The sequence below is a fragment of the Hemitrygon akajei genome, chromosome 1 (assembly GCF_048418815.1).
Source record: "Hemitrygon akajei chromosome 1, sHemAka1.3, whole genome shotgun sequence".
Lineage (NCBI taxonomy): Eukaryota > Metazoa > Chordata > Chondrichthyes > Myliobatiformes > Dasyatidae > Hemitrygon > Hemitrygon akajei.
Window position 1 is genome coordinate 89507328 of NC_133124.1, and position 243793 is coordinate 89751120.

Below are 243793 nucleotides of genomic sequence, written 5' to 3' on the forward strand. Positions count from 1 at the left end.
CCAACCCTGGCCCTATCCTGGCATTGGGGGGTCTGAGCTGCACAGCTGACCCCAGAGGAGTTTGCTCCCAAAACTTGAGAATATCCCTATAGTGTGTGAATGAGGAAGGGAAGGCTTAGGACTGGATGGTGTGTAGTGGGTGGGGACTGATTTATATCACCACTGATTGGGAGCCAGTACTTTGACAATCTGTGAGTCAGGAAGATAAAAGGAAACATTAATGCTTTGCTTCTTCCTCAGTTTTTCTTCTGCAATTGTCCTCATCTTTGTTAAACTGCCTTTATTTCCCAAGGAAAGAAAAATCCAGAGGTATAAGATTAAAGAAGACAGGTTAAATGCAGAGATGCAAATTTTTAAAAAAGTCTACTGCCACATTCTCATTAAATCCAGAAGTGACCAGTTTAAAGTTGCACTGAGTCAACACTTTGATGTCTTCTTCACTGTCAATACAATTCTGGTTTTATTACCAGTGCCCTTATCAGTACAGTATGATGGGTCCTAGTAAGAGCAGGACGACAAATCTTCTAAGTCAGAATCAGTTTTATTATCACAGATATATGTCATAAAATTCATTGTTCTGTGGCAGCAGTACAGTACAATACATAAACATTACTATAAATTAAAATCATATATACTTTTTAAAAGTGCAAAAAGACAGCAAAATAGTGAAGTAGTGATCATGGATTCATGTCCCATTGAGAAATCTGATGGTGGAGGTGTTCCTGAAATGTTGAGTGTGCTCCTGCATCTTCTCATTCAGATAGTAATGACAGGAGGTTGGTCCTGGATGGACAGTCCTTCATGATGGATGCCACCTTCTTGAGACACATCACCTTCTGATGAGAACTGCTGTGTGTTCTCCCGATTTCCCCTTCCTGACATCCACAATTAGTTATTTGGTCTTATTGATGTTGAGTGCAAGGTTGTCCTTACAAAACCACTCAATCAGCCAAACTGTCTCACTCCTGTATGCCTACTTGTCATTATCTGAGATTCTGCCAACAACAGTTGTGTCAACAGCAAATTTATAGATGACATTTGAGTGGTGCCTAGGTATACAGTCATGAGTGTAAAGAGATTAGAGTAGTGGACTAAACACGGTTCCGTGAGGTTCATCTGTGTTAATTTTCAGCAAGGTGATATTATTTCCAATCCATTCTGACTGTGGTCTCCCAATGAGGAAGTCAAGGATCCAGATGTAGAGGGAGATACAGCTTCCAAGTATTGAAGCTTGTTGGCTAGTTCAGAGAGGATGATGGTTCAAGTTCAATTTCAAGTTTATTGTCATCTGCCTGTACATATATACAACCAAATGAAACAACATTCCTCTGGACCACGGTGCACCCACACAACATATATCACATACAACACAAAAATCAAAGTATTAAACATAAATAAGTTAATAAAAAATAATTCAAAATTCATGTAGCAATGCACAGTACAGGTAAACAGTAAACAGCTCACTGACCTAGTGACAAGACCTCTGTTGTGGCTGGGTAGTCATTAGTCTCACAGCCTGATGGAAGAAGCTGTTATCCAATTGGGCAGTCCAAGACCTGATGTCTCTGTACTTCTTTCCTGATGGTAGTCTGCAACACTGCCAATAAATGTCACAGTAGGGGAGAGGGAGACCCCAATAACTCCTTGTTTTTACTTTCCTCTGTAGGGTCTTGTGGTCTGAGGCCTTGCAGCTTCCATACAACTCAATGATGCAGCCAGACAGGACATTCTCAATGGTAGAAAGTTGTTAGAATGAGGCGGGGAGCTTTGTACACCTCAATCTCCTCAAAAAAAAAAGATATGCCTTCTTGACTTGTGAGGTGTTGTGGTTCCAGGTTAGATCGTCAGTTATGTGCACACCAATAAACTTTACACTCTTCATTCTTTTCATGATGGAGCCATTGATATGTAATGGAGAGTGGAGAGTGGTTGAACTGTGCCTTCCTGAAGCCCATAATCATCTCTTTTGTTTTGTCCACATTGAGACTCAGGTTGAGTTCTCTCTGCATCCTCTCTGTATGCCAACTCATCATTGTTGCTGATAAGCCAACCACTGTGGTATCATCAGTGAACTTGTTGATGATGTTTGAGCTGAATCTGGCAGTGCAGTTGTGAGTCAGTAGCGTGAACAGCAGCGGACTAAGCACTCAACCCTGGGGGGCACCAGTGCTCAGCGCGATGCTGTTGAATAGCAAGTTGTCATTAATAAACAGCAGCCTAACATTGGTATTGCTGTTGTTCAGGTGGTCCAAGGCCAAGTGCAGAACCAATGAAACTGCATCCACTGTAGACCCGTTGTGGCAGTAGGAACATTGCAGTGGGTGCAGGTTCTTGCTTAAGCAGAAGTTTATTCTAGCCATGACCAACCTCTTAAAATAGTTCATTACAGTAGATATGAGTGCTACTGGATGATTGCTGTTGAGGCAGCTCATCCTGCTCTTCTTGGGCATCAGTATGATTAATACCGTTTTGAAGCAGGTGGGGACTTCTGACAGCAGCAATGAGAGGATGAAGATGACCTCGAGCACTCCAGCCTGTTGGTTGGCACAGGTTTTCTCTGCCCTGCCAGGTGCACCTGATTCCTTGCAAAAGTTCACTCTCTTAAAAAGACGTTCTGATGTCAGTGTCTGAGACAGACAACGTAGGGTGCCAGAAGCTGCAGCGATTCAGGCATGTATAGCTTTATTCTCCTTTTTAAAGCATGCAGTCGGCATAAAACAAGTGCACAGTGCCTTGCCTGAAGAAAAAAGCTTGAGAGCATGGGCCATCAGGCTCAAGGACTGTGCGCCTGCACTGCCCTCTCTATGTAAATGTAGCAGCATGTTCAGCTTTGTTCTGCTTTTCTTTTGCATTACCCTGGAATGATCTATCGGAATGACATGCAAACAAAAGTTTTTCACTGTATCTCACTACATATAAACCAACCAAATTCCCAAGTTCACTGATGACATGTTAAAGATGAAACTTAAGTGACATGTTGATATATTGTACAATAAATATTGTAAGCAGATGTAATAAAACATCTGCTCAGGAAATGAAGACAGTGTCATGTACTGTACATTATCGTATAACTGTAGATTTTATGGGTAATATATTTTTGGGGGAAAAATTAAATCCCTTTTTGAGATTCAGGCAGGATCATCTCCAAGCCTCAGCCATCAGTTAAAGCTTCTAAATTCTTTCCAGCCTGTGGTTTAACCAACTGACCACTAATCAAACCTGCTCCCCATATTTACCACACATTGGTACCAAAAATAGCCCACACTCCTACATCAGATCTAGTTACCATTCTATGTTACTCATTGAATCCCAAACCCTAGTTACCAACTCCAGTTTTCCATTTTCTAAATCAGATCCATCCCCAAACTACTGATCAATACATTACCCCCATCCTCCATACGTATCCTGACTACTCACACACCAGCTACCACACCCCACCCCTGACTATTGACAACCACCCTCCCACATCCCCCCACTTCCACAGTATCACCAATGAATATCTCCCCTGTGGCTAACTATTGCCTGTGGCTACCAATTTCCCACCTACTTAACTACAGACAATCTCATCCCCATCTTCTCCAAACCACTAATTAATTTTCCTCTTCCCCATTGAACTGCAGCCTCCTCCACAACCAATGGGCCCTATCACCCCTTTGCTCATTTATCACAACAGGTGTCTTCATCTTTTTCTCAGAGCTCACCATTCATGCATTCCACACTTTTAAGCTTGCCTAGATTTTCCCAGGCCTAGCTTTAAATTAATTGCTGGGTGTTGAGGAATAAAATGGCATAAAGTTTAAAGTAAATTAATTATCAAAGTATATATAACCTGAGATTTGTTTTCTTGGGGGCATTCTTAATAAAACCAAGACCATAATAGAATCAATGAAAGACTGCACCTAACAGGGTAGACAAACAATGTGCTAAAGACAACAAACTGCAAATACAAAAGAATAAAAAGTAATAATAAATAAATAAACAAACAAACAAACAAATAAACAAATAAATAAAAACGTGAGATGAAACATCCTTGAAAGTGAGTACATAGGTTGTGGGAACAATTCAGTGATAGGGTGAGTGAGGCTGAGTGAAGTTATCCTTTCTGGTTCAATAGCCTGTTGGTTGATGGGTAATAACTGTTCCTAAACCTGGTGATATGAGTCCTGAGGCTCTTGTATCTTCTTCCTGATGGTAGCAGTGAGAAGAGAGCTTTACCTGGTGGTGGGGGTCTCTGAGATGGATGCTGATTTCCTGCGACAATGCTCCATGTAGATGTGCTCAATGGTGGGGAGGGTTTTGCCTGTGATGGACTGGGCCGTATAAACTACTTTTTGAAGGATTTTCCTTTCAAAGACATTGGTGTTTCCATACCAGGGTGTGATGCAGCCAGTCAACATACTCTCCACTTCACATCTATAGAAATATGTCAAAGTTTTCGATGTCATGCTGAATCTTCACAAACTCCTCAGGAAGTAGAGGCGTTACCATGCTTTCTTTCTAATTGCACTTGTGTGCTGGGCCCAGGACAGATCCTCTGAAATGATAACTCCAAGGAATTTAAAGTTGCTGATCCTCTCCACCTCTGATCCCTCGATGAGGACTGGCTCATGGATCATCGGTTTCCTTCTCCTGAACTCAAGCTCCTTGATCTTGCTGACGTTGAGTATGGGGTTGTTGTTATGGCACCACTCTCCCTCCTATTTGCTGATTTGTTACCTCCTTTGATTTGGCCAGTAACAGATTTGGTCAGTAAACTTAAATATGACATTGGAACTGTGCTTAGTTTCACAGTCATAATGTAAAGTGAGTAGAGCAGAGGGCTAAGCACACAACATTTTGGTGCACCTGTGTTGATGAAGATTGTAGAGGAGACATTGCCAATCTGAACTGATTGGGGTCTGTAAGTGAGGAAATCAAGGAATTAATTCCACAAGGAGGTATTCAGGCCAAGGTCTTGAAGGTTATTGATTAGCTTTGAGGGGATAATAGTATTGAAGCCAAGCTGTAGTTGATAAACAGCATCCTGATCCATGCATCTTTGAGGACTAGAGGTTCCAGGGTTGAGTGAAAAGCCAATTAAATCGCATCTGCTGTGTACCTGTTGTGCTGGTAGACAAATTGGAGTGGATCCAAGTTGCTTCTCAGGCAGGAGATGATACGTTTCATCACCAAGCACTTCATCACTGTGGATGTAAGTGCTACTGGACAATAGTCATTGAGGCAGATTACCACAATCTTCTTAGTCACTGGTTTAATTGTAGCCTGCTTGAAGCAGGTAGCATACTGGGGTTTTGGAACTCACAGCTCTATAGTGTGATGGAGGCCTGTTTCAGAATTTACTGGATGATCATTAAAAGAGCCATAGCCAAAGAGGCTGTGCACCAAGAGATAAGTGAGATTATTGGATGTTATTGGAAGGGATTTGGAGGGACAAGATCCCCGCAATTGGAAAGACAAGTACTGATTACGGGTAGTCAGCATGACTCACAAATTTAATTGAGTATTTTTGAAGAGATAATCAAGAGAATTGTAGGATGTTATCCTCTCTGAGGCAGAACGTTCTGTCCTCAGCAAGGGCCTCATCTTTGTCCCCTTGTGCCCCCACCTCAGTGAGTTCCATGCCGGCCATGATGCTGAGCTCCTCTTCTGTTGCCTCCATCTCTGGGCACTCTTCTTTGGCAAGGACTCTCCACCCTGCACTGATGACCCCTTCTTCCGTCTTCCTGGACACCCCGCCCTGGTCTTCTGTCTGCTCTGGATTTTTTCATTGCCAGCTGCCGATGGGACATTAACTGTCTTGACTTCAACATTCCTCTCTCCAACTCCAACCTCACTCCTTCCAAATGCACTGTTCTTCACTCTCTCCCCATTAATCCTAACCTCACCATCGGGTGGGGGGGTGTGCTGTGGTATTCTGGCAGACTGACCTCTACCTTGCTGAGGCCAGGTGACAACTGTCAGACACATCCTTTTACTTACCCCTTGAACAGGACCCCACAAAGGTGCACCAGGCCATTGTCTCCCATGCCATCACCAATCTTTTTAACTCTGGGGATTTCCCATTCACTGCCACCAACGTTATAGATTCTGCACCTCCTGCTTCTACCTCCTACCCAAGATCCACAAACCTGCCTGTCCAGGTAGACCTATTGTTTTTGCTTGTTTCTGCCCCACTGAACTCACATCTGCATATCTCGACTCAGTTTCATTCCCCCAGTTCAGTCCCTTCCAACCTACATCCATGACACTTCACATGCTCTTGATCTTTTCAATGATTTCAAGTTCCCTGGCCCCCGATCATCTTATTTTCACAATGGATGTTCAATCCCTATACATCTCCATCCCCCACCAGGAAGGCTCAAAGCTTTCCATTTCTTTCTGGACACCAGACCCAACCAGTTCCCCTCTGCCACCAGTCTCCATCATATGATGGAACCTGTTCTCACTCTTAATAATTTCTGCTTTGGCTCTCCCCACTTTCTTCAAACAAAAGGTGTAGACACAGGTACTTGCATATGCTATGCCTGCCTGTTTGTCAGCTATATGGAACAGTCAATGTTCCAAGTTTACATTGGTATCAGTCCCCAGCTTTTCCTATGCTACATCGACAACTGCATTGACGCTGCTTTCTGCACCCATGTGACGTGCATTGACTTCCACAACTTTGCCTCCAGCTTCCACCCTAGCCTCAAATTTACCTGGTCCATTTCCAAAACCTCCTTCCCCTTTCTTGGTCTCTTTGTCTCTATCTCTGGATACAGCTTAACTACTGATGTCTATTATAAACCCACTGATTCTCACCACTACCTGGACTATAGATCTTCCCATGCTGTTATTTGTAAAACACCATCCCCTTCTATCAATTCCTCCTTCTCCACCACACCTGCTCTCAGGATGAAGCTCTTCATTCCAGAACTAAAGGGATGTCCTCCTTCTTCAAAGAAAGGGGCTTCCCTTCCTCCACCATCAACACTGCCCTCAACCGAATCTCTTCCATTTCACGTAAGTCAGCCCTCACCAGATCCCCCTGCCACCCAACCAGAAATAGGTTCCTCTTGTCCTCATCTACCACCCCACCAGCCTCCATATCCAGCACATAATTCTCCGTAACTTCTGCCACCTCCAACTAGATCCCACCACCAAGCACATCTTTCCCTCCCTCCCACCTCCCCCCCACATTCAGCTTTCCATAGGGATCATTCCCCAAGCAACTCCCTTGTCCATTCATCCCTCCCCACATATCTCCCTCCTGGCACTTATTCTTGCAAGCGGAACAAGTTCTACACCTGCCCCTACACCTCCTCGCTCACTACCATCCAGGGTCCCAAAGAGTCCTTCCAGGTGAGGCAACACTTCACCTGTGAGTCTGTTGGGGTCATTTACTGAACCCAGTGCTCCCAGTGTGGCCTCTTGTATAGCAGAGAGACCTGATGCAGATTGGGAGACTGCTTCACCAAACACTCTGTCTACCAGAAAAAGTGGGATTTCCCAATAGCACCCATTTTAATTCCACTTCTCATTCCCATTCCAACATGTCATGATAAGGCCACACTCAGGCTGGAGGAGCAACACCTTTATATTTCATCTGGGTAGCCTCCAATCTAATGGCATGAACAACGATTTTTCGAACATCCAGTAATGCCCCCCCCCAACTTCTCCTTCACTATTTCCCATCCCCTTTTCCCTCTCTCACCTTATCTCCTTGCCTCCTTATCACCTCCTTCTGGTGCTCCTCCCTCTTTTCTTTCTTCCATGGTCTTCTGCCCTCGTCTGTCAGATCCCCCTTCTCCAACCCTGTATCTCTTTCACTTATCAACTTCCCAGCTCTTTATTTCACCTCTCCTCCTCCCGCCGAGTTTTACCTCTCACCTTGTGGCTCTTCCTGCCCTCTTCCCACCTCCTCACTCTGACTTCTCTTTTTTCTCAGTCTTGATGAAGGGTCTCAACCCAAAACATCGATTGTATTCTCTTCTATAGATGCTGCCAGACCTGCTGAGTTCCTCTGGCATTTTGTGTGTGTTGTTGAGGATGTAGATAGATTTTAACTCACACTTAAGGGCATGTTGGGAACTTAAACCAGGATAAGGCAAACACAGTGAATGTTGGAGTCCCAGGGAGTGTACAGATACGTAGCTCCCAGAAAATGGTACACTTGCCTTCATCAGCCAAGACATTATTTATAAGAGTTGGGATGTCATAAAGTTGTACAAAATTTCTTTAGGTTCCACATGGAGAATTGTATGTAGATCTGGTCTCTACACTATAGGAAGATCATGATTAACATAGAGATGGTGCAGGAAAGATTCCTAAGGATATTTCCTGCATTGGAGTGTTTGCATTGTCTGGAGAAATTGGACAGGCTGGGTCTGTCTTCTCTGGAAGGAAATAAGCTGAGACATGAGATGATAGAAGTATATAAAACTATAAGAGGCATAGGAAGGGTAGATATCCAGTATATGTTTCCAGGGGTAGGGGTATATAAAGCTATAAGGCATAGGTTTAAGGTGAGAGGAAGGAGGATTAAATAGGACCTGACTGCTAAATTTTTCACACCAAGAGTAGTTGTTATCTGGAATGGGCTGCCAGAGGAGGTGGTGGAGACGGGAACAGTAAAAACATTTGAGATGCATTTTGACAGATAATTGAATGAGCAGTCCATAGAGTGATATGGAATTAATTCAGGGAAGTGGAATTAGTATTGACAGGAATGATGGCTAGCATTGAAATAGTGGGCTGAAGGGCCTATTTCTATTTTATACAGAACCATCTACTAATTTAAAGTCAATTTTTGGCTGCCATAGCTGAATAGGTTTCTTTTTACAAGTTTCTGGAATTCAACTTGACCAAGTCAAAGCTGTGGCTATTCAAGCAATCATGTTCATTATTTCAATGTATAAATACACACTTGAAATCTTTGCTTTGGCTCAGCTCCAGAGTGGGCAAGCCTATCATACAATAACACATCTTTCATTATTATTATCATTGTTATTGTCGCAACTTAACTCACAGGCAACTCTGGAGTAAGTTTCACTCTACAATGTCAACATGGATATCTGCCAGAATAAACTGGCAGCAATCTTGAAGCCCTAATTTCCACAGATTGGCATCCATGGACTTTTTCCTCCTATTCCCTGTTTCCCAGAATCCCACCCACCAATTCTATCTCACTATTCCATTCCACCACACAGGATATCAAAAACTAAAGTTTTTTTAAAATTATGTGGTGACATGCAACCACATCTGAGACTTTTTGTTCTTTAAAATGGATACATGCCCCCTCTAAAAGAGATCTCTCAGATTTCTTCTCATGCTCCCTCCTTTCAACTTTTTCACTTTCCACTGTGCCAACAATTTGACTTTAATACAGTAAACTATTCAAAGTTAAAATTCAAAGTAAATTTATGATCAAAGTACATATATGCCTCCATATACAACCCTGAGATTCATATTCTTGCAGGCATTCATAACAAATACATGAATGGCACCAAAGACAGATAACACCAAGGAATTTAAACACTCTGCACCTCTGATGTGAAGATAGGACTGACACAGGGACCTTCAGTTTCCTTGTCCTGAAATCAATAATCAGTTCTTTGTTCTTGCTGACATTGAGTGAGAGGTTGTTGTTGTGGCACCACTCAGCCAGACTTTCTATCTCCCTCCTAAATGCAAATTTATCACCACCTTTGATTTGGCCAACAACAATGATGTCATCAGCAAACTTAAATATGGCATTAGAGCTGCACTTAGCCTCACAGTCATAAATATAAACTGAGTAGCGTGGGGTGCAACGTACATGGCCTTGTGGTACACCTATGCCGATGCTGATTATGGATGAAAAGTGGTTGCCAATCCAAACTGACTGGTCTGCAAATGAAGAAATTGAGGGTCCAGTTGCACATAATGTATTGAAGTCTAGGTCTTGTAGCTTATTGATTCGTTTTGAGGGATAACAGTGTTGAATTGCTGAGCTACCTAGTCCGTGAAAAGCATCCTGATATATACAGCTTCAATGCGCAGGTGTTCCAGGGTTGAGCGAAGAGTTGATGAAATGGCATCTGCTGTTGACCTGTTGCTCCTGTGAGCAAATTGGAGCAGTTCTAAGTCGCTTCTCAGGCAGCAATTTATATGTTTCATCACCAACTCCCAAAGTACTTTATTACAGTAGATTTAAGTGCTACTAGATGACAGCCATTTATGTAGGTTTTCACATTTGTCTTTGACAATTTGTATAATTGAAGCCTGTTTGAAGTCTTTAGGTCAGCTAATTCCCTAATCCCTACACAAACAGAATTAAACAAAACTCAATGGGAAAACAATATGGCATGGTGACCGATAGCCTAGTCAAAGGGTTAAACTTTAAGGAAAATCTTACAGGAGGAAAGAGAAGTTGAGAAGTAGGAAGAGTTAGGGTGGGAACGGCAGATATTGGCATGTTGGCAGATGAAGGCAAAGTCACCTGTAATGGTGATGGTAAGCAAAATTATTGCTTAATTATTGGACATAGATGGCTTGTCAGGTTGTAAGGCTGGAAGAGGGAAGTGATGATGTCAGGAAAGGATTTGTAAACAAGGTTAAGAAATTTGATACCGAGGACGTCACATGATGACGTAGGATCGAGACGTGGAAATCCAGCTCTCCCGTGAAAAAATAGTAAAATGACGTTTAAGTGAAGAAAAGTTAGTAAATACTTTTTAAAAACTACTTATAAACTATTCAGGATTGTCTTAAGATATGCCTCCTAAACAGAAGCAGAAGAAAACTACTACTTTGAAGACAACACAAGTTGGAAAAGAATCAAGGCCGGTCGCTATGTAAGAGCCTCGGGCTCAACTGCATTTTACCTCTGGCAATACAGAACAGAAAACTGCAGCAACATCAACCGTTTCCAAAATAAAAGGTCAACAGGAATTGTGCATGTGTGAAGGAAAGGGCATGCGCAAACACAAGCAACCCAAACTACAAATCCCAGCTACGATCGGAACTGAGAGCGAAAGTGAAGATGAGGTGGAATCAGATTCTCTGGATAAATCAGATGAAGATGAAGAGACAAACAAAGAAGAGCAACAGGAAGAGGTTGGAGGTGATGGAGACATAAGAAAAACTTTGGTGCAGATAATGCATGAATTAAAAGCATTAAAAGTAATAAAAAGATATTAAAATATGAAGATTATGTTTGATAAAATGATGAAAAGACAGGACAAAATGGACAAGAAAATTAAAAACTTGGAAGAAACAATGGGAGACACCATTGATAGAGTGAATAAAATGGAAGATAATATTTCTGCCTGGACATCAGAAAGAAAACAGTTGTGAAAAAGTGGATGTGCTTGAAAATTTTAGCAGATGAAACAATATTAAGATTGTTGGACTTAAAGAAGGTATAGAGGGAGAGGATCCAATAAATTTTTTTCAAAAATGGATCCCGGAAATTTTGGAAATGGAAGAAGGAACCCAGTTAATTGAAATTGAAAGGGCTCACAGAGCCTTAAGACCAAGACCTCAAGTTGATCAAAACCCATGATCAATCTTGATAAAATGCTTAAGATATCAAGATAAAGAAAAGATCCTGAAGGCCGCTGCTCAACGTGCCAGAAAGAGAAATGGGCCATTGATAATAGAAGGGAAAACAGTTCTTTTCTATCCTGATATAAGTTATGACCTTTTGAAGAGAAAGAAGGAATTTAACCCAGCGAAAAAAGTTTTATGGGAAAAGGGTTATAAATTTATATTGCGCCACCCGGCAACCCTGATCATTTTTTTGGATGACGGAAAAAGAAGATTTTTTACTGATTATCGGGATGCAGAAGAATTCGCACAAGAACTCCCAAATATTTGCTAATTACAGTCAAAGATTTAAAAGTGAAACGGATTAAAGATGAAGATAGGGACAGTGAATGGAACTGATGGATGTATAAGGACAGAAGAATATTTAAATATATTCTTAATTATATGATACAGGGGGAGAAAGGTTAAAATTTGAGAAACATATATTAAGAAAATAAAAATAGATATAGCTTTTTTACAAGAAACACACTTAACAGAGATAGAACATCAGAAATTAAAGGGAGATTGGGTCGGAAATGTTATGGCAGCTTCATTTAACTCAAAGGCGAGGGGAGTTGCAATTTTGGTTAATAAAACTTTACCAATTAAAATACAAAATGCATTAATTGATTCTGCGGGGAGATATGTAATTATACATTGTCAAATTTTTTCAGAACTATGGACTCTTATGAATATTTATGCACCAAATGAAAATGATGTAAAATTTATACAAGAGGCCTTTTTGAATTTGGCTGACGCATATGAGAAAATATTAATAGGTGTAGATTTTAATTTTTGTTTAGACCCAGTTTTAGATAGATCAACAAAGGTTGTTACAAAATCAAAAGTAGAAAAATTAACTTTATCATTGATGAAAGATTTAAATTTGATTGATATATGGAGAAGAATTAATCCAAAAGAAAGAGATTATTTATTTTATTCAAATAGACATAAAACTTATTCAAGGATATATTTTTTTCTATTATCAACGAATATTCAAGACAGAGTGAAAAATATGGAATATAAAGCAAGAATATTGTCAGATCATTCCCCCTTGATAATGACAATGATAATGATGGATAAAGAGGAATCGATTTACAGATGGAGATTTAATTCAATAGTATTAAAACGTCAAGATTTTTGTGATTTCATGAAAAAGCAGATTCAGTTTTTTTTAGATACAAATTTACATTCAGTTGATGATAAATTTATAGTATGGGAAGCAATGAAGGCATATTTGAGAGGTCAGATAATAAGTTATACTTCTAAAATTAAGAAGGAATATACCAATTGGAAAAAGAGATTACAAAATTAGAAAAAGAATCTCAAAGATATATGACAGAAGAAAAAAGAAGACAACTTGTTAACAAGAAGTTACAATATAATACACTTCAGACATACCGAACAGAAAAAGCAATTATGAGAACTAAACAGAGATATTATGAACTAGGTGAAAGGTCACACAAGATTCTTGCTTGGCAGTTAAAAACGGACCAGACTTCCAAAACGATAAATGCAATTAGAACAAGTGTAAATAAAATTACTTATAAACCTTTAGAAATTAATGAAATTTTTAAGAATTTTTATTCTGAACTGTAACAATCAGAATCACAAAATGATAATGTTGAGATAGAAAGGTTTTTATCACAAATAACTCTTCCAAAATTGAATTCGGAAGAACAGAAGAGATTAGATATGCCTTTTACATTAAAAGAGGTCGAAGAAGCTCTAGGATCACTTCAGAGTAATAAATCCCCAGGAGAAGATGGTTTTCCGCCTGAATTTTACAAAAAGTTTAAAGATTTACTAATTCCTCCTTTTATGGAGTTAACACACCAAGCAGAAAGAACGCATAAACTTCCAGAATCTTTTTCGACAGCTATTTTAATAGTATTGCCAAAAAAAGATAGAGATCTTTTAAAGCCAACATCATATAGACCTATTTCTTTGTTGAACACCGACTATAAAATAATAGCAAAAATTTTATCTAATAGATTATCTAAATACTTACCAAAATTAATACATATGGATTAAACAGGATTTATCAAAAATAGACAATCGGCAGATAATGTAACTTGGTTACTTAGTATAATTCATCTGGCACAAAAGCGGGAGGAAATGAGTGTGGCAGTTGCTTTAGATGCAGAAAAAGCATTTGATAGATTGGAATGGGATTTTTTATTTAAGGTATTGGAAAAGTATGGGTTAGGAAAATCTTTTATAAAATGAATTAAAACCTTAAATACTAATCCCAAAGCTAAAGTAATGACAAATGGTCAAATTTCAACATCATTTCAGTTAACAATGTTGTCCATTATCACCTGCTTTATTTGTGTTGGCGATAGAACCATTAGCTGAATTTATTAGAACAGACCCAGATATTATGGGTTTCAGAGTTAATCAGGAGGAATATAAGATTAATTTATTTGCTGACTATGTTTTGCTTTATTTAACAAATCCATTGTATTCACTGCGTAAATTATCTTCTAGATTGGAAGAATATGGGAAAATATCAGGCTACAAAATAAATTGGGATAAAAGTGAAATTCTACCCCTTACTAAAGGAGATTATAGTCAATGTCAATTAATAACTCAATTTAGATGGCCGATAAATGGTATAAAATATTTAGGTATAAGAGTTGATAATAATATAAAGAATTTATATAAATTAAATTATTTACCATTATTGAAAAAAATGCAAGAGGATCTTGATAAATGGATGATGTTACCAATAACATTAGTAGGCAGAGTAAATGCTGTAAAAATGAATGTATTCCCTAGATTACAATATTTAATCCAAACACTACCAATACAATTACCGCAGAAGTTTTTTCAAGAGTTAAATAATGTGCGAGGAAGTTCCTTTGGAAAGGTAAGATGTCAAGAATATTGTTGGAAAAATTGACATGGAAATTTGACCTAGGAGGGTTACAACTTCCAAACTTTAAAAATGATTATAAAGCAAATCAACTTAGATTTATTGCATCTTTTTTTGATGAAGATAAACCAGCATGGATTAGAATAGAACTAGATAAAATAGGAGAAAATATACCAGAAGGTTTTATATATAAGTGGGAATCTAAATGGATACGGGAAAAGAAAGAATCTCCTATATTAAAACATTTGATTGATTTATGGAATAAGATAAATGTTGATAATGAGATAAAGAAATCTTTATTAGCAAAGAGACCTTTAATTCAAAATAAACTTATTCCTTTTACAATGGATAACCAACTTTTATACAACTGGTTTCAAAAAGGGATTAGATATATAGGAGATTGTTTTGAAGGAGGTATATTAATGTCATTTGATCAATTAAAGAATAAATATAAAATATCAAACAACACTCTTTTTTGTTATTTCCAATTAAGGGCTTATTTAAGAGATAAATTGGATCAAACAATGTTATTGCCAAAACCTAATGAAATAGAAATTTTAATTCAAAAAGGAAAAATTAAAAAATGTATTTCTTGTATGTATAGTTTGATTCAAAAGCAGGCAATTAAACAAGGAATTCATAAGTCAAGACAAAAATGGGAAACTGATTTGAATATTAAAATTGAAGAAACAAATTGGTCAAGACTATGTCTTGACAGTATGACAAATACAACAAATGTCCGGCTAAGACTAGTGCAATATAATTTTTTACATCAATTATATATCACACCACAAAAAATAAATAAATTAACCCCAAATTTATTTGATCAATGCTTCCAATGTAATCAAGAAATTGGTACTTTTTTACACTCTACTTGGTCTTGTTTTAAAATTCAACCTTATTGGACAAATTTAAGAGTTTTACTGGAACAAATTATTAGAATACAACTTCCACATAATCCAACATTATTTTTACTAGGCGATATTGAAGGGATAAAATCGAAATCCAAATTGAATAAATATCAGAAAGAATTCATAAAAATTGCATTGGCAGTAGCCAAAAAGGCTATTACAGTTACTTGGAAATAGGATTCATACTTAATTATAGATCGTTGGAAGAATTAAATTTTTAGCTGCATTCCACTTGAAAAAATTACTTATAATTTAAGAGATAAATATGAAATATTTCTGAAAATTTGGCACCCTTATTTACAAAAGATAGGATTAAATATATAGGTGCTCTGAAGATAAAATTATTGGTTATCTGAGGAAAGAAATAAATATACATATTAAAGCTATTATGAACTCCATGGAGCATGTGGGGATCTTCTGATATCCAGGCATTCTTTCTTTCTTTCTTTCTTTTTTCTTCTTTTTTTTATATAGGGATATGTTAGGGGGAGGGGTTAAGGGGAGGGGGGAATGGTTGATAATTTTTTTTCTTTCTGTAACCTATTTGAAAATTCAATTAAAAAAATTTATTTTAAAAAAAAATGTGATACTGAGGCATTTCTCAACCAGAGGTAGGGAAGTTCAGCCTGCAGAGGAGATGATAAATCAGGTAGTACAAGTTAGGAGAGTCACACAAAAGGATTGTCCAAACTTTTCTCTTTTTCAAATCCCTGTCCTCAATTTTAACTTCTCTTCCCTTTTCAAAACAAATGCTCACTGCATTTGAAAAATTCCAAGGTGTCCTTGTGGAAAGCCATAACCCTCAAGGCTCTAGGTCAAGAGAAATGGAGTTAACAAAGTTCACTGCACCAAGTCACTGTCCCAGCTCCTACCTTTACTTTCATCCTCCTCAGAGTACTGGTTCTTAGAACCAGTTAGAACCCTGCTACAACGCACTACTATGTTGTTGTCCAGCACCCCAGACCATAATTCTCCAGATCTATATACATCTTTACAGTGGATCACATACCCCTAACGCTTGCTTTGGAGATCCTGCTTCAAGATGGTCCTCTTCTGCTGACAGTGTTATACAAATTAGGGCAATGTTTGATCTTAAGAGGCTTCCCTCTACAAGAAGTAATGGATATGGCCCAGTCCATCACGGATAATGCCCACCCACCACTGAGCAAATCTACATGAAGTGCTGTCACAGGAAAGCAGCATCCATCTTCAAGGACTTCCACCATCTTGGCCATGTCCTCTTCTCATTGCTACTAACGGGAAGAAGGTACAGGAGCCTCAAGACCCACACACTAGGTTCAGAAATAGTTATTCCTCAACCATCAGGTTCTTAAACCAAGGGGGGTAAGTTCACTCAACTTCACTTGCCCCACCACTGACCTGTTCCAAGAATTTACGGACTTACTTTCAAGGACTCCTCATCTCATGTTCTTGATATTTATTGCTTTTTAAAATTTATTTGTCATTATTATTATTTCTTTTTCCTCTCTTTCTTTTTTGTATTTGCAGAGTTTGTTTGTTTTTTTTGCACATTTGTTGTCCATCCTATAGGGTGTGATCTCAGAACCCACACCTGTGACATATCACAAGAGGAGCAATGGACTCCTTGGGTCAAACATGGGCATCAGGATAACTGTGAAGCTTCCTGGGGGCAGAAAAGGGATCTAAACTTGGGCATTAAACTTCCTACATTTAGGACTGAGACTCCTTGGCTGAGGTTCAGATCGTGAAGCAGCTTGCAGCTTTGGCACGTGGAAGACCACACAAGGCCTTTTGGTCTGCCCACCAATCCAGACAATTTTGCATGTTGTGACATCATGCAGGGATACTTGCAACTATTAAAATATGCTCATGGCTAGAGAAAGTCATAGTTTTCTTCAGAGCATACAAGAGATGAAATATTTTAGAGAACAAAAATCAATACCGTTAGAGCGATTTTTGGATTAGGACATATACATTTAGCAATTGGCTTTGGCTACCAGCCTTCACATCTGAAAATGTACTGTGGATTTAATTTGGAGTGCAGCTCTGAACAATGGGTACTTCTATATCCACTTCTGCATTCAGATCCATTGGAGCCATGTGTTGTTACAGCTACGTATTTTAGCAATGTGGGTCAGCTACAGCCAAGGTTCTCTACTGCCAGGATTATCCCAGGGGAAGCAAAGAATGAACAACAAATCTTAGACCCAGGAAAAGATAATCACTGGGACATGATACAATCATCCATTGCTTACATTTTCATTGAATGCAAGCTTGTGATTTGTTAGAAAGACCTAGGAATAGGGAAAATGCTGTTTGATCAGGCAGAGATGGGAGCTGAGAAATGATGTGATGAAGCCTCCAGGGAAAAATACTAAGATCATAAGATAATAAGACATAGGAGCAGAATTAGGCCATTCAGCCCATTGAGGCTGCTCCGCCATTCCATCATAGCTGACCCCAGATACCACTCAACCCCATACATCTGCCTTCTCCCCATACCTTTTGATTCCCTGACCGATCAGGAAACCTTAAATACACCCATAGACCTGGCCACCACCGCAGCCTGTGGCAGAGCATTCCACAGATTCACTGCTCTCTGGCTAAAAAAAATTCCACCTTACCTCTGTTCTAAAAGGTCGCCCCTCAATTTTAAGGCTGTGCCCTCTAGTTCTGGATACCCCACCACAGGAAACATCCTCTCCACATCCGCCCTCAATAGTACAAAGGCAGTTAAACTGGTGGACTAATTTCCAAAACAGACAAATAATCCAGTGGAATGAAATTAAAATCCCACCATCACATCTCAGAAATTAAAATTCAAATAATGCTAATAGATCTAAAATGAAAATGGTGCATAGCAAAAATTCACTTGATCTGTTGGCATCCTTTCAGGAAGGAGACCTTTGTCCAATATGAAACCATTGTAACTCCATACCCACAATTATGTGGTTGGTTCATCGTTCCTCTGAACTGACCTGAAAGGTTATATATTTTATTAGCAACTTAGAATGGACAACAAATGGCATCTGGAAATGATTAAATTAACTCTAGCTATTCCAGTAACATAAAGTGCAACACACGTGCTTCTAAATTATCTCCTAAATCGAGGAGTAAGTGCTCATTTATTATGGGGTTAATTTCAGCTTAGAAACACAGAAAACCAACAGCACAATACAGGCCCTCTGGCCCACAATGCTGTGCTGAACATGCCCTTACTTTAGAAATTACCTAGGGTTACCCATAGCCCTCTATTTTTCTAAGCTCCATGTACCTATCCAGGAGTCTCTTAAAAGACCCTATCGTATCCATCTCCACCACTGTTGCCGGCAGCCCATTCCTCGCACTCTCCACTCTCTGCAGAAAAAACTTACCCCTGACATCTCCTCTGTACCTACTTGCAAGCACCTTGAAACTGTGCCCGCTTGTGCTAGCCATTTCAGCCCTGGGAAAAAGCCTCTGACTATCCACACAATCGATGCCTCTCATTATCTTATACATCTCTTCAGGTCACCTCTCATCCTCAGCCACTCCATGAAGTAAAGGCCAAGTTCACTCAACTTATTCTCATAAGGCATGCTCCCCAATCCTCTACACTATCCACAACACCACCAACTTTTGTGTCGTCTGCAAACTTGCCAACCCACCCTTCTACCCCCACATCCAGGTCATTAATAAAAATCACGAAAAGTAGAGGTCCCAGAACCGATTCTTGTGGGACATCGCTAATCAAAACCCTCCAATCGAAATGTACTCCCTCCACCACGACCCTCTGCTTTCTGCAGGCAAGCCAATTCTGAATCTACCTGGCCAAACTTCCCTGGATCCCATGCCTTCTGACTTTCTGAATAAGCCTACCATGAGTGAATCATTTACGTTTTCAACTGAGAAATTTTGGGGGTGATTAAATAATATTTTCATGCTATGGTGGTCTTCAGTGAGATTAATTTGGTCTCTGTATGGTGATGACAGTGTTCATAAGTTAAAGTTTCCCCAAATCATTTATTTTCATTTCAAAACAATGCAGTAAATTAATATTTAGGAAATTAAAATCTCCCACCACAACAACCCTGTTATTATTACACCTTTCCAGAGTCTGTCTCCCTATCTGCTCCTCGATGTCCCTGTTACTATTGGGTGGTCTATAAAAAACACCCAGTAGAGTTATTGTCCTCTTCCTGTTCCTAACTTCCACCTACAAAGACTCAGTAAACACTCCCTCCATGACTCCTCCTTTTCTGTAGCCGTGACACTATCTCTGATCAGCCCTGCCACACCCCCACCTCTTTTGCCTCCATCCCTGTCCTTTTGAAACATCTAAAGCCTGGCACTCTAAGTAACCATCCCTGCCCCTGAGCCATCCAAGTCTCAGTAATGGCCACAACATCATAGGTCCAAATACTGATCCACACCCTAAGCTTATCTGCTTTGTTCATGATGCTTCCTGCATTAAAATAAACACATCTCAAACCATCGGCCTGAGTTTGGAGAATTTCTCAAGTGAGCCAGATGGAGTATGGGAATAGCCTGAGGGAAATCTGTGGACCCACCTTGTTCACAACCCACAATTATAATTGGCTTCATTGCCTTTGATATCATCGTGCCCAGAGTCATCTGGTTATCACTTGCTCTAATCCAGAAAATGTAAATCTCTATGTTAACGTTACTAGCAGTTGGATTTGACTGTCTGTAACCTGCTCAGTTTTAATTCAGTTCCACCTTCCTGGTTTCACCTGAGTCAGTAAAGTCAAAAATCCACTCCCACATTGTTCACTTGTACTCAGCTGCATGCTACGTTAAGGATGATCGTGAGTGTTCCCTATTAGAGAACAGGTTTCCTCAAAAAGCGCTGAAATGTATTTCTTAATTCTGTAACTTCAAGAGTCCAGGACTTGCTATCTCTCCCTTCAATGCAGATAACAATCAGAAAGATAGATGGTGATTTTAACAGACTCTGATATGTCTACAACCAGTCTAAGTGAAGGGTGTGGGACCACACACCCACCACCTCAGGACAGACTGATCCTTATACCATTGTTTCACTGAATGAAACTCCTCCGGGGCATCTTCATCTGCAGTGCTGCTAATTTCAATGGGCAGAGTTAGTAACAATCCATCAGTGCACTAACATCACATTTCTGCGTGCGTTACCTTTGATCCACAATATCACGTCCAAATACTGACGTAGTTTCACACGACCACAGAGTAGGAAACTAGACACTGATGAAGAGGCCAGAGGAGCCTGGGGAGTAAAGCTAGAAAGTTTGTAGGATAGGAAGAGAAAATGTTAGAGAAATCAGAATACTTTCAAAGACCAGAAACTGGAAAGACAGGTGATGAACGAAGAACAGAGTGAGACTGTGAGCAGAATGAGAATAACAGAGACTCAGAAACTGAGAGAGAACTCAGTCAGGTTTGTGATCACAGATGTGCAGACGAGCAACAACGACAACCACTTGTGTGGAATGATGTAAATACAGCTCATTTAGGATTTCTCCATTGCTTAAAATATGACTGAAAGCACATAAGCCAATATTCTGTCTGTCTTAAAGGAAATTGGCTCTTTTTCCTAGAATTTTGTGCAGAAGAATGTAACTTAGAGCAACATTTGCAAAACTCCAGTACTTTAGAAAAGTCAGCAGTTTTAAGAAAGCAGGGGGAAAAAGGCTGGAAGTGGGGAAACAGATTGCAATGTGCTTATACTTGGTAAGTTTGTATTTCTTGATAAGTATAAAGTCAGAATTTTGAACTCATTATAAAATTAGCTGAGTAAGACTGAAGGGAAACCTCTACAGTTCCTACTCCATGCTCTTCTTACTGGCCAACAATAAAACTCCAAGCATATTCTTTGCTTTTGGCACATTCCAAAAGCTCATCAGCATTATTTGAATCTTCGGATGCATTCCTATTATTGATTTTGTCTAGGTTTTGGATATATTTGGTGATTAAGTTTGGGAAATATTTCACTCAACAGTTGCACCAGGGATGCATAGGTAGTTTGGTATTTTAAACCTTCATATCACTTAATAATTCTGAACACTCTGACAGAGGAATACACAGCTGACCCTGATGAAACTTATATACAGACCCCCAAACAGTAGTAGGGATGTGGTCTACAAGTTACATGGAAGTTACATGACAAAAGGTCAATGCTACAAAAGTCATGGGGGATTTCAATATGCAGGTAGATTGGGAAAATCAGGTTGGTGCTGGATTCCAAGAGGGGGGATTTCTGGAATGCTCATGAGATGGCTTTTTAGAGCAGTTCGTGGTTGAGCCCACTAGGTGTTCAACTATTCTGGATTGGGTTTTATGCAATGAACCAGAATTGATTAGAGAGCTTAAAGTAAAAGAACCCTTAGGGGCATGTTATCATAATATGATCAAATTCATCCTGAAATCTGAGAAGGAGAAGCTAATGTCAGATGTATCAGTATTACAGTGGAGTAAAGGGAATTACAGAGGCATGAGAGAAGAGTTGGTCAGAATTGATTGGAAAAAAACACTGTCAGGGTTGACAGCAGAGCAGCAATGGCTGGAATTTCTCAAAATGATCCGTAGACACAGGATATAAACATTCCAAAGAGGAAGAGGTATTCTAAAGGAAAGATGACACAACCCCCCGTGGCTAACAAGAGAAGCCAAAGCCAATATAAAAGCCAGAGAAGGCATATAAGAGAATAAAGATTAATGGGAAGGTAGAGGATTGAGCAGCTTTTAAATACCAACAGAAGGTAACTAAAAAGTCATTAAGAAGGTAAAGATGGAAATTGAAAGTAATATAGCCAGTAATATTAAAGAAGATACCAAAAGTTTCTTCAGATACAAAAATTGTATGAGAGGAAAGACTGGATATTGGACTACTGGAAAATGATGCTGGAGAGGTAATATTGAGGGACAAGGAACTGGCATATGAACTGAATAGGTATTTTGCAGGAGAGCAGATTGCTCTCTGGTCATATACACACAGTATGCTATTTAATACTACTATTATACAACCAAGCAAAAATTAGTGGAAAGACAGAGGATTGGGAAGCTTTTAAAACCCTACAGAGAACAACTAAAAGAATCATTAGGAGGGAAAAGATGAACTATGAAAGCAAGCTAGCAAACAATATCAAAGTGGATAGTAAAAGCTTTTTCAAATATGTAAAAAATAAAAGAGATGATAGTGGATATGGGACCACTAGAAAATGAGGCTAGAGAAATAATAACGGGGACAAGGGGACAGCAGATGAACTAAATGAGTATTTTACATCAGTCTTCACTGTGGAAGATACTAGCAGTGTGCTAGGTGTTGAAGGGTGTGAGGGAAGAGAAGCGAGTGCAGTTACTGTTACAAGGGAGAAGGTGCTCAAAAAGCTGAAAGACCTAAAGGTACATAAGTCACCCGGGCCAGGTGAACTGGACCCTAGGGTTCTAAAAGAGGTAGTGGTAGAGATTGTGGAGGCATTAGTATTGATCTTTCAAAAATCATTGGACTCTGGCATGGTGCCAGATGACTGGAAATTTGCAAATGTCACTCCACTCTTTAAGAATGGAGGAAGGCAGCAGAAAGGAAATTATAGACCAGTTAGCCTGACCTCAGTGGTTGGGAAGATGTTGGAGCCACCTGTTAAGGATGAGGTTATGGAGTACTTGGTGACACAGGACAAGATAGGGCAAAGTTAGCATGGTTTCCTTAAGGGAAAATCTTGCCTGACAAACCTGTTGGCATTCTTTGAGGAGATAAGTAGGATAGATAAAGGGGATGCAGTGGATGTTGTATATCTGGACTTTCAGAAGGCCTTTGACAAGGCTCAACACATGAGGCTGCTTACCAACTTAACAGTCCATGGTATTAAAGGAAAGTCTCTAGTTAGAGCATTGGCTGATTGGTAGGAGGCAACAGGTGGGAATAAAAGGATCCTTTTCTGGGTTGGCTGCTGGTAACTAGTGGTGCTCTACAGGGGTCGGTGTTGGTACTGCTTCTTTTTATGCTGTATATCAATGATTTAGATGATGGAATAGATGGTTTTGTTGCCAAGTTTGAAGATGATACAAAGATTGGTGGAGGAGCAGGTAGTGTTGAGGAAACAGGTTGGATGCAGAAGGACTTAGACAGATTAAGAGAATGGGCAAGAAAGTGGCAAATGAATTACAATGTTGGAAAATGAATGGTCATGCACTTTGGTAGTAAAAATAAATGTGCAGACTCATTTCTAATTGGTGAGAAACTCCAAATATCTGAGATGCAAAGGGACTTGGGAGACCTTGTGCAGAACACCCTGAAGGTTAACCTGCAGTTGGCATCAGTAGTGAGGAAGGCAATTGCAATGTTAGCATTCATTTCAAGAGATCTAGAACACAAGAGCAGGTATGTGATGCTGAGGCTTTATAAAGCACTGGTGAAGCCTCAGCTTGAGTATTCTGAACAGTTTTGGGCTCCTCATCTAAGAAAAGATGTATTGGCATTAGAGAGGGTTCACAGGAGGTTCACAAGGATGATTCCAGGAATGAAAGGGTTATCGTACAAGGAAAATTTGATAGCTCTGGATCTGTACTCACTGGAACTTAGAAGGATGAGGGCGAATCTCATTGAAACCTTTCTAATGTTGAAAGGCCTAGACTGAATAGATGTGGAAAGGGTGTTTCCCATGGTGGGGGAGTCTAGAACAAGCGGGAACAGCCTCAGGATAGAGGGGTGGTCATTTAAAACAGAGATGTGGAGGAACTTCTTTAGCCAGAGGGTGGTAAATTTGTGGAATTTATTACCACAGGCAGCTATGGAGGCCAAATTGTTGGGTGTATTTCAGGCAGAACTTGATAGGTTCTTAATTGGCCATGGCATCAAATGGTACGGGGGAAGGCTAGGGAGTGGGGCTGAGGGGGGGGGGGAATAAAAAGAATCAGCCATGATTGAATGGCAGAGCAGACTCGATGGGACAAATGGCCTAATTCTGCTCCTTTGTCTTAAATAGACATCCACAACATAGTAAATTTTTAATTGTCCCATTCAAGCTGTGGAGAATTTCTTTCTCTTGCAGGATAACGTCTTTTCTGATAAGGGGCTGGTCACTCTACATGGCGGGTGAGGCTTGTGGCTGTGTACCAATCTCAGATTCTGGGACCTCCTCCTTGATGGTCGTAGGAGTTGACTCTGGGACTGCAGGAAGTAGTCCTAACAGCTCTAGACACCTTTCTTCTGGACGTGTTGGCCTCCCAAAGAATGCATGGCAAGCTGCTTGATCTGCTGATCTATCCCAGACCACCAGACAAAGCTTTGAGCCAATGCTTTCATTTTTACCATGCCTAGATTACCAGCATGTAGCTCTGTAACTCTCACCTTGGATGGTACAACTCTCGATCCCTACATAAATGAAGCAACCCCTGTCAAGGGCCAATTCATCCCAGTGCTGGTGAAAATGAGTGAACTGGAATTTATGCTGCACAATCCAGCCATTTTGGGTGGCCAAGCAGACTTGAGACAGAGTGGGATGTTTTCTGGTTTCCCTTTGGATTATCTCTGCCCTAATGTGCAGACTTTTGATTTGCATTAGGGAGAATATGTCAAGAGGACTGTCCTCTTTTGTAAATTTTTTCAGGCATTTCCTTTTCCAAGGATGAATGGGACAATCCATCAGCATTTCCATGATTAGACGACCTCTTGAATTTCATCTTGTGATTGTGTCCTTCAAGAAACAGTGCCCATCTCTGCATTTGTGCCGCTGCTGTTAGTGAAACACCCTTCTGTGGACTGAAAACAGATACAAATGATTGATCATCAATGTTATGTTTTGAAACTTCAAAACTATAAACTAATTCAAGGAAAACACAGGAGCCGAAGAATGTGGGCCTGGTTTCAGCTTTCCTTTAAGTGAGGCGCACCCATATCACATGATAACGTGATGATGTATGCAATTAAAATGTACTTTACATATAACCAGTAATTAATTATATGTAAACAAACAAGAATGTTTAATCAACCAATATAAACACAAGATTACTCAAATATTATTGCAATATTAAATACACAACAATCAGTAATGAGGGTAGAGCTCTTTTCCATGCAAGCACTGGCTAAAACGTTTTACACCTCAAACCAGACTCAAGGCCTCTCTTTCAATCTATGTGAAATTTTTCTATGCAGTGGTAAGGTAACATGATGCAAAGGCAATGGGGATTTTCATTCCGTCACTCATAACATGTGCCATGACTGCACTTATATCATAAGGCAACAAGTCACAGGCGAGCTTGGCTGGATGATGTAGATCATGTTGTGTGAGTATACTGTCGGTTATACGTCTATTGAAAATCCACCTCACACTGCTTTGCCATTTCTTCCCGATCTGCAACAATGAGTTCAAGGGATTGAGCACAGTAGCTAGATTGGCGGGAACCTGTTTTAGTAATTGACAAATCCTTAAAAGGACAACAACTGTGACACATCCTTTGGCCTTGTGGCATCCACTACTGCTTAAATTTTCTCAATACATTGGTGTTACACTTGTGTGTCAATGGTGTGACCACTGTAAGTGATGCTTGATTTAAAGAGTTCACACTAGTTGCATTGAGCTCTGGTCCCATAATCTTCTAATCTTTTTAACAGTGTCTTGAGATTTTGGAGAAGTTCTTTGTCATCCTCACCAGTAACAATGATGTTATCCAGGTAACACTGAGTCACTGGGCAACCTTGCAGCACCTAGTCCATAGCTTTCTGCCAGAGTGCATGTGCAGATGCTACTTTAAAAATAAGGCTAGTATAGTGATAAAGATCTTTGTGAGTGTTTATGCTGAGAAACATTTTGGACTCTTCTTCCATCTTCATCTGTACTTCCTTAGAAGGTTGGCGTCATTCAATGTCTGTAGTGAGATGCTGAAGATGTTCTATAGGTCAGTTGTGGAGAGCGCCCTCTTCTTTGTGGTGGCGTGTTGGGGAGGAAGCATTAAGAAGAGGGACACCTCACGTCTTAATAAGCTGGTAAGGAAGGCGGGCTCTGTCGTGGGCAAAGTACTGGAGAGTTTAACATCGGTAGCTGAGCGAAGGGCGCTGAGTAGGCTACGGTCAATTATGGATAACTCTGAACATCCTCTACATAGCACCATCCAGAGACAGAGAAGCAGTTTCAGCGACAGGTTACTATCGATGCAATGCTCCTCAGACAGGATGAAGAGGTCAATACTCCCCAATGCCATTAGGCTTTACAATTCTACCGCCAGGACTTAAGAACTTTTCAAAAGCTATTATTAATGCTTTTTGAGATAGTGATTTAGATGCATATCATATTTTTTTTACTGAGTTAAGTATTGTATGTAATTAGTTTTGCTACAACAAGTGTATGGGACATTGGAAAAAAGTTGAATTTCCCCATGGGGATGAATAAAGTATCTATCTATCTATCTATCTATCTATCTATCTGTAGGGAGGCCTCAGCTGAATCCCATTTGCTTAAGTGTTTTCTCTAGAAAGGTTTGTGAAGATAACCTCTGTCCTGGACAGAGGGCATTGATCTACTTTCAGTACTGGGTTGATTGTGACCTTAAAATCACCACAGATCTTGTCAGACCCATCCTTCTTAGCTGCAGGACCAATGAGCATTGCCTATGGGTTTCACTCAAACTTGTAAAGAATTGCTTCAGCCTCCAAGCCTTGTAGTTCACTGGTATAAGGAACCAGATAGGCTTTGTAAAACTTGGGTGTGGCATTTTCATTCAACACTCTTTTGCCCTTGATAAGTTTGGATCTTCCAGTGCCATCTTTGAACACTGCTGTGACATTATCCAGTACCTTTCTTCATTTGTTTCCAATTGATTCTATTGCAGTGGCTGTGACATGCAAATTGTGGATGGATCTGCAATCAAGTGCAGTTGTCACAGTCAATAACAACCCCAGAATGATGGTCCTCCTGACTTTACCATATACAGTACAAGCTCAATGTGCCTTCTTGGTTGTTGTATTTCACTGTGATGAATGTCATTCTCACAGGAGCAATCTTTCCTCCAATATAAGTTCTTAGCTGGATATTTGCAGGCTTAAGTCCAGTATCTTTGAAATGCCGTTCAAAATCATTTTGTGGAATGGATGAAACAGCTGAACTAGTCGCCAATCAATTTTAAATAATTTGCCATTCATTCCTTATGTAAGCCATATTGATTGTCTCCTGTTAGTTTTCACATTATAAATCTTTAGGCTACCCTATCCTGTGTCACCCTCATCATTATCCAAGTTTTCATCAACATTATGCAGATTAGTCCTTTTTGAAACTGCAACTTAACTTCTTATTTTTATCTCCTCCTGTACAGTTCATTTATTTTTGTCTGCCCAACATGCTCTTTGTAGGTGTCCTACTTAGTTGCATTTTCTGCTGGTTTCACCATGGACAGCATTCTGACAGCATCATGGACAAGACCGTCTGGAATGGAAGCACAAAAGCACAGGATTGTAAGAGGTTTCAGAGGGTTGTAGACTCAGCCAGTTCCATCACAGGCACAAGCCTCGTCATTGTCAAGGACATCTTCAAAAGGTGGCATAAATCATTAAGGATCTGATGCACCATCAATAACTCACGCTGAGACTTAGGAAGTGAGATATCGGCTTTTATTGACTAGAAGAATAAACAGCACTACATCCTGGGGAAAATGAGGGAGAGCAGCAGCCCACAGTCGCCTTTATACAGGGGTCTGTGGGAGGAGCCACAGGAGCAGTCAGCAGGGTCTGTGGGAGGAGCCACAGGAGCAGTCAGACAGGTATATCTAGTTCACCACAGGATCCTCACCAGTTGGGACCTGCCCGCTTTTCAGTACTATCATCTGGGCAAGGTACAGGAGCCTGGTGACCCACATTCAATGCTTTTGATCAAATTCATCCTCTATGTCATCAGATTTCTGAACAGTCTATGAACCCATGAATACTACCTTGCTATTCCTCCTTTGCACCACTTACCTATTTTGTAATTATTAGTAATTTGCTATGTCTTCACTGTACTGCTACAACAAAGCAACACATTTCATAATTTAAACTTGTTTCTGTTTCCTTCTCAAACCTCCATGAGGGAATCTGAACTGAACATTATCCGGCACATGTCTCTGAATGAAGATTCCAATAACTCTAGCACTACACTTCAGTATCCTACATTCTTATTAACTCTGCTGCTTATTTTTTCTGGATCCCTCAGAATAGCAACAATGGTCATTGTGTGGGCATTCTGGCCCCCTTGGCTGTCATTAAGCTGTGTTATCTTGTTGCTGGATATGCTTTTCCCTGAACTGTTGTGTTTTCTACAAGTTCCTTGGGACAGACACTTCTGGTGATTCCCAGCTTGTGCCAGCCTGACCAAACATGCCTTTTCCCGTCAACCATCATCTAATCATCCTCAACCAAATTTTGGCTTCTTCTTTTCCAGTAGCCTTACGTTAAAGGCAGACTTGGAAAAAATGGCTTCTAAAATGCTGAGTAAATTATAATCATAAGTGAATACTTGTCTATTAATTAAGAAGCAATTACCAGAAAATCTAATAATGTACCACAGCTTTGAAATTATGTTTTTTGCGTCCTTGAGTAGAAATCAGTCCTGCAGGGCTAAGAACCAGAAAAAGAATTAATCCTGCCAGTGTTAGGTATTTAACATTTCAATAATATCTGAGTAATCTTGTTAGTGTATATATATATATATATATATATGGTTCATTAAGCATTCATTTAAATAATTCATTTTAGGTTATATGTATAAATACATGAATTGCATACCTTAACAAGCTACCACATGATATGTGCACATCTTGCTTAAAGTAAAGAATGGAATCAGACTTGCTTTCTGGACTCCCATATCTTCCTTTGAATTAATTTAATACTTGCAAGTTACAAAGCATAACAGTGGTGACTAGGTATCTTTAAAATGAACCTGTGATGGCAATTAACCTTTTTTTTAAAAAAGGCAGAAAATGGAACAATTCACAGCTTCATAAAGAGTGAGTACCAGGTTATAATAATCATTAAAAAAGAGAGCAAAAATGGCTGGCTACTTCAAAAAAAGAATGATGTGTTATATTACACAAAAAAAACTGGGATATGTATACTCAGCTAATTGTACAGAATTTTGAAGCAAATGAAATAGCCAATGAGAAACAAGTACCAATTTTGCAGAGTGTATTGGGTTTAAAGGCAGTTTGCTTTGAAGTTCGACTGCTCCAACCAAACCACCAGAAATTAGCTTTGCTGCTATTGAGAAAGTATTGCAGGAACACTTAGAACCAAAGTCATTGTTGTTTGCAAAACACTTCAGGTTTCATAAGCAGAATCAAAAAGAAGGGGAGTCCACTTCAGCATATGTGGCTGAATTGTAGAGATTGTCTGAGCATTGTCAATTTGGTGTACTGAGAGATCATTTAGTTTGTGGAATCTTACAAGAAAGCATTCAAAAACTGCTCCTAACTGAAGCACAACTTACATTTAAAGGTGCAGTTGAAATTGCTGTAGCAATGAAAACAACAGAGAGAGATGAAATTGAATTGCAGTCAGGAATGAAAGTGAGCCTGAACAAAACTGCAATGTCTAAACAGACACCAGCCTGACTGAACAATTTGCATTACTGTTGTGGCAGGGGCTCACCCTCACATGCACCAAAGACAGATTTAAGGCAAAACTTATAGAAAATGCAACAAAGTAGGACATACACAGAGTATGTCATAAAGACAAAAATAAATGGACCGCACAGGGAAGAGAAAAAGATAAAATGTCAAGTTCCAATTTCAAAAATAACACTGCATGCTGTTGATGAAAATTCTGATAATAATCAGAGTGATACAGGAGTGGGTACCCTTTAAGACCGACAATGTGAAAACTAAGAATAGATAAGCAATATGGCTTATGCCAGAAATTAATGGAAAATTAATTAAAATGGAATTGGGCACTGGTTCAGTTGCTTCAGTAATTCCACAAAATGAGTTTGAACAGCATTTCAAAGACACTAAACTGAAACCTGCAGATATCCAACTAAGAACTTATACTGGAGAAAAGATAATTATTGAGTAAATTATACTCATGACAGTGAAATACATCAACCTACAAACTACATTGGGCTTGTATGTGGTAAAAACAGGAGGACCAGCTTTGTGGGGCTGTGAGTGGCTGAGACAACTACAAATTGACTGGAGATCCATCCACTATTTGCATGCCACATCCCTGCAATGATGCCCTCTGAGAGTAAATGAAGAAATGAACTGAATGATGCCACAGCAGTGTTCAAGGATGACATTGGAACACTCAAACATATCAAGGATAAAATGGTGTTAAATGAAACTCCAGATCCCCCATTCTTACCAGCACCGAGATGAACTTGCCTTTGATGGAAGTTGCTTTAAATGGGGATTGAGACTTGTTGTACCATTCAAGCTGAGACTTAGAGTGTTAGGGGAGTTACATGCAGGTCATCTAGGCTTGGTTAAAATGAAAGCATTGGTTTGAAGCTTTGACTGCTGGCCTGGGATGGATCAGCTGATCGAGTAGCTTGCCATGCACTGTACGAGATGCCAACATGTCTAGAAGATGCCAAGAGCAGCACCTCCCTATTCCTGGGAATAGACTGCAATGCCCTGGCAGAGGGTTCATGTAGATTTTGCCAGACACAAATTTCTTGGTATTAGTGGATGCAGCTACAAAGTGGCCAGGAGTGTTCCCAATAGTCCCCCACTACAGCTCACACACTGTTGATGTGTTGAAAAGCCTCTTCGCAAGGACTGGCGTTCCAAAACACTTAGTCAGTGATAATGCCCCGAGCTGTAGTAGGGTTGCACTTACCATTACACTACAGTTACGCTCTGCATGCTGTCAACTGGGCATTTAGCAGAAATAATGACAAGAGCAGAATTAGACAAGTATGTGAACAACCTGTTCTCAGACACCAGGATCACAAACTCAATAGTGGTTTTGAGTTGGTGTCTTGCAAATACACATTAAATTAACTCTTTAAACTCATGATTCCTTTAATAAGGAGTCACTGAAATATATTTGGATAATACAGTAGTATATTTGAAAGCAGTGATTAAAAAATACTGTATATAAAATTTTCTTTTATTCATACTATAATTGACATCTCATTATGTGGTCATAAATAATACCAGTGAATTTTACTGTAACGTCTCCCTGGTATGAAATCGATTACTTACAGCTGGGTCTCTGCAGGGAAATAATAGAAAACAGTCAATCTCCCAGACCAACAAACTTTTATTAATACCACTGATCCCCCATCAAATCTTATATACCTGTACACATCAATAACAGGAATTTTTTCTTTAATTTGGCTCCTCAGAGTATCACCTTGCAGTTGAAGAGTGAAACAGATATGAATTTTCCCAATGCTTTTTTAAATATATGTCTGAACATCAAAATGGAAGCATGAGTGATGCTAGTTGTAAACCAAAACAAAGTCAAGAGCTGCATCTTTGAAAGAACTGGTTTGTACAATACAATATACCACCATAAGACAAAAGATTCACCTTTTCACTGGGTTAAAGGCTCAAGACGGTAATTAAAAGAAGACAAAGTCTGGTGAGAACAAACCTGTTAAAGAGGATGGGTCAAATGTCTCTGGTGGCTTTATTGTCGAATGTTAAATCAGTGTGTGTTAACAACACTAATGATAATGCACTTATTAGCCTTCTCCATGCATGACTTTAGTATTAGTTCATTTCCTTCTGCTCCACAATCTCTGGTAAATGTTAGAAGACTAGTACATATCAATGCTTCAAAATATTAGCCCACTGGTAACACAGAACCTCTTCTTTTGCTCTGGTGGATAACAGACATAGATATGAAGACACAATAGCCTCCTTCACAGTTATAACTATTCCAAGCCCCAATAAGATATTGTAGAGATAATTCACTGCTTCAGGATATAGGGAGCTAAAAACAAGCCAGAGATGCTTGCTTCCACACTTGCTCCTGACAGCCACTTTGAAGTATGGCAAATCATTTCTGAACAGCTCTTTAAATTTTATAGCTGATAGGACATAAGTCATTAATTTTTCATTTGTTCAGAATTTTTACCTGATATTATAATTTATACTTCTAGTTTAAAGAAGAAGCTAACAATAGGGTTTATGGAAAAAAATCCTAAAACAAATAGGATCAGATGCAGCATGAAAGCGAAAACAAATTGGCAAACAGTTAGAAATAAAACAAAAAAAAGTGATAATTATAATAACTTTGAACAGTAACTTTGCTTTTCCCAGCAGAACCAGGATGGACTAGTTCTGCCATAGTGTAAAGTGAGCTAATGATAGATTCACAGTAAAATATTTTCTCTCGCTATTTCTATCAAAAAAGGTTTGTTGTATAAATGCACACTACTTTGGGAATCCTGAATTCCTGACTGCACGTATCAGTGATTCACAAGCACACCAGACACAACCATTTGTCCATTAATGAATTACCAGTGGGAGAGACTCCCAACTGATAGCACTCATTTGATAAATTAGCCCTAATGTGCCAACATGAAAAGCAATTAGAAGAGGTTTCAGAATCTAATAATAACTATCTTATAGCCTCTCCATACATTGAATGATAACATCTATAATTTTCTTCGGCGCTGCCATAATTTACTACCGATTTTCTTTACCTATAGTGCTATAAAGAACATTTTGCTTCAACCAATTCTTCTCATATCAAAGGAACACACTGTCATTAGAAACTCCAAACCCCTATAAAGAACAGGAAATATTTTGAGACATAAAGCTGTCATAAGTTATTTCCAAAGGCAAGGGGATGTGGGGCCACAAAACCAATATACTGTAACAAATTACCGAAGTAAGATGCATTGTGTATGAAATCAGTTAGTATCAATTTTTTTCAGAAGTAGCTCATTTGCATTCATCAAACATTATATTGTACTACATTAGAAATTATATTTTAGAATTACTAAAATGCAAAAGTCTACTTATTGCTTATTAAATAAGTTCCATTGAAAGCTGGTCACAAAAATAGTTCTCTTATCACTAAAGTCATAATTTTAAATTTTACAAGCATTCTTGTAACCAAGGGTCTTTCAGTAGATTACCTCAATAAGTTAATGAAGATGTGGATGGGGACTGGATCTTAGTGGAATATATTTAGTACAGGAATGATAAAAGTTGAGGCCCTGTCCTTCCACCAGGTATGTGCTTAAAATCACGTAATTTCCAAACCCCCCCCACCAATAAAATTTCCAGTTTTAACTTTAATGGCGTAATGGAAAGAAACTAAAGGCTAAGTTGAAGAAGTGCCATATAAAAAGAGAAACAAATAAAATACGGTATTCAACTCTGTCTTCCCCATGAGATCATTGAAGTTCTTTCCTGAAATATACAGTATCTGTGTGTAAGGTTGACATTTTGATTGACATAAAAGTTTCTTTTAATGCTAGTGGACAAAATGATTTGTTCCCTTCTTGTCAATGATACAAAATATGAGTTCCCTCTTTAACTTTATCTGCATCACAAGAGCTTCCAGAATCGCTTTGGAAATCTTTGTGTCTTTCTGATCAAATATTTCACTTCAGAGATTCCACAAGAGAATTCCACTCACCTTTAAGAAATCAATTTCTATCTTAAATAGGCTTTTTCCAACTTGCTGGGAATTGCTTTCCAGATGTGTGCAGTTTAGCAATTGCATCAGCCAATACCCATGGGTGAAATTAAAGTGACACCTGGGAATATATCAAAATCAGATTAACCTTTTTCAGTTAAAATAGGTTTTAACTGAACTCAAATTGAATTTGTTAAAAAATGAATTCAAAATTGAGCAGGGTGTTGATGGAATGGGAAGAGCCACCAATCAAAAGTCACCTTTTTAAGGCAATTAACATAAAATCTTTAAGACCCTTGGCAAAGTAGAGAGCAGATAAAGATACACTTTTCTACACAGGGGATGACCATGGTCAGGACTGCACAGATTTTGTTGATTCAATGGTAACTTTCAAAAGTGAGCTGGTTTATACTTAAGATACATCATAAAAAATATGGAATGAAAGAGGCAGAAATGGAACAACTGAATAGATCTTTCAAAGAGCCAACAAATGGCAAATGCCTTTCTTAACACTGCCAGGCTAAAATCAAGGTTTAGTGCTGGTAGGATGAAGGCAAGAATTCTCCACAGTTCAGGTTTCAGTACAAAGCATTATGGGTAGGCAGCACTGGAGGTCAGAAAGCAAGGTGTTAATGAAAGCTTGCATGGAGACTTGTGGGTGGGTTGTGTCATGATATGCGCTGAATATTGGAACCCAAGTGCAGATGAAAAGACAGACTCTGATGCAAAGATGGCAACAAGAGTTTATTCAGAATAATTCTAAAAGAATATCGGTGGCTCATCTGAGCGACTCTCTGAGAAGTAACATTCTCAAACCTTGGACCTTGCAATGAGTGCTAATCCGGCATCCACTTAAATAATACAAGTAACACAGAATCCCTGACCCTATCAAAATAAACTCAACAAGCTTAAACAGCAGGCACCAGGAGTTCCATTACTAAGAGCAAGTCACTCAAGAAAAACACAAGGAGCTCTAAACGATTGACAACTGTTATTAAACAACAATTAACCAATTCATGTGCTCTAAAAACCTCAGCGCCCAACACTCTCTGGCATCCCACACAGGCCCAAAGAACCCATTATAAGCTGAAGTGACAATATACATGAGGACTCTATCCAGTACTCGCACCCTTCTATATGTACTAGATGTACAGCAGCAGAGAAGCTAATACAAGTAAATCATTAATTGTAAAGCTCAAAAGTGTAATGAGCTGCATTTGTATAGCACTTTTCATATCCCTATCAAAATATTCCAAAATACTTTCTATCCTGTGATGTACTCCTGAAGTATCGTCTTTGTTTTAATGTAAGAAGCACAGCAGCCAATATGCACACACCATGTTCCCACAAACAATAATGTTTTTAGTACAGTAATGGCAATTGAAAGAGAAATAATGGCCCAAGACAACAAATATAATCACTCCTCTTTTTTGCTGTGGAGCCATAAAAATACAAACCCCCTCAACATATCACAGAAGTGTCATTGTATATCTTTCCAAATAAGTTCAAGTACATGAAGGCTGAAATATTCATTTTCTGCTGTAAGCTTTAAAGCAATTGAGTTGTGACTAGGTTCGTGGAGAATTTGCCTCTCAGTCAAAAGGAGTTTGGTTCAAGTTTACTCCAGAACTGTGAGCACATAACTTTAGACTGATATTCCAGTGCAGCACTGAGGGAATGTTGCTTGGGAAAAGGCATTTTTTTTAAATTTTGGGTGGCTTTAAAATTAAAGCCATGGAAAATAAAGTTCAAAAATACAATTCATTATCAGAGTACATATATATCACCACATACAACTCTGAGATTCATTTTCCTGTGGGCATACTCATTAAATCTATAAAACAGTAACTGAACAAGGATCAATGAACAATGAACTGTAAATAAATAGCAATAAATAATGAGCATGAAATAACATGAAATGAAGGAGCATAAAATAACAAGATAAAGAGTCCTTAAGGTGGGACCATCGGTTGTAGGAACACCAGAAATAGAATGAGTGTAGTTATCCCCTTTCGTTTGAGAGCCTGATGGTTGAGGGGTAGTAACTGTTCTTGAACCTGCTGGTGTGAGACCTGAGGCACATGTACCTTCTACCTGATGGCAACAGCAAGAAAAGAGCATGGCCTGGGTGGAGAGGATCTTTGATGGTGGATGTTCCTTTTCCAGGTAGATGTGCTCAGTGGTTGGACGGCTTTACTTGTTATGTATTGGGCTGAATCCACTCCACTCAAAGGCACTGGTGTTCCCATACCAGGCCGTACTGCAGCCAGTTAATACACTTTCCACCACATATCTATAGAAGTTGCTAAGGTTCTTCATGACAGGCTGAATCTCCACAGACTCCTGAGGAAGTAGAGGCACTGTTGTGCTTTCTTTGCAATTATATTTATAAGTTGGGTCCAGCACAGGTCCTCTGAGATAGTGACACTTAGGGATTTAAAGTTATTAACCCTCTGCTCCTCCAATGAGTACTGGCTCATAAATCTCTGCTTCCCTCTCCTGAAGCCTACAATCAGCTCCTTGGTCTTATTGACATTGAGTGAGAGGTTGTTGTTATTACACCACTCAGCCAAATTTTCAATCTCCCTCCTGTATGCTGATTCATCACCACCTTTGACACAGCTCACAACAGTGTGTCATCAGCAAACTTGAACATGCTATTGGAGCTGTATTTAGCCACACAGTCATAGGCGTAAAGCAAGTAGAGTAGGGGACTAAGCACACATCCCTGTGGTGCTCCTGCGTTGATTGAGATTGTGGAAGAGATATTTTTGCCAATCCAAACAGACTGGGGTCTGCAAACAAAGGAATCCTAAATACAATTGCACAAGGGGGTATTGAAGCCCAGGTCTTGGAGTTTAGTTTTGAGGGAATGATGGTATTAAATAATGTGCTGTAATCAATAAAGATATACCGGTAATAAAATCTGTAGCACCATTTTTAAAGAAGAGTGAATTTATCTCTGACCAATATTGAATTCTCACTTAAAATCACCAGAAAGGTAACTAATTATTGTAGTTACTGCAAATGAGTGCACAGCAAGCTCCCAGAAGCAGTGATGTTTTCTAAGAGTTGCGGTATTTCTTATAATGGTGACATAATTTCAAAAGAATTTCATTGGCTGAAAAATGCTTTGTGATACAATGAAAGGGAAATATAATGTAATTTTAATTATTTTTATCAGCTTTGTTCATGAAGGAAAGAAGGCTGTCATAACTTCAATAATAAATCACATGACATTGTCACATCTGCACTTGGCAGGACAGAAAACCCATTGAAAGTCCACCTGTGAACCAGAAAGCTAAAAGCAAATATGGATCACAGCTGTGAGTCCATCGCTGGACAAGGACCGAATGAAGAGCTGTCACTGGATTTCCAAGCAGCTGAGTTATAAATAGACATCTTACTTCATTGTGTTGGAGAGAAATTAATCCTTATGATAAATATATTCTTAAGTTTCAAACTAAGGACGGCATGGGTTTGAAAATTATTGTAATTGCCATGAAATGAAGTTTCTTTAATCTTTCCTGCATTGTGATTGAAGTCTGCACATCAAGTCAACAAGATGGTTGTGACGAATATCCCCAAAAACAACTACATATATCTATATATACAAAACTTGCTGACTTTTAGCTTTTAAATAAAGTAAATCTCGGAAAAATCAAGCAAAGCATGAAGAAATGTACTATTGCAAGATAATTGCAGAGTAACTGTAAAAGAGTTAATAACTTTAAAGGAGTTGCCATGTCTCTAGAGTAGAGGGAACAAGTTAATATTAGTTGGCATTACAATGCAGATTCCAAGATCTCAATTATACCTGCTATTCTCGCATTCTGTCACAAATGAGTTCACTTCTGTACTAACACTATGGGAATTAAATCTCCTTCAAATGCTACAAAGCAGAATGACATTGACAATTTTCCATTGACATCCGCCATCACTTTCAAATGAAGGCCTGGACATATTGAAAAATATATAGTTGCTACTAGCTTCAGATGAAGGAGTACTGCGTTGGTTGAAAAATTTTGTACAAAATTTAACAGATACCATATTTTATTTGCAATTTCCAAAACACAAAGGACAACTATGGACACATTACAGAGTAAACCATCAGCCAAACAGAATGAATTTCTTCCTATACTGGGAGAACTATTCATATGGAATCAGGTGACTTTATGTGATTAATATGCAAAGACACACTCAAAACAAAATTACCACTGGGCATTTTGGAAACCAATGCAGCATACCTAGTATACATTCTCACTACTCCTGTTCTCTTTCTGTGTGAATTTCTTGTTTCTTGTACTCATTGTTATCCTCTCCTCATAACATAAACTAATTCATCATGATGGTCCATCAACTGCAAAATACATATGTTGGTCTGTATGCTAAATAAAAAACACCTGAGAAGAATTTTAGGATGATAAAGGATCACGCTTGTATCAAGCTTCAAATTCCTTGGTGTCCACATTTCCGAGGATCTCACCTTCTCCCTGATCTCCTCCATCCTGATCTAAAAGGTGCAACAGTGCCTTTATTTCTTATGGAGCATGAAGAAAGCTCACATCTGTCCCAGGATACTGACAGACTTTTACCGCTGTACCATTGAGAGCATACTCACCAGCTGCATCTCTGTGTGGTATGGCAATTGTCCAGTATCAGACTGCAAAGCACTCCAGCACGTGGTGAAAACTGCCCAGTGGATTATGAGCACCCAATTGCCCACCATTGAGAACATCGACCATAAACACTACCTGGGCAGGGTGAAAAGCATTATCAAGGATGCATCTCACCCTAACCATGGACTTTTTACTCTCCTCCCATCCGGTAGGCGCTACAGGAGCCTCTGCTCCCACACCAGCAGGCACAGGAAGAACTTCTTCCCTGAGGCTGTGACCCTGCTGAACCTCACATCACAGCATGAAGCAGTATTGCACCCATATTGTACTGTCTCAGTACTTTTACATTTCTGTGCTGTAACACTTAATTTTTATTCGCAGTCATTTTGTAAATAACACTATTCTTTGCATTTCTGATTAGCTGCTAACTGCATTTCATTGGCTTTGTATCTGTACTCGGCACAATGACAATAAAGTTGAATCTAATCTAAATGCCTATTTAATAAAGCACAAAACATTTTTCCTATTTACTTTTAATATTTCTCACATTATAACACTGATTATATCAAAAGTATATTTTGACAAATATTTAAATTTGTGGAATGTTTTAGGTAATTACCTGTATTTATTTTGTTTTCATTAGAAAACTTGTCAATTTTAATGGGGGGGGGGGGGGGGGGTGTGTGTGTGTGTGTGTGTGTGTGTGTGTGTGTGTGTGTGTGTGTGTGTGTGTGTGTGTGTGTGTGTGTGTGTGTGTGTGTGTGTGTGTGTGTGTGTGTGTGTGTGTGTCTGTCTTTGCATGGTGTGGTGAACTACATATACCTGTCTGGACTGCTCCTGTGGCTCTTCCCACAGACCCCTGTATAAAGGCGCTTGAGGCCTGAGCCCGGCCTCATTCTCCAGGATGTAGTGTTGTTCATTCTTCCAGTCAATAAAAGCCGGTATCTCGCTTCTTACGTCTCAGAGTGAGTTATTGATGGTGCATCACATGGGATGGTTCTAAATTCAAATATTGTGCTAAAATGTTTACCTGCACACACATAGCTTATTTTAAGACATGGCAACTGAATTTGAATATGTCAGCTTTAGCTGCTGTGAGATAGAACAACATAACAAAAATTTTAGCACCTTGGGATACATTTCATTTGGAACTGAAAAGTGCGTATTGAGCAAGATGCAAATAAACGCTGTCTTAAATTTTACTGAATAAAATTTAAGCAGAGCAGCTTGTAGCTTTACAGCCCTACAGAACAGGATGAGAAGATCTGACCTCCTTTACTGTTCTGTAATTTGCTTGCTTTCTTCAGCATGTATGACAAACATCCAAACAGGATGCTACAATGTTTTTTTCAGTATGTAGCATACAGCATGGGCTTTGTGCCAAGGTATTGTAATAAATTGTGGCTATGTTTATCTTGCATCACAAAAATTTCAATTTTTTAAAAATCAATACATACAGAAGTTCAAAGCTTATTTATCTCGTAGGCAGCAGAATTCTGACTCACAGCACACCTAGAATGCATAATTTTAAATTAAACCAGAATGGTTTCCACATAGTGTCCCATGCTAATATTCACTGTGTTGGCTAAGAGATTACCAAACTAGCATTTCTTTGAAGTAAGATTCATGTATGATGTTCCATAGACTCACACAGTGTGGGAATAGCCCTGTGAGCTATTGAGCTCATTGTGAGCTACAATCTTTCATTTTGCAAGCATACATACAATTCATTCTGTATTTAATACATTTTCATGCTCTTAAGTCCCAGTGCAGTTTGTTTTGCAAATGTCTACAATTCAATAAACCAAGTTTTTTTCCATGGGCAAAATAATGCAAATGCTGGATATTGAGTTGTAAATAAAATGGTCTAATTCTGCCCCTATATCTTATGATCTTCATGCTTCTAGTTCTAATATTCCTGTATTTTTGCCCTGTTTTATCATGATTTTGATCTTGCTGGTTGGAGGGGCCTCTGTATCTCCTTGTGTTGATCATAAAACAGCCACAAGGTCTGTCCACTTGAATCTTGAAGAAGGGTCTTGACCTGAAGCGTGACTGCTTACTCTTTTCCACTGATGCTGCCCTGGCCTTTCAGTATCCAAATGGTTTCAATGAGATCCAGCCTCATCTTTCTGAACTCCATGAACTACAGGCTGAGAGACATTGAATGCTCTTCCTTGTAAGGAATAAAGAATAACAGATTTATCTCTCTGTGCATTCACTACCACTCATTAAGGTCATGGCTAATCTCATTTTATAGGACAGGTTTTCTGTATGAACCTCACATTGATCAATCCCCTTAAAATTATTATTACAGCCCAGAATACACATTACGAATGTATCCAACTTGAACGAGAACGTAGAATATGGAACAGTACAGCACAGGAACAAGCCCTAAAGCTCATGATGGCTGAATTGACAATGATTCCAATTTAAACTGCATGTAGTCTATATCCCCTCAATTCCTTGCCTATTCATGTGTCTAAATTCCAAAGATGAAGAAATATTTTCTCATCCCTATCTTATTTTGATATTGTGATATCTTGTTTAAGACATCCCAGCCGCAGGAAACATTAACTCCATATCAATGTTATCAAGCCAAGTAAGAATTTTGCTTGTTTCAATCAAATTGCCTCCCACTATTTTAATTTTAAAGCCAAACTGCTTAAATTCTGTTTATATGACTAAGCTGCTATTCTTGGGATCAATCTACTCAACATTAGCTGCAATCTCTCAATACATCCTTCCTTGCATGGGGATCAGATCTATACACAATATTCAAAACACACTCTCACTGAGACTCCCACAATTGTTAGGAGAAATCTTCACAATTGTACTCAAATCTTCCAGCAATAAAGACAAACATTAATCTTCCTAACTTCTCACAGTACCTGCTTGTTTTCTCTCAGTGATGCACATACAGGGACACACATAAACACCAACACTTCTCAAAGTGCAGTACGTCCACGAACAGAAGTCTACGAAAAATCCAATTTGTCTGGGTAATTTTCACTTACATGATTTGTCAAAACAACAACACAATTGATAAAGAGAATCAAATTGAGGCTCGGACGGAGGTAATTTTCCCTGTCTCTCAAGTTATCCACAGGAACTAATAAACAAACATAATTATTCTTGGCAGAAACGAGTCTATTATCTCTTGTTCAGCTAAAGGACATGGACATGGACATCAGATACCAGAAGCCATTGCGCACACACAGGAAATGAAAACAATTAACAAGTAAAATGTTAAGTTTCAATCCACAAGGTGACTCTCAAAGCAGCTAACCATTGGATATATAAAACCTCCACATTTATATAATTGTGCAAAGAGTAATGATGAACACATTCAAAACTATTAGTGAAACAGGCCTAATTATTTGCAAATTTAACAACTAAGCTGTTATAATTTCTGCTATGGTTTAAAAATGCATCCTTTTAGAAACAAGATATTTTCTATCTTGTTTATGTTCTATGATGTTAATCTTTGACTAAATTTGTAACTCCATTACTTCAGTTCAAACAGCATTACAAAATCATAGATTCACTATGGCACAAAAGGAGACCTTGAGTTATTATTGTCCCAAGCACATAAAGGAAGGTAGCTTGAACCAGAGGCAGACAGATTTCACATTGTGATGAAAGAGATTATTTCTGCAGCCTTCTCACTGAAAATGAGAATGAGCAATATTCAAGAGCCCTCTAGTGATTTTTCAAGAGAGAATATTTGCTTCACTTTACACAATTAGAATTTTTATGTTAGTTAGATACTTAAGATACTTATAGACCCTACAGTCATAATGTAACTATAGGTCTTTAAAAGATTTAAATGTGCTTCTCAATCCAAAACTGTTTAAATTTAAAAGGAAACCTATTTTATATTATAGAAATACATGACAATTTTCTATTATAAAAGCACTTTAAAATAATTAGGTCCACTATTGATTTTGCCTGTCACGCAAACACTTTTTACAGAGATCTCTTATTTGAGCAACATTCCGATTACACATGCATTAATAATAAACATTCATATCTAAATGCTATTACTGGTTGCATAATTATATGACTTCAAAAAACATTAAAGGCAGTCTCTATGTTACAACTGTTCTGGGAATGGAAGTTCATCTTACAGAATTCACAAATCATTACCTGAAAATTTGAGATACAGGGAAAAAAATAAAATTTGCTCAGAGATTATGTGGAAAAAAGTAAACAGTGAAATTTTTTTGAACTCATGTTTCTTGATGAATGTGCAGATGATGCAGTACGACGTAACAGAAAATCATCACACAGACTACTTACTAAAATCCTAAAAGTAATGCAGGGGATGTCTGATTAATGTTACTGATAGCTTTATGATGAGTCTTTAATTACTGATCCCTCCTGCACAAACTCACCATTGTTACTGATCTCCTGGCTTTGGTTAGTTTATGAAATAAATTCTTATTGTGGGTTGGGAAAATTCAAATTCATTTGACATTCTATTTCACTGGAATTTTCTGAAACTTAGGTTTGACTTTGCACAATCAGCTTTTCAAAGGAGCAATCTGTAAAGATGATTTGCCCAGTTAGGCAATCTGTATCCCATGATTCTACAACTGTTAATGTTAATGAATAGAAAGTTATGGGTTAGGAACCTCATGTTGTGTCTCTGGTGACAGTCTAAAGCAGGGAAGCAGGGCAGTTCCAACAATTGCACAGCAGTCTTACTTGAAGTGGTCTAGAATGGGCATTCCATTATGGTGCCAATCTTTCCCCATCACCAGGGGAGAAATGAGGTACTTTTGTTGCATCCCAAAGGTGCATTCGTAATATTAGAAACAAAAATTCTGAGCCTTTCAAAGGAGACCTCAGGTTCACAATAGACATAGGTGCTATCATCTCTTGGATAGTGGTGTGCACGTGAGGGTAACATCACCGAGGAGTGCACAGGTCTCAACAGTTTTCACTCTCACGCAGCCTTCTCCAGCACTGAATTTCTGAGCTCCTTCTGCCTGTGATCTCATTACAAGCGATGTGAGCACAGCTAGAGAAATCATTGCAAGATATTGCTGGCTTTTTGCTTTATTTCAGCTATCAACTGATCACTGATAAAAGAACAAGTTGCGTCGAACAACTGAACATCCCAAAATACCATATAGCCAAACAAGTGCTTTTGAGATGCATGCAGGAACAGTGAAAGGTAACTGGGTGGCATGGTAACACATGGTAACATAAGCATAACATTAACACAGCACAAACAACCAAAGGTCAATTCCTGTGACTGTGAGGGTTTCCTCCAGGTGCCCCAGTTTCCTCTTATATTCCAAAGAAAGTTAGCTGGTCAAATGGGTGTAATTAGGTACCGGAGGATCATTGGGCTGAAAGAGCGCGTTACCCTGCTGTATCAATAGATAGACAGACTGATAGATAGATAGAGAGAAGAAAAATTCCCCTAAAAGCAAGAGGAATAGATAATACATTTTATTGACATTATTAAGAGATAATTATTAACAAGGAACACCAAAGATAACAGATTTACATTTCTTCAAAAAGCTCACCATACTCTTTTCTTACATCTACTAATATAGAACACAGAACAGTATAGCATAGGAACCAGCCTCTTTGGCCCACAATGTTGAGCCAATCTAATTAAACCAGTACTTCTATGCGTAACTAAACTAAACCCTTTTGCTTATATATTGTCCATATCACTTCATACACCTAAGAGCTGGTAAACAATTTTGTCCTATTCACCTCTACTACCAGCAGCATATTCTAGCCAACCACCACTCCATGTAAAAAACTTGCCCTACATTTCCTATGAATGTATCCTTCTCCACTTTAAATGCCTGCCCTCTAGTGCTAAGCATTTCAATGCTGGGAAAAAGATCCTGTTGGTCCATTCTATATATCTCTCATAAACTTGCATCATGCCTTCCCTCAGCCTCCACTGGCCCAGAGAAAATAATCCGTTTGTCTAGTCTTCTTCATAGAACATGCCTTCTAATCCAGCCAGCCTCCCGAATAAATCTCTTCACTGAAGTCTCTAAATTCTCCTCCAATATCTCTTCACTGAAGTCTCTAAATTCTCCTCCAATATCTCTACACCCTCTCCCTGCCTCTACATCTTTCCTAATTGGGACAACCAGATGCGGCCTAACTAGAGTTTTATGAAGCTGCAGTGTAACTTCCTAACCCTTGAGCTCTATGCCTCGACTAAGAAAGGCAATTATGCTGTATGCCCTCAACCTGTACAACCACTTTCAGGGAGCCATGGACTTGGAGCCTGTGGTGGACTACATATACCTGTCTGGACACGCCCCCTGATGACTGCTCCTGTGGCTCCTCCCACAGACCCCTGTATAAAGGTGATGGAGGTCTGAGCCCGGCCTCTCTGTCTCCAGGATGTAGTATGGTGGTCACTCACTGCTTGTTCCTTCTTCCAGTCAATAAAAGCCGATACCTCGCTTTTACGTCTCAGAGTGAGTTATTGATGGTGCATCAGAGCCTAAGGTCCCTCCGTATGATATCACTATTAAGGGTCTTCTCCCCTTATCCCTTCATGCCCTGACCAATCAAGAATCTATCAACCTCTGCCTTAAATAGACATAAAGACTGGTAAAGAATTCTACAGATTCACTCACTGTCTGGCTAAAGAAATTTCTCCTCATCTCCGTTCTAAAAGGACACCCCTCTAGATAGATAGATAGATAGATACTTTATTCATCCCCATGGGGAAATTCAACTTTTTTCCAATGTCCCATACACTTGTTGTAGCAAAACTAATTACATACAATACTTAACTCAGTAAAAAAAATATGATATGCATCTAAATCACCATCTCAAAAAGCATTAATAATAGCTTTAAAAAGTTCTTAAGTCCTGGCGGTAGAATTGTAAAGCCTAATGGCATTGGGGAGTATTGACCTCTTCATCCTGTCTGAGGAGCATTGCATCGATAGTAACCTGTCGCTGATTCTGAGGTTGTATTGTCTGGTCTTGTCTGGAAACATCCTCTCCAAATCCACTCTATCAAGGCTTTTCACCATTTGATAGGTTTCAATTAGGTCACTCCTTATTCTTCTGAATTCCAGTGAATACAAGCCCAGAGCCATTAAACGCTCCTCCTACGACAAGCCATTCAATCCTGGAATTATTCTCATGAACCTCCTTTGAGCACCCTCCAGTTTCGGCTCATCCTTTCTAAGATAAGGGGCCCAAAACTGCTCACAATACTCCAAGTGAGGCCTCACCAGGGCTTTATAAAGTTTCAACAATACATCCTTGCTTTTACATTCTAGTCCTTTTGAAATGAATGCTAACATCACATTTGCCTTCCTCACCACTGATTCAACTTGCAAATTAACCTTTCGGGAATCCTGTGCAAGGACTCTCATGTCCTGTTTCACCTCAGTTTTTTTGTATTTTCTCTCCATTTAGAAAATAGTGAAACCTTTCATTTCTTCTACCTTAGTGCATGACCGTACACTTCCTGACACTGTACTCCATCTGTCACTTCTTTGCCCGTTCTCCTAATCGGTCTAAGTCCTTATGTAGCCTCTCTACCTCTTCAAAACTACCTATCCCTCCACCTATCTTCTTATCATCTGCAAACTTTGCAACAAGGCAATAAATTCCATCATCCGAATCATTGATGTCTACTTAAAAAAATCAGTCCCAACACAGACCCCTGTAGAACACCACTCGTCACTGGCAGCTAATCAGAAAAGGCTCCCTTTATTCCCACTCTTTGCCTCCAGCCAATCAGCCTCTGCTTTATCTATTCTAGAACCTTTTCTGCAATACCATGGGCTCGTAGTTTGTTAAGCAGCCTCGTGTGACAACTTGTCAAAGGCCTTCTGAAAATCCAAGCACCCAACTTCAACCAATTCTCCTTTGTCTATCCTGCTTTTTATTTCTTCAAAGAATTCCAACAGATTAGTCAAGCAAGATTTTACCTTGAGGAAACCATGCTGACTACGACCTATTTTATCATGCGCCTTCCAGTACCCTGAGACCTCATCCTTAATAATCAACTTCAACATCCTCCCAATCACTGAGGTCAGACTAACCAGCCTATCATTTCTTTTCTTCTGTCTCTCTCCCTTCTTGAAGATTGGAGTGACATTTGCAATTTTCCAGTCATCCAGAAACATTCCAGAATTTTAGCAATCTTTTATTCTGCCCCAAAACCACCGATCTTCATATCACCTCGGGTTGGGCAATTCATTAATCGACTCACTTGGTTAATGTGTTAACCACCTCTGCTCAGACTATTCATACACTAAGTCTGGTGCAGACAATTCATTAACCTGATCAGCCACTATGATTCAAATGGGCTGAAGGACCTGTTTCTGTGCTCTATGACTCTATGAGGTTTAGGGCTCCATGCTTCAGCATGAAACAGGTGGTTAATGGCTCATATCTTTGCCATATCAGGTAATGCAGACCACTGCTTTATATTTATATATTTTATTTTACTATGAATAAGTAAATTTAAAATTGTACAGACATTGTTAGATGGAAAATCTATTCTCCTGAATGGCGAGGTCAATAACCAGGGAAGTATAAATGTCAAATGATTATCAAAAGAAATAAATAGTGATGAGACTGGCAAGTAACCGGAATTCACTTCCTGAAAGAAGGGTGGAAGGAGAAGAATTTTGGATAATGAAGTAGATTTTCAAAGCTTGCAGAGAGATTTAGGCCAGTTAGAAGAGTGGGCTGAAAGATGGCAGATGGAGTTTAATGCTGATAAGTGTGAGGTGCTACATTTTGGTAGGAATAATCAAAATAGGACATACATGGTAAATGGTAGGGCATTGAGGAATGCAGTAGAACAGAGTGATCTAGGAATACTGGTGCATAGTTCCCTGAAGATGGAATCTCATGTGGATAGGGTGGTGAAGAAAGCTTTTAGTATGCTGGCCTTTGTAAATCAGATCATTGAGTACAGGAGTTGGGATGTAATGTTAAAATTGTACAAGGCATTGGTGAGGCCAAATTTGGTGTATTGCGTACAGTTCTGGTCACCGAATTATAGGAAAGATGTCAACAAAATAGAGAGAGTATAGAGGAGATTTACTTGAATGTTACCTGGGTTTCAGCACCTAAGTTACAGAGAAAGGTTGAACAAGTTAGGTCCTTATTCTTCAGAGCAACGTAGAAGGTTGAGGGGGGACTTGATAGAGATATTTAGAAGTATGAGGGGGATAGATAGAGTTGACGTGGATAGGCTTTTTCCATTGAGAGTAGGGGAGATTCAAACAAGAGGACATGAGTTGAGAGTTAAGGGGCAAAAGTTTAGGGGTAACACGAGGGGGAACTTCTTTACTCAGAGAGTGGTAGCTGTGTGGAACGAGCTTCCAGTAGAAGTGGCAGAGGCCGGTTTGATTTTGTCATTTAAAAAAAAATTGGATAGGTATACGGACAGGAAAGGAATGGAGGGTTATGGGCTAAGTGCAGGTCAGTGGGACTAGGTGAGAGTAAGCGTTTGGCACAGACTAGAAGGGCCAAGATGGCCTGTTTCCGTGCTGTAATTGTTATATGGTTATAGAGTAACAGAAACAGGCCCTTCAGCCTAAATCCATGCCTGAGCTTGTCCCATTTGCCTGCAATTGGTCCATATCTTCTAAACCTTTCCTAGCTATCTACCTGTCTAATTGTCTTTTAAGTACCATATTTGTAGCTACCTCTATCACTTCCTCTGGCAATTCTCCTACCCTGGGCTGTGACCATTCACCCTACTTATGCCTTTGATGATTTTATAAACCTCTTTAAGGTCATCCCACACTCTCCCTCACTCCAGTCTCAACCTTTTCAGTCACTCCTTATTGCTGAAGTTCTTCAGCCCAGTAACATCCTTGTGAATCTTTTAGGCATCTTCCCTGGCTTCAGGATCAGAATCCGAATCAGTTTTATTGTCACTGACATGAAATTTCTTGTTTTGTGACAGCAGTACAGTGCAGGCATAACAAAATGCCATAAGTTACAATAAAAAATAGTGCAAAAGAGGACTAGTAAAGTAGTGTTCATGAGTTCATGGACCCCATTCAGAAATCTGATGATAGAGGGGGGAAAAACTGTGCTAAAATGTTGTGTCTGCACCTTCTTCCTGATGGTAGTAGTTACATTCAAGCAGATGCTGCCACCTGGTGGCTATTTTGTTACTTTGCAAACAACACTATGAAGTCAATGCGAGACAACTCCCAACAACAGTTCCGAAGCAGACACCCAACCATGAGGGGCTGCAGGCTATCAGCAGAAACATCTGCCACTGCAATCGGTAGACTCACGTGTTACTCCACCATGCCAGCAGGCTTTTTTCCCTCAGGTTGGGCAAGACTTGATTAAGCTGAAATTTGTAAATATACTTTCTTTAAAATTTTATGCAGTGTACGTACGATCTGTTATTTCTTACTGACTGACAAATGTGTGCGGGCAAAACTTAACACAGCATTTGCTCAAATCAAGGTTTCTTTAATTGGAACATCATGACGCTTCCATTTGGTTGAATCCCAAATTATACCGACGCTAGATGTATTTTGTTTGTGAAAGGTGGTCTTCTCATCGCTGAATCACATAACCATTAGCAGAGCCCACTAATAGGCCAAGTTTACATACAAGCCCAGTGAAAGGGTTACATCTTTGTCAAGACCCCAAAAACCCCTTTCTCTTAATTCTCATAACATCTAGGTATACTTGCTCAGAACCCAGGATCTGTCCACTTCTATGTGTTTCAAGACCTCCAACACCTCCTGTTTTGTTGTTTTGATGTAGCACTATGATCACATTTGCAATATGATCTTGGAGGTGATAAAAACAAACATAAAAGGAGTGTGGGTGATGAATTTCACCAAATCAGAATGAGAAATGGAAGCATAATAAATACAGTCGTCAAGATAAAAGAGGAACTAATTAGGCAGAAGACCTGAGCAAGGGTGCTACAAGAGGGTTCTAAATATTTCATATGAATACATTTAGTTGGAACCATCACAAGTTCTTATTGTATCTTCGCCATTCAATAATAGAGTGTGTAGTATATGAATGACAACAGGCTAGACCGAGCTTCTATGTGGCATTGGTCCAGAATAGTTTGAGATGACTTTAGATTGTCAGGGTGATGAAAGTGATAACCATGCAAAATAAGATCACTCAGAGTCGAGATGGGTATCTTGATTGGCTGGACAAGTTGAACCAAAGGGTCTTTTCCAAAGTTCTGTTTCTTTTTTTAAAAAATGAGAGTTGGAAGAATTCTAAATATATGTGAGTGAACTGACAATGAGAGAGAGAGAGAGAGAGAGAGAGGAGAAAAGGGGAGATAAAACCAGCCTTAAGAAAAGGAAGAAACAAGGGGAACAAGACTGCAGAACAAAATTAGGGATCATTACAGACAACTTTTGGAAACAAAATGTAAATCATGTGCAATCTAATTTAATATTCAATAGTTGGGACATAAGCTAAAGGTGGAGGAGATTCAATTGGAAGAAAGGAGGTCACTTGATATTAATAGGGAAGTGACAAATTGACTTCTCTCTCTGACATTAACATTAAAATGGAGTAATACCCAGAATGTACAGAATGACTTGTGAGAATACAGTCTATGAACAGAGAATTTGCAGGAGTCCAAGATGAAAAGACCTCTTTACATTTCCAACTTGAACCAGGGGATGCTGTGAAATCACAGTTCTGTTCATGGTATGAAAAGATCTAATATAATACAAATGCCCCAAGCAAGAAGTTTGACAACCGGAATAGTCATGTGACTAAATGAAACTAAGAATAAGGAGCCTTGTAAAAAAGATTCTTTATCTTGTCTATTCCCTTCAAGCAGGCATTAGTCATGGGTTAACATCAAAACTTTAAAAGGAAGCTAGGAATATGCATCCACACAGAAAACAGATGTGCCACAGCCACATGAGATGGCTTAAGGTATTCATATATCCAGGCAACTTTATTTTAGAAATTCTTTGTTTCACCGACTGGTCATAGCAGTTTCCATCAAAAGAAATATTTTTTAGGTGAAAGGCATTCTGGGAGAAATTTTATTAGCTTCTTTAAGCTTCATCAATATGAGTTGTGAAAATATCCTAGATGTTGGGAGAAATCTTTCATTATGCTCCTCTCTTGAGGGGGTATGAAATACAATCTATCAGAGATCTGACTGTGATCACAGTCAACTTCAAAATGCAAGATGGTGCCAATGACCAGCAGCGACATTTTTCAGATAGCTCACAAATCAACTAGATGCTCTAATAGATATACTGCTTCTTCTGAACTGCGATCAGTGCACTCTGCAATTTCCCTTCTAAAGATGTACTTTTGAGCCAACTAAACAATCTGGAACTTTTACATTCTCCTGGGGGATTTGGTGAACTGGACACTTGAGAGTGCAGGTACAGCCAGGGCAGCCATCACTGGGGGTGGATGCTACATCGAGGCCTGATAGTGGAAGACCAACCCACAGTTGGCTCCATTACATCGCACTGATAAAAGTATCAAGCAAGATTAAAATCTTCGAGGATGAGGCAGAAAATGAAGAGGTGTTCAGCATCATTTGCCTGCGTTTAACCAGTCTCATTTTCCTCTCTCTGCTACTCTGGGGCAGAAGGTGCAGGAGTCTTGGGTCCCATGCCACTGGGTTCAGGAGCAATTGTTACTCTGCAGCCACTGGACTCTTGGACGAGCTTCACTCACCTCAGCGTCGAACAGACACCACAGCTGTGGACTCAGTTTCGGGCACTCCGCAGTTCATGTTCCATGTGTTTCTGTGTACATGTACTTTGCTTTACTATTTGGTGATCTTTTGCAAATTGGATATGTGGCGGTCATGTGTGGTTTAGTGAATTTTATTGTGTTTCTTCACGTAAGTGCCTGCAAGAAGATGAATCTCAAGGCAGTATATGATATACATACTTTGATAACAAATTTGACCTTTGAACCTCAGCCACATATTTCACTCTTGGTTTCACTCAATTCCATTTGTTTTTGATAAATGAATCCCTAGCCTGTCTCATAAAATTGGACAGCTTATTTGAAATTGTCAGGGAGATGGTGAAATATAATCAGCCATAAACATAACCAAGGAACCATCCTGAAAAAAAACAAACCTCAGTGTTAAAAATTAATAGTAAAAAGAGTGTTAATAGTTAATAGTGAAGTTAATAGGTGTCAGAATGTGAGTACTGGGAGAGAGATTTTAAAGAAGTGAGTGGGGCAGTTGGAACATTCTATGTGTCCCAGTTCCCGAGGGCACGTTGGATAATTAGGCACTTGGCAAGGGCCAATAAAAAGACATTAGGTTGCAGTAGAGCAGCCACTGTGTGGATGGGCCAGGGTGTCCGAGTTGAATACTTTGATAATAAATGAACTTTTGATCCTCCAGTGTCACTGATTACTACACCTGCAAGCAGTGCATCCAGCTACAGCTTCTTTCAGAACTTGTTGAGCAATTAGATCTGGAGCTGGATGAACTCCAGATCATTTGGGAGGCTGAGGGGTCGATCGACCAACAAAACAAGGTAACAGCTATGCTGAAGGTGCACGACACAGGTAACTGTGACTGTCAGGAGGTTAGGCAGCCAGTGCAGAGTACCACCGCAGTCGTGCCTCTCAACAAGTATACCACTTTGGATACGGTTGAGGAGGAGGACCTCGCAGAGGAAAGCTATAGCAGTCAGGTTTCTGACGCTGAATCTTGCTCTGTGGCTCAGATTTGAAGTAGGGGACAAGAGGTAAGCTGTACTGATAGGAGGTCATTGTTTAGGGGAACAGACAAGAGGTTCTGTGGACGAGAATGAGATTCCCAGATGGTATGTTGCCTCCCAGGTGCCAAGGTCAGGTTCATCTTGGATCAAGTTCTTAAGTGGAAGGGTGGGTAGCCAGGGGTTGTGGTCCATGTTGGTACAAATGACATGGGTAGAAGGGGTGAAGAGGTCCTGCAAAGTGAGTTCAGGGAGTTAGGTGCTAGGTTAAAGGACAGGACCTCCAGGGGTGTGATCTCAAGATTGCTACCCATGCCACATGCTAGTGAGAACAGAAATTGGAAGATCATACAGTTTAACACTTGGCTAAGGATATGGTGCAGGAGGGAGTGCTCCAGATTTTTCAATCAATGGGCTTTCTTCCAGGGAAGTTGCAACCTGTACAGATGGGATGGTTTGCACCAGAACTGGAGGGGGACTAATATCCCTGCACAAAGGTTTGCTGGTACTGCGCAAGGAGTTTAAACTAGAGTTGCAGGGGGATGGGAACCAGATCACCAGAGTAGATAGCGGACTGGTTGTGGAGAAAGATGTTAAGCATATGTACAAAGTCAGGAATCGAAAGATTAAGCATGGTGGGACTAATGTTCTGAGTTGTGCATATTTCAATGCAAGGAGTATTGTAGGAAAGATGGGTGAGTTTAGGGCATGGATCAGCATGTGGAAATATGACAATGCAGCCATTAGTCAGACATGGTTGAGAGTTGGTTGCAGGAGAGGCAGGGTTGGCAGTTCATTGTTCCAGGATTCCGTTGTTTTGGTGTGATAGACTGAAAGGGATTGAAAGGGGGGCGGGGGGCATTACCAATTAGAGTAAATGTCAGGGCAGTGCTGAGACAGGACAGGCTTGTCTACTGAGGCTTTATGGGTGGAACAGAGGAATAAGAAAGGGATGACCACATTAATGGGATTATATTATAAACCACCTAACAGCCTGCGGGATTTAGAGGAACAGTTTTATAGAGAGATCTTATAACAAGAAATATAAGGTTGTGATATTAGTAATTATAACTTTCCAAATATTGACTGGGACTCCAGAGCTGATTATCTTTTATTTGTGAAGCGGGGTGCCATGCGCAATCATAATCGGTTGAAAACGGACGTGGGAGCACAGAGGAACATCTGGAAATCTCCAGGAAAACCTTCTTCGTTGCTGCTGCTGCTGTGAGGTCCGGATCTCTGCTGGGAAGAACAGGCCCCCAATCCTTGGGGTCATATTGCCGATGGCTGTTGGCGGGGGTGTCTCAATACGCTTGGCAGAGGATGGTGCTCGGAGAAGCTGTGCCAGAGGGGATGGTCAGAGGTTCGACAGACTCGGAATCCGCTGCGGTCAGGTTGCTTTCGCTGTGTGCTGCGTCTGCAAGGCTGGGTTCGACGGAGCTTTCATTGTGTGCTGCGTCTGTGAGGCTGAGTCGGGCGGCACCGTGTAAGTCCATAATGGGGGTATTCCCTTCTGCCGTCGGCGTGGGATGACGAGTCAATCGGGACCCTGGGGACTTGTGGAAACTGTGTGATGGTTTCTTTTGAACTTATAGTCTTTTAACATCTTTGGACTATTTGTACTGTGCCCATGGTCTGTTTTTTTTTAATCAATTATGCTATTGTTTGCACTGTTGTAACTATATGTTGTAACTATGTGGTTTTGTGCAGGTCTTGTAGCTTTAGTTTTTGGTCTTGTTTTCTCTGGTGGATTTGGAGCTCCTTTCCGGGAAACGCACTAAGATGGTAGCGCGATATTAATACGCAGCAGCCTCTCCGGACTCTGGATTGGGGATTGCCAAGCGTTATGTGGATTTTCTGGTGTAATCTGTTTTATCATATGCTTTTGTGATATCATTCTGAAGGAACGTTGTCTCATTTTTTAACTGCATTGCATTTGTGGTTTCTAAATGACAATAAACTGAATCTGAATCTGAATAATGTAAATTGACTGGATGAGAGTTTGGCAAATATGTTCAGTAAAGTTTCCTTAATCAATGCACTTAATCTGTCCTAACTAGAGAGTGTGATACCAGATCTCCTATTAGGGAATGAGACAGGATAAGTACAGAAGTTTGTGTAGGGGAACATTTTGCATCTAGTGACCATAATGCCATTAGTTTCAAGATAACTATGGAGAAGGACAGGTATGGTCCATGGGATGAGACTGTAAATTAGAAAAAGGCCAATATTAATGATACGTATCAGAAAAGATCTGGCAAGTGTAGATTGGGACAGGTTGTTTTATGGCAAAGATGTACTTGGTATGTAGAAGGCCTTCAAAAGTGAAATTTTGAGTGTCAGAATAAAAGACAAGGATAGCAGGTTTATGAAGCTTTGGTTTTTGAGAAATATTGGGGTGCTGGTTAAGAAGAAGAAGGCAGCACAGAGCAGGTATAGGCAGAAAGGAACAAATGAGGTACTTGAGGAGTATAAGAACACTTAAGGAGGAAAGCAAGAGGGTTAAAAGAAGGTATGAGATTGCTCTAGCAGACAGGGTGAAGGAGAACCCTAAGGGCTTCTACAGATAGATTAAGAGCAGAGAGATAGCAAGGGACAAAATTAGTCATCTGGAAGATCAGAGTGGTCATCTATGCATGGAGCTGAATGAGAAGGGGGAGATCTTAAATGGATTTTTGTATCTGTTTTTACTTGGGAGATGAACACAGAGTCTAGAGAAGTGAAGCAAAGCAGCAGTGAGATGGACTGCATACAGATTACAGAGGAGGAGGTGTTTGCTGTCTTGAGGTAAATTAGGGTGGATAAACCCCAGGGCCTGACAATGTGCTCCCTCAGACGCAGTGAGAGGTTCATGCAAAAATTGCAGGATCCCTAGCAGAAATATCTAAAATGTCCTTAGCCGTGGGTGAGGAAGATTGGAGGATAGCTAATGTTGGTCTGTTATTTAAGAAAGGCTCTAAGAAAAAGCTGGGAAAATTATATGCCAGTGAGCCTGACATAAATAATGCATAAGTTATTGGAAAGTATTCTAAGGAACTGTATACACAGTATAAGCATTTAGATAGACAGAGACTGATTAGGGATAGTCAACATGGCTTGTCTGTGTAAGTCACATCTAACCAATCTAACCAATCCTTTGAGGAAGTTACCAGGAAAGTTGATGAAGGCAAGGCCTTTGACAAAGGTCACACATGAAGTTGGTCAAGAAGGTTCCATCACTTGGCATTCAGGATGAGGTAGTAGAAAGATGGAAATGCGTGTTTCATGCTAAATTTGCTGTGGTGCTCCGATGTGTCGGTTTTATTGTACTCGTGTTTCCCCGAACTTGAACATCTAATGATCAAATGTCATCCATTCTATTTACAAGAGTTCTCCTCCATGATCGTGACTGCAGTTTACATACAACCAGCGGCTGACTATAATCAAGCACTTGAGATACTGCATGATGTCATCACCAAACATGAAACTATCCATCCCGATGAATTTCATATCATAGTCAAGGATTTCAATCAGGATTATTTGAAGAAAACCCTACCAAATTAACATCAACATATAACCTGCAGCACCAGAGGTTCCAACACACTAGATCATGGCTATACCAAGATTAGAAATGCTTGCCGTTCCATGCTCAAGCTGCATTGCAGGAAATCTGATCACCTGCCTGTCCTTCTCGTACCTCCATACAGGCAGAAGGTAAAGAGCAAGGCTCCAAAGATTAGGACAACAAAGGGGTGGTAACGGGAGGCAGAAGACAGTGGACTGGGCTGTGTTCAAGAACTCATCTGTGGATCTGAATGAATACACAATGGTTGTCGTGGACTTTATAAAAACAGACATAATAAATGCAAGAGGGGCGTGGCCTCTCTCATCCACATGTACTGGTTCTGTCCTAGCTTGGAGAAATTCTGGAAAGATGTCTTCACTACATTATCGGGTATTCTGAATCAGCACCTAGAACCTAACCCCTTAATTGCTCTGTTCGGTTTTTGGGGCGAGACAGATTTATGTCTGGGTCCGACCAAATGCCGAATACTATCCTTTGCCTCTCTCCTGGCGAGACGCTTGATCCTCCTCAGATGGAGAGATGTTGCCCCGCCCACTCATGCGCAATGGCTTAACGACACTATGGCCTGCTTTGACCTCGAAAAAATTCATTATTCAGTTCTTAATTCGGATCTAAAGTTCCATAAGGTCTGGGGACCTTTTATCGAGTACTTTCATAACCTTCCTCTTGACTAGGGTTTTTTTTTCTTTTTTTTTCTTCTTTTCGGTCCCTTGCTTTCAGCTCCCTTTTTCTTTTTTTTCTGGTAGTAGGCATTATTATCCTCTGTTACTAAGTGTATTCACAGTCTGGGAGTTTGACTGTCCTGACTTATACTCTCTATATTGTGTGGTGGTTGGTCTGGAGTTGTTGTTTTTTTCTTGTGTTGTGGGGATTGGGGAGGACACTAAGCTCACTTGTCTTTAATTTAGGTGCTTTTTTGTTAAATTCTCTTCGTTTGTAGCATATTGTTATTGTATGCTTAATCTTACACTGTATTAATGCTCCCCACTGGGATTTGGGGTTTTTAATTTTGTAAAATGTTTTGAAAACTAATTAAAAAAATTAAAAATAAATAAATAAATAAATAAATAAATACAGACATAGGTGAGTGTGTCTCCACAAAATCAATCAGTCATCCCCAATCAGAAGCCTTAGATGAACCATGAGATCCACAACTTGCTGAGGGCCAGATCAGATACATTCAAGCCCGACGATCAAGAAAGTTACAAGATGTCCAGATACGATCTCTGGAAAGCCATCTCATTGGCAAAATGGCAATTCCGACTAAACTTGAATTAATGAAGAATGCTTGACAGCTGTGGCAGAGCTTGAATGCTATCACCCTTTTGTGGTGAACTAGATATACCTGTCTGACTGCTCCTGTGGCTCCTCCCACAGACCCCTGTATAAAGGCGACTGTGGTCTGCTGCTCTCCCTCATTTTCCCAGGATGTAGTGTTGTTCTTCCAGTCAATAAAAGCCGATATCTCACTTCCTAAGTCTCAGCGTGAGTTATTGATGGTGCATCACCTTTACAAAGCGAAATTAAGAGACGTAAGTGACAACTGGGCTTCACTTTCAGATGAGCTCTATGCTTTCTATGCTCGCTTTCACCATCAAAACATGGAACAACCATCACAAGCTCACACAGCCCTTGATTATCCAGTGATTTCATTCTCTGATGCTGGTGAGAGCATCATTCAGGAGGGTGAACCCATGGAAAGCATCGGCCCAGGTGGGATACCTGGCCAAGTACTAAAGACCTACACTGATCAATTGCCTAGAGTGTTCATTGAGATCTTTAACCTCTCACTTTGCCAGTCTGAGGTTACCAGCTGCTTCAAGCAGGCTTCATTGATACCAGTGCCTAACAACATGGTAACCTGCCTCAATAACTATCATCCACAGTGATGAGATGTTTTGAGAAGTTGATGATGAAACATATTAATTCCTGCCTGAGAACCGACTTGGATCCACTCTAATTTGCCTACTGGCACAATAGATCCACAGGAAATGCTATTTCATTGGCTTTTCACTCAAATCTGGAGCATTGGGACAGCAAAGAGCATCAGTTTGCTCTTTATAAATGACAGCTTGGCATTCAATACTGTCATCCTCTCAAATCTATCTCTAATCAATAAGCTTCCAGACCTTGGCCTCAATACGTCCTTATGCAATTGGATCCTCAAATTTCTCATTTGCAGGCCACAGTCAGTTTGGATTGGTAACATCTCCTCCACAATCTCCATCAACACAGGTACACCACAAAGCTGTGTGCTTAGCCCCCTGCTCTACTCGTTTTACACTTATGACTGTGTGGCTAAGCACAGCTCCAATGTCATATTTAAGTTTGCTGACAACATCACTGTCGTAGGCCGAATCAAAGATGGTGAGGAGTCAAGGGGCTGATTTTGTTGTCAAGAAGAGGAAACCAGATGTCCTTGAGCCAGTCCTCAACAAATTTACAGATGGTGCCAAGATTGAAGGTGCATTAGACAGTGTGGAAGGCTACCAAAGCTTGCAGTGGGATGTGAACCAGCTAGTAAAAAGGGCTGAAAATGGCAGATGAAATTTAATGCAGACATGTGTGAGGTAATGTACTTTGGGAGGACCAACCAGGGTAGGTCTTACACTGTCAGTGGAAGGGCACTGAGGAGTGTGGCAGAACAGAAGGATTTGTAAATACAGATCCATAATTCCTCAAAACTGTTCTCACAAGTAGATAGGGTCATAAAGAAAGCACATTGGCCTTCATAATTCAATGTATTGAGTACAGAAGGTAGAACATTATGTTGAAATTATATAAGAAATTGGTGAGGCCTAGTTGGTGAGTATCGTGTCAGTTTTGGTCACTTACCTACAGGAAAAAAATAGTAAACAAGATTGAAAGACTGCAGAGAAAATTTACAAGGATATTGCCAGGACTTGAGGACCTAAGATATAGGGAAAGGTTGAATAGGTTAGGTCTTTATTCCCCAGAATGTAGGAGATTGAGGGGAGATTTGATAGAGGTGTAGAAAATTATGAGGGTAGAGATAGGGTAAAAGCATGGATGCTTTTTCCACTGAGTTTGGATGAGACTAGCATTAGAGATCATGGGTTAAGGGCCAAAGTTGAAATGTTTGAGGAGATCATGTTCACTCAGACAACAGTGAGAGTGTGCAGCGAACTGCCAGTGGAAGTGATGGATGTGGGTTCAATTTCAACATTTAGGAGAAAATTGGGTAGTTACAAGGATGGGAGGGCTATGGTTCAGGTGCAGGTCAATGGGACTAGGCAGATTAATGATTTGGCATGGACTAGATGGGCCAAAGGACCTTTTACTGTGTTGTAATGTTCTATTACTCTATAAAGAAATCATTTTTAAAATTAAAAATCAGCGATTTTGTAACTGTGCATTCAGATGGCATCCGTTGAGTGATCAAATGCTGCTTAGTAATTTATTAGGCAGCTTTAGTTTAAGCCAGAATTTAGCAAAGCATACTTCCAAAATCCTAGCATATCATACTAATGTAACAATAAGCTAAACCACAGTTTCAAGAATTTTCTGTTCAATTCTTAGTAATGTTACAAATGGTTTCAGATGGTATGACAGGCATAGAAGTTGACTAAAGATGCCAGAATTATGAACAAAAAAATTACATATGATTCAAAAATAATAATAAAGAAGAAGACTTAAACTTCTTTCTTAATACACAGATGATTTACACAGCCTCACCAGGAAAAAGTACTATCCTTTCTTTGCCTTCCCAGCATGATTTACATGAGTTTAAAATTAAACCAGCAACCCTGAAAAAGCATGTTATTAATCAATGAGGAAGTAGAGGTGCTGATCTGCTTTCTTAGCCATAACATTAATGTGGTTGGATCAGGATAAGTTATTGATAATGTTTACACCTGTGAATTTTTAACCATCTCTACCTCAGCACCAGTGGTGGGGAAAGCACCCCACCCAATTCTAGAACTGTATAGTCTCACTACAGTTGCAACATGACTTCCCTACTTCTATATTCTGCCCTACTGAAATAAAATCCAGTCTTCCCAATTACCTGTTGCATCCCTTTGCTCGCTTTCTGTCCTTCCAAAATTCCAAGTCCTCTAAATTCGAACAAGAACACTCAGCAAGAAATATAAATGGAAAATGATTTTGGGGTCAAAAAGCGGTTACCAAGCTCAGAGCATTTTTGAACCCACAATTCCCAATGTTTTGTCATTGGTTCCTGTTCAGAATGTGATGAATCTGGAAGATGCAAGCTATACTGTTACCTTTAACTTCCTCTGACCAACTCAAACAAGGGCCTGTTCATATAAGTCTGCAGGGATATTTCAAGGTCCTCTCACAACTATCTGAATACGCTTTTATTTTCACATAACTCTGGGCTGTACCATGCAAGATAAATGGACAGGCAGCTTTCTCTGAACAGATTTAAACAAAGTTTAAAGAAGGTTTAAACTGCTCAGGAATTTTCCAAACATTGCTTTGTGTTCATTATACTGAGAAATTCAAGGATATGGCAGAGTGAGGCCACATTTATGACATTATTTGACTATTGTAAAAGTAAAAAACTTATGTTAGAAGCCATTTTCTCTGCTCCAGGGTTGGCCTTAACCTGTTACCAATTGGTTTACACAATGACAAATAACACCTGGCAACTTAGTGAGACTTTTCTCATTACTTCGGAGCAAATGGGAGCATAAATCAACACTCCCAGACCGCCTAGACATGAATTTAATTTAGCTCCAGTGGGAATCCCAGAAACAGCTGGGTACACTTCTGAACTGTGAGAACAACATGGCAATGGCCATGTTTTTATTTCAAGTACAAAGCCAATAAGAAATGTACAAGAAACACCTAATTCTCAAATGGGGATAATAATGGAAAATGTCATGGAAATCAGAGAAATGTATTGCACAGAAGGCATCTCCAAGACCCACTTATTCCCACTTTCGCTTTCAACAAATTATGAGCCAAGCACTTCTAAATTTGATGTGGCTTTCAAAGTTAAATTTATTATCAGAATGCATACACGTCCCTACATACAACCCTGAGATTCTTTTTCAAAAGGAATATATTTAAGAGGAAAACTGGTACAATTTTCTGCAGCCCACAGAGAGTCATCGATATATGCCGGCACCATCTTCTCATTTATTCTCCATCCTGTTACAATAACTTCCAGTTTCCGGAGCATCTCTAATGAAACTAGATTCTAGTTTCCTTCTCACCCTTCTACCAAGCACTTTAAATCATTAAATCTCAGAGTCGTTGATGGTCACAATACATTGAATCTCTATTATTTTAAAAATAGAGTCATGGAGTTATAGACATTACAAAACAGAAACATATCCTTCGCCCATCCCAAACCATTTATCTGCCTAGTCCCATTGACCAGCACCTTGACCACAGCCCTCCATACCCCTCCCATCCATGTTCCTATCCAAATTTCTCTTAAAAGTTGAAATCAACCTTGCATCCACATCACCAACATCTTATTTAATTTCAACATTCCATCTCCTGTATTCAATACATTGATTTATGAAGGCCAATGTGCTTTCTTTATTAGCCTGTCTACCTGTGATGCCATAAGCAAAGAATTGGAGATCAAAATTCCCAGATCCTTCTGTTCTACCACACTCCTCAGTGCCCTACTGCTCACTGTTTAAGACCCCTACCTTGGTTGGTCCTCCCAAAGTGGAACACATCACACCTGTCCGCATTAAATTCCATCTGCCATTTTTCAGTCCATTTTTCCCCACTGGCCCAGATCCCGCTGCAAGCTTTGATAATCTTCCTCGCTGTCCACTATGCCCCCAATCTTGGTGTCATCCGTGGATTTGCTGATCTAGTTTACTACATTATCATCCAGTTTGTTGATTTTGATGACAAACAACAATGGAGCCAGCAACAATACCTGCCTTCCCATGTGAGACCTTGTCAAAGTCCATGTAGACACCATCCACTGTCTTGCATTCATCAACTTTCCTAGTAACTTCATTGAAAAAATCTTTAAGATTGGTTGGACATGACTTACCATGCACAAAGCCATGTTGATTATCCATAATCAGTCCCTGTCTATCCAAATACTTACACAATGCCTATAAAGTATTTATCCCTTCTTGGAAGTTTTCATGTTTTACACCAATGACTTTGATGACCAAACTTCAAGGTGGATTGTGTCCAAATTTGCTGATGCTGCAAGGTAATAGACAATAGACAATAGGTGCAGGAGTAGGCCATTCAGCCCTTTGAGCCAGCACTGCCATTCAATGTGATCATGGCTGATCATCCACAATCAGTACACCGTTCCTGCCTTCTCCCCATATCCCTCGACTCCGCTATCTTTAAGAGCTCTATCGAACTCTTTCTTGAAAGTATCCAGAGGATTGGCCTCCACTGCCTTCTGAGGCAGAGCATTCCATAGATCCACAACTCTCTGGGTGAAAATGTTTTTCCTGAACTCAAGTGGGAAAGCAAGTTGTAAGGAGGAATTTAAAGACTTCATCTGGGGAAATACAGAGATTAAGCATGTCACAAATTCTGCAGATGAAATTTGAGATAGGAAAATGTGGATTTATCTAGTTTGCAGGAAGAATAAAAAAAAGCAAAATATTGTTTAACTAGAAAGAAACTATAAAAATACTAGCACAATGACTCAGCTAGTGGAACTGCTGCCTCAAGTTCCAGTGAACAAAGTTTAATACTAATTTCCAAGTTTGCATATTCTCCCTATGACCTCATGGGCTCCTCCCACCTGCCAAGGATTTGCAGGGTGATAGAATAAATGATAATTGTAAATGTTCCTAGTGTGTAGGTGAGTAGGAGAATCTAAGAGTCGGTGGGAATATGGGGAGAATTAAGTGAGATCATTACCTCTTCTCATTACTACCATCGGGGAAAAAGCACAAGAGACTGAAGGCCCACACTCGACATTTTAGCAAGTTTTTTACCTTGTGCCATCAAATTTTTGAACGTCCGTAAACATGGGCACCACCTCGCTATTCCTTGTTTATGGTACCTTCTCATTATTGCAGCTAATAGTGATTTGTTTTACCTGTACTGCGCTGCTGCCACAAAACAACAAATCTCATGATTAATATCAGAGACAGTGAGTCTGACTCTTATCCCGTAAATGCTTGCTTGATGGTCAGCACAGATTCAGTGGGTAAAAGGGTCTGTTTCCATGATGAAAACGCTGTTTTACGAAGGGTGTATATGAAACACAAAATGTTAGCTTTAAAATAAAATTCAGAGGCCCAAACAAGAGAAAATCTGCAGATGCTGGAAATCCAAGCAGCGCACACAAAATGCTGGAGGAACTCAGCAGGCCAGGCAGCCTCCATGGGAAAGAGTACATAGTCGACATTACGCCAAGACCTTTCATCTGTTTACTTTTTTCCATAGATGCTGCCTGGCCTGCTGAGTTCCTCCAGTGTTTTGTGTGTGTTGCCCTAATTCAGAAGCCCAAAGGCTACAGTCAGAGATTGGGAGGCGCTGGAAGTTGGAGCAAAATAAAACGTGGAAGAACTTGGCATCCAGCAGCTTCTGGGTCCAGCCCACGCATCAGAGTGCTGGTCTTACTGCAGCTTCTGGGTCCAGCCCACGCATCAGAGTGCTGGTCTTTCTGCAGCTTCTGGGTCCAGTCCACGCATCAGAGTGCTGGTCTTACTGCAGCTTCTGGGTCCAGTCCACGCATCAGAGTGCTGGTCTTTCTGCAGCTTCTAGGTCCAGTCCACGCATCAGAGTGCTGGTCTTTCTGCAGCTTCTAGGTCCAGTCCACGCATCAGAGTGCTGGTCTTTCTGCAGCTTCTGGGTCCAGCCCACGCATCAGAGTGCTGGTCTTTCTGCAGCTTCTGGGTCCAGTCCACACATCAGAGTGCTGGTCTTACTGCAGCTTCTGGGTCCAGTCCACGCATCAGAGTGCTGGTCTTACTGCAGCTTCTGGGTCCAGCCCACGCATCAGAGTGCTGGTCTTTCTGCAGCTTCTGGGTCCAGTCCACGCATCAGAGTGCTGGTCTTTCTGCAGCTTCTGGGTCCAGTCCACGCATCAGAGTGCTGGTCTTACTGCAGCTTCTGGGTCCAGTCCACGCATCAGAGTGCTGGTCTTTCTGCAGCTTCTAGGTCCAGCCCACGCATCAGAGTGCTGGTCTTTCTGCAGCTTCTGGGTCCAGCCCACGCATCAGAGTGCTGGTCTTACTGCAGCTTCTGGGTCCAGTCCACGCATCAGAGTGCTGGTCTTTCTGCAGCTTCTAGGTCCAGCCCACGCATCAGAGTGCTGGTCTTTCTGCAGCTTCTGGGTCCAGCCCACGCATCAGAGTGCTGGTCTTACTGCAGCTTCTGGGTCCAGTCCACGCATCAGAGTGCTGGTCTTTCTGCAGCTTCTGGGTCCAGCCCACGCATCAGAGTGCTGGTCTTACTGCAGCACCTGGGTCCAGTTCCTGTAGGCGGCGCGGCACACAGCAGCAGTGGCCTTTCGGATCTGGTGCTACTGTAATTTAGTTTTTTAATTTAATTTTAAGGCACAATAAGGGTTTAGGGCAATGGGTAACAGAGGGACCATCTACTATCGCCAGATACTGCTACAATACAGAGATCACCCAAAAACAAACCTTTATGAAAATCTGCTGAGTAGATTGTGCGACCACAGCTTGCTGAGAGAATCGGGCCTGCAGTCCTCGGAGTCCCCTGATGCCGGTGGCCAGAGGTGGGGACGTCGTAAGCGGTGTGTGAGGAAGCGGAAGCAAGGCAAGCGGGCTGGAGTCCGTGCCAGGAAAAAAGTAAGCCTTAGCCGGCTGGCTCTCCCGTCCATTCTGCTCTCCAATGGACATTAAATTGGACTACATCTGTGACAACAAAATACTCGGCGGGAGTACAGCAATGGACGGAATCCCAGACGCTGCCATTCAGCTGTTTATTTCTGTAACAAATTTCCCCCCCAAGCCATCAGACTACCCTCTGCTGTGCTTATTGTCTTGTTTATCATTTATTGTAATGCCTGCACTGTTCTGTGTACTTTATGCAGACCTGGGTAGGTCTGTAAACTAGCGTCGTTTTTGTATTGTTCATGTAGCACCATGGACCTGAAAAACGTTGTCTCGTTTTTACTGTGTACTGTACCAGCAGTTATGGTCGAAATGTCAATAAAAAGTGACTTGATGCATCAGAGTGCTGGTCTTACTGCAGCTTCTGGGTCCAGTCCACGCATCAGAGTGCTGGTCTTTCTGCAGCTTCTGGGTCCAGTCCACGCATCAGAGTGCTGGTCTTTCTGCAGCTTCTGGGTCCAGCCCACGCCCACGCATCAGAGTGCTGGTCTTTCTGCAGCTTCTGGGTCCAGCCCACGCATCAGAGTGCTGGTCTTTCTGCAGCTTCTGGGTCCAGTCCACGCATCAGAGTGCTGGTCTTTCTGCAGCTTCTGGGTCCAGTCCACGCATCAGAGTGCTGGTCTTACTGCAGCTTCTGGGTCCAGTCCACGCATCAGAGTGCTGGTCTTTCTGCAGCTTCTGGGTCCAGTCCACGCATCAGAGTGCTGGTCTTTCTGCAGCTTCTGGGTCCAGTCCACGCATCAGAGTGCTGGTCTTTCTGCAGCTTCTGGGTCCAGCCCACGCATCAGAGTGCTGGTCTTTCTGCAGCTTCTGGGTCCAGCCCACGCATCAGAGTGCTGGTCTTTCTGCAGCTTCTGGGTCCAGTCCACGCATCAGAGTGCTGGTCTTTCTGCAGCTTCTGGGTCCAGTCCACGCATCAGAGTGCTGGTCTTTCTGCAGCTTCTGGGTCCAGCCCACGCATCAGTGCTGGTCTTTCTGCATCTTCTGGGTCCAGTCCACGCATCAGAGTGCTGGTCTTTCTGCAGCTTCTGGGTCCAGTCCACGCATCAGAGTGCTGGTCTTACTTCAGCTTCTGGGTCCAGTCCACGCATCAGAGTGCTGGTCTTACTGCAGCTTCTGGGTCCAGCCCACGCATCAGAGTGCTGGTCTTTCTGCAGCTTCTGGGTCCAGTCCACGCATCAGAGTGCTGGTCTTTCTGCAGCTTCTGGGTCCAGTCCACGCATCAGAGTGCTGGTCTTTCTGCAGCTTCTGGGTCCAGCCCACGCATCAGTGCTGGTCTTTCTGCATCTTCTGGGTCCAGTCCACGCATCAGAGTGCTGGTCTTTCTGCAGCTTCTGGGTCCAGTCCACGCATCAGAGTGCTGGTCTTACTTCAGCTTCTGGGTCCAGTCCACGCATCAGAGTGCTGGTCTTACTGCAGCTTCTGGGTCCAGCCCACGCATCAGTGCTGGTCTTTCTGCAGCTTCTGGGTCCAGTCCACGCATCAGAGTGCTGGTCTTACTTCAGCTTCTGGGTCCAGTCCACGCATCAGAGTGCTGGTCTTACTTCAGCTTCTGGGTCCAGCCCACGCATCAGAGTGCTGGTCTTTCTGCAGCTTCTGGGTCCAGCCCACGCATCAGAGTGCTGGTCTTTCTGCAGCTTCTGGGTCCAGTCCACGCATCAGAGTGCTGGTCTTTCTGCAGCTTCTGGGTCCAGCCCACGCATCAGAGTGCTGGTCTTTCTGCAGCTTCTGGGTCCAGCCCACGCATCAGAGTGCTGGTCTTTCTGCAGCTTCTGGGTCCAGTCCACGCATCAGAGTGCTGGTCTTTCTGCAGCTTCTGGGTCCAGTCCACGCATCAGAGTGCTGGTCTTTCTGCAGCTTCTGGGTCCAGTCCACGCATCAGAGTGCTGGTCTTTCTGCAGCTTCTGGGTCCAGTCCACGCATCAGAGTGCTGGTCTTTCTGCAGCTTCTGGGTCCAGTCCACGCATCAGAGTGCTGGTCTTTCTGCAGCTTCTGGGTCCAGCCCACGCATCAGAGTGCTGGTCTTTCTGCAGCTTCTGGGTCCAGCCCACGCATCAGAGTGCTGGTCTTTCTGCAGCTTCTGGGTCCAGCCACTGGACAGAGTCTGGCCACGGTGATCACTTACCGTCCGAGTAACTGTCAGCTCCACGTGCTCAGTCCCGATTATGAGAGGGATGCCAACACCAACACGTATAACAATTCCCTTTCTATCCCAATATTTAATCATTTAAGAAGTAGTGTTATTGTGTAATATTATTAAAACAAGTGTTTCGTCCAGATTATAATTAACTAGTAAAGAAGCTCTGTTTAAAAAAAAGAATATGTTTTTTCCTCCCCTAACATCTCCATGAGTGGTACAATCTGACAGTTAGGGCGATACCAACTGCTTCCCGGCGATAGGGATAACAATAGTGTTTTTAAATGGATCTGTTGTGTATTTTAGTTGGAGGTTAGGTTTTTTTAAAAAGGATTATGCTTTATTTCTATTGTTTTGAGTTTTGTCTTTCTGTTTGATGAGGATCGGTTGCTGTGAACTGCGAGGTGCCCTGATCTTCCCCTCCCTCTCTTTCCCCGGCAGGATCGGTGGCCGCGGCCCGAGAAGATGGCGGAGGTGAAGCGGCGCGAGGGTTTGCGGTTCCCCGCGCGCCGCAGCCCCCCACCCGCCGTGCTGGCGCTGCCGCTCTCCCGCGTCAAGCTCATCATGAAGAGCTGCCCCGACGTGTCGAGCATCAACCAGGACGCGCTCTTCCTCACCGCCAAAGCCACAGTGAGTGCGGCAGAGAGGGGTCCTCCCGTCCTATCGTCTCCGGGAACCGGGGGTGGGGACGCGGCGGAGATCCTCCACCCTCCCCCCCCCCCCCACTGGTCCCCGGGGTCGTATTCCCCACCACCTACGTTCCGGGTCACCCGACACCCGGTCTTCATGTCATCCTCACCGCCAGCCCCTTCACCTGGTCGTCCCCGGGTCCTTGCCTCCACATCTGTCTCTGTTCCTATTCCCCCACCACCTTCCTCTCGCCTCTGGATTCCCCACACCTTTCCCTTGCCTCTGGACCCCACTCCTCTCACCCTGGCGTTTCCCACTGCCCCATTCCTTGTGCCAGGGTCTGTCAGTCACATTTCCCCAACCCGTACGCCTCACCTGGAAGTCCATAACTGGTGGTGTTCCACAAAAATCACAAATAATCTTTGTTTGTGATATATAATAATGATTTGGATTTGAAATGTAGATGGGTGGATTAGTCAGTTCGCAGATAATGCCAAGATCTGTGGAGTTGTGGACTGCCATTAGAATAGTGGAAGATCTAGATCAGTGCAGGTTTGGGCTGAGGAGTGGCAGATGGAGTATAATCCAGACAATTGTGAAGTGTTGCACTTTGCAAAGTGAAAGTACACAGTTAATGACCTTTAAATAGAATTGAGGTCCAGAGAAATCTTGAGATCCAGATTGATAATTCACTGAAAGTAGCTACGCAAGTGGATCATGTGGTAAAGAAGGCTTATGGTATGCTTGCCTTCATTGGTACTAATGTTGAGTAAGTCATTTAGTGGCTACATAACACTTCAGTCAGACAAAACTGAAGAATTGCATGCAGGTCTGGTCAGCCCATAATTGGAAAGATGTAGAGAGGGTGCAGTAGATTTTTCTTGTGCATAACATTGAAATAATACTCTTCTTAGTATGATCCCTGTATACTACTTCAAATATACAGTACTAACTATTCTTGTCAAAGCTATTCATTAATAACACATGACCTTTTCATACTAAATCCTTGCTGATTTTTTTATTAAGTGTATGTAATAAGTGATTTGTGTATTTGCTTAAATTTTTTCCCTCTAATTTGTCTACCACTAATGTTAGGCTAACAGTAAATATTCAATCTGTCCCTTTGGTCTGTTTCTTAAATAATGCAACATTGTTAGCAGGTTTTGATGTTGTACCACTGTAAAGTAAAAGTAGGCACAAATTTGTTGTTCAGAGCCATACTGCATTCCTGCGTCTTTCATAATATTTCCTCTTTTAATGTCTGTTGTATTAGTTTTCATTGATCTTTGCCTGGCAATTTTTTTTCTCTATACATTACTTTTGTGTACCTATTTTCCTTTTTTAATTTCATCCCTGCATTTTCAATGTTTTCACAATATTGAATTCTTGGTATCTTCTAGCTTTCCAATATACTCCTTGACATCCCAAGAGTTTCATCCGTTCATTTAGAAGGAACGTAACTGTCCAAGTCCATACTTTTTCTGAATGCCCGTTGTTGACAGTGACTTCCCTTCAAGTAGCTGATTCCAGTCAGTGCTTCCTGAATCAGACACCAGCAAAAGCAAGGATCATACCCTCAAGTGCTGGGTTTGCTATGAATTGATTTTAAAAAGCTGCCTTTTTAATGCATGGCAAGAGTTCTGGGTCTATTGTTGCTTCTGTCTTCGTGTTATTGTTCCCACTAATGTCATTTAGTCAAAATTCCCTACTATTACTGTACATTAGTTTTCCTGATTAAATGTTCCTGCATATTTGCTAGCTCATTCTTACATTGTAGAACACAACCAGCAATGTATTTGCTCCTTATTAATTGCATTTGTTGATCTTCCTAATATATTATCTTAACTTTTTTTTTACTGTATTTCAGGAATTATTTGTGCAACATCTTGCCACATATGCATACAAAAGCAACAATTCAGAGAAAAAAGAACTCTCTTACAATGACCTGGCTGATTGTGTGGAGAACTCTGAAACATTCCAGTTTTTAGCTGGTCTGTATATTTCAATAACCATTAAACAAGTGAAAAAGAAAATTAATCCTTTTTATTAGATAACATGATTGAAAGGTGGTCTTCGTGGTCTTCAGTGTGGTTAAAATATTGACATCCCTTGCTTAGATTTCCAAAAACAGATTGGACAAAGTGCATCACAAATGTTTATTCTATTTCTCCTGTGCTATTTTGTTTCACTGATCTTGCCTTAGTAGCCTCGCCGGTCCCATAGGAATCTCTTGTCCGGTAAATTATTCAAATGTATTTTCAACATTTCTGAACCTACTTGCTGATTATCAATAGCTGGGACAATTTCCAGCTGTCCTCAAAGTATAGTTAATGTTAAGATAGTTATCACACTTTTAAAAGTCATTCCTTGGGTATATGATCTTTCAGATCTGTTTAGTGTTGCTCAGTTATATCATTTAGCTGATCTTGTGTGTTTGATTCATTTTCAAGTATTTATTCCACAACTTTAATTCTGATAAACCTTGCATTCATCCAAACTTAATTTTCATTACTTAATTATACATTTTTAATCAAATAAAATACTCTTTGGATTTTTAATGTATGTTGTTACAACAACCAATTAACTTTTTAATTAAAGTAAAATGTTTTCCATCACATTAACTCTTAAATGCTTCACATACAACAATTATTTTACACATGGGTTTAGTTCAATTATTAACTAATCTTGTCATTATTAGCAGGATAGTTGAATTGTCCTCCTCCATGAAGAGTGCCATTAGATTATTAGAGGGCCTCACAATCACAGAACAAGCTAATAATTTGTTTAATCTTATTTAAAGAATGACTTAGTTACCAACTTTCTAATACGTGGATAAATAGTACTTAAAAGTTGATGTTAGAGCTTGATGAATGGGGAGAGGTAGTTATCAGATCATCATACTTCTGAGTTCAGAATTCTAATACAAGTGTCCCCCACTTTACGAATGTTCGCTTTACGCCACTTCACTTTTACAAAAGACCTACGTTAGTAACCTGTTTTCACATTTCAAAGAGGATTTTCGCTTTTAAGAACATTTTTCCCATATAAATTAATGGTTCTTCACTTTACGCCATTTCGGCTTAAGGAAGGTTTCATAGGAACGCTCTACCTTTGTAAGGGGCGGGGGGGAACACCTGTAGTTGTTTTCCCGGATGCAATTGATGTTGGTAAAACTGTATTCTTTGCCTTTCCTGATATTTTGAATTGATGAGGGGATTGATACATAAAGGGACCATAGATTCAACCACGTAGTGTTACACATGGTTAAATTTCATGAAGAATCTGCAATTTAATAAAAAATAAATTGTAAGTTTACCCTGTAAAGTGTATTTGATATATCAAAATATCATTGTTACAGATATTCTGCCAAAAAAGATCTTGGCAAGTGACTATCTAAAGATGCTTGAAGAGGAGAAAGAAGGAATTGGTGCTGAAGGGGATGGAGGAAATGAAAATGACGATGAGGAGGAGGAAGAGGAAGAAAATGAATCCTAAAGAGTAACTTTCTCACCTTGACAACTTCTCATGGAAGTGTGTAGAGAGCAAGAGGAAATTGTTAAAACAATATTGTTGAGTGTTTAGGATTACTAAGCACAAGTTTACATGTCCATAACTTCAGAATTCCATTTAATGAGCCACTGTGAAGAGCTGAAGTCAGATAGAAAGTCTGGGTTGGTGTTAACAGTTCCTTCAGTTTATGAAAGGCAAGATATCCTTATTTTTCTTTTGAAGAATTTTTCCTCTGTTTATTTTATTGATTAAATGGCATACTTGATATAAAATGTATATATGTGATATATACTTTTGTATATTTGAAATAAAAAAAGCATTACTGAACAGAATCTGATTACTTACCATTCAAAATGGGTACAATGGAATGCATTTCTTAGTGCATGTGCATTTGTGGTGTAAGGTTACAGGGTGGTGTATATTTTGTATTTTTGGCAATGAATACTTTTATGTTATTACTATCAGTATCTGAAGACGTGAGGCTGCAGATGCTAGAGGCACACAGATAGCTGACTTTTTTGTCCTGGAACTTGTATCTGTTCAGATGCATGGTCTTAACCTAAAACTTTCAACTGCCCGTAATGAAGTGGCCTTTTGGCTTCAGAACTGGTACATGGAAGACAGGGCAGTGGTCGATGGGAGTTGGGGAGGTCCATGCTTAGTGGTGTTCACAGGGATCCGTGCACGGACTCCTACTGTTTATGCTGTATATAAATGACCTGGATGAAAATGTAGATGGATGGGTTAATAAGTTTGCAAATGATACAAAGATTGATGGTTTTATAGCTAGTGTAGAAGACTGGCAAAGAATACAGGGGGATATTGATTGGTTGTAGATATGGGCGGAGCCAAATTTCACCCAGCTAAATGTGGTGTTGCACTTTGGTAGGTCCATACGACATGGGAGCATGGCTATTAAGCTCATCAAGTCTGCTCTGCCATTCTATCATGGCTGATCCCAGATCCCACTCAACCCCATACACCTGCCTTCATTTGATATCAACTTATGCCTTAAATATACCCACGGACTTGACCTCCACAACAGTGTGTGGCAGAGCATTCCACAGATTCACTACTCTGGCTAAAAAGAATTCCTCCTTACCTCTGTTCTAAAGGGGAACCCCTCAGTTTTGAGGCTGTGCCCTCTAGTTCTGGATACCCAAACCATTGCAAATATCCTCTCCACATCCACCCTATCTAGTCTTTTCAATATTCGGTATGTTTTACTGATATTCTCTTTCCTTCCCCCCCCCCCCCCCCCCCCAACATTCTTGTAAATTCCAGTGGGTACAGGCCTAAAGCAGCCAAATGCTCCTCATATGTTAACCCCTTCATTCCCAGGATAATCTTTGTGAACCTCCTCTGGACTCTCCTAAGACAACACATCCTTTCTGAGTTACGGAGCCCAAAACCATTGACATTACTCCAAGTGCAGCCTGACTGGTGTCTTATAAAGCTTCAGCATTATCTCCTTACTTTTATATGCTATTCCCTTGACATAAATACTAACATTGCATTTGCCTTCTTTGCTACAGACCCAACCTGTAAATTAACCTTCTGGGAGACCTCTGATGTTTGAACCTTCTCCCCCATTCAGTCAAATATAAAGAAACAGTACAATATTCAGGGCAAGAACAGAGGGGCCCAAGTTTGTAGCTCCTTGAAAGTGGATATACAGTACAAGTTAGTTTAGAATGCATATGGCATACTTCCCTTTTAGTCAAGGCATTAGGTTCAAAAGTCAGGAAGTTATGTTTCAGCTTTATAAAACTCCAGTTAGGCCACTGCATCTGGAGTATTGTATACAGTTCTGGTCACAGGTGCAGAAAGGATTTACCAGGATGCTGCCTGGATTAGAGGGCATAGGCTATAATGAGAGATTGGACAAACGGGTTGTTTTCTCTGGAGCAGCAGAAGCTGAGGGGAGATCTGATAGAGGTTTATAAAATATTAAGAGACAAAGTAGACAGCATCTTTTTTGCAGGATTGAAATGTCTAATACCAGTAGGTATGAATGTAAGGTGAGGGGGTAATTTCAAAGGTGATATGCGGGGCATCCTTTTTATACAAAGCATGGTGGGTGCCTGGGATGTGCTGTCTTGGATAGTGGTAGAGGTAGATATATTTTAGGTACTTTTAAGAGAGTTTAGATAGGCATATGATTGTGAGGGAAATGGAAAGATATGGACATTGGGTATGCAGAGGGGATTAGTTTAGTTAGCTTTTGATTACTAAATTAGTTTGTTTGGCATAACATTGTGGGTCACAGTGCCTACTCCTGTGCTGTGCTGTGCTGTTCCATGTCCCCTCACACTCCACGAATGTCTGCTCTGCTTGACTCTTCTGGTGCTTTTTTCTTTACACCATCAGTGAGTTATGCTTTTTAGCTCTAGTTGTAATGTTCTTAATGTTTTGGTTTGAGGAGTGCTGAACACTATTCTCAGACAAAACAGATGTTTTAGGCTAGCGTAATGTTGATCCTTGAAGCGTAGAGCAGCACTTGTCCAGATCCAGGGAAGAATTTTTCACCCAGAGACTGGTTGGTATCTGGGATGTGTGGTCTGAAGTTTAGTGAAGGCAGAGTTCACAATATTTGAGTTTCTAGACAACCACTGAATTGCCAAAGCTTACAAAGCTACAGACCAAGTACTGTCAGTGAGATTAGTAATAGGTTGGGGTGTTTGATGGTTGCCATGAACATAGTTGCACAAACTGTTTTATTCAAAGGAGGGATTAACAAAGTCAAAATGTATTGATGTGGTTAAGAATGCAAAGTACTGAATTGGATAAATAGCAAAAGTATTCAATGATTAATTCACCACACACAAATGAAATATACCCTAATGCATATTGTCAAAAGTAAGGGGAGAAATCACAGACTGATGACAAAGATCTCCCTTAGCTACAGGAGTGGGACTAAAGAATGAGCACAGTAGTATGCTGTTGTTTGAAAAGTAAGGTAGAGTCTCAGAGTACTACAAAGCATCAGCTCATCTTGTTTCATTGACCTGATCTTCTGCCTAGTCCCATCCACACCAATCCAGAGCCCTCCATACCCCTTATATCTGTGTACTATCTAAACTCTTAGAAGTTACAATTGAATACTTACCTGCCACTTCCACTGGTAGCTCGTTCCACACTTGCAAGTTTCCCCTCAAAATATCCTTAAAAATTTTGCCTTTGGAGTCAGAGGTATAGCTCAGAAACAGCGCCTTTGGCCCCCTTAGTCCATGCTGAAGCGTTATTCTGCTTAGTTAATCCCATCAACCCACACCGGGACCCTGGCCCTCTACCTCTCCCATCCATATACTTGTTCAAATTTCTTTTAAATGGTGAAATTGTACCCATAGCCACCAGTTCTGCTGGCACTTGTTTCCACATTCTCACCATCCTCAGTGAAATTCCCCCTCAGGCATCCCTTAAATACTTCACCTTTCTCTCTTAATGCATGACCACTAGTTCTAGTCTGACCTAACCTCAGAGCAAAAAGCCTTCTTGCCTTTACCCTATCTATACCCCTGTTAATTTTGTATACCTCCATCAAATGTCCCCTCCTTCTCCTACGTTCCAAGAAATAAAGTCCTAACCTATTCAGCCTTTCCCTCTAACTCAAGTCCTGACAATATTCTTGTAGGTGTTCACTATTTTTAAAAAAATCTTATTGATATTTCTCTGGAAATAGGTGACCAGAATACTCCAAATTAGGCCTCGTCAACGCTATACAACTGCAACATAACATTCCAACTCCTGTACTCAATACTTTGATTTAAGGAAGCTAATATGCTAAAAGCTTTCTTTAGCCCCTATCCTGCAATGCCACTAACAGGGAATTATGGATCTCTATTTGCAGATCCTGCTTTAGCATTCTTCCATGCTCTACCATTCATAGTCTAAGACCTACCTTGATTTGTCCTCCCAAAGTGCAACACCTCACACTTGTCTGCATTAAATTCTGTCTGTCCCTTTATCAGTCCATTTTTTTCCAGCTGGTCCGGACCCCACTGCAGACTTTGTAGCCTTCTTCACTATCCACTCAGCCTCAGTCTTGGTGTCATCCACATATTTGCTGATCCAGTTTACCACATTATCTAAATCTGGAGTCCCAGCAGCCTTTTTTATGCCATGGACGAATACTATTAAGCAAAGGATCCTTGGACCCCAGGTTGTGAAGCCCTAATCTAAATCATTAATATAAATGATAAACAATAATGGATGGTTGTTTGTGCACTGTTACAATCTCATTTCATAGACCTCCAATTTCTTTGTTTTTCCTAACATATGACCTATTTGTAGGAGCATGATATAGATGTTTATAAATGTAAGAGAAGGCAGATGTTTATTAGTATGATTTTTATTTAGAGCTAAAGCACAGCCCTTCCGACCCATCACAAGACAACTTACAATGAGAATAACCTCAAGGAAACCCACACACTTCATGGGAAATATGTACAAGCTTTTTTACAGAGGAAGCGGGAATTAAACTTCAAACTCCAATGCCCCGAGCTGTAATAGCGTTATGCAATCGCTATACTACCATGGCAGCCTAAAAACAGGCACAACAAACGTAGAGTCCCTGAAAGTCTGTATAAGTTAGTTCAGCGGCAAGGCAAGTGAAGCCACCATCCAAACTAATCCAGGAGCCTGATGAAACACCATCACCCAAAGTGAGGCTCGAAACCACAACCTTGGGATTAAGAGTCAAATGCTTACTGGCTGAGCTAGTCAAGCTTCCATAATATGCCTACATACATGAGATTGGTCAATAATGTTAGAACACAGAGTTAATTGGGTCCAGGTTAAGAATTGGTAATTGGATTAAAAGCATAGTGATAATATACAGATCCTTCTCAGATCAGTAAACTGCAACTTGCTGGGATGCCACAGAGTTGAGCACCAAACTCCCAACTTTTCACGATCTTTCTCAGCATTTTGGCCAAAAGGAAACAAATGACATATTTCCAAGTTTTTTCACAAAACTAAATTAGGTGGCATTGTGAGTATAAAGGATGTAGAAACTCAACAGGGTTGCAGATATGCTAAATGAGTCAACAAATATATGACAGATCAAATAATATAAAAATGTGAACCTTTCCAGATTGGAGTGTATATGGGCTGGCATAGCAGATTGCGTAATGCTATTATAGCAACCTAGGTTCAATTCCTGCACTGCCTGTAAGGAGCTTATACGTTTGCTTCATGGCTGCACTTTTCTTCCCACATTCCAAAAACTTACAGGTTAGAAGGTTAATTGGTCACATGGGTGTAATTGGACAACATGGGTTTGAGGGGTCGGAAAAGCCTGTTTCTGTGTTGTATCTCCAAATAAAATAAAACAGAATAAATAGACTATCTGTCAAATGTTGATTTTCAAAGGGACAAGTCACTGGATGACAGTTTGTGCATGGCAGCAAATATCGTGCAATCTTAAAGAAGTTAGATGAAACCACAAGTGAAATACAATGACAATTCATAGGATTGGTTACGGATACAAGTTGTTTTATCAGTGCTATCACCAAGAATTCAGAACAGGCATACAGAGATGTTGCTTCCCTTGGCTGAGGGCTCAGATAACAAGAGCTGCAGTCTCAGAATAAGGGGTGACAGAAGAGAAATTTCTTCACACAGATCATAGTGTCATACAGCATGGAAACAGGGCCTTTGGCCGAACTCATCCATGCCAATTCTGTTGCCCAGTGAACTAGTTCTATCTGCCTATATTTGGTCCATTCCAAAAATGCATCACCTTTTGCATGAAACTTTCCAATATCACTTAATTTCCCTTCTCTCGGAAAGAGACTGCATTTTAACACTGTTGATTTCCCAAAATGCAATACCTTGTATTTATCTGGATTGAAAGTCATTTGCCAACCTGCCCACATACTGATCAAGATGTTTTCATAGTATCCATCATCTACAACACCCGCTATTTTAGTGTCATCCACAGACTTACTAAAATGCCTTGTACATTCACATCCAAATTGTTTACATAAATTACAACAATTACGGTGATGAACCTTGAACTCGAGAGGGCTGTAGATGTTAAATCATCATATTCATTCACAGTAGGGATTGCTGGATTAAAAACAAAATGCTGGAAAACTCAGCAGGTTTTGCAGCATTGGCTGAAATACTTAAAATGCAAGTTTCTCCCAGTCTCTTCATCAGAATTGGGAAAGAGAAAAAAGTAATTAATGAAACATAAGTTTGGAATTGTTGGAGCTCTGACAAGATGAAATAGTCTGATATTAACTACTCTGCCTGTGTAGAGTATTATGTGAACTTCAGGGACATGTTCAGCAGACCAGACCATGCAAAGGAAAAAGGGGGAATGATAAGCAAATCCATCACCTCCTGGATAGAGAAAGAACAAAGTTCCATTTCTTACTGTGCAAACCAACAGATCATCCTTTCCAATTTCTGCCAGCACCAAGATTCCACCACCAGAAACATACCTCCTTTCCCTTTCAGCATTTCAAAAGTTTTTGCAACTTCCTGGTCCACCCTTTGTGACAGAAGATTAATAAAAGTAATGAAGTTGAGATATAGTTTGGCTTTTAGGGAATTAGTGCACAATAGGCTCACATCAATATTTTCCTGAACAAACATTAAAATTATTTTATATTGTACTTTTGTCAGCATGAATAATATGCTCCAAATTTTTATATTTTTCCAACTTGATGGCAAACTGCCCACTTAAATGGTGGAGAAACAAACATGGAATTAAGTGCTTGATGAACAGAGATAATCACTTTTTTTTTGGATGGAAGTGGCCTGTAATGGCATTGCACAATAGTCTGGTTTGTGATTTATTTAGTTTTTACAACATGGGTATCATTGGAAAGGCTAGCATTCACTGCCCATTCCCATTATCCTTGAATTTTTGAACTCTTTCTGGTGACTGTATTCCCAATTTGGAAATAAGTCCCAGGACATAGATCCAATGAAACTGAAGTAATAGCAATGCATATGACAACTTGGAGTTGAATCTGAGTGATGTTCCCTTGTATATAGTGCCCTTGGTGGCAGGAACCAAGGGGTCAGGAGATGCAAGTGATGTTACTTTAAGTTCACCGTTTTAAACAAATAGCCTGCTGATTAACTACCATAGATTTCAGGATGATACAATGGGTAGACATTTTGCAGATGAAGCACTTTGAAAATATGGAAAGGTTGCATTCTGTAAATTCCACGATTTTGAAAAATATAGCTGACTACAGAAAGTCCTAATGCTCTTACACAAATCCATACTACTTTGTGGAACTTTTTAATTCATTTGTTACATTTAGAGTAAGGGTACAGAGTTCACAGAAAAAGGAGAATCTCCCAGTGGCCACCCATTTTAATTCCACTTCCCATTCCGACATGTCAGTCCATGGTCTCCTCTACTGTCACAATGAGGCCATGCTCAGGTTGGAGGAGCAACACCTTATATTCCTCCAACCTGATGGGTTGAATATAGATTTCTTGAAATTCAGGTAGTTGCTCGGAGTTTCAATATTTGCAGATTTTCTTTTACTTGTGACAGTTCACCACAGTTAGAATGGAACAGGAACTAGTAAGGAATTTGGAAAAGATGTGAACATTCTTAGAATGGAGAGCCCAAACAGGTTTTCAAGGTTCTAATAGAGAAAAACTATTGAGCAATTAAGCCAATAACTGCAGACTTAACACCAGTAGCAAAAAGGTTTATTATCACTGTTTCATCAAACGTAGTGGAATCTGAGGAGGGAGATGGGTGAGAAAGATTTTGTTTTTCCTCCCATTCAAAATTGTCTTCACTCTTAAAAGGGATACTGGAGGATTTGGAATTGGGTGATAGTCAAAAGCAAGTGGAACTAATGTGGACTGCTCTTAAGAGCTAGGAGAGACACAAACTAAATGGGTTTTCAAGTGGACTGATTGTTTATACTTTGGTTACAATGAGAGATTACACTGGGGTAATTATAATAGCATCCTAAAATCTTAAGATGACATCTGTAACATACATTTCAGTACTTAATATAATTATGGTATTTCAATACTACCATGATTTTATGCAATTATAGAATTTTCACAAGTGACAATCATAACAGTGATCACGTAACAGCAATCATGGCCAAATTTTAAAGATGAGGGGTAACTCTAAGAACACAAGAAATTCAAATTAAACACAAGTTAAAGATACAGATTTATTAAAATGTTCATACCATACTGCTAGTCAAAAATTTAATATTTTATATTCACAAATTCATATATAATGATACTTGTACATCATATCTTGTCAACAGTTTACAGCATAGTTATTCAGCTCATTAAAAATATTGACCAAAAAGGAATGGACAATTTTAACCTAAATTATTTACAGAACATTAGTAAAAACAAACTGCAAGCAATGCAAATCTTCATTGCTATAGGAGTGTAAACTGCTCATTCAAGCGCAAATGGACCACAAACACTAGATTAAGTAACAAACCTTAGTTGTGCTGGTTAACAGATCTGGAAAACAATTTTCAATTATGATCTAACGTCTCCTATTCTAAAACATAAAAGCATGAAGGAAAAAAAATTGGAAGTCCACTTTGTGCCCAATTCTACCAGTGCCCTAAAAAATAAGCCAACACCTTAAATTGCAGTAGTTACAGAAGGTAGATGAGTTTGTGCAATTCAAATAAAACAGCAAAACAAAGAATACTCAAAATTTTATCAATGCAGCATATGTCAGGCTTTTGAGGTACTCGAAAATATTTTAAATCCCCTTTTGCCTTAAGGATTTACAAGTAGCATTCTTTCCTCTAAAGTCATTGTCCAGGATCACCTCGTTTATCCGCAATATATTGTTAACAGCTGTCATATGGCATAAGTGACTGCTGAGAAAGTGCAACAATACTGATCATTCAATGCAGCATAAATAACGATGTTTTACATTTTCTCAAAATATATTAAGTTTTCAATGTATTTTGTTCACTTAAGCAGTTTATGTACACGTCATACACTGCTACTTAACCCCTTCAGCAGATTTTGACACGCAATGGGATGATTACACAAGGCACAAAGAACAAAATAAAGCACTATTAATAAACTTGAAGGGAAAAAGAACTGTTTGCCTAACTTTGTATCAAATCAAAATTAATTTTTAAAACTAAAAGTTTTCGTTTTGGTTTGTAATAGTTTGGACCAAGGATATACATTTCATTATTATGGATGCAGCAGAGTTATTGATACAGCAGAGATATTGAGGTAGGTCCAGATTTTTCTGTGAGTGGGAAAATGTGAAGGGGAACAAAAGAAAAAAAAGCAAAAGTTGAGTTTTAGTAAGCTGCCAGATCCTATGCATTTTACTCCAAAATACCGGTATCACCACATGGCAATAAAATGTTTGGCTGGAAAAGGCTTCTCTGATATTGGAGCAAAAAGAACAGGCAAAGCAGCTTTAACAATGGACAAAAAAATGCAAGTTCTCTTTTGTTCCCTTCTTGTGCAGTGCTGAAACAAACTAATATTAAAGCCATTTCCCAAATATTAAATACAGAGTTTGGATTCACATTTCTGGAAAAAATACAGGCCAAATAAAAGGATGTCCTCTCAACGTGGACACAAAGTTGAACAGCCATGGTGGCACCAATTCACCATTACCTCCCACAGGAACTATTTCTAAAAAAAAATCAACAATTACTACTTCAACTCGAAATAATCTCTGAGGCAAATGGAAAAAGTCTGTGTATCATCACTTTCTTAGGTGGCCTTACAGTTGTTTTCCATTGAGTTTATTCTGATCAGAGGCAAACAGATGACAGTTGACAAGTCAGATTATTTCTAAAATTCAGTTATTTCCAAAGCACCTTTTATATTTTGTGTGACAGCATGGAAGATATGCTTTTTGCATTTTTTTTAAAGTGCCAAATGACACATAAGCTGCTTAATATAGTTTGCTCAATTTTAAAAAACCATCGAATATTTTTCAAGAATCAGGTTTCAGCTGACAACTCTGCTACTACAATCTGATCTGTCTTGCATCAACATATGATCAAAGCTTTAAGGTGGAAATAATGGGTCAATAAATCTAATATTAAAACTCTCAAATGAAAATAATTGGCAGCACCACAGTTCTGAACAAAGCAGAAAGGGCAAGATTAGGACCTTTCTGCAAGACCACGAACTTCTCAAATGGCAATGGGGATGGAGGGAGAGAATACAATAAAATAATCCATCATAATACAAATGGCAGCAATATCAAATGATAGTCCTATTAATTCTAATTATTAACATAAAGATCTATACAGTTTGCACAACAGAGCCTTGGGACTATGGAATGTGTCCCAAGATCCAGTCACTGGGGTTCCTGCATCTCCCTACATTTAGTAAATAATTTCTTATCACTCCAAAGCATAATATGCTTTAAGTTGAGCCCAAATTATTACTGGAGGTCATTTAGGCATGGATGACAGTAAATGTGTTTATATTAATATAATGAAATGTGCATTGAATAATTCCTCACTGAAGCATCAAGTCCAATACTGGATCAGAGTCATGAAGTCTGGGTAAGACAAATTGCTACAAATACAATTCAACTGCTATTTCACCACTTAGAAAGTTAAAATGCAAACGTAATTTTAGATAAAATCTCCAGGTTAATATTTATTAACCCAAGGACTATAATCTAAAACTGCAAAAAAAAATAGCAGGCTTGAATTTCTAATGCCTTGTGAGTGATCACTGTGTTTTGGTCATAAATAACTGACATTTTATGTAGAGGAAGGGGACATCTACTTGCTTCCATCTTTATGCACTTCTTTTCTATGTTCTTTTGGTAGATAAAAATGAAAAAAAATCAAAACTATACAAGACCCAGCTTATTTTTAGCACCGCTGACCAACGTAAAGGTTTGTAGAAAGTGCACGATTGTGTATTACACATTGCTTGATCTGTGCTGCAAGTTGTATTTATGCCATGAAGTGGAGCCATTAAGTTAGAATTGAAATTTTTTAAAAATAGTTTCAACATACATATCTGGCCAGGATTTATGTGATCTGATTCTCTTTTTTTTTTACATATAAAGGCCACATAGGCTAGATAGTCTTTAATACAAAGACTCTCAAAAGGAAACAGTATTTTATGCTTACAAAGATTGCAACTCAATTTTCAGAAACCCATTTTATACACCTCAGGTCAATATGATTTTTAAATGCCACTGCAAAGATATGGCAAAACAATTAAGCAAGTCTCAGCTAAAAACAAACTTTTGTTGTCCTTTAAATTTTACACAAATTGTTTACATTGAAGGTTACAAAATTATAAGCACTAATATTTTAATTACACACAATGACATTTACAATAGAAAATGCTAATCATTCAAGGTTGAATTCTGCTACATGCTTAAAATTCTAAACGATTTTACAATCTAGCTCTTTATCTACAATTTTATAGATTAGAATTACTATCCCAAAAATTAATGTTGGCCACCAATGGCAGTAATTTATAAGGCAGATTACATCACCCAATTGCAGCATCAATTGTTTCTCAAATGGCAGTGACTGCAATAAATTCTCACAAAGAGCTGTTGTTTGCACAGATCATAACATCTGCATTCTAATAATGATCTGTTTTCTTTGATTTACTATAAATATCACTGTCAGTATGCAATGCATAAACAGAATGCAGGGGCCAGTTCACAGTAGCACCCATAACTTTGAAGCAAGATGTAAACTTTTCAATAGTGCTGGTTAGAGATTGCTTTATAGCTAAGGACACTTTAATAACTAAAATCTGTCCTGGAAACAGGAGCAGAGTTACAGATCTCAGGATTGTCCAGTTCCAAAACAATAGCCCATCATAGTCAATGGCTACTGCAAGAATAGGAAAAAAAACTTTATGGCAATATATCTTCCAAAATCTCTAAAGCTGTACACATTTGTTTACCAATTTTATTTTGAATTTATATTACTTAAAACAACTGAGTTTGATCAGAAATAACCAGTTTCAGTAAGTGCTATGTGACATGCCCTAAAAGAAAACCGCACTGAATGTAATGATTGCATTTCTAAATAAAATGGAACTTTGTTATTACAGATCTCTTCAAACTTTACCTTCTTGTGGTAGCTCAACTATAAAAAAAACCCAAGCAGTTCAAATAACTAAGATATACCTTTGGTAAGAACTGCTGAGGGTGTCAAGTCTGAGATTATACTATATCCTTAAAACGAATGCAAAATGTTTACATACTGTCATATATTATGCTAAAGTATTTCTTAAATTTAGCCATTCATGCACGCCCTAATTCCAGCGAAATGTTGCATTTCTATCATTTAGTTTGACCAATGTTTTAAATTTTGAGTCTATTTTACTGTAAAATATGTAGTGTATTTAAAGCCCTGAGAATTCGCATTGCTGTTGCTATTCATTCGTCATATTTTTATATCTTGAGATTATTAACCCCATATATTTGAAAATACACCGATCAACCTCTTGTTGGCTAACACAATAGATGAACATATCTGAGCTTTCTGGAAAGTTTCCACTTCCAGAAAACATTCCCTCTGGAACTGTCAAAACCTGCATAATACAGGAAATCGAAGTGTAAAGGTCAGTAAGAACTCGGGCTTGAACTTGAGTCTTTCAAGCTACAACTTGAATGCTTTAGTGTCAGGACTAAGGAAATATCATAAGCATAAATGTGAACGTGCTCAGATTTTCATAATTACTCTGCAGCCTCACTACTTTAAAAATAAAAGCGTAAAATTTACTGGGTTCTTTTATTATCTCTAATCTTTTCAGAATTACTAAGGACATTTTATCAGTCCATCAAGAAATATATTTCAATAATGGAAGAATTTTGAAAATTCTTTGCCTCAAAATACTTGGCAAAAATATTCCCATTTTTGTAATGAACTGCAGCCTTGTGACATCTCTAGAGTACCATAGTCATATACTGTTTAGAAATATGAAAAACTTACTAAAACTCTTGTACAACACAGTTGCTTCTATCTACACTTGTTACATTAACTTCAAAAAGAAAATGTTTTGCCTAAATGAGATCATTGTGCAATATAGTTTTCACTTATGGCCATATAAATAGGTTGCTAACACTGAAATTTATGCTAGTCACGTATGATATTTAAAATTCGCTGAAGAGTTGAGGTATGTTTAAAAAAAGTTTTTAGCCTCTTAACAAGTGCATATAGGCCATCAAAAAGATATCAGAAAATCAGTCAGAAATGTTTGGCTTCAATCTGTGACAAAGTTTACCCATGAAATAGTTTGCCTAAATTAGATGACCACTATTAAAAGAAATGTCTCTTAGCAAAAACCTAGCACCATCTTAGAGCTGCTTTTCTAATATGACTGTGGTGTGTGCACATTCTGTTTTTGCTGACATGAGGGCAACCGCGAGGTAGTTCAGAAATTTACTTCATTCTCAACGTTTACATTTTTAATAGTTCTCATATGCCCTGTAATCATTGAACTGAAATAGGTGAAGCAATTGGCATGGCAATCCCTATGTCCAATTTGGCAGCAGGCCACAGTCATGGCAAACCAACCATAGCATAAAAATACTCAATTTGTATCATAAGCATTACTGTATCAAGAGTTGAGAACTAATTAACTGCAGCATCCTACAAAAATATCAAGAGACTTTAGCTCAATATATAAAATAGTGCCCATCTGGTCTAGTTAATGTTTTATAGATTGTCTCCAAAGATTAATTGCTTCAAATACACAATATTTCTACTGAACACACCTTAAAAAGTCTGCATGCCTTCTGGTGGCAATCTGCTGAGAAAGTCAGAGCTACACAATATACTGTTTGTGCTAAAATGAAAAAAAAAACCTCACTGTTCATAAATTTATTTTCAGTGTTAAAAGACCTTTTCCCCCATTCTGACTTAAGATTGCCATATTTCACAGTACTGTATTACAGTAGTCTTATCTGAATTGACTGGATAAAACTCCAGGTCTAATAAAAGGAATGCCATTAATGTACAATTTTGAAACTCAAAATTCTGCCATTTGAAGCCAACAAATGGGATATGTCTTTAGAGAGTCACACCATCCTCTAAACTCTTACATCACTTTAAACAAATCTCAATCAAATATGCAGTTACAAACGCAGACTCTGATGCATCCACAAGCATCTCCTTCAAAAAGTTTTCTACCAGGTTCAAGTCCAATAGGCTGCATATACTTAGATTGCATTAGTGGAGATATGTGCTGATATGATTATCACAAACCTCCAAATATTCATGCTTTTGCTCTTCAGAAGGAAAACATTACAGGTGGTGTGATTTACACACTACTGTGTAACACAGAACCTCATAATTGAAGGAGGTTGAATGAGTATGGCATTGTACACAGCAACATAAATAGCAAATCATTCTTCACTACGTTGCTGGTGAAGTGCAGCTAGTCTTGTCTTTGCCCAACTCTTCAGACATTCCAACCAAAGTCACCTGTCAAGCAAAATACATCGTGCGCAGTGTGTCCTGGTGAACCTGCACAGCTTTAGCTAGAGCTTGCTGATCTCTACCATTACTCTGACCAGACGTGTGACTTCCTTCAGCACTGAAAAGCAAAAGGAAATACAAGATTAGTTGAGAATGAACAAACTAATTAATTGTATTGAATTAATATCACAGAAATTTTCCATAAAAATTGTTCATAGCAGGTCCACACTAACTCTCAACACTTGCTTGATGTTTGCAATTTATTCATTTCTTTAGGATCTGGGAATAACTGGCAAAGTCATTATTAACTGCTCATCTCTAAATTCATATTCTGCTAATCTTTTATCCTTGACTAACTTGACTTAATCTCAATGTACCTTAACCACATAATTTGGTAATGTTCAGCACTTTAACAACTCCTGAGTTAAGAGTTTTCTCCAAAATGGCAACATCCAATTCAACAAAACCATAAATAATTTTAAAACTCTTTATTAAATCATCACCTGGTTCTTTCCCTAACAGAAAAAAGCTGTGGTCTTTTTGTTGGTTCTCTTTGTAGTAATAACTTTATAACTGGGTAATGTTTGACATTGTTATGTAGATAACCATGCTGAAACAGTTTTTGTTAAAAGTACAGCAATATCTGAAGAACAAATATTTCGTACTACAAAATGGAATATTATTTGATCCCTAAACTTTGTGGTTTTCCGTGCTCTCAGCTATTTTACGTGGAATTAAAGCAACTGAAATTTTTTTGGGGTGAGAATTTCAGAAAAAGCAAATGGCTCATTTATTTGGCACTTCTGGATAAATATTGTTGCAAATACTTCATCCTTTACTTTGACATTCAAATACTGGGACCAAGAGAGCTATCTCCTCCCATTACATGTTTGTTCAACTACCACCATTCACAAGTAGAGAAGGGAGGAGTACCAAGATTTGATTTTCATGTGTAAGAGTTTACAGAGAATGGTGTGAAAAACAAAAACATCCAATTTGCGGCAGTTCTGTGGGCAAAAACACCTTGTTAAAGAGGGGAACATATACTCATGGGCCACTTTATTAGGTACAGGAGGTGGTACAAAAGAGGAATAGCAAGGTGCTGTTCATGGACCATTCAGAATTTGATGGCAGAGAGGAAGCAGCTATTCTTAAAACATTGAATGTCTTCAGGCTCCTGTATCTCCTATCTGATGATATTAATGAGAGAAGGACATGTCCCGGTTGGTGAGGGTCCTTAATGATGGATGCTGCCTTTTGAGGTACTGCCTTCTGAGAATGTCCTCTGTTGTGAAGAGGTTCATGTTCTTGATGTCACTGAATGAGTCTACACTCCTCTGAACCATTGCCGTTGTAACTAAGTGTTTTACTTACTACCTGTTGTACACCCATCGAACAACTGCACCTTGAAGACTCGGCCAGCTCAGATAATGTCAAGTATCTTAAGTAAATTTTTATTTCATTTTCCCTACCCCCAAACAATGAAATTTTACTTAATTTGAATCAGATAAGTGTGGGTACTCATTAAATTTTACCCATCCACTGCAATTCAGTTTTCACTTCATTAATAGATTACGAGCAGCCAATTATCATTCTGAATTTTAGACATTAAATTAACATGGGTTTGTGAAATTTTGAATCAAAGAGTCAAAATTGAGCAGGCAGTTTTGCCTTTCTGCCTTTTGCTGAAACATGTTTTTGATGCTTGGTGACTTTCCTCTTCTAAGTTGTTTTTCTTTCTCAGCTGAAAACACTTGCTATCATGTTTGCTGTTGTGTGCTGGGTCAGCAGGCTGAGGGTAGCAGACACCAACAGAATCAACAAACTCATTCGTAAGGCCAGTGATGTTGTGGGGGTGGAACTAGACTCTCTGACACTGGTGTCTGGAAAGAGGAAGCTGTCCAAGTTGCATGCCATCTTGGACAATGTCTCCCATCCACTTCATAATGTACTGGTTAGGCACAGGAGTACGTTCAGCCAGAGACTCATTCCACCAAGATGCAACACTGAGCGTCACAGGAAGTAATTCCTGCCTGTGGCCATCAAACTTTACAACTCCTCCCTCGGAGTGTCAGACACCCTGAGCCAATAGGCTGGTCCTGGACTTACTTCCACTTGGAATAATTTACTTATTATTATTTAATTATTTATGGTTTTATATTGCTATATTTCTACACTATTCTTGGTTGGTGCGACTGTAACGAAACCCAATTTCCCTTGGGATCAATAAAGTATGTCTGTCTGTAATAACATTCTCAGTCTTCACCTTACTTGGCATACAACTTAGAAAACAACCAAAGTAAATTTTACTCACCTATCATGTTCTTTGTCCACCAAATGATACCTGGCACGAAAAGCAACTAAATGAGCATAATAGGCTGGTGCTGGGATAGAAACTGACCGTGTGCATCGCACATATGTGTGGCAAAGTTGATATGTAAGAATTTGAAGTTCATCAGCATTGAAACGATTATCATCCCATAGTACATGGTAGTGAGATGGTCGGCTGGTTCCCTGGAAGGCAAATTTAATTATTAACCTCACATTTTAACTGAAATTATTTCTCTATTCTTACTCAACATGGAAGTTCAAATTCAAGATGAACTGTCATTCAACTGTACACATGCATACAGGTAAAGGAAACAGTGTTCCTTTGGGGCCAAGTCCTCAAGTGGCATGGCCTGAAGGTTGACGTTGCTTTGGAGCCACGTTTCTGCAAGAACAAGCAAGCAGCAGCTCCTCATCATGCATTGCAGCCGAATCAATCCAGCTTGTTATCACTAGAGAGCAGAACCAACTGAAGGGGCTAGTCCCCAAAGCAGCACTGATTCCAGCACACCCATCATACCTCTGCTCTCTCTCCCAAATCACCTACAACATATGGAAAATATAATCTGCTAGGGCATGATATCTTCTATTTTGCTAGACTATTTTGTTTAATTGGTCTGCTATCTGAAACAAAGCTGGCATTTCAGGTAGATGCCAGTTTAACAATTTCTCAAAGTACACAAAACTACCTTGGAAGTTTTGCATGGAAGCTTGCGATCACATGCATCACATTAACAGGTATTGGAGATGCCTACTTTCTTTCAGTTGGTTTAAAAAAAAGGATTAGGAAAGTTGTCCATATTTAATTCTTGATAAAAGCAGGAAAGCTAGAAATATACAGCAGGGCAGACCACCTCAAGGAAGAGAATGAAGTTGAAGGTTGAAGTCTTCATCAGAACTTGGGAAGGTAACAAAACTGGGAGAAAGCTGCAGGGAGAGAGTGTATCCATGAAAGGGTAAAACAAGTGTGACCATAAGGATATACTGTAAACAAAGTTTATCTGGTCAGTGAATGAATGGGAACAGTGAGAACACATAACAGACCAAAGAATGTAGGAGTTGCAAAATACAAAGAAGGAACATGTTCAAGTAAGGCATGTTCCCCACTCTCAAGGGAACAAAAAGATGAATGCAGCTACTCCACAAGGTAGTCTCCCAGTCTACACATTGCTTCTCTAATGTAGACCACAATGTGAACACCAAATGCAGTACTCCAGGTTGGAAATGTAAGGGAATTGCTGTTTTATCTGAAAAGACTACTTAGGTTAGTGGGGAGCACAAACTGGTAAATTATCATACTTACTAATGTACAGTGAAAAAAGCAAAAGTTATTATCAAAGTATATGCACATCACCATATACAAAACTGAGATTCATTTTCTTGCGGCCATACTAAATTAATCTATAGAATAATAACAATAACAGAATCAATGAAAGACTGCCCAACTAGGTCGAACACCACAGTGCAGAAGACAATTGTGTAAATATAAAAATAAATAATAATAAATAAATAAGCAATAGAGAACATGAGACAAAGTCCTTGAAAATTAATCCATTGGTTGTGGGAACATTTCAGTGAATGGGGAAGTGAAGTTATCCTTTTGGGTTCAAGAGTCTGATGGTTGAGGTGTAGTAACTGTTCCTGAAACTGCTGGTGTGAGACCTGTGGCTCCTATATCTTTGCTCTGATGGCAGCAGAGAGAAAGAAGCATGTACTGGGTGGTGGGGGCCTCTGATGATGAAAGCTGCTTTCTTGCAAAAGTGTTTAATGCAGATGTGCTCAATGGTGGGGAGGGCTTTACCCGTGATGGCCATGTCCACTACTTTTTGCAGAATTCTCCATATAAGAGCTGATTGTGGACTTCAGGAAGGGTAAGACAAAAGAGCACATACCAATCCTCAAAGAGGGATCAGAAGTGGAAAAAGAGTGAGCAGTTTCAAGCTCCTGGATGTCAAGATCGCTAAGGACCTAATCTGGTCCCAACATATCAATGCAGTTATAAAGAAGGCAAGACAGTGACTATACTTCATTAGGAGATTAAAGAGAATTGGTATGTCAACAAATACAATCAAAAACTTTTATAGATATACCGTGGAGAGCATTCTGACAGGCTGCACCACTGTGTCTGGTAAGGGGGGGGGGGGGGGGTTGCTACTGCACAGGACCAAAAGAAGTTGCAGAGGGTTGTAAAGTTAGTCAGCTCCATCTTGAGTACTAGCCAACAAAGAACCTAAGAATTCTTCAAGGAGCTGTGTCTCAGAAAGACAGCATCCATTATTAAGGACCTCCTTTTCTCACTGTTACAATCAAGTAGGAGGAACAGAAGCCTGAAGGCACACACTCAATGATTCAGGAACAGCTTCTTCCCCACTGCTATCTGATTCCTAAATGGACATTGAACCTGTGAATACTACTTCACTTTTTTAAAATATAGACTTTTTTTGCACGATTTTTAATCTATTCGATATACGTATACTGTAATTGATTTACTTATTTATTGTTTTTTTTCTTCTTCAATATTATGTACTGCATTGAACTATTGCTGCTAAGTTAACAAATTTCACGACAAATGCTGGTGATAATAAACCTGATTCTTATTCTGATGTTTCCATACCAGACTGTGATGCAGCCAGTCAATATACTATCCACTACACATCCTATAGAAGTTTGTCAAAGTTTTAGATGTAATGCTGAATCTCCACAAACTCCTAAGGAAGCACAGGCCATGATTTTTTGTGCTGCACCCAGGCCAAGTCCTCCGTAATAACAACGGCTAGGAATTTAAAGTTGCTAACCCATCTCTAATCCTCTAATGAGGATTGGCTCATAGACCTCTAGTTTCCTTCTCCTGCAGTCTATAACCACTCCTTGATCTTGCTGATATTGAGTAAGAGGTTGTTGTTATGACACCACTCAGATAGATTTTTAATCTCCCTCCTTTATGCTGATTCATTACCACCTTTGATTCTGCCTTCAACAGTGGTGTCAATAGCAAACTTGAATATGGCATCGGAGCCATCTTTGTCCACAACAGATAGCTGGCTTGACCCAAAGTATTGAAATTTTCTCCACAAATCAGCTTCTAATGAAGTCCACTTCTGCAATCACTTTTATTCAGATACCCAATACATCTTTGTTTTTTTTTAAATAGGCAACAAAAGTTTAGATAAGCCTGTAAGGACAAAGTTTACAGTGTCAATCAAGAAAATATTCTCTTAGGAGGAAAACAGATCGAAGAGAAATCACTCTGTACTAGTGCTCTTCTTAAATGATACAATCTTTTTTTAAAAGACCGACCTGAATACCAGCATGACTACACAGGTAAAAGTCAAATTCTGAAGGATGCGTTATCTTTGTGTCCACTGTTGTGCCTGCTGGAATATTGCCACTTTTACCAACCTGCAAAATAAAAGATCAATAGATTTTAGATCAAGGTCCAAACAATAAAAACCACTTTTAAATAGGTTAAGGATTTAACGTGAATCCTGTTCCCAGAATATTCTTTTCCAGTAAAATGTCTATACTAGTGATACAAGGTGAAGCAAAAGAGTGTTCTACTTTCAAAAAGCCATTCAAGCAGTGAATGGCCCACTGTGTCCATTACAATCAAAGGGATGCTACCAGGATTAATCCAATTTAAAATCTATAATCTGGCAAATTAGTACCTTTCAAGTGAACATTCAAGTGTTTTTTTTTAAATGTGACCATGTCTTTACTACCATGTCAGGCAGTGAATTCCAATCCCCTGCCTTCCTTTAGGTTAAAGTGTTTCCTCATAACCTCTATCAATTATTCTGAAGCTATACCTGACTCCTTTGTACATAGAATAAATTCTTGCCAATTTACTTGAAGTTTCACAGTTTTAAACATAATGAATTCTTCCTTCAGGTTCTTCTATTACAAAGAAAACATCCCTAGAGAATTAATTATTTCCTCATATACAAAATGTTCTTGTAACATCCCTGCAAGTCTTTACCACATTCTCCTGTGCTAGCATCTTCACTGTATGTGGTGACGAAAACAGCACACTGATGTGGTCTAACAAGTGTTCTGTACAGTTTACATAACCCCCCTATTCTATTACTCACTGCTTCAGCTGATGAAGTGAAGTAGCCGTCCTTTCAGTCCAATTCACCATTCTTAACAATCCAAAGACAGACAGTCCACGTTTCGCTTGTTCCACCAAACCCACTGCTAACTTATTTCTTGCAAATTCCCTTGCTCAGTGGGTTTCCCCAAATGTATTAGTCAATCACAGGGCCTGGTTCTGTAATATTCACCCACTTCTTTATCATACATTCTCCATTTTAATCCATATGATATTAATACAAAAACGAAGCAAACATTGAATCCTAACACGAAAACCCAACAGAAACACTCATCAATCATTAGTTAGTTCCAACCACAAAGCCAATTTTGGATCCAATTTGACATTTTCCATAGATCCCATGTGTTATCACTTTGAACATGTAGGATTTTAAAAGTCTTGCTGCAATCCACTAAGGTACAAGCCCATGTGCATGTGACAATAATGAACCAATTCCAATGCCTTGTTATCTCTTCAAAAGAAAGTAAATTAGGCTAATATGATCTTACTTGGATTTTACATGATTTTACATAATTTATTTTAATAGTTTCAAAAAGTCCTTGACCAGATGTGCCAGCTACTACTATTTCAACAACTGCTGCCTGATAAACTCAGTGTTTGTCTTCTATTGATTGGACTAAAGCCCTGAAAATTAACATTTTAAAAATGAAAATATTACAAATTTGAAATTTAAGTAATGAAAGTACTCAATATCAGACAGCTTAGGTAGAGACAGAAACTGAGTTAATTATGCTTCATTAGAACTGGCTGCAATTACATAGCTTATCCCTCCCCTCCCATTTTCAGTAGTGGAATAAAATTAGTAATTCCTCACAAGAGCATTTTTTTGAGCTGGTAGTGAGAATAAGCTCCATGAAATGCCCCATGGCAAGCGTCACAACAGTGTCTGACAGTCACATCTCTCCCTGGCTTGTATGTAACATAGACATTATTACTGATCAATACAAAGGCGAGGTACCTTAAAACCTAATGCTTTAAGCAATATACCCTATATTTTTCCCTATATACCTCCACCCCCCACCGAGATGGTCTCAAAGCTCTTCGCTTTTTTTTGGATTCCAGACCTAACCAATTCCCCTCTACCACCACTCTCCTCCGTCTAGCGGAATTAGTTCTTACTCTCAATAATTTCTCCTTTGGCTCCGCCCACTTCCTCCAAACCAAGGGTGTAGGCATGGGCACCCGTATGGGTTCCAGTTATGCCTGCCTTTTTGTTGGCTTTGTGGAACAGTCCATGTTCCAAGTCTATACCGGTATCCATCCCCCTCTTTTCCTTCGCTACATCGACGACTGCATTGGCGCTGCCTCCTGCACGCATGCTGAGCTCGTCGACTTCATTAACTTTGCCTCCAACCTTCACCCTGCCCTCAAATTTACCTGGTCCATTTCCGACACCCACCTCACCTTTCTTGATCTTTCTGTCTCCATCTCTGGAGATGGCCTATCTACTGATATCTACTATAAGCCTACAGACTCTCACAGCTACCTGGACTATTCCTCTTTCCACCATGTCTCTTGCAAAATGGCTATCCTCTTCTCACAATTCCTCCGTCTCTGCCGCATCTGCTCTCAGGATGAGGCTTTTCATTCCAGGATGAAGGAGATGTCTTCCTTTTTTAAACAAAGGGGCTTCCCTTTGTCCACCATCAACTCTGCTCTCAAACACATCTCTCCCATTTCCCGCACATCTGCCCTCCCATCCCGCCACCCCACTCGGGATAGGGTTCCCCTTGTCCTTACCTACCACCCCACCAGCCTCCAGGTCCAACGTACAATTATCCATAGCTTCCGCCACCTCCAACGGGATCCCACTACCAAACGCATTTTTCCCTCCCCCCCTTTCTGCTTTTCGCAGGGATCGCTCCCTACGCGACTCCCTTGTCCATTCGTCGGCCCCCCCCCCCCCCCCATCCCTTCCCACCGATCTCCCTCCTGGCACTTATCCTTGTAAACGGAACAAGTGCTACACCTGCCCTTACACTTCCTCCCTCACCACCATTCAGGGCCCCAGACAGTCCTTCCAGGTGAGGTGATACTTCACCTGTGAGTCAGCTGGTGTGGTATACTGCGTCCGGTGCTCCCGGTGTGGCCTTTTATATATTGGTGAGACCCGACGCAGACTGGGAGAGCGTTTTGCTGAACACCTACACTCGTTCCGCCAGAAAAAGCAGGATCTCCCAGTGGCCACACATTTTAACTCCACCTCCCATTCCCATTCTGATATGTCTATCCATGGCCTCCTCTATTGTCAAAATGAATCCAAACTCAGGTTGAAGGAACAACACCTTATATACCGGCTGCGTAGCCTCCAACCTGATGGCATGAACATTGACTTCTCTAACTTCCGTTAATGCCCCTCCTCCCCTTCTTACCCCATCCCTGACATATTTAGTTGTTTGCCTGTTCTCCATCTCCCTCTGGTGCTTCCCCCCACCTCCTTTCTTTCTCCTGAGGCCTCCCATCCCATGATCCTTTCCCTTCTCCAGCTCTGTATCACTTTCGCCAATCACCTTTCGAGCTCTTAGCTTCATCCCACCCCCTCCGGTCTACTCCTATCATTTCGTATTTCCCCCTCCCCCCACTACTTTCAAATCTCTTAGTATCTTTCCTTTCGGTTAGTCCTGACAAAGGGTCTCAGCCCGAAGCGTCAACAGCGTTTCTCCCTATAGATGCTGCCTGGCCTGCTGTGTTCCACCAGCATTTTGTGTGTGTTGTTGATTTAAGCAATGTGACAGTTTGGGTGGTAAATTAATGATAATTAAGTATTAGAGCAACAGGAAAAATGTCATATCTTTAGAAAATGTTATCAAGTTCTCTATTATGCAATTCAATCTCTTCCATGCATATTTAGAAGTAAAAAACCCGGAACAGAACCTTTTAATCTAAAACTCTACTGTTTTATGGGAAATATTGGGACAGATGCAAAATCAGGAATGGAGTCTCAGTAATATTTTTCAACTCCAGTAGCTGAGCTCATATCAAACAGCATTGGTACATACTTCCCCTCTGGAAAACATCATTCACACCTACAAGAGCACCTTGTAGAACCTAGAGATTCAGGGCTCCCATGTTCCCATGCCAAGACTTAAGCCCTGGAGAGGGGAAACTCAGATTGACTATGACCATCTACAGGAGGAAGTTAATTTTAAGACCTGACAAGATACTGCAGATAATAGGTGCAATGAATTACCTCCAATTGTGGAGAGATCTCCAGCTTATGGGCATAGAAAGTCAACCTTCAAGTACAGCAAAGGTTAGAACAAGGGTATATAATCTACAGTTTCTAGAGTCTGAATGTGTCTGTGATGATTAGGATGAAATGTTAGCAGCCCTCCAATCCTATGTCATCACTCCTTAAGCTACAAAGGATTAGAGAAAATATAGAAATGCATTCGTTTTAGACCTCGAAATTTGAGAAATCACACAAATTTGATATTTCTATTACATGCTTCTGATACGGGGGTAATTTGGATTATATGGCTAAGATCCTTTTATAAAAGGTGACAGTGTATACAAGAAATAGGAGGCAGAGTCGATACAACCTGCATTTGCTTGGCATTTATTTAAGTTACATCTAGTGAGAATCCTACTGACAAAAACAGCAGAAGATATTTCTCTAAAATGAAAACCACTTACCCTTTCATTCTTGTCAGTACAGAACAGTCTGGTATGATGTCGTTTCTGAACCACAATGAAAGTAATGCCAGGCTGGTAGTCCTTTTCCAGCTTTATACATGCCTCACGAATGGCTAGCAACTCATGGTGAAGCACCTTAAAAAAGTAATTTACAACAATGTTACTTTAGCTGGAAGTACTGATGTGAATTTTTTTTTTAATGGAACAAAAATCCAAGCATACAAGTTAATTAAAATAGATCTGTTGTTATACTTTGTGCGTTGCTGGAATGGTCAGCATTCCCACTTATCAGAAGTGAACCACCATCTTGAACTATGGTGCTGTTTGGAAAAAGTTCAAGGTATTGACAAAGTGGCAATGTAACAAAAATCATAAAAATCCAAGCTAAAGTTATGTGAATAACTTAAGGAACCTTACCAGTGACATTCCCTTGCACTTAATGGTTTTCTAATCCATGAATATTTTGGAAATGTTGTCAAAAAAGCCTCAGAGCCACAGTTGTTTTTAAAATGGTGCACCCTACAGCCACTGCTGCAGATGAAGGAATTAAATTATTAGTGCAGTGAATTTGGCCCCTAAGAAGACCACAACTTTGTCGCAGAGGTTTGAAGACTTGTGTGCCTCAATGACCCGGAGAGCTATGTTGGCCAGGGTCAGGGTCTTGTGTTTTGGCTCTTGGTAGGGTCAAGAGGCCAAACAGGTCAAAGGGTAGAGGCAGTGAGTAGTGGATTTGGGAGGGTGGGGGTGGAGGAGAAGGTGATGCAATCCAGTAGTCTTTATCATGGATTCCATCAAGTTACAGGAGGTCTACTGGAATTCTACTTTTCCAAGAAAATGTTGCCTGTTGTTTACCGGCCTTATACAGATATCTAAAAGCATTTAATAAAGTGGCCACAAGATCCTACACATAAAGTGAAATGATAAAATGAAAAGCCACGTGATAATGCATTTGGGAAACATGGCACCATTCTAATGTTTCAAGTTAGTGCATAAAAACAGATGAGCACTTGAAGTATTATGTTTATTAATATGCACAGAATTTGTACTTGGATAAAGTCAGCATAATATAAATTTGAAAGCAAATCAAGTGTGTTTCATTCTTCAAGTAGAGTTCTTCATTAAAATGATCCATACACAATAAAAAGCGCTCAAAGTAAATTTATTATCCAAGTACCAATACAGGTGGCCCCTGTTTTTCGAACGTTCGCTTTACAACAGCTCGCTGTTACAAAAGACCTACATTAGTACCTGTTTTTGCTAACCAAACGATTTTCGCTTTTACAAAAAAAAAAGCTACCCGCTTTATATGTGTGCTTACCCCGAGAAAGACTACCATGACCGTGAAGCCTTGTGTTGGCAGTTGTATGCGCATGCGTGCACGTGCGTAGGCCTGTATGCGTCGATTATTTTCCTCCAAATCAATTTTGGCTCGCTGTTTTCCCTATTCTGATGTGAAATTACACCAAACATATGATATTTCTACTTTATACAGGCTGTATATTTATCATATCATTCCTGCTTTTACTATATGTCCGTGTTATTTTAGGTTTTATGTGTTATTTGGTATGATTTGGGAGGTTATTTTTTTGGTCTGGGAACGCTCAAAAATTTTTCCCATATAAGTTAAGTAATTGCTTCTTCGCTTTATGACATTTCGGCTTACAAACTGTTTCATAGAATCGCTGTACCTTTGGATAGTGGGGGAAACCTGTACAGCACTATATACGACCTTAAGATTCATTTTTGTAAAAGTAGACTCAATAAATCCATAATAGAATAATAAGCATAATATAAACAATGAAAGACTGCATCAGCTTGGGCCCCTCTTCCCAAAAGATTTTTTAGCCATCAAATTAAAGAGCTTTTTACAGGTCTGTTAACTTGTTGTGTTATGCCTGCAGCCCCCTCCTTTGTGAGAATCGCAAGATCACTATTGGGTTGGGTCAGGGGACCCAGGAAATGAGAGAGAGACGTGCAGAATGCCTTGTTCCCCGGCGATGTAAAGCTATGGGGCATGGCCATTGTCTCTTGGAGACACATTTGTGGATTGAGATGCTATGCTACGTGAACGCCCTCAAGCAAAAGTGGGCTGGGTGAGAAAGAGATTGCATCACCCCAACCTGATTGACATCTACAACCCTGCAAGTCAGGATAAAAGAGGGTCTGTAGGAACAGCCCCTCAGACGCACCAGAAGAAACGCTAGCGATCCCGTAATAGTGGGAACCCCATTGCTTGGGACTGGTGGCTGGAACCACGGAAAACGGCTTTTAGCTAGCAACGGGGAAATCAACTCCCCCGACTCAAAGGACTGGCACCATAAAAGACCTGGGCAAGTTTAAAACTGTCTCTCTTAAACCCAAAGAGCTGCAGCTTGAATGACAGTGACTTTTATATTTCCATCGGACAATACATTATCCCCTAGACAATGATAGAGCTATTTCTTATTGATCATTATTATATCCGCGCTTTTAGATTTAGTACTGACGACGTATATTATCTGTATGTTTGCATTAATCTTATTTTTGTGCCCCTTTATCAATAAATACTTTTAAAAATAGTACCATCAGACTTCAACGGACCTCTCTATCTTTGCTGGTAAGTGACCCAGTTACGGGGTACGTAACAGTTGAAAATCATTAAATGATGCATTATATAATGCATACATGTATAATTCCTTCATTTATACACAGAGGCATTGTGTCATATTTCAACTTCACATCTAATCACACTTGTTATGATAACCTTGGCAAATCAAGTTTGAAGGCATTAGTGGTTATCGATTCAAAGAGAGAGTGAGCTTCGCACAGGTCAGGGAGAAGAGTTTTTTTTAAAAAGGAGCGTTTCGCAGGGCTTGGCGCATTAGCAGTGGACCAATCAATTTGAAATTCAATAGCAGTAACAAATAAAAGTCAAGCAGGGTCAAAGCAGAGCAGCCATTGTGTGCATGGACCAGAGTAAGAGTGGGAACTTGAGGCTTTGACAAGGGAACATGCCATCTCAGATCTGGTCCTGTGCAATAAGACAGGTAAAATTAGTGATCTTGTAGTTAGGGATCCTCTTGGAAAGAGTGATCACAGTATGATTGAGTTTCTCATACAAATTGAGGATGCAATCTAAAACCAGTGTATTATGCCTAAACAATGTAGACTACAATAGGATGACACGAGGAAATCTGCAGATGCTGGAAATTCAAGCAATACACACAAAATGCTGGTGGAAAGCAGCAGGCCAGGCAGCATCTATAGGGAGAAGCGCTGTCGACGTTTCAGGCCGAGAACCTTCGTCAGGACTAACTGAAAGGAAAGTTAGTAAGAGATTTGAAAGTAGGAGGGGGAGGGGAAAAATGCAAAATGATAGGAGAAGACCGGAGGAGATGGGGTGAAGCTGAGAGCCAGAAAGGTGATCACCTTTCACCTATCACCTTTCTGGCTCTCAGCTTCACCCCACCCCCTCCGGTCTTCTCCTGTCATTTTGTATTTTCCCCCCCCACTCTCAAATCTCTTACTATCGTTCCTTTCAGTTAGTCCTGACAAAGGGTCTCAGCCCAAAACGTCGACAGCGCTTCTCCCTATATATGCTGCCTGGCCTGTTGTGTTCCACCAGCATTTTGTGTGTGTTGCTACAACAGGATGAGGGTGGATTTGGCTAGTGTAGACTGGGAACACAGGCTATATGGTGGGATAGTCAAGGAACAGTGTAAGACTTTGAAAGAGATTTTTTAATGGTGCTCAACAAAGGCAAGGACAGTAAGGGTGGGGAAAGCCAGACTTGGATAACTAAGGAAATAAAAGGCATCAAACTAAAAGCTCATGAAAGTCGTCAAGAGTAGTGGAAAACTGGAAGATTAGAAGAACATTAAAAGGTAACAAAGAACCACTAAGTGAGCAATAAAGAAAAGGAAGCTAGATTATGAATAAAACCGCAAAATATAAAAACAGATAATACAAGTTTTTATAATTACATAAAGCAGAAAAGGGTGGCTAAAGTGAACGTTGGTCCCTTCGAGGATGAGAAGGGGGAATTGATATTGGGTAATGAGGAAATGGCAGAGGCTTTGAAAGACAATTTTGTGTCTGTCTGCGCGATGGAGGGCATGTCTAATGCGCCATGCGATTTGTTAACGCCATACGCCATGTTAATGGATGCGATGGGAGGTGGGGGCCTCGATACAACGGCTATCACTAAAGAGGTTGTGCTGAGCAAACTTGTGGGCCTGAAGATAGACACGTCCTCTGGTCCTGATGCAATGCATTCCAGAGTACTGAAAGAAATGGCAGAAGTTATATTGGAAGCTTTGGTGATAACTTGCCAAATTTTTCTGGACTCTGGGCAGGACCCAGTGGATTAGATGGTGCATGTCTTGCCACCATTCAAAACAGAATGTAGGCAAAAGGCAGGTAACTATAGGCCAGTTAGTTCAATATCTGTGGTTGGAAAAATGCTTGAAGCTATCATTAAATAAGAAATAGCAAGGCATCTGGGAAAAAATGGATCCATCAGGCAGACACAGCATGGATTTACCAGACAGGTCCTTGTTTGACAAACTTATAGAACTTTTGAGGATATAATAAGCACAGTGGATAGAGGGGAACAGGTGGATGTTATTTACTTGAATTTCCAGAAGGCATTCGAGAAAGTGCTGCATAAAAGACTTATCTATAAGATAAAGGATGCACAAAGTTGGGGTGATGTATTAGCATGGATAGAGGGTTGGTCAACTAATAGAATGTGGGATACACGTGTTACTGTGGTTGGCAATCAGTGAGGTCGGTGCTGGGCCCACAACTGTTCACGATATACATTAATGATCTGGAAGAAGGGACCAAGTGTAGTGTATCTAAGTTTGCTGAGTGGAAAAGCAAATTGTGCAGAAGATACGGAAGGGTCTGAAGACAGATATAGATAGGTCAAGTGAGTGGGCAAGTGTCTGGCAGATGGAATACAATGTTGGTAAATGCGAGGTCATCCACTTTGGAAAGAAAAATAAAAGAACAGATTATTAATCAAATAGTAAAAAAAATTGCAGCATGCTGCTGTGCAGAGGGACTTGGGAGTGCTTCTGCATGAAACACAAAATGTTGGTTTGTAGGTGCAGCAGGCCATGATGAAGGCAAATGAAATGTTGCCCTTCATTGTTAGAGGGATTAAATTTAAGAGCAACTGCACAGGGTACTGGTAAGGCCACCAACATTTTGGACCGAGAAGTGTCTCGGCCCGAAGCTCATTTGCTCATGTTGAATTGACCACAGCATCTGCAGTGTACTTTGTGTCTACTGGTAAGGCCGCACCTGGAGTACTGCGTGCAGTTCTGGTCTCCTTACTTGAGTAAGGATATACTGGCTTTGGAGGTGGTACAGAGGTGGCTCACCAGGTTGACTCCAGGGATGAGGGGGTTAGACTATGAGGAGAGATTGAGTCACCTGGGACTGTACTCGCCAGAATTCAGGAGAATGAGAGATCTTATAGAAACATAAAATTATGAAAGGGATAGAACGATAGAGGCAGGACAGTTGTTTCCACTGGAAGGCGAGACCAGAACATTGCCTCAAGATTCGGGGCAGTAGATTTAGGATGTGGTGAGGAGAAACTGCTTTTCCCAAAGAGAGGTAAATCTGTAGAATTCTCTGCCCAATGAAGCAGTGGAGGCTACCTCAGTAAATATGTTTAAGACAAGACTGGATAGATTTTGCATAGTGGGGAATTAAAGGTTATAGGGAAAAGGCAGGTATGTGGAGATGAGTCCGTGGCCAGATCAGCCATGATCTTATCAAATGGCAGAGCAGGCTCGACAGCCCAGATTGCCTACTATTGCTCCTATTTCTTATGTTCTTATGTAAAGAAACACATACAAAATCTGCAGGAACTCAGAAGGCCAGGCAGGTCAATTTCAAGTATTTTTATGTTTGTATGGAACTATGTCGCAACTAGTAGAAATGCCGCCTCACAATTCAAACAACCTGCACTCAATCCTGAAATCCAGTGCTACCTGTGCAGAGTATGCAAGTTCTCCCTACAACTGCAAGGGATTCTTCCAGGTATTCCAGTGTCCACCATGAAAATGTACGTTGGCAAGTAGCTTAGAAAACTTAAATTGGTTCCAGTGATGTCATTGCCCAGAATGGCAGCTTAAATCAATAGCTCTTCTGGAAAAACGCATATTTTGCCCCATTAATCCATCAAATACAAGACCTTTCAAAAATATATGAATTATTAAGGGGGGCAAGAATGGGAAAAAAGAATGGAGGGCCTGGGGAAAGAAGAGTGTTGTTTTCAACGAGAAATTAATATATTTCGATCAAGATTACCCCCGGCGGTCCTGCAGAGATGCAAGGAATACTCTGAAGTAAAGCGAATGTTAAATCAAGGAAAGATTAGATTCCAAACTCCGTACCCTGCAAAACTGCGAGTGTTTTATAAAGGTGGGACGCAACTGTATCAGACAGTGGAAGAGGCAACTACAGACATGAAGAAGAGGGCTGCCCATTAACGTGGTCAAACCAAGGGAAAGCCTGGCTGAGCAGCTATCCCGATCTGCTTGGGAGATGGACAAGATAAGAATATCAGGAAGAGACTGCAAGTTTTCTGAAGACAGCTCTCACTCCCTCAATGATTCCTACTTTAAAGAACAAATTAAAAAAGAAACTGGCCTTCACTTAGAATTCAATGACAATGGAGAGGTCTCACCTCCCATTCTACGGGATACTCTGAAGGCTGTTTTAAGAGGGAAAATTATAGTGATATCTTCATATAAAAAAAAGGAATAAAACATTAAAGGAATTACAAAATAGGCTGAAGGAACTAGAAAGAAAACACAAATTGAATTTGGCACAGGATACATTAGAGGAAATTTAAAAATTATGAATGAAATTAATAGCTTGGCTATGTAAGAAATCAGGAAAATTTTAATGTTTCTGAAACAGAGACATTATGAAAGTGGATCTAAGTCTATGAAACTACTGGCGTGGAAACTGAAAAAAAAATAGCAGAAAATATAATTCATAGAATTAGGAATCCAAGAACAAAACTGATAATAAATAAACTAAGTGAAACTCAAGAAGCTTTTGAAGTGTTTTACAAAAATCTATATTCCAAAGTTCCAGGGGGAAGCATAACCCAAATTGACACCTTCCTGATTTCTCGAGAGTTACCCACTTTAAGCAAAGAACAAAATAGAACAATGACTGCTGACATAACTGAAGTTGAACTAAAAGCTGCAATTAGAAGGCTTAAATTAAGCAAGTCACCAGGTTCAGATGGGTACACGGCACAGTGGTACAAAGAATTTAAAAGTCAGTTAATTCCTCTCTTACTCCCCACACTGAACTGAGCTCTAAAAAAGGCACAGCTGGAAGGAAGTGATAACCTCAGCTATAATGAAAGAAGGCAAGGATAAAATGGAATGTGGGTCAATTAGACCAATATCTATTCTTAATGTAGATTATTTACCTCCATTATGCCCAAGATGGGATCTCTTCTGGGAGATGTGGGACCTGTACAGATTGGATGGGTTGCACCTGAGCTCGAGGGGGAGCAATATCCTTACAGGTAGGTTCACTAGCATGGTTCCGGAGGGTTTAAACTAATTTGCAAGAGGGATGGGACCTGGAGCGATAGAGCAGTGGAAGAAGTGCATGGAGTAAAGCCAGATCTAATGTATAAAGAGGCTTTGAGAAGCAGAATAAAGGTAGTAAGGTAGAAGGGTTAAAGTGTGTGAACTTCAATGCAAAAAGCATCAGGAACAAAGGTGATGAACTGAGAGCTTGGATATATACATTGAATTATTATGTAGTGGTCATTACAGAGACTTGGCTGGCACCTGGGCAGGAATGAATTCTCAATATTCCTGGATTTCAGTGCTTTAAAAGGGATGGGGGGGGAGGGGAGGAGGGGTGGCATTATTGGTCAGGGATACTATTACAGCTGCAGAAAGGGTGGGTAATGTAGCAGGATCCTCTTTTGAGTCAGTATGGGTGGAAGTCAGGAACAGGAAGGGAACAGTTACTCTATTGGGAGTATTCTATAGGCCCCCGGCAGCAGCAGAGATACCGAAGAGCAGATTGGGAGGCAGATTTTGGAAAGGTGCAAAAATAACAGGGTTGTTATCATGGGTGACTTTAACTTCCCTAATATTGATTGGCACCTGATTAGTTCCAATGGTTTAGACGGGGCAGAGTTTGTTAAGTGTGTCTAGGATGGATTCCTGTCACAGTATATTGACAGGCCGACTAGGGGAATGCCATACTAGATCTAGTATTAGGTAACGAACCGGGTCAGGTCACAGATCTCTCAGTGGGTAAGCATCTGGGGGACAGTGACCACCGCTCCCTGGCCTTTGGCATTATCATGGAAAAGGATAGAATCAGAGAGGACAGGAAAATTTTTAATTGGGGAAGGGCAAATTATGAGGCTATAAGGCTGAACTTGCGGGTGTGAATTGGGATGATGTTTTTGCAGGTATGGCCATGTGGTCATTGTTTAAGGATCTTTTGCAGGATGTTAGGGATAAATTTGTCCCGGTGAGGAAGATAAAGAATATTAGGGTGAAGGAACCATGGGTGACAAATGAGGTGGAAAACCTAGTCAGGTGGAAGAAGGCAGCATATGTGAGGTTTAGGAAGCAAGGATCAGATGGGTCTATTGAGGAGTACAGTCGGCCCTCCTTATCCGCGGGTTCCGCATGTGCGGATTCAACCAACCACGGATCGGGAAAACCCAGAAGTTCTCTCTCCAGCACTCGTTGCTTGAGCATGTACAGACTATTTTTTCTTGTCATTATTCCCTAAACAATACAGTATAACAACTATTTACATAGTATTTACATTCTATTAGGTATTATAAGTAATCTAGAAATGATTTAAAATTACAGGCAGTCCCCAGGTTATGGATGAGTTCCATTCCTGAGTCCGTCTTTAAGTCGGATTTGAAGTCAGAACAGGTACATCCGATATTATTTAGCGTCAGTCAAACATTTGTCTTAGTATATAGTACATACTTTATCTTTCTATGCATATAAAACACTTAAGAAACATACGTATTTCAATAATTAAACCACTGCGCTGCTTAGTAATAATTGTAGCTTTTATCAGGGCAGGGCCTTTCACATGCTCCATTAAAATTGTTCGGATCGTTGACTGACTGTAGTCTAATGCTTTTCCAATGACCGATGGTGTTTCACCTCGTTCTGATTGCTTTATTACTTCCACCTTATTTTCAATCATAATTATTTTCGTGAACAGAAACACTGCGGATTCAGTGCTATGCCAAGTCCTAATGTCCACCGCACTGAGATATGTTAAATAAAGTCCGGGGTTCTGCTGGGTCCTAAAGACCACCAAACTGAGACAGGTTAAATAAGGGACTTGAGGATCCGCGGGGGGGTCTCAGAACCAATCCCCCGCGGATAAGGAGGGCCGACTGTATAGGGTAGCAAGAAAGGAGCTAAAGAAGGGGCGGAGGAGTCAAGAAGGGGGCATGAGAAGGCCTTGGCGAGTAAGGTAAAGGAAAACCCCAAGGTATTCTTCAATTATGTGAAGACAAAAGGATGACATGGGTGAAGGTAGGACCAATTAGAAGTAAAGGTGGGAAGATGTGTCTGGACGCTGTGGAAGTGAACAAGGTCCTCAATGAATATTTCTCTTTGGTATTCACCAACGAGAGGGAACTTGATGACGATGAGGACAATATGAGTGAGGTTGATGTTCTGGAGCATGTTGATATTAAGGGGCAGGAGGTGTTGGAGTTGTTACAATACATTAGGACGGATAAGTCCCCGGGGCCTGACGGAATATTCCCCAGGCTGCTCCACGAGGCGAGGGAAGAGATTGCTGAGCCTCTGGCTAGGATCTTTATGTCCTCATTGTCCACAGGAATGGTACCAGAGGATTGGAGGGAGGCGAATGTTGTCCCCTTGTTCAAAAAAGGCAGTAGGGATAGTCCGGGTAATTATAGACCAGTCAGCCTTACGTCTGTGGTGGGAAAGCTGTTGGAAAAGATTTTTAGAGATAGGATCTATGGGCATTTAGAGAATCATGGTCTGATCAGGACAGTCAGCATAGCTTTATGAAGGGCAGATCATGTCTAACAAGTCTGATATGGAGTTCTTTGAGGTGGTGACCAGGCAAATAGATGAGGGCAGTGCAGTGGATGTGATCTACATGGATTTTAGTAAGGCATTTGATAAGGTTCCACATGGTAAGCTTATTCAGAAAGTCAGAAGGCATGGGATCCAGGGAAGTTTGGCCAGGTGGATTCAGAATTGGCTTGCCTGCAGAAAGCAGAGGGTCATGGTGGAGGGAGTACATTCGGATTGGAGGGTTGTGACTAGTGGTGTCCCAAAAGGATCAGTTCTGGGACCTCTATTTTTCGTGGTTTTTATTAACGACCTGGATGCGGGGGTAGAAGGGTGGGTTGGCAAGTTTGCAGATGACACAAAGGTTGGTGGTGTTTTGGATAGTGTGGAGGATTGTTGAAGATTGCAAAGAGACATTGATAGGATGCAGAAGTGGGCTGAAAAGTGGCAGATGGAGTTCAACCCAGCAAAGTGTGAGGTGGTACACTTTGGAAGGACCAACTCCAAGGCAGAGTACAAAGTAAATGGCAGGGTACGTGGTAGTGTGGAGGAGCAGAAGGATCTGGGGGTACACGTCCACAGATCCCTGACAGTTGTCTCACAGGTAGATAGGGTAGATAAGAAAGCTTATGGGGTGTTAGCTTTCATAAGTCGAGGGATAGAGTTTAAGAGTCCCGAGGTAATGATGCAGCTGTATAAAACTCTGGTTAGGCCACACTTGGAGTACTGTGTCCAGTTCTGATTGCCTCACTATAGGAAGGACATGGAAGCATTGGAAAGGGTACAGAAAAGATTTACCAGGATGCTGCCTGGTTTAGAGTATGCATTATGATCAGAGATTAAGGGAGCTAGGGCTTTACTCTTTGGAGAGGAGGATGAGAGGAGACATGATAAGAGGTACACAAGATATTAAGAGGAATAGATAGAGTGGACAGCCAGCGGCTCTTCCCCAGGGCACCACTGCTCAATACAAGAGGACGTGGCTTTAAGATAAGGGGTGGGAAATTCAAAAGGGATGCTTGAGAAAGGTTTTTTTACTCAGAGAGTGGTTGGTGCGTAGAATGCACTGCCTGACTCAGTGGTGGAGCCAGATACACTAGTGAAATTTAAGAGACTACTAAATTGGTGTATGGAGGAACTTAAGGTGAGGGGGTTATCTGGGAGGCAGGGTTTAAGGTGTCGGCACAACATTGTGGGCCGAAGGGCCTGTACTGTACTATTCTATGCTCAAACGATTAGAAAAGTTTCTACCCATACTGATACACAAGGATCAGACAGGTTTTATACAACAATGCCAAACACAAGACAATATACAAAGGACACTTCACATTATGGATCATATACAAAAAAAAATAAAATCGAAGCAATAGTGATAAGCATGGACACTGAAAAGGCATTTGATACGGTTAATTGGAATTTTCTTTAGAGTTTTACATAGATTTGGTTTCCATGACACAATTATTAAAACTATATAGGCACTATATGACAACCCTACTGCTAGAATTAAAATCAATGGATATTTATCAGATATCCTAGAAAGGGGCACGAGACAGGGTTGTGCATGGTCACCGCTATACTTTGCATTATATCTGAAACCATTAGCTCAATACATCAGACAAAATGAAGATATCAGGTGAATTACTATTAAAAGGACAAAGCATGAAGTGGCCTGTTACGCAGATGACATTTTGATCTATCCAGGGCAACCAACATACTCTTTACCTAAATTGATGCAATCCTTGGAACAATATGGTCAATTATCAGGATACAAGATCAACATAGATAAAACCCAATTACTTTCATATTACTATAGCCCACTGAGAGAAATTTAAAGTAGATATCCCTGGGCGCAGCAAACAGTCTTTCAAATATTTGGGCATCATTATGCCAAAAGATTTGGCAAAATTATCAGAATGCAATTATCACCCTATATATAAAAACATTAAGTAAGATATAACAAGATGGAACCTAATTCATGTTTTTAAGTCTCAGTTCAAGGATTGAATCTATTAAAATGAATATACTGCCCAGACTATCATATCTCTTTCAGACCTACCAATAGAGATTAATCAAGATCATTTCAATGAATGGAACAAAATATTATCAAGATATATGGCAAGGTAAAAGGCCTAGAGTTCGTCTCAAAACTTTGCAATTAGCCAAGAAAAAGGGGGCATGGGGCCTACCTTCTCTTAGAGCTTACTATTTTGCAGCACAGTTGAGAGCTGTGATATGTTGGTACAACCCATCATATGACACTCAATGGAAAAGCATTGAGGGGATACTTCCCATCCCCATACAGGCAATTTTGGCTGATAACAACCTACAAAGGTACATAAATACTATTGATAACCCATGGGTGAAATGGACTCTTAAAATATGGAAAACTATTATAAAAGAATATAAACTAGAGGGAGATATTGCAATTCTTAAATGGTGTGCATATGACTTGGATTTTACGAAGAGTCAGCAGGAGACGCTCATGGAGTGAGCACTGTTTCAGATTCGCTCCATAACCTTTACTTTTTTTAACCTATGATCACTCTTATTTAACTTATTTTTACCTACACCAAAAGATTCTTGCTACTTTATTGGACTTATCTTTAAGAGTTTATTGTGAATTTTTGGAGAAATGGCTCTTAGATCTAAAGGGCGAGAAACTGGGAAAAATCCTAACAGAAACGGAAAAAAGCAGATTGATCCTAAACGTACTGAATTGACTTATGAAATGTTATTGGAGGTCTTAAATGAAAAATTTGAAGAACAACGACTAATTTTTAAACAAGATATAAAGGCTTTTCAAGATTATATGGATAAGACGGATTCAGTAGTTAACCAGCAGCAAGTTCTAATCGCAACTCTGCAAGAAGACGCTCGGAAGCGAGATTTGATAATTGAAAAACTGGAGCAGAACTTACTTTCGGCAATTAAACAAGTGGAAACACTTAAAGCCAAGAGTGTCGACTTTGAAAATCGGTCCAGGAGACAGAACCTACGCATACTTGGTCTCCCGGAAGGTACTGAACAAGGGGACCCCTCGAAGTACTTTGCTCAACTTTTAAAGGATGCGTTCCCTTCTGTATTTCCAGACAGTCCTCTGTTACTCGATCACACTCACAGAATTATGCGTCGATCAACAAGTGCTTCAGCTAAACCACCGGTTGTAATTGTCCGATTTCACTATGTGCATGTTAAAGAGCAACTTATTCGTGCGGCTCGGCGTGTAGGGATGGTCAAATTTCAAGATCACAACTTCCGTTTAGTAGAAGATTTTAGTCCAGAAGTAATGAAGGCAAGGCTTCATTTTAAACCTCTGATGTCTGAATGTTATGAGAAAAATCTAAAACCTGCGCTCTTATTCCCTGCGAAGCTCAGAATATCGCCTCCGAATGCTCCACGGCAGGTCTTTTTTTCTACATCTGAAGCAAAAAGATTTCTGAATGAGAACTTCCCTACTGCTACGGATTCTCATTCCTAATAAATGAGTGATTTTGATCGTGCAAGATGGTTTTTATTTCCAAAACCAGATTTTGTTTTTGGCTATTGGTGTAGGTTTACTTTATATTTTATACTCTAGTTAAAGTTTTTTTTTTGACTTACTAATCTTGTTATTTTACTTACTTCAACCACTATACTTTATCTTTGGTTATTATTATTAATCCTTTGAAGGTGAATTTTTTTTTTACTAAGATGGCGGTTTCTTCTCTAAAATATTTTTGTTTTTTTTTATTTTGCCATTTTTTTATTTCTCGTCTTCTTCCTATAATGCATCTCTTATCACAGTTTAAATTTTTTTTGTTTGGGTTTTTAACCCGATTTATAAGTTACTAGTGATTATATTCTTTTGTTTTTTTTACGATTAATTATATTAAGAAGTTTGGTTTTAGTATAGTGATTATTATTTCTTTAGAGTTTGGGTGGATCTTTTTTTTTATCCTTTATATACGGAGTTGTCTTCTGCTGATTTGGGGGTAGAGTTAGTTTCATTTTTCCTTTTTCCCAGCCTATCCCTGGCTGGGATGGTCTTTTTTCTTCTTGGGTGGGGGGTGGGAGGTCTTTTTCTAAATCTTATGGTTCTTATACTAGTTTTTTTTAGTTTTTTCATTTGGGCTGATTTTAAACTACAAAAATGTCCGCTATGTCGTCACTTCTGGGTCCGCCCCTTATTTTTGTTCCTCTTCCAGGTGCATGAGTTCATAATTTGGTTAACCCTTTATATACCAAAGGGTTGATTTCAGAAATATGGCTCAGACTATTAATTTTGTCTCTTGGAATACTAATGGCTTAAACCATCCGATTAAACGGAAAAAGATTTTCAAAGTATTCCAAAGACTTAATGCTCATATTATTTTTGTACAAGAAACTCATGTGAGGAAGGAGGATAATTATCGCTTTTTTAGGTTTTGCAGGGGTCAACAGTATCATTGGAATTCGAATGCCGAAGTAAAGGGAGTTTCAATTTTTATTGACTCCTCTATTGCATTTGTCCAACATGATATCTTTTCGGATCCGAATGGTAGATTTCTGTTAATTACTGGCTTACTTTTTAACAAAAAGGTTGCTATGATTAATGTTTATGCTCCAAATGTGGATTGTCCCGATTTTTTTATGTCCTTATTTACTTCTTTACCTAATCTAAATGAATATAAGTTAATAATGGGTGGTGACTTTAATTGTTGTTTAAATCCTTTGATGGACAAATCTATATCTACTCAGACTTTACCTACCGTAGATTCCGGACTACAGAGCGCACCTGATTAAAAGCCGCTGGCTCTAATTTTAGAAATAAAATCAATTTTTTAATTGTAAAGGCCGCACCGGATTTTCGGCCGCACCGGATTTTCGGCCGCAGGTGTCCCACGTTGTAATATGAGATATTTACACAGAAAGATATTACACGTGAGGATTTTTTAACTTTTAATTAAATCCATATGGTAACAAAAACAAATACATATTGCAAATGCTTTTTTTCGAACCGTGCCCGTAACGCGGCTACTTTTAAATACGTTGCGTATACTTCTTTACTGAACAACATTCCAATATCTCCTAACGACTGGTAAAAAATATATATACTACAGCCTACCAGGAAAAGTTATTGATCACCTTTAACTTAAAAGCAGCGTTCGCTCAGATCCAAAGCTGCTCGCGTAATGCGCTCCCCCCCTCCTTTCCGTTTATCGCAAACGGCATTTAAAAGCAGCGTTCGCTCAGATCCAAAGCCGCTCGCGTAATGCGCTCCCCCCTCCTTTCCGTTTATCGCAAACGGCATTTAAAAGCAGCGTTCGCTCAGATCCAAAGCCGCTCGCGTAATGCGCTCCCCCCTCCTTTCCGTTTATCGCAAACGGCATTTAAAAGCAGCGTTCGCTCAGATCCAAAGCCGCTCGCGTAATGCGCTCCCCCCCTCCTTTCCGTTTATTGCAAACCGGCATTTTCCCACAAGACACCGCGAAACCGGGTGTGACGTCATAGCATCCCGCGATATAGTACAGAAAACAAATATAGTTAAAACTCTTCTAACTTTAACTAGAAAATGAATTACTAAGCGAAAATATTATAAACTAAGTATGCCATAAGGCAGCACAATGCTTCGAGTGTTTTCCATGTTGATGAGGGTGAGTACAAATGACTGATTTACAATAATTTAATTGTGAAAGTGCGCTTGATTTATCGTACAATTTCATTGGACCTCTGTGAACTACTCATCAATTTTATTGGTCTACTGTTATGAGGCAAAATGTTTACGAGGCGGCATGAAAAAAAATCATGCATTAGCCGCTCCGGATTATAGGCCGCAAAGTTCAAAGCTGTTCAAAATGTGGGAAAAAAGTAGCGGCTTAAAATCCGGAATCTACGGTAATAAGTCGGCCACTTGTATTAACTCTTTTTTGACTGATAATGGAATTTTTGATATTTGGAGACTTCGGCATTCTAAGGACAAAGAGTTTTCATTTTTCTCACATGTTTATCATTCCTACACGAGAATTGATTTTTTTTTATTGACTCTTGTTTTATTCCATCGGTAATTGGTTGTAATTAGGATATTATAGCCATCTCTGACCATGCTCCATTAAAACTTTCTATTAAATTTACGGATACAGCTTCTAGTGCTAGACAATGGCGATTTGATTCTACCTTATTGCAAGATCCGGATTTTATTAAATTTATGAAGGAACAGATTGATTTCTTCTTTTCAACTAATTCCACGGATGATATTTCTTGCGGAACACTTTGGGACACTTTTAAAGCATATATACGTGGACAGATTATCTCCTATTCTGTTGGTCTGAGAAAACGCATTAAGATGGAAACTCTTTTATTGGTTGATAAAATTAAAGAGATTGACAAGAAATATTCGATTACTCCTAGCAAGGAGCTTTACAAACAAAGGGTTGAACTTCAAACGGAACATAGTTTATTACTTACATCTTCGATTGAAAATCAATTCTACCTTTTTGCAGTCTTAGAAAAATTTGACCTCGGCCAAAGTTTCATCTCTTGGATCCAATTGCTGTACCTGTGTCCTACTGCTTCTGTTCTAACTAATTTTCAGAAATCCCAAGTATTTAATCTCAAACGTGGCACCCGTCAGGGATGCCCCTTAAGTCCCTTTCTCTTTGATTTGGCTATAGAACCTCTGGCGATATCATTTCAAAATTGTCCTGAATTGACCGGGATTTGGAGAGGGGGTGTTGAGCATAAAGTTTCTCTCTATGCTGATGACTTATTATTCTTTCTCTCAAATCCGTCTACATCCTTACCTCTAATGTTTTCACTTCTTGACCAGTTTAGCCAGATCTCTGGCTATAAACTCAATTTACATAAGAGTGAACTTTTCCCAATTAATAAAGAAGCACAAGAACTAATATTTCGTGATCTCCCTTTTAAAGTAGTCCATAATCAATTTACTTATCTTGGAATTACAGTCACAAGGAAGTTTAAAGATCTCTTTCGTGAAAACTTCGTCAATCTTTCATATGCTATAAAACAGAGTCTGGTACAATGGTCACCTCTATCTATGTCCTTGGTAGGTCGTATTAATGTTGTTAAAATGTATGTTCTTCCCAAATTTTTATACTTATTTCAATCTATCCCAATTTTTATTCTTAAATCTTTTTTTGATTCCTTAAGACTCTATTATTTTGTCATATCTGTGGCAGAATAAGCGCTCTAGAATTAATAAAATCCACCTCCAAAAATCTAAAAAAGAGGGTGGCATGGCTTTACCTAACTTTCGCTTATATTACTGGGCAGCTAATATACGTTGTGCTGCCTTCTGGTCTTTCTTCCACGGTCAACCCGAGTGTCCTAACTGGGTGGCAATGGAGTTGAGCTCCACTAAAGAATTATCTATATCTGCACTTCTTGGCTCTGCACTCCCTAGCAGTCTGCCCAGATCAATAGCTAATCCTCTGGTCAGACACACTTTACGTATATGGGCTCAGTTCAGGAAATGCTATGGTTTCCAGGGGTTTTCCGTTTCTAGCCCTGTCGCACATAATCACCTTTTTTTACCTACTACGTACGATTCAGCATTCCATGTTTGGTACAGGAAGGGCATTAGACATTTTGAAGATCTCTTCATTGATAATCGCTTCGCTTCTTTTCAGCAGCTCTCTGTTAAGTTCAACCTGCCTAACGCTCACTTTTTCAGATATCTCCAAATCCGACACTTTACTGCTCCTTTAATTCCCAACTTTCCTGAAATGCCTGTGAAAAATGCTATGGACCTATTTCTTTCCATTAATCCACTAGGTAAAGGTTTAATTTCAATTATCTGAGATAAACTAGCAGCCTTACGACGGGCCCCTGTGGATAAAATTAAAATGGCCTGGGAGCAGGATTTAAATATCTCCTTATCCGAGGAGAGCTGGGACTCAGTTCTCAAATCAGTTAACTCAACCTCTCTTTGTACTCGCCATTGCCTTTTACAGTTTAAGATTGTTCATAGAGCCCATATGTCTAAATCTAAACTATCTCGATTCTACCCTGGCATTAGTCCGCTCTGTGATAAATGCAAGAGGGGCGTGGCCTCTCTTATCCATATGTACTGGTTCTGTCCTAGCTTGGAGAAATTCTGGAAAGATGTCTTCACTACATTATCGGGTATTCTGAATCAGCACCTAGAACCTAACGCCTTAATTGCTCTGTTCGATTTTTGGGGCGAGACAGATTTATGTCTGGGTCCGACCAAATGCCGAATACTATCCTTTGCCTCTCTCCTGGCGAGACGCTTGATCCTCCTTAGATGGAGAGATGTTGCCCCGCCCACTCATGCGCAATGGCTTAACGACATTATGGCCTGCTTGGACCTCGAAAAAAATCATTATTCAGTTCTTAATTCGGATCTAAAGTTCCATAAGGTCTGGGGACCTTTTATCGAGTACTTTCATAACCTTCCTCCTGACTAGGGTTTTTTTTTTCTTTTTTTCTTTTCTCTTCTTTTCGGTCCCTTGCTTTCAGCTCCCTTTTTTTTCTGGTAGTAGGCATTATTATCCTCTGTTGCTAAGTGCATTCACAGTCTGGGAGTTTAACTGTCCTGACTTATACTCTTTATATTGTGTGGTGGTTGGTCTGGAGTTGTTTTTTTCTTGTGTTGTGGGGCTTGGGGAGGACACTAAGTGCACTTGTCTTGAATTTAGGTGCTTTTTTGTTAAATTCTCTTCCTTTGTAGCATATTGTTATTGTATGCTTAATTTTGCACTGTATTAATGCTCCTCATTGGGATTTGGGGATTTTAATTTTGTAAAATGTTTTGAAAAACTAATAAAAAAAAATTTTTAAAAAAGAAAGAAAGAAAATCAATTAATGTAAACCAGATCTGATTTTTATATACATAGTGATAAATTGGGTAAACTGTTAACTAGTCAATTGAAGAATGCTTTGGTTAAATGTCAAATTACTAAGATCCGTCAGCAGAATGAGGATCTGACAGTTAACCACGATGAGATAAATAAATCATTTCAAGATTTTTATACCTCCCTGTATCATTCCGAATTCCCTAATGATCGTAATACCATGTGTGATTTTCTTGGGAAATTGAATTTTCCAAAATTATCATCAGATGATCTTTCAATATTAGAAACTCCTATTACGGATGCAGAAATTAAAGGGGTTATTTCCTCTATGAATTCTGGGAAAGCACCAGGTCCAGATGGGTATACAGTAGAATTTTTAAAATGTTTTTCCGCTACTCTTTCTCCTTGGTTATGCAGGGTTTTTGAAGAAGCAATTAGATTGGGCAATCTGCCACAATCTTTTTATAGAGCTTCCATTTCTTTAATACTGAAGAAAGATAAAGACCCTACTGACTGTGCATCCTATAGACCAAAATCTTTATTGAATGTAGATTCCAAGATCTTTTCCAAGTTACTGGCATCCAGGCTGGAGAAGGTATTACCCCAAATTATTTCGGAAGATCAAACCGGTTTTATTAAAAATCGCTATTCTTTTTCAATGTTAGGAGATTATTGAATATTGTTTATACTCCTTCACATAGCACTTCAGAATGTGTTATTTCATTGGATGCGGAGAAAGCATTTGATAGAGTTGAATGGCCATACTTATTTTATGTGCTTGAGAAGTTTAATTTTAGTCCGACATTTATTTCCTGGATTAAACTGATATATCATACTCCAGTAGCCTCGGTGCTTACTAACAATCTAAGATCTCCCTTTTTTCGTTTATTTCGGGGTACTAGACAAGGCTGTCCTCTTAGTCCATTATTATTTGATACTGCTTTAGAACCCTTGGCAATTGCTATCAGAGAATCACAGAACATTTTTGGCATTAATCGTGGGACAGATATACATAAGTTATCATTATATGGAGATGATTTATTATTATTATTTGTTTCTGATCCTGAGAAATCCATTCCTGCAGTTTTATCATTGTTGGTTCAATTTAGTGATTTTTCTGGGTGTAAATTAAATCTTAATAAGAGTGAATTGTATCCTTTAAATAGATAGATAGATACTTTATTCATCCCCATGGGGAAATTCAACATTTTTTCCAATGTCCCATACACTTATTGTAGCAAAACTAATTACATACAATACTTAACTCAGTAAAAATATGATGTGCATCTAAAATCACCCTCTCAAAAGCATTAATAATAGCTTTTAAAAAGTTCTTAAATTAAATTAGTTAATGACTCTTTTATTTACTTAGGGATTAAAATCACAAAAAACTATAAAGACTTATTTAAGGTTAATTTTTTACCCTTAATTGATCAAATTAAATGTTTGTTTACTAAATGGTCACTACTATCTTTATCTCTGATAGGTCAGATTAATGCTATTAAGATGGTTATTTTACCCAAGTTTTTATATATATTTCAAGCGGTACCAATTTTTATTCCGAAATCTTTTTTTGCTAATGTTGATTCAAAAATTTCCTCATATATATGGCAGAATAAAAATCCTAGGTTAGGTAAAATATATTTACAGCAGGCAAAGAAGGAAGGTGGATTGGCATTGCCTAATTTTAGATTTTATTATTGGGCGGTTAATATCCGATATTTGATATGGTGGTTAAAGGACTGGGATATATCTTTTAGCCCTCATTGGGTGAACTTGGAAATTAAATCTGTACAAGGATTTGCATTGGGTTCTATTTTAGGGACTTCTCTTCCCTTTGCTCTTTCTAAATTGCCGAAACGAATTGACAACCCGATAGTTAAACATACTTTACGTATATGGTTTCAATTTCAGAAATTCTTTGGGTTGACTCAGTTTGTTTTAAATATTCCTATTGTATCCAATTGCTTTTTTTATCCTTCTATTATAGACCAAGCTTATTCAGCTTGGAAGACTAAAGGATTATTACGATTTTCCGATTTATTTTTGGATAATTGTTTTATGTCTTTTGAGCAATTATCTAATAAATATAATTTGCCTAGATTTCATTTTTTTTTAAGATATTTACAGATTAGGAATTTCTTAAATACTGTACTTCCTACTTTTCCAAAGTTTGTGTCTTCAGGTATTTTGGAGAATTTGTTTGAACTAAATCCTTTTCAGAAAGGGCTAATATCAAAACTTTACAATATAATTATGAAGATATGTTCAGAGCCCTTTTATAAGACTAAAAATGATTGGGAAAGAGAACTTAACCTTATTATCCCTATTGAGAATTGGGATAAAATTCTTCAATTAGTTAATACATCATCTATATGTGCTAAACATTCATTAATACAGTTTAAAGTTGCGCACAGGGCTCATATGTCCAAGGATAAATTGGCTCGTTTTTATTCCTATATAAATCCTATTTGTGACAGATGTCATTCTGAGATAGCGTCTTTAACTCATATGTTTTGGTCGTGTCCGCTTTTGAAAAAATATTGGAAAGATATTTTTGATATTATTTCAGCAGTATTGAACATTGATTTACAACCTCATCCAATTACTGCAATTTTTGGTTTACCAATGATGGACTCACTCCATTTATCCTCTTCCGCTTGTCAAATGATTGCATTTCTTACATTAATGGCTAGAAGATCTATTTTGTTGAATTGGAAAGAAATTAATTCTCCTACCGTATTTCATTAGTTTTCTCAAACTATGTTATGTTTAAATTTAGAAAAAATTTAGAAGTGTTGTATTTGATACTTCTATTAAATTTGAAAAGATATGGAGACCATTTATTCAATATTTTCATATGATGTAATATGACCCTGTTCCAAGCCTACTTGTTTTTCCAGTTTTGATTGTATATATGTTGAGAGGATCGGAGTTGACGACACTGATGATTATCTATTGTTGTGAGATATTATAAACAGCCCTTTTTTTCTATTTTTTCTTTTTCTCTTTTTTTGTTTTTTTTCTCTATTAGTTATTAGATTATTAGATTAGTTTTTTTGCATAATTTTTTTTCTTTTTTCTGTTTTTTAAAAAGTATGTATTATGATATACCTAGGTTTGACTTGTTTATTTGTATATTGTATCGTTCATGTTTTGGGAATACTCATTTATACTGTAATCATTGCTTATGTATTCTCTCATGTTAAGTTGGAAAGTGTATGTTTGCAATCCCATTATCTATGTATCATTTTATTTTGTTGATATTAATAACAATAAAAAGATTGAAAAAGAAAGAAAGAAAGGATTTTACGCCAAATAAACTGGATGCCAGATTTAAGGACTGGACAGCTAAAGGAATAACAGTTCTTTGCAATATAATGAAAGAAGGAACACTGTTCAGTTTTGAAATGCTTAAAGAGAAACACATTAGAAAAACAAGACTTTTATCTGTATTTACAGATGCAACAGTATGTTAATAGGACAGTTAAAAATGTAACCAAGGCAAGTACATTCTTGATAGAGCTATTTAGAAAAGCATATAATTCAGATAACGCTAGTAGAATCATTTCAAGCGTGTATAAGGGTTTGTCAAATCTTAAAACACATTCAACTTCATACATTAAAACAAAATGGGAGAAGGAAGGAGGGATAATTATATCTGAGGAAGAATGGACAGTAATATGGAGGTATCAATGGAAGTGTATCAGTTCACAGAAATGGAGGGAGTTTGGATATAAAAACTTCATGACATTTTATTACACCCTCTCAGAAATCCCATTATGATAGTAACCACCCTGTTTGCTGGAGAAATTGTGGAAATCAAGATGCAAACCATTACCATATTTTCTGGGATTGCCCCGTTATTCAAAGACTATTGGGGTGGGATACACAATGCCCTACAAGACATTTTAAAATGTGAAATACCCTTAGAAAGTAAGACTATATTTTGGGTATATACCTCAAGAATGGTTGAAAAGAGATAAATATTTGATGAATTTACTGCTGGTGGCTGGTAAAAAGCCTCTTACCAGGAAATGGTTATCAGAGGACAGCCCAACCTTAAACGTGTGGATGGAAATTACAATGACATTTACAAAATGGAGAAGATAACAACATCTGTTAATCATAAGTTGAAACAATTTGATTCATACTGGGAAAAATGGCTTAACTAGCTAACACATCATAGACCTGATTTTATTCTCAATCAATATGTTGTTAAAAAAAAGGATCACTCCCTACTTGAACATAGTTTTCTCCTTTTGCTTGTTCTTTCTTTCCTCTTTTCTGTAAGTGTATACCTCCGATAAATATTATGTGGGGATTTGTGGCGAATCTGACTATATGATATATATGTACAAAATCTGAAATACATCTTATGGAAATATTTGATGATGAACTTCAATAAAAATAAAATATAATAAAAAACTTAAGTTATCACTGGTGTTCAGATGAATTGTAGAATATGTGGAGATGGTATTTTTGGAATATCTAAGAATAAAATGGGTTAAGATTAATGTAAAAATCGGTATTGATGGCTAGCAGTGACTCAACAGGCCAAAGACCTTGCTTCTATGCTATACCTCTCTATGACTAATTCAAGCAGCTAACATTGGACCTCTAGTTACAAAAACCTTTTAAAATTTATCATAAAACCAAGTCATTGCATTTATTAAGTAAACAGCTATGGACTAAAATTCATACCGTAGTGACTTAAGTGTGGGTTGTACATTACCTGCTGAAACTGCCCTTCTGAAACACCATCTCTGTAAAATATGATACGTGTAGGCTTGAAACGGGTAGATTTGTAAAACTGAATGAGGAGTTCTCTGACCATGATAGCAAGGTCCTGTATAATCTCCTGTCGATGTTGTTGAACACGTACTGTGGCACAATAGCGACTTGGATGAGCATCCATGCTACCTACAACCTACGTTTAAAAAAAAGAGGAACGCATGAGAAAATTATCTTGGAGCACACTTCATTGTGCAACCAGAATATGATACTGAAGAACAATGAACGTTATCAACATTAAAAAAACTGAAATCACCTGAAGCAGCAAAACTCATCAGTAAAGCATTTCCTTTCAATGAGGACAGGAAATCAGCTTTTTAATTTAGTGCTCTTGAAGACATTTTTAGCTCACTGTAAGATAAATCAACAAGTCCTTGTGAAACCAGTGTGGGCGAATTAGAAGGGTGCTAATTCTGTGCTACTAATATACCACACAATTGACAGAGGTCATTACCTTGAAGATTTGTCCAAAATTGTCACTTTGAACCCACTGTATATAATGCTTATGAAACTCAATAACAGGTGTTTAAGTTGCAACTTAAATGAACGATTATTAGCAAATCTGCTGCAGCATTGAATATTCTTTGAAAGCTTATTATTGTTTCTAATTTATAAACAATGTCATATAATGTGCATGTTAAGCTTGATATACAATTACAAGCAAGTTTAATTGAACATCTCAAAACAGATTCCACAATAGTTTATTCTTAAATTTTGAATGTATGATCACATTTAGGTTTTTTTTCCCGTAATTTCAAGAGTCCTGGAATATGCAATTTGAGTACTTTGCAAATTAATACAAGGGAAAGTAGTTGCATCAGCATATTGGATACAGGGGTGTTTCCTAGGGACATCTTTGAGTTTTAACAGTCATGTCCACGTCTTTTTAAGGAGTCGAGGGTGGGGTGGTGCTGTTGGGACAGCAGTTTTCATGGAATATTAAAATTGGAGCTCACATTTTTGAAAACATTATTATATAGTCTGTATTTTATTTCTAATACAGACTATATATAAGTAATGCATACAAAAATACAATCGAAACACTACTTCTGATTCTTTTCAAAGTAAATATAGCCTTTTACAACTAAACTCTTTCCCATCACCAAGGAAATGAGTTACTATGGGGAGGCACTGTCATTTAGATGAAACTACATTTATAAAATACCTCCTCAGCTGTCAAATACTTGGGGACAGTTCTAGGCTATGAAAATCTCTGTACAAATGCAAGCCTCAAGTTTCAAATTCATTCAATCTCTGACTCCTCCCTGTCCTCCCCATAATTTGAGAATTTATTTATTTTTTAAAGCTACCAACAACGGTAATATTAATTGGAACATTGTCCTTGTTTTTTTTAAATTTTGTACAAATAATGCATTCAAGTGAATGCTACCACTAGTAGAAAGAAAACTTGATCTTTCCCATTGAGGTAAACTTAATGCTTATAAATTGATAATTAACAATAAATACATCTGGTATAATTAGATTTTTTTCCTTTTATGTTGGAAATAAAATACCTATTCTTGAATAAGCAAACAAGTTCAGCATGAATGTAAGCTGTCTGAATCCAGTGGTGCTACATAGGGATCTATTTGGATCCCCTGTTCTTTATAGTCTTTATAAATGACTTGATTGAGGAGGGTTAGCAAGTCTGCATTTGACATGAGGGCTGGTGGTATGGTGAATTGTGCAGAAGTTCATTGTTACAACAGGAAATTGATAGTTTGCAGAGCTGGGCTGAGAAGTGGCAGATGGAGTTCAATACAGAAGAGTTCACTATGGAAAGCTGAACTTGAAGGCAGAATACAGGGTTAATGGCAGGATGACAGTGTGAAGGAATAGAGGGCTCTTGAGGTCCATATTGGCAGATCCTTCAAAGTTGCAGGGACGTTAATGAGCAGATGAGAAACACGTAGTGTGTTGGCTTTTATTAATAGGGGATTTAATCTAAGAGCTGGGAGGTAATGTTGCAGCTCTGTAAACTCACTTGGAGTAATATATCTGCCAAAGGTGGTGATAGAGATAGATACGTTGGGGACACTTAGGAGATTCTTAAGACAGAGACAAAAAATGTAAGGCTATCTGGGAAGGAAGAGTTAGACTGAACTTAAAGTTAAAAGACAATATCATGGACAGAAGGGCCTGTACTATGCTTTACTGATCTATCAGAATCAGATCTATTATCACTGGCATGTGATATGAAATTAGTTGACTTAGTTGCAGCAGTTCAATGCAATACATAATATACAAAAACAAAATAACTAAGTAAATCCTATTCAATACCAGGGGTAGGCAAACTACGGTACAAATGATTTTCTAACATGCATTATTCAGTTATTCATTAATTTGAGGCAAAACATAACTAGATGTATTTAATTCCCATATTTCAAGTTTTTTGTGGCATTTATCTGGCCCACCATCCGCTCATTAATACTCGATCCGACTGACAGAGGCAAAAAGGTTGCCAACCCCTGCTTTATACAGTACATGTATATTGAATAGGGTCCCAAGGTTGTCAAGCCAAGGAGTGGTAGTGGGGACAAGCTCCCACTACCTAAAAATGCACCTCAAAAAGCCTCTGACAACCAAGTCCAACTCCTGGACTTCTCGTGTGGCTTAGGCTCTAAGCCCGGCAGAACTGTTTCTACTGACAGGAGAAGGGGCGAAGGCGGGTCCTGGTGCTTTAAAACCAGTGCTTCGGGTAGATGGAGCTCGTCAGCCTGTGAAGGCAGTCCATCTAAGAGAGGGAAACTCTGATTTCAAACCTCTGCTGCCTTGCGGCCATAACTACTTATGGGAAAGGCTTTGGGAGTAAACCCGGAGGACAAATCCGGAGCTGGAGTCCCTAAGGCAGTCCGACGTTGCCTTCAACCTCGTTCTGGCAACTCCTGCAACGTCACTGGTGCCAAGCTGTATCGGCCCTTGCCCTTCCCTTGGACAACATCGGTGGCGTGGAGAGGGGAGTCTTGCTGCATGGGCAATCGCCGGTCTTCGATACAACCTTGTCGAGGCCTGCGCCCTGGAGAGGATAAAGACTTTCCAGGCGCAGATCCATGGTCTCGTGAGATTAATGGATGCCATCATCATATTTTATAGATTAAAAATCGTGTAAAAAAATTAGAAATAATATATATTTTAAAAAGTGAGGTAGGGTCCAAGGGTTCAATGTCCTTTTAGAAATCAGATGGCGGAGGGGAAGAAGCTGTTTCTGAACCGCTGAGTGTGTGCCTTCAAGCTTCTGTACTTCCTACCTGATGGTAACAGTGAGAAAAGTGCATGCCCTGTGTGCTGGAAGTCCTTAATAATGGACACTGCCTTTCTGAGACACCACTCCGTGAAGATGCTCTAGGTACTTTGTAGGCTACCTAAGATGGAGCCGATTAAATTTACAACCCTCTACAGCTTCTTTCGGTCCTGTCCAGTAGCCCCCCACCCCCATACCAGACAGTGATGCAGCCTGTCAGAATCAGAATGCTCTCCAAGGTACATCTATAGAAGTTTTTGAGTGTATTTGTTGACATACCAAATCTCTTCAAGCTCCTATTAAAGTATAGCCGCTGTCTTGCCTTCTTTATGACTACATCAATATGTTGGGACCAGGTTTAATCCTTAGTGATCTTGACACCTAAGAACTTGAAACTGCTCACCCTCTCCACTTCCGATCCTTCTATGAGGATTGGTATGTGTTCCTTTGTCTTACCTTCCTGAAGTCCACAATCAGCTTTCACCTTACTGACGTTCAGGTTGTTGCTGTGGCACCACTCCACTAGTTGGAGTATCTCACTCCTGTATGCCCTCTCGTCACCAGCTGAGATGCTACCAACAACTGTTGTATCGTCAGCAAACTTACAGATGGTATTTGAGCTATGCCTAGCCACACAGACATGGGTACATAGAGAGTAGAGCAGTGGGCTTAGCACACAGCCCTGAGGTGCACTAGTGTTGATCATTAGCAAGGAGGAGGTGTCATCACCAATCTGCACAGACTGCGGTCTTGCGGTTAGGAAGTCAAGAATCCAACTGCAGAGGGAGGTACAAAGGCCCAGGTTCTGCAACTTCTCAATCAGGATTGAGGGAATGATGGTATTAAATGCTGAACCATAGTCGATAAACAGCATCCTGATGTAGGTGTTTGTGTTGTCCATGTGGTCTAAAGCCGTGTGGAGAGCCACTGAGATTTCTATGAATTACAGGTAATCCCTGTTTTTCAAATGTTCGCTTTATGACACCTCACTGTTACGAAGGACCTACATCAGTTACTTTTTTTCGCTAACAGAAAGTGTTTTCACTGTTATGAAAAAAGGCAGCGTGCCCCAAGCAGCCAAGCTCCTCCCTGGAACTTCATTCTAGCCGCCATAGCTTTAACACGTATCGATTTATTTTGTGTATCCGTTAGCAAGATGAGTTCTAAGGTATCGGAAAAGCCTAAAAGAGCTCGTAAGGGTGTTTCACTTAGTGTAAAACTAGACATAATTAAGCATTTCGATCGTGGTGAACGAAGTAAGAACAATGTCTGCACGTTGAACTTGCCTGTGTCTACCATTCGCACTACAGTATTTATATGCAGAGAAAGAATCTTGAAAGTTGCTGATGTTACCGTTGGTTCTGCTTGTAGCAAAGTGGTCTCTCTTAGTCAGCATCCAATAATGGATAAAATGGTAAGTCTATTGCTTGAGTGGATTGATGGGCGTACAAAGCGTGGTGGTCCATTAAGTTATCTTGTACTTAAGGAGAAATCAGTCTTTTTAATAAGCTGAAACAGAAAGCACTGGACAATGGTGATGGAAGTGTTGTGAAAGTGGAATTTAGAGGTAGTCATGGGCAGTTTGATTGGTTTCTGAGGCGAGGGCAGCTTCATAGCTTAAAGTTTACTGGAGAGTGCTTTGGCTGATATTGAAGCTGCCGAAAAGTTCCCAGCAGAACTGAAGAAAATAATTACAGAAGGTGGTTATTTGTATAAGCAAGTGTTTAACTGTGACGAAACTGCAATTTATTGGAAAAAATTGCCGAGCACCCCAACCTCCGACAACTCAGCCTAACACACCATCATCAGTGTGCTCCCTGTCTTCCTGATTCCGATAAGTGAAATTACACTGTACATACATTATTTCTACTTTATATAGGCTGTGTATTTTTATGTGTTATTTGGTATGATTTGGCAGCTTCATAGCTTAAAGGTTACTGGAGAGACTGCTTCCAGTGAGATCGCTTCCGCTGAGAGTGTTTCCGCGACGTAGTGAGATTTCCACTACGCTAGTCGTGCTGCAATGATTACAGAAAAGTATTTCTACTTTATACAAGCTGAGTATTTATCATATCATTTCTGCTTTTATTATATGTTACTGTTATTTTAGGTTTTGTAGGTTATTTTTTGGGTCTGGGAACACTCACAAATTTTCCCCATATTAATAAATGGTAATTGCTTATTCACTTTACGACATTCCAGCTTACAAACTGTTTCATAGGAATGCTCTACCTTTGGATAGTGGGGGAAACCTGTATTAAAAAAAACCATGTAGTGACCTGACATGTTGATCCCAAGATGTGAAACTGAAGAAATAAGTTTTAGGGTGCTTTTGAATATGGGGAGGACAGAAGAATGAAATGGGTGCAGAGGTTTAATATTAGCCTTTGATTACAGAACTGACTGCGAAGTCCAATATATGCATCTAATGTTCATACTAAATGACTTGTTACTTTTTCCAAGAAAATGATTTAATACTCCAACATAAACTGAACTGAAAATATAAGACAAGAACAGATATATATTAGATATATTCTGGCCATGCAAAATTAGGAGAGAAATAGTCAATCTTTCAGTGATGACCTTTCATAAGAAATTAAATTTTGTTTGAAACAAATACTGACTTTCTCCCCTACTGATAATTCATCTGCTTGGTATTTCCAGCAATTTTCTATTTCAGACATCTAGCATCCTCACCATTTTGTTGTGTGTGTGAGTTTTTTTTAAAAAGTAAAGAACCTACCGCAGCAATAGAAGGCTTCTTCCCATCACCAGCTGGTGGGTGTGTTACATCTGCACCCAAAAATATAACCGGCTGCTGAAAGACTGCTGGCCTGGAACAGCAAATAAAAATATTAATCTGACAGAAAGAGACATATAGCACAGACAGAGACCATTCGGCCCATAGCCCGTACTGACCTTCAAAATCAATCCAATACCTTATTCTCTCTACATTCGTATCAAAAGATTCTGCCACTTCCCTAGACACAATGAGCAACTTACAGTAGTCAACTAACCTCCCAACAGCAGGTCTTTGGGATGGGGAAACTAACTGCTGCATCCAGGGCAAACCAATATGGTCACAGGGACCCTACTGTTTCTGCCTCTACCACCTTCACTGGCAGTGCATTCCATGCACCCACCACTCTGTGTGTGGAAAATCTTACCTCCAACATCCCCCTTGTACCTACTTCCAAGCACCTTAAAACTATGCCCCTTCATATTAGCCATTTCAGCTGTGGGAAAAAGCCTCTGGCTATCCACACGATCACTGCCTTTCATCATCTTATACAGTCGTTCCTCGGTATCCGCGGGGGATTGGTTCCAGGACCCCCCGTGGATATCAAAATCCGCAGATGCTCAGGTCCCTTATATAAAATGTCGTAGTATTTGGATATAACCTAAGCACATCCTCCCGTATACTTTAGATCATCTCTAGATTACTTATAATACCTAATACAATGTAAATATTTGTTAATACTGCATTGTTTAGGGAATAATGACGCTTTGGTGGAGGCTCAATAATACTAATATCAGGATCTGTGGCGGTTGAAGGCTGAAGATCTTCAAACGTTGAAGGTCGAGACTTCATAATTGCAGCTGCTTTAGTTAGAAAGCTAATTGTTATAGGAAGCTGTTTCTTCTTTTTCTTTGCATCATCAAACAAATCTTGCAGTGGTTGTAGGCACATTGTTATCCCTCGGGTGACATGGAGGCTTTGTTCCATCCAAGGATCGTACTCGAGCATCATATCCTTTAACACTTGCGCCTGTTGAAAAACTGCTGCTATTTTTTCAGGTGTCCAAATTGATGGCTCTGCCTCCTCTGAATCTTCTGCATCATCATCTACTGCAGAGGATTTCAGCAGATCTTTGAGTTTCTCATTGGTAAGGGTTTCTCTATGCTCTTCTATGCAATCTTTCCAGGCCTTGAACCCTGGGGCCTGCTTGGCACTCTTACGGATGTAGGTACGATTGGGCATCTTCTTCTAGAACAAGCCTGCTTCATCACAATTGAAGACTTGCTCTGGAAGGTAGCTTTTCTCTTCTATGAGTTTCTTGAGCTCCTCTGGGAACGCTGATGCTGCCTCGGCATCAGCCATGCCGATTCTCCTGTCATCTTTAAGTTCTTGAGGCTGTAGTGCTTTACATAGATAGCCAGCCATCCCTTACTAGCCTTAAATTCATTCCTCTCGCTCTCCTCAACCCCCACTCACAGTAGTGCTCATACAAGCTAAATGTTTTTTCACACATAATTTCACCATCAACAGGGATATGCTTCTGTGACATGTCCTCTCGCCACACACTTAATGCTTTCTCAGTCTTTGCAAGCACTTCATCATCAACCAGAGAGACCATTTTTGCTGTTGTAGGGGTAGCACTAACACTTACACGAATTTCAACTTCTTTCTGCTTTATTGTGTGAATGCTTGATTCGTTCTTACCAACCTCATGGCCCACTTCAGCAAGCGACATGCCACTTTTCAAAAGATCTAAGATTTTTATTTTCTCGGCGAGAGATAGCACTCTTAGCCTTTGAGGAATTGCTTTGACCACTTAATCCCTTTTTAGGAGCCTTTTTTCACAGAAACAAAGAGTGCACACAACACAAGTAGCGAACGAATGAGGCGTGGGTCAAACAATGCTCAAATGATGAGTGCAGGAGAGAGACTGAGGATCTGTGAAATGGCGGGAGGCTACAGCAGGGTATGCCTACACATCACTTCATTCACACAGATTAAGTGTAGAGCATGGCGTGCAGCAAATTCAAGTTTTGCTTTTTGGAACTTCCTGGAATTTTTTTTGAATATTTGCAATCTGCGGTTGATTGAATCCGTGGATATGGAGGGATGACTGTACACCTCTACCAGGTCACCTCTCATCCTCCATCGTGTCAAGGAGAAAAGGCCAATTTCACTCAACCTATTCTCATAAGGCACGCTGTGCAATCCAGACAACATCCTTATAAATCTTCTCTGCACTCTGTCTATAGTATCCACATCCTTCCTGTAGTGAGGTGACCAGAAATGAACACAGTAGCCCAAGTGGGGTCTAACTGAGAGAGAAGATGCTGGAAGACCTAAAGGTACACAAGTTACCTGGGCCAGAATGAGCAGAAATGAGGTTATGTAACTTTTCAAACAGCTACATCTTCGGCACAATTTGTACTAAATTTCCAATTTATTCCAATATCGAAATCACTCCTAAATTTCTGAAGATTTCCATTCCCTAAGCCCACACCTTCAGCACCCTGAAGATAATTTGAACAGTATGGACATTATATATTTATACAATATCATTGTTGCGTTTTTAGTATAAAAATTGCCAAATATTCTATTATATTCAGAACAGCCAAAGAACTTTTTTGTATGCCAGTAGCCACACAAGACTACAATATCTTTACATGAATAAAATTAAATCAGTGCTTAAAGCCTCGATTCTAGAAAAGTCATTGATGTGGGATATTTTTAGGTATTAAATGCGTGCAAATTCTAATGGTACAACTGAAAAATTTACCTTCAGATTTCCTCTTTACATTTATATCCCCTAAATAATGCAAGTACTAGGAAAATATCTGGGTGCACCCTCCTTATTCAAACTACCTGGTCAGCAGATTTTTATTCAGTTATAGCATTTTTTCACAGAACCCAATAAAACATTTAATAGCAAGCCATAAACCAGGCTGACATTTCAATTGATTACCAAGGAAATGTAGCAGCATTGTAGATACCCTCTTTCAGGTGAAATTTTACATCATTACTTTTGACTACTTGATTAGAGACAAGTAATCCCTCAGTATTATTTTAAGGATCTTAGAGATTTATTCTGCTGTCCTGCTGTTGCAACAACAAAAATTCAGTTATGTTCCTTATTGCTATTTTGAGAACCTGATTGTGATGAAATGTTACATTATTAAAGCAATCACATTTCAAAAATGTGTGAATCAAAACTTGAGTCCTCAAAGCACCTCAGGCACTTCATCAAGTCCGCTCAAAATAGATGTCAGCTTTTAAGCACAAAGAGTCCAAAGTAGGGCCAGAAGTTTACCGCAGATAAAAGCCAGGATCAACAGGCTCCGGGGCAGCTTCTTCCACCAGGGCATCAGACTGATTACCGTAGATTCCGGACTACAGAGCGCACCTGATTTTTAGCCGCTGGCACTAATTTTAGAAATAAAATCATTTTTTTAAATGTAAAGGCCGCACCGGATTTTAGGCCGCACCGGATTTTCGGCCGCAGGTGTCCCACGTTGTAATATGAGATATTTACACAGAAAGATATTACACGTGAGGATTTTTTTAACTTTTAATTAAATCCATATGGTAACAAAAACAAATACATATTGCAAATGCTTTTTTTCGAACCGTGCCCGTACGCGGCTACTTTTAAATATACGTTGCGTATACTTCTTTACTGAACAACATTCCAATATCTCCTAACGACTGGTAAAAAATATATATACTGCAGCCTACCAGGAAAAGTTATTGATACCTTTAACTTAAAAGCAGAGTTCGCTCGGATCCAAAGCCGCTCGCGTAATGCCGCTCCCCCCCTCCTTTCCGTTTCATCGCAAACGGCATTTAAAAGCAGATTTCGCTCAGATCCAAAGCCGCTCGCGTAATCCGCTCCCCCCCTCCTTTCCGTTTCATCGCAAACGGCATTTAAAAGCAGATTTCGCTCAGATCCAAAGCCGCTCCGCCGCTCGACCCCCTCCTTTCCGTTTCATCGCAAACGGCATTTTCCCACAAGACGCCGCGAAACCGGGTGTGTCGTCATAGCATCCCGCGATGTAGTACAGAAAACAAATATAGTTTAAACTAAGAGGGTAGGTAGCACAATGCTTCGAGTGTTTTCCATGTTGATGAGGGTGAGTACAAATGACTGATTTACAATAATTTAATTGTGAAAGTGCGCTTGATTTATCGTACAATTTCATTGGACCTCTGTGAACTACTCATCAATTTTATTGGTCTACTGTTACGAGGCAAAATGTTTACGAGGCGGCATGAAAAAAACCTTGCATTAGCCGCTCCGGATTATTGGCCGCAAAGTTCAAAGCTGTTCAAAATGTGGGAAAAAAGTAGCGGCTTAAAATCCGGAATCTACGGTAATTCATGCTGACACAACTGTATTTCTATGTTATATTGTTGTACATACTATTTATTATAAATTACTATAACTTGCACATTTAGAGAGACGTAACATAATTTTTACTCATGTATATGAAGGATGTAAGCAATAAAGTCAATTCAGTAAAAAGTGTTACAATGCTATATATTAAAATGTGATAGTTACAATTTATAAAGACACACACTGAATTACTGAAGTAACAAAAGGAACAGGCCTGAAAGTCAGAAATTGCTGTGTCAGTGTTACCAATAAAAAAGTGATAACTTTCAAATCATAGAGGGATTGCACGATGCAAGTTTCAGTGGGTTCCCTCAATAGCAGTTTAGTTATATCAGTCCTAGAGACCAGTGAAAAGGAAGAAGAGCATTGTTTAGAAATTTGCCCCATTTTACTAACGTAGTTAAAATTGTAGAAAAACTCCTTAATTACTGACCTTCCTTGTGGCACCAATATGTTGTTGACACCTCCCAGCTTTACATTGATCTTCAGGCAAAGGTTGGAAAGTGTTTGCGGAGAGGTTTTCAGCACATTTTTAACCTGCACACACTGAGTTGCCATGCCGAGTAAGGTATCACCCACACGCTTAACCTCCGCTGTTGGTAGAAAATTCTGATTGTTAACAAAGAATTCAATTTTGGATCTGTCTTACATAAACCAAAATTGATTCAGTCAGGCAACATGAAGCAATACATTCAACCACTGAGGGTGTTCTGTTATTTAATTAGAACATGGTTAATCAGTACCTCAATTTCATTTACCACTCTTTATTGACCTATCTTGAATCACAGGCATTTAATAGTTCAGTTGACAACATATCATGGCAAGTTATCAAATACACAAGTCCTGAACTTAGAGATGTAGCAACAATGCATCTGCTATTATACACTCTTGGGAAACAAGAAATGGAACTCCATCCCACAGAAATATCCCAAATTCATAAAATGGGTGGAACATGGGGGGGGGGGGTGCGGAGAGAGGAAGTTTCTCAGTTTTGCTACTTCATTGAGTTCAATAGGGATTTTAGGGCTGCAGTAACAAGGCAAAGAACTAAGTTACTTTATTTCAAAAAAATTCTTCTGAATATATTGTAAATATTGAAGTGTTTAGCTAACTAATTCAGACTGTTCCTAAATTTAATTAACTTTGAATAGTTTTGAGATGTCACTGTATTTAGTCTTAAAAGACATTTTAAGACTAATAAAATTCTTCACTGCTTTCCTCAGAGGTGGTGGGAGGAGGACCACCCCATGATAGCATTAAAGGCTACGCTTCCACTCAATTCATGCTTATGCAGTCTAAAACTTATTTGGCCAGCAAGACAGTAAGGATAGACAGTGGTGGACCATGAGCAACAGTTTCAGACAAAGGTTGCAAAATTCAGCCCAAGATTCCCCAAAAAAAAACCTTTCACCTTTAGTGTCATGCAAAATTGCAAATTGGCTCTATATACAGCCAGAACAATTTCACATTACTGCCCAAGCCTATTCTAAGTGGGACTTAAACTGGCTAAGCCTACTTCTCAGAGAAAAACTACATTAACCCAGTTTAGACTGGATATGGATCTTATCCAAAAGGCGAAAGACCATGTTAACAATCTACCACTCAGCTTCTTTCTAGAATTTAAGCGGTCTTTTCATAAAAATTCATAGTTATAAAATAAACCGTCAGATTTTCAAAAGAACAGGGTTTCTTAGAACACCAGACATCTAATTATCTATAAGATTTAAAGTCACAAGGCAATACAGAAACAAGTTTGACCAAGTATCATACAGATATAACTCAAAGTAGGAAATAAAATCAACAAAATGCAAATCATTCGATCTTCTGCTAGATTTAAAACATCAAGATAAATTACATTGGGCAGCCCTTCAGTTAAGGTTTTAACAATTCAGCAAGCATACACAGACACAATGGTTTAAATTACCGTAAGAGATTGTGGAGAGAAAAAAAGAAAAAACCCGAACTGAACCAAGTAATACATGATTGGGAAAAATGACTTTTCTGAAAGGTCTAGAAGTTAGGTGCATGGAGATTTTATAAAGTTCATTAAGTACAGTGTAGATGCTGAATGGAAAATAAAACTTCAATATACGTAACAGAAAAAAATACACACAAGATTAATTTTAAAGTAATCACAGACCCTGAAACAGAAAGCATACTGACCATACACTGGAGTTTTCCCAGGAAGCACTACCACCACCAGCTGAAGTCCTGCATAGGTATTCTTCAGATGCCTGAACATTGGTTCAACACTGTCTGCTCCTTGTGCATATTTACAAAAACAAGGTTGACCTTGTATCGGCATGCCAGCATCTCTAGATATCTTCCTTAATTGATCTGTGAAAGCTCTTAAGAGAAACAATACAATTGGTTGTTCAAGCTTTCCATCCATCATTTTTGAAATGCATGTCATAAACTATCTGAGTGTTAGAAACACCAAGTCAGCAATTATCATTTGATCTTAAATATTTTGAATATTTAAGCATCTTAGACTTGATTTTGCTGCAGTCCTGCACAGAAGAGATATTAACACCAGAGCAAGAAGATTTGGCATACTTTACTGACTCAGCTCTTGGGTGAATTCCTGACTGCATACCGTCACTGTATACCACATGAATACTTCATATTACAAAAAAAAGGGAGGGGAAGAGTTGGTTTGGCAGAAATAGATGGAATGAAGGGCATATTAATTTCAAAGTCTTAAATTCTCCTTCCATCATCTAATTTCCTAGCCTAGTGACTGCAGTTATGTCCTTGCCTCATATCTATGCAATAGTTGCAACATGGGCCATTAAGACACAATTAAGAGCAAACACCTTGTCTGAAAGTGTGCTTAAGTCAGGGTACAAATTTTAAATCCCAGCTCCCAAATCCAATTTCTGCTTTGCTGTATGTAGTGTACTCCTCACAAATTACAAGTTTTACTTGTATAAAATATGTATAACTCTTTACCAATTACATATAACCTACTTCAACATTTAGGTGGAAGCGCTCTCCACCACCTAGCCTCAGATGGATTCTCACCTTGTATTCATTAATCTAATAGAAAGACATGAAACAACATTCAAGTGGCCATATTGCTATTTTGTTTAACTTTACGCATTTAAGTTACAAATGCTGTGGATTAACAATATTTCTTACTTGAGTGTGTCTTCTCTGCACTGCCTCTGTGGAGCGAAACAGGCAATGGCCCACACTTTGACTTCAATGCCTGTATGAAATTGTTTACCTCGCATATCCCATACACCTTGAATGGGAGTAGCAATAGTCTTGTTCTACAACAAATAAAAATTAGACAATATAAAGCAATATAAAAATCAGGAATATTTCAAAGCAATGGTATACATTATTTTAAGGAGCTGCAACCATGAGCATTTTTATTCTCAACCTTTTAATTGGGAAGGTTCAAATACAATATATAAATAATTAATTTCAATTAAAAACTAGTTTACAAAACAGGTGAAGAATAGAAGTTCAACTTGACAGCAATGTATACAACATATTCTTTACAATTAAGTGTTATCATAATTATTGTTCCAGCAGCTAATTTTTGTGATCTAGGTGATTTCATAACTAATCTCTAAACAAATGTTCTAATACATGCAGGTTAATGATTTATAAAATTGATCACAAATTATTTTCTGGCAAAACTGTTTAGGATTATTTTATTTTACAGGTACTTCACAGGAAATGGGGAAACAAATTAGGGTTCTTCTACAAGACAGTCATCAGTATTACTAGAAATCAATGCTTAACAAGATATTACCTATTGTATAACATTCTCTCTGGTACATTATACCATTAACACTTATTACATAACATTCTCTCTCATTCTTTATACTTTTAACACTAAGTGTGAGTGAAAATATAGGAAAGTCATACCAGGAAGACATTTTCCAAGGACACTGAAGGAAGCCTTGTTACAAAAGCTGGCACCTTCATATCACACATGTACTCAAATGAATATACTGCTTCAATATTAATATCTTATTTTCAGATTTACTTGAGAGAAAACAAGCTAACTTAACAATATAGAAGTCCATACCCGACCACCATACAACAAGGAAGGTGCCTGAAGAACTCGACCTGGAACATCTGTCATGTCATCTCTCACTCCTATTCCAAATTCCCGAACATATGGATCAGCATTAAAACTAGCACTTTTCATCTGAAAGGAAAAAATAATATTCGAAAGGAGTATGCGAAATGTTTTAAATGTAAAGTTAGAAATATCTTAGGCCTGCCACAGGACTAATCAATAAAAACTTAATTGTTATATAAATGGAATGTTAATATTCATTCATGAGTAGGTATTGCTGGAAAAAAAGCAATTATTGTCTATTCTAATTCCCTCAAGTGATGGCAATTACATATCTTCTCAAACAAATCCAGTCCTAATAGTGTTATCCTTCCCAGAATCAATCCACACTTGATTTCTGCAAAGCAAATCTACCGACATAATGACACCAAATCCAGTACACTAGATTGGAAAAAAGCTCAAGTGATCACTGCTTCACCTCGAAGAATTGTTTGGGTCCCTAGATTGTAAACACAAGAAAAAAGGATAGGCTACCTAGCCCCTCAAGCCTTTCCTGCCATTCAATTAGTGATCTACTTTAGGCTTCAACTCCACTTCTGTGCCAGAGCCCCAAGTGCTCAGTGTCCCAATTTTTCTAAATTTACCTACCTCTATTTTAAATACATCTAATCATCTTATCTCCACAAATTTCTGTAGTAGGGGAATCCAGAGGTTCTACCAATGTGGTGTCTGTATGGGGAAATCAGTAATCATGTTGGTTTTAAACGATTGGTCCCTATGTCCCTTCATACAAGACTCTCCCATTACTGGAAGCTTAACAATATTGACCCTATCATAACACATCAGGAATTTCTACATTTCTGTAAGATCATCCCTCATTCTAAATTCCCTGGAATGCACAACCAATACATTAAGCCTCTTTTAACTATCATCCCAGGAATTAGCCAGGTGAATTTACATTGGATGGACTCCAATGCTACATCTTTTCTTAAGTAATGGTACTAAAACTGTGCACAGTGCTCCAGGTTTGATCTCACCAACAAACTGTACAATTGTAACAAAACTTGCCCACTTCTAAATTGTAACCCTTTTGCAACAAAGTCCAATATGCAACTTGCCTTCACGTCTTAATAAGCTGGTAAGGAAGGCGGGCTCTGTCGTGGGCAAAGTACTGGAGAGTTTAACATCGGTAGCTGAGCGAAGGGCGCTGAGTAGGCTACGGTCAATTATGGATAACTCTGAACATCCTCTACATAGCACCATCCAGAGACAGAGAAGCAGTTTCAGTGACAGGTTACTATCGATGCAATGCTCCTCAGACAGGATGAAGAGGTCAATACTCCCCAATGCCATTAGGCTTTACAATTCTACCGCCAGGACTTAAGAACTTTTTAAAAGCTATTATTAATGCTTTTTGAGACGGTGATTTAGATGCATATCATATTTTTTTACCGAGTTAAGTATTGTATGTAATTAGTTTTGCTACAACAAGTGTATGGGACATTGGAAAAAAAGTTGAATTTCCCCATGGGGATGAATAAAGTATCTATCTATCTATCTATCTATCTAACGACTGTACTTGCTGCACTGGCACAGTACACCAAGCAGTTTCCATTTTGAATAATCTGCCTTTTGCTACCTGATCTCAAACATTATCACATTACACTCCATTTGCCAAAATCTCACCCATTTAATCAATGTATCTTCAGTTCATTGCTGAGTTGCAATACTATCAACGAAACATTCCCTTGTGGCCCTTTTAATGTCATCGTCAAACTTCAATACCTGGCATTCTCCTACCTATTTTTGACAGGTCTGAAAACCAAAAGTATGGTTATCAAACTCATCAGGTTCATTTCCACCTACAAACCATTTTATTTAATGAGGTTTGTTCTGTTCCTCCCTGCTCTACATGACTGCTGTGATGTCAGGATGATCTCATTCTTCAGTCATCAGGTAGGTTCTCAGGAACAGAATTCTCACTTAGGAATCCACACAAGTTAAGTGCAATCAGTGAAAAATTGGTCATAAACACAAGCAGTCCTTGCTTTACTAGAAAATGCTGGGAAAAATGGAAAATATTTTTATCTATCTATTATTAACACATGCAACAAATATGATTGCTTATTTTTCCCTGTTAATGGGATTAAAACATCAACTCTAGCTGTTTTTAAAATTGGGAAAATAAACTAAACAGGGTTGTTATCAGGGGTGACTTCTTTCTTTTTCAATCTTTTATTATTGTTATTAGTATCAACAAAATAAAATGATATAGATAATGGGATTACAAACATACACTTTCCAACTAAACATGACAGAATACATAAGCAATGATTACAGTATAAATGAGTATTCCCAAATCATGAACGATACAATATACAAATAAACAAGTCAAACCTAGGTATATCATAATATATATTTTTTTAAGAAAAAAGAAAAAAAAATTATGCAAAAAAACTAATCTAATAACTAATAGAGAAAAAAAAACAAAAAAGAAAAAAGAGAAAAAGAAAAAATAGGAAAAAAAGGGCTGTTTATAATATCTCACAACAATAGAAAATCATCAGTGTCGTCAACTCCGATCCTCTCAACATATATACAATCAAAACTGGAAAAACAAATAGGTTTGGAACAGGGTCATATTACATCATATGAAAATATTGAATAAATGGTCTCCATATCTTTTCAAATTTAATAGAAGTATCAAATACAACACTTCTAAATTTTTTCTAAATTTAAACATAACATAGCTTGAAAAAACCAATGAAATACGGTAGAAGGATTAATTTCTTTCCAATTCAACAAAATAGATCTTCTAGCCATTAATGTAAGAAATGCAATCATTCGACAAGTGGAAGAGGATGATTGGAGTGAGTCCATCATTGGTAAACCAAAAATTGCAATAATTGGATGAGGTTGTAAATCAATGTTCAATACTGCAGAAATAATATCAAAAATATCTTTCCAATATTTTTTCAAAAGCAGACACGACCAAAACATATGAGTTAAAGACGCTATCTCAGAATGACATCTGTCACAAATAGGATTTATATAGGAATAAAAACGAGCCAATTTATCCTTGGACATATGAGCCCTGTGCGCAACTTTAAACTGTATTAATGAATGTTTAGCACATATAGATGATGTATTAACTAATTGAAGAATTTTATCCCAATTCTCAATAGGGATAATAAGGTTAAGTTCTCTTTCCCAATCATTTTTAGTCTTATAAAAGGGCTCTGAACATATCTTCATAATTATATTGTAAAGTTTTGATATTAGCTCTTTCTGAAAAGGATTTAGATCAAACAAATTCTCCAAAATACCTGAAGACACAAACTTTGGAAAAGTAGGAAGTACAGTATTTAAGAAATTCCTAATCTGTAAATATCTAAAACAAAATGAAATCTAGGCAAATTATATTTATTAGATAATTGCTCAAAAGACATAAAACAATTATCCAAAAATAAATCGGAAAATCGTAATAATCCTTTAGTCTTCCAAGCTGAATAAGCTTGGTCTATAATAGAAGGATAAAAAAAGCAATTGGATACAATAGGAATATTTAAAACAAACTGAGTCAACCCAAAGAATTTCCGAAATTGAAACCATATACGTAAAGTATGTTTAACTATCGGGTTGTCAATTCGTTTCGGCAATTTAGAAAGAGCAAAGGGAAGAGAAGTCCCTAAAATAGAACCCAATGCAAATCCTTGTACAGATTTAATTTCCAAGTTCACCCAATGAGGGCTAAAAGATATATCCCAGTCCTTTAACCAACATATCAAATATCGGATATTAACCGCCCAATAATAAAATCTAAAATTAGGCAATGCCAATCCACCTTCCTTCTTTGCCTTCTGTAAATATATTTTACCTAACCTAGGATTTTTATTCTGCCATATATATGAGGAAATTTTTGAATCAACATTAGCAAAAAAAGATTTCGGAATAAAAATTGGTACCGCTTGAAATATATATAAAAACTTGGGTAAAATAACCATCTTAATAGCATTAATCTGACCTATCAAAGATAAAGATAGTGGCGACCATTTAGTAAACAAACATATAATTTGATCAATTAAGGGTAAAAAATTAACCTTAAATAAGTCTTTATAGTTTTCTGTGATTTTAATCCCTAAGTAAATAAAAGAGTCATTAACTAATTTAAAAGGTAAATTTCCATAAATTGGAACCTATCTATTTAAAGGAAACAGTTCACTCTTATTAAGATTTAACTTACACCCGGAAAAATCACTACATTGAACCAACAATGATAAAACTGCAGGAATGGATTTCTCAGGATCAGAAATAAATAATAATAATAAATCATCTGCATATAATGATAACTTATGTATATCTGTCCCACGATTAATGCCAAAAATGTTCTGTGATTCTCTGATAGCAATTGCCAAGGGTTCTAAAGCAGTATCAAATAATAATGGACTAAGAGGACAGCCTTGTCTAGTACCCCGAAATAAACGAAAAAAGGGAGATCTTAGATTGTTAGTAAGCACCGAGGCTACTGGAGTATGATATATCAGTTTAATCCAGGAAATAAATGTCGGACTAAAATTAAACTTCTCAAGCACATAAAATAAGTATGGCCATTCAACTCTATCAAATGCTTTCTCCGCAACTAATGAAATAACACATTCTGAAGTGCGATGTGAAGGAGTATAAACAATATTCAATAAACTCCTAACATTGAAAAAAGAATAGCGATTTTTAATAAAACCGGTTTGATCTTCCGAAATAATTTGGGGTAATACCTTCTCCAGCTTGGATGCCAGTAACTTGGAAAAGATCCTGGAATCTACATTCAATAAAGATATTGGTCTATAGGATGCACAGTCAGTAGGGTCTTTATCTTTCTTCAGTATTAAAGAAATGGAAGCTCTATAAAAAGATTGTGGCAGATTGCCCAATCTAATTGCTTCTTCAAAAACCCTGCATAACCAAGGAGAAAGAGTAGCGGAAAAACATTTTTAAAATTCTACTGTATACCCATCTGGACCTGGTGCTTTCCCAGAATTCATAGAGGAAATAGCCCCTTTAATTTCTGCATCCGTAATAGGAGTTTCTAATATTGAAAGATCATCTGATGATAATTTTGGAAAATTCAATTTCCCAAGAAAATCACACATGGTATTACGATCATTAGGGAATTCGGAATGATACAGGGAGGTATAAAAAATCTTGAAATGATTTATTTATCTCATCGTGGTTAACTGTCAGATCCCCATTCTGATGACGGATCTTAGTAATTTGACATTTAACCAAAGCATTCTTCAATTGACTAGCTAACAGTTTACCCGATTTATCACTATGTATATAAAATTCAGATCTGGTTTTCATTAATTGATTTTCAATCGAAGATGTAAGTAATAAACTATGTTCCGTTTGAAGTTCAACTCTTTTGTTTGTAAAGCTCCTTGCTAGGAGTAATCGAATATTTCTTGTCAATCTCTTTAATTTTATCAACCAATAAAAGAGTTTCCATCTTAATGCGTTTTCTCAGACCAACAGAATAGGAGATAATCTGTTCACGTATATATGCTTTAAAAGTGTCCCAAAGTGTTCCGCAAGAAATATCATCCGTGGAATTAGTTGAAAAGAAGAAATCAATCTGTTCCTTCATAAATTTAATAAAATCCGGATCTTGCAATAAGGTAGAATCAAATCGCCATTGTCTAGCACTAGAAGCTGTATCCGTAAATTTAATAGAAAGTTTTAATGGAGCATGGTCAGAGATGGCTATAATATCCTAATTACAACCAATTACCGATGGAATAAAACAAGAGTCAATAAAAAAAAAAATCAATTCTCAAGTAGGAATGATAAACATGTGAGAAAAATGAAAACTTTTTGTCCTTAGAATGCCGAAATCTCCAAATATCAAAAATTCCATTATCAGTCAAAAAAGAGTTAATACAAGTGGCCGACTTATTAGGTAAAGTCTGAGTAGATATAGATTTGTCCATCAAAGGATTTAAACAACAATTAAAGTCACCACCCATTATTAACTTATATTCATTTAGATTAGGTAAAGAAGTAAATAAGGACATAAAAAAATCGGGACAATCCACATTTGGAGCATAAACATTAACCATAGCAACCTTTTTGTTAAAAAGTAAGCCAGTAATTAACAGAAATCTACAATTCAGATCCGAAAGGATATCATGTTGGACAAATGCAATAGAGGAGTCAATAAAAATTGAAACTCCCTTTACTTTGGCATTCGAATTCCAATGATACTGTTGACCCCTCCAAAACCTAAAAAAGCGATAATTATCCTCCTTCCTCACATGAGTTTCTTGTACAAAAATAATATGAGCATTAAGTCTTTGGAATACTTTGAAAATCTTTTTCCGTTTAATCGGATGGTTTAAGCCATTAGTATTCCAAGAGACAAAATTAATAGTCTGAGCCATATTTCTGAAATCAACCCTTTGGTATATAAAAGATTAACCAAATTATGAACTCATGCACCTGGAAGAGGAACAAAAATAAGGGGCGGACCCGGAAGTGACGACATAGCGGACATTTTTGTAGTTTAAAATCAGCCCAAATGAAAAAACTAAAAAAAAACTAGTATAAGAACCATAAGATTTAGGAAAAGACCTCCCACCCCCCACCCAAGAAGAAAAAAGACCATCCCAGCCAGGGATAGGCTGGGAAAAAGGAAAAATGAAACTAACTCTACCCCCATATCAGCAGAAGACAAATCCATATATAAAGGATAAAAAAAAAAAGATCCACCCAAACTCTAAAGAAATAATACCGTAGATGTCGGATTATAAGCCGCTACTTTTTTCCCACATTTTGAACAGCTTTGAACACTGAGGCCTTTAATACGGAGCGGCTAATACATGATTTTTTTCATGCCGCCAAAAACATTTTGCCTCGTAACAGTAGACCAATAAAATTGATGAGTAGTTCACAGAGGTCCAATAAAATTGTACGATAAATCAAGCGCACTTTCACAATTAAATTATTGTAAATCAGTCATTTGTACTCACCCTCATCAACATGGAAAACACTCGAAGAAAAGCATTGTGCTGCCTTTATGGCAGTTATTTAGTTTATAATATTTTCGCTTAGTAATTCATTTTCTAGTTAAAGTTAGAAGTGTATTAACTATATTTGTTTTCTGTACTACATCGCGGGATGCTATGACGTCACACCCGGTTTCGCCGCGTCTTGTGGGAAAAATGCCAGTTTGCGATAAACGGGAAGGCGGGGGGGAGCACATTACGCGAGCGGCATTGGATCTGAGCGAACGCTGCTTTTAAGTTAAAGGCGATCAATAACTTTTCCTGGTAGGCTGCAGTATATATATTTTTTACCAGTCGTTAGGAGATATTGGAATGTTGTTCAGTAAAAAAGTATACGCAACGTATATTTAAAAGTAGCCGCGTTAGAGGCACGGTTCGAAAAAAAGCATTTGCAATATGTATTTGTTTATGTTACCATATGGATTTAATTAAAAGTTAAAAAATCCTCACGTGTAATATCTTTCTGTGTAAATATCTCATATTACAACGTGGGACACCTGCGGCCGAAAATCCGGTGCGGCCTGTACAAGTAAAAAATTGATTTTCTTTCTAAAATTAGAGCCAGTGGCTTTTAATCAGGTGCGCTCTGTAGTCCGGAATCTACGGTAATCACTATACTGAAACCAAACTTCTTAATATAATTAATTGTAAAAAAAACAAAAAGAATATAATCACTAGTAACTTATAAATCGGGTTAAAAACCCAAACACCAAAAAAAATGTAAACTGTGATAAGAGATCCATTATAGGAAGAAGACGAGAGATAAAAAAAAATGGCGAAATAAAAAAAACCAAAAATATTTTAGAGAAGAAACCGCCATCTTAGTAAAAAAAAAATTCACCTTCAAAGGATTAATAATAATAACCAAAGATAAAGTACAGTGGTTGAAGTAAGTAAAATAACAAGATTAGTAAGTCAAAAAAAAACTTTAACTAGAGTATAAAATATAAAGTAAACATACACCAATAGCCAAAAACAAAATCTGGTTTTGGAAATAAAAACCATCTTGCACGATCAAAATCACTCATTTATTAGGAATGAGAATCCGTAGCAGTAGGGAAGTTCTCATTCAGAAATCTTCTCGCTTCAGATGTAGAAAAAAAGACCTGCCGTGGAGCATTCGGAGGCGATATTCTGAGCTTCGCAGGGAATAAGAGCGCAGGTTTTAGATTTTTCTCATAACATTCAGACATCAGAGGTTTAAAAAGAAGCCTTGCCTTCATTACGTCTGGACTAAAATCTTCTACTAAACGGAAGTTGTGATCTTGAAATTTGACCATCCCTACACGCCGAGCCACACGAATAAGTTGCTCTTTAACATGCACATAGTGAAATCGGACAATTACAACCGGTGGTTTAGCTGAAGCACTTGTTGGTCGACGCATAATTCTGTGAAAGCAATCAAGTAACGGAGGACTGTCTGGAAATACAGAAGGGAATGCATCCTTTAAAAGTTGAGCAAAGTACTTCGAGGGGTCCCCTTGTTCAGTACCTTCCGGGAGACCAAGTATGCGTAGGTTCTGTCTCCTGGACCGATTCTCAAAGTCGACACTCTTGGCTTTAAGTGTTTCCACTTGTTTAATTGCCGAAAGTAAGTTCTGCTCCAGTTTTTCAATTATCAAATCTCGCTTCCGAGCGTCTTCTTGCAGAGTTGCGATTAGAACTTGCTGCTGGTTAACTACTGAATCCGTCTTATCCATATAAACTTGAAAAGCCTTTATATCTTGTTTAAAAATTAGTCGTTGTTCTTCAAATTTTTCATTTAAGACCTCCAATAACATTTCATAAGTCAATTCAGTACATTTAGGATCAATCTGCTTTTTTCCGTTTCCGTTAGGATTTTTCCCAGTTTCTCGCCCTTTAGATCTAAGAGCCATTTCTTCAAAAATTCACAATAAACTCTTAAAGATAAGTCCAAAAAAGTAGCAAGAATCTTTTGGTGTAGGTAAAAATAAGTTAAATAAGGGTGATCATAGGTTAAAAAAAGTAAAGGTTATGGAGCGAATCTGAAACAGTGCTCACTCCATGAGCGTCTCCTGCTGACTCCCCGGGGTGACTTCAATGTCCCTAATATTGATTGACACCTCAGTGCAAAAGGTTTCGATGGACAGAAATTTTTCGACGTATCCAGGATGGACAGTGTGTAGACAGCTGGTTAGAGGGCAGGCCAAACTGGATCTGATACTAGGCGTGATCTTAATCAGGTGGGTGAGCATTTCAGAGACAATGACCACAACTTATTGACCGTTACCACAGCCATGAACAGAGACAGGAGCAGGTGGTATGGGAAAATATTTATGGGGGAAGAGTGAATTATGACACTATTAGGCAGGAACTTCGGAGCAGCAATTGAGAGCTGATGAACTCAGGGAAATTCACAACCAAAATGAGCAGGTTTCCTAGGATTCTTGATAGATTTGTCCCATTGAAGGCAGGATGGTATGGTGAAGGAAGCATGATTCAAGAGATCCAAGAGATGCAGAACATCTAGTCAAAAAAAAAAGAAAGCAAGCAGCAAGGAAGCAAGAATCAGACAGGGCTATTGGGAATAACAAAGTAACCAGGGAGGAGCTTAAGAATAGATTGAGGAGAGTGAGAAGAAGACATGAGCTGGAAGAGACTTCGGTGGGTAGGCTTAAGGAAAATCCAAAGGCATTCTACACAAACATGAAGAACAGGAATAAAGGTAGGACTAATCAAGGATATATGTGCCTGGAGTCAGAAGAGATGGGAGAGGTCCATAATGAGTACTTTGCTTCAGTATTCACCAAAGTGATCTTGATGAACACAAGGGCAACGTAGAACCGGCTGATATGCCAGAACATATTGACATTAAGAGCATATGCTGGTACATTTGAAAAACATTTGGATAGTTAAGTCCCTGGGACTGGACAGGATATACACTGTTACTGTGAAAAATGAGGGAAAAGATTGCTTCATTCAAGAAACGTATTAGGGATGTCAGTGGTGGGAAGGTATTGGAGAGGATTTTTAGAGGCAGGATTTATGAGCATTTGGAAAAAGGGACTGATTACAGATCTACAATGTGGTTTTGTGAGGAGCAGCACATGCCTCACAAGTTTGACTGAATTATTTGAGGAAGTGACAAAACATATATACAGTTGGCCCTCCTTATCCGCGGGGGATTGGTTCTGGGACCCCTCACAGATACCAAAATTCGTGGATGCTCAAGTCCCTTATTCAACCTGTCTCAATGTGGTGGATTTTAGGACCCAGTGGAACCCCAGACCTTATTTAACCCATCTCAGTGTGGTGGACATTAGGACCTGGCGCCAGAGCTCTGAATGCGCAGTGTTTCCATTCATGAAAGTAATCACGATTGACAATAAAATGGAAATAATAAAGCGATCGGAAAGAGGTGAAACGCCATTGGTCACTGGAAAAGCGTTAGGCTACGTCGGTCAACGATCAGAAAAATTTTAAAGGATAAAGTGAGAAAGGCTCTGCCCCGATGAAAGCTACAATTATTACTAAGCAACACAGTGGAGAGCACACTAGGGAGCAATCTGTCCCAAGTCCCAAGAACTTCCGTTCCCAAGCCCAGTGCTGAAACATACGTTCTTAAGTGTTTTATATGTATAGAAAGGTAAAATATATAATTCTATACTAAGACAAACGTTTGACTAACTGACGCTAAATAATACCAGATGTACCTGTTCCAACTTACTTAGTAAGAGAACTTACGACTTTTTTTCGATCCCAATGAACGATAACCCACGCACATCCTCCCGTATACTTTAAATCACCTCTAGATTACTTATAATACCTAATACAATGTAAATGCTATGTAAAATGGTTGTTTTACTGCATTGCTTAGGGAATAACGACAAGAAAAAAAAAGTCTGTACATGCTCGAACAGCACTTCTGGGTTTTCACAATTCGCGGTTGATTGAATTTGCGCATGCGGAATCCGCAGATAAGGAGGGCCGACTGTAGTAGCAAAAGAACGGTTGTGAACCCTTTGCAATTAGCTGGTTTTCTGAATTACTCATAAAATATGGTCTGATCTTCATCCAAGTCACAATAATAGACAAACTCTATCTGCCTAAACTAGTAACTCACAAACAATTGTACTTCTCATTAATACTAAGTATACCATTTAAACAATCACAGTCTAGGTTTGAAAAAGTATGTAAACCTCTGGAGTATGCCTTCGACAAAAGATATTTGGAGTCAGGTGTACCAAACAATGAGATGAGATTGGAGGTGTGGGTGGTAGAGATGCTCTGTCTATGAAAAAGACACACAAAGTCAGGTTACTGACAGAGCCTGCTCTTCTTAAGAAAGATCTGCTTATGTGCACCATGCCTCAATCAAAACATTTCAGCAGAAATGTATGAAGCTAGAAAAGGCTAAAAAAAACATTTCTGAAGACCTAAATGTTCATCAGTACACAGCAAGAAAAATTGTCTGCAAATGAAGGAAACTCCTTACTGTTACTACTCTCCCTAGGAGTGGGCATCGTGCAAAGATTACACCAAGAGCACAACGTGCAATGCTGAAAGAGGTGAAAAAGAACCCAAGGGTAACAGCAAAAGACCTGGAGAAACCTCTAGAACTTGCTAAAGTCTCTGTTCATGTGTCCACTATAAGTAAAGCCTGAACAAGAATGTGTTCATGGAAGGACACCATGGAAGAAACCACTGCTCTCAGAAAAAATTGCTGTACATCTCAGGTTTGCAAAAGACCACCTGGATATTCCACAATGTTTCTGGGACAATGTTCTGTGGACAGATGAGACAAAAGATGAACTTCGTCTCGCCGTTAGTTTGGAGGGAAAGGGCATTGCACACCAACACCATATCTCATCCCAATTGTGAAGCATGGTGGAAGGAGCACCATAGGTTGGGGCTGTTTTGCTGCCTCAGGGCATGAACAGCTTACAATTGCTGAGGAAACAATGAATTCAAAATTATATCATGACTTTTTACAGAAGAATGTCAGGATACCTGACACTGTATCACCTGAAACTTAATAGAAGTTGACAAGACAATGCTCCAAAACACAAGAGTAAAACAACAGAACGATTTAAAAATAAGAAAATCTGTGTTTTGGAATGGCCAAGTCGGAGTCAAGTCAAGTCAACTTTTATTGTCATTTTGACCATAACTGCTGGTACAGTGCATAGTAAAAATGAGACGACGTTTTTCAGGACCATGGTTCACATGACAGTGCAAAAAACTAGACTGAACTACGTAATAAAAAAAACAGAAAGCTATACTACAGACCTACACTGGACTGCATAAAGTGCACAAAAACAGTGCAGACATTACAATAAATAATAAACAGGACAGTAGGGCAAGGTGTCAGTCCAGACCTTAATCCAATTAACATGCTGTAGCATTACCTGAAAAGGTCTGTTCATGCAAGACATTTCAGAAATATTGATGAACTGAAACAGGTTTGTATGGAGGAATTGTCTAAGATTCCTCCTTGCCAATGTGCAACTCTGATCAGCAGCTACAGGATAAGTTTGGTGGAGATTACTGCTGCTAAAGGAGGTTCGACCAGTTATTAAGTACAAGTTTCACATACTTCTCCAGCTGGACTGTGAATGATTAAACAATGTGTTCAATAAAGACATGAAAAGTACAATTGTTTGTGTTATTAGTTCAGGCAGATCTATTACTGTGACTTAAATGAAGATCAGACACATTTTATGAGTAATTAATGCACAAAAGTTTCAACTTGTTCATGGATAAAGATAGGTCTGGTCCTCGGGTTGAAGTTCTAAACTGGAAAATGGCCAAATTTGAAGAAATGAGAAAGGATCTAAAAAGCGTAGATTGGGACAGGTTGTTCTCTGGCAAGGATGTGACTGGTAAGTGGGAGGCCTTCAAAGGAGAAATTTTGAGAGTGCAGAGTTTGTATGTTCCTGTCAGGGTTAAAGGCAAAATGAATAAGAATAAAGAACCTTGGTTCTCGAGGGATATTGGAACTCTGAAAAAGAAGGAGAGAGATATGTATAACGTATAGGCAACAGGGAGGAAATAAGATGCTTGAGGAGTATAAAAAGAGTAAGAAAATACTCAAGAAAGAAATCAGGAGGGCTAAAAGAAGACATGAGGTTGCTTTGGCAGCCAGGGTGAAGGATAATCCTAAAAGCTTCTACAGGTATGTTAAAAGCAATAGGATAGTAAGGGATAAAATTGGTCCTCTTTAAGATCAGAGTGGTATGGAACCAAAAGAAATGGGAGAGATATTAAATGAGTTTTTTGCATTTGTATTTACCAAGGAAACTGGAATGGAGTCTGTGGTGTTACGTACCCATGACACGTGACAGTGGTACCCTTGTCACGTGACTGGGGTTGAAGTTATACTGGACTTGAGGTAATGGTCTTGTGATGGTGGAGTGATGTCATTTTCCTGCCAGTAGAGGTCATGTGACAGGTTTTTTTTTCACAGGTTATAAAAGGAAGACCCACCCTGTGGGGAGGGGCAGTTCGTGGCTGGATTTGCCAAGTTGACTTCATGCCACTGCGTGATTTAATGTGATGACGCAGTTTAGTTAAAAAATTAAGTTTTATATAATGCCTAAAGTTTAAAAGGTCATTGCCAGCAGTTTCTTTGCTGGTGGAGAGTGAAGATAAGAATTTGGAAGTTAAAGATCGAGGAGAATCGATTTTCGACGGTGGATTGGTTTCAACCTTATTTGATCCTCATTCGGAAGGATTCCGTTGACTATTCTTGCTGTTAATCCCTGGGATGACCAGAAAGGATTTGAGAATAGTGTGGAAGGAAAGGTCAGTGCCTTTAAACCGTTACATTTCATAAAAGTATTCATGGGAAAAGTTCGACGCTGGGGATCGAAGGAAAACGACGTGGAAGAGAATTTGAATCGCCTTAAAAAGTCTCTCCTTTTAAAATGGACTGTGAGCTTTTGAACTTTCGGCATACCACTTTAAAGAACTTTTTTTTCAACATCGCTGTAAGAACTGTTTTGGCTGCATCGCTTTAAGAACTGTTTAAGCTGTCGCACAGCAGCTGTTTTCCGGTTACGTTTGAGTTTGTTTACTTTTGGGGGGTTTGTTTTAGTGTTTAATAAACGTGTTATTTGTTATAAAAACCCTTTGCCTAACTCATATATATTTATTGTTGCCTGAATACGTAACAGTGGAAACAAGGCAAACAAGTGGGGAGGTCATGGAACTTATACAGATTAAAGAGGAGGAGGTGCTTGCTGTCTTGAAGCAAATCAGAGTAGATAAATCCCCAGGACCTGACAGGGTATCCCCTCAGACCTTGAAGGAGACTAGTGTTGAAATTGCAGGGGCCCTGGCAAAAATATTTAAAATGTCGATATCCACGGGTCAGGTGCAGGAGGATTGGAGGATAGCTCATGTAGTTCCATTGTTTAAAAAAGACTCAATAAGTAAACCAGGAAATTATAGGCCAGTAAGTTCGACATCCGTAGTAGGTAAATTATTGGAAGGAATACTAAGAGATAGGATCTACAAGTATTTGGATAGACAGGGACTTATTAGAAAAAGTCAGCATGGCTTTGTGCGTGGTAGGTCGTGTTTAACCAATCGATTAGAGTTTTTCAAGGAAGTTACCAGGAAAGTGGATGAAGGGAATGCAGTGGATGTTGTATACATGGACTTCAGTAAGGCCTTTGACAAGGTCCTGCATGGGAGGTTAGTTAGGAACATTCAGTCGCTAGGTATACGTAGACAGGTAGTAAATTGGATTAGACATTGGCTCAATAGAAAAAGCCAGAGAGTGGTAATGGAGGATTGCTACTCTGAGTGGAGGCCTGTGACTAGTGGTGTGCCACAGGGATCAGTGCTGGGTCCATTGTTATTTGTCATCTATATCAACAATCTGGATGATAATGTGGCAAATTGGATCAGCAAATTTGCTGATGATACAAAGATTGGAGGTGTAGTGGACAGTGGGGAAGGTTTTCAAAGCTTGCAGAGGGATTTGGACCAGTTGGAGGAATGGGCTGAAAAATGGCAGATGGAGTTTAATGCGGACAAGTGTGAGGTATTGTACTTTGGAAGGTCAAACCAAGGTAGAAGATACAAGGTAAATGGTAGGACACAGAGGAGTACATTAGAGCAGAGGGATCTGGGAGTACAGATACATAATTCCCTAAAAGTGGCGTCACAGGTAGATAGGGTCGTAAAGACAGCTTTTGGTACATTGGCCTTTATAAATCAAAGTTTGAGTATAAGAGTTGGAATGTAATGGTGAGGTTGTATAAGACATTGGTGAGACCGAATTTGGAGTATTGTGTGCAGTTTTGGTCACCTAATTACAGGAAGGATATTAATAAGGTTGTAAGAGTGCAGAGAAGGTTTACAAGGATGTTGCTGGGACTTGGGAAACTGAGTTACAGAGAAGGTTGAATAGGTTAGGACTTTATTCCCTGGAGCGTAGGAGAATGAGGGGTGATTTGATAGAGGTGTATAAAATTACGATGGGTATAGATAGAGAGAATGCAAGCAGGCTTTTTCCACTGAGGCTAGGGGAGGAAAAAAAACAGAAGTCATAGGTTAAGGGTGAAGGGGGAAAAATTTAAAGGGAACATTGGGGGAGCTTCTTCACGCAGAGAGTGGTGGGAGTGTGGAATGAGCTGCCAGCTGAAGTGGTGAATGCGGGCTTACTTTTGACATTTAAGAAAAGCTTGGACAGGTATATGGATGAGAGGGGTTTGGAGGGACCCAGGTGCAGGTCAGTGGGACTAGGCAGAAAAATGGTTCGGCTAGCCAAGAAGGGCCAAAGGGCCTGTTTCTGCGCTGTAATGTTCTACGGTTCTAAAACCAGATCATTGCAAAGGGTTCACAAACTTTTTTTGAAACTGTAGATGATGGCAGAGCAGTGGATGTGCTGTATCTGGATTTCAGTAAGGTATTTGACAAGGTTCACCATAGCAGGCTCATTTAGAAAGTCAGGGGACATGGAATACATGGATTCAATATTGGCTTGCCCACAGAAGGCAGAGTGTAGTAGTAAATGGAGCGTATTCTGTGTGGAGGTCAGTGACCAATGGTATATCATAAGAATCTGCTCTGGGATCTCTGCCTTTTGTGATTTTTATGAATGATTTAGTTGAGGAAGTGTAAAGATGAATTATTAAGTACATAGATGATACAAAGACTGGTGGTGTTGTGGATAGTTTAGAAGGTTGTTGTATCTTACAACAGGACATTGATAGAATGCTGGGCTGAGAAATAGCAGATGGACTTCATGGATGGAGTCACATGCTTCATCTGGAAGTGCATCAACGACGTTCTCTCCAGAAGTTGGTCAGGGTCTTCCCGAACTAGAAACCCTGGATCAATAATTCTGTGCGAGCAGCACTTACCACACAACACATAACTTACACTGTCATCAATCAGGAGCTCAAGAAAAGCAACTACGATCTGCGCAAAGCAATCAAGGCTGTGAGACAATACTGGGACGAGACTGAGTCAAGATTCGCAACAAACAGAAATCCCAAGTATTTAATCTCAAACGTGGCACCCCTCAGGGATGCCCCTTAAGTCCCTTTCTCTTTGATTTGGCTATAGAACCCCTGGCGATAGCATTTCAAAACTGTCCTGAATTAACCGGGATTTGGAGAGGGGGTGTTGAGCATAAAGTTTCTCTCTATGCTGATGACTTATTATTCTTTCTCTCAAATCCGTCTACATCCTTACCTCTAATGTTTTCACTTCTTGACCAGTTTAGCCAGATCTGTGGCTATAAACTCAACTTACATAAGAGTGAACTTTTCCCAATTAATAAAGAAGCACAAGAACTAATATTTCATGATCTCCCTTTTAAAGTAGTCCATAATCAATTTACTTATCTTGGAATTACAGTCACAAGGAAGTTTAAAGATCTCTTTCGTGAAAACTTTGTCAATCTTTCATATGCTATAAAACAGAGTCTGGTACAATGGTCACCTCTATCTATGTCCTTGGTAGGTCGTATTAATGTTGTTAAAATGTATGTTCTTCCCAAATTTTTATACTTATTTCAATCTATCCCAATTTTTATTCCTAAATCTTTTTTTGATTCCTTAGACTCTATTATTTTGTCATATCTGTGGCAGAATAAGCGCTCTAGAATTAATAAAATCCACCTCCAAAAATCTAAAAAAGAGGGTGGCATGGCTTTACCTAACTTTCGCTTATATTACTGGGCAGCTAATATACGTTGTGCTGCCTTCTGGTCTTTCTTCCACGGTCAACCCGAGTGTCCTAACTGGGTGGCAATGGAGTTGAGCTCCACTAAAGAATTATCTATATCTGCACTTCTTGGCTCTGCACTCCCTAGCAGTCTGCCCAGATCAATAGCTAATCCTCTGGTCAGACACACTTTGCGTATATGGGCTCAGTTCAGGAAATGCTATGGTTTCCAGGGGTTTTCCGTTTCTAGCCCTGTCGCACATAATCACCTTTTTTTTACCTACTACGTACGATTCAGCATTCCATGTTTGGTACAGGAAGGGCATTAGACATTTTGAAGATCTCTTCATTAATAATCGCTTCGCTTCTTTTCAGCAGCTCTCCGTTAAGTTCAACCTGCCTAATGCTCACTTTTTCAGATACCTCCAAATCCGACACTTTACTGCTCCTTTAATTCCTAACTTTCCTGAAATGCCTACGAAAAATGCTATGGACCTATTTCTTTCCATTAATCCACTAGGTAAAGGTTTAATTTCAATTATCCGAGATAAACTAGCAGCCTTACGACGGGCCCCTGTGGATAAAATTAAAATGGCCTGGGAGCAGGACTTAAATATCTCCTTATCCGAGGAGAGCTGGGACTCAGTTCTCAAATCGGTCAACTCAACCTCCCTTTGTGCTCGCCATTGCCTTTTACAGTTTAAGATTGTTCATAGAGCCCATATGTCTAAATCTAAACTACCTCGATTCTACCCTGGCATTAGTCCGCTTTGTGATAAATGCAAGAGGGGCATGGCCTCTCTCATCCACATGTACTGGTTCTGTCCTTGCTTGGAGAAATTCTGGAAAGATGTCTTCACTACATTATCGGGTATTCTGAATCAGCACCTAGAACCTAACCCCTTAATTGCTCTGTTCGGTTTTTGGGGCGAGACAGATTTATGTCTGGGTCCGACCAAATGCCGAATACTATCCTTTGCCTCTCTCCTGGCGAGACGCTTGATCCTCCTCAGATGGAGAGATGTTGCCCCGCCCACTCATGCGCAATGGCTTAACGACATTATGGCCTGCTTGGACCTCGAAAAAATTCATTATTCAGTTCTTAATTCGGATCTAAAGTTCCATAAGGTCTGGGGACCTTTTATCGAGTACTTTCATAACCTTCCTCTTGACTAGGGTTTTTTTTCTTCTTTTCGGTCCCTTGCTTTCAGCTCCCTTTTTCTTTTTTTTCTGGTAGTAGGCATTATTATCCTCTGTTACTAAGTGTATTCACAGTCTGGGAGTTTGACTGTCCTGACTTATACTCTCTATATTGTGTGGTGGTTGGTCTGGAGTTGTTGTTGTTTTTTTCTTGTGTTGTGGGGATTGGGGAGGACACTAAGCTCACTTGTCTTTAATTTAGATGCTTTTTTGTTAAATTCTCTTCGTTTGTAGCATATTGTTATTGTATGCTTAATCTTGCACCGTATTAATGCTCCCCACTGGGATTTGGGGCTTTTAATTTTGTAAAATGTTTTGAAAAACTAATAAAAAAAATTTTTTTTAAAAAGATTCGCAACGAATAGCACACGTGACTTGTGGCAAGGGTTGCATACCATCACAGACTTCAAAACCAAACATAATGGTGCCGCCAACATCATGGCCTCTCTCCCAGATATACTCAATTACTTTTATGCTCAGTTCAAGGTTGCTAACTCTTAAGCCTCCGAAGAAAGCCACCACTACAACCTGGTCATCTGAGGCACGATGTTTCCAAGTGGACAATCACAAGGCTGCGGGACCCAACAGCATCCCAGGACAAGTACTCAGGATGTGTGCAGCACAACTGACAGGTGTGTTTACAGACATTTTTAATCACTCCCTCTCCCAGTGTAGAGTGCCCTCCTGCTTGAAATTATCCATCATTGTCCCGGTACCAAAAAAGACCAAGGTAACGTGCCTGAATGACTGGTATCCTGTCGCACTCACCTCAATAACATATGCAGCATGCTACCACCTAAACTGGACCCCCTTACAATTTGTCTACTGACACAATCGATCAACAGATGACCCAACAGCCACTGCTCAACATACCTAGACTATAGTTCAGCATTCAACACCATAATTCCATCCAGGCTTGACAGGAAGCTCAGAAACCTCGGTGTTGACCCTGCCTTGTGCAGCTGGATCCTGGACTTACTGTCACATCACCGGCAGGTCGTAAGAGTGGGCTCCCTCACCTCCACCCCTCTCTCAACACAGGAGCCCCTCAGAGCTGTGTACTAAGTCCCCTTCTTTACTTCCTGTATACCCATGACTGTGTCACCACCCACAGCTCTCATCTGCTAATTAAGTTTGCTGACAACACTACACTGATTAGCCTACAGGGAAGAAGTCATGTCTCTGACACAGTGGTGTCAAGAAATCAACCTCTCCCTCAGTGTCACAAAAACAAAGGAGCTGGTTGTGGATTACAGAAGGATTGGAGGTGGACTAACCCCTACTGACATCAATCAATGGTTGAGAGGGTAAGCAGCTTTAAGTTACTCGGCATCCACATCACCGAGGACCTCACGTGATCTGTACACATCAGCTGTGTGGTGAAAAAGGCACAACAGCACCTCTTTCACCTTAGACGGTTGAGGAAGTTTGGTATGGGCCCTCTAATCCCAAGAACTTTCTGCAGGGGCACAATTGAGAGCATCCTGACTGACTGCATCACTGCCTGGTATGAGAACTGTACCTCACTTAATCGCAGGACTCTGCAGAGAGTGGTGCGGACAGCCCATCGCACCTGTGGTTGTGAAATTCCCATGATGCAGGTCATTTACAAGGACAGGTGTGTAAAAAGGCCCTGTAGTATCATTGAGGACCCAAGTCAACCCAACCACAATCTATTCCAGCTGCTACCATCTGGGAAACGGTACCTCAGCATAAAAGCCAGGATCAATAGGCTCCCAAAAAGCATCTTCCACCAGGCCATCAGACTGATTAACTCACGCTGATATGAGTGTACTCCATATTACATTGACTGTTCTATTTATTATAAATCACTATGATTGCACATTTAGACTGAGATGTAAGGGAAAGATTTTTATTCCTCATGAATGTGAAGGATGTAAGAAATAAAGTCAATTCAATCCAGAAAAAGAGTGAAGTGATTCACTTTAGAAGGTTGAATTCAAAGGCAGAATAAAGGATTAACAGCAGGATTCTTAACAGTATGGAGGAACAGAGTGATTTTGGGGTCCATATCCATTGAACCCTCAGTGCCAGTGATAGGGTGGTTAATGCGCCCTTATTAGTTGAGTGACTGAGTTCAAGAACCACAAGGTAATGTTGCCACTGTATAAGACTCTGGTTAAGCCACACTTGGAATCTTGTGTTCAGTTTGGTTGCCTCATTATAGAAATGTTGCGGATGCTTTAGAGAGAATGCAGAAATTTACCAGGATGATGCCTGGCTTAGAAAGTATGTCTTATGAGGGAAGTCTGCACAATCTAGAGCTTTTCTCTTTGGAGAGGAGGATGAGAGGTGACTTCATAGAGGTATACAGTGATAAGAAGCAAATATCAAGTGGACAGACAGAAACTTTTCCCCCCCTAAGACAGGAATGGCTAATACAAAGGGGAATAACATTAAGGTTTTGGGAGGAAAGTATGGGTTGATGTGTCAGAGGTAGTTTTTTTTTATTTACAGAGCGTGATACGTGCATGGGATGTGTTGCCAGATATGGTGTTAGAGGTAGATACATTAAGGGGCATTTAAGAGATTCTTAGATAGGGCCATGGATGAACGAAAAATAGAGGGCAATATGAGAGAGAAGGGTTAGGTTGATCTTGGTGAACGTTAAAGTGGCAGCACAACGGTGTGAGCTGAAGAGCCTGTTCTGTACTGTTCTGTGCTCCAAATCAATTAGGTTATGTTTTCCAGTAACTTTCAACTATCACAGTATGCAATAAAGGTATCTCCCAAAATAACCAACTCACCAGTTTACTGATCTCATCTTGTCTGTCTGGTGCAGATCTAGCAGTGGCTCTAATCATAGTCGAGGTTTGATTGTCTGTCAGCTTTTTTATACATCTCTGTCCAGCTACAATATTACACACCTGTGATAAAACCAATTATGACTACCATTAAAATTATTTTACAGCAATCAGAAAATTGTAGAAATAAAAGATAGGAAATGTTGGAAAACAGTACACAGATGAGATAGCATTTGTAGAAACAAGTTAACATTGTTCTTCATCAGTGTCTATTTTAGTGTGAATGGAAATAAATATCTACTACTAATAGAAATTAATGTTGCATGTTAAAATGGCAAATCTTTGATATATTGAATAGTTTAAAAAAAAAAAAAATATTGTCACTGTTTGCTTAATTTTACTCCATCCTTCTAATGTTGAACATAACATTCTGCATCAAAATGAATGGACACTCAATTTACTTTCAATTCAATTTGCAATCTAAGTGGTGCTGTCAGAGGGATAGATCAGTTGAGACAGTTCTGCCTGTAAGGTCTCCAATTTCATCTGTGAACCAGCTTCCAGTAATATTGTAAAAGTACATATTACTGGGATGTTAACTAAAGCAGCACCAAATGTGACAAAGAAAACTAAGATGGAGATAGAAGGTTTAAGGGCAAGCTGAAATACTACTTGCAAAGACAGTACAAATTTTAGATTAGTAAAATTTGTAATTATCGCACATATTACACTTAATTTATAAACTACCACATTCAATTTTATTATAAAGGTTGACTTAAAGCTGTGTATGAAATGACTAACTTACCTCAAGGGGAAGATAAGTGTGTTTTTGTTCCTGTCCAACTTGTAGACACGGTAAATGAGGATAGCGTAGATTTAGTTTGTGCTTATCCTTGAAATATTGTGCTACTGTGCATTCAACAGTCTGCCCGTTCTCCTGTTGAAGAGGGAATCTACAGCAATTCAAAAAAAAAAGACAAAATAAGACTTAACAATCCCACAAACCCAATTTTAAAAATTTAAATATATTTCAGGAAACATGATAATTAACAAATAAACAGCATTCCTATTTAAAGTGACCTTTAATTAGAAAAGGTTACAAGAATAATGTGCCAGAAAGTTCTCAAATGTCAAAACATCATTGTTCTGTTACCACGACTAGGAATTAGTTATGATCAGCTTTAGTTTTACACTGTATTGGAAATGAGACCAATCACAGTCCTACAACTGCTTGAATCCACAATTTCTACAGATTCATACATAAAAAATTCACTGTACTTACAGTCAAATGGTAAATTTCACTTAAACATACCTATATTGGCTAATTCAATTCCAAGAATGACACGTTTGAAGATTGAAAAAAAAATTCAATTCAACACTTCATTTACAGTTAAGTGTCTTACGTTTGATGACTTGCAGGCCTTCTGGTAACATTGCATACTCGATACTTTCTCTTCATTTGTCCACAATGAGTTATTTCCACCTTAAGTCCTAAACAAAATTAAATCAAGAGTTTTTCAGATGGTAGACTGAATACTCATATAGCGCCCAGAGATATTAAGTACCATACAAGAGTGCATTCAGTTTATTGCACTAATGCTAGCTTCTTGGCATTGGTATTTAACAATTAGAATTCTGCACTCTCTCCCTGTAGGGCTGAAGTGTTATTCAAATTTCCTTTTTAAAGTTCCAACTGAAAGTGTTTTGACAATATTCAAGCAAAGCAGATCATAACTCACCATCTATAAAACAGCATTTCTGTCATCTCAGTGAATCTACAACTTTAGTCAGTGCAAAATGCTGATATTTACCCCCATCAAAACTGGATGTTGTTTTGAAGAATCCCATCAAGTATTCCCTTCAACCCTTTCTCCTCCAAGGACAACAATCTCAGTTTCTCCATCCTTTCCCTAAAACTCCCTCATTCTCTGTACCTCTGCTCAGTCTTTAACAATTCATGAAGTTGGCACCAAGAATACAAGATTCAAGCTGTAATCCAATCAGCATTTCAAAGTTTAGCTGTAATTTCTCTATGCATTCATTAATATAGCCATGTTGTTGTGAAACTGTCTTCCCAATTCATAGTCACTCCCAGGACTCTATTCCTTGTTTCCCTTTAAAATATATGTTGCCCCACTCCCTGACCCTACCAAAACACAACTGTTTGGTAAATAGCATTGGTCTCACCTGACCACTTCACAAACCACCTGAAGTCTACTGTTTTCTTATGAATACTGTTTATAGATACTATGTGCCAGTGAAGCTGCTGCCAATAATTTTTTTTTTACTGATATGGCCATCTGACACCTCCCTCTCCCTTATTAGGGAGATAACTTGTGGGTTGTCGAATGCTGGATGAATTGCAATAGTCTTTGGGGTAACTGCAAGGTCTCTGTCTTTGCTATTGCTTAGCTCACGCTTGTGCTCGGTAGCGGGTGCGCTTTTTGTTTTGCTGATGAGGGGAGGGGGGAGTTGGGGGGAGGGGACTTCAGGGTTCTCACGTTTAACTGTCATTCATTCTTTGGGGCACTTCTCTGTTTTCGTGGATGTTTTGCGAAGAAAAAGCATTTCAGGACGTATATTGTATACATTTCTCTAACATTAAATTGAACCTTTGACTTGACTTGCAATTTGTCGCACTGCTTACTACATTTCAGAACTTGTGCCATCTGTAAACTTTGAAATGATGCAATATATTTCCCCAAAGTTGGCTAAATGTAACAGGATGGGAGCTAAAATATACACCAATATACACCAATACCAAAATATACTTTCCTCCAGTTTGAAAAAACAACCAGTGATTCACTATTTCTGTATTCATGCTGTCATTATATCTCTGATCCCATGACTGACATTTTTACTGCTTGTATTATATGGTACTTTGTCAGACACTTATTGAGGAAAACAATTAATATAGCCAATGTTGCTGCAAATCTGTATTCCCAATTCATAATGCACTTGCCTCCAAGACTCTAATCCTAGATTCCCTTTAAAATATATGTTGCCCCACCAACTACATCAACCCTCAATAGTATTATTCTTATATGAAATAAGCAGGAAATGCTTGTGATATTAAAATGAAGCAACATCCGTAGAGAGCCTACAAAAACTCTATCCTGCAGTGATTTCCAATGTATGTGCTAGAAAGCAGAGAGCATGCAAGATTTGAGGGGGAAATAATAATTCCCTCATTAGAAAATACTTAAGAAATGGGTTTAATTTGTGTCATAAAATGTTATTACCTGGAACCTGCACCACACCAATGTAACCATTTCTTTCTATCGAAATTAATGGAAACATTAAATCAGCACTCGCAAGGACGTTGGAACTCTGCCAATGGACTCCATTAGTTCAGCAACAGATTTTACTCTGGAAGTCCTCAGAAAGAATTTATCAAGATGATCTACTTACTACATGACCTTCAGTGTTATGTGTGGAATTGCTAACACTCATGAAAACCCAAATTCATATTGAATTTCATTAGAGCTTGTTTCACAAGTGCTCAACAGTGATAAATAAGGACAAAATGCAAAGGAGTGGAGAGAAAAAGACTAGATTAAACATTGATGTTTAAAATCATAAAATCTTTTGTTCCAGTAAATATAAAGGTAAACTACTTCTAATAGCCAAAGACCTCAGAAAATGAACTATGATTGGCAGGAAACGAGCACAAGGAAATATTTTACAAAGAAATAAGCTGCTGTACTTTGGAATGGAGTATGGGCGAAAGGTGGTGAAGAAAAGGAGTACTAAGGAGGAGTTGGACGAAAAAGATGCAGACAGTGCAAAGAAGTGCCTTGAGAAAATGATCAGTTGGATCAGACAGCAGACATTAATTTCAAAGGCACCAACCAAATGGAGCTTCAGATCAAAAACATTTGTTTCAGCCAGGAAGACATCTGTATTCATAACAAAAGAAAACAAAGGCAAATAAAGCGCAGCACAAAAATGTGAAAATTAATTAACAGATCAACCACTGATGCTCAGTAAAATTATACTGACCATGTCAGCTTCTTAAGATAGTGCCGTGGAATATCACTGATTCAGATGTCCTCTACTCTCCATCACACATATTTAAATGTGTCACAAGACTCTATGCCAGAGGAGCAGAATTAAGCCATTCTGCCAAACAAGTCTTCTCTGTCATTCCATTATGGCTGATTTATTATACCTCTCCACCCTATTCTCTGAACTTACTCCCTTACTAATCAAGAACCTATCAACCTCTGCTTTAAATAAATCCAGTGACTTGGCCTCCACAGTGGTTCATGGCAATGAATCTTACAGATCCTCAGCTCTATTCCAAAGGGATGTTCTCCTATTCTGAGCTGTCCCCTCTGGTCCTAACTTCCTCATTATAGGAAACATCCTCTCCATGTCCACTCAATCTAGGCCTTTCAGAGATCCCCCTTCATTCTTCAAAACTCCAATCAGTACAGTCCGAGAGCCATCATATGTCAGAATCAGAATCAGAATCAGAATCAGGTTTATTATCACTGGCACGTGACATGAAATCTGTTAACTTAGCAGCAGCAGTTCAATGCAATACATAATCTAGCACAGAGAGAGAAAAAATAACATAAAACATAATAAACAAGTAAATCAATTACATATATTGAAAAGCTTATTTAAAAAGTGTGCAGCCAAGGAACCAAAAAGAGCAATCAGAGGGTTAGGTTCTAAGTGGCAATTCAGAATATGGGATAAGGTTAGGAAAACATCTCTCCAAAATTTCTCTAGACTAGGGCAGGTCCAGTACATATGAATAAGAGAAGCCTCGCCACTTTTGCACTTGTCACAAACAGGACTTAGGTTAGAGTAAAATCAGGACAATTTAGATTTGGACATGTGAGCCCTATGTACAATCTTAAACTGTAAAAGACAGTGGCGAGCACAAAGAGAAGTTGAGTTAACTGACTTGAGAATTGAGACTCAGACCACATCAGATAAGGAAATATTTAAGTCATGCTCCCAAGCCATTCTAATTTTATCAAAGGGGCACGCCATAAAGGCACTAATTTATCACGAATAAAAGATATTAAGCCCTTACCCAGTGGATTAATAGAAAGAAACAAGTCCACAGTGTTTTTCTCAGACATCTCAGGAAAGTTGGGTAACAAAGGATTAATGAAGATTTGGAGATACCTAAAGAAATGGGCATTAGGTAGATTAAACTTAGCAGAAAATTGTTGAAAAGATGCGAAACGATTATCAATGAAAAGATCTTCAAAATGCCTAATGCCCTTTCTGTACCAATCCTAAAATGTTGAATCGTGCATAGAAGGTAAAAAAAAAGGATGATTATGTAAAATAGGACGAGAAAGGGAAAAACCATGGAAACCATTAAGTTTCCTAAACTGGACCCATATTCGCAGAGTATGTCTGACAAGAGGGTTAATAATTAGTCTAGGCAAACTACAAGGGAGTGCAGATCCAAGAAGTGCAGAAATAGAGAGATCTTTAGAAAAGTTCAGCTCCACGCTCTGATTGCTCATTTTGGTTCCTTGGCTGAGACAGATATACATTTGAGTCCGACTAAATGTCAAACATTATCTTTTGCTTCTCTTCGGGCTAGATGTTTAATTCTTCTTAGGTGGAGAGATGTTGCCCCACCCACGCATGCTCAATGGCTTAAGGTTATTATGTCCTGTTTAGACCTTGAAAAAATTCACTGCTCACTTCTTAATTCGGACATAAAGTTTCATAAGGTGTGAGGACCTTTTCTTGAATATTTTCATAACTTTTCCTTAGACTAAGTTTTTTTTTCAGTCCCTTACTTTCAGCTTTTTTTTCTTGGTAGTAGGCATCATTATCTTTTGCTCATATTTTCATGTACAGTTTTGGGGGTTTGAATGTTCTGATTTACATTTTCTACATTTTGATGTGGTTGGTCTGGAGTTCTTTTTTTCTTGCGGGGGGTGGGTACTAACTTTACACGACTTTAGTTTGGGTGCTTTTTTATCATTATTTTGAATCATATTATCATTGTGTTGTTATCTTGCACTGTATTAATCTCTTATTTTGGTCTTGGTGTTTTTTTTGTTTTAGTGTTGTAGAAATGCATAAAATATCAATTTAAAAAAAAATTTAAAAAGTGTGCAAAAACAGAAATACTGTATAAATTTAAAAAAAAGTGAAGTAGTGTCCAAACCTTCAAAGTCCATTTAGGAACCGAATGGCAGAGGGGAAGAAGCTGCTCCTGAACCGCTGAGTGTGTACCTTCAGGTTTCTGTACCTCCTACATGATGGTGACAGTGAGAAAAGGGCATGCCCTGGGTGCTGGAGGTCCATAATAAAGGACGCTGCCTTTCCGAGACACCGCTTCCTAAAGATGTCCTGGATACTTCGTAGGCTGGTACCCAAGATGGAGCTGATTAGATTTACAACCTTCTGCACCTTCTTTTGGTCCTGTGCAGTAGCCTCTCCATACCAGACAGTGCTGCAACCTGTCAAAATGCTCTCTACAGTACAACTATAGAAGTTTTTGACATATTTGTTGACATGCCAAATCTCTTCAAACTCCTAATAAAGTATAGCCGCTGTCTTGCCTTCTTTATGACTACATCAATATGCTGGGACCAGGTTAGATCCTCAGAGATCTTGTTACCCAGGAACTTGAAGCTGCTCACTGTCTCTACTTCTGATCCCTCGATGAGGATTGGTACGTGTTCCTTTGTCTTACCCTTCCTGAAGTCCACAATCAGCTATTTCACCTTACTGACGTTGAGTGCCAGGTTGTTGCTGCAGCACCATTCCACTAGTTGGCATATCTCACCCCTGTATGCCCTCTCGTCACCACCTGAGATTCTAACAACAGTTGTAACATCAGCGAATTTGGTGTTTGAGGTATGCCTAGCCACACAGTCATGTGTATACAGAGAGTAGAGCAATAGGCTAAGCACACACCCCGAGGTGCACCAGTGTTGATCATCAGTAAAGGGGATATGTTATCACCAATCCCAACAGACTGTGGACTTCCGGTTAGGAATTTGATGATCCAACTACAGAGGGAGATACAGAGACCCAGGTTCTGCAAATTCTTAAACAAAATTCTGGATATGAAGGTATTAAATGCCAATATATAGTCCATGAACAACATCCTGACGTAGGTGTTTGTGTTCCTCAAATGTTAAGCTTTTCGTTCCTGGGATCATTCTTGTGAACCTCCTCTGGACCCTCACCGATGCCAATACATACTTTCTCAGATAAGGGACCCACATAACAAAATATTACTTGAAAACAGTTCTACATGATCTCTACATGAACAGTTCTACTCTTCTCTACTACTACTACCTTAAATTTCTCCTTTCCCATCCCAAAGCCAACTTGATAACAAGTTCCATATTTCACATTACAATAGTCCCAATATCTATGCTCCATGTATTTTCAAGAGAGCCTTTTTAAATCCAACACATTTAAGCGTATAGACAGATTTGTTCAAAATCATGAACAATTTTCAATAGTTTCAAAATGTTTCATTTAATGTCAGAGAAATGTATACAATATACATCCTGAAATTGTTTTTCCTTCGCAAACATCCACAAAAACAGACCAATGCCCCAAAGAATGAATGACAGTTAAATTTTAGAACCCCAAAGCCACCCCAACTCCCCCCTCCCATGCATAAGCAACAGCAAGGCAACGACCCTCCCCAACTCCCACCAGCAAAAAGGCATCAGCACCCTCTACCGAACACTCGAGCTTGCAGCAAAGCATCAATAAAGGCACAGACTTGCAGCACCAAGACTTCTCATTCACCCGGTAATTCAGCGTACCACAGGCTCACTCTCCCTAATAACAGAAAATGAGGTGTCCCCCTTTCACAGCGAGAGGGGAGACATAACAAAACTCACTGATTTACGGTGTTAGAAGTCTGTTTAATGTTGAAAATGAAGATAAACTTCAAATTGTTGTACTGGAGAAAGCATGTTCAACAATGACTCAAAAGGAACCTGGACAGTATCACTTGAACATGGAGACAAGCCATTCAGCCCATCACATCCACACCAACCAGGTGGCACCCTTCCATATCAATCATATCATTCAGCATTTGGGCCTTAACCTTCTTTGACTATGCCTAGGCGACTTAAGTGCTTATCTAGACACTTAAGTGACCCTGCTTTCACCACTCTCTCCAGCAATGTATTTCACATACTCACCAGTATCTAGGGGTAAGACTGAACAATGGGAAGATGCACAAGTTAACTACCTCTATCCAAGATTTAGCAGAGATACTAAACAGAAAGACCATAAGCCTATGCCATACCATTCTGGCAAATCTGGCTGAAAAAAAAAAGTATTCTTAAACTAAAGATGAAAGTCTGACAAGTTCTCCAAATTATAGAATCAATCAGTAACAGTGCAGTATTCAAGCTTCAATTATAAAGTCTTTTTTTTGTTACCAATGTGCCACAACTCTGAGGGGCCGAAGGGTACAAAGTAGCCCCCTCCTTTTTGAGAATCGCAAGATCGCTATTAATTCAGGTCTGGGACCCAGGAAATGAGAGAGAGACATGCAGAATCCACAAGGGTTTGGAATGTGTCCTGGCCTCAGCAAGACGGAACCATTGATAACGGCTATTGTCTCTTGGAGACGGAATTGTGTATTGAGTACTGTACTATTCATTGAAGCCCTCAGGGGGTGACCAGAGTGGGCTGGTTGAGGGATTGCATCATCCCAACCTGATTGACATCTGAGACCCCGAGAGTAAGGATAAAAGAGGGTCTGGGGAACAACCCCTTCAGACGCACCAGGAGAAACGCTAGAAATCCCGTGACAGCATTTAATAGCGACAGCCGGTGGGGCTCGCGTGCGTCCTTTTCCCTTGCCTGGGAATTGGTGGGCTCGCCACGGAAGAACGGCTTTAGCTAAAGGAGAGGCCACACCAACGGAACTCTCGAAGGATCGAAATCATAAAAAGGAAAAGCTGGCAAGTTTCTAAAAATCTCTCTCTTGACTCCAACCAAAGGCTGCAGCCTGAATGAACTGGGTGACTTTTATATTTCCATCGGACAATACATTATCCCCTAGACAACGATAGAGCTATTTCTTATTGATTATTATTATACCCGCACTTTTAGATTTAGTATTGACGACGTATATTATCTGTATGTTTGCATTGATATTATTTTTGTGTATTTTTATCAATAAATACTGTTAAAAATAGTACCATCAGATTTCAATGGACCTCTCTATCTTTGCTGGTAAGTGACCCAGCTACGGGGTTCGTAACAAAGTGGGGATCTCGTCTCGAGATTTGATACCAAATTGGAGGGCCAGTGAATCGGGCTTGTAAGTCCAAACTTGGATCTGGTTGCGCGGGTAGCCAGACGGGAAACCAGCAAAGATGGACATGGATGAATTTATAGAAAACCCGACTCTGGAGGCGCTAGAGGCAGCCACAAAGTCGGAATTGATAAATATTGCGTAAGGACTAAACCTCACAGAGGTGAGGTTGTCAATGATAAAGCGGGAGATGCGGAGGGCCATAACTCAGTATTATATTGTGAAGAATGTGTTTTCAGCTGAGGTAATGGAAAATATCCCTGAAAAGGTACCAGCTAGTGGGACGGCTCAGTTAGAGTTGGAGAAATTAAGGTTGGAACATGAAATTAAGTTAAAGCGGCTGGAAGCAGCTGAAAAGGAAAAGGAAAGAGCAGAGAAAGAGAAAGAAAGAGCCGAAAAGGAAAAAGAGCAGGAAAGAGCTGAGAAACAAAGGGAGCATGAAATTCAGTTAAAACAGCTGGAAGCAGCTGAAAAAGAGAAGGAGAGAGCTGAAAAGGAGAGGGAAAGAACTGAGAACCAGAGGGAGGCGGAGAAACAGAGGCAACATGACTTGGATATGGAGAAGTTAAGGCAAGAGCGAAGAATTCAAGGGTCAGACCGAGAGGAGCGGTTTAATGTTAGTCGGGAGTTTAGGTTAGTACCTCCGTTTGAGGAAACGGATGTTGATAGTTATTTCTTGCATTTTGAAAAGGTGGCAGTGAATCAGAAGTGGCCCAAAGAGCAGTGGGTGGCGTTGTTACAAAGTGTGTTAAAAGGGAAGGCACAACGGGCATATGCGGCGTTGTCCATGGAGGAGGAAGAGTCGGAGAATTATGAGAAAGTAAAGGAGGCCATTCTTCAGACCTACGAATTGGTACAGGAGGCCTATAGACAAAAGTTCAGAAATTTAAAAGGGTGGAATCAGACGTATACCGAGTTTGCCTATGAGAAGGGTGTGCTCCTGGATCGTTGGTGTGCAGCAGAAATAGTGGAAGAAGATTTTTGGCGTCTCAGGGAGTTAATTCTGATTGAGGAATTTAAAGGTTGTGTTTCGGATGATATCTGGATGTATTTGAATGAGAAGCCGAATAAGTCCATCTCCGAATTTGCTAGGTTCACAGATGAATATGCCCTAACCCACAAGACAAAGTTTTCCTCGAATAAAAGTTACCAGAGAGACTGTGGGAACGGTAGAGAAAGCCCGCCGGCTGAGGCAGAGGTCCCGCCGGGAGCTAGTGGTAAGATTGAGGAGGAGAGGCAAGACGGCAGGAGAGGTCCTGGCTTGACCTGTTTTAATTGTGGAAAGGTGGGTCATATTGCATCTAAGTGCCTTGCTCCGAGGAAGGAGACAGGAAAATGGAAAGCAGCAGTCCCTATAGGATGTGCTGTGGTGAACAGTAAATCGACGAGAAAGCCCCAGGTAGACAGAGTACGAGAAAGGTCTGAGAAATGTATTTCAAAAGGAACCATGTCTGTGAGAGAGGGAGACACACCAGTTCCAGTGCGGATCTGGAGAGACACGGGAGCTGAACTGTCATTGATTAGCAGTAAGGTACTAGATTTTGGTCACCAGACTGGAATGGTAGCTTTGACAGGAATAGGAAAAGGGACAGAAGCGGTGCCCTTGCATAGGATCATTCTGAATTGTGATCTGGTATCTGGACCAGTTGAAATCGGGGTGCGATCAGAATTCCCGAGAACTGACGTGGACGTCCTTCTGGGTAACGATTTAGCCGGTGGTAAGGTTTGGTCAGCAATGAAGCTGACGAGTCAGCCTGTGCGTGTTGCGGTCCCACCCCTAGATTCCAAGATCTATCCCGCATGCGCGATCACTCGAAGCATGTCGAGAAAGGCCGCTGAGAGCAAGACCAGTTTAAATCCGGCCAGTATCGATTTGGCCGAGACGTTTTTACCGACCCTGTACCAAGAGGGTTTAGAGGGTGGTAAAACGGAGAATAGGAAAGTGAAAAAGAGTAAGGGAGAGGAGGTAGACCTGCCGTTAGCCAGGAGGAAATTTATAGAGGCACGGAGTAAAGATGAGAAACAGATAAGGCTGTTAAAAGGTCCAGGGTTGGACATGGATGATCTGTCTGGTTTGGCAGAACTGTTTGAAGAAGTTGAAAATTCTAAAGGTGTTCCCGATAATGAAATGAGGGCAGTCCTAGATGAAAAGGATGCCATTACCTTGAAGAAGTCTTCTGGGTTGGCAGATGAGGTTGTTTCAGCCCGCGGGGTTGTGTTTACTCCGGAAGGGAGTTGCCCAGAGAGTAGCTGGGAGGATCAGGGGAATTTAGAATTTGAAAAGGGTACGGGTATTGAAAGCCTGGAAGAGGCAAATGTCCCGTTTGAGTGTGTTCAAGATGTGGACGCACGTGGTACTGAACCTAGTAATGGAGCTTAGAAAAAGTCAGGTATTTGATTCAGTTGAAAAGGAATGCAGTCCTTGTGGGTCAGATGGACTTGGTTCAGTGAAGAAAGGGTTAACCTTGGTAATAGTGGGAAATCAGAATTCCCAGTTGTTTGTGTTCGAAGGTGTGTTAAAAGTTAGTGAAGAGATAAAAGGTGGTGATTTGAATCTTATTATTGAAGGAAAAGGGAAAAGTGTAGTTCCTAAATTGAATGAAGAAATTTTAAAATCTGGATTGATGTCAGAAGCAGCAACCAGGCTACAGAGACAATGGCTTGGTAACACGTTGCCTGCGAATCAATTACAGGTTGAGTTGGAATGTGAAGGTGCCCCACACGCTATTGTTATTCAAGAGTGTGGTGTGAAAAAGCAGAATTCGAAATGCTGTTTGAACAAAGAGGGATCGCTTGCAGATCTTAAATTGAGAACTAATAGCATGAAGGGTCCTGAAGAGAAAACTAGCAACTTGCTTAAACTTAAAGAATTGTGTGGAAATTCGGAAAATGGTCTAAGTTTGGAACACATTGTTGATAAAATAACTCCTATGAAAGGAGCGGGCGAAAGCCTATTCCACCCTGGTGCACAAGCTCACCACGTGGAAGTTAACTGGAAAAGGGGTGAGGGTTGACGGGATGCCATTTTTAATAGCAGGATCCGGTTTTAAGGGATTTCGACAAAGCACGTGAATAATAAAGACAACCCCCATGGAAGATTGACTGTTAAGTTTGAAAGTAACAATAAAGATTAGTATTTGCTTGAACTTTTGTAGTATACATGTAAGCTAAGATCACAACTCTTTAGTTTTTGTTTGCTGAAGAAAAGGAATAAAAATAGGTGGTTATCAAATTGGAGTCTGATGCTACAAGACTTTATTAAGGTACAAGATGTTAAGATATTAAAGGAAGTGACAATGTAATCGTTAACTGTTTATCTAGATGCTGAATTGAATGTACAACTGTATTACTCTGTAGTGAAAGAAAAACTTTTGTATTGTGTTAGATTCTAAAATCCTGTAAGACTGTATTAATCCAATTTTACCGATGGTAAAAAGGCTTTGAAGGAAGGGGGTGTTACGAATGTGCCACAACTCTGAGGGGCCGAAGGGTACAAAGTCGCCCCCTCCTTTTTGAGAATCGCAAGATCGCTATTAATTCGGGTCTGGGACCCAGGAAATGAGAGAGAGACATGCAGAATCCACAAGGGTTTGGAATGTGTCCTGGCCTCAGCAAGACGGAACCATTGATAACGGCTATTGTCTCTTGGAGACGGAATTGTGTATTGAGTACTGTACTATTCATTGACGCCCTCAGGGGGTGACCCCGTGATTAAGGATAAAAGAGGGTCTGGGGAACAACCCCTTCAGACGCACCAGGAGAAACGCTAGAAATCCCGTGACAGCATTTAATAGCGACAGCCGGTGGGGCTCGCATGCGTCCTTTTCCCTTGCCTGGGAATTGGCCGGCTCGCCACGGAAGAACGGCTTTAGCTAAAGGAGAGGCCACACCAACGGAACTCTCGAAGGATCGAAATCATAAAAAGGAAAAGCTGGCAAGTTTCTAAAAATCTCTCTCTTGACTCCAACCAAAGGCTGCAGCTTGAATGAACTGTGTGACTTTTATATTTCCATCGGACAATACATTATCCCCGAGACAACGATAGAGCTAATTTCTTATTGATTATTATTATACCCGCACTTTTAGATTTAGTATTGACGACGTATATTATCTGTATGTTTGCATTTATATTATTTTTGTGTATTTTTATCAATAAATACTGTTAAAAATAGTACCATCAGACTTCAACGGACCTCTCTATCTTTGCTGGTAAGTGACCCAGTTACGGGGTTCGTAACATTTTATAAATTTGATTTGGTGCTTGGGCTGTTCTGCTATAAAGTAACATTTAATATCCAACTACATTTATCCTGAGAACCAAGTGTGTAATGTGGGACTAGACAAACATTGGTTAAGAATAGCAAATTCTTTTCTTTAAAGAACATTATTGAACAGCATCAAGTGTATAAGATAATCGTACAGTTCTTATAATCATTCCTTCAAGTACCTATTTGTAAATTAGTGAATCTCATGCATTTAGTTGAACAGTTTTCCATGCTTTAACTTCTGTGATTGCTCAGAGCTGGATTACGTAATTATATCCTTAAACTGAGACACTAACTCAAATTTACATCTAATTTTCTGCCATTAATTTTAACAGTATAAAAAATTTGAACTGTGTTAAACTGTAATTCTTATTTAGTTTTTACAATACCTTTTATTTCCTTGGTGAATTTTACTCTCTGGGAGTCAGTTAATGGTTTCTGCTGTTCTTCAATATTTTTAAAATCCAAAACTTCACACATGAATTCAATCACAGGTTGTGCCTTGTAAAATGCTGTAGCAGACACTAAAATCAAAGAAAAATTTTCTTAAGTTTTAGTAATATTCATTCTTGTGCTAATTTAAATATTTAATCTTAAGTTAACAAGCTATTAAACAGAAGAAAATTAAATGGAAACATGAGACTGCAGATACTAGAAACTGGAGCAAGAATCAATGTGCTGCAGAAACTCAGCAGTCATGCAGTATCTGTGGAAAAACTTTCGACATTTTGGATTGAAACCCTGCACCAGGACTAAGAGTGGAGAGGCAAGATGGCCAGCACAAAGGGAAGGGAGTGGTAAGAAAGGGGCAAGAGTTAAGTGCAAAGGAGGATGAGGGGCAATGAGAAGACTAGGGAGTCAAAGGGAGTATTCCTGTGGAAGGTAAAAAGAGATAGGGAAGAGAACATAGGATTAGCAGTGGGATCTTTATAGCTGGCCAAAATGACAAAGGATGCTACGCTGAATAATGAAGGCTCTTCATTAAATGCAAGGATAAGGGGAACTCTGTTCTGTCTTATCTGAAAAAGTTTTTTTCTCTCCACAAGAAAAACTGGATGTTTAAAATGAATGATTAAAAGTCTAGCAACTGAATGCATTTCATACATTGACAAATAGTTTGTAAGAATGAATTTTAACAGCTAGGAAACTATGATTAGAAACCACAAAAATGAATGCCAAACCAGGAAAGCCAGAAGAGGGTCAACTAATTATAATACGTAATCAATATTCAATATAACAAAAGTTCAACAAATCTGCAGATACAGAAAGGTTAGTCCGTACAAGCTTTAACAGGAGTATGATTAACTCTCCGATGATAGGTAGTCGATAGAAACTGTTTTCATGCATCTTGAACCAAGATTTCATCAAGATATATTCAGCAATTTGGGTCAGTGGTTAATTAAGTTTGGGAATGGTTATAACCAGTAAAATCACATAATTGTGATCTGGGATGCCCCAATGTTCATATTCTAGTTGAAGAAAATAGTAAGTATATTAAGCAACATTAAAAAAGGGATGGGGACATGAATGGAAGAGATTTAATACATGATTAAAGTTTAACATTGAGTTCTGGACTTACGGAAACAGTTTGGAGAATTTGTAATGGAAAGCAAGGACATGCCAGATGACTTAAACCTGTATTTGATATCAGCCTTCAATATTAAGGATAGAGTTAATATCCTAGAAGTAATACCCTGTCACAAGGGTAGAAATGGCTGTTGAATATCCTGGAGTTTAGACGCTTCTAAAGAGACAAAGGGAGGTAAAAGAAGTGGGGGAGTGGCATTTCTAATCACAAATACTATCAAGTTGCCAGAAGGGAAGATATTGTGGAGGAATTACCTACTGAGTTAGTGTGGACATCAGACACAGGAAGGAAGCAATCACTCTACTGGAATTATTCTATAGATCCTCAATAGCACCAGAGACATTGAGGAGCAGATCAAGGGACAGATTTTGGATGCACAAAACTAAGAGGGTTGGGGTCATGGATGACTTCAACTTCCTTAACATTGATTGGCACCTCCTTCGTGCAAAAGATTCAGATGGAGCAGAATTTGTTAGGCGTGCCAGGAAGGATTCATGACACAATATCTGGACAGGGTGATTAGGAGAAGCCACATTGAATCTAGTACTAAGCAATGAACTTGGTCAGATCTCTCGCTGGGTGTGCATTTCAGAGACAGTGAGAACAACCCTCTGAACTTTATCACAACCTTGGACAGGGATCGGAACAGATGGTATGGAAAAATATTAATTGGAGAGGGTGAATTATGATGCTATTAGGCAGGAACTTGAGAGTGTAAATTGGCAACAAATGTACTCAAAGAAATGCACAATGGAAATATGAGAGTGTTGAGGGAGCACTTATATGGGGTTCTGGATAGGTTTGTCCCAGTGAGGCAGAAAGAGGATTGTAGGGTGAATGAACCATGGTTAACAAGTGATGCAGAACATCTAGTCAGGACGGAGAATAAATAAACAGTGATCCACACCCGTGGGCCAAATCGAGAGAGGAGGAAATGCTTGATAGGAAATAGCTGATACGAAACAGCATAATTTTAAAGTGATTGAAACACACACACACACCACACACAGACACAGAACACTCTGTCAGGGCTGGTGGTAGACGCACATACATTAGGGACATTTAAGAGATTCTTAGATAGGAACTTGGATGAACGAAATATGGAGGGCTATGTGAGAGGGAGGCATTAGATTGATCTTGGGGTAGAGGTCAGCACAACATTGAGGGCCGAAGGGCCTGTACTGTTCCATGTTCTAAACTGCTGTAAACTTAAAACCAAACAGGAAACTTAAAAGAAAGTAATCATCAGGGATACGCTACTGACTAAATTGTTGGCTCAACAAGCTGACAAGTCTCCAGATCCTAACGGGCATCATCCTATGATCTTAAAAATAGTGACTGTTGTTGATGCCTTGATCTAATTTTACAAAATTGTCTAAATCAGGAAAAGTTGCATCAGATTGAGAAATAATAAATTCACTCCATCTATTCAAACACAAGAGATGGAAAGAAGGAAACTACAAGCCTGTTAGCTTAACACCCACCGTTTGGAAAACAAACAGCTATTAACATTACAGTAGCTAACAGCAAAATTTCAAGTACAGCAAACCTGTTTTTTTCTGTAACTTTAATTATGTTTGACCATTTCATTAAAGTTCATTTAAGGGACGTATGTGTGGATAAAGGATAACTAGTGGATGTACCTTATGCAGATTTCCTCACAGGATTTGATAAGCTACTTTATCATAAGTTACTGTGGAAAATAAAAGCACAATGGTACAGGAGATTTCAGTGTTGGTAAGATTCCAGTCTTGATAAGCGGAAATCTTAAATCAAAATGGTCTTTCTGATTGGAAAAATATAACACATGGTTTACCACAAGAAATTGGTGTTAGTGTGCTTTAACCTTTTACAATTTACATAAGTGACAAGGGTGGAAGCTCTAAAGGCAAGGCTGCTAAACTGTGATGATACAAAAAAGAAACTGAAAAGTAATTTGTGAAGAGGATGTTAGGAGGTTATAAAATAGGTCACTTTAGTTCTGGAGTATTCTATGCAGAATCAGTCTTGTTATCTGAGGAAAGGTGTTAATTCTTTGAAAACAATTTCTAAGTTTATTACATTGATTTGAAACTGACAGCTTGTCTTGCAAGAAAAATTGTATGGGCTCGGCTGCATCCCCTGCAATTCAGAAAATGACCACATGAGCATTTTATGAATGGAGTTAAGAAACTGCAAGGGTATGAAGATCCTACCTGAAAGTTATATACAGTAGCCAGGATGTAGGGTACAAATTACAATGAGAGGTAAAAAAGCTGTAATAAAATGGGCAATGGAACAATGATCATGAGGGATTTCATTATGCAGATAGACAGGGAAAAATCAAGTTGGTGCTGGACCCCAAGAGTCATTTGTAGAATGCCTACAAGATTGCTCTTTAGAACGGCTTAGAGAGGAGTCCACCAGGGAAAAGGCAATTCTGGACTGGGTGTTGTGTGAAGAACCAGATTTGATTAAGGAGCTCAAAGTATAGGAATCAACTATCATAACATGATTAGAGTTCACCCTGCAGTTTTAGAGGGAGAAGCTAAAGTCAGATGTATCAGTATTACAGTGGAGAAGGAATTACAAAGACATGAAACAGGAGCTGGCCAAAGTTGATTCAAAGGGGACACTAGTAGGCCTGACAACAGAATTGCATTGGCTGGGGTTTCTGAAAGCAATTCAGAAGGCGCAGGATAGCTATATCTCAAAGAAGTAGCGGTATTCTAAACCCTCTCTCACTGCTCCCCGTGATCTCTGCTGCTCTCCGACTCTTCAACCATGTGCTTACCCAGACCCACTACTACAGCTATGTATCACCTTGTGTTTCTCTCCCCTCCCCCACCTTTAAAATCTACTCATTCTTTTTTCTCCAGTCCTACCAAAGGGTCTCTGTCCAAAACATTAGCTGTATTTTTTTTTCCATCGATACTGCCTTGCCTACTGAGTTTCTCCAGCATTTTGTGTGTGTTGTAGTACTCTAAGAGCAACATGACACAATCATGGCTGACAAGGAAAGTCAAAAACAACAAAAGCAAAAGAGGGCATACAACCTAGCAAAAGTTAGCATGAAGATAGAGTATTGGGAAGCTTTCAGAAACCAACAGAAGGAAGCTTAAAAAGCAGTAAGGAGAAAAAAGATGAAATATGAGGGCAAGTTCACCAGTACTGTACAAGAAGATACCAAAAGGTTCCCCCCCACCCCCAGATATATAAAGAGTAAAAAAGGAGGCAACAGTGGATATCAGATCACTGGAAAATGATGCAGAAAAGGCAGTAAAAGCTGAATAGGAGGGAGAGAGAGAGAGAGAGAGAGAGAGAGAGAGAGACAAATAAATAATAATTTTACATCAGAAAGACAACAGCAGTATGCAAGAAATTCAAGAGTGTCATGGGGCAGGACTGTAGTTGCTATTACAGGCTGAGTACTCTTTATCCGAAATTCAAAAATCCAAAAACTTCCAAAATCTGATTTTTTAAAGCACTGACATGACGTCGCAAATGGTGAATTCCACAAGACGTTGGGAGGGTTCCCAGGCAATGCACAGGCCTCTGTGAACCAGACACTAAAAAGAAGTGGTCTCACATATATCATGAACAGAAGTTAATGAAAAATAGATAAAACACTGTATAAAGCAAAAACTGAAGATCTCGATCAGGTATCATCGGCTTTGGAATGAACATATGGCACTTGACTATATGCTGATCAAGAAACAAGCAAAGATTTAACATGGCGAACTAAAAATTGAAGGTAAATATGAATATTCAGCAGGCTGGTTGCAGAAATTTAAGAAAGGGCATGGCATTAAATTTTGAAAGCATCTGCTGATCACAAAATCTAGCACCAGAACAAGTCTAAAATGCTGATTGTTTCTATAACTTAAATAATGGCATTAAATTTTTTAAAGCATCACTGACGAAATCTAACACCAGAATAAGTCTACAATGCAAATTGTTATACTTTACATAAACCCAAAGTAGAAAAAAAACAAATACAGTGTACTGTAACCTTTTAATCAAACCACAACATCACAGGTGGTGACTGATAGGCTGGTGTTTGTTGCTGTTGAACAGTTGATTCAGGTATTCATCTGATGCTGCTTTTGTTACCCTGTACACATTGCGCCTTCATTATATTAATGGTATTTAATAATTTTTACTGTTAAGTACACGTGTAAGGAACAAGGGCAAGTCAAAAACTGCTTAGAAGTAGCGCATAAATTCAGAGCCAGAAATTATGGCAATCCCAAGCTATCACATTATACATGGCAAAATCCCAAAAAAATTAAAATCCAAAACACTTCTGGCCCCAAGCATTTTGGATAAGGGTACTCAACCTGTACTAAGGAGAAGGTGGTTGGGAAGCTGAAAGGTCTTAAGATAGATAAGTCATCTGGACCAGATGAATACACCTCAGGGTTCTAAAAGGCAACTGAACAGATTGTGGAGGCATTAGTAATGATCTTTCACAAATTAGTAAATTTTGGAATGGTTCTGGAGTACTGGAAAATCGCAAATATGACACCTCATTCTTCAAGAAGGAAGGAGGCAAAAGTCAGGAATTTATAGGCCAGTTAGCATGAATTCAGTCATTGGGAAAATGCTGGAGTCCATTGTTAAAGATGAAGTTTCAAGGTACTTGGAAACACATGATAAAATAGGCTTCTTGTCAGGCAAGGGGAAACCTTACCCAACAAATCTGTTGGAATATTTTTTAAAATAACAGACAGGATAGACAAAGGAGTGTTACGCCTGCGCCCCAACTCTGAGGGGCCGAAGGGTTGAAAGTAGCCCACTCCTTTGTGAGAATCGCAAGATCGCTATTGATTCGGGTCAGGAGACCCAGGAAATGAGAGAAAGACATGCAGAATCCACAAAGGGGTTTGAAATGTCCTGGCCCTCAGCGATACAAAGCAATGGGAAGCGGCCATTGTCTCTTGGAGACAAAATTGTGTATTGAGTACTGTGCTTCGTGGAATCCCTCAGGAAACGTGGGCTGGTTGGGGGATGGCATCATTCCACCCTGATTGACATCTGAGACTCCGTGAGTGGGGATAAAAGAGGGTCTGGGGAACGGCCCCTTCAGACGCACCAGAAGAAACGCTAGAAATCCTGTAACAGCGTAATAGCGAAAGCCGGTGGAAAGCCCACGTGCGTCCTTTTCCATTTGCCTCTGAATTGGTGGGCCTTACCACGGAAGAACGGCTTTAGCTAAAACAAAGGAGAAATCAGCCCCAACGACTCTCGAAGAATTGACATCATAAAAGGAATGGGCAAGTTTTAAACTCTCTCTCTTGACTCCAACAAAAGGCTGCAGCCTGCAGCTTGAATGAACTTGAGTGACTTTTATATTTCCATCGGACAATACATTATCCCCTAGACAACGATGGAGCTATTTCTTATTGATTATTATTATACCCGTGCTTTTAGATTTAGTATTGACGACATACATTATCTGTATGTTTGCATTGATATTATTTTTGTGTATTTTTATCAATAAATGCTGTTAGAAATAGTACCATCAGACTTCAACGGACCTCTCTATCTTTGCTGGTAAGTGACCCAGTTACGGGGTTCGTAACAGGAGAGTCAGTAGATGTTACTAATTGGATTTTAAGCTAAGAACCTATGGTATTACAGGAAAGATTGATAAAAGATTGGCTGAATGGCAGGAAGCAAAGAGTGGGGATTAATAGGGGCTTTTTCTGGTTGGCTGCCCATGATAATTGTGTTCCACAGGGGTCGGTTTTGGGACAGTTTTTTTTTTACATTATATGTCAATAATTTGAATGACAGAATTGATGGCTTTGTGACCAAGTTTATGGATGACACAAAGATAGGTGGAGGGGCAGGCAGTGCTGAGGAAGCAGGGAGTCTGCATAAGGACAGAAAAATTAGGATGGGTAAAGAAGTGGCAGATGGATTACTGTGTAGGGAAGTGTATACTATTTTCTAAATGGAGAGAAAATTCAGAAATCCGAGGTGCAAAGGGACATTGGATTCCTTGTGCAGGATTCCCTAAAGGTTAGACATGCATGTTGAATAGGTGGTAAGGAAAGCAAATATAATGTTAGCATTCATTTCAAGGGGACTAAAATACAAAAGCAACGATATAACGCTGAGGCTTTATAAGGTGTTGGTCAGACAGCACATGGAGTATTGTGAAAAACTTTGGGCTACTACCTGACAAAAGGATGTACCATCATTGGAGCATGTACAGAGGAAGTTCATGAGAATTATTCCAGGAATGAAAGGGTTAACATATGAGGAGCGTTTTATGGGTCTGTGCCTGCACTCACTGGAGTTTAGAGGAATTGGGGGTGGGGGGAGAGAAGAGAGAAATCTCAGTGAAACCTATCAAATATTGAAAGGCCTGGTAGCGTGGATGTGGAGAGGATGTTTCCTATAGTGAGTGAATCTAGGACCAGAAGGCACAGCCTCAGACCAGAAGAATGTCCTTTCAGAATAGGGATTTAATATATTGTACAGTTTCCCTTCATTACCTTACTGCCATTGTGGAGGCTCAAGGCCTAAGTGTACACAAGTTTCTTTTTAAGGGAAGAAACAAGCAAATTGAAACAGGCTTCTTATCTCATTTTACAGAAAATTATCGAGTTAATGCGCCTCAAAGTTTTTTTTTGATAAGTCTTATCATTATTTTTCTTACTCCAGCCTCATCCCACCACAAACTGTAATCCACGATTTTTTCCCACATATCATGCAAAGCCCTTGAATTGAAAACAAAAAGGGAGACACTTTAAAACTGAATACATTGGAACAAAAAAGAATCAATTAGTGCAAGATGCTAAACTCTGAAACCTACCATCAATATTAAGCATCATTTTCCATAATGACGGCCTGACTGACTGATGAAATCCAAACCAGACTTCCCTGCCCCCACCCAATGGATTGGAGCATCCCTCTGATGGTGTGAAGAATGAACGGCCTACTGGAGTGTACCTGTTAAAAACAAATGCTTTAACTGGATAGAATGTAATCATTGTGCAACTATATAATTAATTTATAAAGACATCTTTGCAGCACCTTTTTCAAAATAAGTGGTGCATTCTCACAATCTCTCAAATACTGATGAGAAGTTAATGTAAGAAATACACATTTTCCTTTTCATCAGTTTCAAAGGAGCAAAAGTTGCAGTACTGTACAATACCAATATTAATTCTAGAATACTGAAGTAGAGTGGAGGAGGGTTGTGGTGGTGAGAAAATCAAAAGAATCATTCCAAGACACTATGCCCATCTTTCCTCAGCTACATCAGCTAGGCAGACCAAAGTGTTATTATAGAGATACTCATTAATCAGATTGTGTCACATGCTATCAATAACACATCAAAAGAAAATCTTCATTGTAAAAACGTCACTAACAACTTGATTCAGATCCACAATTATTTCCAAATGGCTGCATAGTGAATTTGATATACTGAACTCTCAGCACCCTCAGTAATTCATCACTATTTTTAAAAAGTAATTGTATCTGCATAGAAGTTGGAACTTTTGGATGCAATAATGATTCTTATATTAACATATACTGCAATAAAGACAGATTTTAATTTTGAACTCACGCTTATAAACAATCACAGAATATGGATGCCCATTGCTGAATACACACTAGCGCTTTATTTTAATCATTAGTAAATTGTGAAGGAAGGTTAAAAAGTGAAAGGTTTCAAAATAAGAAAATCTGGTACAATTCCTGATGGGGACATATACAACACTCAAAGTTATCCACATTACCAAGAATCTCAAAACCGGTGCAAAGTAATACAATTTGTGATGACCATAAGATAGCTAAGCTCATAAAAGAGCTCAGCTGGAGATTTCATCTGAATCAATGATAAAAGTAAGATGCTGCAATTCGACAAATAAATGGCAAGAAAGAACAAACACATCAAGGAGAAAAACTATGTGTAAAACAAACTAACTGTGCTTTAGAAATCGTGCATGACCAGCTGGAGTATTTTCTGCTCCAAAACATGACAAAACTTCCAAAGATCTTGATATATCAAAACAGCCTACTAACTAGGTAAGCAAGGACGAATACCAAAAATTATCTTTTTCAGGCTCACCCATTAAGTGACCTAAAATTGTCAAATGTTGAAAAACAAACCTTGAATGTTAATTGACTCATTACTCACGATACAGGGGTGGCTAAAAATACAAAAAAAAATCAATTATACCATCAAATCCATTGTTTTCAAATTTCCACTGTCATGCCAAAAAAGATGTATGATAATCATACATTTTAAGATAATCAACTTCAGAAAGCGGGCTGAGACATAATGCAAGTATGTGTTGATAAACTGAAGACTTGAAACTTCAGAGATGTGCACCAGAATAAGCTACTCATATATTTAATGGAGTAAACTCAATTATGTTGTGCCAATTATCATGCCTCAGGAAATAGAGACTGATTACATTTGCTTTTAAAGTGACCAAGTGCACGACAAGGTACAAAAAGCTTCCTCCCATATTTCCTTTCTAATTAATCTGTGGTAATTAATCCTTCAAAAAGAAATTGAAATTTTTCTTTTTAATTTGAAAATTCAGCATTATGTGAGAATGTAGCAAAGATCAGGAAATTTCAAAAGCAGTTAATTTCAATAGACTGTTTCTACATCAATTATTTCCTTTAACATACAGAAATGCCAGCAAAACATCAGCTAAATACTAATTTTTGTTACTGGATATTTCTTCCTCACCTCATGGACGGCAGATGTCTCATCACTACATCTAGTGCTTGAATAGATTCAAAGGGAATTGCTGGGAGTCGACCTGAAAGTGCATCATGCAAGGCTTGGAGGCTGACACATGCCACCCACTTTATCACCACCTTAAAAATTCTATCCTTTCCTTCACCTGGTAAAGTCACTTCTAGCTCCACCTATTTAAAAGGAGAACAAAACATTAAAAAGGGAACAGTAAGTCAACAAACATTAACCAGATCTTTTGGATAAACAAGAATACTTAAAGCATTAGTCATAGTAACCAACACACATATTGAGATTACATCTACATGGAAATTTCATAAACTGGAGTAAACAGAAAATACAAGTAAACATATGAAATGGTTTTATTCATAAAACAGTAAGTAATAATGAACAATTTATTAACTATTTAGAGAAAAGTGTAACATGTAACAAACAGCACACCTCCAACATATCCCAAGAGAGTACTGGAACTCATACCGAACTAAAATTCTCTCTACCTGACTTTATCCCACGATTTTGTAATCATGGCAAATATTTTTTCAAAACTTCCTTAGCTATATCCTCTTCAGACATGCCAGCGACCTCTTACATCTGTACCATTGCTGTCACTGTCTTATCTTAAGTTGAATGCTACTGAAACTTGCAGTAACTTTGTTAGCTCTAAATTCAGCATTGCAATGCACACCTGCCAGCCTTGCTGACTTGCACTTTCCATGAACCAACACTTACTTCTGCTACCTACATCGTTACTCAGAGCCATTCAACTACTGCATGTGAGCTTGTCAGCCAACACTGGCATTCACATAGGTTATGTTTCAATTTTAATTTTTCCTCTCCAAATCTGTACTTCTCCAATTCGATTTGGCAGAATGCACCATGGATTCTCATTGATAGACAAACCTTCAGCTGCTTTTTTGCATATTTTATGTATCTTAGGATCAAGTTTAGCTTTTAAGCTCCTATGAAACACCGTGGAACATTTTACTAGATCGCGTGTTAAATGCAAGTTGTTGGTATAGCTAACATTTGTGGTCTCAGCTACATCAAATCAAAATCTATGCACAGTAATGCATTGATTTAATTGTAGCAATTCAGTTTTAACTATTTCATGAAATCTGGAAAAAGCCACACTTGTATATTTGCTGCAGTCTGAATACAATTTTGTTTTTATTACATTAAAAAAATGGAAGCTATGAGCATACTAGCCAATTTTATGTAGCAAACACCTAAAAAAACAATTGGTATACAATTGTCCAATACTATCCAAGTCTGCATAGAAGCCATCAATTCTTCATTGAGATTGCCTGACAAGTGTCAATGAAGGAATAGCCAAAACATCAACCTCTCAATAACAAAAATGCAAAATTTATAATAAGCGAATTCTCCTAAATTATTCATGCTAGCCAAACTCCAAAATACAATCTCTGCCCTTTAGCTTAAAGTACAGTGTTTACTAAAAGGGGTGGCAGCTACCTTGAAATGAAAGCCACAATATTTTATTTAATGCAGCTGGTTTGCTGAGATCCATGGTCAGGACTTTTTTTTCCAGAAAACTGTGGGTTAAGGAAACGAAAATTCTCTGGAAAAAATACAAACCAACAAGTTCAGTCAACCCAATTGTTGCAAATACATTACCCAGATAAAACTATGCACATCTTTTATTCATAAATAGTGCCTTTGTCAGCTCTCGAGTTCCACAGTAAACTTCGGCTCTGTTTCATGCTGAGTACTTCAAATATACAAGCCCATATCTGGTTATATATACATATTAGAATCTAAGGCTTTTAAAAAAAAACAAAAGCCTTACACAGCTTGTTTTTATATAATTACGTTCAAAATTCAAGTATCACTTTTGTAAGAAATTTTCCCTCTGATGCACATTACCTCAAGATGTTCACAAATTTTACTTGCTTTCTGGCTCTCACTTCCCAGCTACAGAGACCATGTTTATAAGGGTATCACTATGGAATGCTTATATGCTACATCTTTCAAACCTCCTGGGCCAAACTCTGGCAAATGGAATTGTTTGGATGGTGCATCTTCAGTCCAACCAGCCTGATTCCATGCTGTATAACTGTGATAAAAGCAGCACTTAACCTGACTTAATAAACAAGCATTTAGCAGAAGCTGGTAACTTTACTCACCCTATCTCTCCCTATTGGAAGAGGCATAGCAGTGTAGAGATTCTTTCTTCCGTCAAACACTGGTTTTCTATCACCAAAGATCTGATTTTTAAAATGCTGAACCATGTGTTCCACAATTTCCCTATAAATAAAAATGTTCCAAAATTATTTCACAATTCAACTTTTTAAATAAATTCTCAATGCAAGTATAAACTTTTCAATTTGTACCCTCACACTGTTATGAAATGGCTCCTAAAAAAGAGAATTATTAAACATAGCACCAAATAAAAATTTAGGTGAAGAGGGTTAACTGCTGATGTGCCAGTCAAAACTTTGCATCAGGACCGACGAGTTTATCAATAATTATGTTCCTCTGTATCAACTTCTGAACATTGATCACAGCTGATCTGAAGCAGCTTGTACTTAATTGTTTTTAAGGATGTAGGTATTACTGGTAAATTGCTGGTGAGCCCCCTCTTGAACCACAGCCATCCTCTGTCCCATACATTCTTCCTATCTGGTTCTCTGCAATTTATAACAAACTCCTTTCTCTTTCTCAGTTCTGACAAACTGTCTTCAACCTGAAACATATAATCAATCACATATTCCACTGGGCTTCCCAATTGTCCAAACATTCTGTTTTTGTTTCAGATTTCCAACATTTGCAATTTTTTGTCAAACTTAGTTTGTTCAGACTTAGATAACATCAAGCTTCCAGTATTTTGAGGCTACACTCACCTAGCCAAATTAAAAATATAGCATCAGATTTCTGACTTGCAACAGGACACCATGGGAGAGTTCTGTGGAGTGGCAGGCAAGTCACTTGTTGCAAGATACCCAACCTCTGAACTGACCTTTAGGCATTTCGGCAGCTTGCCCAATTAAGTTTCGAGTCAGTGACTTTTAAGATATAACAAGGGAACAATCAATGGTGATACCATTAAAGATCAAGGGGACAACTGTTGGTCAATTTTGTTTGAAATGCCCTACTGCTGTTAACACAAAGTGACAAAAATGCTACATTATCAAAATGCTTATTATCCCAAGCTTGAAAATTGTTATGTGAAAGCACAAAATGCTTCATTTGCAAAGGACAAACATAATTGAACCCCAAGCAATCACTTTCCATTTCTGGTCTTGTAATGAAAAGGTTCTTGCTTGAAGCAGTTGAAACTGGCAGATTGATAAAAAAAATTCCTTCATTCCTTCCTGGGGTGGAGATGACTGACCACCAACAATTACAATCACTTTTGTGTATGACTCTAACCACTGGAGTGTTTTCACTTTGAAACCCACTGATTTCAGTTTTCCCAGGGTTCCTTGAAGATATGGAATTACAAGAGACTGCAAATGCTACAATCCAGAGCAAAAAGCAAACTGCTAAAGGAGGCAATGGGATAATTGGTATTTTAGGTCAAAACACTACCTCAGTACTGAGTGTGTACAGAGAAATGGCCAGGATAAACCTCATCCAGGGGAGGGATGAGGCAGGAACTGGCAACTGGCAACTGATATGTGGAATCAGCTGAGTAGTGGGATGATGGGCAAAAAGAGCTAGGTTGGAGGGGAAGGCAGTGCAGATAAAGACTGAGGCTAGAAGGTAATAAGTGAAGTCAACAAGGGGCCACATATTCTGGAATCTGATTTGTAAAATAAGTGATATAGAGCCAGATAAGGGAGGGATAATGGGCAGATGGAATCAGCAGGGGACAAAAGGATGAAAGAAGCTGGGTTGATCAAAATGAGGAGAAAAGGAACACGAGATGTGGGTTACCTGAAAATGAAAAACTTAATGCTTAGCTCTTCTTACCAAAAATGTGTCCTAACTGGTTTCCAATGTCCAAAACCTGCACAATGGGTCCTTTACCCCCATAATCTCCTTCATATCTGATTTCATATATTGCCTTCCTTTTTAAACAGATTTCATAATCTGCATCCCTTTGTTGTCTCCATTTATCGTCTTCTTGCCTAACACTACCTCTGCTCTCCCCTTACTTGGCTCCATCTGCCCACTATCCCTTTCTTCACCTGGTTTCACCTTTATACTGGCTATTCATTTCTCCTGCCATCCTACCATCCCAACCAAAATAGATTTCAGTCCCATTACACTCAAGGTTAAAGAGCAGAGAGAGATGACTATTGACTTCCTCCTTCACGTCACACATGCTAATGAAAGTAATCAATTTTCATTCCAACTGACTCAAAGGCTAAAACATGGACAACTTAATAACTAAGAATCTAGTAGGGCTGCTATGGGCAGTAAAAGTAATGGCTAAAGATTAAGAAAGCAGTAACTGCCCGTTTCAAAAAGGCTACAAGTAATGACAACTATATTCTAACAGAATGAGAACAATCTGCCAATCAAACCAGTGCACGAATTTACTTCAAGCCACAGAGACTGACTTCATACATAACTTGTCTAAGTTTCTCTACTCATTTTCTGCAAAAACTGTTAGAATATGTTCTTGTTATTGCTATTATTATTCCTCCCCTCTAGAAAAGGACTATTTTCTGATTAAATTGATATCTATACTATCAACTGTCTGCCAGCGACCTCGTGCCTCCAAATTATTGGCTAACAAAGAGTTGACAATGTTTTGGAAGCATGTTAAAATTTAATTGGCATATTAAACAACTTTATTTCACAATACCTGTTTACTCTTCTTGGGCATTTGTCAGGCTTTATATCTATATCATAATGATAGATTTCGATTTTTGGAATGTCCACCTCAAAGAAATTGGCCTGAAGCTTGATTGGTCGACCCATACTGCCAAAATCAGGTCTTGCAGGAGGTTTGAAGGTTGTCAGTGTCTGTACTGGTGGTGTTGAGGAAGATGGATCTAGATGAGAAATTGAATTGCACAACTTAAAAAGAGCTACCATATATTAATCAAAATTAACAATTTCTACCTTTTACACCAAAACACTTAACACTTGAATTTTTACTGAACCAATCTCATTTGTATTTACAAAAGACATGAATGTGGAGGATAGCAAGTTCACGGAGGGATACAATAACAGCTAGTGGCACATAAGCATTAAGTGTTACATGTCTTGCAAGAGACACTGTTGGATAAATCCCCAGGACTGAATGAGATTTAACTTAATGAATGTTGTTGGAAACGAGGGAGGTTGCAAGGGGTCTAACATGGTCTTTGAATCTTCAATTCCCCCACAAGTGGGAAGGCATTTCATAGGCTGGTCCAGAAGATCAAAGCAGGAGAAAAAAAGGTCTTGGGTGGCAACATTTCTGAAGATCTATCTGGGACCAGCATATTGAAGCAATTATGAAGAAGACACGCCTGTTGCTATATTTCATCAGGAGCTTAAGGATATTTGGTATGTCACCAGAGATTCCACCAAATTGCCACAGGTTTACTATGGGTCCCCCCCCCCCCACATTTTATTTTGGTTTCTGCCCCCTTCCTTTCCTGTCCGAATGCAAGGTCTCCGCCCAAAATACCGACTGTTTGTCCTACCTGACCTGGTGATTTCCTCCAGCATTTTGTGTGTTGTACAGAAATAGGCCCTTTGGTTCAACTCAACCATTTCAACCAAGCTGAAGGTAGAAGTGGAAAATCTAACAGCTCCAACAATATTGGAGTCAATATTTAATAACCCACACTAACGCTGGGAATGTAGTAATCACTGCCACAGACACTGTACAGGCCAAGTCATTGGCTGTATTTAAAATGGATGTTGATATGCTCTTGATTAGTAAGGGTGTCAATGGTTACTGGAAGAAGATAGGAGAATGGCATTGAGATGGATAATAAATCAGCCATGATGGAATGGTGGAGCAGACTTAATAGGCCAAGCTGCCTAATTCTGCTCCTATGTCTTATGGTCACAAGACTGGAAAAAACTGCAGAGGGTTGTAAACTCAGCCAGCTCCATCATGGACACTAGCCTCAACATCATTGTGGACATCTTCAAAAGGTGATGCCTCAAAAAGGCAGCATCCATCATTAAGGACCTTCACTGTGCAGGGCATGCCCTCTTCTCATTACTACCATCAGAGGGGTGGTACAGGAGCCATATAACAGACTCAACTTTTAGCATAGATTCTTCTACTCCACTAGATTTCTAAACAATAAACCTATTAACACAACCTCACTATCTTTGATCCCTTTTAGTACTAATTTAATTTTTTATATATTTCTTACTGGAATTTATTGTATATTTTATGTATTGCACTGTACTGCTGCTGCAAAACAACAAATTTCACAACATATGTCGGTGATAATAGATCAGATTCTGATAAGGATCCAAAGTAAGCTGGCTAACAGAATCAAAAATCTGGTGATCAGAGATGAAGTTGGTGGAAAGATGTTTGGTGGTGTACCACAGTTAGGACTTTTGCTGTTTGTGGTACATATTAATATTGTTAGTGAATATATAAGAAATGATTAGTAAATTTCAGATGGTCAAAGTTTTCTTCTCATTCCAGACATATCAAAAACAAGTGGTCATAAATTTCTGGTGAGGAGTTTTAATGGCGAAATGGTGGAGTAAGTTTCCCTGTGGAGGGGAAATGGCTGAGCCTGGAACATGCTGACAGAGGTGATGGCAAAAGCACACAAAATTACTGCATTTTAAGAAGCATTGAGAGTATCACTTAAATAGACAAGAAACAGAAAGGTACGATCCTGAAGTGTGGAAATGGGATCAGTTGAAATGGGCAAAAATGTCAGTATGGACAGTGGGCAAAGGGTCCAATTCCATGCTGTACAATTCAGTTATCCTACTAACTCTAATCGAGGATTATCTGGATGCTGTAAAATAAAAAAAATTTCAGGACACAGAATGAAGTCTTGTGAGCTCATGCTCTTGGCCTCAGTCAGCCCCATTTAAAATGTTGCATTCCTTTTTAAATTTATCACAGCATCTCCCCAAACACATACAGAAAACAGAGAGTTGGGATAAATGGTTTATTCTCAGACTGGCAGTTGGTGACTAGTGGTGTTCCGCAGGGGTCGGTGTTGGGACCCCAACTCTTTACAATCTATATTAATGATTTGGAGAAAGGGACTAAGTGCAACGTATCGAAGTTTGCTGATGACACAAAGATGGGAGGGAGTGTAATGAGTGCGGAGGACACTGAAACCCTGCAGGGGGACATAGATAGGCTGAGTGATTGGGCAGACATTTGGCAGATGAAATACTGACAAGTGTGAGGTCTTGCACTTTGGCAGGAAAAATAATAGAGCAAGTTATTATCTAAATGGAGAGAAACTGGAAAGTGCTTCTGTGCAAAGGGATCTGGGGGTCCTGGTGCAGGAAACACAAAAAGTTAGTATGCAAGTGCAGCAGGTGGTCAAGGCCAATGGAATGCTGGCTTTTATTGCTAGGGGGATGGAGTATAAGAACAGGGAGGTCTTACTGCAGTTGTACCGGGTATTGGTGAGACCACACCTGGAGTACTGCGTGCAGTTCTGGTGTCCATATTTAAGAAAGGACATACTGGCTCTCGAGGCAGTGCAGAGAAGGTTCACTAGGTTAATTCCGGGGATGGGTGGGTTGATGTATGATGAGAGGTTGAGTAGATTGGGACTCTACTTATTGGAGTTCTGAAGAATGAGAGGCGATCTTATTGAAACATATAAGATTGTGAAGGGGCTTGATCGGGTGGATGCGGGGAGAATGTTCCCAATGATGGGTGAAACTAGGACTAGGGGGCATAATCTTAAAATAAGGGGACGCCGTTCCAGGACTGAGTTGCGGAGAAATTTCTTCACTCAGAGGGTGGTGGGGCTGTGGAATTTACTGCCCCAGAGAGCTGTGGAAGCTACTACACTCAATAAATTCAAAACGGAGATAGACATTTTCCTGGATAAAAATGGCATTAGGGGATACGGTGAGCGAGCAGGTAAGTGGACATGAGGCTAGGTTTAGATCAGCCATGTGATCTCCTGGACCAGTTTTCGATAGCCTGAATGGGTCGGAGAGGAATTTTCCAGATTTTTTCTCCTCAATTGGCAACTCGGTTTTTTTTCCCCCGGGTGATCACATGGGTTTGGGCTGGATGAATAATAAAATAAAATGGGCGGCATGGTGCCCTGTTGGTTGGCACTGTTGCCTTGTGGGATTCGGTGAAAACTAGAGTTAAGATTGGATCAGCCATGATCTTGTTGAATGGCGGAGCAGGCTTGAGGGGCTGATTGGCCTACTCCTGCTCCTATCTCTTATGTTCTTATGTTTATGTTCTTATACGCCTGTTTCATGTATGCATACAGCCAATTCCTTATTGAAACTAACAAATTAATCTGCTTCTCTCACCTTTTCATGAAGGGTATTGCAAATTTTAACACACCATGAGAAAAATGTTCTCACCTCCCCACTAGTCATTTTGCTTTTCAGCTTAAATCTGCATTTTCTGCCTTGAGACTCTTTCCATTTGTAATTATTTCTTCTTCACATAAACTGTAACTAAAACCTAGAATGTGCTTTAAATAAATGTCATACATGTTTTTTCCTAAGTTAAAATGTCCTCCAGAAAAGTAACACTTACCAACTATTAAAGATCAAGTAAACAGCTCTGCTATGAGCAAGCATATGCAACAAGCATTGCACACTGCCTCAATTATCTATATTAACAGCACTCTTCAGTGGCCCTTATCAAATTTTAAAGACCTGCTACTCCTTCCAGTGTCTTGCCTTATACACAATGATAAATTACTGTCTGATCTAAGAAACTACACACTCATGCTGTGTAAACATTTTAACCACAATTTGTTTACAAAACTACTTCAAATTTATTCTTGGTTTTCTCTTGTTTCATCTTACTAAACCACATATTATGGTCTTTTTATTTCTCTACTCGAAAGGCAGCCTATCCCCACAATTCCATCCAGGGAATTCCTAAAAGGCCACCTATGGATAGTCCATCTCTCCTTTCAAGTGGCTGGATATGTTCAGCATATTTGTTTGTTTATTTATTTATAGATAGAGTGTGGAATAGTCCCTTCTGACCCTTCAAGCCATGCCACCAGCAACTCACCAATTTAACCCAAGCCTAATTATGGGACAATTTACAATGACCAATTAACCCACTAACAGGAACATCTTTGGACTAGGGGGGAAACCAAAGCATCTGGAGGCAATCCAAGAGTTCACAGGGAGGATGCACAAACTCCTTACAGATGACATCAGCATTGAACCCAGAACTCCAATGCCCCAAGCTGTAACAGTCACGATAGCCACTACCATAAGATATTGGAGCAGAATTAGACCATTTGGCCCATCAAGTCTGCTCCACCAATTCATCATGGCTGATCCATCTCCCTCTCAGCCCAATCTCCTGCCTTCTCACTGCAATCCTTTGTGTCCTGACTAATGAAGAACCTATCAACCTCTGCCTTAAATATACACATTGACTTCGCCTCCACAGCCACTGGTGATAACAAATTCCACAGATTCACCACTCTACGGCAAAAGAAATTCCTCATCTAAAAACTAAAAAGTAAACTAAAAAGTTGGACCACAAAAGTAATAATCTCTGGATTACTACCAGTGCCACGTGCTAGTCAGAGTAGAAAGAGGAGGATATTTCAGATGAATACGTGGCTTGAAAAATGGTGCAAGGGGAAGGGATTCAAATTTCTGGGGCATTGGAACCAGTTCTGGGGGAGGTGGGACCGGTATAAACAGGACGGTCTGCACCTGGGCTGGACTGGAACCAATGTCCTAGGGGGAGCGTTTGCTACTGCTGTTCAGGATTTAAACTAATGTGGCAGGGGGATGGGAACAATTGCAGAGAGACAGAGGGGTGTAAAATGAGGATAGAGGCAAAAAGTAGTAAGGTGAAAAGTAAAAGTGGCAGGCAGGCAAATCCAGGGCAAGAAGCAAAAAGGGCCACTTTTCAATATAATTGTATAGGGGCTAAGAATGTTGTAAAAACAAACCTGAAGGCTTTGTGTGTCAATGCGAGGAGCATTCGTAACAAGGTGGATGATTTGAATGTGCAGATAGTTATTAATGAATATGATATAGTTGGGATCACAGAGACATGGCTCCAGGGTGACCAAGGATGGGAGCTCAACATCCAGGGATATTCAATATTGAGGAGGGATAGACAGGAAAGAAAAGGAGGTGGGGTAGCATTGCTGGTTAGAGAGGAGATTAACGCAATAGAAAGGAAGGACATTAGCCTGGAGGATGTGGAATCGATATGGGTAGAGCTGCATAACACTAACGGGCAGAAAATGCTGGTGGGAGTTGTGTACAGGCCACCTAACAGTAGTATTGAGGTTAGGGATGGCATTAAACAGGAAATTAGAAATGCGAGCAAAAAAGGAACAGTAGTTATAATGGGTGACTTCAATCTACATATAGATTGGGTGAACCAAATTGGTAAGAGTGCTGAGGAAGAGGATTTCTTGGAATGTATACGGGATGGTTTTCTGAACCAACATGTCGAGGAACCAACTAGAGAGCAGGCCATTCTAGATTGGGTACTGAGCAATGAGGAAGGGTTCGTTAGCAATCTTGTCGTGCGAGGCCCCTTGGGTAAGAGTGACCATAATATGGTGGAATTCTTCATTAAGATGGAGAGTGACATAGTTAATTCAGAAACTAAGGTTCTGAACTTAAAGAAGGGTAACTTTGAAGGTATGAGACGTGAATTAGCTAAGATAGACTGGCAAATGATACTTAAAGGGTTGATGGTGGATATGCAATGGCAAGCATTTAAAGATCGCATGGATGAACTACAACAATTGTTCATCCCAGTTTGGCAAAAGAATAAACCAGGGAAGGTAGTGCACCTGTGGCTGACAAGGGAAATTAGGGATAGTATCAAGTCCAAAGAAGAAACATATAAATTAGCAAAAAAAAGCGGCACACCTGAGGACTGGGAGAAATTCAGAGACAAGCAGAGGAGGACAAAGGGCTTAATTAGGAAAGGGAAAAAAGATTATGAAAGAAAGCTGGCAGGGAACATAAAAACTGACTGTAAAAGCTTTTATAGATACGTGAAAAGAAAAAGATTGCTCAAGTCAAATGTAGGTCCTTTACAGTCAGAAACAGGTGAATTGATCATAGGGAACAAAGACATGGCAGACCAATTGAATAACTACTTTGGTTCTGTCTTCACTAAGGAGGACATAAATAATCTTCCGGAAATAGTAAGGGACCGAAGGTCTAGTGAGATGGAGGAACTGAGGGAAATACATGTTAGTAGGGAAGTGGTGTTAGGTAAATTCAAGGGATTAAAGGCAGATAAATCCCCAGGGCCAGATGGTCTGCATCCCAGAGTGCTTAAGGAAGTAGCCCAAGAAATAGTGGATGCATTAGTGACAATTTTTCAAAACTCCTTAGATTCTGGATTAGTTCCTGAGGATTGGAGGGTGGCTAATGTAATCCCACTTTTTAAAAAAGAAGGGAGAGAAAAATCGGGGAATTATAGACCGGTTAGTCTGACATCGGTGGTGGGGAAAATGCTAGAGTCGGTTATCAAAGATGTGATAACAGCACATTTGGAAAGAGGTGAAATCATCAAAGTCAGCATGGATTTGTGAAAAGAAAATCATGTCTGACGAATCTTATAGAATTTTTTGAAGATGTAACTAGTAGAGTGGATAGGGGAGAGCCAGTGGATGTGGTATATTTAGATTTTCAAAAGGCTTTTGACAAGGTCCCACACAGGAGATTAGTGTGCAAACTTAAAGTACACAGTATTGGGGGTACGGGTATGGTATAGATGTGGATAGAGAATTGGTTGGCAGACAGGAAGCAAAGAGTAGGAGTAAACGGGACCTTTTCAGAATGGCAGGCAGTGACTAGTGGGGTACCGCAAGACTTAGTGCTGGGACCCCAGTTGTTTACAATACATATTAATGATTTAGACGAGGGAATTAAATGCAGCATCTCCCAAGTTTGCAGATGACACGAAGCTGGGCGGCGGTGTTAGCTGTGAGGAGGATGCTAAGAGGATGCAGGGTGACTTGGATAGGTTAGGTGAGTGGGCAAATTCATGGCAGATGCAATTTAATGTGGATAAATGTGAGGTTATCCACTTTGGTTGCAAGAACAGGAAAACAGATTATCTGAACGGTGGCCGATTAGGAAAAGGGGAGATGCAACGAAACCTGGGTGTCATTGTACACCAGTCATTGAAGGTGGGCATGCAGGTACAGCAAGCGGTGAAAAAGGCAAATGGTATGTTGGCATTCATAGCAAAAGGTTTTGAGTACAGGAGCAGGGAGGTTCTACTGCAGTTGTACAAGGCCTTGGTGAGACTGCACCTAGAATATTGTGTGCAGTTTTAGTCCCCTAATCTGAGGAAAGACATTTTTGCCATAGAGTACAGAGAAGGTTCACTAGGTTGATTCCTGGGATGGCAGGACTTTCATATGAAGAAAGACAGGATCGACTAGGCTTATACTCACTGGAATTTAGAAGATTGAGGGGGGATCTTATTGAAACGTATAAAATTCTAAAGGGATTGGACAGGCTAGATGCAGGAAGATTGATTCCGATGTTGGGGAAGTCCAGAACGAGGGGTCACAGTTTAAGGATAAAGGGGAAGCCTTTTAGGACCGAGATGAGGAAAACCTTCTTCACACAGAGAGTGGTGAATCTGTGGAATTCTCTGCCACAGGAAACAGTTGAGGCCGGTTCATTGGCTATACTTAAGAGGAAGTTAGATATGGCCCTTGTGGCTAAAGGGATGGGGGTCTGGAGAGAAAGCAGGTACAGGGTTCTGAGTTGGATGATCAGCCATGATCATACTGAATGGCGGTGCAGGCTCGAAAGGCCGAACGGCCTACTCCTACACCTATTTTCTAGATAGATAGATAGATAGATAGATAGATACTTTATTCATCCCCATGGGGAAATTCAACTTTTTTCCAATGTCCCATACACTTGTTGTAGCAAAACTAATTACATTCAATACTTAACTCAGTAAAAAATATGATATGCATCTAAATCACTATCTCATAAAGCATTAATAATAGCTTTTAAAAAGTTCTTAAGTCCTGGCGGTAGAATTGTAAAGCCTAATGGCATAGGGGAGTATTGACCTCTTCATCCTGTCTGAGGAGCATTGTATCGATAGTAACCTGTCGCTGAAACTGCTTCTCTGTCTCTGGATGGTGCTATGTAGAGGATGTTCAGAGTTATCCATAATTGACCGTAGCCTACTCAGCGCCCTTCGCTCAGCTACCAATGTTAAACTCTCCAGTACTTTGCCCACGACAGAGCCCGCCTTCCTTACCAGCTTATTAAGACGTGAGGCGTCCCTCTTCTTAATGCTTCCTCCCCAACACGCCACCACAAAGAAGAGGGCGCTCTCCACAACTGACCTATAGAACATCTTCAGCATCTCACTACAGACATTGAATGACGCCAACCTTCTTAGGAAGTACAGTCGACTCTGTGCCTTCCTGCACAAGGCATCTGTGTTGGCAGTCCAGTCTAGCTTCTCGTCTAACTGTACTCCCAGGTACTTGTAGGTCTTAACCTGCTGCACACATTCTCCATTAATGATCACTGGCTCCATATGAGGCCTAGATCTGCTAAAGTCCACCACCATCTCCTTGGTCTTGGTGATATTGAGACGCAGGTAGTTTGAGTTGCACCATATCACAAAGTCCTGTATCAGTTTCCTATACTCCTCCTCCTGTCCATTCCTGACACACCCCACTATGGCCGTGTCATCAGCGAACTTCTGCACATGGCAGGACTCCGAGTTATATTGGAAGTCTGATGTGTACAGGGTGAACAGGACCGGAGAGAGTACGGTTCCCTGCGGCGCTCCTGTGCTGCATGTGCTCCTGTGTGCTCTATGTTTCTATCTCTTTGATAAATGTATGCCCCTCTATCCTGAGGCTGTACCCTCTGGTCCTAGACTCCCTCACTACAGGAAACATTCTCTCCACACCCACTCTATCGAGACCTTTCAATATTTGATAGATTTCAATGAGTTCCCCCCCAAATGAATCTGAATTCCATTGAGTAGCAACCCAAAGTTATCAATTGATCCTCAAGTGGTAACCCTTTGTTCCAGGAATCATTCTCGCAAACCTCCTCTGAACCCTGTCCAATGTCAACTCATCCTTTCTAAAACAAGGGGCCCTAAACTGCTCACAATACTCCAAGTGGGGCTTTTACCAGTGCCTTATAAAGCCTCAACATTACACCCTTGCTTTTATATTCTAGACGTCTTGAAATGAAGCTAATATTGCATTTGCTTTCCTTACCACCCACTCAACCTGCAAATTAACCTTTAGGGAACCCTGCATGAGGATTCCCAAGTTCATTTGCACTCCGGATCTTTGAATTTTCTCTCCATTTAGAAAATAGTCTACACTACCATGGCTGCCTTCCCATGATCAAATGAAAATAAAAGTAAATGAATAGTACAAATAATCACTAACATAATAGAATTCTACATATAGATTTATTAGTGGAATCCATTTTATTTGCATTCCAGGGAAGATTTCAAACCACCAAGCAGCTATATAAAGTCAACTGCAAACTCTAACTTTTCTGCACAAAGTAATTTAAGTTCCAATCTGTAATGTCTATGCCCAAATCTAAAACTTTAGTGTTGATGCTGCAGCTGGACAGATAAAATGGAAAGGAGGGTATGAGAAATCTATGCAAAGGGAAATGGCAAACTGCATGCCTGAATTTTAAAAACAATGGTAAAGCCTTCCTGTGACCAGTAAGAAAATGGTAATGTGCATTTGTTTGCCACTGCTGCTAAAGGCTAGAGCAGTAGTGAAGTGGGTACAATTCCCATCACTCCCTGTAAGGAACTATACCATTCTCCCCAGGACACCAGGGTTTCCTCTGGGTGTTCTGGTTTCTTAACCACATCCCAAAGATGCACATGCTAGATTACCTGAGCACATGGGTGTAATTGGGTGCCATCGGCTGGTTGGGCTTGAAACCATGTTGTATCGGTGGATAAATAAATAATTGTCAGTTCTTCAATTGGAATAAAATATAAAGCAGGAATAAAACAAATCAAATATATAGTACAAAGGAATTCAGTTGTGGGCAAAGACAATGCCTTCAGTTCCAATGATAAGAATCATCCATTATCTGGGGGAAAAATGTGTAAGGATCTCCACTTCATATCTTGAGAATGCTTCATGTTTAAGATCTTCCAATGTACAATTCATATTCAATTGATTTCATATTAATAATCCAATAATCCACAATAATGCAATGCAAAATGTAGTGGTTTAAACACAAAACCACAGAAAGTGGGTATGTGGTTAGGAAAATATTCAGTCTAAAACATATTGATTAACAGCAAAGTTTACAGACATTTTATTTCCATACCACAAAATTATGCTGAATGAATATAATTTCAGGATGTAGAAAAATAAAACACAAAACAGACTCGGCATAACATTTCAAAACAGTAAATTGTACATAAAAATAATATGAAAAACCCCTCAGTATCCATCATCTTTTAAAACAAACAATAAAATCTCTCCAAAGGTGTTAAAGTTGAAAAATATTTATTAAAGTAATCCAAGTATACATTTTTCAGATGCCAGAGAATCTGTAATGCAATTCTCAGCTTCGCAATTATTAGCATAGCAAATATAATGGGTTAAAACTTCCACAGTCCTACAGTCAGCAAAACAAAACACATAACTAATGTACACAAGTAGTCATGCTTTTAAGCAGGTTCACAAAAGAGGAAGGTGAAGTGAAAGGTTTAGAAACCATCAAGTCTGTTAGCGAAAAGCAATTATTTTTTAAAATCAAACATATCACCTAACAGATGAATTACTCAATTGTACAACCCATTCTGAAGTATTGGCAATTCGATGCACAGCAATTAGAATTAAAATAGCACCAATAAAATGCAAGGATCATTTTTACATCCTGAGAATGTGTCATGATTTTGAAGTTCCTTTTTAATTCTTTCCATCAACTTCATATAATAACCCTCTACTTGAGCAGTTCACAGTAATGTACGTAATACAAGGTTGCAATGGCTCAACACAAAACCACAGAAAGTGGGTGTGCAAAAAAAAGCTTTCAAGTCCTTTATTCAAGTCGCTAAATTTTAATACAAAAATACTGTGGGTGCTTGCGGAACATATGAAAATACTCAGTTTGTCAGGCAGCATTTATAAAGCATTAACATTCGTGTTTTAGATTGCAGCAAGAGAAAAAGCCAGACTGTATCAGTCATATGACTAAGTTCCAATTCTTTTTTTTTCCAAATAACACCTTATTTGACCCAATAATAAAATATTAGCCAAATTGCACAGTAAGCCAGGCAAAAATAGAGACATGCGGAACAGCCGTGAAAGACATTCACACTGCTGGCAAGTCTGCTTTTTTTAAAAAATTATACTCGTTAAGCTTTCGGCAGAAGCCAAACATTGAGCTGGCAAGAACACTTATGGACTTTAATAATGATTTTAACAAGGTCCTGCATGGCAGGTTGACCTGCAAGGTTAAGTTGCATGGAATTCAGAGGAGCTAGCAAAGTAGATCCAGAAATGGCTTGATAATAGGAAGCAGAAGGTACTGTTTGAAGGTTGACTTGCTGACTGGAGTCCTGTGGCTAGTGGCGTGGCCTGAAATTCAATGTTGAGACCTGTGTTATTCATTATGTATGTAAACAATTTGGATGAAAATGTACAAGGCATGATTAGCAGGTTTGTTGATTACACTAAATTAGGGGGTCTTGTTGATAGTGAAGCAGGTTACAATGAAACCTTGATAACTTAGGGAGATGGGCTGAAGAATGGCAAATGGAATTCAACTTGTATAAGAATGAGGTGATATATTTTGGACATTCAAACCAGGTTAGTACCAAGATAGCGAATGGTGGAACACTGTGAGTACAAGTGCCCAATTTACTAAAACCAGCTACACAAAGTAGACAGAGTGAAGAAGTCAATTAACATGCTGGCCTTCATCAGTCAGGGCACCAAGTTTAAGAGTAGGAACATTACAGTATGCTGCAGTTATACAAGTCATTGAGATCACACTTGGGAGTATACAGAGTGCTGTCTACAGTTTTGGCCACCTTGCTGTTGTGAAGCAGGAGAGGGCACAGAAGAGATTTTTGAGGATATTACCTGAACTACAGGATCTGAGCTACAGGTAGAGGATAGCCATGCTGCATCTTCATTCCTTGAAGCATAGGAGAATGAGGGGTGACCCCAGTATTATAATTAACGTGAATGGTCATAGTGTCCAGTGTATTACCAAGCAATCAATCTACTTTACAATCTGATTCTTCAGTGCTTGCAAATTACAGTTAAGTCTCAAACTTTCCTTTTAACTTTGACATGTTCCATATCTATATCAGCATTCCAACACCACCACTGGTTTCAATTACGATCAGCCTAACCAGTAATCCATACTGCCCCCAAAATGTGGCATCTGCAATTATGCACCCCCCATTACCGAGGACATGCCTTCTTCTCATTGCTACCATCAAGGAAGAGATAGATGAACCTGAAGAGAGACACTCAATGTTTTAGGAACAACTTCCTCACAGCCATCTGACTTCTAAGAGGACAATGAACTCATGTACACTACCTTTTTTTTTGTTGTTCTCTTTGTACTACTTAATATATATTATCATTTATAGATATTTATTATGTGTTGCAATGCACTACTGCCACAAAACATAATTTCATGATGTATGCCAGTGATATTAAATCTGATTTTGATGCCCTTAACAAATGTAACTTTAATGCAGTAGTCATTCATGGTGTCTCTGCAAACACTGGAATGTTTGAGCATAGACTGAAGTCTATGTTATCAAGTAGCACTCAACAATTATCAAAAATGCCAACTGTGGATTTCACCAGGATCTCAGCCTTGGGCCAAAAATGAACGAAAGAAATTATTTGCAGCGGTGAGATGATTACAATTGCCTTGACACCAAGGCAACGTATGACGAAGTGTGATATTACAAAATTCTAGCTCACTGGACGTGAAAGGGATTCCATTCTAATGACTCTGAAGGCAAATATTATTGGAGATCAGGAATCCAAATGACATCAATACTGGGATACCTCATGGCCACCCTAAGCCCAGACAACTTCAGTTGTTCAATGACCTTCCCGTAATCCTAAACTCAAAGGTAGGGAATATTCACTGATGAATACATAGTGTTCAATCACATTCACAACTTCTTAGCAAGAAAGCAGTTCCATGCTTGTCTGAAACATTCTAAAAACATTTAGAACAACACACAAAATGCTGGATGAATTCAGCTGATCAGGCAACATCTATGGAAATGAATTTTTTTTAAAAATCGATCGGCATTTCTGACCAAGACCCTTCTTTGGGACTGGAAAGGGGAAAAAGCCAGAATAAGGTGGTGGGGGAAGGGGAAGGAGTACAAGCTACATAAAGACAGGTGGGCAGGGGCTGGAGGAAATGAAGTGAGAAGCTGGGAGGTGATGGGTGGAAAAGGTAAAGGTTTGGAGAGGGAAACCAATAGGAATGTAGAGTCTACCATGAGAGAAAGGGAAGGAGGGGCACCAGAGGGAGATGATAGGCAAGTGAGGAAAAGAGAAGAGACAAGAGGGGAACCAAAGTGGGGAATTCAAAAAGAGGAAAGGGGGAGTGGGGAAATTAATGTTCATGTCATTAGGTTAGAGGCTACTCGGACGGAATATGAGGTGTTGTTCCTCTAACCTGGGAGTGGCCTCATCATGACAGCAGAGGAGGCCATGGACCGACATGATGAAACAGGAATGAGAAATAGTTGACCACCAGGAAATCCTGCTTCTTGTGGATGGAGTGAAGGTGCCTGACAAAGTGATCCCCAATCTCTCAGGTGTTGCCAATGTAGAGATTGGCCACATCAGGAGCACTGGACACGGTAGATGACTCTAACAGATTCACAGGTGAAATGTGTTGTCACATACAAGGACTGTTTGGGGCCCTGAGAGGAGGTGAGAGAGGAGTTGAATGAGCAGGTGCAGCACTTCTGCTTGCAGAGTTAGATACCAGGAAGGAGATTAGTGGGGAGGGTCTACTGGACAAGAGAATCATGAAGAGCAATCCCTGTGGAAAGTGGAGAGTGATGGTGGTGAGGGGGTGGGGAGAGGTCGATGTGTTTGGTGGCATGATCCTGCTGAAGATGGGGGATGTTGCAGAAAATGATGTACGGAGTCTCATGGGGTGATAGGTGAGGACAAGAAGATCTCTGATAAGGCAGAATGGAGAAGGGTGAGGGCAGATGTCCAGGAAATGGGAGGGGATGCAGGTGACAGCAACATCAATAGTGGAGGAAGTGAAACCCTGGTCTTTGAAGGATGACATCCCTGATGTTTTGGAAAGGAGTGTTTCATCATGGGAATAGATGTGGTGGAGATGAAGGAACTGAGAGAAGGGGATGACATTTTTACAGGAGACAGGTGGGAAGAAGTATAGTCAGGATAGTCTTGGGAATCAGTAGGTTTACTAAAAATCCTGGTAGACGTTTGCCTCCAGAGATGGAGACAGACATACTGAGAAAGGGGGGAGAGGTATAAGAATTTGAAACCAAGTGAATTTAAGAGCAGGGAGTATGTTGACTGGTACGCCAGATGGAGGGTGGTGGTGGAGGTGGAAGGTAACTAGTCTGGTCTGTTGTCAAGAAAGAAGCAGAGAGCTTTAACGCAGTCTTGATGGGGGAATAGAAGTGCACACGGGCTGACTATCCATGGTAAAACCGAGACAATCAGAGCCAAGGAATTGGAAGTTGCTAAGGAGATCAGGAGCATGTGAAGTGTCATGGATGTATATATCCATTCCTCATATCAGTCAGTCTAAGTTCTGGAACCCCCTCATCAAAAACTCTCCAGCAGTTTAAGGTGACATCTAACCACCCACCACCTTTACAAAGACAATTAGGGATAGGCAATGTCAGATAAAACAAAGCATATTTGCAAACAGCAAGAAAATTATCCTTTTTGATCACACTTTACAAGGGATTAAAAAGATCGCCACATTGAACACACAGTTCCATTTAATTCATCTTCCAGCTACCTCTGCAATTATAACTAAAAGTATGTTTCTCTTGATATTTACCCAACTTTACCTCAATTCACTGATTCCCCTTTGTATCCTGTCCAAACTCATCTCTTTTCAGGTTACAATCAACCAGCTTATTTATATAAGAGTTTGATAGAATTCCTGAAGACATACTCAAAACATTTCAGTATTTGTTTTGGCAATAAAAATCCAGTACTGTGACCACCACAGGCATGTTTTCTTGATAAGTTTTCATTACATCCTTTTCAAGTCATAAGATTTTTCCCATGGAATTTTAAAAAAAAATACAATTCAGATACAAAACTATATTGCTCCAGTTGTAGAGCTTGTCCACACCACCTTTCATGCAAAATTTCTGGCTCTTGTCAGCAGACATTGGGTTAATGCGCTGAGGCACGATCACCAACAAGGTGAAACTTCAGCGCCCAAACAGAACTGGATACTATTTCAAAGAGGCACCTGAGCTTAGAGATCCAACAAATCAATCAGACGTCACTTACTAGTTCCAGATAATTATGAGCACTTGGTTACTGCAAACTTCTTCCAAAAGAAATCACATTATTTAATTTGGAAAAAGTCCATAAAGTTAATTTCATTTAAAAATAAAATTAAATAGCACATTTCACTGTATAGTAAACAGAGGAAAGAGACCCAAAAATATTAAGCAGATATAAATGACTGAAGGACCAAAAGAAATAGAACCACAGATTAAGGATGTAAAAATAACAAATTTCATGAATTAATTTTGTTTCATGTCAAATCCAGGTGATATTAAGAAGGGCAAATTAGTTCAAGGCCAGAATGAAGTCAACTCCAACTTACAGAAATAAATCTTCAAAAATTTTACTATAAATAATATTAGTATTGATGTAGCAACATAAATAACCTGGCTGATTATATTAACAACAGCACCAAAATCAGTGCAGTAAAAATCTGATCATCCAGCAATAATTAAATCCAGCACCATAAACTACTTTTACTGTTGTTAATTTACTATGTGCCTTGTTTATTGAGTACGCATTTTTAAAAAGGTCCACAGTGTACTCAAGCTTCTTACACTCACCAGTTACTATAATTTTGATAATACACATTTCTCTTTATCTTCATTTGAGTACAAATATGGACTAGACCTGTTAAATATTAACAGCAGCAAAATCCGACCTTGATTAAGAGAGACTATGGGAACAATTTTAAAAATAGAAACTTTATTATAAACAGACTGATGATAACTCTTTGAATGGCATCTACAATGCTGTTTCAGAATTCTCATGGCAGTTACCCATGCAACACTGGCACTTTAATGTCATTGCTTTTTACCATGCAGTTGTCTAGGTATAGCAGCAATGCACACAAACTACTTGCAATTTATTGGATTACACTCAGTGCTTACAACATGGTTTCCTTTACACTCAATAAGCCAAATACAGATTGGCTGACCAATCACTGTTCAGTTGACAAGGTCAATACTGATTTTTCAATTGCTTGTGTAAACTCATCCTGTATCTATGGGTGATATAGCCCTCCTAATTCACTGCATTTCAAATATGTTATTTTATTCCCTCACTGCATACGTGGCTACACTTTTCACAGAAACATAGAAAACCTACAACACATTACAGGCCCTTCAGTCCACAATGCTGTGCCGAACATATACTTACTTTAGAAATTACGTACCTAGGGTTACCCTTAGCCCTCTATTTTTCTAAGCTCCATGTACCTATCCAGAAGTCTCTTAAAAGACTCTATCACATCCGCCTCTACCACCATCGCCGGCAGCCCATTTCACCCACTCACCACATACTGCATTTAAAAAACCTTACCTTTCTGTACCTACTTCCAAGCACCTTAAAACTGTGTATGCCCTATAATGTTAGCCATTTCAGCCCTGGGAAAAAGCCTCTGACTATCCACACAATCAATGCCTCTCATTACCTTATACACCTCTATCAGGTCACCTCTCATCCTCTGGCATTCCAAGGAGAAAAGGCCACTCATTCAGTTTCAAATTGTTTCTCTTCTGCTTTTAATTGTTGTTTTTAAATTAATTGTTACCTTGACAACCTTGTCACTCTTACTCTATTCTTTCCATTTGCATCCCCAACCCTTCACAACATTAAAATTCAATTTGCATATGATCTAAATATCCCAACATATGAAAAATTTAAAAAATAAACTATTGGAACAAATCAACAGGTAAAACAGCATTTGTAGAGGAAAATGAATGGTCAATGCCTCCAGTACAGACCGTCATTCGAGACAAAACTTAAGACTGTCTAGTGAAGGGTGAGACAAGGGTTGATGGGTAATAAAGCAGAATCAGATGGGTGGAGGGGGGGCAAAGGGGAAAATGATGGACAATTTGAGCCAGGTAGGAGAGGGGGGATAAAGGAGTAAGAGCTACTAGGTGATAGGTAGAACCATACTGGGGGGTGGGGTCAAAGGAAAGGTGAGCCGAGGGATATAAAAAAAAAGTGTCCTCTGAAACCTTGCCAGTATAATCACATTCTATCAGAGTTGTACAGCACAGAAACAGGCACTTCGACCCAATTGGTCCATGCTGACTGTGATGCCCATCCATGCTGACCATGCTTCTCGACGCCTTTTCTTCCAATTACCTGGTCAAATGCCTTTTAAACACTAATTGTATCTACCTCATTCCATATAACCTCCAAGCAGAGTGAAAATATGCCCTCAGATCACCTTTAAACTTTTCCCCTCTCACCTTAAACCTATGCTCTCTAGTATTAGACTCCCCTGGCCAAGGAAAAAGATTGTCTATCTAACCATCTATGCCTCTTTTGGGTTACACCTCATCCTCTTCCTTGGCTCCCACTAGTCTCTTTTCTCCAGGAGGAATATGCTACTGGTCCATACAATCTCTCCTTGTAAATAAGGCCCTCCATTCCAGGCAACATCATGGTGAATTTCACCTATAGACTTTCTAGTGCTGTACTTTCTACCACATTTGTTCTGTAATGTAGCATGCAGCCTGCCAAGGTTTTGTACAGCTGTGTGACATGCCAGCTCTGATGCAGTAATACAATGAAATTGCGGAATAAATTTTCAACTTTAGAAATCATTGTCATGATTACATACTACTTTGTACGTAATTATAATGAATAAGATTTATAAAATTGAAACTTTATTGCACCATTTCATCTTATTATTGATCATGGAATGCATCAACACCTAATTTACTTTATCCATTGCTACCAGATTCTGTTCATCGGCAATTAAGTACATATTTTCCATAGACAGCATAAGAAAGATCTTTAAGGTGCAAAGTAGCGGATGACTTATGAAAGTAATGACCAAGGCTTTCGGTTCCATCACCTACATTCACGTACCACCTCTCATTCAGTTAAAAACATTTCAATATCCACACCAGAAAACTCACAGAAATAAAATTTGTGTAAAGATTTACACAAACGTTTACAAGAAAATTCAGTGCATTTTTCCAATCATTCAAAGAATTAGGAGAAAGGGAAGATCAATCTGGCCAGCAACTGTAGGATGATGGAATTAAGAGGTGCTGCAAAATCTCCAGCAAAAGGGTTTCAGCAAGGGGTAAGGGATGTAGGAGGCAGAGTTTTAAGCCATAAAGAGACAATTACAAATGTGAGATTTTAATTTTGTTGTACTGGTACCTATATAGGTCAACGAGACAAGGGCTGAGTGGTGGGCAGCACATGACCCACATAAATTATCCTTATTATCTGTCAAAAGTAATTAATGGTATTCGGGCATTGGGTCATCTCTAAAAAGTTAAAAATAGATATGCAAGTCCTCTCTTTTCATGCAAGTACTTGTAGGGGAAACAACATCATTTGCAGCTGACAAATGTTATGAAGGTTTTTAAACAAATTAGGGGAAAATGGTACACTGAGCAGGTAAATGTAGATTCAATAATACTAACAATTTGAAGCAATGTGGTTAGGTATACAGGTATAAAGTGGGTCATATTCAAATAAGTCTAATCAAAATTACCTCAAATCCTAGGTTTTATAAATGGGAATAATAAAGACCAACAGATAATACTGTAAAAAGCAAATATTATTTTCTAAAGTCAACTTATATCTTTTTCCCTAAAGGCTACAACTGGTTGAGTTTTTGTAGTCTATTTTAGAAAAGATGGAAAAGGCCACAGATTTATTATTTGAGATTTATTTTAAAATTTAGTTGCGTGACCTTTCATTAATAAATGTTCAAAATTTCAAATTGGTTTTGCTACCAATATAACTATCGAGAGTTTCAATAACTAATTGAATAATAGTCACAGTATTAAAATAGGTCATTTGGCCCATCAATTCCAACCTTTTAACTCCCACCTACAACCCACATTGAAAAGTTCTTCCCACATTCTCAACAGCTGGTCCCAGATTCTACCACTTACCTACACACTAGGGGCAACCTACAGTGGCCAATTAATCTACCAACCCACACATCCCTGTGATGTGGGAGGAAACTTCAGCACCAAGAAGAAAGAAACCCATGTAATCAAAAGAAACAAATATACAAACTGCACACAGATGGCACTGGAGATCAAGATCAAATCCAGATCACTGAGAGTAACAGACAGCAGCAGGTCTATTAGCTGTACCACTATAAACCTCCACTACCTCCCCCTCCCCAACCCATCCAGGTATAAAATTTAATCAAAAACAATGGAATAAACAGGGTCATAGCCTGAGGAACAACAGGCATGGAACTGAGAATCAGAATTAAGAAAATCTTCACCAGAGGGCAATGAACATGTGGAATTTTCTACAAGATATACATTTCTTAATGCCAAAGGGATGACGGCAGGAATTCTGTTATAATTTACTACTCCACTGAATGGAGCAGTTTAACACTGCAAGACTGCTTACTCCTCTTGTTCCTATTATCTATGTTTCTGTGACACCATTTTGGAAATTGTAGTACAGGCAAACTACAAGTCACATTTCTCAATGGAAATTGATAAAATTCATAACTCTAAATAATATTCTAAAAGATTATGTAGTAGGTTAAAAATGCCACTGGTATGGTATTTGAAAACATCTATTTCTGTATAGCGTCAGAAAGATAATCACAAGAATTGCTGACCTTTCTAAAACCATGCAAAAATATTGTATACAAAACTAGATATAATTTGATTCCTGTACGCTACCCAAATTTCCTTCTTTGAAATAAAAACAGTATCAAAGGTACCAGCGAGTCAAGCAATATCTGTGGGGGAGAGAGGAGGAAATGTCAATGTTTTAACTTAAGTTCAGCTTTACACCTGAAAGGTCGACAATTCCTCCCACCACCACAGATGCTGCTTGATCTGAGTTGCTGCAGAATTTTTTCCTACAGATTCCAGCATATTCTATCCTTCTTTAATATGTTTTCACCAAGTGTCAAATTATTGATGTTAATTCAGTAACATCGCAGTTCCCCATTCTTTTCCTATAGCGCACACAACAGTACAAGAAACCTATAACTTCTCATTCATGAAACATCCAATCCAGTTTATTTGCTGGACTAAATTAACGTGGGTGAAAGAAAAATATTGTTGGCGTCAAATCATGAATTTCAAGTTCAAGTGTGAGGCAAACAGAAGAGTTTGCACACGATGAAACCATCAGAGCATTTGATAACTCCACGCCACACTCCTTCACTGAAAACAACAGAACCTCTCCTCTCCGCAATACCCAATTTGGAAATCAAAAATTAATTTCAAACCACAGAATGAGAAGCTTTAAATCCTTCTAAATTTCTGCATACACAATAAAGAACCGACAGCAGGATTTTGGCATGCCCCAGCTAAAGGTCAAGGCAAGAATCATATACAATTCACCAGTTCCTTTAGCCACCTATATGACCCGATTCCGAGGCTTCACTGAGGCCTAGTACAAACCCAACCAGGAGACAGAGAGACAGAAGCACAAACCCCTCCCTCCGCCTCAAACCAACGAAAAGAAAACATGGGAACCATTTTACAAACATAACGGTAACTCACCGGGCTCGGCTGCTGAATACATGATCGGTTTGGCCGGGATGGAGTCAGCTGGAAACTGGAGGCGAAGCGAGGATGGAAAATTATATTACCGAGAGGAGCAAAAGAAGACGCATGAGAAAAACACGGGGGGAAAGAAAGAAAAAAGAGGACACATTAATAATCCCCGACGGGAAAACAAGTAGAAAGATCCGGGGGAGAAAAGGAGAGGGGCAGGGACAGAGACAGACAGCCCAACACTGGGTACTCGCCGCTCGCTGGCCGATCGCTCCACACACAGGCGAGAGGGCGGGCCCGAGCCTCGACGTCATTGCGACCGACGCTCCTCGCGCCTCCAGAGCGCGCGCCCGCCACTCGCTCCAGGCGAGAGCGCCAAACCGAGGAGCGGCGTCCGCGAAGACTTGGGGTGGTGGGGATTGCGCGTGCGTAGTAGGACGGGAAGAAAGGGGAGTAAAGGTAGAGAAAGTGAGTGCCCCGTAAGGGAAGAAATTATCTACGCATGCGTAGCGGGGGCAAAGGCGACAGTAAAGATTTACGCATGCGTGATGGGAGACTCAGGAGAAAGATTTTCCTTGTAGGTGACTTGGTTGGAGGAGATTTATCTGTTTGTGCTCAGTGCAAAGTAAGAACCTGGCAGGTAGAATTAAACGGATATGCGCTGTCGATCTTTAGCAAAGGCAGCATACGCCCTGGAAGTTAAGAATGAATGAGAAGCAAAAAAAAATTAACTAAAAGTACAGTAGTGGAGAAATTAACTGGGTTGAAAGTTGATGGAGTGGATGTGGTTTTGAATTTGAATTATAGAACACATAGTCCTTTCATAGATTCTAGAATTGTTCCCACACACTGGATAGTACCAAAAAGAAAGGAAGTAGAGAGAAAGTGGGAAACTGCAGATCATCTAGACTCACAAGAACAGAAGTAAACTACAGGAATGGAGGGATATGGTTCGTCTGCAGGCAAGAAGAGTTTTAATGGTTCCAATGTATAACATTTATAAATTCAAACTTGAAGCTGAGAAACTTACTTATTTGATTTTCAACATCCTAGTTCATTAATTCCTTGCCACTTACTTGCCATCTGTTCCATATTTAAACCCAAATCGTTAATCGTGCAGTTTTCATGTCAACAAAAGTAAAACGTAAAGAGAATAAATTAAACTCATGCATAATTATCCATAACTTTTGTCTAATTAAAACAAATCTGTTTGAGGTTTAATTATACTGGCTGAGTGCCTGGCCATAATAACTGATGTCATTTTGTATCTGAATTAGAAGGAAATATTCAATGAAGTTCCTGTTTACGATTTTTGTTGCTGTAAGTGTATGTGCATCTGGGGGTGTCATTTCATAGTGGAAAGAAATATACATGAGAGGATGATGGATGTAAGAATGTAAATCTTAGCTGTATAAGATGATGAGAGGCATTGATCATGTGGATAGTCAGAGGTTTTTTCCCAGGGCTGAAATGGCTTGCATAAAAGGGCACAGTTTTAAGGTGCTTGGAGAGGAGATGCCATGGGTAAGTTGTTTTACGCAGAGAGTGCGTGGAATGGACTGCTGGCGACAGTGGTGGAGGCGGATACAATAGGGTCTTTTAAAGAGACTCCTGGACAGGTACATGGAGCTCAGAAAAATAGAGGGCTGTGGGTAACCCTAGGTAATTTCTAAGGTAAGGACATGTTTGGCACAGCTTTCTGGGCCGAAGGGCCTGTATTGTGCTGTAGGTTTTCTATGCTTCCTTGGTACATTTGGCACGCATACAGTCCTGTTCCTGGACTGTACTGTTGCAATATCTTAATTCTCATTTTCAAATTTAACTCAGGTTTATATGGGCTCTCAAAGCAATTCCAACAGCTCCATTCACCTCACTTATTTTCCTTGTAACCATGCCCATCATATCCATCCTTTTCACCTGTCATCTCCCCACTTACGTAAGAAGTAATTAGCTCACCAATCAAAGTGTTTCTGCAGAGTGAGGGGAAAATGGTGAAATCCACGCCGAAATAAACTTCAACATCTTTGCAGCAGGGTTTGCCAGTGATGTTGAAAGGATTTAATTGGGGAATGGGACACAGCATCAATGTACATTTAGTGAGAAAGTGCAATCAAATATAGAAGGAAACAATGTGAGTCCATTAGATATCGAGGACATGCATGTTATACATGCACTTATTTTTGCAAGAACAGCTGAATATTAAGGAAATTTAGCTGGAAGTGTTGATCAGCACATGAGAAAATCTTGTCGTGCAGTTAGAGATTGGAAGGTATGACGTGGGCATCACTGAGTCATGGTTGAAAGAAGATTATAGCTGGAGCTTAACATCCAAGGATAAGTATTGTATCAAAAGGAAAGATGGGGGTGGTTCTCTTGGTAAAAAATCAAATCAGATTCTTAGAAAGAGATGACATAGGATCTGATCATGTAGAGTTAAGAAACTGCAAGGGTAAAAAGACCTTGATGGGAGTTACAGTATATACAGGCTGCCAAACAGTAACCAGGATGTGGCTACAAATTACAATAGGAGATAGAAAGCGCATATCAAAAAGGCAATGCTACACTAATCGTGGGGGATTTCAATATGCAGGTAGATAGGGAGCATCTGGTTGGTGCTGAATCCTGAGAGAGAGAGAATTTGTAGAATGCCAATGTGATGGCTTTTTTAGAGCAGCTTATGGCAGAGCCCACTAGGGGAAAGGATATTCTGGATTGGGTGTTGTGTAATGAACCAGATTTAATTAGGGATCTTAAGGTAAAGGAACTCTTAGGAAGTAGTGATCATAATATGAGACAATTTGCCCTGCTGTTTGAGAGGGAGAAGCTAAAGTCAGATGTATCATTATTACAGTGGAATAAAGGGAAATTACAGAGGTATGAGAGAGGAGCTGGCCAAAGTTGATTGGAAGGGCTCACTAGGCGAAACGATGGTAGAACAGGAATGGGTAGAATTCTGGGAGAAATTTGGAAAATGCAGTGTAGATACATCCCAAAGAATTATTCTAAAGGCAGGATGACACAACTGTGGCTGTCCAGGGAAGTCAAAAACAGCACTAAAGCAAAACAGAGGACATATAATAGAGCAAAATTAGTGGGAAGATAAGAGGATTGGGAAGCTTTTAAAATCCAACAGAAGGCAACTAAAAGACCCATAAGGATTGAAAAGATGAGATATAAAGGTAAGCTAACCAATAATATCTAAAGGGATACCAACATTTTTTTCAGATATATAGAGAGTAAATGAGAGGTGAGAGTAGATATTGGACCACTAGAAAATTATGCTGGAGAGGTAGTAATAGGGGACAAGGAGATTCCTCATGAATAAATGAAGTATTTTGCATTCATCTTCACAGTGGAAGACACTAGCTGAATGGCAGAAGTTCGAGAGTGTCCGGGGGAAGAAGTGAGTGTAGTTGCTATTACTAGGAAGAAGATACTTGGGAAGCTTAAATGTCTGAAGATAGATAAGTCATCTGGACCAGATGGACTACACCCCAGAGTTCTGAAAGAGGTAGCTAAAAAAATTGTGATGGTATTTGTAATGATCTTACAAGAATCACTTAATTCTGGCATGGATGTGGAGGACTGGAAAATTGCAAATTTGTCATTTCACTCTTCGAGATTGGAGGGAGACTGAAGAAAGGAAACTATAGGCCATTAAGTCTGACCTCAGTGGTTGGGAAGATGTTGGAGTTGATTGTTAAGGATGAAGTCTCAGGGTCCTTGCAGGCATATAATACAATATATTGTTAGATAGATAGATACTTTAATCATCCCCATGGGGAAATTCAACTTTTTTTCCAATGTCCCATACACTTGTTGTAGCAAAACTGATTACATACAATACTTAACTCAGTAAAAAAAATATGATATGCATCTAAATCACTATCTCAAAAAGCATTAATAATAGCTTTTAAAAGGTTCTTAAGTCCTGGCGGTAGAATTGTAAAGCCTAATGGCATTGGGGAGTATTGACCTCTTCATCCTGTCTGAGCAGGCCAAAGTCAGCTTGACAAATCTATTGGAATTCTTTGAGGAAAAAAAACAAGCTGGATAGACAAAGGAGAATCAGTGGATGTTGTGTACTTTAATTTTCAGAAAACCTTTGACAAGGTGCCACAGATTAGTCTGCTTAACAGATAAGAACCCATGGTATTATAGGGAAGATACTAGCATGGAGGATTGGCTGATTGGGAGAGGCAGAGTGGGAACAGAGGGAGACTTTTCTGTTAGCTGCTGGTGACTAATGGTGATCCTCAGGGGCCGATGTTGGGACCATTTCTTTATATGTAATATGTCAATGATTTGGATGACAAAACTGTTTACTTTGCGGCCAGATTTGTGGACAATCTGAGGACAGATGGAGGGCCAGGTAGTGTTGAGGAAGCAAGGAGTCTGCAGAAGGACTTGGGTTAGGAAAATGAGCAAAGAAGTGGCAGAATGAATACAGTTTCAGGAAGAGAATGGTTATGCACTTTGATACAAGGAACAAAAGCATAAACTATTTTTCAAACAGGCAGAAATTTCAAAAATCTGAGCTGCAAAGAGACTTGGGTGTCCTCATGCAGGATTCCTTGAAGGTTAACTTGTCGGATGAACTAGTGGTGAGGAAGGCAAATGCACTGTTAGCATTCATTTCAAGAGGACTAGAATATAAAAGTAAGAATGTAATGCTGAGGCTTTATAAGATACTGGTGATGCCTCACTTGGGAGTATAGTGAGCTGTTTTGAACCCCCTCTCTAAGAAAGGATGTTCTGATATTGGAGAGGGTTCAGAGGAGGTTCGCAAGAATGAAAAGGTCACGAGGATCTAAAACAATGTTGTTGCTATCACAAAGGCATATGGCTGAAAGAAAGGCAGGACAGGAAATTCCATATTCCTGGAACTAGAATCTTTAGACATGATTGGGAGGTAAAAGTGAAAGTGGCATTACAGTATTGTTTAAGGATTCCATTACCATAGTAATGAGGTAAAATATCCAAGAAGACTTAAAATGAAGCCGTATGGATAGAGTTAGGAATGAAAAATAGTTTGGATATATATTACAGGCTTCCTAACAACCAGCAGAAATAGAGGAGCAAATATATGGACACAGTCATGGCATGAAGGCAGGAGATTGGGGCGGAGAGGAAAATTGGATCAACCATGGTGAAATGGTGAAGCAGACTCGATGGGCCAAATGGCCTAATTCTGCTTCTGTATCTTATGGTCTCAAAGGACTTTCCAGAATAATAGAATTATAGTAGTAGGGAATTGTATCATCCTCAATATGTGTGATGAGAGTTATTGGAATTATAAAGGGTATCCAGGAGTCATTTTTGAGCCAGAATGTACAAAGTATTCCTAGAGAAATGACAGTTGGGAATGTAGCCAGGCTGATGGTGTCATGGCAAGAGCATTTCGAGCAGAGTCACCACAACTCTTAAGTTTAAAGGTAGTCATGCATGGTCTGGAAATTAAGGTCCTAGAATGTTCTTGGGGAGTGGAATGGGAGCCAAATTCATCCAAAGTGGTCTGGGAACTGCTGCTTGCAGGTAGGTCTACAGCACACAAGTGGGAGAATTTCTAAAGTGAAGTAATGAGAGTTCAAGTCTGTATGATTCCCACGAGAGTGAAAAGTGCACAGCACAAGTACAAAAGAAAATATAAATGTCAAAGAAATTTGAGGACTGGATAGAGAAATGATAGCAAGCAAATAGCAGCTATTCAGAATTATATTCAGAAGAGGTTTTGGGAATATAGAAAGAATAGGGAAACACTTAGAGATTAGGGGGACAAAGAGCAAGTACAAAATATCGCAGATGATAAGATTAATATAAAATCCTAAACCATTTTTTAAATTATATTCTGAACTAGAGGATAACTAGGGAAAGAGTAGGCATTTTAGGGACCAAACTTGCTGACTATGTGCAGAATCAAAGGACTTAGATGAGGTCTTAAATTAATTCTTCTCATCTGGCTTCACGAAGAAGATATTGTAATTGAAAAATTTAGAAGGGAGTGCAGGTAGATCTGAGAACATGTTATTGTTATGAAGAAGGAAGCATTGGATGTCTTAGTCTGCTTAAAGGCTGATAAATCCATGATGGTGCTGAGCTGCCACCTCCATTGAGTCATGGCTCTGATATAGCAGTTTTAAAATTGTTTTTCAGATTTGTAAGGGTGGTTTTGGGGACAGAGTGGTCAGATGTAGGGCAAACAGAAACTGGAAGGGCCCCATTCCCACCCCTGGATCAGCAAGTTGTTGGCAGGTTCCAGAGTCAGAATTCCAGGCAGGCAGGAGGAAGAAGTTCCAATGGCACCTTGGGTTTGCAAATCATGAGACTAGGGTTCGAGACCTAGTGTTCGGTGATCGGCAGCTCACCAATGGTTGAATCAAAGTCTGGAAGACAGGGCGCATTGGTCAGAGCTGAGTCGGCAAATCTCTAACTGTCTTTTGGGGAAATTGAAGCCCATTATCTGCAAGTCTGAGTTCGCTGGAGGCTGGATGACTGTCTTGAGTTTAAATGACTCTGTGTGTGTAAGGGAGAAACAAGGCATCTTTTGCCATTGTTGCTTTGCTGCTTATTGTTCTGTGTTGTTCTGCTGAGCATTGTGGGCATTCTACATTGGCGAAGGAACATATAGCGACATTTGCTGGCTACCGCAGCACACCCTCGGGTGTGTCGGTTGTTAATATAAATGACACATTTCACTGCAACGCACACAAAATGATGGAAGAATTCAGCAGGCTAGGCAGCATAGCGCCTGACATAAGATGTGATGAAGACATATTCTCAGGAAGGAAACGTGGCTGTGGTGGCGGGACGTGGTCGAGAAGTCAGAGCAGCAGAGATCATAGGGGCAGAGCAGTGAGAAAGGGTTTTCCTGAATTCCTCTCGAAGGGAAGATTTAAACTTCTTCGGGGCAGGGATCCCTGGAAGAAACTTGGCAGTGTATTAGTAGAATCACAAACTTGATAAAATCTGCAGATGTTGGAAAGCCAAGCAACACACAAAATGCTGGAGGAACTGCATTTGCTTGGATTTTACAGCATCTGCAGACTTTCTTGTGTTTGTGACACATTTCACTATATGCTTAGATGTACACGTGAAAAATAAACTTGAATCTAGAATCCCCAGGGCCTGATGGCTACCATGTAAGGCACAGGAAGATATTGCTGGGCCATGACAGAAATGTTTTATATTACCTTTGCTTGCTACACGTGACTGGAGGACATTAAGTTTTATTTCCTATATTAAGAAGGACTGTGAGTCAAATGTCATAGATCATAAAACCATAAATTTCACTTCTTTTGTGACTTTTACGTCTGTTTTTCATCTTGAATATGATTCTGGAACTGCTGGAGCCTGTGATTTGCAATTTGGAGATCGTTTGGGTGTTTCAGTGCTCTGAGTCTCTGAGAGGACTCCAGGAGGCAGAGGCAGCATGCGTGAACCTAGAGGGAGATTGAAATACTGAGGCAATGTGGAAGGTAAATGCAGGCTTTCTGCATCTTGATTGCTGGTGGGATCACTCTGCTAGAGGAAAGACTGCCTTTTGATCGCTGATGGGATTGCTTTGCTATGGAGAGGGGAGACTGCCTTTTGATGGCTGATGGGAATCACTCTGCAATGGAAAGGGAAAGGCCTGTCGCTAGGCCCGGAGAATGTTACCCAGGTTTTCTGTGCTTTGGATATGGACTTGGGCTGTAGAATTTTTTTCAGTCTCATAGGTTTTTATCTGCTTTGTTTTTCACCTGTTCTTTCTAGTGTTCTTGTGTGCGTGGATGGGGAATTTGGACATTGATATGACTGTTCCATTTTTGTTTGTTCTTTGTGTGGGGAGGAGGGACTTGGGGGTTGAAGATCATGCAGCTGTTCTTTCTTGGTTTCGTGGCTATCTGGAGAATCATTTGAGTTGTATACTTTGATAATAAATAGACCTTTGAAATATATTGAAATAAATTGTGTGGTTGATGCAGCCTGCATGGACTTCAGTGAGGACCTTGCCAAGGTCTCACACGGGAGACTGGTCCAAAATTTTTGAGCACAGGGATCCAGGACAAGTTGGAAAATTGTATCCAGAATTGTCCTGGTAATAGGGAACAGATAGGAGAGGGTTGCTTTTGTGACTGGAAGCCTGTAACTGGTGGTAACTGTATTCCAAGGATCAATGCTGGTCCCCTTACTGATTGTTATATGCATTACCTATTTGCATGTAAGTGTAGGAGGCATTATTAGTAGGTTTGCAGGTGACATGAAAATTGGTCGTGTTGGTGGTGAGGAGGATCACCGTAGGATACAAGATGATGTTGATCAGTTATTAAAATGGGCGTATGGAATCTAATCCTAATAAAAGCAAGGTAATGCATTTTGGGAGGACTAATAAGGTCAGAACATTTACAATGAATGGTGCAGCCTTTGAGATCATTAAGGATCAGAGGAACCTCGGTGTACATATCCAAGTGCAGAGATAGCTAAGGTTGTAAAGAAGCCAATGGAATACTTGACCCTTTAGCCGAGGCATAGAATACAAAAACTGATCAGTTACGATACTGCTTTATAAAGTATTGGTTAAGCCACAGCTGGAGTTCAGTATACAGTTTGGATTGCCACACCTATACTCATGTCATTCTACAGACAATTTGCATCACTGCTTGGTATGGAAACCACTGCAGTGGACAGGAAGGCTCTACAACAAGTAATCAAAACTACCCAACATATCACTGCCACCAGACTACCCACCTTCAAGGACATTTACACAGATAGGTGCCAGGAAAGGAACAACAGCATCATGAAAGTTGTGGACTGTTTGCCCCACTCGCATCGGGAAGGAGGCAACATTGTAACTATGCTAGGACCACCAGACTCAAAAACAGTTACTGTACTTTCCCCAAGTAGTAAGACTGACCAACACCTCCACCCACTAACTCAACCACTATTTTATTATTTCCTGTCACTTTACGTACAGCCTGGCATCACTTTATGGACATAACAATCAATCTATGTATAGAAGTTGTCTTATGTATCAATATTTTTTGAGGTTTTTAAATTATTACTGTGTCCTTTATCTTTTGAGTCTTTTTATACTGCATCAGATCCAGAGTAACAATTATTTCATTTTCCTTTGATACTTATGTACAGGAAATTACATTTGACAATCTTGAATGTTGAAAGCATTTATTGATTGACACAGAGTCAACATGGCTTTATGAAAGAAATCATGTTTAACAAATTATTAAGAGATTTTTGAGGTTGTAACAAGCAGAATAGATAAAAAGTGAACCATTTGATTTTGTAAATTTGATCTTTAAGAGCCCTTAGATATGATGCCACACAACATTTGATCATTTGGCATTGGGTATGAGTTGAGGCTGCAACGATGAACAGAAAACAGAAGAAAGGAATAACTGGGTAATTTCTGTGTTGGAAACCTTTTGATTGGTGAGGTGAGTTAGGAATAAGCTCCATCACAACTTCACAGCTGTTTTCTGTTATGTTTTGTAACTTCAAAATATTAAACTAATTCAAAGAACTATGTAGGAGCCCGAAATGTGAGTCTGACTTCATGTTTACTTTAAGTGAGGCGTGCACTTATCACGTAGTAGCGTGATGACATATGCAATTCATGTGTTTATACAGCCCTATCCTTGTTATATACGTCTTCAGACTATGCGGATTCACAGTTATGCAAGGAGCCTATTTCTACCAACGTCTCCTCATGCGCGTCTAAAACTCACAGTTATGAGAGGAGCACTGCTTTCCCGCCAATACAAGTCACGTGTGCACGCCTCACAGTCTCACTGTTGGGATGAGAAGCACTGCTTTCCCACCAATACAAGTCACTGCATCCCTCCAATGCACGTCTCTCAGTCTCATTTCCGCCAGTCTCGCATTGGTTTTGGCAACATATGGATGTGCGATCTTGAGCTCTTAAACTTTTATTGTTTTTACCTACGCTACAGTGATTTTGTGCTTGATGTATTTAACTATGCCTCCTAAGTATCCGATATCAAGTCCTGGGCCATCAACCAAGCGGCAGAGAACCGCTTGAAAACAAGTTGGAAATTATAAACAGGGTGGTGTCAAACAAGACTGGGCTTTTTTGGAAGCGTATGCTGAAACGCACTTACATAAGTAAGGATGAAAAAACTGCATCAGGTTTCAAGGCAGCAAAGGATAGATTGACTTTGTTTATGTGTTCCAATGCAGAATGAGATTGTAAGATGAAGCCTCTCTTAGTTTATCGTTCACTAAACCCCCATGCTCTTAAGGGTTTGAGTAAGAATACGCTTCCTGTCCACTAGGCAACTAACAAGAAAGCATGGGTTGCTTTGAAGATTGGTTTGCTAATCATTTTGCTGTTGAGGCTGAACGCTACTGCCGGGAACAGAATCTTTTCTTTTGTTGCTTGACAATGCGCCAGCCCATCCTAAACATTTGGATAGCATTCATCCTAACATAACAGTGCGTTTCCTGCCGCCTAACACAACATCGCTGATTCAACCACTCAACCAAGGTGTGACATCCACATTCCAGGCATATTTTTTACGGCCAACTATCTCTCAGATGCTGTAAGCAACAGATGATTTTGAAAATCCCTGCAGTTTACCAACGGTGAGGGAATGGTGAAAGTCTTTCAACATCTGACATGCCATCAACAACATTGATGAATCCTGGAAAGAGGTCAGGTCTGTGAGAGTTCTGTGAGTCTTCCTTCACCCCTTGCTGTCCTTGATGATCCTGACGACACATAACCATCCACCTCATCCATGTAAAGCTGCCCAACACCACAACAACCACTCATCTCCCGGAGCCACTGTTGGTGAGTACTGTACACCCTAGTATGTTAACTTTCTATGATTTATTATGTTGAATATTACCTTAAATTGATGAAATATAATACAAATGTTGCCTTGTGGTACTGCTTTTGTCTCGTATTGATATGAAAATGTGAATAAATTACAGATAAAACATATTTAGGAAGCCCTCCAGAACGCATCCCTGTGTTCTCTATTTAAATAATTATTCACATTATGTGTCGACTGCAAGGAACATATCCCCCGCATATAATGAGGATAGATAGGGCTGTACATGTAATCCATAATGAATTATTTAAATGAATGCTTAATTAACCAATATATAAAAGATTACTGAAATTTTACTGAAATATTAAATACACATTCTTCTATGCTTAGCTATAAACTTCAATTCAATAGACAATGCATCTCAACTAGATACACAGTATACTATACTATAGAACTATTATATACAGACATAGACAGCATAATACATTTTTTATTGTCCCATTCTGGCCTAAAGATTTAATTGTTATAGAGGCTTTCTTACTCTTGTGGAATAATGTCTTTCCTGACAAGGGGGATGAGGGGTGTGGTGTTGGAAGTCTTTCCTTTTTTCCTCTTTCTTCTTTTAGTTTGTGCATCTTGATTTTGGGAAGAAGCAGTTAGCTGCCCGGAGTATTCTCTTTATTAATCCCTCTATTGCTTCCTATATGATCGGATCTCTCCTCTTGGTTCCCTCATCATCTGACAAATCCTCTGTTTTCCTATCTCCAGTGACCCCTTTCTTTTTGGCCTTTCATTCATCCAGCTGGGCTTTGGTCTTTGAATCTATTTTTACAAGCAGCTTTTTGTCTTCCAATTGAAGTTTATGCAATAATATTAATATATGCAGAGTAGATTCTGGTTCTTTATATTCACAAAAGCCAAATGCTTGCAACTTTCCTGAAGCTCCTTGAGCTTCCTTCCTCCTTAAAGCCAAGCCACAATTCACAAGTAACTGCCTGATTAATATATCAGGAGCTTTCTCATATATGTTGCCAACAAAAACTGTTGTAGTCAGACCACTGATTTCTTCACTTTCGCAATTCCTCTGAGCGGCATGCTCCTTCCTTAGTCGAATATGCTTTCCAGTAAGAGACACAGAGCTGACATCAACACCTGTTTTGCCCTCTCTTTGGAGAATGTTCATGTATACAATATACATCCCGAAATTCTTTTTCTTCGCAGACATCGTGAAAGCAGAGGAGTGCCCCAGAGAATGAATGACAGTTAAAACGTTAGAACCTCAAATACCGCCCCCCAACTCTCCCTCCCATGCACAAGCAGCAACAAGACAACGACCTCCCCCCCCAAACTCTCACCAGCAAAAAAAGCATCAGGACCTTCCACTGAGCACTCAAGCACGCGGCAAAGCTTCAGTAAAGACACAGACTCGTACCCCAAAATCTACTTGTTCACCCAATAATTTGACATGCCACAGGCTCTCTCCCTTCCTAATAAGGGAAAAAGAGGTGTCTCCATTTCACAGCACAAGGGGACACATAACAAACATCTCGCTGATTTATGATGTTAAAAGTCTGCTGTGTTGCTTTTTCCGAGCTCTGCGCCTGGAGAGTTAGCACTCTCTGGGCAAACAACCCCTGGCAGCTAACTCGCTGCTCCCAATGTTCCGTGTTCTCCCATGACACTTCTGACAGGGGCACTGGCCTAGAATCAACATGTTCCCAGAGCCATGAAATCCCGGAATCCTGAAGGCATGCTTGTCTTCCAGGCTGCGTCCTTGGGATATCAAAAAGCGGCTGGTTGTGAGGTCTTGAGAGCGGATCCCATTCCCGCAAAGTACCGAATTCAGAGTGTAATTCCAGGTCAGGATCTTCAAAAGAACCCCCTACCTCCTGAAAAGGAAAAAATGAGATATCAAAGATAGACATTGTGAAAGTATCTCCAATCAAGTTGTAGTTGTCTCAGCCAATCACACCACCACAATGCTGTTCCTTCTGTTTTTACCACATATAAGCTCAATGTGGCTTGTTGGTTGTACTGTTACGAATGTCTCACAGGAGTTAACTGTTCTTCAGTATAAGTTCTTAGTTGGATATCTACAGACTTCATTTTGGTATCTTTGAAATGCCATTCAAACTCATTTTGTGGGATGACTGAAACATCTGAGCAAACACGAGGAAATCTGCAGATGCTGGAGATTCAAGCAACACACACAAAATGCTAGTGGAACGCAGCAGGTCAGGCAGCATCTATAGGGAGAAGTGCTGTCAACGTTTCGGGCTGAGACCCTTCGTCAGGACTAACTGAAAGGAAAGAGAGGAAGAGATTTGAAAATAGGAGGGGGAGGAGAAAATGCGAAATGACAGGAGAAGACCGGAGGGGGTGGGGTGAAGCTGAGAGCCAGAAAGGTGATTGGCAAAAGTGATACAGAGCTGGAGAAGGGAAAGGATCATGGGACGGGAGGCCTAGGGAGAAAGAAAGGAGGAGGGGAAAACCAGAGAGAGATGGAGAACAGGCAGAGTGATGGGCAGAAAGAGAGGAAAAAAAGGAGGGGGGAAAGCTAAATATATCAGGGATGGGGTAAGAAGGGGAGGAGGGGCATTAATGGAAGTTAGAGAAGTCAATGTTCATGCCATCAGGTTGGAGGCTACCCAGCCAGTATATAAGGTGTGTTCCTCCAACCAGAGTGTGGCTTCATCTTGACAGTAGAGGAGGCCGTGGATAGACATATCAGAATGGGAATGGAGCAACTGAGCAAGTTTCCATTTCCATTTTAATTAATTTCTGGTTCACTTCTGGTGTAACCATATTGCATGTCTGTTGCTAGTTTTCACATTGTAAATCTCAAGGCTATATAGTTCTGTATCCCTCTCATCATTATCAGATTTTTCATTAACAGCGTGCAGTTTAATACTATTTTTGAAACTGCAACTTGACTTTTAATCTTTCTCTCTTCTCTATGCAGTCTATGCATATTTTTATCTGCCGGTCATGCTTTTTGCATGAGTCCTACTTTGCTGTACTTTCTGCAAATTTCACCTTTAAATCTGCATTGATCTGTTGAATGCGAGCCCCTACCACAACAGTAATACAATTTGTTTGGCCAGGCAGGTTTCTGTTTAGACATTGCAATTTTGTTCACACACACTTTCACTCCTGTCTGCTACTCAACTGTGTCTCTGTCTGCTGTTTCCATTGATGCAGCAATTTCAACTGCTTTTTTAGATGTGTTTCAATTAGAAACCATTTTTGATTTTTTTTGGTAATCTCTCAGTACATCAAGCATAACAGACTCATCAACCTTCCCTGTGATTCCTTCAAGAAATTCAATCAATTTCGTCTGGTTGAATCTTCTCTTAATAATTCCATGCTATCCTTTTATTGACACTGTTCAAAATTGTTATTAAGTTATTTCCACAATCTTTTTAAAAATTTACCCCCCACGTACATTAGAGTAATTGGACTCTAATTACTCCTTCATTCATTTTCTTTGTTGTGAAATGATCTCAAACTGAGTAACAGGAAATTAACTTGTAGCTGTTATAATAACTCTGACTAAACAAGGAACAGGTTGCCTCTAACATTATAATACAAGTGTTGAGGGCCTGAAGAAAGCAAAGTATGTAGCTTGTAAATTAAAGCATAAAATTTAGTCTGAGTATTGAATTATCCCCTAATTTTCTACTTACTATCAACAAGAATAGCAACAGTAACTACAACACGATACATAAACTTCCTCGTTTAGCAAATGAAATTATTTTTTTAGAGGCAGACTGCCTATAGATGTAACCAGATGAGGAGTGGGTGATGAGCAAGTGGAACCGGGGAGGGAACAGGAGGAGGGAATGGGATGGGAAAAATGAACAAAGGGAGAAGAAACTTATGTGGACAGGTGTATGTGTGCGGGAGAACAGTGATGCTGTGGGCTTTCTGAAACTGGAGAATTCAATGTTCATTCTATTCGGTTGTAAGCTACTGAAACAAAATATGTATGAAATATTGTTTTTCCATTTTGTGGTTGGCCTCTTCTTAGCAACGGAGTAGGCTGAGTACAGACAGGACAGTGGGAATGGGTAGGAGAGTTGAAATGACATGCACTCAAGATCGCCTAGTCTTCCAGATTCAGATTCAGATTTATTATCACAGACAACACACACAAAATGCTGGAGGAACTCAGCAGGCTAGGCAGCAACTATGGAAAAGAGTGCAGTTAATGTTTTGGGCTGACACGTTTTAGCAAGACTGGAGAGAAAAAGATGAGGAATCAGAGTGAGAAGGTGGTATATGAAACCGGGAGGGGGAGGGATGAAGTAAAGAGGTGGGAAGTTGATTGGTGAGAAAGATAGAGGGCTGGAGTAGGGGGAATCTGATGAGAGAGGGCAGAAAGCCATGGAAGAAGGAAAAGGGGGAGGAGGTGATGAGCAGGTAAGGAGATAAGGTGAGGGAGGGAATTGGGTAATGGTGAAGGTGGAGGGGCAGGGTGGAAAGACATTAACAGAAGTGTGAGAAATTGATGTTCATGCCATCAGGTTGGAGGCTACCCAGAAAGAATATAAGGTGTTGCTCCTCCAACCTGAGTGTGGCCTCACCACAACAGTAGAGGAGGCCATGGGTTGACACGACAGAATGGGAATGGGAAGTGGAATTAAAATGGGTGGCCACTGGGAGATCCCACTTCTGCTGGATGGAGTGTAAGTGCTTGTTAAAGTGGTCTCCCAATCTATGTCAGGTCACACCAATATACAGGAGGGCACCCTGGGAGCACCAGATGCAGTAGATGACCCCAACAGACTCAGAGGTGAAGTATTACCTCACCTGGAAGAACTGTTTGGGGCTCTGAATGGTACTGAGGGAGGAAGTGTAGGGGCAGGTGTAGATCAATCCGCCAATGTTGTTTGTGATCAGATTTATTATCACTGATTTATATGGCATGGCATTTGTTGTTTTGTAGTGCAAATACATAACATTAATATAAATTACAAAAGTAATTTACGATATAAATAAGTCTATGCTTGATACCTCCAATGTAGAGGAGGCCGAAACCCTGTTTTACTGTGGAGTACGTTAGCGACAATCTCAACTAGAACTTTGAAAAGATAAACTTTCAAAACTACTCTTCAACTTCAGAAGTTCACCATTGCCAAAAGTGGTTAAAAGATATAAAACAGTTTCTAAAATTATTTTTTCTCATCTCAAAAGCCAAGAATGCTGCCTTCAGGAGTAGGGCTAAGAATGTCACTATAGAATGCTAATGTGTAACCCTTCTCACTCCTGACACCAACCCCTCAAGTGGTGCCAGAAAATCCCTCCTCTGCCTATCTATTTCAATATGCAGATGCCTCAGTTATTCCTGATTGTGATTCGGGTGACCATTTCTCAAATTTCAGTTACCCAAAGCTGGAAGAGAAGTTGTTTTGCTTTGTCCTGGGGCAATTCTGCAAATCATGTCCACAAACCTGAAAACATGGCCCACTTCTACAATGTAAGAATGGCTCCATTTGGAAAATCAACTTTTTTTTTGCTGAAAGACAAATCAGCAAAACGTATAGATGCAGAGCTGAAATTGACCTTAAGTAGTTCATTAAAGAAGGTTATTTAGAACATAGAAACAGACCCATCAGCACAACATCCGTGCTAAAATGATGCCAATCCAAACTAATCCTATCTGCCTGCAGATGGTCAATATCCCTCCATTCTTCGCCTATTCATATGCCTGTCTAAATGCTTCTTAAATGCTCTTATATTTTCTGACATTTCCCATGCCTATTTCCAGCACCTAACAGTATCTGAAAAAAATCAAAACTTGCCTCGTAGTTCTCTTTAAACTTTCCCCTCACCTTAAAGCTGCATCCTCTAGCATGTAACATTTCCAACCTGGGAAAGGACTGTCTTCATGCATTCCTCTCACATTTGTGTATATTTCTATCAGGTCATCCCTCAGCTTCTCATGCTCCAGAGTAAACAATCCAAGTTTATCCACCCTCTCCAGATAGCTTGTAATCTCTGATCCAGACCACATTCTGCAGCCTCTCCAAGGCCGCCACATCCTTCCTGTAACACACACAAAATGCTAGTGGAACACAGCAGGCCAGGCAGCATCTATAGGAAGAAGCGCTGTCGACGTTTCGGGCTGAGACCCTTCGTGAGTCCTGACGAAGGATCTTGGCCGGAAACGTTGTAAGTGCTTTTTCCTATAGATGCTGACTGGCCTGCTGTGTTCCACTAGCATTTTGTGTGTGTTGCTTGAATTTCCAGCATCTTCAGATTTCCTCGTGTTTACATCCTTCCTGTAATGTGGCAAACAGAACTGCACAGAGTACTCAAAATGTGGCCTAAGCAAAGGTTTCTACAGCTGCTACATGACTTCCTGACTTTTATACTTATGTACATTTCAATAGCACTTTGAAGAAAAGTTCTTCTCTCTTTGATATTTAATTGTTCCCAGATTTAATTATCCATAATTTTTTGGGAAAGTGGGGTGAAATATTACCTTGGGGAGATTAGAATACAGAGTTAATGTTACAAGATCAGCCACAATCTTGCTAAATGATGAAGAAGGTTGGAAGGTCTGAGTGACCTACTCCTGCTTCTGATTTCTCTGATTCCGTGTTGGTTTCTTCATAGTTTCAGTGCTACTAAGAACTTTGATGATGAGTAGTCTACAGACTACTGAATAGGGAGCAACAAGCAATCTGCTGGAGGAACTCAGCAGGTCAAGTAGCATCTGTATGAGGAAAGGAATTGTCAAAGTTTTGGTTTGAAACCTTGCATCAGGTCCATATCTCCTTCCATGGCCTTGTGTTAAATTTTGTTTGTTATCATTCCTATGAAGTACCTTGGGGTGCTTTACTGAATTAGAAGTGATAAATTACTACAAATCTCTCCTGTAATCTGTGGTATTTTCAGTTTTGGTGTATACAAACTTCACAAAGCATTTTCCTGCAAAATATAAAGAATACCTCTTGATAGGTTGTTCTTTATAGGAGGCACTAGATAAATACAAATTCTTCAGGTGGTGGTTGTCCACCTTGTCTGATGATGACAGGAAACCTGTGCGGGAGAGTTTTTTTGAAGTGGTAAAGCCGTTGTACTGGAACAGTTCCACTCTCTCAAACTCAGAAGTCTGGGTCCAGTGGTTCGATCAAGTGACACAATCGGGTCTTCATTGTTTGCAGTGAATGATCATAACTTCATCTGTGCCGTCGTGCCCTTTGCTTTCCATGGAGCGTCGTACAGCCGCCTTCCAGGCTGTTGGATCTCACTCATCCACCAGTCTGCCGGAGCTGACTTTGCATGCTAAGACCGAAATGTCCTCATCTCATAGGGGTATGAGGCTTCCGTCTACCCTCGCCTGCTTTATCCCACCTATCGAAGTGGTGTACTGGACTGTGGCTACTGTCACATGCAAACAGCTACTTGGAGCACAGGTGAAAGCTGTGTGTCTGGTGGAGAACAAAGGTGAGCCTTTGGACATGAGAAGCCCCTTCAGCAGAAAGGCTATCCTTCCCTGTACACCACATACACCCCATCTTCCTTCATGTACTGAAAAGTAAATGGTTAGAAACAAATGCTGATCAGAAATTAATGAAACTAATGGTTAGAAATTAATGAAAGACCACACCAACTTGGGCCTTCTTAGAACATAGAAAATCTACAGCACATTGCAGGCCCTTTGGCCCACAATGTTGTGCCGACCATGTAACCTACTCTAGAAGCTGCCTAGAATTTCCCTACTGCATAGCCCTTTATTTTTCTAAGTTCCATGTACCTATCTAAGAGTCTCTTAAAAGACCCTATTGTATCCACCTCTACCACCTTCGCTGGCAGTGCATTCCACGCACTCACCACCCTCTGTGTGAAAAACTTACCTCTGACATCCCCTTTGTACCTACTTTCAAGCACCTTAAAACTATGTCCCCTCATGTTAGCCATTTGGTAGCCTTCAACCAGTGTATGAATACAAAAAGAAAACGAATACTAATAAATAAATACGCAATAAATTTTGAGAACACGAGATGAAGAGTCCTTGAAAGTAAGTCCATAGGTTGTGGGAACATTTCAATGATGGGGCAAGTGAAGTGATCCATTTGGTGAAAGAGCCTGAAGGCTGAGGGGGAATAATTGTTCCTGAACCTGGTGGTGTGAGTCCTGAGGCCCCTGTACCTTCTTCCTTTTGGCAGCAGCGAAAAGAAAGCGTGTCCTGGGTGGTTGTGGTCCCTGATGATGGATGCTGCCTTCTTGCAACAATGCTTCATGTAGATGAGCTCAATGGTGGGTGGTGAAGGGGGGTTACCTATGTTGGACTATGCTATATACATTACTTTATGAACAACATTGATTGATTTTACCTAGATGGTCAAATTCAAAATCCAATATACTGACATTCACATCAATTGGTGAAATCTTACAGCACCTGCTGTGTATTACAATGAAAGATTAATCTCTAGGCAATGAAAAACAAACATTGTTAAGCACGTTTATGCTATTTAAATGCCTACCTTGGGCTTAATAGCTCTCATCATGAAAATTGATCCTAATTACACAGCAACAATTACCAATAACACTTTCTCCTAACATTAATAAGGGAAGTTTATTTTTCCACAAGGTCTTCCACAAACTGTGAGGCAAAATGAAGGTTGTTCTGCTTCTTCTGTCTGCCACTTGCCTTGGCATAAGTACAGGTAATTGTATTTTAAAAATTTAGTCTTAAATTCAATGTCATTCTTGTCATGCTTAAGGAATTTAACAGTTCATATTTTGACTACTTATAAAATATACTTTCAATATATTTGGGTACATTTGTCCAAGATTTAATTTCAGTTGGGTTGAAACTCAATTCATGAGCTTGCAATTCAGGAATAATTTCTCCATGTACTCTTTTTAGTGAGTGTAAGACCATTAACAAGTGTAAATGTGCATTAATTGCAAATTGTTGCATTTTTGAAAGACAAATCCAGGAAGGATTTTTACAGTGAATGGTGGGACCCTGGAGATTGCTGTAGAACCTTGCACTACAGATACATGGTTTACTGATAGTGGAGTTCAAGATAGATGGGGTTGTGCAGAAGCTTTGGCACACTGGCCTTCATAAATCAGAGCATTGAGTATAAATATTTCGAGGTTATGTGCAGTTTTACAGGACACAGGTGAGACTCTATTTGGAGCTTTATGTACAGTTTTGGTTGCTCTGCATCTGGAAAGACGTTAAACTAAAAAGTTTTCAGAGAAGATTTACAAGGATGCTGCTAGGACTTGAGAGTCTGATTTATAGGAAGAGAATGGACAGATTAGGACTTTCTTCTTTGGAGAGGTGATATAGAGGTACAGAATATAAAATTATGAGGAGCATTGATAAGGTGAATCCACTTAGTTATTTTCTCAGGGTTGGGGAATCAAGAGCTGGGGGCATAAATTTAAGTTGAGAGGGGAAATTTTTACACAACCTTTTTACACAAATGGGGTATCTTATGTAACATCAGGTGGCAGAGGAAGTGGTTGAAGCAGATACAGTAATAACTTTTAAGTCAGTCGGATAGGTACATCGATTGGGAAGGTTTAAAGGTTATGGGGCAAACACTGGAAAATAGGATTAACTTGGATGAGGCATCTTGATTGGCATGAACTAGCTAGCCTTACAGTTTGAGGCATCAGAGTTCGGAGTTCAATTTCAACACCATCTGTAAGAAGTTTGTACGTTCTCCCTGTGACCACTTGGTGTTCCTGTTTCCTCTCACAGACCAAAGATGTATCAGTTAGTAGGTTAATTTATTATTGTAAATTGTCCTGTGATTGAAGAGACTCTCTCTGTTAGTTGGGGTCAACCGTGGATGTTGCGTCCTATCTGTCTATGTTGTTGGTGCTGAGCCATCAGATAATTCTCAAGCTAGAGCAGTACGATATATAGAGCAAGATGTTGCCCACGCAGCAGGCTCCCCTCTCCGCATTGTTGATGCAGTGAAAGGAACGGCAGAGTCTGACACAGCGGCATTGCAGGAGTTGCCAGTCAGCGTTGAACTCAATGTAGGACTGTCTTAGGGACCCCAGGAGTCTTCCCTAGGAATAGTTATAGCCACAAGGCAACAGAGGTTCAAGATCAGAGTTTTCCTTTTTGTACTAGAGCTACCAACCATGGCTGATGAGCCCCATCTGTCCAGAGCAATTGGTTTTAAGGCACCAATAATCTGCCTTTGCCTCTTCTCCTGTCAGTAGGAATGGTTCCACCGGGCTTACTAGCTAAGCCACATGTGAAGGCAAAGAGCTGGACTTGGCTGTGATTAGGCTAGAGTTAAATAGCTGGGTTGCTGTGTGGCACATCTCTTTGGGCCAGAAAGACCTTTTCTGCACTGTATCTCTAAATAAAATAAATAATGTAAAATAGAATGACTCTGTGACGCTATGGCTCTGAATATAATCTCAACATGGATACCAGGAAATAGTTGGGAAAACTTTATATACTGTTTCTCCTTCTCAATGCCTCGAAGCAGAAGATAATTTTCTGGGAGTAGGTTCTTCAAATAAAAAGTCATAGGGTAATACAGCACCAAAACAGCCTCTTCAATCCCACTCGTCCATGCTAATAGGTTGCCTACCTAATTTAATCTCATTTATCTGGGTGTAGCCCATATCCCTGTATTGATTTATATATACCATATGTTATACTGTATTGATATATAAATCAGGATGTATGGGGTGTCTAGGGAGGGGTAGCACCTCTGGTGGGGGGGCCTGCCCTGCCCTTTTCAGGGCAGCTCGTCCACCTTTAGTCCTCATCCGGCGCTCAGCTGTCACCTGTGGCTCCAAGTAGCTGTAACACGCGTAGTGGCCACACCCCAGTAAACCGTCTCGGCAGATGGGCCAAACCAGGTGAGGGTAGCCAATGGGTCTTTGACCCTCGGTGAGGTAGGGGATCTGTCTATCCCAGAGTGTGAAGTCTGGCCCTGGCAGATTGAGCGGAGGAGACTGATTAATGTTCCAACGGTCAAGAAGGCAGGCCAGCAGGCGTTGTGGAGCGCTAAGAGCATGACAAGGCACTTAGACGTCCTGGTCATCCACTGCAGCAGGAGAGGTCTCCAGCTGTAACAATTGGCCCTGCCACTGGATCAAGGTCTCTTCTGCCGAGAGAGTGGGATTGCCCCTGTACAATGGCTGTTTCACTTAAAACTCCATCACGCACAGGTTTGTGTCCTCTTCGAATACGAAGGACTACTACCAACATATTTAAATCAAGGATACTTATGTCAGAATGCTGTTTCTGGATTTAATTTCAGCATTCAACGCTATTGTCCTACAGATCTCGGTGAGCAAACTCCTACTTCTCAGTCAAAATACACCACTGTACAACTATGTGTTGGACTTTTCTAACGAACAGGTCTCAGTTAGTCAGGATGCACAACCGTTCAACCCTCCCAATCATCCTCAGCACCGGTGCTCCCAGAGCTGAGTGCGGAGCCTATCGCTGTACACTTCGCTCACATTACTGCATGACCAAACACCCGAGCAATCACATCATCAAGTTCATCAATGACATCACAACGGTGGGGCTCATCATCAACGGTGAGACAGTTTGCAGAGAGCTTGAGGCTAGGCAAATAACCTCTTCCTTAATGTAAACAGGACAAAGGAAATGGTTATCGACTTCAGGACAGCTCACACCACTCACACTCCATTTTACACTGGTGGCACAACAGTGGAAACTGTAAGCAGTTTCAAACCCCTGAAAATGCATATCACACACAAACCCTCATGATCCCAGAACATGTCCTACGTAGTCAAGGAAGCTCACCAATGCCTCTACTTTCTGAGGAGGCTGTAGAGAGCTGGACTTTGTACATCCACACTCACATAATTCTTCAGATGTGCAGTTGAAAGTATCCTAACAAACTACATCACTGCTTGGGACGGAAACTGCACCGCAGTGGACGGGAAGTCAAAACTACCCGACACATCACTGCCAACAGCCTAACCACCATTAAGGATATTTACACAGAAAGATGCTGGAATAGGGCCAATAACATCATGAAAGATCCCACTCACCCTTGCTCATGGACTGTTTGCCCCATTCCCATTAGGGAAGAGGCTACATTGCATCCATGCCAGACCACCAGACTCAAAAACAGTTACTTCCCCCAAGCAGTAAGATGATCAGCACTTCTTCCAACTCACTCCACCACTACTTTACTATTTCCTGTCAGTCACTTATGTACAACCTAGTGTCACTTTACTGTATATTTATTGTGTATTTTAATTATTACCGTGTTCTTTATCTTTGATGTTTTTTTTTTGTTTGTGTTTTGCATCAGATCCAGAGTAACAATTATTTAATTTTCCTTTACACTTCTGTACAGGAAATGGACACTAAACAATCCTGAATCTTGATTTATCATATGACTTGCAGCTTGGCTGTTGCTTAATTAATAACTATAGTTGTCCATGAAGGGGAAAAAAATCATTAATTTGAGGAAAACCACCTGAATGGTTCATAAGAGTCCAAAAGTTTGGTGTGCAGGTATTGTTCTGTAAAATAGTTAGTTGTCCATCTACATTCAAAATCTTAAGTTGTTGCAATTCTCTTCTAGTAATATAATACAATGAGAATTTAAAAATCAATAATATATTTCATATCTTTTCAGGAATTCCCTCTTTTCCTCCAAAGGGGTTTACTTTTTCTCATTATTTTGTGAATTTAGTATAAGAATGGAAAGGCTCTAAGCGTAACATTCCGACGTCTTGAAAACTTAGTAAACACGAGTGCTTCTGAATCACTTGAGATACTTCACCATACATGTCAAATGTTAATATAAATATTCACTATTTGGAATTTAACATTTTACTCCTGGATTTATGACAGAAGGAGCTCTTTGGGGCTTGTTCAAGTAACACCATATGAAATAAAAGATATATTTTATTAAATATTTTTAGATAAACATGGATGTGTTCATGAGGATAAGACACAGGCATGAACACTTGTGTCTTCTTTCACTAAAATAGTGGAGCAAAATATATCCCATGATTTAAAACACAGTGATCTGATCCATTGAAGACTGAGATTGAATTTCACCTGGAGTTTGAAAGTAGCAGAATTTATTTTTTAACAATGCATTGTGCCTTTTATTACAAAATGTAATCATGAACATTTAGTGAAATTTAGACAGGTTTAGATGTTTGCATTAAATATGTACAATCAAATACCCATTTATTAAACTAAATTAAATTGGTTGATTAACCAACTTAACTGCAGGAGCGGTTTTATTTATTTTAATCTGAGATGTGATCTATTATATTTTTAGAGGTTGACAACAATCAGTTTATATTTCCCTACTTCTTTTCACTAAAAGTAATCAATCTGATTTGTCCTAACAATTCCCATTTCACTAAAATTAATAAATATTGTCCTCAAATTGCTAGTCTAATTCTAAAAGACTACATTATGAAAATACAGGGAACATAAAACATAAATTGGTATATTAGGGTGGAGCAATTTTGAGTATCTTGAGTAAAGACTACTACTATATTATTCTGCTTTTACCTGTATAGTATCTGAACTCATATATTTTCTATTCTCCACTTTGCTTTCCTTGGTAAGTAAAAGTATTTTTTACTATTTAAAAATATACGTTTGAAGAAAGATGCTTTAGGAATGTATCCCATGAAATAAGCAGAAAAGTCATCAAATATTTTGATCAATATTTCGGTAGTAAGCACCTAGGCAAGAGAAGAGCTTAATACAGCAGTGGCAAAATTCAAAACCTGCTCCTCTGCCTGGGTACCTGTACCTCCTTTCTGCAACTGGATCCTTGACATCCTCATTGAGAGACCACAGTGCAGATCGGAAATAAAATCTCTTCCTCGCTGACAATTAACAAAGGGTGCAACTCAATGATGCGTGTTTCGCCCACTGATTTACTTTCTCTACATCCATTACTGTGTGGCTAGGCAGAGCTCAAATGTGACCTATAAATCAGAATCAGGTTTAATATCACTGGCATACTGTATGTCATGAAACTTATTTTGTGGCAGCAGTACATTACAATACGTAATAAAAACTAAATCTCAATAATAAGTATATATTAGAAAATTAAATTAAATTAATTGTGCATAAAGAGAGGAAAAAATAGTGAGATAGTGTTCATGGATTTATTGCCCATTGTGAAATCTGATGGTGGGGGAGAAGAAACTGTTCCTGAAACACTGATTGTGTGCCTTCAGGTTCCTGTACCACCACCTTGATGGTAGTAATGAGAAGAGGGCATATCCTGGGTGATGGGGTCCTTAATGATGGATGCCATTTTTTTGAGGCATTGCCTTTTAAAAGTATCGATGCTGGGGAGTCTAGTGCCCTTGATGGAGCTGGCTGAATTTACAACTTTCTGCAGCTTTTTCCAATCCTGTGCATAGACCTTCCATACCAGACAGTGAAGCAACCAGTTAGAATGCTTCATTGGAAAGCGTTTTAAGTTGTATCTTCACCGATGACACAACTATTGTTGACAAAATCCCAGATGGTTATGAGGAAGCAAACAGGAGTGAGATAGATTGGCTGGTTAAGTGGTGTCGGACAACAACCACACACTCAGCATCAGTAAGACTAAGGAATTGATGATGGACTTCAGGCAGGGGAAATTGGAACAACACACAGGCAGTTCTGATAGAGGTTTCAGCTGTGGAAAGGTTATGCAGCTTTGAGGTCCTGGGTCCCAACATCTCTGAAGATCTATCCTGGGCCAAACATATTGATGCAATTATGAAGAAGGCATTGTAGCAGCTATATTTCATTAAGAGTTTGATGTGATTTGGTATGTCACCAAAGGCTCTGGAAAATTTCTACAGATATACAGCAAGAGCATTCTGACTGGTTGCATCACTGTCTGGTATGGAGGCACCAACGCACAGGATTGTAAGAGGCTTCAGAGGATTGTATAGTTAGCCATCATGGGCGCATGCCCATCAATGAGGACATCTTCAAAAGGTGATTTCTCAAGAAGGCAGTATCCATCATGAAGGGCTCTCACCATCCAGGACATGCTCTCTTCCCATTACTGCCATCAGGGAAGACCTACAGGAGCCTGAAGACACTCAATGCTTTAGGAACAGCTTCTTCTCCTCTGCCATCAGCTATCTGAACAGACAAATGAACCCATGAAAACTACCCTCCAGTTTTTTTTTGCTCTGTAGGCTCTGATTATTTTATTTTTTATTTCTTCTTCTTATATATAGTACAGTATATTTAATGTGTGGCAGTATACTGCCACTGCAAAACACCAAATTTTGCAACATATTCTGATTCTGAAAGTTTTCTAGCAACTGCTGGTCCACTCAAATAAAATTGTGCAATTTACAGATAACATCTTTTTACAATCAGTAGAAAATGCAGTTTCTTGCTTGTCTAATTCAGGTTCTCCCAGTGACCCAAGAATAATGTTGTTTTTGTCTCAGAGATTTCCATTGGCTTTGTTTCAGGATGTCAAGAGCCTGAGTTCTGGAAACTGATCCAGAGAAATGTATTTCAGTTTCATCATGGAAAATATAAATTAATCAAATATTTCTGGAATTCAGAAAACTCGTATCAGTAATGATAACCATAGGTCTGAATAAAAGCTCAATCCATTCATAAATGGAAATTTGTCAAACTTACCTGGTGTCTGTATGCAATTCCAGACCCACTAATATGGTTGGCTATAAGCTGTCTTCTCAGTTCTGCAGCAACAAGGATGGACAAAAGCTGGCAGTAACTTTGGTATACTTCCAAATGAACTTTTTGCCAAAGGATTGCTCTCACATAATTCTTGACATCTAAGAACAGTTTGACTGAGACCCCAAAACAACCCATTGCCCTTTGCTCTTCACCCTTCACCACGGGGGGGTGGGGGGTGGGCTGAGAAAAATTTCTAACTTCTATAAAGTGTTGGGAAAGAAGATATCAATCATATCAATGATTCATTGGGAGCAAATGAATTCATATTTGTCCAATCCAAATGGGAAAAGGGCCATTAGTTTAAAAATATTTACATGACAGTTGTTGTATTAATTTTCACTGATGATTTAGTTCAAAAGTCTGAGAAAAGTCTAAGGTTGAAAAAAACTTATCTGGCTAACGTGAAAATAAAATGAAAATTCCAGTTGTTGGAACTGAAAACTGTTGATTTTGAAAACACTCAGCAGGCCAGGCAACATCTGTGGGAAGAGAAATGGAATTCATATTTTAGATTGAACTTTAAAGTGGGTGTTACTGATGAGCATCTTCTGTCACTGTTAGTCTGGATTAGTTTCAGATTAAAAATCCTTCATCAGAAGAGCCAATTTGTGCTAATCTAGAGTAACACACAGAACTGAAGGTGTTAATATAAAATATTTCAGGTTCCAATAAAGGGCCTTTGAACTTAAATGTTGGGGGAGAGTGGTATACTCTCAACCATTTCTGCCATTCGGAAGAACAATCAATCCTTCAACTCTAAGCCCAAAGTTCTGCAATTCTTTTCACCCTCAGATATTTTTTCTAATTCACTTTTGAATCTTCACATTAAAATCTTTTGAGAAATGAAATGCCAATCATGACTACATATTGCTTGAATAGATTTTAACTTTTACCTCCCTGACTCTTTTCCTAATCACCATAAATTGTGTGCTTTGGATGTCTACCCTTTTATGTAACTAACACTCCCCAAAACATATAACACATTGAAATCACTGAAATGCAGTTTATGTTGTTGTAGACTTTTAATCTGTTCTGGAAAACCTTCATATGCACCTTTTCGTCTACTATGTTTGGGGCTCTCAATGTGCTTTCTTTTACTTTAGTGGAGACAAGGTGATAATTTTTGTGGATACCTATGCCCTGTTCATAATGGTCATCTTGAGCTTCTGGTGCATGCCATTTCAACTTCCCTTCCCATTCCTACACTGACCTACATTCTCCAGTGCGAGGGTGAGGCCAAGTGCAAACTAAAGGAACAGCTCCTCATATTTTCTTGGATAGTCTGCAATGAACACTGAATGTTCCAGTGTCAGGCAACACACACTCTGTGCTCTTCTCTCTTTCTGATCCACACAGGTTGTCTTTCCCCTTTCTTTCTGAAACCTCCTCCCCAAAACCCCTCCACACCACTGGCTCCATCTGCACATCGTCTCTCCTTGATCTGTTTCTGCTTCATAAACTTCTTATCTACCAGTTTCCAGCATCTGTTCCTTTGTGCCTCTACTTATCACATCTCCAGCTTCTGTCTCTACTTCTCCCCTCTTTTCAACTGGTGCTCTTTCTTTTTTGTTTATCCTTATCTGTTTCTACTTTTCATTCACCAGCAACTGTCTCCCAACTCCATCCTTCTCCCTCCCCTACCTGGCTCCATTGGCCTGTCATCTCCATCTTCACTTGATTCCACCTAGCACCTGCCAGAGCCTTCCTCTGCTCTTTATACTTTCAGTCCTCATGCAGGACCTTGATAAAAAATGTTGACCTGCATTCATGGATGCTGTCTAACTGGCTAAGTTATTCCAGTGATTAGTTCTTTGTTCCAGATTGCAGCATCTGCAGTATCCACTGTTGTTTCTTTTTAAAGGTTGATTAAAGCCGATAACAATAAAGTTATGAAATTATGCAAGAAAGAAAAAGTATTTTAGAGATGGAAGAATTTTACAATGCATTTCAAATTGTGTGTGTTAATACCATTTGCAGTTGCTGGCTTAAAATGCTACTCCTGTAAGGATGAAACAAGCAATAAAAACTGCAATAGCAATCCAGTTCAAAATTGCAGTGGTAATGAAGACAGATGCTCCGTATCCAAATTCACGATGAGCTTATGTAAGTTTACATTCTTTACTATTTAACAAAAGCATTATTGAGGATGTAATGTGAAAATTATTCCTTGATATGCTACTCTTGTACATAGTGATATTTGTTGTGCAGTATATTCAGACTGTTTTATAACTAGAACATAGATATGTATATCAAAAGTTCATAGATTGTCAGAAGATGGACAAAAAAATGCACCCACACCAAAATTTATGGGGTTCTGTTTCCATTACCTCTACTGGTTGTACCATTCATAATAAAGGATTTTTAAATTCAGTTGTTAGTAAATTGGATCATTAACCCCTGCTTTTGTGCACAGGAACTGCCCTTAGAGCACTGGGATGATGACCACAGGGAATTTATCAGTTGAGTGAAATGTCACGTGGGTGAGAACATTAACACACATGCAGTGATTGACCACTGGAAGTTTAAGAGCAGACAGGCCATAATGTCAGTGAGCACGTAAGACTGATTTAATGTCAGCACAGTTGCAGGTCAAATTCATTTATAAAAATCCACCAGTTTCTTCTCCAGACTCAATGCCTTTAGGGAGGCATGGTAGCGTAGTGATCAGTGTAACACTATTGCAGTGCCAGCAACCTAGGTTCCATTCTGCCGCTGTCAGTAAGGAGATTGTATGTTCTCCCCTTGACCACAAGTGTTTCCTCCAAGTGGTCTGGTTTTCTCCCAAATTCCAAAGACGTATAGGTTAGGGTTAGTAAGTCGAGGGCATGCTACATTGGTGCAGGAAGCATGGCAGCACATGTGGGTTGCACCCAGCACATCCTTGGACTGTGTTGGCCATTGATGCAAACTACCCATTTCACTGTATGTTTCGATGTGATGTACATGTGACAAATAAAGCTAATTTTTAGCTTTCACTGGAGCTAACCATTCAAAATATCAGCCTCAAGTGTCACAGCCATAGTCATAGAATGTTACAGTACAGAAACAGGCCATTTGGCACATCCAGTCGTACCAAATTATTCATCTGCCTGGTCCCATTGATCTGCACCCAGACCATACCCCTTTCATCAATGTACGTATTCAAAAATTTCATGAGGCAGCACATCTGCTGGAAGAAGATTCCACACTCTCACCACCTTCTGAGTGAAGTTCCCCCTCATGTTCACCTTAAATATTTCACCTTTCACTCTTAACCCATGACCCCTAGTTTGAGTCTCACCAAACCTCAGAGGAAAAAACTTGCTTGCATATACTCGATCTATACCCCTCATAATTTTGTATACCTCTATCAAATCTCCCCTCATTCTCCTTCACTCCAGGAAATAGTCTTAACCTATTCAACCTTTCCCTATAACTCAGGTCCTCAAGTCCTGGCAACATATTTGTAAATTTTCACTGCATTCTTTCTATCTTATTTACATCTTTCCTCTAGTAGGTGACCAAAAATACACACAATATTCCTAATTAAACCTCACCAATGCCTTCTGCAACTTCAACATAACATCTCAACTTCTGTACTCAGTACTTTGATTTATGAAGGCCAATGTGCCAAAAGCTCTCTTCACAACCCTATCTACCTGTGCCTCCACCATGCAAGTCCTCGCAAAGTGGAACACCTCACATTTATCAACATTAAATCTAATCTGTCATTTTTCTGCTCATTTTTCCAGCTGATCCAGATCCCATTGCAAGCTTTGATAGCCTTCCTCGATGTCCACTACACCCCAAACTTAGTGTCATCTGCAAAGTTGCTGATCCAGTTTGCTACATTAACATCCGGATCATTGATATAGATAACAAACAACAATGAATCCAGCACCAATCCCTCTGACACAGGCTTCCAGTCAGAGAGGCAACCATCTACTACCACTCTCTGGCTTTTCCAGCAAAATCAATGTCTAATTCAATGTACTACATCATCCAAAATCCAAATAACTGAACCATCTTGCCCAACCTCCCATGCGGAACCTTGTCAAAGTTTTGCTAAAATCCATATAGACTACATCTTCTGCCTTATCTTTCCTGGTAACCTCCTCTGAAAAAAACTCTTAGACACAACCTGGCAGCACAAAGCCATGTTGACTATGCCTAATCAGTCCCTATTCCTGTCCAAATACTTATATATCCGGTCCCTTTGAATATTTTCACACTACAGACAGCAGGCCCACTGGTCTAAAATTCCCTGGCTTATTCTTAAATCTTTCTTAAACAACAGAACATCAGCTATACTCCAATCCTCCAGCATGTCACCATGGAAGAAGACATTTCAAACATAGGAGACTTCAACATGCTCCTCGGTTGGGAAAATCAGGTTGGAAATGGATGTCAGGGGAGTGAGTTTGTAAAATGCCTATGAGATGGCTTTTTAGAGCAGTTTGTCATTGAGCCTACTAGGGGATCAGCCGTACTGGATTGGGTGTTATGTAATGAACCAGAGGTGATTAGGGAGCTTAAGATAAAAGAACCCTTAGAAGGCAGTGATCACAATATGTTTGAGTTCAACTTGAAATTTGATAGGAAGAAAGTAAAGTCTGACGTAGCAGTATTTCTGACGTAGTAAAGGAAATTACAGTGGTATGAGAGAGAAGTTGGCCAAAGTAAATTAGAAGGAGATGCTGGCAGGGGATGACAGCAGAGCAGCACTGGCGTGAGCTTCTGGAAAAAATGAGGAAGATGCAGGATAGATGTATTCCAAAAATGAAGAAATAGTCAAATGGCAAAATAGCGCAACCGTGGCCAAGGGAAGGCAAAGCTAATGTAAAAAGAGAGGGCATACAACAAAGCAAAAATTAGTGGGAAAACAAAGGATTGGGAAGCATTTAAAAACCTACAGAGAGCAAATAAAAGAATCATTAGGAGGGACAAGACAAAATATGAAAGCAAGCTAGCAAACAATGTCAAAGTGGAGAGTAAAAGCTTTTCCAAGTATTTAAAAAACAAGAGTGATGAGAGAGGATATAGAACTGCTAGAAAATGAGGCTGGAGAAATAATAGCGGTGGCCAAGGGGATGGCAGATGAACTAAATGAGTATTTTGCATCAGTCTTCACTGTAGAACACACTAGCAGTGTGCCAGATGTTGAAGGATGTGAGGGAAGAGAAGTGAGTGCAGTTACTATTACAAGGGAGAAGGTGGTCAAAAAGCTTTAAGACCAAAGGGTGAACTGTACCCTGGGGTTCTGAAAGAGGTAGCGGTTGAGATTGTGGAGTATGTAGTAATGATCTTTCAAAAATCATTGGACTCTGGCATGTTACCAGAGGATTGGAAAATTGCAAAATCACTCCACTTTTTAAGAAAGAAGGAAGGTTACAGAAAGGAAGTTATAGACCAGTTAGCCTGACCTCAGTGGTTGGGAAGATGTTGGAGTCATTTGTTAAGGATGAGGTTATGGAGTACTTGGTGACACAGGACAGAATTGAACAAAGTTGGCATGGTTTCCTTAAGGAAAAATCTTGCCTGATGAACCTGTTGGAATTCTTTGAGGAGATTGTACACAGGATAGATAAAGGGGATGCAGTGGATGTTTCATATTTGGACTTTCAGAAGGCCTTTGGCAAGGTGCCACACATGCGATTGCTTACTAAGTTAAGAGCCCATGGTAGCATATTACTGGAAAGATACTAGCATTAATAGAGCATTGAGTGATTGGCAGGAGGCAAAGAGTGGGAATAAAGGGAGCCTTTTCTGGTTGGTTGCCAATGACTAATGGTGTTCCACAGAGGTCAGTGTTGGGACTGCATCTTAAATGTTATATGTCAATGATTTGGATGGTGGAATTGATGGCTTGTTACCAAGTTTACGGATGATACGAAGATAGGTGGAGGGGCAGGTAATGCTGAGGGAATAGGTAGGCTACAGAAGGACTTAGATTAGGAGAATGGGCAAAAGAGTGGCAAATGAAATACAATCTTGTAAAATGCATGCTCACGCACTTTAGTAGTAGAAATAAATGTACAGATTATTTTCTAAATGGGGAGAAAATCCAAAAATCTGAGATGCAAAGAGACTTGGGAGTCCTTCTGCAGAACATCCTAAAGGTTAACTTGCAGGTAGAGTTGGTGGTGAGGAAGGGAAATGCAATGTTGGCATTCATTTCAAGAGGTCTAGAATAGAAGAGCAGGGATGTGATGCTTTATAGGGCACTAGTGAGGCCTCACCTTGAGTATTGTGAACAATTTTGAGCTCCTCATCTAAGAAAAGATGTGCTGGCATTGGAAGGGGTCCAGAGGAGGTTCACAAGGATGATTCCTGGAATGTTTGATTGCTCTGGGTCTGTATTTGCTGGAATTTAGAAGGATTAAGGGGGGATCTCATTGAATCCTTTTAAATATTGAAAGGCTGAGATAGAGTAGATTTGGAAAGGATGTTTCCCATGGTGGGGGAGTCTAGGCAAGAGGACACTGCATCAGGATAGAGGGGCATATAGAGATGCGGAGAAATTACTTTAGCCAGAGGGTGTGAATGTGTGGAATTTATTACCACAGGCAGCTGTGGAGGCCAGGTTGTTGGGTGTATTTAAGGCAGAGTTTGATAGGATCTTGGACAGGACATTAAAGGTAACAGGGAGAAGGCAGGGAATAGGGCTGAAGAGCGGGGAAAGGATCAGCCATGATTGAATAGTAGAGCAGACTCAATGGGTCAAATGGCCTAATTCTGCTCATATGTCTTATGGTCTTATTTTAGGTAGCTCTGCTAAGGCCTCTGCAATTTCTGCATTAGCTTCCATAGGGTCTGAGGGGACACTTTGTCAGGTCCTGGGGATTTATCCACCCTAATTTGCCTCAAGACAGTGAACACCTTCTTCTCTGTAATCTATATACAGAACATGACCTCACTGGTTCTTTGACTTTGTACAAATACAGATGTTAAAAAACTATTTTAGACTCCTCCCCACCCCCCTCCCCCATCTCTTTCGGGTTGCCATCTAATGAAAAGGAAAACTGATGTGACCAGACACTTAAATCCCCAAAATGGTTGGTTAATCCTGAATTGGAATTCTAGCTTTTTTTTGAAGGAACTATGGAGTTTAGACTTTTGCTTGAATATGTGGTTGAAGAACGTGAAGAAGATTCACATCTGTGCAGAGTATCAGGTTTATAAATTCTAAGCAATAGATTTTAGATATACAACATGAAATCTTTTTAAAGGTATATATGGTTTTATCTCCTTTTCAATCATTTTAAATTTAAATGACAGATGAATTGGTGAAACTCCGAGAAGATAAGCAGATATAAGTTATATGCTTCCTTAAGCTTCTCAATACCACTCAAAAGATCCTTGTTGATCTTGCATTTTGTTGGATTTTCCCATTTATTTCTTAGATCCCTTGATTTCCCAAGTGTCCAAGTTTTATTAAAATTCAGCATTGGACATACTGAATGACCAAGATAGCTAGTGGTAGAGAATTCTAATGACTATTAAGCTTCTACAGAGATTTCTCAAGCAACGCACACAAACTCAGCACATCGGGCAGCATCTATGGAAATGAATAAATAGTCAATATTTCAGGCTGGAAAGGAAGGGGGAAGATGACAGAATAAAAATGTGGGGGAAGGGGAAGGAGGATAACTAGAAGGTGATAGGTAAAGCCAAGTGGGTAAGAAATGTAAAGAGCTGAAGAGAAAGAAATCTGAGAGGAGAGAGAAGTGGACCATAGGAGAAAGAGTAGGAGGAGGCGACAGGCCAATGAGAAGAGTTAAGGGGCTAGAATGGGAAATAGAAGAAGAGGGCAGGTAGAGAGAATTTTTTTTAACTGGAAGGAGAAATCAATATTCATACCATCAAGTTGCAGGCTACCCAGATGGAATATGAGCTGTTGCTCTTCCACCCTGAGGGTGGCCTCATCTTGGCACAAGAGGAATCCATAGACTGGCATGCCGGAATGGAAATGGGAATTAAAATATTTGGCTACCAGGAAGTTTCACTTCTAGTGGGTGGAGCAGAGGTGCTTGACGAAGTGGTCCCCCATTTTATGACAGGTCCCACCAATGTAGAGGAGGCCGCATCGGGAGCACTGGACACAGTAGACAGCACCAGCAGATTTGCAGGTGAAGTGTTGCTTTGCCTGGAAGGACTGTTTGGAGCCCTGAAAGGAGATGAGGGAGGAGGTGAAAGGGCAGGTGTAGCACTTTGGCCACTTGCAGGGTTCAGTGCTGGATGGGAAGCTAGTGGGTAGGGGCGAATGAACAAGGGAATCATAGAGTGAGCAATCCCTGTGGAAAGTGGAGAGAGGGTGGGTAAATTTATGTTTGGTGGTAGTACCCCTTTGGAGATGGCAGAAGTTGCGGAGAACATCATATTGGATGCGGAAGCCCATGGGGTGGTAGATAAGGACATGTGGAACTCTATTGCTGCTAAGGCAGCAGGAAGATGGGGTGAGTGTAGGTGTTCAGGAAATGGAGGAAATAAGGGTGAGGGCAGCATCAATGTTGGAGGAAGGGAATTTCTCAGAGATATCTCATCATTTCTATACCTTTTGCCCAACCTCAGACCAAATCTCAGTTAGCTTTTAGGTAACACATGAAAGTACCTATGATTTATTTCTATTTCTCTGCCCATTCCTGCGCACAATATTCAGAGTGCTTTTGATTATTCTTCCAATAGTAAGATTAAGATCACTAAGGGTCTGTTGGAATTATAAGTGCAAATCAGTTTCCTGCAGTTCTATTTACTCCCGAGTTTTGGAAGGTCCATCTGCAAGAAAATTTATGGAATCCACACCTTTGATTAAAATGTTGTCATTACTGATTCAAAATCTTTTTATCTCCTCTTGACCCATTATAGTTGGAATACAGACAACTGTACTGACGAAAGGCTGCATTGAAAAATCACTGTGCACAGGAAACATCAATGTCTTATTCGTCAATACTGGAGTTAAATGCTGTGAATCAGATTTATGTAATGTGAATGGTGCAATTAATTTCTCTGCAAGCAAACTGCTGCTTATGGCCTCGGCAAGTTTTCTTTACTTCATCTATAAGCTTACAAATGAAGTTGAATAATGCATCATCTGCTTGGGGAGACCTGGTGATATATATTATTAATTTTACTTAAATGGAAGCTGTAATTAGGGCCAATATAGGCAATAATATTCACAAGTTTTGATTTCTCTTCCTATCATCAGAATTAATTTTTAATATTCTAGCTTTATAGCCATGTTGTTACTTATAAACTGTAATGAACTCACATTGGGCAGAATGCTACCACAAGTTCCAAGATACCACCTATAACTCACGAAGAAAAAAAATCACAATTATTTCATCAAATTAAAGAAACCCAGATGCAAAGTGAACACTCGCAGTACTTATTAAAAGATACATTTTATTACAGTCAAAACTATGATTAGTATAAAGCAATTTAAGGCTATTGGTCAGGACTTAAAATGCAAGTTTGAAATATAATTAAGAAATCTTAAAGCCTTATTTTAAGCACTTGGACAATTTTGTTATGAAGTTACCAGGTATATCATTGATATTATTATTATATTGTATTCAATGCCAAGAAAATATTTTAAAAAATAACTCACTCTAATCTGCAATGTTACCAGTACATGTTCAATATTCTATTAATTTGTGATTCAATGTTTTAAGAGAACACATTTTCATAACTGAATGGAGTGTGCTTGGTGTAATCAATCAAATGAATGGTTTTGGAAGGCTCTGATCGTTGCAACATGGAAGCTGGTGGCTTATGAAGATGTGATGAGCACATACCTATCTGCTAAGAAGCTCTTCATTTCCCTGCTGCTCTCTGCCTTAAAGATGTTCCTTTAGCCTTACCATTTTGACGCTTATTTCAATTATTTGTCCTAATAACACTTGATGTAAATCAATATAAAATTTTGTTTAATAAAGCTCCTCTGAAAAGTCTCAGTATCTTCTGTCTCATAATAATGATTATTATCAATCATAATAAGTAGTAGCTGCTGTTATTGTAATCTATAAATGATTTGAGGGGTTTTGCCCACTGTCAATAACATAGTAGAGAAAAGAAGAAAAAGAACATTTGTGTTTTCCAACAAATAAAATCACATGCAATTTGCCCAACACCGACATAACTGATCAGTTTCTAACCAGAATATTCAACAAAGGACAAAGTACTAACAAGGTGTGGTGAAAATATTAAATGCATATTGAACAGACAGTCTTCTCTCTTGAATTAGATACCAAACAATAAACTAGCTACACTAAATTACATGAAAATGTTTAACAGTCTGTGGCCTCCTGCTCAGGTTCTCCCCAGGTTCGGGCAGGGTTTTGTTCCTGTGAACATTTGTAACACAGACTGTTTGTTTGCATGTGGGAAATGTGGCTATAATACAAGTTCCCAAATAGAATAAAATATCTGCAGCCTTGCAACAGTCGGCAAATTTATACCACCGATTTCCCAAACTATCTTTCATATCACAGGCTGGGTGTGTGTGAACAGGGGAGGACCTGTAGTATTATGGTGAAGCCCAATGCATACTTGACAAACATTACCTCGTCTTACATCTGGGCATATCACAGCTTTTTGGACTTCATTCTAGACTCTACAAGTTCAGGTAACTTGATTTCTCTGTCCATATCAGTTGTCTATCTGTGAAACTGGCTCGGTTTGCTTGTTACTTTGCCCTTTTTTGTCTTTTTCAAATTTTTAAATATTTCCTTTTTTAAAATTTCCAAATCAATTTGTATCAAATTTACTGTCATGGACACAAGTACACGTACGCACTGATGCAATGAAGAACTTACTTGCGGCACAATCACTGGCATATTGGTATGGGTATCGGTTTACTTTAAGAGTTTGAACTGTGTCTGATAAGTAAACAGGATGCAATAGCAAGGGTCAGTGTTAGAATGGGAAGGTTTTGGCTTTGGCTCATCAGGATTGGGCCAAGTAACCAACTGGTAAGTTTCTTCTTTATTCGTCATTCCTCATCTGTTAGGCACAATTAGTGCAGTGAAAATCTCTCCAGGGCTGTTTTGAGTTCTTTGTGTGAGATGTGGGAAATCTGAGAGATCTCCAGCCTCCTGAATAACCACATCTGCTCCAAGTGCACCACGCTGCAGCTCCTCAGAGAATGTGTTAAGGAACTGGAGCTGCAGCTCGATGACCTTCAGCTCATGCGGGAGACTGAGGAATTGATAGATAGGGGCTAGTGGGAGGTAGTCACCCCTTGTTTGCAGAAGGCAGGAAACTGGGTGGAGAAGAAAGGGAAATGGGCCGAAAGTACAGAGTACCCCTGTGGGCATTCGCCTCAATAATAAGTATATCGTTTTGGATGCTGTTGAGCGGGGCAGCCTACCTGGGTGGGTGGGGGGGGGGGGGGGGGAGGGGTGAGCCACAGTGAATGGGTCATAGAGTCACATAGAGAAGTACAGCACAGGAACAGGCCCTTCAGCTTATCTGATCCATGCTAAAACCATTTAAACTGCCTACTCACATCAACTTGCACTGGGACCGAAGACCTCCATATCCCTACCATCCATGTACCTATCCAAACTTCTCTTAAACATTGAAATTGAGCTTGCGTGCACCACTTGTGCTGGCAGCTCATTCCACACTCTCACGACACTCTGAATAAAGAAGTTTTCCCTCATGTTCCCCTTAGAATTCTCACCTTTCACTCTTAACCCAAGATCTCTGGTTGTAGTCCCACCCAAGCTCAAAACATCATGCTTGCATTTACTCTATCTATAGCACTCATAGATCTGTGTACCTCGTAACAAATCTCTCAGTCTTCCATGTTTGAAAGAATACAGTCCTAACCTATTCAATCTCTCCTTATAACTCAGGTCCTCCAGACCCAGCAACGTCATCATAAATTTTCTCTGCACTCTACTTTTATAGCTTTGCTGTAGGTAGGTGACCAAAACTGCACACAGTACTCCAATTTAGTCCTCACCGACATCTTATACAACTTCAACATCTTCTGTACTCAATACATTGATTTATCAAGGCCAAAGTGCCAAAAGCTACCATATCATTACAACCATATCTACCTGTGAAGCCATTGCCAACAAATTATGTACTTGTATTCCCAGATCCCTTTGTTCTACCACACTCCTCAGTGCTCTACCATTCACTGTGTTAAGGCCTACCCTGGTTGGTCCTACCAAAGTGCAAAACCTCATACTTTTCTACATTAAATTCCATCTGCCATTTTACAGCCCATTTTTCCAGCTAATGTAAATCTGTCTGCAAGCCATGGCATTCTTCTTCACTGTGCACTACACCCCCAATCTTGGTGTTAACCACAAATTTGCTGATCCATTTAATCACGTTATCATCCAGATCAATGATATAGGTTGCAAACAACAAAGGGCCCAGCGCCGATCCCTGCTGCACATGACTCGTCACAGGCTTCTACTCTTTGGCCAATATCTAATCCAATTTATGACTTTATTCTGAATGCCAAGTGACTGAACATTCCTGACTAGCCTCCCATGTGGGACCTTGTCAAAAGCCTTGCTAAAGTCCATGGTAGACAACATCCACAGCCTTGCCTTTATCCACATTCCTGGTAACTTCCTCAAAAAACTCAATAACATAGAAACATAGAAAACCTACAGCCCCTTCAGCCCAAAATGCTGTGCCAAGTATGTACTTACTTTGGAAATTACCTCAGGTTACCCATAACCCTCTATTTTTCTAAGCTCCATGTACCTATCCAGGAGTCTCTTAAAAGACCCTGTCATATCTGCCTCCACCAGTGTTGCTGACAGCCCATTCCTCGCACTCACCACTCTCTGCATAAAAAACTTACCCCTGATATCTCCTCTGTACCTACTTCCAAGCACCTTAAAACTGTGCTCTGTCATGT

General features: G+C 39.6%; 2 protein-coding genes and 1 long non-coding RNA gene across 3 annotated transcripts; 2 read left to right on the forward strand and 1 right to left on the reverse strand.

The window, feature by feature from the left end:
- The first annotated feature begins 67079 nt into the window (after positions 1-67079).
- chrac1 (chromatin accessibility complex subunit 1) lies at positions 67080-71129 on the forward strand. Its single transcript, XM_073047674.1, has 3 exons — positions 67080-67287; positions 69155-69278; positions 70646-71129. The coding sequence occupies exons 1-3, from the start codon at positions 67123-67125 to the stop codon at positions 70780-70782; spliced, it is 426 nt and encodes a 141-aa protein (XP_072903775.1). The 5' UTR covers positions 67080-67122; the 3' UTR covers positions 70783-71129.
- Positions 71130-78946: 7817 nt separating this feature from the next.
- ago2 (argonaute RISC catalytic component 2) lies at positions 78947-204725 on the reverse strand. Its single transcript, XM_073047679.1, has 19 exons — positions 204457-204725; positions 183142-183331; positions 180512-180632; positions 178359-178540; positions 176466-176602; positions 168462-168596; positions 155925-156012; positions 155327-155474; positions 154525-154644; positions 133362-133484; positions 132458-132591; positions 131480-131664; positions 129750-129909; positions 124930-125020; positions 118887-119081; positions 95287-95421; positions 90840-90941; positions 87529-87728; positions 78947-85332 (listed from the first exon to the last, which is right to left on the reverse strand). The coding sequence occupies exons 1-19, from the start codon at positions 204476-204478 to the stop codon at positions 85224-85226; spliced, it is 2577 nt and encodes an 858-aa protein (XP_072903780.1). The 5' UTR covers positions 204479-204725; the 3' UTR covers positions 78947-85223.
- Positions 204726-204990: 265 nt separating this feature from the next.
- LOC140728727 (uncharacterized) lies at positions 204991-233007 on the forward strand. The gene is made up of 3 exons (XR_012099174.1): positions 204991-205027; positions 207804-207961; positions 232906-233007. It is a non-coding gene; the product is annotated as an uncharacterized lncRNA (long non-coding RNA).
- Positions 233008-243793: the final 10786 nt, after the last annotated feature.

What these genes read in the sequence shown, in the direction of transcription:
- ago2 (XM_073047679.1), bottom strand. Translation starts at nt 204,478, where the DNA reads ATGTATTCAGCAGCCGAGCCCG. An exon ending in TGCCCAAGAAGAGTAAACAG is followed by an intron (nt 180,633 to 183,141) that starts GTATTGTGAAAT and finishes TTTTATTTATAG; the next exon opens with GGAAATTGTGGAACACATGG. An exon ending in AAGATGAGATCAGTAAACTG is followed by an intron (nt 133,485 to 154,524) that starts GTGAGTTGGTTA and finishes TTTTCCTTTCAG; the next exon opens with ATGAAAAGTGCTAGTTTTAA.
- chrac1 (XM_073047674.1), top strand. Translation starts at nt 67,123, where the DNA reads ATGGCGGAGGTGAAGCGGCGCGAGGGTTTGCGGTTCCCCGCGCGCCGC. An exon ending in TCCTCACCGCCAAAGCCACA is followed by an intron (nt 67,288 to 69,154) that starts GTGAGTGCGGCA and finishes ACTGTATTTCAG; the next exon opens with GAATTATTTGTGCAACATCT. An exon ending in AACATTCCAGTTTTTAGCTG is followed by an intron (nt 69,279 to 70,645) that starts GTCTGTATATTT and finishes TCATTGTTACAG; the next exon opens with ATATTCTGCCAAAAAAGATC.